This window comes from Phodopus roborovskii, unplaced genomic scaffold (assembly GCF_943737965.1).
Source record: "Phodopus roborovskii unplaced genomic scaffold, PHOROB, whole genome shotgun sequence".
Lineage (NCBI taxonomy): Eukaryota > Metazoa > Chordata > Mammalia > Rodentia > Cricetidae > Phodopus > Phodopus roborovskii.
Window position 1 is genome coordinate 18,803,233 of NW_026126549.1, and position 288,358 is coordinate 19,091,590.

Sequence of the window (288,358 nt, forward strand, 5' to 3'; positions counted from 1 at the left end):
TATTTTATTGGCACTATTGTAATAATTTAAATGTAAGGGAAAACACCTTGGTGGGTGAAGGTGTCTTGATAAAAAGGTATTTATTCTTGTGAAAGAGGAAGCAATTCTTCAAAATAAAATGGATGAGTGGGGTGTGGAGGTGGGGAGGGCTATGCTTCACAGAAGGGTCAAGACAATGATTATTACCACAGCTGAATAACTTTTATGAGATCAAGAATATCTAAAGAGTTTATCACAATGTTTGTGGTCTAATTTCCTCTAATCTCACCTGCAGTTTTCAGCAAATTCTTAATTGCTCACTAATGATTTTTCATAAATGACTTTTTCTTCTGGAGACTTAAAGCTTCATGTAAGAAAATGTAATTTATGAAAAGAAAATATCAAAACTCCCAGGTGAGCTAGCTTACAATCACTGCCCAAACTCTGCAAATGTTTCTTTCATTTAAGTATTGACAAAACCACTAACTTCCACCTATTGTGTTCTTTTTATTCATTCAGCTGTTAAGCTATTGGGTTTAGAGCCATAGCAAAGGTTTGGGAAACACAACTGAATAATTAAGTTTACTTAAAAGGGATTATGAGCAGAGGCAAGCTTCTGTATACTCAAACATTAGAATAATTTAATGGGCATTAAGTATAATGGTTGTGAAGTATAAGTACAGTAAAGATCACACTAATAGAAAATTAAGGAAGCAGGCGAGAAGCCAGCCCCTGCCTTGCCTTGGCAGATCTGGGTCTCCTTAACCTCTTAATGCAGTTCTCAGGATCAATACGCAGTATCCTGAGGTACAAGAACTGTCTGGTCCAGACAGATCAGTGTCTGTATCCCTTCTAGAACAAGATGCCCTTGCAACACTTTTAGTTTAGCAATTACTGTGGACAACGAAAGATTGTCCAGGCCCCTCAACTGTGTTGCACCAAACAAGTTCTTATTAAAAGTTCTGACACTACTTGAGCCTTAGGGTTCTGCTATTCCTGGATGCCTATCTGTGAATGATGAAGCTGCTTTACTAAGTCCTAGCCCATGTGAACGCTGCCTCACTACATTTTCACAGGAGAGAGTCGCCAGCATATAATGAACCTTCACAAAGGAACCTCAAAAGGATGCTAAACGTGAACTGTATCATAAAGGTAGGTGACATTCCATACTAAAGAGAAAGAAGGGGCACATTTGAGTAGCAGTCATAGGGAAGGCGAAACACAGCATGCTGGGGGACACTGGAGATAAAGGACTGGTGGCAACAAGGATACCAGGCACCAGCCTTACATGGGTGTCACCAAATCATCCAGATTCTTTGGGGGCATTTTGGTAAAAGTATCAGAGTATAGAGGAGAAGTAGCAACCTGAAAATTTGAATGCTGGGTACTGGGATGAGTCTTGGAACCCATCTTATAGATCAGAGATAACTTCCTCTACTCATTATGACATACTGGCTCAGCTTTGTTTATAGTCTCAGTAATAAACTCTTCTGAGGTAGGTAGATGAGGATGGGTTCTTAAATTTACTGGATCAGAAAAGCCAGAGCACAGCATATGCCATCCCATACTTATTCCTGATGTTTGTATCTAAATTAACGTCCTTGCCATTCCTTTTCAGTAGAGCACTTTCCTGGAAATGTGCACTTAGTTTCCTGTTGCTACTGTAACAAATTATCACAGATTCAGTGCTTAAAATAAACCAGATTTCTTCTTTTAGCATCCCAAAGATTAGAATTCCTAAAGTACAAGGCTTGATTTTTTTTCACAGACTCTAGGGAAGCATCACTATTTTCGTGTGTTTGGATTTGTCTAGCATTTCAGGGTTCATGTTTTGTTTTGGCTAGGGTTCTTTAAAGAAATGACACAAATAGAATGAGCACACTGAAAGGATATCTATTAGGTTTTCTTACATGCTATGGGCTGGATTGTCCAAGTAATGGTTGCCTCATGTGGCAAAACTGAGGGTCAGGGCTGCTCAGTTCATCAGGTTAGGGATCTTCTGAAGTCCCAAGCTGGTGCAGAAAGACTGGGTAGCCTAGCTCTTCAGTCCATGTTGGAAGTCTGATGAAGCTGGGCTCTGATATCCATAAAGAATGATCACAGTGGGGGCAGCAACACACTCCAGCAAAATGTGAAGGGAAAGGGACAGAGAAAAGCTTTCCCCTTGGATGTCCTTACATCTGACTCACTGCAGGAAGGTGCTGCCCACATTAGGGTGGGACTTCCTGCTTCTATTAACTTAATAAGAAAACTCTACATGTGCAAGTTCAGAAGCTAACTTAATCTCAGTAATCCTCACTGGCATGCAGACAGGCTTATATCATGGGTGGTTCTGGGCTCTGTCAGGCTGAGGATCAGTATCAATCATACAGTCCCATTTCTAGTTGTAAAACCAGCAATGTAGCCACTTCTAAGCCCTCATCCAAAGCTAGCCCTACTGTCTCCAATCTTAAGGGGACCATTTGATTATACCCGGCACACTCAAATAATCTAGGATAAGTTACCCAGATCGTTAACCTTTATTTAATTCTATATGCAGACTTCACTTTTTTTTTCCATGTAAAAGACATTTACATGTACCCCTGGAATTAGGATATGGGCACTTTGGTGGGGTTGCTATTTAGCTTAACACACCTCCAGCATGAAAGAGATTCCATGTTAATTGTGAGTCTAGAGCAATAAAAATGGGAAGCATCTGCTTTAAGGTGGCTTTGACAATAACTGTGACATGGTGATAGCTGTTTTTAGAATTATGAGTGTTGCAAATGAATGCTATGTTGCAGTGTCAGGAGCAACTTCTAAATCAAAGATTTGTAATGCCTTTCTTTGTCCTTCCATCTCTACCAACAGGCTTCTAAGAGCCTAGGCATCTCTAGGAATCACTTTGCTGCTTAGAATGCCAGGTCCAATTTTTTCTATGGAATCTTGATTGCAAGGACTTTAAACCAGTACACAAGCATAAGTGGTTTCCAGCTAAAAAGCTATGTTCTGACAGACAATTTCAACTCTGAAAACCTAGTCCCCATATTTAATGACCATGTGATCTTGGGAAGAATTACTTATTTTTTCCCCCTAGGGTATTGTTACATCTCTACCAATGATAGGCAACCTTAATATTTTGAGGCAAAGCAATTAACATATGTAAGGCTTTGGAAAAATCTGTATTCTATATTGTTATATGGAATATCATATTTTAAACATGGAGACAGCAGGGCTAGCTTTGGATGGGGGCTTAAAAGTGGCTACATTGCTGGTTTTACAACTGGAGAATGGGACTGTATGATTGATACTGATCCTCAGCCTGACAGGGCCCAGAAACACCCATGATATAAGCCTGTCTGCATCTTTCAATCCACATATATGAACAAAGTAAAACTATTTTCAAAGGTCTAGTGCTCAAATTCAGATTTGCAAAGAGAGAATGTTACAGAAATATTTTTAACTAGCCAACCAAAAGAACACTATTTGAAGTGTTAACTATGGGAAACAGTTGACACCTCAGGATTTGGAAGACAAAAGGAATTTTAAAATTAGAAGCTCAAAGGGTGACTTCATTAAGTTCATTTCCCTATGTCAGAGCAAGGTACTGCTAGGTCACTGCCAGAAGCTTGGAACAAAGAATAAGACTGATGGGCAAAACATAAAGTGATGGAAAAGTAATGATTATGTGGTAAACAAAAACTGATTCAAATACTGGTACAGGAAATGCTACAGCCTTCCTATTGGACAAGAAGTCAGCACAGGCACTCAGGATGTGGCAACCCTTTCTCCTCCAACATTTTGTGACTTTCTCTCATGTTCAATTAACGTTTATTGAAAATGAAGCCATTCTAAAGGAGCAGGCATTTTCGCTCCCATGTCCCAAGCTTTAGGGTGCTATTACTTTGACCTTCAGGTTCATGAACTGTCACCTTGGTTCCCAGTATGATGTTGTTGAGACTGCAGACCTTTCAAAAGCTTGGTGCTTGTGTACCAGGACCAGACTGTAAAGGCATCACCTGGAATGTGATTAGAGCTGGTCTCTCAGAATGAATCAGCTTCTGAAAGAGCAGGTTGTTATAAACAAGGCCACCCCTCATATCCAGTCTCTTCTGATGTGGCCACTAAGCCTCTGTTTCTCTACCATGGTGTGAAACAGAGTGGACTTTACAAGGGGAGTGGTGCCATGCTCTTGAACCTCCAGATCTGTGAGCTGAATAAACTTCTTTTCTTTATAAAAATATCCCACTTCAAGTAATTATTGGCTATAGCAACACAGAGTGAACCTAACTAGGCAACCTACATTCCAAAATGTAACATCTATATAAGACTTTATGCAACATTTTGAAATTCTCCCTTTTCTCACCAGCACAATGCAACTATCCTTCATCCAGTGAAGAGGGTTTCTCTAGCCCCACCCCTGCCCAGTAAGACCATACTACGTCCTAAACCACTCTCTCCATATCTGGAAAAAAGTTGCATTTGTGTGTTGCGTGGATTCATTTTTCCATTCATTGTACTTGCACCTGAGTATAGAATTACTTGAAGATAACACACAAAGTATTTATGAAACAGTAAACACAATAAGGGATGATTCAGGGAGAAGAAGAAATTACTAGAGTGAATAGACTATAAAGCAGCATGGATTCACTTGATTTGTTTGGTTTTCTGGATTCTCCCATCCCATTTGTATGCCTTATTGAGATTTGCTTACAAAATAAAATTATTTATTATAATTTACAAAATAAAACTCTTTTCTTATGAACTTCTTTGCTAGATATGTTGGATATAACATTTAAAAGCCTGTCTTATGAGTGCCACATTCCAGTGTTTTTTCTAATGTCCAGAATACAAGGACATAATCTCAAACTCTACTTTATAGCATCTCTCATTCACACTCCTCCCTTTCTATTTTCAGGTGGTTAAGCTTATGCTACAATTTACATTAGTTTTGTTATGCCTCTCTAATCTTTCATGATGGATAAACACATTTAAGTTCATGCTCCATTAGAGGCACATCTGACCTCTCACCTCTACATAAATGATAGACTGCTCTGTTCTGGCTGAAACATGAGTACAGATTTTGAAATTATTTTTTATGTTTCTTTTTAAAATTCCTCTCATATAATCTGTTGTTCTCTATTTCTCTGCACATGATTTTCCTTAAGGCAGGATTTTACTGTTACAGGAAAAACACCAAGAGACAAAAGGAACCAACATTTAATGCTCCATATTCAGAATGCAAACATTGGAGAAGATTTCGCTAAGATACGATGGGCCCAAGCTTGTGGACTAGATCATAAGAGTGTTAATATTGCAGGTACCGCATGAGAATGACTTAAAAGTGGTCGATGTCAGAGAGAAAGATGTGAGGCAGAAGCCCAACATTCTTCATGACCTTGGATAGGGGAAGGTGGCAACAAAGGCTGTCAAGTGCCATGGTGAAGTATCTTCACACTGACTTTCTCTTGCTGGTGCCTTGGGAATCATGGAGATGAATAGGAGCCATACTGAAACGAAAAGGAGGATCCAGAACTGATCCTTCTTTTTTCTCTCACTGGAGTCTTGGGACTTCAGACAGGCTGGCCTCTCACCACCTTGAGGTGAGTAAAGCATTGTTGAGAGATGAGTGCAAAAACCTTTCCTAGTCTCCCATGATGGGTACTGATAAAAAGACCTCCCAAGCCTAAGTAATCCTTGCTGGATTCCCATGACTGGTTACTGACATAATGAGCTCCTGAGTTCCCTTGCTTGGTGCTGAAGAGCTGCAGTCTCCTTAGATTCTAACAACTGCCTGAGCAGGGACGTGTAACTTTGAATGCATCTTAACTTTTGATGAGAACATTAATGCAGTGGAAAGATTTTAAAAGTTGAAAGACACCACTTAAAGCAAGAGCAAATGTCCCATTGTTAACATTCTCCTCCAATTGCCTTTCATGGAGAGTTTAGAAGGGCACCAGGAAATGAAAGATCCCTGTATTCTGTGGCCGTATGTGTGTATGTATGTATGTGAGTATGTACGTGTGTGTGTGTGTGTGTGTGTGTGTGTGTGTGTGTGTGTATGTGTGTGTGTGTGTGACTAATACCACAGTCATTATCCAGTGACTGAGCTGCTTGGTGGTGGTGGCTTTACCTTCAGAATTGTGAATAATCCTAACCTTGCACTAGAGGAAATAAAAATTCAAGCAGCAGATAAACATGAGAATTTTGCTGTTCAAATATGTTTAAATAAGTTGCTGTGTTGACACTTCAAGATAAATGATTAGTAACAACAATATTCAAATAATAGTCAGTTACTTTGTATATTAACATTCATGTATTATAAAATAGGACAACATGCAATCTGTCATGATACCTTGTCTTTCCAGTTCAAACTATACTTACTGTGATTCATTTTTTTGAAAAAAATTAAAAATAATTCAATATTTAAAACACCCAATTTTCAGAAAAGACTATTGCACTTATAAGTAACTAGCAATAAAGAAGTCTATTTATCACATTTGATGACATTTATTTTACTTTTATTGTATTATTTTAATCCAATTTATAGTCTTACATTTTGACCTAAGTCTACAAATGAACTATATTTAAAGGAAGCACTACATTTTAATATGAGATATAATTTTAATATAATGATTTTGCCCTGTAATTCGTTTTCTTATTTTAATGCAGATGATTTGAAATCATCGTTTTATTCACCTCTTCCAGTAAATAAAACTCCCAGACTGGAACTGCATTCCATTAAATACCTGTTACAACATGTCTGTAGCAATGTCTGCTATGTGTGTACAAAACTCCAAGAAAACTGGAAATTTAATGTTCAAGTATTTTATACCCTGTTAGCACTGTAGCTAGAAAAAAATAAATGAAATTTATGATCAAGGTTCTGAAAGTGCTAACAAAAATTCTGCCAGTTTAGAATATCTGCTGGTATGGTTCTATGCACAGAGTTCTTATTTTAGTGCCAGAATCACAGACTCCGTTTAAAAAAGTAAAATAAATAGAGAGTCTTGGCCAGTTGCTGACAACCTTTGATTCATAGGTTTGGTACTGCTCATGCCTTTAGTTTTTATGTCTGTGTTACTATTCTTTGAGCTCTGTTTAAATGTTCTAGGTCCTTCCTACCTCTTCTTTATTAATTTTTGATTGGTTGCCTGGCCATTTTAAATGCATTTGTTTTTAACCAGTTTCATTAATGTGTATATTGCTTAGTCTATAAGTGAAATAATTTCAGTATTTATCATGGACCAGGCATAGTCAGTGTCCAGCCCTCGCCTCCCCCCCTCTTTCTTTCCCTCCCTCAATTCCTCCCTTCTTACTCTCTCTTCTTCCCTTTGCTACACACACACACACACACACACACACACACACACACACACACACACAGAGAGAGAGAGTATCTATTAACAATCTGCAATAAATTTCAATAAATGAGATAGCTATGCTCATAATGTCAGACAGGGAAGCAAACTGAGGTTCAAGATATTCAAGGAACAGATTCGAGGTCTCATATTAGGAAAGGAAAAGGCTGGGGTTGGATTACTTACGGCATAAATAATCTTTGAGTGACTACATTTAATGTAACCATTTAAATGCAGCCATCTTTAAGGCACAGTTACCCATGTTTTCTTGAAAGTCCTACTTGCAATGAATGACACAAATCTAACACAATCTAGTGTATAAAATACAGAGTCAACTGACTCATCTCACAAAAATTCCAAAAGCAGGTTTCCAAACACCACTGGATTCAGCTCCTGCCCTCAGCATGACCCCATTTTCTACCCTCATGACTGAAGTGACCTTATGCATCTGAGGTCCCACAAGTCTTTCCAGGTGTTCATCGAGAAAGGAAAGCAATGTTCTTCCAGCAACCACCTTTGGGAGGGTCATGCTATCCTTGAGGCTGAATGGTGGCCAGAACTTTGCTATGACTAAAGATAGTCAGCTGCACCTATGTCACAGAGACTGAAATGCCGCAGAAGAGATTTCACATGATTTCCTAAAAGGATATTAGTCATGCAAAAATCAAGTGCAAAAGCTCTGAATGCCCCCCTGTGTCCATTCTGTAGCAATTTCAGGAAACTCCCTGAGATCAATGCTCTCTTTGTCATTTCAACTATCAGAAATAAAGACAGACACACATCCCTTAAAAACACATCATATATAAATCATAAGACTTATTACAAATTAGTTACACATCTAGTTTACTGGTATTAGAAGAATAATGTAAAAAGTCACATGCTCAGATCTAGAGGTGCGGCATCAGAAACAAAGGATTAAATATGTTAAATAGATTAAATTAGAGTTTAGTCTCATTTAGTACTTTAGTATTCGGTAATAATCTTTTAGACAATAGTCTAATATGTTATATATGCTAACTCTAACTTGCAATTTTCTGAAGGTATAAAATCAAGGAGCAGAAAATATATGCTGGATGAATGTTAGTTTTATTCACATTCTTTGGATGAAGAATGTGAAATGAGATGAGTTCAGAAATTAAAAAAAAGCTTGATACAACAGCAGCATTGATTAAAATTTTATGTAAAAAATATTGAGAAAGGAACTTATTTTTAATTAAGTCATTACTGCCTATAAATGGGAAAATGTTTATGGCATAAAACTTGATCAGCATCAATATATATGTACCAGGGTTTTTTTCTTTTCTCTCTTTCCTCCAATGTTTTATTTTGTTTTATTTCATAGGCAGGCTCACTATCTACCTCCTTGTCAGGAACTCACCATCCTCCTGTCTCAGCCCCTGGAGTCCCGGGATTATAACCATACATGCCTCTATGCAGCTGAAACAAATTTTCTCTTATTCCATACCCTGAGCTCCAGTTGGTAAGAAATGAAACTCAAGGCATCTCTAGGATGTACCTACCATTAGAATTGTCTGAATTCTAGACACCTGGATGCTCCTAAAGTTATGTTATGCACAGTAGTTGCTGTTAGCGCAACCATTTCACCACCCCGAGGCTCTCAAACCTCTGCCCTGTGTGCCTTCAGTCTCTGTAGATAACACATAGTGTAGGATGCATACTTCCCAGAAATTTCTCCTGGAATAATTCCAGTAGCTAACAGTCATGGGACCCACAAATCTAGGTCCCATTTATATGTACTATAAATGGCCTTAAATCTACTTCCTTATCTGTCGGGAATAAGCCCAAAGGATCTTATTCATGAGCCAATATTTTACAAAAGCTAAGGATGACAGTTTTCCTCAGGAGTACTTTGCTTCCAACTCTGCAAAATGTCTAGCATCAAGAGAAACAAATAGGTTGACTCTCAGCTTGAAATAAGAAGGAGTAATGCTGAAGATAAAGTCAAACCATTGCCACAAAAAGAAAAAAGGCTTTTGTGTTGTGTTGCATAACCAAGATCTCCAGCCTGAATCAGGACAGTTTTGGTAGAGTCCCCTCCAAAGTAAAACTGCAAGTGACAGAAAAATTGTGTCAACTTTAGCCTCTTGGAATGGTCCTCATCTGTTCTGACGTGGAGATGTTGACCAATATAGATGTCAGCAACAACTCTAACTAGCAGCTAGATATGGGATGAAAAGATAATCATTAACAAGAGAAGCAGAATAAATATTAAAAAAAAAGAAACAACTAGAGAAAAACTAGAGAGGTCAGGCATCTGTCACTGGAATGTGACCCTTATGGACTATTGGAACTGCAAGTTTTAGATCTCTTCTCATTCAAGAGACAAGCTTATGTGTTGTAGGTCCATTAGAGAGTCTTGGAAATTCTAGAAACAGTTGACTGTAATTCCACCTCTCATGAGGTGCTGTTAGCTACTTCTAATACTCAGGAAATCAACAGACATACCCAAAAGTTTTATGTCATGAAGGCGTGTGTGTGTGTGTGTGTGTGTGTGTGTGTGTGTGTGTCTGTCTGTCTGTCTGTCTGTCTGTCTGTCTCTCTGTGTGTAACTCCATATAAGACAGCCTAGCTTTCACAGAACAACTAACTCCATGGGATCCATTGTTCTACAAGAATGTGTGAAAACTTAGGTCAAGGCCTTTCCTTTTTCAGGTCTGCCTCTGTGGTGTTCCTAGCACAATCCACTCATTTTGTTGGTTATTCCCAACTAGTGTATAGCTCCCATGAAATAAAATCAAAGAATTTTGGTCTGTTTTACTTGAATAAGAATTCCTAGCACCCAGTGCCATGTAGCTAGTACCTGGTAATCTTTACTGAATAAAGGACTGGAAATAATGCCTGACCTCAGAGTGGAAGTGTCAGATCTTTATACAACATGGATTGCATGCACATGCACATTTGAGTTATATTTTAATATTTTTATACAGAGAGTTTGCAGCGAGCACTTTTTGTTCCAGACCTGTTTCATGCTGAGAGTGTTTGTCTTATTGCATTCACTCAAATAACATGATAACTTGCAAACACAACCTATTTCAACCGAGGTCAAAGTCAGAATACAGCAAGTGTTTTAGAATTACCACCCACACTCCAGTTACTGTAAGTACATGGTGGGCCTTCTTAAGAGCATTGTTTCTACACAGCCGAATGTGTGTCTTTGTCCTAGCTGAGCTCTAAAGTCCTTAAAGTTCAGTGTCATAAAACATACCCCCATCTAGTAGCTGATGGAAACAGAAGCAGACACCCACAGCTAAACACTAAGCCGAATTGGAATCCAGTTGCAGAGAGGGAAGAGTGATAAGAAAAGGGGTCAAGACCAAGCTACAGAAACCCACAGAGACAGCTGACCTGAACAAGGAGGAGCTAATGGGTCCCCCCCCCCCCGACTGGTAGCTGGGAAACCAGCATTCTCAGACCCCCTGAACATGGGTCTCAGTTAGAAGGCCTGGGCAGTCTAAGGGACCTCTGACAGTGGAACCAGGATGTATCCCTGGTGCACAAAAGGACTTTGGGAGCACATTCCCCATGGAGGGATACTCCCTTAACTTAGAGGAAGGAGGGAGGGCCTGGTTCCTACTCCAAATGACTTGACAAATTTTGTTGACCCCTCCTAGAAAGCACCACTCTCCTTGTGGAGTGTGTGTGGAGGAATGGGATGGGAGGGTGGTCGGGGGACATGGAAGGGAGGAAGAGAAAGAGGGAGGGGCGGAGAGGGAACTGGGATTGATATGTAAAATAAGAAAAATAAATAAATAAATAAATAAATAAATAAACAAATAAAAAGAAAACAAAAATCCATACCACATAGAGAAGCATATCCAACACCATAGATAATCTACTTTATAGACAATATGGGATTTTCAAGGGTGCATTCTTCCTGAATTTTCAGTTTATTTTCAAATCTAACCTAACCTCTTATAAAATGTAAATACAATTTCACTTTAGTCCAATTACTATTTTAAAGAGCTTCAACTGCTGTTTCTGTGCACATATTTAAATGTTTAAGTTAGGAACTTCAAGCAAGAGGGTTGTTCTCCATCCCCTACAACTCAAGCTCTTCTTCATCCACCACCACAAGACTGTAGCACCAAGCTCATCACTGGTGTCAGTTCCTCACAGCCACCTGCCCGTGGCTCCATCCCCATCTGGAGCAAACACTGGGAATGCTAGAATATGCCCTGCTTTATCTCTCCCTCCAAATTGTTGGTGCTCCTTGTCTGATTGCTAAATTTTGATGATGAGAGCTGTTTTTGACATCATGGGTGAAATCAAAAATTTCTATTTCTCTTTATAAGTATTTGAATTGGTTTAATTTCAGAAAGTCCTAAGATTTCAAGGTGAGCTGTTAAAAAAAAATGCTGCTATTTATAATCACTTATCTGCTCGAAGCAGGATTTTATTTCTGAATCACTCCAACAAAAAATATCCACAGAATAAACCGTAGGCTGATTTTGTTTCTAATTCCATAATTGTCATCTACAACCCCCAATGTCAAATCTGTCATCCCTTCTTTAGTCTATCAATGCAGCCCACTTACTCTGGATTGAACTTTCCTAGTGATTAATTCCAACACACACACACACACACACACACACACACACACACACACGAGAGAGAGAGAGAGAGAGAGAGAGAGAGAGAGAGAGAGAGAGAGAGAGAGACAAAAAACCAAAACAAACAAACTCAAAAAACCAAACAACATAAAACATTAAAGTAATTATACATTCATTTGTTTTAAGTCGGTGATTGAAATGGGATGTTTCTTCTTCTCTTTTGCCCTCCCTTCTAAATTCTGCTACTGGAAATGATTTGAAAAATCGCAATTGTAATTTGGGGGTTGCTGAACATTTTCTGAAAGAGCTAAAACTATCAAATATTTTGAGATTTTTTTCCCTCCCAAGGAGGCAAAATGAAGAAACTTAAATAAATTATCAGAAAGCAAAAATATTAAAGTGTAAAGGGTTTTTTTGGGGGGAGGGGGGAAACAAAGTGGAGAAAGCTCACTTTAACTCTGGAGACTGTATCAGTTAAGGTGGAGGGGTGTTTTGGCCAGTGGGATGGCAGGATACAGTTTGTCAAGCTCTGCTCAAGCCCAACCACTGCTTACCTTTTCACTGTGAAAGTGTGAAAGACAGCAGAGTAGAAATTCCTGTGAAGGGTTAGGAGGAGAGCATGGCTGCAGGGCAGGCCTGGTGATGTATGGCATTGCTGCACCATTAGAGAGTAATTCAAGAAGAAAGGAGGCACAGACATTAGCAGCAACAGACGCCAAACCACAGCAGAACTAAAAAAAAACCCACCGAAAATGACCACATGGGCGTTCACCATGTAAAAGCCACATTCAGCAGAGTTCTTCCTTATTCAAATTCACCTCTACCAAACTATTCTTAAATGCAAAATAAAATATTTGATAATTCGTAAATAATCCACATAGGGATTCTGGAAGCTAAGAAACAAATAGTGTTGAGGTGCAACTCTTCATCTTGACTCAACTGTACACTTGTTTGAGAAATTTAGAAGTATAACTTTTTTTTTCTTTTTAGTAGTTAACATTACTTACTTGATATTTTTTAATACTTTTTTTTAAAATTTCAATTTGAAACAAGCTTGTTTTACATGTCAATCCCAGTTCCTGCACCCTCCTGCCCTCCCCTGTTCCCCCCCACCAACCTCCTATCCCATCCCCTTTCTGCTCCCCAGGGATGATGATGCCTTCCATGGGGAGTCTTCAAAGTCTGTCACAACATTTGGAGCAGGGCCCAGGCCCTCCCCCATGTGTCTAGGCTGAGAGAGTATCCCTCTATGTGGAATGGGCTCCCAGAGTCCATTCGTATATTAGGGATAAATACTGATCTACTACCAGAGGCCCTATAGACTTCCTAGTCCTGCTAACTAACACATTCAGAGAGTCTGGGTCAATCCTCTGCTGGTTTCCCAGCTATCAGACTGGGGTCCATGAGCTCCCCTTTGTTTAGGTCAGCAGTTTCTGTGGGTTTCTCCAGCATGGTCTTGACCCCTTTGCTTATCATTCCCCTCTCTCTCTGTAACTGGATTCCAAGAGTTAGGCTGTGTTTGGATGTGGGTATCTGCTTCTACTTTCATCAGCTACTAGATGGAGGCTCTAGACTGGCATGTAAATTAGCCATCAAGCTCATTATCAGGGCAGGGCATTTAAGGTAGCCTCTCCACTATTGCTTAGACTGTTAGTTGGGTCATCCTTCTAGATCTCTGGACATTTCCCTAGTGCCAGATTTCTCTTAAAACCTATAATGGCTCCATTTATTTTGGTATCTCCTGTCTTGCTCTCCTCTATTTTTTCCCTGACTCAATATCCCTGCTCCTTCATGCCCCCCTCTCCCCTCCTCTTCCAATTTGCTTGGAAGAGCTTATCTCTTTTTTCTTCTCCTGGGGACCATGTATGTCTCTTTTAGGGTCCCCTTGTTTCCTAGCTTTTCTGGTAGTGTGGATTGTTGTAGGCAGGTAATCCTTTGCTCTATGTCTAAAATCCATATATGAGTGGGTACATACCATGTTTGTCTCTTTGGGATGAGTTACATCACTCAGGATGGTTTCTTCTAGATTTCAAGATTCCATTGGTTTTTTCTGCTGAGTAGTACTCCATTGTGTAAATGTACCATATTTTTCTCCATCCATTCTTCAGTTGAGGGGCATCTAGGTTGCTTCCAGGTTCTGGCTATTACAAATAATGCTGCTATGAACATAGTTGAACAGACCCTTGTTGTATGAATGTGCATCTTTTGGACATATGCCTAAGAATGGGCTTACTGGATCTTGAGGTAGAGTGATTCCCATTTTCCTGAGGAGCCACCAGACTCATTTCTGAGCAGGGCCCTGGAAGGCAGGCCAGAAACAGGCCCAAGCTTACTGATAGACTCTGGATGGGCAGGTCGGGCAGGGTGGGCTCTCCACTCCCCCACCACACAGTCTCCCGTCCTCCTAGAAGTGCAACTTAATGAACAAAAAAGCAAATATAGAAAGATACATAGCTTCTTTTGTTCTTCCCAGGGACATAACTTTATATGTTAAGATGTAGACTTGCCTATAGTCATGGGATTTTGGTTAACAGCAGAAAATTAGGTTGCTTTTGGCAGTTGTTGATTCCCGTGGTTCGAGTTCTGTCTACTTACAGCTGCAGCAAAAGAACAACACTAACTTTGTCTTTTAAATTCTCTAGAGCATTAACAGTTAAAGATGAGAGATCAAAAGTTCACCCTTTCTATAGATTGTCTGAGTAACCAAATGTAAAGTCAAGTTTTCCTCTACAGAAGTATTTCAGTTAGTAATGTAATAGCAATTAGAGAATGTCTGCTTGGAGTTTCTATTGAAATAAACACTAGATTAGTCAAGGAATCCAGTATCAATTAATAACACCAGCAAAGAACCAACACGAACTGCAATCCCTCTGCTAAAGAACACATGTAAATTAGGAAGTAAATTATGCCCCAAAAGAAAAAAAATGTACCTGTATTTTCAGTTCTCTAGAATCTACTGTCAATTTACCATTTCACAGGGTATAGTCACTATCTAGAGAAATGTAGTAAATGACATCACAGAGAGGAGATCTACATATTTTCTACCTGTGGAGAATCCCAGAGAGCAAAAGACACAGTTTGTTCTTTTTAAACAAAATATAAATTGAGAAAAACAAGAGCTGTAGACAGAACCCATTACAAATGACTAAGCCTCAGAAAACAATACTGATTTTATGGACTTGATGGAATTATTAGATAAGAAATAATGATTGTATCTGGTTATTGATGAAGTAGAAGGAGGTGTTAGGGCTCATAAAGATGGCTCCACTTCATCTTGACTCAAGGTCAGAGAGTTCAAAAACTGTCCTTAGTTTTCCAAGCTGAAAGTCATTCAGACCTAAAGGTCTAAGGCTTGGCTACCACAGGATGTTTTGATTTCAGTAGCAGATATCTTATCTAAATAATGACAGACTTGGTAGGAGGTTTGTTTGCTCTTGACCCTCAAGGCAAGATAACAGGAAATTGAGTCTAAGGTGAGGTTACCAAATGCTTGGAGGATTAAGGGAAGAAAGTCTGTTTGTTCCTTGCACATGATAAAAAAAAGTCTTTTGCTATGTCCCCCTTTTGGTTAGGGTACTTAAGAATGTTGAATAATAAAACTTGGAGTGTTCAGCATTCACTGGATTGCCCTCTGGACCCTATCTTGTGTCTCTATTTTTTTCTTAACCATCTTTATCTGGAACTTCTCACTCTATACTCACCCTCTCAGGTAGGAACCAGCAGGCCTGCTAGTTCCAAATGAAGCCCCACAAAGACAGGTTATAACAAGGACACAAAGCTGAAATGCCTAATGTAAGAACTGTTGAAGATGGATGTCCAGAAGAAGAAGACAAGTGTTCCTTTGTAAAACGATTTTTAAAATAGTCAAAGGAAATTATCAAAATAAAGTTTGGTTAGATGGCCACTATGGGCTCCTTTCTGAAATTTTAACAGTAGTTTAACATCAGGAAACACCAAACCTAATAGACCATGAATGATGCTAATGTAAGATCCACTCCTCAAAAGAAATCTGAATTTTCAAGAAATGTATTGGAGCTATTACTTGGGGCGTGTCTGGCATGCTGCAGCAATTCCAACAGTGTGTGTGTGTGTGTGTGTGTGTGTGTGTGTGTGTGTGTGACTGTGATTTCTAACTCCTGTGTGTGAAAACTGAAATTGTCAGAGTGTTCTTCACATGACCTTACCTTTCAGAGCTGCCAGTAATCTGTCTTCCAACTACCAGCCCTTTAACTGTTTTTCAAGTGGCTTTACTGACAGTTGGGACACACTATGAACTTTACAAGGGAAGGCTCCCAGTGTTATGGAATGAATGTGCCTGGAAGCAGCCATGAATCAATGATCAATGTTTGACAATAAACACCCAAATTCTTTTCTCCTGCAGCGGAGTAATCCATGTTCCATGTCTTATACTATTATTAGAATCATGGAATGGAATTAAACTTTAGTTATATACTGTTGTCCTTACTGTTCTATTGCTAAGAGATATGACCAACTCAACTTAAAAAAGAATATTTAATTGGGGAGTTGCTTGCAGTTTCAGAGGGTGAGTCCATGTTCTTCATGGTGGTAAGTAATGTGAAGTGCAGGCAGAAATAGAGTTGAGCAGTAGCTGAGTGCTAATATCTGATACACAAGCATGAAGCAGAGACTGGGGTAGGGATGGGGAGATAGAAACTGAGAACAGCCATGACTTTCCCTAAGTCCAAGCTCAGAAGCACACCTCCTCTAACGAGGCCACACATCCCAACCCTTAAACAGTCCACCAAATGGGAACCAAACCTCCAAATATGTGAGTCTGTTGGAGGCCATTTGAACACAAGTGATGACATCCACCAAGGTGGATCTTCATAGTTCATTTCCTTTCCCTCCTACTCTTTCCTGCCTAATCTCTTCTACTTATGTTCCCTGAGGTCACTTTCCAAATACCCATTTGCCCTTAAAGTCTAGACTTAAACCCTGTTTTCTGAGGAGCCCAAATTAAGGCACAGAGAAATAAAATAACATTTAATTAAAAAAGAAGAAGAAGAAGAAGGAGGAGGAGGAGGAGGAGGAGGAGGAGGAAAGGAAAGGTCTTCAACGTTTTACGGTTTGAGAACCTAGAATTTAGATGTATATCTTTTTCTCCCTGAGGCTGCTCTTGACTTTCATACTATCTAGTACTGTGTCAGGATTTTAATTACCATAATTACTAAGGAAATTGAACGCAATGCTATACAAACTTTAGTAATTTAAGAATCATGTAAGTAAATAATGGATTCTTGGCTCTCACCCTCAGAGTTTTTGATTCAGTAGAAATTAAGATTTAGAATTATTTTTACCAAATTAAGATTTAGAAATATTTGCACAGGTATTCTGAGCAACAACCTTGGTACCAATATTCTCATTACCTGTAAGATGTCATAACCAGCCAAGTTCTGCATACCCACACACAAACTTTAGAGCTGACTTTGATGACCGCAGGTGGCACAGTTACTATTCCTGTCTTTGTTTCTGTAAAGATGGACATGGGACATTAAGGCTGGGGAAAAAATGCTGCCTCGGATGGAGGGTGTGGTGAGCACAATGGCAGCAGGGTTGGGAATGCTGTGGTGCTCCATGCCATCACTTATTTCTGGGTGTGCCTCAGTCATGTGACATTTTGAATCCCTTTGTACCTACTTAGGAGATGGAAACCAGAAAGTATTCCTGCTGAGAGGTCACATAACTTCCAGGTTTATATTTGCTGTTAATCCTCACTGGAATTTTTTTTGCCCCTCTCTGCCCACATAGACTCAAAGATGAAGCCACAGATACCAAAGAAAGATGCCTTCCTCTCTTGCCTCATTACTTGTTAATTAAAATAACTTTGTATATGGGTTTGGTGTGTGTATGTACGTGTGCATGTATATGTATGCATGTGAATGTGTATATGAGTTTATGCACATATGTGTATGTGTATATGTGGACGTGTTTGTTTGAATGTGTGTGTGTGTGTGTGTGTGTGTGTGTGTGTGTAGATGGCTATACATGTATAAAGGTTAGAGGTTGATAACGAGAGTTTTTCTCTATTGACTTCTAGCTTGTTTCTTTGTGATTAAGTCTCTTAACTGATTTTGGAGCTCACTGTTTGGGCTAGAGTTGTTGCTCAGTCTGCTCTGGTATCCTCCCTATGTCTCTAACCCCTTTTCCTGCAGAGCTGGAGTTACAGAAGATCCTGCCTTTATGTGATTGTTGGCAATTCAAACTCTTCTTCCTTCAGGTATAGCAATGCCCATCTCCCCATATCTCCATCATCACAATGTCCCCATATCAGTCATCTCCATTTTCACATTTATGAGACCCATTTTAAATAAGTTCACACTATTTCTCTAGATTTAGCATCCTGTCTATTGGAGAAACATGATTGCCCTTTTAATTTTATTAAGATAGTAGGTAGTATTATCTTTCATCCTCAGTAAATTTTAAGACTGTTTACTCTTGAAGTAACTGGAGGATTTTCTTTGATGTGACAATTCAAAATGGTCCAAATTTGAGAATTATGGATTCTTCTTCTTTTTTTTTTAAACTGAAAAGCATGTCCTCAAATCTGTGCAAGATTGTACTATGTTATCAGAGTTTAATTAGAAAAAAAGACATGAAATTAATGCTCCTGCAAATTCATCCTTGCCATGTCCTTTCAGTAGTCATCCATGAAAAAACAAAACAGAAGCTAAGCTACAGAATTCTTTGAATGCAAAGGTAAAAATCTAAAACAGTGATGACACAATGTTCTTAAAACATTGAAAACTTCAACAAATGCTAATCCAAGGACAGACACTGTCTTGTCAGCCAAGATTCTGAGTGTAAAGCTAACAGCAAAGTATCCTAACTCTTATGTTTGTTTTTTCCTCTCTGCTTTAATATTTTCTTAATACTGACGAGGACAGGAAACTTAAAAAGGGATAGGGGCCTCTATTCCTGTCTTTGACCATAAGGCTTTGGGTTCCACCTTCCATCTCCCTTGTGACATTAAAAGATTTGCCACTACTTTGGCTCAAAGAAGGGAATACTGTCTGTGCCCATAAAGATGGCTGCATTCCATCTTGGCACAAGGACAGAGTTCAAAACTGCCCTTAGCAAGTCATAAGAACACGATACCACGTTCCCCTTTGGAGCAGAGAAAAAAAAAATCAGTATTGACTGACCTGCCCTCCTCACCTTTATTCTGTGTCTCTGTCTTTCCTTTATCATCTATAGCTAGCCTTTCCCTCATCCATACACCCCCACTCAAGTACCAAGTTATTTCCCTCATCCATATACCTCCACTCAGGTACAAACTTGGGGCTGGCTGATTCAGATTGCAGTCCCACAAAGACAGCTTCTGACAGAACACCCCTGACTGTGGGATATTCCTTTACACTGTGAGAGTATGTGTATCTGTGATTGGTTTAATAAAGAAGCTAACTGGCCAATAGCTGGACAGGTTAATGTTAGGTAGGAGCACCAAACTGAGGATGATGGGAAGAAGTAGGGTGGAGTCAGAAGTTGCCATCATATGCAGAAAGAAGCAAGATGGGCATGCCATACCGAGAAAAGGTATCTAGCCATATGGCAAAGCATAGATAAAAAATATGGGTTGATTTAAATGTAAATGTTAGTAAGTAACAAGCCTGAGTTATGGGCTGAGCATTTATAAAAAAAATATTAATTTTCTTGGTAGTTATTTGGGAGCTGGTGCAAGCACAGGGAAACTCTCTTACAGCTGCCCCTGGCTGCTGATGGGATAATGTAAAATTATATCATGATAAACTGTGATCTCCACTCAGGAAGGTTGATTGAGAGACAAGCATGTTAAGGAGATGGGAAGAATAATGATTCCGTTACTGAGATAATATACTCATCTATCGCGGTTAAATAAGGATCAGGATAAACAAATAGGCCGAATAGATGTTTATTCAGGGAGAAATAACTTACAACCTAGACAGATGAACACCAGGAAATTCAACCCGATGTTCTCCTGTCCGAGTCACACCAACAAGAGAAGCTTTTCCGGGCTCTCTCCGAACTCCTTCCACAGATCACTTCCGCCCATGGCTCCACCCCACAATGGACGTGGTCAGTGCCACAGAAGGACTATCTCACTACAGTTCCCCTTTTAGTCTAAAGAAAAGATTTAGGCTTAATACAAAACTATATACAAAACAGTGAATAACAAGTGTACTCTAAAAAAAAAAAAAAGAAAAGAAAAATCGAGAACAAAATGACCTACATATCTAGTCCTAGGGGGAAGGCATAATGGGCAGAAGTGACCTGAGGAAGGACTATCTCACTACACTCATCCTCCTTCCAAGACAGTGCTTCTCCCTGTAGACCTCCACAGGGCTTCTCATAGGTAGCATGTGGACAGTGTGCACTCTTGTGTGTCCTAACCCTGAAAAGTGTAACTTTACTTTTCCTTCTATATCCTCCTCTTTCTGATACTCACGAGGCCTGGGCCCACTGGATCCTGGATCCTGGATCCTGGGCTTTGTCCCTTTTTGCCTATGAAGCTATTCCTCCTTCTGAGAGGGAAATGCTCCTTCACCGTGTGGCTATCAGCACATGATGTGTGTGTGTGTGTGTGTGTGTGTGTTTAATTTTGTTTTCTTTTTCTCTTCCCAGCAGCTCCTGTTGTTTTACGCCCAAACTCTAATAAAACTGTCCCTCCAAGTCTTTCTAAATCCCTTTATTAATGAGTCTAAGGATCAATTAAAGTGAAGGAACCTCAGTTTTCTCAATGACAATATAGGATTTCTCATCACTGTAACTGTAAGGATGGAAAAATTTAGCCTAACTCTCCCCAGACCCTGTCCCCTAGCAATGAATATGCAAAAGGTCACATTCTTGACTGTTTACTACGACAGGGGTGTTTATGACAGCACCTGTGAGTGAGTGAACACAGGAAATGAGCCTTGTCACCCCACCCGGAAGCCTGGGCAAAAGACTTCCTGGGCTAAGCGCCGGCTTGGATAGTTCAAAATAATTGGTCAGCACTGGATGCTATGAGATGATTGGTTTATGATGTGCAGGATTTGTTGTAACCCTATAAAAGCTGTCTCAATCCTGTACCCAGGGTTCCCAGTCCTCTACCCCAATATGGAGTATGGCTGCAGACCCCAGTGCACTTGGAATATAAAATACCTCATGCTTTTGCATCAAGACTGCTTCTCGTGAGTGATTTCCTGAGTCTGGGCATGAGGGTCCACATGCTCTGTGGGTCTTTCATAACCACGCTGGCCTCAAAGTTCTGTCTTCATATCTAGTGTTGAGATTGTAGGCATGAGCTACCAATCCTGGAGATTTTTTTTTTTTTTTTGTGTGTGTGTGTTTTAGTGTCTTTTTAGTGTTTCCAGGAGAAGAAAAAGATACATGAAGGAATTTCTTTCCACCAGTGTTCTCAAGCATTTTTTTTTAAAAAAAAAATACTTGTAAAACTTGATGAGGGGAGCCACACAGATGGAACCTCAGCGAAGAATGTGGATTGACTGACTGCACATGAAGATGAAAAAAAAATTGTGTTTTTAGCAGCTCATAACCACCTGTAACTCCAGTTCCAGGGAAAGCCAGTATCTCTGGTCTCCATGGGCACACAGACATACTTACACATACACAAACTTAAAGATAAATGTTTAAAAATTATCAGGGATTTCAAATATTATTTCAGAAATTAAAATGAGAAAATTTGGTTATTAACCTATCAATATAAAACAACAGTCTTTAAACATTAATGTGAACAAATAAAATATTTTATGAGATTGTTTCCAAAACCAACAAAAAATGATGATTGTCAGAAAAAAATAGCTGACATCTTTGAGCTATCATTGCCATACAACTGAACTTCCAAGACTAGGAGACTTTTGGGTGATTATTAGTTTGCTAGGCTCTATCTGCAGCCACCGTAAAATTAATTATAAACCATGCCTGCCTCACTTGAGATGTAGAATCTTGGGTAGAATATTCAATCTATAAGCCTAAGGCATGACTTCTTGACAATCTATTTAAAGATGTGATACCTAAGCTTGACTGTGCCCTAGGAATGTATCCTGAAATTTAATAATTGTGATCAAGTAGGGCAGTTGCTAATGTAGCAATGGATACATATAATACTCATACAGTCAATTCATATGCACACACACAGACAGACATACCACATTGTTATATGTTCTTATAAGATATATTGACATGTAAATATTTTAGAAAGCAGCACAATAAGTTCTATAAACATTCTGAAGTTGATTTTTATTGTGTAAAAACTGGGTCTTAAGGCTTACTGCCTAGAGACAAGGGTTATTGAGAAGATAAAAATGCAATATTAAGACTGATTTTACTTTTAAATGTAGCTACAAGAAAATGTTAGATGACATGTCTAAATTGTGTTTCTGCTGCATAGCTTTGTCCCACCAAACAGGAAGGCAGAAGCAACCAGCAGGGCTTTTACATTGAACAGAGGAAGGTGGCATGCATAATTTTAAAATAATAAGACTAAGATCTGAACAGTAGTAGCTTTTGAATATCTTGGGAGAGTAGCAAAGAGAGAAAACTAAAAATAGAAATATTTTTAAGGATAAATTCGGATTTCTGATTAAGTCCTCTCTTAAAATTTTGCACTGTATAATTAATAGTTCTTTCTTATAGAAAAAAAATCCTCACATCAGAAACAGTGCTTCTTTCTTTGCGAGAATTCAACCAGGCATTTTTCTTACAGCACAGACTATCTTTGGGGCAAAAAGGATACTGAAGATGAGGATTTTGCTTTCATTTGGGATGTCTCTTGACATCTTCCTAAATGAAACTGTTATATCAGTTATCTTTCTGTTGCTGTGAAAGAAGTGTCATGATCAATATAACTTAGGAAGAGAGGGTTTATTTGAACTTAGGGCTCCAAAGAGATAGAATCCATCTTGTCAGGGGGTAAAGGCTGAGAAAGCTTAGACGAAGAAGTAGTGGCTCCTGATCAACATTTTCATCTACAAACAGGAAGAAAAACAAGAAAACAGGAAGTAGGGCAAGGTCTTTGTCCCAGTCTGTTTTCTGTTGCTTTGACAAACACCATAACCAAAAGCAACCTAGGGAGGAATTATTTGTTTGGGTTGCATGTCCAGATCACAGTCTATCATTCAGTGAAGCCACAGCAGAAACTCGAGCATGGCAGGAGCTGAAGCAGAGACCATGGAAGACTGCTGCCTATGGGCTTGCTCCTCAAGTCTCCCTATGTCTGCTTTTTTATTCAAGCCAGGCCCAGGAGCCTAGACTAGGCACTGCCCACAGTGGGATGTGCTCTCCCACAGCAATCATTAATCAAGAAAATGATCCCCAATCTATTGGAGTCATTTTCTCAAATGAGATACATTTACCCAGGTGCTCCTAGTTTGTGTCAAACTGACAGAAAACCTAACCAGCAGAACCATAAACTCTCAAAGTCCTCCCTCAGTAATGTATGGAAGGGTGCATCTACAAAAGGGTCCATAACCTGGTAAGTGCCACCAGCTGGGACCAAGTGTTAAACACATGAGCCTTTGGAGGACATTTCTCATTCAAACCAACCCAAATGGCATTCTCTTTCTCTTGCCAAGTAGCCTTTCCGGTGATCCTTTTGGCAGGTTATCTCACTCTGTTAAATCTATTGAAAATAAAATGTTCAGTTTGCACCAATTGAAATGAAATACTTTCTTTAAGCTGTGTATTACAGAGAATCCCAAATTTCTCTAAAGGTACCCCCTAATACTAAGCCCCACCCCAAACATCGTCACGCATCACATATGTTAGGGTTCAGCTAGTGTCATATGAGTCAATATTGTTTGAATTGAAATCATCATACCAGCCCACCTGGAAACATGTAGTATATACTTCTGAATATAAAGATTGTTTTGAAAAGTCATACCCTAATAGCATTATCATATGTAAAAGCAGAATTAACAATTAACAGTATCTTTCTAAAAAGCAAATAACCAGTCACTGGAAAAAAAAAAATTAACCACAGCACCGTCATTTGGTTACCTAAGTATAGATTAACATCAACTCATGACCTACACAGTTTGTAATCTACTCTAAATAATTGTTTTTCCCTTTTTCACTGTGTAAACTTTGGACAAACCCTTCTGTGTGCTTATTTCTGAGGGAATGGAAGTATACTAAAATAGATATCTCATTGTTTATGGCTATAATATTGCTCAGTGCCAAAAGAACTTATGACGTAATTTATCTTTGAGGCAAACTGTGTTACCATTATGACGACTAACCACTAGATGCCACAGTTGCTTCACACAACATCTGTAAAAGCTTACTAGAATCCCCAGTCATCGTGCCAGGACCAGCCTCAATTTGGTTAGAGCCTCAGAAGTGTATGTTGAACTGTTTATTTAAACATTTACCTTTAGCATAGTGGTCAGAACTAGGTACTCTTCCTCAAACTCATTTCTACTAACTAGGGCTAACTTTTTGGGAATACTCATATACACAAAGGAATGCCTTCGGAACAGGCACACCTTTGTCACACCTGGTCTTCAGTGGTTGAAGACACTATCACACAACCCTACCCTTCCACCATGGATGGACCCCACACACTGAATCCAGATGATAATGTATCTCAATAACTTTATCTCCAAGGAGTTGTGAATTAAATCCATATGTTGCACCAGTTACATGTGATCAATCACCTCTGGGATCTTTAAAAGACCTAGGGAGGTCAGAGAAGCAATTTTGTGATTTCCTTTGTAAAAGAATTATGATTTTAGAACATTTCTGTCCTTACTGCCTTTCTCAAAATTGGCCACCATGCTGCTTCACAGAGATTTTACCTGGTGATTTGCTAGTTTACATACTGAGCCATTCTTTTCAGATAAGAATAGCAAATGTACTGACCTTCAATAGAGACATCATTCCCACCGGCCACATCCATGTACTCTTTCCTTTAGTGCAGTAAACAGACTATTCTACCTTCTATGCAATTATGTTTCATTTCCTACATATAATGTATCCCTTTCTCTTGGAAGGTAGTTTCCATGTGAATATGCTCCTAATACCTCTTGCCCAGACAGCATTTTTTCCCTTAAATTCTTCTTAGGTTATGTATCACTTGCTTTAATTTAAAAATCCCCAAAAAATTATTTATCCTAAAATTCATGTATTTTCAAAATTAAGTGTGAAAAAAAGTTGTTTCAAAGGCTTTGGGAAATACAGAATAAGTAACTATAGGAATCTCAATAAATGTAATACTTAATTCAGATTAATAAAAAATACTTTCAGGGTATCACAGTGACTCAGTGGGTAAAGGTGCCTGCAGCCAAATGACTTGAATTCATAACCCCAAACCTACTGCTTCATGTTCGTTCTCCCTCTTCTAGATATTTGTCCCTGTGAAAAAATAAAATATAACTTAAAATATTCAAACATAATTTTTTCACAGTTTTTCCTTAAAAATCTGAAAGAAATTCAGATAATGTGGATAAAGAAAAAAAAGGTATTGTAATTTTCTTATTTGCCAAAATTATTTATTTACTTTTACATTTTGCAATTTTGTAAGTGAGCTCCTGGCTTCACACACGCTAGCAATGGTCTCCACCACTGGTATATATCCTCGGCTGCTGGAAGTAAAGTTTTAAATGCCTTTTACAACAAATCTCCCCTGCTTTAGATTTTTCTCCCCATACGCATTCGGGTGAATTTTAAAAAATATAAACAGTTTTCTTTTTATAAATAACAACCATAAGATTACTCTAGGCCGGGTGTTGGTGGCACATGCCTTTAATCCCAGCACTTGGGAGACAGAGGCAGGTGGATCTCTGTGAGTTTGAGGCCAGCCTGGTCTACAGAGCTAGTTCCAGGATAGGCTCCAAAGCCACAAAGAAACCCTGTCTCAAAAACCAAACAAACAAACAAACAAACAAAACCCCAGACAAGCAAAAACATTACTCTGCACACCATCTTTATTGTCACTTAGAATAAATCCAGAGATTTTACACATAGTTACAAGACATTAAATATACACTATATACTGTTAACCACTAGCTAAACAAAGAGACTGTAGTTCATATGAATTGTTATATGCTATAATGGCCTTGAAAGAAACAGTCACTAATAATTTTATACTGATATAACATAATGACATTTGGGATATGTTAATGTGAAAACATGGAAAATAATCAGACTAACTTAGTTTTCAATGCGACTGCTAAACATTTTAATCACATACTGTACATTTGGAGTTCATATTAGTTCTTTTGTACATTTCTGGATTATTTTTCCCCTGTAGGCCAGCAGCTCCTTCCCATTTCCACCCTCCACCAGCTTCCGGTGGTCCTCAGTAGGTAGTGCCTGCCCCAGAGGCTCAGTGCCAGCGAGTCTCTCTGCCAAGAAGTTCTTCCAAAGCTGTTGAGAAATGTTTTTAATATTTTAAATTACATTTTATTTGTTCTTGAGGGTGGCAGATCTTGTGCTGTGGCGCATGTGTAGAGGTGGGACAACTCTAAGCAGTGGGTTTTTTTGGCAGTGAATTCAAGCCATTTGGCTGCAACTAACCCCATGGTTAGTCCCTTCATTTTTGCCTATCTTGGATAGAATTATCAGAAAGTATCTGGTGAACCAATTTTAAGTTGTTTTATTCCCATGCATATCACCACCACTGTTCTCTATTTTTGAAGACCTGGGTAGACAAGCCAGCATATTTATTCATTTATGTAAGTTCTTATGTAGCACCTCTGATCATCCCTTAAATACAGGGGTCTTATCTGTTTATTTCTTTCTCTTGATCATAGCATCAGGCTTGCAAGGAATATTAAACACTTGTGAGATAAATGAAAGAATGAAAATAAAATAATGTTTGATAAGGTAGTTCAATGGTAAAAGCTACCAAGTGTGATGACCTGAGATTGATCTCCCAAGATACATATGGTTGAAGCAAAACACACACACACACACACACACACACACACACACACACACTACAAGAAAGTGAATATTAAAATGAGGTGATATCTAAATCTTTGAAGAGATCAGACAATCAGACAAGGGGAAGAACTAACAATTTCTGGGTCTATAGTGTCCGACAGGCTGTACTAAACACACTCCATGTGCTGATAAATTCTCACAGAAACGTGATGTTGGTGAGGAGTCTAAAGCTCAAAGGGTTTAAATCAGGCCCCCCCAAATCACTTTGGTAGCACTGACTGACTACTGCTTCAAAACCTTCATTTTATTACAAAAAAAGCTTCTTGTGTCTTCCAAAACTGATGTACTAAAGTAGTAGAATATTCTCATAGGGCTGTTTCTCATCCTATTACTTATCAATACTGTGATACTCCCCAGTGAGGTCTTATGCCCAATCTAGAGTCTATTGCCAGCACAATAAACCATCTCAGGAGGCAGCAATTACCTAGCTGGAGTCTCCATGTCCAAAGCTGTCCACTTTGAGTGGTAAGAAGTGTCTTATACATGCTTGTTAAGACTAATAAATGAAATTAGCTTTCTTCTCAATCATTCTAAACAGGTCCTGAGCCGGTTACTTGTGTCTAATGAGAATGGATGGCTTTGTAGGCCAACCCATGAACAGCACCCATTTGAATGAAGAACAGCTGAGAGCTGTAAGGGAGAGTTTGCTGATGTGTAAGCAGACTTAGTCCTCAACCACTGACCATACATAATTGGAAAAGTCTTTGAAAACGTGTTGCCCATCATGGCTGCAGCTGACCACATGGGGATATTTAAATCAGAATGAATTCAAATTATATAAATCTGAAAATACATTTCCTCAGTCATACTAGCCACATTCAAGTGCCCCAGAATCTCATGTGGCCAGCCAAAGTTCCACAAGATAATACTTGCATGAAAATTAATTTTTTTTGTGTGTGTGACGATGTATCGTTAAGTCAGGATAGTCCTATTTGCTTGGCTAGGTTTTTTTCCTAACTGAAATTCGACATTGAGAAAGAATCAGATATTCTTCATTCCCATGAGTCTCCAGGCAAGCCTCAGATGGGAAAGGAAAGGCATTCATGGTCAAACAGAAGCAACCTTTAGTCAGCCGGGCCCGTGTACAGCCAGTGACTGGCGTGGAAAGAACCCTCCTGCAATGGTTTCAGGCTGGCTTTCTGTTCCAGAGAGGCTGCCAGCACAGCGCTCTACAGAGCCATTCCGCTTAATGCCATTCAATACCATCCCCGTTGAAGTTGATCTATAAAGCAGAACAGTGAAATGTGAAGAGAGGCAAAAGGTTTGGGATGTCAGACGAACCAGACTGCACATGGTTAGACTCACGACTTCGTTCAGAGAACAACTGTGAAATGTCTCCTTCAAAATATCACGTATCTTCAGATAATTTCTTCTCAATATTAAAACGATTTTGGCTAATACCATTTACATGAGATCCCTCTCCAGGGGGATGAACTGTCGATGTCTTAGAATAGGCAAGAACAAAAAATTACATCTTCTATTTTATTTTATGATTAACTTCATCCAGATTATCTCCTTGGTGTGCGTCTTTGAGCCGTTCTGATTCGTTCGCATTTTGTAATCGTTTGCCGGCCCTTAGTCTTCTTCCCAGACAGAAAATGATTCATGTTTCTTATTTCCACACAAGATTCTACCAGGGGAGCGGAGGAGGGACGATTAGGCAACCCCACATTTCCCAAGTCAACAGGTGGACAGTCTTCACAAGTTCTTTGGAGATTGAACACCCCCAACCCCAGTCTCCCACCCCACCCTACCCTGCATTCACCTTCATCTCTCCAGGCCTTCGGAGCCTGTATTTACAATCTCAGATTTTTTTTTTTTTTTTCCCCAGTAGACACCAAATGCTGCTGATGCTGTGACCTGAGGAGGGGGTTGGGAGGAGAAACTCAGGTAGGGCTGCTAGGCTGGGGCTGACCGTTGGTTTCCTGGCAGTGAGTAGAGAAAGAGGGCGCGGCACAGTGGCAACAGTAAGTGTAGCCACTCAGAACCCAAACCGCCCAAGTGGATCCGCGGACCCCGGGCAGGGCGCAGTGGGAGAGGGTCACACCAGGACGCCATGGGCCCTGGACGAGGACATGGCAGCCTACCCAGGGCAGTGCACTGTTGCCGGGGGCTCAGGGATTCTAGCTCCGCGGATAAACCCAGCCGGGCAAAGGCGCCAGGAGGAGCGCACCCGAGGCCCGAGAAGCCGGGTCAGGAGGGCGGGGCAGGGGCGGGACGAGACCCAAAGCAGGAGCCAAAGGAGGGGAGATCAGGGGACCGCCGCGCTGGAAGCCGGAGGTGGCCACACAGGCGTCGTTTCCTTCCGGAGAGGAGGCTGGCCGAGAGGCGCTGGCTGGGGGGCGTCTAAGGGCGGGGGACGGGGAAATACCACGACCCCGCGCTTCCCCACGCCTGGCTGCCACGGCGCGGGTGGCTCCTCCTTCGGGCCGGTCCCGAGCCGGGCGGCGAGTGGGAGGGAGGCGGGGAGCGAGGGCGGAGGCTCGGGGAGGAGGAGGGACCAGGCGCGCCTGTGACAGGGTGGCAGCCGAGAAGCGGACGCGTTGCCGCCGCCGCTCCTCCTCCTGCAGCTCCTCTCGCGGCGGCCGCCGCCACCTCCGCCGCTGCCGAAGTTTCACTCCCGACCCTCGGCGGGAGCCCCAGCGCGGAGCAGAGCAGTCGCCTCGCCTGGAGCTGCAGCGCAGCGCCGGCAGCTCGGCGTGGGGATAGCCAGCCCGCGTTGGCGCCCAGGCGGCGTTTCGCGGCCCGGGCTGGGGTCGCAGAGACACAGCTGGGGCGGCAGCCAGCCTAGGGGACCCACGACATCTCCCACACCGCCCAGCCTGCGTTCGAGCCCTGGGCTGCCGCGATGGCCGTGCGCTCCCGCCGCCCGTGGGTGAGCGTGGCTCTGGGGTTGGTCCTGGGCTTCACCGCCGCGTCCTGGCTCATCGCCCCCCGGGTGGCCGAGCTGAGTGAGAGGAGGCGACACGGCTCCAGCCTCTGCTCCTACTACGGCCGCTTGGCCACCGGGCCCCGCGCGGGCGCGCAGCAGCCGCTTCCCCAGCCCCAGTCCCGGCCGCGGCTAGAACAGTCGCCGCCCCCTGCCAGCCAGGAGCTCCCGGGGCCGCAAAGGCAGGAGGCGGCGCCCGAAGGTCCCAGTTTTCGAAGCAGCCCCTGGCAGCAACCCGCTCCGCTGCCGCAGAGGAGGCGAGGACACAAGCCCGAAGGTGCGACGCCTCTTTCCGGCGCTCCAGCTGCCAAAGGGTCACCCGAGGAGGAGGACGGGGGCGCGGCTGACCCTCGGAAGAGTGGCCGGCCGGGGAGCAGCCACAACGGCAGCGGGGATGGGGGCGCCGTTGCCCCGAGCTCCGGACCCGGAGACTTCCTATACGTGGGTGTGATGACCGCGCAGAAGTACCTGGGCAGTCGTGCGCTGGCAGCGCAGAGGACCTGGGCGCGCTTCATCCCTGGCCGCGTGGAGTTCTTTTCCAGTCAGCAGCCTTCCAGTGCCGCGCTCGGCCAGCCCCCTCCACCTTTGCCTGTCATCGCGCTGCCGGGGGTCGACGATTCCTACCCTCCCCAGAAGAAGTCCTTCATGATGATCAAGTACATGCACGACCACTACCTGGACAAGTATGAGTGGTTCATGCGCGCCGACGACGACGTCTACATCAAAGGTGACCTCCCAGTGCTAGCTGTGTCCCCCCACCACCACCCTCCCCCGCCCACCTCTTTCGCTGCTGTCCACCCCAGCCCTTCCACTGCTTCTCTGCCATCACCTGCTCTGGGCTGCTATCCCCACCCCTCGCATCTGCCCACCATTCTTAGCCTGCTCCTTCTCTTCTGCAATCTGGACCCTCCTCATACCTGCTCAGCTTTATTCACTTTCATCGCTCTTGTTGTTTGTTGTTCCTTCCCTCTGGCTCAGGTCCCTACTCGAAAGGCGAAGAAAAGAACCTCAGAGCTAATCCAAAAGCCATGCCCGCCCCTCCCCCAAGTAGGTGATAGTTTCCCAGATCTGTCCAGAGGGGCGTGTCCTGGCTAGAGGAAAGCTAGATGCAGGATGCTGGCTAGAGCAGGGCTGGAGATTTCGCGTTGCAGCTTTACTCCCCTTCTCCTTTGTTTCAGCTTGGTCTAAGGCAGTTTTAGAACTGCTGGGGTTGAGGATAGCCATCTTTTAATGTCCCAGATCCGTGTTTGAACATTCGGTTGCCTTTAGAAACTTGCCCCACACCGAGACCTTGGATACACCCACAAGCCCGGCGTGCTAGCTGTTAGCCATTCTGTTACACTTTAATAAAACCCAGAGGCGATGGGTGGGGCTCCCCAAAGGTCAGGTGGAGAAGAGGGGTTGAAGGAGCTTTACATTTACACAGACACTGATAGCTGCAAGCTGCATCATGCATACTAACGGTGGATACTTTCCAGTTCATCTTGGTGACTGCACCGTTAGACAAGAGTCTAGGACTCCCCAGAACTACATCACACAGCCACAGCATGATGAAACTTTGTCAGGGAAGGGGCAGCTCCCCCACCACCAGATGATCCATAGGTCTAGATGGAAAATTTCTAAGCTCAATAACTCAAAGTTCCTTAAAGCACAGGAGTAAATCCGGTTCAGACCGTGGAAAAGGTGGGAAAAGTTTGCAAAGAAAGAAATGGGCTTATCCTAAAGAAGCAATCAGTGCTTTCCAAGCTTTCAGACCTCTTGCTCTGTGGAGTGCAGCCCTTCCTCAGCATGTACTGGCTATTTGTAAACCCTTCACTGGATGTTAGGACAAGCAAATCCAAAGGTGGTCTTTGGGACAAGGAATTGATGTTAACAGTCGATGGTCTGAGTTTTGAGTTGGGAGGAGCACAATCACTGTGGTGGTGAAGTTTGAATTGAGGGATTTTGATAGTTAACTGTAAATAAACCTATTGTGATCACATTCTTCCAATGGGTTATCTGTAGTTGATTCAGAAAAATATGACTTTCAAAAGTATTGACACTTAAGCTAACTTCGTGCCTTGTTGTTCTTGGACTTTAGGATAATTATCTTTTGTTTCTCATCAAAAATCACAAAAGGTTTCCTGCCAGAGGGGTCGTGCTTTGCAGCATGCATTGATAGTACCTACTTCTGTCATTCTATTTTAAGTTTTGAAGTATTATTACCTTTCAAATCTTTGAAATGTCATATTGCTTCTATTAAAAATAAAAAAAGCATTTTGTATTAAGAACTCAGTCATAGTTTTAAAAAAATCCTCGTTGAGAGCTAGAGGGGTGACATGGAATTAAGATAATGGCCAAACATGCCCTCATGCTCATCAAAACCAGAATAACAAGTCTGAATAAGACTGTGAAGAGGTTGGCTACTTATTCTGATACATTGCTATATAGAATATTAGATGCGTTGAAGTCTTAAAGCTACAGAGTTTTATTTTATGTCCTTTATTTTAACTTACCACCCACAAGTCAGTTTATCACATTATTTTGATTGTAATGTTTATGACTTTTCCCCTCTGAAGTAAATCCTTCCCAAGTTCAGTTTCAGGATGAACTTTCATTTAAATGCCCCTTATTTATGTAGGTTGTATGTGACTGAAGTTTAATTAAAAAGAAACATCCAACCAAAGCAATTACTGTAGGGAAAAAAAAACCTATAGTTGGATATTGGTGCTATGGAGGTAGCTGAATTGGCAAAGTGCTTGCCTTGCGGGAATCAGAACGAGTTGCATCCCCAAAACCATGTAAAAAAAAAAAATCTAGACCTGGTAGAATACTCTCTGGCTTGCCAGTCTATTCTACTTGGTGAGTTCCAGGTAAGTTAGAAAGACATTTGTCTCCAAAAACAAAGTGCCTGGAACTAGAAAAATTCACCTACAGTTGAACTCTGGCCTCCATGTGCATGCATATGATGTTACACCCCTACCTGTAAAGATATAGACACAAACATGCATACAAATAAAAATGTTTATTAGCTATCAAAAGATTGCCCAAACAGCACCAAATACAAGCATTTGATATTGTGTTATATTTCTGGGAAATTTCTTTTTTTTACTTCAAATGTATTAAGATTCTTTATTCCCCTTATTTTTATCTCACCACTGGTGCAAGTTTGATGATTGTTAGAGCTGTTTAAATTGTACTAAGGTTTAAGAAATAACCATAATTTGTGTTTTGAAAATTATAGGAGGGAGAATTGTTTCTTATTCCCGGCAGTATAAGGTGTACATGGAGGTTAAGAGGAATGGCGGAGGAAGTTTTCACTCTATTGAACCCAGTAATTGCCTGTGAAATGAGGGAAGGAGGTGACTCTTGGTTTTCTCTTTGTAGGTGATAAATTAGAAGAATTCCTTAGGTCCCTAAATAGCAGCAAGCCTCTCTACCTGGGACAGACTGGCCTGGGGAATACGGAAGAACTTGGGAAGCTGGGACTGGAACCTGGAGAGAATTTCTGCATGGGAGGACCTGGCATGATCTTCAGCAGAGAAGTTCTCAGGAGGATGGTGCCTCACATCGGTGAATGCCTCAGAGAAATGTACACCACTCACGAGGACGTGGAAGTGGGCCGCTGTGTTCGCCGCTTTGGCGGGACTCAGTGTGTCTGGTCTTATGAGGTAAGCCTTGAGATGTGACAAATATTTGTGGGTTACAGATGCATGCCACTTTACACTTTACATCCTGGACAAGAGTCCTGTCTCTCCTTTACCTACCTTTATTTGGTTCAAAAATCATAGTGGTCATTTTATGGATTTGGGGATGATTGTGGAATACATCTTTCTTGTTGGACCCAGAGCTTTTCACATGAATCTTAACTTTAAGCAGACTTCTGGTTACATCCCTGTGAGATAAAATTCCCCCTACCCCTCTGTATTTGCTTTTTTTGGCATTTACATGCATGCGTATTCATTTGGTGTCTCTAACAAGAGGGCTAATTTTAGTTCCTTCCACTATAATTTTTATTATTTGGTACTGTCTCAATGCTTGTTTTTCTTATTTACATGACAACAGCGCTTTGCTTTCCCATGGCTAAAATTTGGTTTCCTTGGGAACATTCAAGTGGGAATTGAACACTTAGTGGGAGGTCAGCATTATGTCACTTGTGATAGGTTCATTTCCAGCACTTTAAACACTCTGCCTGATAGTGTGTGAGCAATCTGGGGAAATGGCTCAGGGTGTCACATACTGCATTTTCACTTGTTCTCCAGACTTTATTTATGTCTATTTTGGTGGTAATTTATCAACAGTCAGACTTATTTGAATAATCTGAGGTATGGTCTGTTATGACATTGTGGCCATTAATTTCGTGAACTTTTCCCTTTGGATTTGACTTTGAAATCAAACGGATTGTCCTTTAAAATAGATTTCCTGAAAGATAATCTTAGTAACAATTGATTTGACTTTTAAATAATATATTGAAATTTTAATGCAGTTTTGTTTCCAAACATTCGGAGTTTAATCTGATTTTACCTATGCAGTAGACACTGTTTAAAACTGCATTTTAACTTTTTTGTTTACCTTAAATAATTTAAAAAATTTATTGCAGAGGACATATTTTATGAAAATATGTTTCATGTGAAATGATTGTCCATTAAAGTTCTGTGGTATGGTTCCTTTTTTTTCTTTCAGGAGTGTAATATCACTGAGTTACTTTAAATAATTATTACACACAAGGACTTCCTGATAATTATGTATTTGGAATATGTATTAGGCAAATCTAGATGATTATGTAAGTAGTCCCTTTTAACAATAAAATAGGAAATTTTGTTTTATAAAACTGTCCTTTAGCTTTAGTAATCCATTCCTGTAATTTTAACCCTTGCAAACCCTGAAGAGGGAGGACTGTGAGTTTGAGGTTAGCCTGAGATGTGTAGTCAGACTGTCTCCAAAATAACACAGAACAACAGTATTTAGAAGAAGGTAGAGCTTTTATTACTAAAGGTGACTTCACTGAACTCAATAAAAAATTCTCTCCATAACAAAATTATCTGTGAAAGGCAACACATGCTTAATGTATAAAATACAAGCGAATCTTATGGCAAGATATGTTTGGAATGAATGAGTGAAAACAAAATGGGGAAGTATGTGTGGGTTTTTTTTTGATAAATTAAATAAATTAAATAGAAAATTTTAGTAAACTATCTTTTATTACCTTCCACATTTTCATTGATCCTGTGATGAATATCCAGGCTTTACCTACTCCTTTATCTGTTCATGTTCCATGACAGGAAAATGTGCTCAGCTGATGTTCGAGCTCTCTTTTAGGCTGTACATTGGCGATGTTTCTAGTAGCTTTTGCAGAATGTTTCAATTTGGAATGATACTTGCCCATAACTGACTTCATCTCTATCAACAGATCATTTCAACATTCTGTTCTAGTTCCAGGAAAGTAACCAAAAAAACAATTAGTCTCCTGAATGAACTACTGAGCAGCTCCAAGGCCTTCATACCGTGTTTAGCCTGTGGCAGGGTATTGTCACATCATTGTCTAAGAGCTGTACACTGTGCCTAATAGTCCACATTAGGAGTGTAATAATGTAACACGGATTCAGAAACTTTACTCACATTACATTCATTAATGATACTCATTCATCTGTACCACATGAGTCAAACTAAAAATTAAAACTTTTAGTTACAGAGTCTGTGATTTAAAGATCTTTTTTGACAAAACATTGGAAAACTGTATTCTCTTTTATTTTTAGAAATTATAAAGATTCCAATGGTAGTAAACTGACCGTGAAACTCAGAATGCTTCTAAATTGTATTATAATGTGGCCAAATTAAAGGAGAATGTGTTGAATGTATTATTTAAATATGCATTGGTCAAGTATCTTAAACTGGTTAGACTCTATCTACTTAAGGAAAAAATGACTCAACTAACTCCTAGATTCATTTGTAGTGCTCTATTCTGTTTCCTGAGTTTTTCTTAAAAGTCTCAATAGGCAAGAGAGTTAGAGCTGTCCCTTTCCACCATCACTCCCACAAACTCCGAGGGACTCTTCTCTTCCCTCTCTTCTAATTCCAGAAAAACAAAGCAAAGCAAAACGTAAACAAACAGAAAACACCTTTCCTCTCACAAAATGAAAGCTTAACATTTATACAGAACCTTCTATGTAAATGTTATAGCAATCATTTGTAATAGCCCCAAACTGCAAACAGCTCAAGTGGTCTTCAGTCGGCCAATCTACTTAGTTTTCAGGTTATCTCTTAAGGCAGCTGAGAACTTCTCTTGGTGTATCTTGGAACTTTGAGACACTAATGTGCAACTTCAGTACCTAGTCTGGTGGAGCCTTGAGTTAGCCATTGTTGATCTTTGTTGCCTTAGGAGGCTGCATATGGCTCTCAGCATTGCCTTGCCAATGGTGGTTTTAAAGTTTTGTGTTTTTAGTTTTCTTTTCTGATTCCTTCAGCAAAGGCAGGCAGTTTTCAGTTCTCTGCTTGTTTCAGTCGCTTGTTTCAATCGGGCCATCCGGCACCAGGATTTTTATTGTATTTGTCTGGCTCAAGCTGACAAAGAGAATTCTTTTTATTTTATTTATTTATTTATTTATTTTGACCTAGACAACCCTCAGATTTCAAATTTTATGAGATTATTTTCCATAAAATGAATGACTTTTGGCAGGAGGAATAAAATTTGTATTTTAAATACTTTGTCATGCAGATTACATGGAGTGGATATTAACCATAAGTCACCACTAATGCATGGGTGGGTGTCCTATTAAGGGAAGAAATAAACACACTTCCCCTTGAGGTTGATTAAACAAGATCAGGTCCTGATTGGAATTGTCATTCTCCCTGTGTCTTTTGCCCTCTGTCTGTCTGTTGCTGGAGTCCAAGTCCTGTTTGTGTTTGTATCTGTTTTTGTCTGTGTATTTGTCTGTCCCTCACAAAGGGCTTTGCTCTGTCTTTAATGACCATCACAGAAAGCGTACATGAGGAATGGATGGGAAACTTTACAGAAATCCTCAGCAGACTTTTTTTTACAAGGGATTAAGTTGCTGGTTTCAACTGATCCCAACTGATCCTAATAAAAGCATCGTTGTTTATCAACCAATATCCATGCACAGTTGCTTTCAAACTTTATGGTAGGGTTTTGGAAGTTGTTTTCAGCTTCTGTGTTTGCTGCTTTCAGCAATGATACATGCGGGCTATCTGGGTCAGGATCTTGGAAGATCACATACTTTAAGATTACAGTTATTCATACTTTTATATTGTAAAAGTTGTTTACATGGGAACCTCAAGGCAAGTAGGGAAGGTTCTTATACTGGTCTCTTAAAAGCAAGTTAAACAAACAGTTTGAATACATAATAGGCTAGCCATCTTAAGTAACTTTAAGGTGTGTCATTGACTCTGGCTCTGAGGTCCAGAGAAAGTTCCAGGCTCTTAGAATGTTAGAGATACCTTCATAATATTGCATTGCTACCCTTTGTAAAAGAGTCAATATTTCTTCATAAATTTCCATTAAAATTATGTATCATATGTATTTTTACTTTATTGTAAATTAGCTTATTTATATAATCATGTTTAGTTATCAGCAGTACTAAATATTTTTGAGTACTATCACTCACATTTAAGCATTGAAATAATTTTAATTTCAGTAATAGTCTTACCCTGTGAGTTCTGCATTTGATCATCAAAGATCAATTGAAGAGATAGTTTTTGTCATTTTGATTTGTACAATAAAATAAAGCCAATGATGAAAAGATATATAATTCAACAGTGTGTTGATTCAAAAGCCAGTTCTACTTTGGTCAAAAAATATTTTTCTGTGGCTTTAAAGAACCATTTCCCATGAATAAACAGAATTTTATTTGACTCTTTCCATAGTTAACTTTATGCCAGAAGTCTGATGTTCACTTTTGGCCCATTAATGGCTATTAAAATCATAGTGAATTGTATTATTTTACAAAAGGTTATATTTCATGGGTTGTTCCTGGGCTTTTAAGTAAACCCAGAGAGCTGAGACTTTATATATGAGGTTCTCATATCATCATTTAGGTTCAAAGTATCTCTGCCATTCCCATGCCTTCCCACATAATTCTTAGCTTCTTCCTGGTTATAGGAACATGCTGCCATATGTGGTCTTCACTCTGGGTCTGGGGACCTGAACTCAGTTCCTGTGGTTGCTTGGCCACAGGTAAAATGTGAGACGTGGATTTTCATGTAAAATCCAGTCTTTCAGAGGTGCTTTGTGGTATGATTCCATCACTCTTTGTTTCTTTCCTAGAAGCAGCAAGTTTCCCACACCCACTCTTCTGTCCCCTCTCCCCCTGCCAGCCCCACTTGACAGATGAAATCATCCGCAGCTGATTTCATGAGACTTTGTTGCTGCCACACAGTTTTCTTCAGTGTACAAAATAAAGTCACCTTCCGAAGTGATGGGAAAAGAGTGAAGCTTTCAGTGCTTTGTAAGCCTGGTTCATTTCCATTGCTAACTGGTCCCTTATCACCTGACTGAGACAGTTTAGGCATTCTGTTGAAGAAACTGCGAAGTTTGAAAGATGCCTCCAGACAACTGGAAATAAAATGCATGATAGCATGACACTCCTGTCAGTTTTAAATGTTTTTCTTCCTTAATAAGTCACAAAGATTGTAAATTCCTGAAAAACAGCAACAACAGCAAAAAACAAAATAACAAGCCCGTTTCTGGTTCCACTTCCATTGTGTTGCTGTTTAAAACAGTATGTTCTTTGAGAAACATTGGTTCAGCTGTTTTCCTACTTAGCACATATTAAAAGCACAAAGAAGTGCACCAGATATCAAAGTGCAGCTTAGTTGCATTATACCATTTTTCAAGACATTTTGTTCAAGAAATGTAATTGATACAAGAATGAAAAAGTACCAAGATGTTTGAGTCATTATTAAATGATGTCAGATAATAAAACCAGTCAAGGAAGGTGGGAATTGAGACGTACCAGGGTCTCATAGGCCCAGTGTTGTCCTGATTTAATCTCCTAAGAAGCAATACATCGGTCCAGGCCCATTGTCATCCATCATGTGTGTTTAATGTTTTTCTGTGCCGGAAATGTATCAGACATTAACAGTTCAGTAAGTGTGTTACAAGTTTATGAATTAACCGAATAAAAAGATTTACTCTTTAAAATCCAACAGACACTGCTTTGGGCCTAATAGACAATGAAATTGATTTCTTAATTGTTTTGAGATTCTCGTCTTTATTTGCTGTTTATAATTTTGACAGCTGCATTCTTCATTCTTTGTGTTCAATAGTATCTGAGGTTTTATTAATCTTTATTGGAATGTTACTAATTTATAAAGAATCCTATATCACTAAGAAAATAGATGTTAAAATTCAAAGTAACCAGAGCAAAAGAAACTGCAGAAAAATACGGTGATAACTATAAAAATACTCATTGGATACCAGGCATTGGTAGTGCACGCCTTTAATCCCAGCACTTGGGAGGCAGAGGCAGGCAGATCTCTGTGAGTTCGAGTCCAGCCTGGTCTACAGAGAAAGTTCCAGGAAAGTTTCCAAAGCGATATAGAGAAACCCTGCCTTTAAAAACTAAAAAAAAAAAAAAGAAAAATAATACACATTGGCTATTATTTTCTGAACATTAAATGACATTTCTGAATATATTAGGACCTAATAAAAAGAAGCAAGAGAGGGCAATGGGTTTGGAGGGTTAGCAGACCACAAACACAAAGAACGTAGCATGGACGGTTCTTGTAACTGCCCTCATCAGAAGCTGGAAGGCAGAAGGATGTCCACATAGAGGAATTCCCTTGTAGAGGAAGCACAGTTGCCATCAATTGCAGCAGTGTTTGGTGTATTGCTTGATTTTTATTTTAAAATATGAAGTGCTCTTAAGAGAGTCCTCCATGTCTACTACAGCTGTCTCAAATATTTCCTACTAGGCTGGCAAATAGATAGTTTGAGAAATGTATTTTGTTGTTGTTGTTAAAAACACCAAAGTGCAGAGGTTGTGGTTTTGGTTGAGGGACTGTCTCTGGTGACTCAGGGAAGGGGAGGGAACTCTTGCAGATGCAATGGGCTTAAGACAGGACAGCCCCCACCTGAGGAGCTCGGGGGAGTGGGATTCCAAAATAATGGGCCTAGAATTAAAAGCATGATTGCATAGCTAAGAGTTGATTATTAGGGATGTCTCTTTCCATTAATAATCATTTATATTTGAGGTGAAAACACAAAGAAAATGAACACTTATAGCTGTATTTAGTGAGGTAAAATCCTATAATACCAAGATGAATTATTAATGAAATGAGGATATTAAATGTAAATGATGGGTAGGTCTCATTTAAAATACATTAATTAAAGTACATTTAAATGTACTGTTCATATAACCAGTTTCTTTCACTTGCTCCATTATACCCATGCAGCTTCCTCTACAGGTAGTGTGCCATAAATCTACCTTCCTCATTGTGTGGCGTGAACCAGAAGGAGATCTCAGATTTCCAACACACCTCTTGCCTTCAGGTCTGACACAGAATTGGGCTCCCATTTCAGATATGTTTCTCACTAGAATTTACATCCTGCAGCATGGAAGAGGCTCCAGGTGACTCCAACTGTGGTAATCTGTTTCATAATAAAGATGGTATCATAATTACTCAGTTTTATTAGCTTTGACATCTCTTTATTCATAAACAATAAAAACAGACACATTTAGTAACCTTATTCTTTATTAATATCCTTTATTTCCATTTGACACCACTAATGACAAATTACTTCTTCTAGAGCTGAACTATCCTACTCCGAACCCTAGTTTGTCCTCCACTGGCTGTATAGCTGTGGAAAAGTCATTGTGTCTCTTGGTTCTTTTGCTTTCATTTCATCACTATCCATCATGCTGAATGGTATTGCAGTGATACGTACTGCAGAGCACTTCTTGGAAGACTAAATGGCTTAATGCATATAGGACCATTTCAGAATAGTGGCTAGGACTATTAAGCATCCTATGACTGTTAGCTGTTTTGGAAGAAGCAAAATACCATAAAGTGCCAAGTTTACAGAGTCATCATGGAGAATCAAAACAGTCAATAAATGGAAGTCTTTAGAAACCTGCTTGGCATTCAAGAAGTCATGTGTTCATGTTAGCTATTTCTAATGTCCAAATGGCACTGTTCATATGCTTTATTCCCCATAGGAAGAGGGTTAATATCAATCGGAAAGAGTTTAGTTGAAATGTGTTTTTGAAAAGTCTGCTTTGCCATAGTAGCAGAAGTCCAGATTCATTGTTTTATTTTATTTATATTTATTCATTTTAAGATACATTTTTGTGTTCCTCTCTGTGTGAGTATGCAAATGTGAGTATAGATTTTCAGAGTCCAGCTCCAAATGAGGGGGCGGTCTGAAGATGGGTGGATTAGGCGACAGGAGGAATCAGACACGTGACACTTGATTGTCTCATTTTAGGAGAGATGGGCAGAGAGGAAGCATATCCAGGCAAAGATGTAGGTCCCAACACGGGTTGCAAAGAGAAGGTGAGGGAAGGAGTGAGCCAGGCCATGTTGGTCAGGGGAATCATGCAGCCTGACTGATTAGCATCCTGAATGCTTACTTATTTATATAGAAGTTAGTAAACAGGGATACATTCACATTGTTCCAAAACATAGATCATATCATTTTAGTTTCTGGATTTGTGCTTCACTTCCTTTCGGTCATCTTTTAGTCATCATTAACAGACTGTGACAGAACAGAGTTATCATTTCCAATCACTTTCCTTCAAGTTTTGACATCATCGATAAACAGATTTATCTCTCATAATCATTCTTACTCATCAACCCCATCACCCCATTTTTAAGAATCTAGAGGCATGTGACAGCCTGCTCTCAGGCTAGTAGCTCTTATGGCTATAAGGACACTAGATCAAAACTAAATCTCCAAGCTAGTCCAGGCAGATTGCCATGTCCCATGCAGTGTATTATTAACTCCCAATGGTTAGGATGCCCAAGAAACCTCAAATCCAAGCTGCTGCGTTTACTATTCAAATTCTGGCACAATACAATGTTTACATGTTCTATCTTTATAGAATTTGTATGTCTAATCTTGGCATTCTGTTGTTCCTTGGTCATATGACACCATAGTGGCTCTGCCTGAGCTAACTTATCTGAGAAAGGGAGGTCCTGGCATGTATTCTTTATTGTCTTTCTACTCCATTCTTTGTTCATCAATATAAGTCTCTGTGTAGGGCAGAGGTGACATTAGCTCACCTATCTTTGTTGCTGTATGTGCCTCGTAAACGACTGGGTGTATAGTAGGAAGAGGCTTGCAATCGGAACTGTGGCCAACTGCTCTAGCCCACTGCAAATTGTTGACCTTTTTGAGTTTAATTTGTTTTGAATATCTTGTTCCTGTATTAAGAACAAATAGACCTCTGGCTTCTTTATCTGCGTCACAACCTCCAAGGCATAAGGAAGACCTTCAAGTAGAAAATATCTTTTACAGGTGATGCTCGAAGCATGGATCTTGTTTGACTTTTCCCAGGTGACTAAGATGATCAAAGTGTATTTCCTAAGTGATTAATGTGGATATAGTGTTGACATCATAGTACCCATTAAAAGCTATGCATGTGTGTTCATGTTGATTCTAGAGATGGAAACCATGTCCTTGTGTTTCCACACAAAGTATTTTATCCACTGAGCTGTCTCCCCATTTCCCTAGTATATGGATTTTAAATTAACTTTTGTACTTAAATGTCTAGTCAATTTTGAGTTATTCTTTATTTTCTTTCCTTTATTGGGATCATAGAGACCAACAAAACTTCTACATTGTTATCATTCATGTGCTTATAACAGCCAGTCCTCAGATTTTAGAGCAACAATATAAAGCTACCACTTATAGCTGCATGCCTTCTCACCTAATGACTATGCTCATATATTGCTTTCTTAAAAACGTCAGAGGGGATCTTTCAGATATTCTTACAACTATTTTACGTAGTTTTTTATATAAAAATATGTTTTTATGTAAAAACTATTTGCATAGATTTTTTTATGACTGTATCTGAGTGATATATAATAAGACTTCTAAAATACTTGTATACTGATTCCCATAATTTTGCTTCCATAATATTGGCTATTGCATTGGACTGATGCTTTAAAGTCAAAAGGTATTAGAGTGATTTGTATGATAAGTTGCAGAAATGGTAGCTTTATAGATTTAGACATCTTTAAATGTATTTTTGATGTCATCTGCTACCATCCACAAACATTGCTTTGCCTATCATTGTACTGACTTCTCTGATGGTGGAAAGTATATGGTGCATAAATGAAAGAAATGTTCCAGGGAACTGAAAAAAGGCAATGCTTCCCTCAAATCTATAGAACTGTACAGAACAGCTGACAGATGCAGGAGAGCATAAAATGCTGCATACTAGCGAGATGTGAATTTGGGTTAAGCATATCTTGAGGTAGGATAAACAAGGATTAAAAGCTATACCAGAATACAGTTATAAAGGACTTATACATCATACTCAAAGGTCCAGGTGGGTCTGTAGATGAGTGTATGTGAGTCTTAGAATTTCATGGAATAGTGTGGACTTAGAAGAGAGCATGTGATTGTTAAAAAATCCTTCTAATGAACAGCCCTTATAGAAAATTAGTCCTGTGGGTAATTGAAAGCTTTGATGAATTCTGAGTACAGAATATTACACAGAGGTTTTTCTTAATGACTCTAGTGTGGGAGGATGCCTTAGAGACCCTAATAGTTAGGGATAGCACCTTATGAGATTTAGTTGTAGCCTCTGACCATGTGAGATGAATCTTAATAAAAGGTTCAAATAGGAAATGAGCATGATGAACTTAGAGATAGTGAAGACAGAAAATTGGCAAAGCTAGTGACAATCTATGGGTGCAGTGGTACATTAAGGTGACTCCTGTACTTTAGGCTTGAAGATGACATTTGCAAAGGTAGAATACATGAGATGAGCAGGTATGGGTGATTGATGAATTTCAGGAGTTGGCATAACACAGGAGAATGTCTAATTAGGGCACATCCAGTTCTATTCATTATTCATTTATTCAGCCAACAATCACGATCGTCTAATGCCCAGGCATTCTTCCAGTAGCTGGTGTTTCAGTAAACATGTACAACCAAGTTCCAACCTTAGTTTCTAGATTTAGAAAGAAGATAAATTCTCATGAAAAGGCTCAAGGAGGTAGTGTGTGTGTGTGTGTGTGTGTGTGTGTGTGTGTGTGTGTGTGTGTGTGTGTTGGGGAGAACAGCTCCATACAGGGAGCCAAGGTGGGCTTTACTGAGAAGATACTGTGTGAGTGATGCAGGTAACAAGGGAGCACATTTCTAGCGAAGGAGCATGGACCAGCAAACCAAGAACCAAGGGAAACTCAAGTGGAGTGATAGACTAGAGAATTGAGTAATACAAGATCAGAATGTAGAATGAGTGAAGGCATCATGTGTGGCTTTGAAGTTCTTTGGGAGGACTTTTCCAGAGAAAACTGAGTCCCATGTACCTTGAACAACTTTTCTGGCTAGTGAGTCGGGGTGCCAAGCCACAATGAGTGTTATCTTCTATTGCATACATGCATTTGTCTTAATCAAACTTCACTTCTATGTAAAACAAGTATTGTGTAAGTAATCATCTTACAGCCGACTATGATGATGAGTGCCTGTGGGTCCTTAAGTCAACTCAAAGATGTGAAGTGGGGGTTGGGGAGAGAATGTGAGACTGGAAGTGTTAGAGACTGTATTTCAGAAAAAAAAAAAAAAACCTACCATGTCCATAGTGTGGCCATCTTATTTTTTAATTAAACTTTCATTTTAAGAACTCATTTGTTTTAAACTTCATTAAATAAAATACAGATGCTGAATATGGTGTTGTGAAAAAGTAATATTATGAAATAGTCAGAAACTTATGACATATAAATATATATAGGGGAAAATCTAGAATTTTCTCCCACTAACACATTTTACTTTTAAAAACTAAGACTCTTTTCTTATTTACCTTCTCCTGAATGTCAGAAAGTTTTGATTTATTTTCTCTCCCTCGTTATTATTTTATTTCATGGGATGGAGAAGATGTAATATCCACATTGTTCTGAACATTAGCTTTTTTTCAGTTATGAACATTGCTCTAGTTTGATGAGCAAGTATCCCCTGCAAAGAGGTTCCTGTATTGTGTGCCCAGCTGGTGGCGCTATTGAGAGGTGATTGGACCAGGAGGGCACTAGCTTCATTAATGGGTTATCTAGTGATGGGTTTGTAGCTGAACTGCCCAGGAGAGGTGGAGTCTGGTGGGAAAACCGGTCACTGAGGCATACCTTTGGAGGGCATTCCCTGGGCCTGGTGTCTTCTCTTTTCCAGGTTGCTGCTATATGCTCATACCACTATGATATTCTGTCTCATCCTAGATCTAGGCTATGGAGTAAAGCATCAGAACCCGAGTGAGTCAAATTAATCTTACTTTCAAGCTGTTTCTGTCAGGTATTTGTTATAATAGCAAAAATGTCTTAAGGCAGAATTACTCAATCAGCATCAAGTACTCCTACTCTTAATTTTAATGCTACCTAGAACTTCAGTATCACTGGCTTATTATTTTTGGTGAACTGCTTACATTTCTGCAACAATAAAAAGAAAATGGACTCCACAGGACTTGCAAACCACATGCAAATCTCGGTCAAATCCCCACTTTTATAGGCTGCTTTTGATTCCGGGAAATAATATTGATTCTTCCAATGATTAGCCCTTTTCAATATATCTCATTCATTTTGTCAAGATTTGCCAATTACCTCCTAGGAAGATACTTGTGTGCTGTGAGGGGTAAATTCTGTTTATGGAATATATGGTTTCAAGGAGGGAGATAAACAAACAAGGAAGAATGCATGTCTTCCTTTATGAAACTGAGATCTTGATTTATGATTAAATAGTACTTTTTGTTGTGGTAACTAAGTTTAGGTACTTTCAATAAAATGACTTTGAACTGATAATTTTAGATTAATTATAAATTAATTAAATCACACAGTCTCTTACCATTAGCCTATTATTCTTGATTTCCTACGCACACAGTTGCTTATATTAATATTTAATACTCATTGGATTCTTCTGTGGCTGTTTACGATCTATGTTTGTCATAATTGACCTTCAGATTCCTTCTCTCCCCTTTCCATTAATCAACAACTTAAGAAGTTTGACAAATCAGATTTCAGGGAGAATGTATTCTGACTTGTAAGTGGACAGAAATATCTACTGTGTACAGTCTTCCAACCTTTGTTGATCAGTGCTTTCTCTTCACAGTATTTTGCAGTAAAGGTTTTGTTAACTTCGGTTGTAAACCTGTGATCGGCAATTATTCTTACTAATTTTTTTTACCATAGTACTTAGATGTATGTTTATCCAGTGCGTAATTGTTTTGTGTGGAACACTTAATGAAGTGGCAGTTGTGAAAATAATTTTGGATCCATTAAAACACGTTTGTTTCATCTGGAGAACATTTAATAACATAAATTAGGGCTTTTTTTGAACCTAAATAGTCTCAGGAATACCAGTGTACTCTTGAAAATACGTGCTCATAACTATAGGATGATGTAATTATGGTACTTCTATAAAAACAATATTAATTGATGCTGAATATAAAGTTTGATATTTATGAAGTTTAAAGGCCCTGGTTTGAATACACTTTAAATTGTGTATTTTTGATTTTAAAACAATCTTTTCTCATTTTACATACCAATTTTAACTAAGAACTATGTTTTTCATCTCCAATTCTCAATTTGAAATATTTCTCTTTTATTAGCTCTTAAGTTTTAGTGTTCATAGGTTTAAACTCCATTTAATTTTGCTTGTGTTTTTGAACTGGCTTATTTGTTGTAAAATAAAGCTATATTGACCTAGTCTTTACATAGCGTTCTCTACACTTTGCTTATGATTTTGCTGGGAAACTTCTGACAGATGTGCTCAGGACCTAGTTGCGGTGTCTTGAATGTTAAGCTTACAGATTTAACACTAGTGTTCATCATTCGATATATCGCTTGAGAAACAGCTGATAATGAACAGACTAATGTTTTTCTGCGGTGGCAGACAATGGTCCTGTGTGTCCCACAGTTACTAAAGGAAAGGGCACCACACTTCATAGTTTTCTAAGTATTATTGGTAGGAGCAACTGTATGGGATTTTTGTTTAAGATTATAAAACATGACACTGACAATTCCTCCCTGTGGGAACATGCTTGAATTTTTCAAACAACACCTGCTTTTGTCTCACTTTTCACTCCAAAGGTTTGTGATTACAAAGATCCGCTTAATTTTTTAAAGAATTGGGATGATTAATGCTTGTTTATTTCCCCTTCTCTGTATTTAAGTTAAATTCTAGTGTGTGTTAAATGCATAGATTTAGGATGGATACTCAGTATGTCACCAGCTCACACAAAGCCTACACAAAATTTAAGCCCTTTACATACCCAAATGAGCAGTGTAAGCACAAAGTCTAATGTCCTACACTTTGTTCAAGGCATAGAATCTCCTTAGCTGAATGGTGTAGCTAGAGCAGAGAACCAACACACAGTAATCTAAGCAACAGTGCCACACACAGAGCTGGGCTGTGGATGTTTAAATTAGTCATTGCTCGGTATCATGGTTGATCTCAACTTGGAAAAGTAGGGAAACCCACTTATATAGGAAGGATGTGGTAGGATAGACTTGACTATGAAGTCCCAGGACAACACAGTCAAGATACCCTCATGACCAAGGCTTCTGAAACTTTTCCACTCATAGGTCCTTCTTTCCCATAAGCTTTTTGTGCATGTCTGATTATATAGTTGTATAAGCCAAACATTTCATGATAGTAAATCAGCAATTTATTTTAAAACAATCTGTATTTGGATAATTTTACCATTCATTAAAGATGAAAGCAGTCTTCCACACTGGGATGAATGTGATTGATAATTTCTCAAAGAGTAAACTGTTGGCTGAATATTTGATAATTAAGGATGTCCAATGCTTTTCATAGTTGATCAATATTTTGATTTTATAATCATCAATACTGCTTTTTATATGTTGTACAAAATGGCAGAAGTATAATCAAGGCCACTTCAGAAATTAGTCCTCATTCTTTCTTAATCAAGCCTAGTGAGGTTAGTGATTTATTAGGGTACTCAAGTCACAAACTCAAGCAAGAGTTGGTAAAATCAAAAGTCTCAACACAGTATCATCCAAAGACATATTCTAGTTATATTTGCAAGAATAAAAATAGGGCAGTGTTAAAAGTCTTTGTTTCCATAGATAATTACACTTCTACAAGTTCATTAAAAACACTGCAGTTCATATCATATGATGGGCATTGTCCGACATGATGGCTTATGCAGTACAAAGTGTGAATGTTGCACCAAGGCTGCAGTGAATTCCTTCTGTGCACTCTCCGAAGCACCTCAGGTACTTACATTTCATTTGAATCAGTTTGGTTATTGCTGGTCCAGAAATATTTTACAATTGACAAAGTATTAATAACTTCTACACTCAGTTACATGATCCAATGTGGGGTCACACCACCAATTTAAGAAACGGGTATCTAGATCAGGGCTGTATAGGAATAGATCTCAATAGCAATGGGAGATGACCAAAGTTCTACCTGTACAGAGTGACAGATGCAGTGACCACAAAGGCCTGAGGAGTGGAGAGAAAATAATGGAAGCATACAGCAGAGATGACAGCCATAGAGGGAAGGTACCAGAATGCGAATGAGTGTTGATTTACACTGTTTGGGGAAAATAGCTCTTCATCAAGGCTCTTCAGTTTTCTAATCCTCTTGAGTTGTCTGCTTCATCTACCTCTATTTTGTCGTAAACAGCCATCAGCAGTATTTGTAGGCATATGTATTAATGTACAGAATTCAGTTAAGTACAACTTTGTAAACAATTTAAGTCGTATTTGTTGTTTTGGAGAACAAGTGTTTTGTTCTGTAACAAATTTGCATATCTGCACAGACCAGCTTCTCCATCCTTCCACTGATAGGAACGGTTGACTCCTTTCACATACTTTTAACAGAACATGCCATCCTATAATTTTAAATTAAGGAAATCATTAGCTGTTTGATAATACTGATATTCCACATTTTAAATTAAATTCATACACTGTTGTATATTCTAAAATTCACTTTTACTAGTTTTTCTATAAGGAAACAAGTATTTACCCTTTGGATGCTATAGTTATTTGTGGATTTCTTGGTGTTGACATGTGACTTATAAATATTTTGTTAGATGCTTAGAAAGCCATTTAAGAGTGTAATTGGCTGTATAAAACAGAAAGCTTATACACGGTGGCTGCTCAGTTTTCCAGATGTGTGGTGGGACAGGTTACAGGTGTTGTGGTGTGTTGCTTTTGTTACCTTCTAGCTCTGGCTAGTCTTCAAGCATTAGCCTTTATCCCTGCAATTGCAGGTTTCAGACATTTTAAGAATCTAATTCTACTTCCAGATAAGGATAGGAAAGCATTTCTGCTGCTCTGAGATCTTGATTCAGAGTATTTCCTCTGGACATCTGCCTAGCTATCTAGTCAGAACTGTATCCTAGAGTTACCCATGGCTGTGAGAGAGGCAGGAAAATCGAACATTTATATTCTGTTTTCATAGCAACAGGGACTGGAGAAGGAGCTCAGCAATAAGCAGTCATATAGCTAATCCACTCTATTAATGAGTGTTCTCTGTAGGAGTAAAACCAGAGAAGTGTATGTCCAAAATGTCAGTTATGTATCTCTCTCTCTCTCCACATATATATATATATATATATATATATATATATATATATGTGTGTGTGTGTGTGTGTGTATACATCACATTCTAGTATGTATATATGTATATATTCATATATACACATATATGCATATATGTATGTGTGTGTGTTTGTGTATGTGTGTGTAAATGTCTATGCATGTACATGTATATGAAGTCATGAAGCACTTAACATGCTGAGGAATTTAATATTAGCGTTGTCACTGCGTGATCATCATACACTTGCATACACATGACATCAAGTAAAAGACAAGATAAAGTGATGCCGTGAAGAGAGTCAATACTCATGGGATACAAGAGTTTGCCTCAAGTGTAATAAGACATCAAGCTTTACACTCCAAAATAACGACAGAAGGTATACATGGTAAACGAATATAATGGAATATGACGTTAATTATTGCATCAGAATTTCTGCACTGTGCATAGCTGCATTTTCTATGCTTCTATGTGACTGATAGCACAGCTTCCTTTCCTGAAGCTTCCTTACAGACACAGGAGCCATGTTCTAGGCTGTTTTCTTACGATGTTTGTAGAAGTTAAGAATTTTCAGCTCCTTCATGACCTCTTGAAATTATTGTTTTAATAATTGGCATAAATTGTGCAATTGTGAATTTTAGCATGCCATTTAGAACTTATGGCTACTACACCCAGGTTGTGTCCTCTCTCCTTTTTAGCCCCTGTTGCCCTGATAACCCATCCCCTATCCTGTTCTCATATAGTTCTACTTTTAGGCCATTGTTTGCTTCAGTTTCCATGTATGAGACATATGAAAATTGCCTTTTGGTATCTGGTTTCTTTCACTTAATATGTCATGATTGCATTCTTCTTTAGGGTTGAAGTATAAATATATATATATATATATTTATATTTATAAATATAAATATATATGTATACACACACACGCGCATATATATATATATATATATATATATATATATATATATGTCATACTTTATCTATTGACCTATTGGTAGACAGATAGGCTGATTTTATATCTTAGCTGTTGGAATCACTGTTCAGGCTCAGAAATGAGCTGGTCTGTGGAATGACAGCAGTGTAGCTCTGTGGAAGGAACAAACATTGCAGGCTGAATGAGGCATGTTTTGATATTAACATTCAGCATTGGGATGAGTTAGTTCAGTAACATAGTTGTTTCAATCCATGCAATTTCAACTCTGTTCTTTTGAACAGTTAGTCAGCAAATACTAAGGAAAATGAAATCTAAGAATATTTGTTTTTATGTTACTTGTAAGGTTAAATGGTTTTTAAAAACACTAAACAGAAATAACAGAAATGTTTGCTACATATGTTTATTTTATTTAAAAAATAATTCAATTTTTATTTTACATGTGTGATTGTTCTGCCTGCACATATATTATGTCTATGTACTTGGCTAGAAGAAGTCATCAGATTTCTGGGACCTGGAGTTACAGAGGATTTTTAACCAACATGTGGGTGCTAGGAATTGAACTTGGGTACTCTGGCAAAGCAGCCAGTGCTCTTAGCCACTGACCCATCTCTTCAGTGCTATATGTGTGGATTTACTTAAAAGATACTTTTATATTTTCTGAAGTGATGAGTTGCTCAAGGTCATTTTGCTTGTATATACAATAAAAAATTACTTTCAACTTAATTCAGTGAGCCACCACTTTTGCCATAATAAGTCTGGTGAAACTCTTCTAAAAGAGGTAATGAAAAGTATATCCATAGAATTGGATTTATGGAACCCTAAATATATTGAAATAGTACCTCTGAATTCTTTCATAGAATTATGAATTTCTTTGGGAGATTTAATCAGAAGTTCTATCATGCAGCTTACTTCTTTTAAGGAGTATTAGTTTTGAAACTTTTGGATACCAACTGTTAATCCTTGCCCCCACCCCACACCCCCATGTGTTTATACAGGTTTACAAGCATATGTGTCTCACTGTAGTTGTATCAGTCTGTTTGAGTTGGATGTTGGAGACAGTGTAGGATTCTGTGAAATAGTGAGTTCTCTTGAGTACAGTAGCTTTTCAGGGACATAGCTGAAGAGGTATTTAGGGAGCATTCTGGAGGAGTAACTTCAGGTGTCAGAAGATGGGTAGGAAGTTTTTGTCAGTAGCATAGGAGGTTTATTTGAGCTGGGCTGTCTAAAAGGCCCAGTTCTGGTCTTGGATACAACTGACAATTGAACAGCGATATCTTAAGAATACTTAGTTTAAAATGAACACGTTGATATTAGAAAGAAATTCTCCCTCATGTTATGAAAGAGACCCTCATAGTAAGTGACTCACACTTAAATCTGGGAAATAAAAGGAAGAAAACTACTAAAAAGAACATTTTAATTAGTATATGAAGACATAAATCTTTCCTACAAAGAGACATAATTCTGTTGGCCATATTTTCTCCAGTGTAGTTATTGTTTTGTGTTATTGTCACTATTTATTTTACTTATTTAAGGTCACATTTGTGATGTAATTTTTCTGACATTTAAAATATATATTGCTGTGTGTATGTATGTGTGTGTGCATATGCACTCTTGTGTCGTGTGTGTGTGTGTGTGTGTGTGTGTGTGTGTGTGTGTGTGTGCGTGTGTGTGTTGGGGGGATAGGGAACAATTTCATGAAGTTGGTTTTCTCTTTCAACCTTTATCTGGATTCTAGGTATCAAACTCAGGTTGTCAGGCTTGTGTAACAGGTGCTTTTCCCAACTGAGCCTTCTCTTTGACCTCCAACCTATTTTGTTTGGAGTGTACAGCTTACCCAACCTTTTTATGTTGTAGACAAGATCTCCGTTTGTAGTCCAGACTTGCCTAGACTTCAGTATATGACCAAGTCTAGTCTCAACTCAGAAACCCACAGCCTTAACCTCTGAGATTATTGGCATGTGACCCACAACTGGCTCAACAAGTCTCCTTACTGTTAAAATAACAGATTTCTAACTATAAACACGAGGCTATCTAATTCCTTTAGTTCTCAAAGAAAATCGTATATGAATCATGAAGTATAGAGACCAGTTCAGTTTTCCCTGAATTTTTGTGGGCTCTATAATTAGCATGTGCTTCTAAATTAGATTAACTCTATAGCCATATCCCAGAATGTTTTGTTTCCTTGTCGGAAATAAAAGGGAGGCATCTGTCTTGTGAATGCTGCCTCATTCAATTGAAAGGTTGGCTTTTGGTAATCTATCATTGTGCCAAAGTATTTACTTGACACAGTGTGCATTTTCAGAGTTCATTCTCCCACAATAAAAATAACACATAACTACCTACAAGAAATTATCTCCAAGTGGAACTGATTGATAAGAAGGAAAAAAAAAATACACAGAAACAAATGAAAACAAAGAATTCATTTACTTAGGTTTTAAGTGGAGTTACTCTCTTGTTTTGGTTAACTTATACCACATTCTGAGTAGATCACATGCCTTTAATTTATTTTAAGTTTCTGGGATTATAATATACTTACATAACTTTCTTCTCCCCTGCTTCCCCCATACCTTCCTTTGTACCATCCCTCTTTGCTTGTTTTCAAATTCTTGTCTTTTGTGTTTTTTTAATTGTTGTTGATGACATGTGTCTGTGTATTCCTAAATACATAAATATAATGTTCTTTGTCTATATAATGTTATTTATATGTATATGTTTTGAGAATTGACCTGGGAAAGACTCACTCTGTCCTCAGCACTTCTTAGTTCCCTGTAGTTCTTTGTCTAAGTTTGAGCCCTCGTGAGCTCTCCTCAAGTCTATGTGACTACGTCTACAGTTGTCATCATTGTTCAGGTCCAAGTCTCACACTCTGTGCTGAAGCTGCTGCATGACTGGTGTTGATTTCTATGGCTCATAGCTTCCTGATCTTTGTTTGGACAGTATACCTCTACAAAGTTAGTAATGAAAGTAGCCTGTCCAATGTTTTTGAAAGGTCAAATAGCTTCAAAGAAGTTTCTCATCAGATACACCTAGGAGCTTGGTTGGGTAAACATCCTATATGTTTACTCAGAAGAAAATTTTGTCAGGAAAATAAAACCGCTGAAGCTTTAAAAGGATATCATTATCTGTCTATCTGTTGATTGACAACTGGGTTGATTCCAGTTCTTTGCTATTGTGAGTAAAGCAACTATAAACATGTGTGTATAATAGGGCCTGGAGTTCTTTCTAAAGAAAAAAATGTAATTCAAAAAAATTTCAGAGAGATGGATGGACTTAGAATGTATAATATTAAGTGAAATCACACAATCTCAGAACAAAAACTTGCATGTTTTTTTCCATAGGCAGAATCTAGTTAATATAGCTATATGTATAAGCAAATGAACACATTGATACAGCACATGATGAAAAGTGAACAAAAAAGACTTAATATTCATGGATGAGGCAGGACCAAATGCAAATAATGGGCAAGAGTTACAAAAGAGGCTATAAAGGTGATTGTTTCTCTAGTTCTCATTGTGTCACAGATAGATTTTGGTTTTGGTGGTGGATAAATGCATAAAATATTTTCAATAAAGACAGTGTAAAATTTAATATGTAGCTCCATAGCTTTTGTTTTGAATAACTATTCTAACTATATAGCTGTTCATCGAGATGCATAGATTTTGGGTCTGTTTAATTTTGGTATGTGACTTCTTTTTAATTTGTAGGGTTTCTCATATAATAAAGTTTATAAAAGAAAATTATGAGCTCAAAGCTGCAGCAAGTATCAATTTCAAGATAATTTATATTTACCATGTTTTAAACCATATCTCTGTCCTTATATACAAGTTTAGGAGCCTTATATGGACCTTATGATGGTCATTAGATGTGAAAACAAAGTAACACTTCTGAGTCAGGCTCCAATTCAGAGGTCTTTTTTTAAATTATATCTTTTTTATTTAATATTTTTTCTTATTTTACATATTGATCCCAGGTCCCTCTCCCTGCCATCCTCCCATCCCCACTCTGGGCCTCCATCCCATTCTCCATCCACTCCCCAGGGAGGATAAGGCCTTCTATGAGGGATCATCATAATCTGCTAAGTGATTTGTGGTAGGGGCTAGACCCTTCCCCATGTCTCCAGGCTAAGAGAGTATCCCTCCATGGGGAATGGGCTCCCGAAGTCCCTTTCTGTACTAGGGATACATCCTGGTTCTACTGTCAGAGGTGCCATAGACTGCCCAGGCCTCCTAACTGAGACCCACATTCAGGGGTTCTGGGTCAGTAAAATGCTGGTTTCCCAGCTCTCAGTCTGGGGTCCATGAGCTCCCCACTGTTCAAGTCAGCTGTCTCTGTGGATTTCTCCAGCCTGTTCTTGACCCCTTTGCTTATCACTCCTCTCTCTCTCTCTAGCTGGATTCTAGGAGTTTGGCTCAGTGTTGAGCTGTGGGTGTCTGCTTCTGCTTCCATCAGCTACTGAGTGAAGGCTCTAGGATGGCATATAAGGTAGTCAACAATCTCATTATCAGAGAAAGGCATTTAAGGTAGTTTCTCCCCTAATGCTTAGATTGTTAATTGGAGTCATCCTTGTAGGTCTCTGGACATTTCCCTAGTGCCAGATTTCTCTTTAGACCTATAATGCTGCCTCTATTATGGTATTTCTTTTCGTGCTCTCTATTCTCCCCCCAACTCAATCTTTTGGAGTTAGGAGAAAGAGAAGGAGAGAGGAACTGCATTGTCTTAATTGACCTTTTGGTCTCTGTATTGTACTTCATAGTAGCTTTGTTGGTTTTGCATAACATGTAAGTTTGGATTCTTGGTTGAAAGCAAAAGGACCACCTCTCGGTGATTTTCACAGAGTGATGCTAATTTAAAGATCTTGGGGCAGCTCATGAATGCTTTTGTGGGTCAAGAACAAGGAAGATACCGGTTGCCAGGAGAAGGATCCAGGATTAGGTTGCAGGTCATATTTAGCTCAATGTTGTTGCTGCTGTTGAACACCTACCAGACTTCAGTTACCACTGCCTGGCTACCCTCTGAAGCCAAAAGTAGCTGGCTCTATGGCCACCCCCCCACTGCAGGGAAACAGCTGACACAGCTTTTGTGTCCCTGTGTTAGTGTTACTATTACTAGTGCCTGGGTGAGTAGGTCTGTCATGCTCTGTCAGGTGAGATTTCTATACCAGAGAAATGCATAACACTATCAACGGAGTACTACTTCCCATTTATTGTTCTATGACAGACCTAAGATGAAAATTTTTAACAAAGAATGAAGAATAAACAATGACCACCCAGGAAATCTTGTGTCTGACTTACAGCTTTCTGATTCGTGTTGTCCCTACGCCCTACACTTGGTTCCACAGCTTATTCCTCTTCCCATTGGAATGTCTTCTGTTTTTGTAATGCTATGGTTTCCATAAACTTCTTACCTTGGTCTGAAATCCCTTTCATCCCCATCTGTGCAGACTGCCCTTCAAGTGTCATCCACAAAATTATTGTTTCCCTCTTACATGAAAAAACATGTCCCTTCAATTGGGATTCTCTTCTCTCCTCCATGTTTCTGAGCTCAAAAAGGAAGTGGGTAGATATCTTGCTCATTTTCAAAGAGCCAAATGAGTCCCCCAAATTGCTCTCTCCCCCTTTCCTCTCTCTAGCTTTCTCCCCTTCCCAGTCTTATCCCTTCTGTCCTTGAAGGCTGTGCCTCAGTCATCTCAGGAAGTTTTGTCATAATTAACAGCAGGCTCAATTCAACAGTGTGTGCTCGAGAAATTTCACTTTCAAATATCCCTACTGTATTTTCCTCGAAAAATTTATGAAAATAAGATTTCTTTTTTACTGTGACTCCTTAAGCCACTAAGTTTGTAAAATGTGAATGTATTTATCCTTTTGTTTTATTCAAGCTTTGTTTTACACAAAACCTCAGATCACTGCTATGCAAAATTAGAAAAAGAATCTGAAGCTATTTAGATTTTTCTTGTACCAAAAAAAGTAACATTTGCTATTAAATGACAGTATTTTTGTTTAAGAACCATGATGATTACATGCCTTTTTAGTAGGTTATAATCTGTGACTTTTCAGATTAATAAATAAATTCGTGGGATTTCTACTAGATGAAAACTTGGGAGGATGATGCTCTGTAAGGAAGTAAACTGTTTCAGTGAGATCAAGTTTGTGTTAAAACATGAGTAATCTTTCTAGGTTGAAAGGTGCTTGGAGCTTTGCCCACAGAGCCTGTCCTATCAGTTAGCAGGAAATCCTTTTGTAAACTTGAGCCTGAGGATTAAAGCATAAAGATCAAATGCATCTGGTTTTTCAGTACCATACAGTGGGAAACCTCATGTTATCTGACTCACAGAACTGTTGGAGACTTGTGAATTGGATACATCGTCTTAGATTCTATTTGATGACTATGCAAATAAAATTAATACATTATTAGAAAGGGTTCTTGAGTAGAAATTTTCAAAATTCCCCTTTGCCTTTTAGAGTCCTACATGCTGGCAGCATGGCAGAATGGGATCCCATTGTTGTGCACACTGTGCCCTGTCTGTGTCTGAACTGCAAGAAATCTAAAGTAATGAGAGCATCCCATTATCTTTTAGAAAGCAACGTGAATCCTTGTTCACTACATTGTAATGTTGATTTCTGATGATCAATTTATTAAGTTGTATTGGGCCTTTTTTGGTCCTCATTAACTGAACTCTCTCTCAGCATTTATAATGGAAATTTAGATATGAGTAAGAAATCAATGTTTGCCCCATGAGGTAATTAACAAAACTATGTTATTAGATGTCATAGCAATATTTTTTAATAAGTTCAACTTTTCAACATTATGATAACCTTTAAAAGATGTCTAAAATAAATTCATACACTGTAGAATCTTAAACATATAAGACGATGCACTTTTTTTTATTTATTTTTTTATTTAATTTTATATAACAAAGTCCAATTAAATGAAAACAAACATTTATACACAATATTTGGGAATTTGGGCGTCGTTCTTTCCAAACTACTTCCTGCTGGTAAGGGGCGCTGTCTTGGGGGATTCGAAGAAGATTCAGATATCCTAGCTGTAGCCTGTAGGGCTGTTTTGTCCAGCCGTTTTGAATGTAGGATCAGCTTGTACTCTGTTTCAGGCGGTCTGGCGTGATCAAACCACATTAAGACTATGCACTTTATCCTTTGGAAAATTAAACGACTTTGACCTTCCTCTTTTTGTAAGTGCTACTTTTAGGTTTTTATTGTTACTAAAAATAGTATATTATCTTATGTTTGTGATATTTATATGTTATAAATAGTGTATATGTAGATTCTATGTATATATTTGTATAATATATATAAATTTATAATCCTTAGGAGAGTATATTTATGCACATAGCACATATATTTGTATACATATATATATGTGTGTGTATATATATATATGTGTGTGTATATATATATATGTGTATATATATATATATATACACACACACACCTTAGGATATATATATATATATATATGTATATATATATATATGTATACATGCATATCAATGAATTAAAAATATAACTTTTGATACTTTACTAAATTCCATGATATAAGGCTATAATAATTTATTTTTCTTATTTAAAAGTCTGATAAATATGGGTATTTGAAATTCTTGTGGTTAGTTATTAAACATCATCATACATTTAGAAGGAATTAACTAGACATCTTCCCAAATTAGATAAATCCTCAGTGAGTTATGCCAAGGTGGGGGACCCACAGGTCTGAGGGTTGCAAGAAGGGCACTTTTATCGATGTCCCTTCACTCTGTCCTGCCTGCCGCTCCTTCCTAGTGATAGCCCTTCAGTGGTGCTTATCAAAGATATAAATGCTCACCAGCTTTAAAAGTGATATTCACAGTGCTTTCTTTTCCCCTCTGCTTCAGCTACAAGTCTCCAACATCTCCTGTGGCTCTTGGTAACATTGTCATCTAATAATAACCTAAAGAAAGGTCACTAACGTTGACCTAGAGGTCGGTTTGCTTTCTTTTTAACCCCATGAACACCCATGAAAGTTTATTGGGAATTGAGGAAGGGAGGATACTGGTAATTCTAGACTGCTAATGAAGCGCATCAAGAAGGACTTAACTGTAATTTCCTCAAAAAGAGGTGTGGTGATAGTCTTCTAAGTTTCTGGGACACGATAATGGATCAATGTGTGGGGTAATTTTAGTTACACCATCCTGTATCAGCTCTGGAGAGTTGCATTGTTAGTAGGAGATATGAGCCCAGAGATCCTTCCTTACATTACTGACCAGAGGACCAAATACAGCTCTTGCATTGCCTTTTGTGGCCCCTTCCCTGAATCTTTAACTAAGCAGTTTCTATACCCTCTTTTCACCCTTCTCCCCTCTGAAGTGGTAGCCCTAATTGTCATTTAGCAAATCAGGACATGGATTTATTTGACTCCCAGAGCTGTCAGGTTTGGCGGTGGGGTAGCCCTCCAGTGTAGCAAATTAGGGGATCCCAAGTGTGTATCAGTTTTTCCATTTGTTTAACAACTGAGTGTAGGGAAGGAAGAAAGTATAGGGAAGGATAGATGTGAAGGACACATAAAGGTAAGAAATATTAACAGTATCATCTTAGGCAGATGAAGCCAGAATAGAGGGTGCTTTAAAAGCATTAGAAGTCCAGGCCATTGGTACTCTGTAACAGGCTCACAAGGGCATCGGGCCACTGAACTTTTTAATTTCCTCTGGCTTCTAAGGATGGACTTGAGAGGGATGAACCAAGAGTCAGCTTTCAAGCATGTTGACTGTCTTAGCTGGCTTCTAGACACAGAGAGAATCAATTTAACCATCCATTTGAAAACAGTAGTGGGCTTTTTTCTCTACTGCAGGTAAGTGCTGGAATGTTTAATTATATCAAGCTCGTGATATCTTATATCTGGATTATCACAGGGAAGATGGGCTTTGTTCATCACTCAAGTCTATGCTTTTAGGGTTACCTCTTCAGAGTGAAAAGGGCACAGTAAGTAATGGGATTACTTCTGGATAGAGATCCTTCAACGTTGTCTTTCCTAAGAGTTAATTTTGTTCAGTACCTCAGTCACTGCCAGTGTACCAGACATCGGGAAGGTGGACCCACCCTAAACTTCGATAATGAGAGAGGAAGAATACTACGCTGTTAATGAGACAGTGCACTTTTCTTTCTCAGGCTTCTCCCTCTGTCCAGTTGATATGGTGCCACCATGAGGCCCTGTTGATCTGAGTCAGGGCTCAGAAAGGTAGTTTCCCACTTTCGTCTGTCTTTCTTTTGGATGCTGGCCAGGGTCTGCATATCCCTTTTCTGGTCTGGTACTATTTTGGCTGTTTCTTCTTATCATGTGACTGCTTGTCTGCCTTGTGGCTAACCTCCATGCCAGTTTAACTCAAACCTCCTGGCCTTTTCATTTTCTTTTCCATCGTTCTCTTCTGCTAGTGACCCACATTTACAACTTGCTATCCTGCTGCTCTGGGCTTTCAAAATCTAATAAAATGGTTCCTGAGCTTTAAAATAAAGGGAGGGGGCTAAGGAGAAGGGCATAAAGCTTCAAGTCAGTATTTAGGACAATGAATTTAACAGTTTGAAATTTTGACTACATTATTTATCTGTCTTTATCTGGTGTCATTTTCATTACTTTGTTGTATTTATTTTTTGAGGTAGGGTCTCACCGTGTAGCCCTGGCTGGCTGAGAACTCGCTGTGTAGATCAAGTCTGGTTTTGAACTCACAGAGATTAACCTACTTCTGCCTCCCAAGTGCTTGAATTAAAAAATGTATTCCACCATGTCCTACCCTGATGCCAATTTTTTTATGTCAACTTCCTTTTAAAATCATTATATGAAGACAAATGTTGTTCCCTATAGATGAAAGTTTCATGTTCTGTTGTTTCCTTAAATATTTTTTTTCAAGAAGAAGCCTCTTTGTACAGAACAGTAGATCAATACAAATAATTGTTTGACCCCCAAGGGGTTGTGCTACCCACATGTTGAGAAACACTGTTTAGTAAAACTGATGCCAGTTTAAGGACTATATTTCTTCAGTAGTCAAGGTCTGTTATCCTCTTGTTTCAATGAGAAGGTCCCCTAGTACTTTGGGAAAGAAAGATGTTAAGAAATTCTTGGAAAAAAGTAGTGTTGACTGAAGTTTCTGTCCTGCCCAGTCCCACATCCAGCTAGTACCAAATAAATACACAGAGGCTTATATTAATTATAGATTAATTATAGACTGTTTGGCCTATTTCACATGGTTCTTATTGGCTAGCTCTCTCTTAATTATTAACCCATCTCTATTAATCTCTGTATCTCCACATGGTCTTTGCTTATCAGTGATGTCCAGATCTTTTGCTTCCTTGGCAGCTACATGGTGTCTACTTGACTCTGCCTACTACCTTTCTCTCTCCCTGTTTGGATTTCCCACCTAGATAAATCCTGCCTGTTCATTGGCCGAAACAGCTTTATTTATCAACCAATAAGAGAAAAGTATATTCACAGGATCCAGAAAAACATTGCCCAGCTGAGTAGTGTTAAAAATGCAGAAAATGCAGAATGCATTGGGAATTTAGGAAAAACTAGGTTAAAAATTGTTATGCTCTTCTTTTCCAATTGGTCTGAGCACTCTAAGAAAAAGTCTGCAGAATGAACACACCACCATTTGCTCAATTGTCAACTTTTCTTGAAGTTTTGAAAATGAAAACCAAAATGAAACAAGGACTATAAGTAAGGAATACAGTCCACTTCTTTTTTCTTATTATTTCTTCTTATTTTACATATCAATCCCAGTTTCCTCTCCCTCCTTCCCTCCCTTCCTCTCTCACACCCTCCCATGGCCCCCCAGCCACCCTCCCATCCCATTCCCTCCCTTTCACTCCACTTCACAGAGAGGGTGATGCCTTCCTTCCAAGAGGGGTCATCTAAATCTTTCAAGTCATTTGGAGTAGGGTCTAGGCCCTCCCTCCTGCCTCTAGGTTAAGGGAGTGTCCCTCCATGAGGAATGTGCTCCCAAAGTCCTTTCGTGCACCATTACAGTGCACTTCTTAATGTATCAGGCTTGAGGATTTTAGCTTGAAGCATGGTTCAAGTTTTAGAAATTACACTCACTTCAGGCAATCTGGGAAGATGTGAGCCTTGCCTTCCATGAGACACTTCTAGTTCTCTCCGTGAGGACACAGAAGCGAAGGGGAGAACAAACTAATGGCTGCTTTGCTTTTAGAAGTATGGGGTAGTGACATGGGCAGGTGAAGTTGGGACTTTGCACTCATGCTTTGCTCTGCACAGTATTTATCATAAAACTCTGTGGATGGCAGGATAGCTCAACATTTCTTTTTCTTCCATTATTAAGATTTCCCTCTTATTAAGGAAAAACAACTATGTTGTAATGGCTACCATTTCCCTAGCATTTTTTTGTGTTTGTGTCTTGGCCTCTCTCTCTGTTTTAGTAAAACTTTCAAATAGTACAGCCCTTCCTTTCCTTTTATGTAGAATCCTGTTCTGACTTTTTTCAGGGGAACAAAACCCATGACTTTGAGAGACATGAACCTATAAAGATATTATTCTAACCATAGGCTTATTTTTAACAGCCTTCCCACTCTTAGCATGACTTGAATAGCATCAGAGAAGAGCAGACTGATGAGCTCAAGTGCAATGAGGGACCAGCATGGATTTCACACGTTCATGAATATTCCTGCTAAGTTTGTTAGTCTTTGGATACACGTGTATGGGTGGATTTAGGAAAAGTAGACATTTTCAGCAAATTTTCTCATTTTATAGCTGCTTCCTAAAGGAAAATTTTGAGATCAGATTAAGGAAAGTAATCATCTTTCCTACAGGATTTCTCATTGTGAAGGATTACTTTGAAAATTTAGATCAAGATAAAATTTATAGGTAAAAAATTACAAAGTTAAAAATACTGTATGATTTTATTATTTATATACAAATATTCATACATACATACATACACACACTATATACATATATTTCACATGGTTCTTATTAGCTAGCTCTCTCTTAATTATTATATATATATATATAGTATGTGTGTGTGCATGTGTGCGTGCATAGTGTATGTTTCTATGTAGGTATATGTGGAGGAGAGAGTTCATATCAGGGTTGTACTCCTCTGTTGTTTCCCACCTTAATTCTTGAAATAAGGTCCTCATTGAACCTGGAACTCACTTATATAACCAGAATAGGTGGCTAGCATGCCTCAAGATCAGAGCTTCCTGTCACTACCCTTACCCTGCCAGTGTTGGCTTTATAAGCATACCCTACCTTAGCTAACTTTTTCCTGGATGCTGGGTATCCAAATTCAAGTCCTCTAGCATGTGTTGCAAGTAGGCTACCAATACATCTCTGCACCTCGAAGGTATATTTTTTAAATATAAAAAATGTAAGCACATTTATAGCATTATACAACCTTTGTGTTTAGGTTGAAATAGTTAAGTAGTCATAGACAATTTGTTGTAATCTAAACTATGGTCACTATGTTGTACAAATTATATCTCCACCATATTAATCAAATACCTGATGATTCTAAATCTGATCAACATCTCCCTAAGTTGACCACTATTTAAAAATGGTATATCTGTATACTGTTTCCATTGCTGTGACAACTTTTGATTGTATATGTAAATGAGATTATACAGTTGGGTCGTCTAAATTTTCTTTTTTGAAAATGGCAGGATTTTATTCATTCATAAGGCTAAATAACAAGACATTTTTGGAATAACTTTTCATTGTACTGATTATTTTCCTTGGCTGTGAGAAACTTCATATGAAGAATATTACATCTAACAGTGGAATACACATTCCTTTCTAACACACCTAGAACTTTGTATATGATGGGTAGTCTGTTAGGTGAAAAAATATACATTTTAACAACTTTGAAACCAACCATGCAAACATTTTTACCAAACACAAAATTATGAAAGTAGAAATCATTAATACAAGGAAAACTGTAAATAATTTACAGACAAGTGGGGGGAAAGGGCTTCTGAACAACCATTGAGGGAACTGTATAGCTTGAGACAAGACAAATGGCAACAGTGTACCAAACCTTATGGAAGCATCAAGAACAGCTCCGAAGGTACCATAGCTATGGATGTCTAAAGGGAGGAAACGACTTTATATCTCAACTCAGCTCCAAAAAAAGACCACAAGTTTAGTTTTGTTTGATTTTATGCATTTTAACTAAAATTTCATTGCATCACTTTCCCCTTTCCTCCAGCCCATCCCAAATCTCTTCCCCATATTTACCGTGTTCCCCTGCAATTTTCAAATTTGATGGCCTCTTCTTGCACTATTACTATTATTATGTATTTGTGTGCATAAATATAGTTCAGCACTGACCATTTTGTATTGGATAGCCAACAAGGTGACTCATCTCCAGGAGAGTCTAACTCCTCCTCTCTCAGCAGTCATCAGTTGCCTGTCCAGAGGTGTGACCCCAGGGTGATTTACCCCTTCTACATTAGCACATCTAGTGATGGTGTCATTGTTCAGGTCTTGTTTATGGGGCTCTTTCTAAGAAAAGCCATGCACAGCAGATTTTCTGATATCCTAGGTCTTACAATCTTTCTTTCCCTTATCCCATAATGCTCCCTGAGCCATAGATGCAAGAGCTGTGATGTAGATTTGTCTGTTGGGTCTGGGCTTCCCATGATCTCTTGATCTTTGCTTTGTGTCCAATGGTGAATTTATGTGGTGATCTCAATTTGCTACTAAGAGAACCTTCTTGAAGGAGGGTTGTTAGTGACAAGTATAATCATAATGTTTATAATTTAGTAATGGAATATGCTAGTCTAGCAAAGGGGTAGTAGTGGATTTTCTTTTAAGATCTATGATCACACTAGTCTAGGGAAGTTGACTAGATGTCAGGTATGATTTCCTTCCTGTTAATTGGTCCTTATATCCAATGAGATGACTGTTGATTCTTGCCAATATGTGAGTGCCACTTACTACACATTTACAATATTGTCGTGCTGGTGCTGGTCATTCTTGTTCATAGGTGTCACAGACAGATAGGGCTATTAATTTCTTCCTTCCCTTGGCATGTTGCATAGTATTTTCTGGCACTATGGAAGCTTGACCACAGAAAGGAGGCTTTCATGTTGAATAATCCAAACAAATCCTTGTGTCATGAATGTGTGGTGTCTTCAGCAATAGGAAATTATCCTTGACCTCTGAGAGGAAACCAAGAAGCCCAGAGTTACTAAAATTAAGGAAATAACAAGTGTCAGAGTAGAAATAAATGGAACGGTGTCCAGAAAAAAGGAAATTTAACACTACAGTTGGTGCTTTGAATGGAAAATAGGCCATAAAGAAGAAATATAAGATTCCAATAAACTCAGGAATCATGAGACAGCTGCAGTCATTGTCACAGAAAATAAAGCATCTTAAATATATACTGACAAACTAGATAACCATTCTTAAACCCAACAGGACTGAGCAATGAAGAAACAAGAAATGAGATTGATACCTACTTTGAGGATTTGATCAGTGTCATGGTTTTAATGAGAATGGCCCCTATAGATAGGTTCATGTATTTGAATGTTTGGTTCCCAGTTGGTGGACTATTTAGGATTAGAATTTTGGCAATATTGGGATGTGTGTGTCACTTGGATGGTCTTTAATGCTCTGGGTCAAGATCAGGATGTGATCTCTTGGCTGCTGTTGTTGTTGCCTTCCTGCCTGCCATCAGACTTGCTGCCATGGTGATCATGGACTAACCCCCTGAAACTGGAAGTGAGCCCCCAGTTAATTGCTTTTTTCTATAAATTGCCTTGGACATGGTGTCTTTTCACAGTGATAGAACAGTAGCTAAGACAATCATGAGCAAATTCTTTCATGATGATATCTTTAATACCATTGTTAATCTGGGAAGATAAGATCCATGGACATATGTTGAGCAACTGGTAAGATTAGGTTAGATCGAAGTTGGCTCTGAGGTGTCATTTAGGTTAATTAATGGAAAGACCCATTCTAAGGTCCTGAACAAAGGCTAGAGGTGAGTGCCAACATCCATGCCTTTCTACCTCCTGATGGTGAATATATTAGATTCACAGCTTTCAGCTCCTCAGCCATGACATCCTTACTGTGATAGGCTGTACCTTTTACCTGTCAGACAAAATGGAAGTTGCTTCTTGTCATTGTCATATTTGGTTCTAGCAACAAGAAAAGAGACTAATGCTTCTCCTAACAAAGAAAAGCAAAGGGCCAGAGGATTTCCTGGTGCACTGTGGTAAACCTTTAAAGCCTTCTCAAACACTTTCAAAATATTGGAGAAGAAATACTCCCAAACACATTTTATTTTGTGACCAGCGTGATGTCTATACCAAAGCTACATATGAACAATATAAGGAGGATAATCATAGACCAATTGGTCTGATGAATATATATGTTAAAAATCACCAGCAAAACATTTGAAAATCAAATTTAGTTGCACATTAAGAAGAGCAAAGTTGGTTTTATTCCTGGAGTGCAATTGGTTTAATATACATTAATCAATAAATGCTGTGTTCTATAAAAGCAAAGTGAAATATAAGGGATAAATCTATCATGAATAATGATAAGGAAAGCATTTAACTAAGCAGCATACTTTCTTGATAAACACTCTTAGCAATTCATATGTAAGAACAATTTACTGTCTCATATAAGAGACCATATCTGACAGCTGACATAACAATTAGTGGTTAAATAGGAAAACTTTCTAAGATTAGGAATAGGAATGTATGTCCACTTTCTCAGCACTAAATCATAGTCCTGAAAGTTGTAGTCAGAGAAATTAAGCAAATAAAGTAATACATAATGTAAGTCAGAGAGGAAGAATTGAAACTGATAGGTTGTATGATCCTGTATGTGAACATCTCCAAAGACTCCACATAAAAACTTGTTAGGACATGTATTCTAAGTTCAGTAGTTTTAGCATATAAAAATCAATGTACAATACACACACACACACACACACACACACACACACACACACACACACATATATATATATATATATAAAATCTGAGAAGGGAGTTAAAACAATTGTATTTACAAAAACATGGAGAATAGCAGTTAGGAATAGATGTGAGAGCTAGGTTGGTAGGCTTGTCCCCTGGAAAATATAAAGCATTGAAGAAGCGATAGTAAGGGGAGAGAGATCCTGTGCCCATGCCTGTGTAGTCAATATGTTAAAATAATCATTTCAGCCCAAACATTTATTAATGTAACATAACCCTTGTTAAAGTCTCAGTGGAAACAGAAAAATTCATGTAGATCCACAAATGATCCTGATGCTATTGCAATCTTAAGAAGAACAAAACTGCAAATATGACATCTTCTGAATACAAATTCTATTATAAGGTTATGTCAGCCAACACTGTATGATACAGTCATAAAAATACAGATGAGAGACGAGTGGACTGTGTATAACAAATTATTCCAAATATGAATGGCCAACTACTCCACAGCAAAGAGCCAAGATAGCATTTCTCTTCAAAACTTAGTGTTGAAAAAAAAAGTGGATATCACATATGGAAAAGGATAAAATTGGATTATTGTATTTTCCATACATGTAGGATAATCAACTCAGAAGAGATTAAACACTTAAACAAAAAGCCTTGGGCCATGAAACTCCCAGGAGGTAGTATAGAAAAGGGTTTGTGATATTTGCTTTGATACACTGAGTTTTGGATTATGCATCAAGAACGCAGTTATAATCAAAACAAATAAGCATAGACACATAAATCATTAAAAAATTGCTTTAGTATTTTGTTAGTATGGTTTGTATTTGAAACTAGTATGGCAATATGTGAACATTTAATCTCATACTGAATGTGGGTTATATTACATATATATGTAATATTGAGTAATTACTCTTTTACTGTTTAGTAATATATATCATATGTATAATTAAATTTAACTGAAGGATGTCTATATAAATTAATGAGACCAACTCAAAAAAGTAGTGAAAATGAAATGACTACAGTATTAAATTTTTTCCCCCCATATCTGAAGGGCTCCTGTCAAATCTTATATAAAAGTCAAACATTCAGTGTTACTGTGTTACCATGCAATGTTTCCCCTCTGGGGACAACTTTGAGAAACAATTGAAAGGACAGAAGTAAGAAGCAGCACAATTTCATAGCGTTGATTTGATATCCGGGTAGGAATTTGGGGAATAACTTTTAGAGTATGTCTCTGCTTGAAGATGATAGAACAGTGTATATGTTTGTATTTCTCAGAATATCATTTGAAATTTCCTGTTGTCTGTATCCAAATCCAAACTCTCTAGAATTTTCAGAAGATGTTTACAGTGGGACTGTTAGACACCTCTCTCCCTGATGCTTCCATTTGTGTAATCTAATCTAATGTAGCATAGCCATGAAGGCACAGCCACACTTGATGGATGTGTCTGCAGAAAGAGATCACCTTTTAGGGCTCTCTTGACAGTCTAATTACCAGCTACACCTCACCACTTGCTTTGAGCTGTTTTCTGCTTTACAATTGCTAGCACTGTTTTGTATGGCATATCTACATTTGCTAAGGACTGGGTGTTCAGGCAGAATGGGTATACAACCAATCTGGTACTGAAAGGTACGTGTATTTCCATACACGTAAGGAAATACAGCACCGACATAATAAGCTTAAATTTACGTGCTGTGTGGTGTAGGCACTGCCAGCCTGTAAACATTCAGTGAAAAGAAAGGCAAGGAGATGAAGCAATTGGAGACTGTTAAGAAAGAACTGTTCCTTGAGTAAAATTGGACAGAGGTGGAGTCTGGAATAGCTTTCTTGAGCAAATACAGAAAGAATGCTTATCTTGAAACAATAAGCAGAGTGCTTGTCCTGTAGACTTGACAGGAGAAGTGACCAATATTCAGTTGGAAAAACGGTTTAATACAAACTTAACAAGCAATAATTGAGTCCCGAAGGCTCCTGAAATGTGTTTTGAGATCATTTACTATCATGAGGTCGAGTGCTATTTTGATTAACATATAACTGAAACAGCTATCAGCATGCTTTTAAAGCTCAGACACATTCTGACTCTGTGTTTCAGTATTTCAAACTTACAGTTCTTTCTACCATTTACATATCTATTAGTTTCTCACCTTTTCTGGAAACTATCATGTATCCTCAGCTTGCAATTTGTGTCTGTGTTCATCTACATTTTTCTCTTTATACTTTAAATCTCTCATTGGTCACATTTGATGTGTTGTGTTTTCCATCGGGTGCTTTTAATGCAAATTCCCACCTCATTCTTTAAATTCTGCAATTTCTTTTTATGGGGTATTTCAAGCTTATTTCCTGAGAGAGCATTTTATTTCTACTTCAGTTTTGATAGTGACATATCTTATGCATCCTCTGGGAAGGGACTATGGTATACTGTGGTGGTTTCCCTGGATACACCAATAAAGGTAGGATAAGTTCTAAGATAAAGAAGGAAAGTATCACAAATGTCTGTTGCAGTCTCAGTCCAGGGCTGGGTTTTTGGAATACATTGTTTCATTTTGTCATCAAATTCTAGGAAGTGAGTGATGGTTCCCACTTGACTATGGATGATCTTAGAGTTTAATTACTTTAATATGGCAAAAAAATACTTAGAAACCAAATATCCAACGAGTTCCCCATCCTCTAAAAATCTACAATTCTTAGTAAATTGAATAAAAATATAATTGTATACTGGGGGAATGTGCTGGACAGCATTGCTGTGCAATTATCATGTGTTTAGCACTGCTTTAGGATGCTATCCTTTGGTTTCTTTTCATAACTATAGAACTTTCTTTGGCACCTGGTTGTGGAGGTAAGAAATCCTGATTTCTGAGAAGGGCCTTCTCTTTGAGTCAGAACATGGCAGATAACATGGAAAACTGGATGGCAATTGGGCTGAACTCAAGCTTTCATCAAGACCCAGTCATACAGTAGCCACCTCAACCCCCCCAACACACACTAGCTCATTCATGATGGATGAGCTCTGTGACCCACAAATCTCTTAAAGGTTCTACTTCTAGACACTGTCAGATGTGTGAGAATGCAGACATACTTAACAGCCACAGTACTATTACTCTTTACTCTCTGTATTGGATTAAATACAATGCATGGTAGAACATTAAATTCCAAGATTACTTGCACAATCTTAGATAAACCCATGCTTCAGAAAATGTACAATTATAAGAAATTTAGAAGGAGGGGACTCTGTAGGAGGAGCTGAGTGAATAGAAACTGTCACTAATTAAATATCACATAACTGCTAGTTCTTACTAACTAATAATCCTGATTATCATCAAATGAGACAATTACTACTAACTTACAAAGAAAAAATGCAAAGCAACAGTAATAATATTTAGCAACAAGAGCATGTGATCCTCAAGGGTCTGTCTCAAAGATCTGTAGTCAAATATGAATGTTATTCCTATTTTGTATATAGTACTTGGTTCTTTTATTTCTCTGATTTTCTAATGTGATGTCTTTCTTTTTATTTACCCATTTTTTTGAAATGGTGGACAGAAAAAATGTGAATGAAAAATGTATCTAGTTAGATGATGGTGATCTTCTGACAAATCAAAATAATGTCTCAATCTCTCAGTTCACATATGCTGGGTGTATTCTGTTTAGGAAGTAGTTCCGTTGAGAGTGAGATTAATTTTGAATGTCTACAGTTTTATAATATTAATCCCTGAAGGAACATAGTGTAGGATTCAATATTTTTTCCTGCTAGCCTAAATAAATGACTTGTTACTAAAGTTTGTTAGCTAAACATAGCAAAGATGTACTCTTCATTCAAGCCCCAGCTTGTACTTTTTAATGAAGTGTTCTTGGATAAACTCCAAATGAATGTGCTCACATTTACATATCATAGATGAATTTCCCCCTCTCCTGTGATAATTACCATATTTTTCTTCATGTGCTGAGTTGAATGCTACTGATAGTTACTGTTAGATGTGGATCTTGTCATGAAGACAGTTTTATTTATTTATATTTGTTCATTTCCTGGATACTTTCCCCCTAATAACTAGGTAAACAACGTTGGCCCATTGACTAATAAACACATGTTGACTTCTTCACCAAATTCCAGTTATAATCTGTTACTTGCTGCCTAAGGTGTACTGCTCATAGAGTCCAAAACGTTTTTCCTCTGCCACCTTTACAAGAGCTGCCTCTGGGGTTGAGTTTGTATTTATGTTTATGGCTTATATTTTATAATATTGATATTATGGGAGAAACACAGAACACAGGAACTATGTCCCCTTTCCTCTCAAATTTGTATTCATTATAATGCAGTATAACCAAGGAAGTCTTAATTTGCATTTAAGAATATGATATGCCAGTTTTAATGCCAATAGATAGAACTAAAAATATATTACAATCTGGAATACTTGAACTCAGTGTTAACTTATTTCAATATGGTTTTATACACAGTATTTTCCATTCACAGTGTTTCTGCTTGATTTGCATTAGTATTTCTGTGTCACCAAGTGGAAAAGAAGCTGTTGAGAATTGTCTTATAGTTTAACTTTTTTTCCAGTTGCAGATTTTCCTTGGGAAGTGCATGCTTTTAAAGTAAGGTATTCCTTTCCCCATTATTACATTTAGTAACAGCTCTTTCAATCTTGGTTGGTTGGTTTTCTTCCATTCTTTTTTTTTTTTTTTTTTTTTTTTTGAGACAGGACTTTTCTGTATTGTTTTGGAGGCTGTCCTGGAACTAGCTCTGTAGACCAGGCTGGTCTCGAACTCACAGAGATCTGTCTGCCTCTGCCTCCCGAGTTCTGGGATTAAAGGCATGCACCATCGCCAACCTGAGAGTTATCTGACAGATCATAGACATTCCTTAGGCCTGTAAATTATTAGTCTTACACAGTCATTTGACAACAGATGGTCATTCCATGACTACCTCATCCTGTGAGTCTTGGTACTGGAAACCTGACTGGAGCAATGAGGGAATGAAGAAAGGAGAGTCACAGGGACAGGAGTGTAGAAATGCTGGGGTCAGGTTGCTGTCCTGCTCTCGGGGGGAGGGGTGCACCCAACTGCAACCCAGAACCTCTGTGCTTCTATTTTATACATCCGAATGGAGGAGGTGGGTTTGTAGTATACAGCAAAATCAGGAAGTGGGTGTATGGTATACAGCTGAATCAGGAGTCAGGTTTAGCTAATTCCTGTAAGGAAGCTGTTTCCTGCTCCAGCCATCCCTGGGGAGGAAGCTGCACTTGATAACTTCTGCATACACTGTCAGCATTGGCAGTGGGACCAGACTTTGGCATCCCTCTGAGCCTCACCTAGCGGAGGCTTGGATGCTGCTGTAGTTCTACAGCACTGAAGGCCCTAGACTTGACTGTGTTCCTACTAACAACGCACATTCATTCATGACTTCATCTGCTTCTTACAGTAGGTTCCTCCACTTCCTACATACAGCCTTATAAGAAAATGGTTTGTCTAGGACCTATCTTCCTCTGCTTGTAAAGAACCTGACCTATCATCCCAATATAGCCCCTGCCCTGTCACTATGGCCCTGCAGGCTTCTCTTGCTGATCATTTCCCACAGGAGAAGGGTCTGGCACTAACCAGGTATTCACTAAATATAATTGAATAAATGAAGAAAGGGAGTTTGAACTTATAAAGTTGGAAACCTCTTTGAAAGTGTTTGTCAAGAAGTAATAAGATGATGAAAACAATATCTTCAAAATATTTATTTCCTTTTTTTGATTTATGGTAAAATATTTAATTCTAGTAAACAATTTCTTTTTTTTTAGTATTTTTTTATTTTATATAACCAAGTCCATTTAAATGAAAACAAACATTTATACACAATATTTGGGAATTTGGGCATCGTTCTTTCCAAACTACTTCCTGCTGGTAAGGGGCGCTGTCATGGGGGATTTGAAGAAGATTCAGAAATCCTGGCTGTAGGTCTGTAAGGCTGCTTTGTCCAGCTGTTTTGAATGTAGGATCACCTGGTACTCTGTTTCAGGTGGTCTGGCTTGATCAAACCACATTAGTCTGGAAGGAATCCACATCTTTTCATTTTCTGTGGAAACAAAAATAGAAATCCTTTTCCTCAGTAACTGTCCTTGATCTTAAATTTTGGAGTCAAAGCATTTTTTTTTTAATTTATTATTTTACATGTCGATCCCAGTTCCTTCTCCCTCCCTCCCAACCTCCTTCCCTCCCTCCCTTCCTCTCTCCCTCCTTCCCTCCCTTTTACCCTCTCTGTCCTCTCACATGCACTCTAACCACCCTCCCATCCCCCCACCCCAATTCCATATGTAGGGGAATGTCATCCAGTAGGAGTCATGTAGGTCTGACAGGTCATGTGAAGTAGGGACTAGGGCTTCTCTCCTGCAAAATATTTATTTCCTAGTACACTTTAAAATCTTTAATGCTGGGTTTTTATCATTTGACAAGGCTTTCAATAGATAAGGAAAAGGAATCCAAACATGGATAAATTTTATTATAGAATGGTCTAAGGTATTTATATTTGATTTATTTATATTTCACTTGAAAAAGATAACTGTAGTGAGAAGACAATGTATTTGAATATTTGACATGAGTAGATGAAAAAGTAGAAATTATGGAAGAGGTCTTATAACTCTAGCTCAAGTTTCCATTGTGTTAATTTGTCTTAAAGTTATAAAACCCTCAATGAATAAAGCAAAATTGTTATTTTGCAAATAATAAAAATTGCACTGTTATTGTTTTAGTAAGCCAATTGTTTCATATACTAATTATTTTAAGTAGTAAATTTGTTTCATTATTTAAAAGGCAGGTAATTTTCACAGTTTTTCAATTCATTAACACATTTTAAGGAAATATTTTATAAGCACCTTTTTCCAAAAGTTAGTATAAACAGGAAAGCATGCAAAAATCTGCCTTAGTAGTAGGTTGCTTTGGGTCTAGTATTCTGTGGTAATACACTATAATTTATATTTGGAGCCACTCTAAAAATTATGTCCACCAGTGGATATGAGCAAACCAGCAGAAACTTTCCACAGCTTGTTCTTAGTTGAAACTTTTCCCAGAGTGACTTGACTTGGAATGTTTGGTTGACTGTGGCAAAGCTGGTCTGCTTTTCACCATAAATGGTACAGGCATGAGTTTTTTTGAAAACAGTCAATGGAAAAGTTCAGCTAATGCAAGAAACACACCAAGGAATAATTGCTTCCTTCCTTCTCTTTCCTTTTAAACTGGGTATTTCTGATATTGCTCAAGCTGTTGAGAATGCTTAACTTCCTCATAAGAACATCTAAATGCAGGAAAAGTCTGAAATGCTGACAAAGGGATTTGAACTAAGAGAAATAAAAAGTGAGATCACACTGGCCTCTAAGCATGGCTTTATTGGACTGAGGAGATGGCTGTGTTGGTAAACTGCTTACCATGCATTATAGACGATTTAATGTCAACTTCTCTAGATTAGTGTCATTACATAGGGATCCTGACCTGAAGAATTGTTGAGGAGTGTCCTCCCACCTCATACATTTGAATACCCAGTCCACAGTTGGTGGGACTCTTTGTCAAGGATTAGGAGGTGGTTGGAGGAAGTGTGTTACTAAATGATCTTTTAGGTTTCAAAAAGGAGGCAGGCAGATCTCTGTAAAGCAAGTTCCAAGACAGGCAGGGCTGTTAGACAGAAGACACCTTGTCTCAAAACACATAACAAAATAAGACAAAAAAGACCCCTGTCACTCCCAGTAGCTTTTCTGCTTTCAACTATTCTTGCTGTTATACCTTTGCTTTGCCTTCTGGGACTCTTAACAATTGCAGCCACAATCCTCAAATTAGGTCATGGTGTTTTATCAGAACAATAGAAATTATGAAAGATGTTGATACCAGGAGTTGGGCATTTTTGTGAAAGGCCTGACCATGCTGGTTTTGTTTTTGTTTTATGTTTTTTTTTTCTTTTTCTTTTTTCTTTTCTCTCTTTTTTTTTTAGATTGTCAAAGTTTTGGGGAATTTGAAATAAAAAAGCAAGTGAACACTGGGACGTTACAGACCATCCTAATAGCAGCTTGGAAGACAGTAGTGCCAAGAACAGTGTAGATTATGGAAGAGGTTTCAGAGGAAATCAATATTAGCGCCTGGGGTAGAGCTCACGTTTGTGATATTTTGGCAAAACATGCTGTTGATTCTGCCCTTGTCCTAAGAATCTTCAGGTTCTATTGATGAGTATTAGATTAATTTCCTCAATTCCTTGGCAGAGGAAATTTCAAAACAGGGAGATATTGGCTCTGTTGTGTGGTGATTAATACTCACTCTTATGCAGGTCTAGGATGAAAAAGGAAATACAAAACAGTTTGAAGAAGAGAAAAAAGAGTACCAGGAAATTGAATGTTGGAGTGAAGTTTAGATTCAAAAGAGATGAGAAGATTAAAGAGAGACCTGCTCTGAAATGTAGTAAAGGGAGGGGTACCATCACGGCAAGACCCCACCCAGATAACCTTCCAACTTGTAAGTAAGAAAGGACTGAGGAATTTTCTGTTTTAAAAAGCAACAACATAAAAACTGTAGCAAGCCAGGCTCCACTTTAGTCTTGCAGTCAAAATTGGCAGCGTGGTTTGATTTTATAGTCATGAAGGACTCACGAATAAAGAGCTTGTATACTCTTTGGCTGCATTTGAGAAGAGCTTCTGAGGCCAGGGGTGCATGCATGCATGCTTGTGAGCATGTATACAAGGAGTGAGAGCAAGAGGGAATTTGTGCCTGTATAGAGGCCCCGAGAGGTCATTGCGTGAGGCTGTAAAAGTAAAGCTTGAGTTGTACCAGAGCTTCCAAGGTGTTGGAAATGCGAAAATCGTGAGACAGCAGCCAAGGAAATCTGCAGACATAGAGTGGAACCAGTCCAAGAGAGATAAGTGTGTTGCAAGCAACAAAGCCAGAAGCAAAGGGCCATGCAAGTCCTTTGACATCAGTCATAGAGCTAGAACATCTTGACTTTACCCTGCTGAGTTCCAGTTTTGCTTTGATCCAGTATTTCCCCACTATTTTTCCCATTCCTTCCTTTTGAAATGGTAATGTATGTTCTATGACACTGTATGCTGGAACTATGTCTTTTTTTTTTTTTTTTTTTTTTTTTTTTTTTGATTTTGATTTTAGAGAGGGTGATAGTTAAGGAATTTCCTTGACCCTCAAAAGAGACCTTGGATTTTTAGACATGTTGAGACTGTCAAAGACGATGGAGACTTGTTAAAGTTAGACTAAATCAATTCTGTGTTATGATATGGCTACAAGCTTATGGGGGCCAGGGGGAGGAACATTGTGGTGTGAAAAAGAATGGCCCCCGTAGGCTCCTATGTTTGAATACTTGGTTGCAAACAGTTGGTAGAACTGTTTGGGAAGGGTTAGGTGTGGCCTTACTGAAGGAGGTGTATCACTGGGGGCAGGCTTTGATGTTTCAAACATCTTGCACCATTCTCAATGTGTTCTTTTCTCTGCCTCATGCTTGTGGATTGACACATCAGCTCTCAGCTCTCCCTGCTGTCATGCTTTTGCTTTGGTGTAACAGACTCCAGTCCTCTGAATCCTTAAGCCTTAAAGTAAAGGCTTTCCTTGATAAGCTACCTAGGTCATGATGATTTATCACAACAATGAAAATGCACCAGTGCATTTGAAAAACTTTGTCATTGTCTTTCTCCTGCGCCAGACTTTAGGGCAGGAGATGCTATTGTTCAATTCGGTAAATTACATGTAATGTATTTCTCTGAGCCCCAGAGTGGCAGAAGTTAGCTGGCAGATCTTACTCCCCAAAGGCAAGGTGAGTATAGTTATAATGAGAGACACAGGTAAAGCAATGTCTATAATGGTTTGACATGTAATTGTCTGTACAGATTGTGTGATTTTTTTTTTCTTTTTTGATGGCATGGCATATATAGACTTTTGGGGCTGGCTAATCAATCATGGTGTTTTATCACAGCAATAGGAACCCAAAATAAGACACCATGCAAGTTTGAAGATATGAGTTCAGATTTCTGAGAACCCAAGTGATACAGCAAATGGACAATCTTTTTGTTGGGATGGCAGAGATAGGAAAATCCCAGGGGCATGATGGTCAGCCAGCCAGCCAATCTGGACATTCCATGTTCAGTGAGAGAACCTGTCTCAAAAATTAGGGTGGAGAGTCATCAAGAGAGACCTAAGGCCAGTGCACATGTCTCATATGTGTACAAACATACACAAACACATTCATACATAAGATATATGTGTAGACAGAAGTTTCAGTCCTGACCAGTCCCTCAGCTATTCAGTCCCAATAAACACACTGAAACTTCCATAAATTATAAACTGTTTGGCCTATTGTGCAGGCTTATTACTAACAAACTCTTGCAACTTAAATTAACCCATAATTCTTATCTATGCTTAGCCATGTCAGTAAGGCATTCTTATCTTGCTTCCTCTGTGTCTGGCCAGCAACTGACTCTCTGCCTTTCCTCTTCCCAGAATTTCCCTAGTCTCCTAGTCTGATAGCCCTGTCTATACTTATTGCCTGGCTACTGGCCAGTCAGCATTTTATTAAAACAATATGAGTGACAATACAGTGAACGAGAATATTATCCCACATCACATACATAAAACTTCTTGATAACATATGACATTTTCAATTTGAACATCTTTACTTGAAATGGAAACATAGACTACATGCTACTTCCTTTCAGGCATGAAAGATGAAATGTTCTCATCATCTATGATCTGAGCACAATCTAGTTACATTATATTACACTGCCATACCCTTATGTGGAATAAGCCTTAGGTATCCATCAGCCTAATTTTCACTCCTGGCTCAGTGTGCCCTGTGTCATATGCTGAAGCTCTAAATTTCTTATGGAAGAATAGCCTGAGATCTATTTGCACAGCAGTTATACTGTCTTGTTTTCTCTTAGGACAACGTACATTTTAATAATTTCAATAATAGTTGCAAACCCCCTTTACTCTAAAACTTTTTATTTCCTATTTTATTATCTACAAGAGATCTTACTTCATTCATGACGATGAGAATAAAATTTACTCTCAGCTTCCTTCAGTGAAAACCAGGAAACTTGTCTGCTACTGTGCCTCCCTTCAGCCCTCTCCCACATTAAGAGGAAGTCGGTTCATTCTACACTAATGCCTGCGTCTGAGCTTTGGTTTCTATGTCCTTGTCAGTCAGGTGCTCTGCTTTGCTTTTATCTTAGATAAACCACTGGTCTGGGACTCATTTTCACCATCACAATGAATGATTGATTGCACAACTTTCAACAGCAACCCTTTGTGACTTTGATCTCACTGAATGGCTCTCCTGTCAAGTCAGTTGCGTGTAAAGACTCCAGAGCCTTCTGGGAGACATTGTTCTCTTCCCCTCCATGGATTCAACCTATCCCATGTTTTTCTGATAATGCCTCCTAATGTACTTTTATGTTCTTGCTCCTTTAAATACCTTTACACCAGGCAGATTAAAAAAAAAATCTAATTCAACAAGGCTGGCTTCTGAATCACAGTTGTTACCGTCTCTCTCTCTCTCTCTCTCTCTCTCTCTCTCTCTCTCTCTCTCTCTGTGTGTGTGTGTGTGTGTGTGTGTGTGTACATATGACAAATGGCCTGCTTCTCTTTTACTTAAGCTCCTTTGCTGCTTCTAGAACACACAAGATGCAGACAAAACTTCTATCTGTAGGTTGTGTCATCTACATCTTCCTCCCCTGTATCTGAAGCCTCCCTGCATTCACACTATCCATAAGCACTAATCATCCTACTTTTCCTAAAAGACATCCTGATTCCTCTTGCTCATGGGTGACACCATGTTTCTCGACTGTCAGTGACATAATCCAAGAACTATATTCAAGTGTAACTCTTGCAGAAAAATTAGAATCACATGAAAGGGTCAAATGCATCCTGGAGTGTTAGAACATATTAGTTGGTTATGGGAAGGGAAATACATGCCCCATGTACTTGTAACTCATTCCAGGGTGGCTAGTTTCTGTATGAGAGTCAGCTTGTGTTGTATACTTGTGGTAGGTATTTCATAGACTTAAAGAGTGGATGTTAGGAAACTCAAGCTCACTGCCAGGATTAAATATCCCATGGTTCAGACAGAATGACTAGAATTAATTATTATTTATGATTGATCTAGAAAATTTACGATATCAGGAAGAGGCACAGGCTCTGAGTATTCAATGATCTAAGAATGAGAATCCAACTCACGAAAGGGAGTTCTTCCCCGCTGTCTTTCTCATGTATTACTTCCATGTACTATGTGGGATGATATGTTATTTAGTTCATTTATGGGAGAGGCTGTCGCCATTTTTCAGTTTTGTTTTTCAGTGAATGAAGAAGCAAAATGAAAGGTTATATGGTGCTCGAGTTTTCAAAGCCAAGTGAAGCAGCCACATCGTCTACTTCCTGTGCTGCCTTCCCCCATGGGAAGTGTGACCAGCACTAGTCTGGTCACAATGTGTATTCTTTCCATATGACTGACGTGTGACTTAGTGTGAAAAATAACTAGCATATGACACCAAGGAGTTGACTTTCAGCTGCTTTTCACAATGCAGCCCTCTGTTCAGCTGCTACTGTGACCTGTTCTGGGCTGTGTTTGGGATGCATCCCAGAGCCATAGGGACAGACTCGTCTGCAATTTTATTTCTTTGCCTTTCATCACCATTCCAGTATTTCTAATGTTATCTGACTCAGAAAATCCACATTGTAATTTTCTTCCACAGTACTGCCTAGGGAGTTTTGGGTCCCATGTTTGAAGTGGTATTTATTGTTGTTTTTTTTGGGGGGGGAGGTTCCTGCTAAGAGTTTGGAAACCCCTAAGAAATTTTTGGGTGTATGTGCTAGAGTTCATTTTTGATGATGAATCTTAGACCTGGGAGCACCCATTCTCTCCATTTTCCCATCTCACAAGTATGTGTGCCAGTCAGGATTAGACTGAGTGACTTGGTGTGAATGGGTTGCGGTTTGTCTCCTTTCCTGTAGCCAGACTTTCTGTGTGCACTTGAGGTTGCTTCTACTATGTGATTCTGGAGTAACTAAGTGAGGAGCCAATTATTTTACCCAGAATTTACATATGTGAGTAGATAGCAAGTAGATGTCCTGGAATTCCTTCTGGCCACCCTAGGCTATTCTGTTCACCAGTTGGGCTCTTTCCTAGCTCGGGATGAGAAAGGTAAGAGAAGTAAAGATAGTTCTAGGAAAGAAGAGGTTAATGTCAATTCATCCTACAACTGGGGATACTCTAGCTAAATCATATACCCACACATTGGAATCAGAAAGTTCTCAAGCTACCCAAAGATATTCTCAAGATACTCAAAGATATTATGAAACTGCAATGTTCATCTCTTCATTATTCATTCAGTGGTTAACACTCTGGGACTAAATTATTTAGGACAATCCCTTCAGGTGTCTAGGAAATAGTATGCATAGACTAACAATTACCTAAGGAAGAACATTAATTGGTGACACACAGCATGGTAGTAGTAATGAGTATGTTTAAAATCCAAATTGTTTTGAAGAACTCTTAACCTCTGCAGACATGGTTCTCACAATGCCTTTGCTGTGTTTGTTTTGGGCTTTGAAGCTAAATTATGCCCTAAAATTCAAAGGCTCTTGATTTTTCCTATTTTCCTTTATTGGTTTTCTTTCATTCAGTCAAAAGTATCTTATTTGATATATATTTATTCTGCTTCTGCAAAATGTAGGTTGAATTGTCTATAGCAGTGGTTCTCAAGTTTCCTAATGATCTGACCCTTTAATACAGTTCTTCATGTTGTGGTGCTGCCCCCAACCACAAAATTATTTTATTGCTTCTTTATAACTGTACTTTAGCTACTGTTAGGAGTTGTAATTGAAATATCTAATATGCAGGATATCTGATATGCGACACTCAAAAGAGTCATGATTCAAAGGTTGAGAACCAGTGGTCTGTAGTCTTCCATTCTTACCAATTTGAAGATTAAAAAAAATAAAAAAAAAAAGAAAAAGAAAAAAGAAAAAGAAAAAGCAAATGAAAGCAACACATATTCTTCACAGGTGTGTTGGTTTAATGTCTGTGTCACTGCAGCATAACAGCAATGAACAGTGGTGCTTTCTGTAACCAGGACCTACATAGATGTTGCTTTATTGTTGCACCACTGACATCTGAGTATTTTATGGATGCTGTTGAAAAATGGGATGGCACTGAAATGGTTGCACAAATTGGGAGTGTGTGTGTGTGTGTGTGTGTGTGTGTGTGTATGTGTGTGTGTGTATGCATGTGTGTATATGCAACATGGAAAATAGATATCATAAACATTCAGGCTACCAGGCCCCACAATGACCTTAGCTGTTGTATCTGTGCCTTTTAAGCTGAGAGCAGCAGCATCCATCTGACTGGAGACTCGAGATACTGGGGTTTCAAATATTCTTTTCAGGATGCTTGTATAACATGAAGCTGCAACAAGAGTTTTTTTTTATGTTTAGTTTATATCTCTGTAAAGTATGAGAAGTAGCAAATGATTATGGAATAATCACTACTAAATAATTAAGTAGTGAGTGTACACAAGAATCATACGGGTGGAGTATGTTCCTTTTATTTAACCTGGTGACTCAAAGTGGCTTGTGCTTGAAGTAACTCAGTGTCATGTGAGCAAGTGGAGCTTCATAAACAGTTGCTGAATTGCAGCCATCAGTATACAGCAGGCAAATAAATCATCTCGCAAAGCCCACCGCATGCACAGGCCCCTCATCGCCAGCAGACTGGCCAAGTAGTGTTCTCTTCTGTGTGATCATAGAATGAAAAGAGAACCAGGCCACTGAGAGATTAGAGCATTCCATTAGACACAACATGTTTATGAAGAGTCATTTTCATAAACACAAGCCATATTCTTTTTTCTGGCTTCACTTACTATAGAGGTGTAGCATGGCAGAAGTTAAAGGACTTTCCTTTCAGCCGCAGTGTAGGCTTGCAGTCTTCATGTTGCAAAGATTCTTTCCTGAATATGGGCTTCTGCAGCTCTGTGGAAGTGCTCAGTTTTATCCAGTTCTCCCTGGGAGAAATATAAGAAACAGCTCTAACCTACTATTGAGGACTAATTTTCTTGAATTTTTTTTTTCTGTCCTGTAAAGGGAGATGAGAAAAAGCCTTGAGAAGTGACAATGTGGGAGCCAATTCCTGGCTTTATTTCCCTTCTCAGTGACCACACTGTCCCTCACACACTAGGGACACTGTAATTCACTTTATATGTAAAGTCAAAGGACTCCTTGTGTAGGGTCTCAACGTGTCTAGTGTTACTATTGCCTAAAGCAATTTAAGAAGGCAATAAATGAATGATTCTGACCATCTTCTATTTATGTAGCCGATGTAGAGTGACCGGGTTGTAATGGGAAAAGCACTCAGAGTCAAAGGCCCTTGTGTTTAAAGTCAAATTTCACTACTCAAACTAACTTCAGTGTCCGCATCTATAAAATAATATCATTCAGCCTGTAAGGGTCCAGAACACATTTATGGATTCTGTGAAAGGTCTCAAAGAAAGAAGATTTAATCAGGAAATAGTCTGGTACATCTACATAGAAAGTTAATACTTGATCCATGAAGAATTAAGAAACATAGGTGAGGACAATTTTATATTATAATGCTTAATACAAAGTTTTCCATGGGATACTGTCTTAAATATGTATGTCTGTGTATGTGTGCACTGTTGTTCTTTTTCAAGTAGCCTCTAAAAAGAATAAAACAAATTTATTTTTGTACACATTGAAAAGCAGCTTTTGCTGTTCTTTTTCTGGATAATACGACATTTATTTAAAAGGCCTGCTATTTACCAGTCACTGCTGCTATTTGGTTCCATAACACCCTCACTAATTATCTGAGAAAGCCAAATGTGATCTGGGCTTTCTTGGCAAAAGGATATTGACTTTCATTAAGGCTGAATTGCAATACAGACCTTTAAGCCTTTATCTGCATTCCATTAATTGGCATGTGATTTGGGAAAGTGGCTATTAATTATACAGAAGATGGTAAGTGAATAGAAAGAATTGTTCAAAGACAAACCGTGCTTAAACCTGACCATGTCCTCAAGCATTATACACTTCATCTGGCAGCCATTAATTTGCCTAAGTGTTTGGAATCAGCTGCAGCAAGGGGTTTTTAAAGGTTACATCTAGAAATGACATTAAGGTCTAGATCTTTTTCATTTAATTTAATGCTAAGCCATTTTTATTAAGTTTGCATGAAGTCACAAGAAAGGAGCACGTATAATGTACTATGCTTGGTTTATATGAATTAAATATCCTTCCATAAGGATATCAGCTGACCTTTTAAAGTCCGTTGCCAGTTAAAATAGTATGTTTCTTAAGTATAATGTCCCATAAAGTGTCAGTCCTCATACCTATTGTGGGATTTCAATAAGTCAGTTGTGTCTTGTTAAATTTATACTATTTGGAAATCAGCATTGTGCTTTCACTTTCACTCAAATGACATACTTTAATAAACCCATATGTAGAAATAGCTAAAAATTAACATGCAATAAACCTGGTTGAGCCCTCACTTTTCAATTTTATCTGTATAATGAGGGCTGTTACATTTGGCCATGCGTATCCAAGTATGGCCTTTTAAAAAGTGTTCTCCAAAGTTTTAATCGACACCTAATGGTCTCTGTATGAAGTACAATGTGGATTTTAAGTGTAGGTACCTAATGCATAGAGATCACACCCATGTAAATGTTATAGCCATTACCCACTGAAAGAATGAACATATTCTCTGATAGCCATTTGAAATGCTCAATTAGTCGTTTCTAAATGTAATAACCTGCTATGCTGTACCCTATTAGAATCAATTCTGTTTTCCAACTGTACCTCTGTGCCTGTTAACTGTCCTCTTGGCATCACATTCTTCCTAGAAGAGTGTTCTGGTACAGGCCATTCAACTTGCGGCTTCTATGAGATCACCTTCTTACCTTCTGTATGTGAGGGAAATCATGTTGTATCTGTCTGTCTCTGTGGGCTCTTTATCTGTGTGTGTATGAATGCATGCACATATACACCTGTTTGTATGGGTAGATATGCGTGTGTGAGTATGTGTGTATGTGGAAGCCAGACAGATTTCAACTTCAAGTGCCATTCCTCAGGAATCATACGCCTTTTTATTGTGGAAGGGTGTCTCATGGGCTTGCAGTTTGTCAAGTAGAATGGGCTGGATGACAAAGGACCCAGAGATTGCCCTTTCTCCACCTCCCTCGCACTAGGATTATAAAAGTGCACCACCACACTCTACTTTCTGGTTTTTATGAGTTCTAGGGAATTGAACCCATGTCATTGTGCTTGCATAGCAAACACTTTTCAACTGCAGTTTCCCCAGCCGCTGTGTGGTCAGTCTTTAAAGGAAGATAATCCCATGTAATTGTGTGCCTTATCTGTATAATTTCCACTGTTAAATCTATTTTTCTTAATGCATTTCAGCAAACTGACATTGAATATTGAGTGCAAACTGCACTGTGGTACTTTAGACCATTTAAAAGAAGGGAATGAGCTGCTACTCTTAAAAGTTACCCTGGGAAAGGAGGGCAGAGGGTTTTCCGGCTCCATCTGTAGTGTGGCAGGTGTTTAGTCACGTGATGAGACTGTGTTTGCACTGGTTTTCTGAAATTCTGTTACAACTGTGTCTGTGGAGGAGAGGCATTTCTCACAATCCCATGGATCACAGCAACTGAGAAGCAAACATAGTTGTTTCTATTAAACGGTGAGCACTCCTTGACAACCAACACCCCACCCCCTCAGTTGAATGGGCCACTGTGAGGTTAGAACATTTTCCTGAGACTTTTTAGATGCAAAGAGCAGTGGATGATTTCCAAAGTGAGGCAGCAGAATTGTCCACTTTAATCTGAAAAGTAAGGATTGTTAGTGCAAATTTCCTAGCAGTACTCCAGATTTTTTTTTTTTTTTTTTTTTTTTTTTTTTTAATATCAGACTCTACAGTCGAGCCCATGGCCCTGAATTTAACCTGGTTTGGGGTATCATTAACCATTGTCTTAAATTTCCAGAATTTTAGCTAGTGGATTATTTCTATGAATATTATGTAGTTAATGGATGTAATATTAAGTCAGTGTTGGTATATACTTCTCAGCATTATTATCTGTAGGTCAGTGAACATTGTTTTGGTAGGTCCTTTGTTTTCTACAAAATAATAATAATAATAATAATAATAATAATAATAATAGTGTTAATACTAAGAAAATTTATCTGTGCTTAAATACATACAAAGAGGCAGACAGACAGATAGACAGACACGCATACACATACACAAAGTTGAGAGTGAGTATAGGTAGAGTTAAATAAGTGGGTGCAAATTTGGAACCAATTTCTGAAATCAACATAAATGCGGCTATATTTAAAGTGGGTTGATACAATTTCCATTATTAATGCAGTGATTTCTTCATTAATGGTTAATGATGAGGCATTACTTAGTATAATTAAATGGCTCATGTTTTATGATGCATATTTTCTTCAACTAAGCATTAGCTAATTGTCGTTAAGTCATTAAGTATACTGATTGCTCACCACACTCATTTTCTTGCTCTTTACAGACATTTAATTTGAAATACTTCCTGGGTTCTTTACTTCTGAGTGGTCTTCAGCTTAAATGAAAGTTCTTTTCTTCTCTTCAAAAATTTAATTTATATTTTTACATAACGAATATGTAATTTCAAAGTACACTATAAGCGGTTTTGCAAGATATGACTAGAAAATATATTCTTCACCATCTTAAGCACTTTCATCTTTATTCAGTCACACTCATTCTGATAAGGTACCCATTAATGCTATTTCTGTAGTTGTTGAAGGTCAGCCAGAAATATAAGCTTGAGCACAATGTTGTACTTTAATTAATGCATGAGGTCAGTTTCTGTTGAGTCAAGAAGAAAATCAGAACTTTTCAACCCAAACTAGGGGATCATTGTGCATGTTAATTTATTTGTAGGTTAAATAGAATGTAAACTTCCTTTTCATTGAGTTCCTCTGATACTTTGATCCACTTCTTCGCAAGGGTTCTTGCCATACGCTGTCTGCTTGTGAGGATTTCTCCCTCCCATTTCTGTGTGCTATGTCTTTCTCATCCTTTAGGTTTTTGCTGAAGGACTTCTTAGCTCATCTTGTCTTTACTAGCATGTCCAATGTAGGACTCCACCTCAGCCTTTTGCTTGCTGCTTTCTGAAGACGTATCACAACTTATAGTCACATGGCTGTTTACTTATTGCTTGTCTGTCTTTACCACTGTATTGAAAATAACTCGAATGTATCTGGCATGTAAACATTTGCATAGAACATTGGAGATTATCTGGCCTACCCAAAGGATGACTCTCTTTATATATATATATATAATATATATATATATATATATATATATTATATATATATAATGCTCGAGTTGGGGGAAATGAAATTTACACAGCATGTTAATGTGAAATATAATGTGTTTATCTGCTCAGTAGCAAGTAACGGATGAGTCTTAGTACCAGTTTAACTTTCATTTAAGCCATATAAGTAGAACTGATGAATTGGACCAAAGGATAGATATTGTGGCTTGTATTGTTTTCTGAGATGGTTGTACTTTTCCTACCCTCTTGTATGTGACTTGGTTAAATGCCATTTTATTTCTATAATTTTGAGTATACTTTTTTCTTTTTTCACAAAAAATCATTTTTCACATGCCACCAGAAAACATATTATGATTTGAAATTCATAAGTGCCAAACCTGATGAAGTCTTCAGTGGCATTAGAGATTAAAAAGGTGTTACTGTGCCCAATTCTAAATTATGTAGTTAAATGTAAACTGAAATGCCTCTATTAGAGAGTTAGGCATTTTTGGTGGTGAGCCTAGCCATTAATGGCTGAGCTATCAGTTTTTCATAAAGGTAGAATTTTGCTACCATTTGCACTTAGACATATATGCTTATCAAATTCCTTGGTATCTTATTTTAAAATGCAAGAAAACATTTTGGGAAAATTAAAATACATTTTAATTTAGAGGGCATGTGTTTGATGCTTATACCTGAAGAGGTAAAAGAAAGAGAATTCCCAGATATTCTGTTCTTTATAACATAATAAGATAGAAATAACTTTGTATGTATTTGATCTTCATGATAACAATGTTTTTATTATATTTCAAATGTGGTGCAATTTTATAGTGAATGATCATTTTTAAATACATCACTTAGTTAGCCAAAACAGTGTGAATCATTCTATTTAAATATTTGAACGAATAATAAAATTATGAACTTAATTTCTAATTTTATTGTCACATATAGTTTATTTAGTTTTGTACGTTTTCTAATCATTGGGTAACAAGTCTAACATCATAAAACTAAATGCTGTTGTTTAATTTTTTATTTCATCATATTTCTTAGGAATAATGTAGGCATTTTAAACATATCTATCTAACAGTCAGTTTGCAAAAGAGCTATATTATCTATATTTTACAAATGAGAAAATTGTGTGCTCAAGTTATTAGCCTAAAGCTGTATTGCTATAAAAATAGTCCTGGGTTGGGTTGATGTGTTTTTAAATCCTAAATTCTTTTTATTGTATCACATAGCTTCTAGAAAGCACCATCATCCCATAAGATAATATTCAGGCACATTCTTAGTGTAGATTGCATTTTTCCACTCGGTAAATCAGCAAACACTTATAGGGGTTACAGGCACTATGGCTAGTTGAAAATTATCCATGAGCCTTGTCTCCAGGGACCTCATTGTGTAAAGTCAGATTGCTGCTGGCAGCTCTGAATTTCTATACATGCTTTGGCTCTACTGGGACTTCAGCAACGCTATTTTACACATTGCTTCATCTCTAGTTAAGTCAAGTGTGAATGGGCTACTTCCCCTAGAGCAATCTTCAGTGAACCTTGTTTAACCAACATTTTACTAAATTGTTTTGGCAGGAGACCAGAGTTTCCCTTATGAATCAGGTGGGAATTTCAACTGAGTTCGAGTAGGTGAGCAGACTTCTAGAACTCCATGTTGTCTGACACCCTCAGAATATGTCAATTATTGAAAGTGACTAAATATGTCATCTGTCAGCAAGATTAAAACCATTTCAGGTTATCTCCAGATTTTCCCACTCTGTCATTAAGTCCTAAATGGAGTTATCTGACAGAAAGTCCTGGTGGTCCTTGATAATGTGCAGATGGAGTTCATTGTGTTTGGAGTGATTTTTCTGCCTTGGCAGATCTTACATTGCGTGTCTGGCTTGACATGAAATATGGTCAACCTCACTGCCAAACACATTATCCACTATTCCCATCCCCATCAGTTATGGTCTTGGAACTCTTTTGGCCTCTATTATTTTTCCCGGTTCTTTGTTCTCTAAGCCTTTGTATGATCATTTACCTCTATTCTCTTTGTGACTCTGTTTTCATAGAGATTGTAAACATGCAATTGTCAGGGTTCATATCAGACACCCATTGGTTTTCGGCAGAAATATCCAGTTGTGTAAGGAGTCTCCCATCACAGTTGTGTCTACACACAAGTGTTATTTAATGGACTCAATCCTCGGGTAAGGTTCACAGTTTCTAGGTAACATCAGTAGTAACTTAGCTTCTTTAGAGTTGAGACCTTGTTAGACTCCTTTAAAGAATAAGGAAGAATCCCTAATAGGAGATGCCTACTTGTCAATCACAAGGCCGAGAGCTAAGGATACAAACATTCCACTTGGAATAAATCTTCAGTGTGAGAGTGTATCTTACATTTGATTTCATGCTTTAATTTTGATAATCCACTAAATTCGATTGATTCTTTTTTTTTTAAGTACTCAGGTTGAAATCCATTAAAAGCTTAATTGAACATGAAATGCACATATAATACTCTTGTTAAGTGTGTGCACTGCTATTTTTCCATCTATCCTAACTCCCTTTTTTTGATTGTCACCACACACTGTGCATTTTTGTTTTTGTTTAATTCTAATAGATAATAAAGATTATCTGTGCTTAATTTCCTTAAAAACTCGCTAATTAGGATACTATCTGTAATGTATACAAATATAGTTTTTATTGTCTTTTTGGTATCTAAGAAACAGGTATAACATATCATAGAGTAATAATTCTTTTTTATTAACCCAGTACCAAGTTTTAAAAATGACTCCTAGCACTGAATAATGTATATAGATGAAGGGATGTCTTTTTCATGTCTTGGGGTAATAGTTATTTAGCTATATAGCTATTTGAATATAGTTACTAGTTACTTGAATGAGAAATGTTCCTATAGACTCATGCATTTGTACACTTATTACTATGTTTGTAGGGCTCTTTGGGAGAGTTATGTAACCCTTAGGAGGTTGACCTTGCTGGAGGAAGTACACCCCTGGGAGAGCTTTGAGAGTTTATAGCCTTACCCCACTGCCTATTCCTCTCTCTGATTCGTGTTTATGGCTGAAGACATGATCACTCCGCTTCTTGCTCTGGCCACCTGCTGGTTTGTCTACCCCACCATTATGAACTGTACCTCCTTAACTGTAAGCCTGATAAACTCTTTCTTAGCCCTGGAGTTTTATCATAGCAAGGAAAAGTAGCCAGTACAGTAGTGTTCTAATTTCTGCCTTTAACAGGACTTTCCAGTTGGAGAGACCATCTTCTCTGTAGAGATAATTGTGCTAAAATATGACACTCAGCCTTTTTCAGCAAGGGAGGGAGCTCCTTCTTTACCTTAGTATTTTTTTGATTTTGTATTTAAGATTACGTCTACCCCACACTAGGCTTCAGCTAAAATTTTATTGATGATTTGGTCATTCTGAGACCAAAGCCTTCTTGATAACCCCACTTAACAGACTTTTAGGGATTCAGAAAGATAAAAGGTTGAGAAGCCATGAGCATGGAAAGGGGCTGACAGGAAGACATTGAATTTCTATCTCTAGAATGATTTCCTTACTGATTTCAGTTTATAATATTTCAGGATTTGTGGAACAAATCCCATTTAATCCTCTCCACCTGTATGTGCATAGGGAAACATCCTGATCTTGTAATATAATATAAAACACTCGATGGTAGTGGCCCCTCTTACTCCAGCAAGTATTCTAGTGTCTATTCCAGAAGCCCTCATCAGAGAAATCCAGATGGTATACAGAGCTCCCAATATCATCTCTGCTGTGTATGGGTGTTTGTGTGTCTGTGTCTAGATGAATATTAAAAAATATTCAGTTCTTTCCCATCTGCTCACCCAAAGTGCTCTCAAAATGAGACTTGTAATAAATGAAGAGTGTGCAGAGAAGTGACGCTGTGTTTGTCCAGAATTCCTTGCTCCTGTACTTTCTGCTGCTTGTGTCTGTATCTTCTCTCAACTCCTGTCACCAGCTTTCTCCATTTCCTTTTGATCATCTTATTTTGACCCACTGATCAGCATTTATGATGAGTTAGTACATCTCATATTGTATCTCATGCCTTCTGTTGCTCTATTGCCTTGGTTGTAGTGGTCATAAAGTTCTCTGTGTCTCTGCTCTCTTTGATGGCTCTTTAGTTAAGTGTGACTTAATTTTTAGCTATGGTGTTTATGAAATCTTCATGTCATACTTCCCATCTCCACTGATTATGCTTATTAGGATAAGTCCTACCAGCTATGATTTCTGATACATAAAACTACCTGGTTCTCAGAAGCAACTCATTCTCTTTTATTTATGATACTTTTTAATAAAGTTAGAAACTCTAGAGCCTCATGAATAATCAAAGCTTAGGTATCTCTAAGTCCATATTCAAGTAAATGAACAACTTTGCTTCTTTCTAGGTCTCTGAATTATATTCCCATGTAACTAGCTGCTTTCTGCATATAAAATTCCTATTCCCGTTCTAATGAATACAAAGTGTTTCCTTTTAAATTACTGCTGAATTTTAAGGATAATTTTAGATGCAATTTACTTCATTCATGATTTGAAAATGGTTATATACGTTCTTACCCCTAATACATGCTATTGTTTGATTGCTGTTAGAAATTGTCGGTAGTCTCTATTGTCATTCTTTAAAGCCTCCTCTCCATAGTTTTTATATGCATAGCCTTGATCAAGGGCCTCATTACTTCTCCTGGAAGAATGATGAGCTGGCTGGCTCTTCATGCTCGTTGCCAAGTGAGCACTTTCATAGTTATCTTTTAAAAATATGTCGCTCAGGATAAGGTACTTTTAAATTCAGAGTCATTCAGTGTCTTGAAAAATAAAGCATAATCTATTTCTGCTTACTTTTTAAAGAAAAATTACCCAACTTCCCACAAAGCCAAAGTACTTGTAGTATTCCCTGAGCTGGCATTCTGTTTCACAACACCATGATTTCTCAGGTTGTGTCCTTGGCCCGGAATGCTCTGTTTTGGTCTGATTTGAAAAACCCCATCTGCCCTGGATTTTTATAGATTGACCTCTCCTCAATTTCTGTAGTCATAAAAATATCTTATTATCTTAATATTACTTTATATATAAAGTTCAGATTTCATCAAATGCATTTGAGGGCAAATCCTACTTCCCACTAAGCATGTTATTTTCTAGGTGCTTTTTAAAAATTTATTTAAATAGAAAACAATCTTATTTTATCTTAGGGGCTCTTAATTTCTGTGGATATGTTAGGGCAAGTTACTCCAGTGACAACAGGTTAGCTATTCTCTGACCTTCCTTGTGAATAACCTACAAGGAATGGGACATGCCCATCTGGGTGTGTAAATCATCAATACAGCACTGGGAAGTTAAATGGCTGTGGTGTGGAATTGTCCTGGCATAGTGATGCTGTGGGTTTTTACATGAGTTCTACTTGTCAGAACAGTTATTCTATTTGATAATATTGAAATATATGTTCATCTACACCCTTAACTTACAGCTGATAACTTTTGAACTGAGAATGCAAAATGGCAGAACCATTTAAACTGCCTTTAGTGAAACAAAAGCATTATGATTGCAAAACAGCTTCAAGACTGCCCAGTCTTTTATTTTCCCAGGACTCTCAAATGCAGATGGATAGGTGGTACATTTGGAGATCTGCCTTTGCCAGCAGAGGGAGAGAGAGAGAGAGAGGGAGGGAGGGAGGGAGGGAGGGAGGGAGGGAGGGAGGGAGGGAGGGAGAGAGAGAGAGAGAGAGAGAGAGAGAGAGAGAGAGAGAGAGAGAGAGAGAGAATGAATTCAGTAGCAAAAACTGTGCTCATTATTTCCTCCACTTGGTGTTGGGAAGAGCAGCAGCAGAAAGAGTCAAACCTTCTTCCTAGATACCAGGTGGTGACCTTAGTGTATCCTTTGCTCTTTTCCTGTACCAAGAATGTAAATCAGCAATTTAAACCAAGATGCATATTATCAGAGCACAGTGTGGGGAAGTAATGGTACACATGCTGAGAACTTAAAAGAGATGAGAGCTGTCCTGGGCTGTCTCTTCTGTGCGTGAACTTACCAACTGTTTACCCATTAGACAGTTATCCAAAGTGGATCCGGAGGTCAGGATGATATGGGTTTCTTGTGGAAACTGTCCCCCAAAGACAGAAAAATCACTAATAAACCCAAGAAGATATATACGAAGATGTATTAATTACTTTAGTGGTTGCGGAGACATTCCTGGCAAGAAACAACTTGGAATATTTCTTTTGATGGGCATAAGGCCTATATGCACAAAGGGCATGGTGGCAAAAACACTGAATAGCTCATCACATTATGTCTGAAAGCACAGAGGGAGATAATCTCTCAGCCAGCTTTCTGCTTCTCATTTTGTTCATTTTAAGACTCAATATACAGGTGGTTCCTTCCTTCTAACTTAAAACCATTGAGACACCCACATGTACACACCCAGAAGTATGTCTCATAGATGATCCCAAATCCAGTCAGATTGGTGATATAGAGTAGCTATCATAAAAGATATTTCAAAGATGAACGATATATTAAAATAGCAGCCCTTTGTGCATATGATGCATCTCCATTGAAGAAGTTGAGTAGATATTCATCTGATGTCACCCAAAGCTGATTTAGATTTTTAGTATAGTTTTAAAAATATGGATACACAGTATAGAAACACACACAAGTGAAACATGCTCATTAACTATGGAGACACATTTTAAAATGATGTAGTGATTAAGCAACTTACTAGATATATACATCTTAGAGGCAATTACTTCCTCTAAGAAAGTTTTGGTTTGCTTTGGGAAAATTAAAGATTTTATAACATCAGGTTTGACTGTAACCATAAAAGTGTTGGTATAGTGGTTAAGACTACAATTTTAATTTAAAACAAACCTTTTAAATGAATGTAGAAATACCAGACAATTTACTTGAGTTGGTTGGTCAGTATGCCACTGTAGTCATAAGTAAGAGACAGCATACATCAGCAGAAAAAAAATGGTGGAGATAAATTTCTGAATGGGGATTTTAGTATGGCAACAAGATGGGAAGAATCTACCCAGAACTTCTTTCAAAAAAAAAAAAAAAAAAAACTTAGGTTTTTTTTTTTTTTTTTTTTTACACATTTCTTAGACAGAACTTTACTGTTCTATGAATTAAATGTTGAAATAATTTATTCTTAGGTGTACATGTAGACATGAAGGTGTTGATATTTTCTCTCCTTTGTATGCTTTAAGAGCTTTCTGGTGTGTGTGTTAGCTCACCTGGACAAAGCTGAAGATATGGAATATATTTGATAATTTATTTTAAGCTTGAAATTATGGCTAACTTCTCAAGTAAAACTGAAATTATTTAGTTTGTGTTTATTAATTATATAAGAGGTCATAGGTGCCCATTAGTGTGTCATATTATCAATAGAAAAACTATCAGTAAGCAGTGTAAATAACATGCTATTATATGAATGTATTTTGAGGCCACTTCTTGCTATTTTTCTCAGGTCAGTCTTCACTCAAGCTATCTTTCCAATCTAGTCAGGTTTACACACTTATCCAACTAGGCTAGAATTAATTTAATAAGGGAAATTATATTGGAATATTCAATCCATGAATGAGCTCTTAAAAGATGACCCCTCCTGGAAGCCTTCACTCTACATGTGGAGTGGGGAGGGGATGGGAGGGGAGGGTGGTAAGGGGGTATGGAAGGGTGGGAGAGATGGAAGACGGAGGGAGAGAGGGAGGGAGGGAAAGGAACTGGGGTCGATACATAAAATAAAATAAACAACAAGTCTAGACAGACACACACTCATCTCCTGCCATCCAAAATCCACGGTTTAGCTTCACTCTTATTGTGATACTGTGAATTTGGCCAAAAGTAAAATGATGTATTTTAGTACCTTACAACGCTTTTCACTTCCTAAAAAACCCTCTATGTACACTTCTTCACCTCCTATCCCCCAGTCTGGAAACTTCCTTGCATATCTAGGATGAATCCCACTTGGGTGTTCTTTTAGCACATTGTTGGTCTCTTTTTGTTAGTGTTTTGTCAATCACATTAGCATATATGTTCATGAGAGGCAATGATTTGTAGTTAGCTTATCTTTTAGTAGGATTTAAATGCTTCACATATTCTTACGTTCACTGATGGATTTACCAGTATTGTTAGGTTCTTTATTATGCATGCTGTATTCAGGTGATAGAAATTCACTCTTTAATAATGCCCCTCCCCTATGTCTCATTGTACTTTGATGCTTTTATTTCTGATGTGAAAGAAACTCACCAATAACTGATGGGAGATGTCATTTTGTATATGTTTCTCATACTGGTTAATAATAAAGCACTGTTGGCCAATAGGAAAGGAAGATAGGAGGGACTAGGAGACAAGGAGGAAATAGGAAGTAGTTAGGAGGGGTCAAGATGGAGAGTCTGAAAAAAGCAGTATGCCGCCGGCTCCCCGGTAAGAAAAATACATAGATCAGCAAAAATGGGTTAATACTTAAGACAGAGCTAACCGATAAGAAAGTAGTAACTGGACAACAGTATAATATCTAATACAGAGTCTCTGTTTATTATTTGGGGCTTGTGCGGAGGCGGGACAAGACTGGCGGCGGGCGGAAAAACCTGTACTCCTTACAGACGGCACCCACGTGGCTAGTAAGAACTTCCACTCAAAATTTAACAAAAGCTTTAAAAAGGGTTTTACAAACAAAAGAACAGAGACAAGGAAGGTTTCTTGGTAACAACATTTTTCTTGGTTGAACTCTACTTGCGAGAGACAAGCAGATTGTGCATCTCCTTTAAGAGAGGTTTCCTGACTCAACATAAGCGGCAAAAAACTGCATGGCTTTAAAAAAGCACTGCTAACCATTTATTGGTGTGTATCAGAGCTGGCAGTGGCAGTGACCACATCTCCAAGACGGCAGCATGCAGACCAAGGCAGTGAGCACAGTTTTCATTACTAACGGTAAAGGTACCAACCACCATCTTTAATAACAATGACAGAAACAACTCACTGCCTGGTCACCCGAAGTTCTTTTATAATCTTCCATCTTCAGCCCATAGGCCATAGTGTGTCTAGCAGACTCTTTAGCAACGCAGGAAACTTTAAACTGTCTTCTTGTATTGGCAGTTTATCAGTCACTTTTCTCTGTCTCGCAGACTCTTCCATGAAGCAGGAACTCTGTAGCAATGTCCATCTTGAATCAGCAGTCACTTTTCTGTGGGTCCTGCATGTCCAGTTTATACAAAGTCAAACATTCCAGACAAGAGCAGTATCTTTGTCCAAATGGCTAGTCTTGCATATTGGAAGTAAACTCCATCATGAGTTTCTTTAACTGTTCTAAAACTGTTATCTTACTTTTCTTTATAATCATACAGTGTTTACAAATATAGGAGAAATAAGGACTATGTCTTTGCTTACCATGTGTTCAATGCACACTTGGACAAATTCCTGAAATCATTTTATCCTTTTGGTGAAATGGAGTAATGTCTTAAAAACAATTATATATAATTTGATCAAAAATTTCATATTGGATTGTATTCTTTTGGACAGTGCTGAGCTACATTTAAATTCAAAAGGTCATGAGTAACTACTATGTTTAATACAGTTCCTTTCATTGTTTCTTACCAATGTATATTAGCATATCATCAAATTTGAATGGATTAAAAAAGAGAAGGAAGCAATCCACTTGTGATGTTTACATCAGTTTAAATATGAAGTCAAATCAGTGTGTTCCTAGCAAGTTGTTCAGACCATGCATGTTTTTATTTAATTTTCTACTTAAGTATAATTTTTTTATTTCCCCTCCCCTCTCTTATTATACCCTCCACACCCCTGCTTCCTACCAAATTCATTGGGCTGCTTCTCTTTTAATAATTGTTTTGTCATATACACATAAAAAAAAAAAACAAATCTACTGAGGTCCATTCTTGCTTCCTGTGTGTATATGATTCCAGAGTACTCTATAGCCAGTTAGAGGGCTCATTTTTCCTCTCTCAGCAGTTGTTAATTGCTTGTAGCTCTACAAGTACCCCTGTGAGATTGCCCTATCATTGTCTATTTGTGTTAGAATTGTTCAGGCCTTATTAAGGCGGCCAAGTTGTTGAGATCATGTCTGTAGCTCCCCATCACAGCAGAATTCCTGGTCCTCTGATCTGGCCCCTACTCCTGTAATGTTCTGTCAGTGTTAGGTGTAGGAGTTGTGTTGTAAATGAATCTACAGCTCTGAGTACACCTCAATCACTTGATCTCTGCATTTGACCAGTTTCAGCTTTATTTAATGGTCTCGATCTGCTACAGGAAGAAGTTTCTTAGTTGAAGGGAGAGATACCGTGCTCATCAGCGGATAAAAAGATAAGCACCAAGAATGCAGTTAGGAATTACACTGGTTTAGAAAAGTCGTGAATATTATGTGGATTTCTTCATGTTGCCTCTGGTTAGGAAAAGATAAATAGGAATACATTTATTTTGTAAAAATAAGTAACAATTATTAAAGCTCCCAGTATACTTGGAAATTTCATTCTTATTTATTCTTAATTAGCATACCTTCACCAGAGTAGTTTCCTAAAAAATCATCTAGGTTAGAAGGATAAAAATGCCTATGTTGTTATAATTTACTATTGTTATAATTAGTTAAAAACTAATCCACTAATCTAACTTCATGTACAGCCAAAGAGAAAAATGTGAGTTATTTGGAATTGTGCTAGTTTTGCTTATGAAACTAATATTTAAATTACTATTAATATTTACACCCTGGTTGTTCTAAGCCAATATTCTGCATTATCATAGACTCATAGCTTTTGCCATAGGTGAAATTCTGCTGCCTGTACATGAAGGTGGTTGCCTGATTGGCTTTCTTCTGTGTCCATATGCTGTTTCTTGGAAGAATCCCAAGACTCTGCTTTCCATGCCTAGGAGTTCAGCATAAACACTATAAGGCTCATGGTGGGAAGAAATAGACTTCTTTTATTTTCATTAAACTTGTTTTAACGGGTCTCAAAATTCCATGACAGATTTTAGTTGTTTTCCATTTTAAAATACTGATTTTAAAGACTAATAACTTAAAACTCTCTCTGTCTCTCTCTCTCTCTCTTACACACACACACACACACACACACACACAAACATACACACACCAAATAAATACATAAATAAGTAATAAGAGGTCCACAAAACATGGTTTCTTTTTGAAGTTTTACAGCTCATTGCTATAAGTAAGCAGTCTATTTTATTATTAAACCTAAGTATCCAATGTAGACAAATGGCTCTGAAACCCTCTTCCACCAAGTAGGACAGGTGCCTGGGGATAGAGGTAATACATATTAGCCTTCTGCTTTCTGGACAGATTTGGTGACCTTGCTCATGTTCCATGTAGCAAAACGACACAGTAGAGGAATAGTCAGATAAGCTATAGACACACGTGGGCTTGCCTGGGGCTGTACCAACAGTGGCTGCATCACCAGATTTTAGGAATTAGTGTTCTTTATGTTGAAGCACACATTGTCCTGGGAAGAGCTTCACTTAGAACTTCATGGTGCATTTCAGCAGATTTTTACCTCAGTTGTGACTTTGGTTGGGGCTTTGTCGATGTTTTCATTCCCTTGGTTTGCTTTTTGTTTGTTTGTTTGTTTTTTGAATGACTGGGCCTGTTTGTCTTTTAAAAACTTTATGTCCAGTGCCCAACTTTGGGGTTCCTTTGCTTTGAAGAGAGATACTATCAGGACTTCTCAGGTGACATTCTCACTCAAAATGTTCTGTCTATGCTATCTTTCGACAGCTGCCTATCAGACGTATCAATTGTCATAAACATGTGTGTTGGGGGGGTTGGTTTAAATGATGTGTGCCTGGTTGTTTCTAATTAGATTGTGAAGACTGTGTGGGATATCAATGGCAGTTTGGATTCTTGTCATCAAATCCATAATACAATGTGTGTTGGAGAAGGATTATTCAAGCAGTGAGTTTTTCATGAGGGCAATGTGCTGTTTTAATGGGATTGTTGAATGTAGAAAGGATTATTTATCCTCTGTGTCCCTTGCTGACACACTGGAGGTTTTCAAAGGAATGGAGGTTAGAGTTTCATATGTGTTGTATTATGGCCAGAGTGTGCATTCAACCTTGATTCTCATAGACTATTTAGCTGAATGTCGACCTAACGTGGTTGTGCAGGCCTCAGCTATGCAGTTACTTTCCTGAGCTTCAGGCCTTCCAAAGCATAGCCACACCTGGGGAAGACTTAGTGCCTCTGACCTTCCCTTGACCAGGGCTCCTTTCAACAGGGAACAAGGCTAGGTCCAGTACAAGGATGAATGAAAACAGTGTTTAATTTAAATAAGAAGGGAGCAGAGCAGGGCGGTGACCTCATTGGACAAAAGAATTATGCTTTTAAGTTCTTTTCTGAACAATTTTATCTGAGCTTTCATTAGGGAGCACAATTAACAGGCAAAGCATATCCCTAGAGTTTGTGAAGTTGTTCAAGTTATAAATTCCAAGTGGCTAAAGTGCAGAGAAGCTGTGTGCTCAAGGAGGTTCTGTATCACACTTACAATGAAAGTGATGAGCTCCTTAACCACACAACATGAAGTTGCCCATGAAGTGGCAAATCATATATTAAACATGCTTGTTTTTAAATTATTTGACAGTTTTACATATTTGAATTTCAGTGACATAGTTTCATTTACTTTGAAATGTATAAATCCTCTGCAGTAGAAATGTGTGTTGGAACCTTTTCATTAATAATTACTAAATAATTTTAAAAGTAAATCTATGGAATATCTTGTTGTTTGGTTATTTGTACTATATTTATTCACTAATAATATCTGTTTAAATAAAGAGAGAAATAAGGCGAAAATAGGGTGCTTGGTTAGCATAGGAATGAGAAACAAGAACACTGGGTCTGTGCCCCTTTGGCATTAAAGGGAAGCAAGGGGCCTTAGAACGCCTGCGTGATAGAGACCAAGCTGAGTGTCCATTAGACACAATACCACAGTGCTCTATTACACCTAGAATCCCAGATGGCTGTGTTTGGTGATTGCATCTATTTGAGGCTTCTGAGGTACAGGTTAAGAGGGAGGTGCTGATGGAGAGAGGGTGATCTCCACAGAGGCCATGGGGTAGTGATGCACAGGATCCAAGGAAGGCCATGACTTTGAGGAGACATCCAGCCAAGTGTGAACTGGGCCCGGGAGCAGGATGGTGGTCTTGGGGGTTGAAAGAAACTCCAAAAGCTAGACAAATAAAGTTTTTGCTTGATACCCATTTTGTGGGGTGCTTTGGGAGTCTAAAGACATTTGGCACTCTGTCTGTATCCATGGACTTGTATCCATGCTGTGCAGGCATGGAGCTAGGAGACTTCTTGGTGAGTGTATAGCATGCTGCCTATTTCCAAACATTCTGGAAACTACCAGCTGCATGATGATTATACCCTTGCTGCTTTCCCACCTCTAAATTGAGGTCCCCTAACAAGCTAGTTTCTCTGCTGCCCTCGGCTTTCTGTAGTCATCAATGTTCCTACTGACTTTCCTGTAGATCTTTAATAGTCTGTGTATCTTGAAGCAATAACTTTTTTATCCTGATGGTGGTAGTGACTAATGAAAGACATGCCTGAGAAAATGTCTACCCTGCTTTCTCCAATGAGGAAGTTTGACAGGTTTTAACAACTTTTTTGTTTGTTTTTATGAAATCTTACCTCAAATTTTTCTCTATGAACACAGTTTACATTTCCTTTTTTGCTGTTGTTGTTTCTTTTAGATAAGTTGAACATCAGCAGGCTGAGATTAAATGCTTTAGATAGTTTGTGACCTATATTTTGGTCTTCAATATAGAGCTTTGTACAACATAGTATTAAAACATATTTAAATATGCTGGGCTAGGGGAGTGGCTCAATGGATAAAGTACTTACTACACAATCATGGGGACCTGAATTTGAGTTCACAGACTGCATGTAAAGCTTTGAGATGACTACATGCCTGTAATCTTCACTATTTTGATTCCATCACCTATCTCCCTATCCCCCATTGTCATCCCTCATTTTCAGTACAATATTTTATCCCTTTCTGTTCAGATCACTGCATTTTATAATTAATCTTGTGCCCTGTGCCCAAGATTCTTATAAAAATTTGCTCTGGAGAATAACAAGTGATTTGATATCTTTGTTTATTGGATATTCCATGTAAAACTTCATGGAATTATTCGTTTGTCAAGCATTTTTGTAGCTTTTCTTTATAAGTATTGCACCTTGTGTTTGCACAATGTTTAGAGTGTTTGCAGTTCTGATGCCACTGGTCCTACAAGAAATCTTGTTATTCTTCCCAAACCCTATGGGTTAGCAGTTATTCCATTTGAGTAGAAAAAGCAGACATTTTATATATGCACTAAGTAACACACACAAGGGAATAGGGATTGTGATTCTTTCCACTTAAAGTGATGGGCAGTAAATTTAAATTAGCATTCTGCCAAAGAACATTAGAACATTCTGTTTCTGTGAATTATTGACGTTAGCAGTGTGTTGTGTATAGTTTCTCTACATTGTTATTTTACAGCAAGTTTTATTAAAACACAAAGCTGGCACATGTACTTCTGAATATTATTATTATTAGTGTCCTGTTCATGCACCTCCTTCTGATGAAAGTCCCAACTCTGTTGTCCTTGGAGAAAGCCTTCAGTAGCCCCGTGGTGTGCTGTTTCATGCTGCTTCTCTGGCCTTCTCCGTTCAGAATCACATGTAACCAAGATACATATTAAAATGTGATGATCCAAGGAGATGGGCTCCTTGTGTAAAGTTACTGACAAGCAAACATGAGAACCTGAGTTAAAGTACCCAGAATCCACATAAAATATGGACAGGTAGCAACAATATCTATGATCTAGCACTCCTACAGGACGATAGTAGGCAAGTACAGGAGAATCCCTGTAGGCCAGTTAGCCTGGCATGCATAGAAGATAAACAACAAAAGAGACCTTTGCCTAAAGCAAGGTTTAGATAATTAATATTGACCTTTGGCTTCCACACATACATGCTATGGCCCTATACACCTCACACACAAATAAAAAATATATTTAGGAAGAAATGTTAGGTAATAAGACTCTCATGATGATTAATCAGTAAGCAGATAATAGCACAGTCTTTGCTGAAGGGTCATGCCTCATGCTGATCCTATGGTTGCACCTATACTTTCTTGCTGTCTTTCTACCACCATAGTTAATGCACCATGAATGCCCAACTAGCAATGTAGGAGAGCTTTTAAACTACTGATATTTTCACTTATACTTGAATCACTGTTTTAAGTACATCAATGCAATTTGATCTTCTGTAAATGTGGGGAGAAAACAGACAGGCACATGAATTGCTTTTCCTGTCAGTTTCCATGGTAATGGAGCTTTCTATTTGTTTAGTCAGGAAGGAACACTAGCACAGACTGGTTTGTTTTCTTAGCACATGAAAGCAAAGGCACACACATACACACACACACACACACACACACACACACGTATATACACATCTGAGTACACACATGTGTGTACACACACAAAGTTTTACTTTCTCAAATATTACCAAATCTTGACTAAACCTTAATATTACTTTTTGTTCTACCCCCTATGTTTCCTTCATCAGAAACAAAGACTCTAAACTCATATGTATGAGAAACCCTCATAGAACGAGAAAAGAACAAATGTGTTATGATTACAAGACACAGTGCTTTCTTCAGGATTATCCAGACTTTTCTAATAGCTGGGATTTCAGTAAATTTAGAAGTAAGTCAGTCTCCATTTCTATTTTTATCTATTGTCTTGCCTCATTATGTAAGTATGTGCCTTCCACGGAAAAGGACAAGATCTCAGCACCTTCCATTTATTTCAGCACCAATCCACACACAAGAGTGATTGGCTGTCAGTATTGTTAGTTATTTGGATAAACAAATTGAGTCATTTATACTGAGAAAATGAATTAAATCTGTCATCTGAAAGGAGGAGTTTTCTTTTCAAAATATTCCCCAGTGAGAACTGGATGCATTTGTTTATATGATTTACAATATGATATAGGAAATGATTCTCTGCTCATGGGTCATAAATAACTGTTTCTACCTACACTAGCTTGTTATTCTCAGCAACCCGAGTTTTCCATGGCCATTCTTTGACTTTCTTTTTTAAGATTTTGTTTCATTATTTTTTAAGTGGTGTGTGTGTTGTTTCCAGTTATGTGCATATGAGTGACAGTGCCCACAAAAGTTGCCCATGGATATTAGAGATGTCAGATCACCCTAGACTGGAGTTCCTGAGTTGTGAACCTCCCAGCATAGCGCTGGGAACGGAACTCCAGACCTATGGAAAAGCAGATCATGCTCTTAACAAATGAGTCATCTATCTCCCTTGCCCATGTTCTTTAACGTTCATGTTTGTGGGCCACATCACTCTATAGTACATCTACATAGTTAATGCGTATTACTAATATCTATATAAAGTTTAGTAAATATAATAAATAAGTATTATGATGAGAAATTCTCTTGGGATTCCATGTCTAAACCTTTGTTTGGTTTGCGGATATTAACACCAACTTGAAAGATGTGCCCTAGATGTGATGCATCTGCTTACAATTGGTCCAGCACATTGAATATGTAAGAAAATCTCTGAAAGCAAGACCAGTTCTACTCTTTTTCTCTCTGCCAACAGCATTTTATTTCTTCTTCCTTTTCACTCTGTTTAATCAGCTCATGTATCAGTTGCTTTGAAAAGCTCATTTCACTAGAGAGCAAAGTGATAAACTTAATTGAATGATCATGGTGTAGAATTTGACCCTTTCACCTTCAGGATCATTGTTCAAAAAAAAAAAGCTTCATGGAATCACATTATTTAAACATTGTTTCTTTAGCTTCCCTGTCACACAGAATGCATTTAAAATTAGTGATCAGTGTCTTAAATTGGCTATAAAGAATGAGTATTCTTTTGATTTTTGCCTTTGTGTTTCCCATTTTATAGAAGGATTCTGTGAACTTCCAGTAAAATGTGTAATTTTATTTACTTGGCATTCAGTATATAAAAATATGTTTTATATGTGGGAAATGGCAGTTATGAATTAAAATGACAGTGAACTTGAGACTATCTCCTTGACTGCCATTGCATATTCCCAGAGAAGAACTCTCAAAATTACTTAAAAGCATCTTTTGATGTGTCCATCAAAAGACATTTTGTTTTTCATTTTTATTTTTTACACCTCTTATAGAAAACAGAACAAGTATTAGGTACAACAGGTGTTTATAAACTGAATTATCAGGAGTCTAATAAGTAGTAAGAATTTATATGTATATGTGTGCAAAATTACACAAGGCAGCAGGAATCATGTGTGTAATTTGATTACCTATCGTGTTGAAATTGCATTTTTCCCAGAGATTTACTTTTTAATTTACTTCCACATTAAGTTACTGTGAAGGTGAATATAACACAATAGTACTGTAAAAATAGGATAACTTGTGCCTTATGCTTTCAGACTCAAACACTGTCAGTAACGTGTGTAGAGAATGAGCCGAGGAAGCTGAGTTATCACCATAGTCTGTCTTTAGAAGTGAGAACGGCAATACAGAAATTAACACCTGAGCTTGCATTGTGACACTCCACACCTCACCCACGTCTTTAGTCAGTGTGCTAGTACAGTGTACAAGATGAAATGTGAGTTGGGTCAGAGATGAGCCTGGGCAGGAGGAACTCTTATCTCTCCTTAGCATTGGAACAGCAAATTTTATTTTGTTTTGAAAACAGTTCTTTAGAGGGGATACAGGTATCTTTTTTGGGGGGGTGGGGTATGTACAACTGTCTTATATTTTCCTAATGGCACCACAGTTTTTGAATAGTGTACCCTTTCATATGTGCCATCAAGGTAAGGATTATAGATTGATAGTAGACATCTTGGCTAAGAAACAAGAGAGGGCCACAGGCACACATATGCACTCAGATGTAGTCAGTGTCCACCTGAGTGTTATTTATATCTCCCTTTTACAACCCATGATGTCTCCATCCTTCTCTGATGTGGCCAGAGTAATTCAAATGCTACCTTTCTGCTGTTGGCCCCTCCTCATCAGGCTCATGGCTGTGCAAGCCTGTGACACCCTCCCTGCAGAACTCAAAGAAGTCTAAAGTATTTCCACATTAGACATAAACTTTCTTCAAGATTTTCTCCGGATTTACAATTCTAATTTAAGTGAACATGATAAGATCTTAAAAGTAATAATTTAGCGAAAGCAATTCAATACAAAAGCCCATTGGGAGAGTTTTTATTGCACTGAACCTTTACTTAATTAAACTAAGGGAAGGATCCTTTGCTTTAAACATAAAGCAATTTGTTTGAAAGTGCATTATTTGTAGAAAAAAAATACTGTACAGGTTACGATCCAGTCTCTCACAGTGTGAAACAGCGATGCTTCAGTGGCATCCTATTCATTTTAACCCCTTTAAGGACACAATGTAAAATAATCTTAATGAAATGACACTTATAAAATGTTTTTATTGACATTTGAGAAAAATAATTTTCCTTTACATGTATGGAAAAATGGGCAAGAAGTCAGAAATTCTTTGTTATAGTGCATAGTCTGAACACAAAATTAAGCAAAATATCAAAGCACCATTCAGAAAGATTCTGAGATGTGAGATAAGCATCTCTGGCCGGACCACAACATTGCTTTTGGGATGACTATGTGGACCCAGATGCTGGTAATAGAACAGTTCAACATGTAAATACTATTACAAAGCGCGGAACTTGGCCTTCTCACCTCCATTCTGATCTTGCCTGAGACCTTGGTGGGAATGAAGAGCACAGACTGGTGATTCAGTCAGACAAGAAATATTTAACTGGGCAAAGTATACTTTCATCTCGTTCCAGTCTTTGAAAAACACCATGAAAATGAGAAGAGAGGTATTATTTCAATTCTACCTTCACACATAAGTCATTTAAGTTGGACAGCTGTGCATAGGACCAAACTTGGCTGATAGTGCTAGCCTGCGCTCAGTTTATAACTACACAGTGGTTCAGCAAACATCTGATGAATGATTAATTAATGTGTGACCTAAAGCAGCTAATGTATTAGAAAATGAAAACTTCCTTCCTTGGTAAGGATTCTGATAAAACACAATTTTTTTTCTCCAACCATGTGATAGTCATTTCCAGAGTATTCCACTTGTGGAATTTTATTGCCATGGGCACCTTTAGTTATGGGGGATTCCTTTAATTTAACTTTGCACGAGGCAGAATCAACAGGAGGCAGCCATTTGGAATTGAAGTCAGGATCGTGAAATCCTTCCTAAGGAAATAATCCTTAGATTGAGTACTAATGAAATTAGCCATGTCAATTTTTTAGCATCTTCCAGGGAAAGAAGGGAATATAAGGGAGTATAATATAAGGGAATATAATATCAAGGAAAGGAGCCATGAGAGCTAGGAAGACACAGTGTGGGCAACTGGCTGAAAGTAGAGTAGTGTGTCTAGACTGGAAACAAAAAGATAGACTCTTTTAGGTTGGCGGTCTGTAAAATTCCCATTTCATGTGGCACAATCAGCCTTTTAAAATGATCACTACATATATTTGCATATATATGTATAGGTACGTCTACATATATAATCTATCGAGCCCATTTAGTGGGGTCTGCTATGTACATGTGTTTAGGGCCAGCTGCCTGAGACTGGATAACTCACAGGGAAGTTCATGCCTGGAGAAAGGTGATTCTTTCTCCCCCAGAAGCCCCTGAGAGCCTGTAGCTCTTTATCTATGCGTTGGCCTTGTGGTATTTGCCCCACCTGTGTTGGTATGATAACTGTTGTTGTCATTATGCTGGTCATATTTATGTGTGTCATATTGTTGAGATTTCATTGGTGCAGCTTCTCTGACAGTCTAGGAGACAGTCTAGCAGCAAGTGTCCTGATCCTCTGAGCTCTCTAAATCTGTCCTCTCCCTCTTCCAGAATGTCTCCTGAGCTGCCCATGTAGGCATTGCATTATGGATGGAAAGGTAACATGGGAAAAGCTGGAGGAGGAAGAGCGAGGACTTGAAATAATGTAAATACAGTATTTTTGTGAAATTCTAGGAAGAAAAAAACCCTAAAATTTAAAGAAAAGATGGTATTGGGAGGAGTTGACTGTAGACCTGGAAGGAGTTGGAGGGAAGTGTTATGTGGGCAATTGTGATCAAAATACATGGTAAGCATGTTTGAAATTCTCAAATAGTTAATAACATTTAAAAAGAAAAAAAATCCAACAATCCAAAAATATTTGCCTTATAAAGAAAGAAACTGAGGGGTTAGACAAGAAAATGATGTTGTCATAGGCCGTTCATACTGCTGCAACCAAAACCCAGAAGCTGCACAGGTCATGGAAATAGAAATAGGCTTAGAGTTTGGAGGCCAGGGAACCTAGGCTACAGGAACAAGCAGAAGTGCCCTCCCAGGCTCCTGAGTTTTGGTTGTCTTCAAGTGGGAGAGGGCAGGGAAACTCTCTGGGATTTTCTTTGTATGGGCACCAGTTTCTTTCTAAGATCTCTCTGCCCTTATGACCTAATCTTCTCCCTGAACTTCCACCTCCAAATTCCATCACAAGTGGGTGTTCAGGCCAAATATACAAATTAGAGAAGCATCTGTTGCAATTTACAGTTCTACCTTTAATCAAGACATTTCAGTTCTACTTCTGTTGTTGAGGTTCATATATACATACATACTTACATACATACATACACACACAAAAAAAGCAAGAGCATTTTCAACTTGGGGACACACAAGTAAGGGATGGGTTGGCTCTGAAAACCAGGATAGTGTAGAAAAGAATTTAACTACACACACACACACACACACACACACACACACACACACACACACACACAGAGTGTTAAATATGTATGTGTGTATGTAGTTACATTTTTTTTGAAGTCATTGTCCTTGCCAAATTGTTTTGCGAAGCTTTAGCCATTGAGCAATTATGTTTCTGAGAATTATAGATTATAGTTACCCATGCTTCTTATACCTATTTAAATGTTTTAATAATTAGTACTCTGTTGACATGAGACACAATTGCTTCTGACAGCACTGAACTATTCCCGAGAGTATGTTGGGCAAGGTTGATACTCCATCTGGAGTTCATTTTCTCCTTGGCTACTGGCCTCTTGGACAAAGAACTGCCCCCACCTCAATCATTGATCTTGGACATGCTGTCCAATCTGGGCTTGCAGAAGATAAACTTAAAGTTAAGGCTGCTGAACCTTGCCAAGTCAGGGTAAGATAGTTTTTCAGTTTTCCTGCTGCTGAGTAGGTCCATCTGATAGGCCTCAGCCAAAGTTGTTTGCCCAGGTGTTGCTGTGAGACTTTGAGTGACTGTCCAGCTGCTTCTTTCTTTGCATAGACCTTTTGGAAGTCACATGCTCCCACTTCCTGTCTACCCTAGCATTGTTTTTTCATTCTCAGGTCTTTGATGAGGTTGAAGACTAGACAGTCATACTTATATCCTCTCTTATCTCAGACAAGACTTATATTTTCCTGATTAGGCATGACATGTAGTATTTATCTATTGCTCAATGTTGCTATCACTGGTAGTAGGTTTTAATTTGTGTATATTTACCTTTCCTTTTCCTGGAATGTGCTTGACATTTGTTATCATTGTATATAGTCTTTGCATCAGGCTTAAAACCTTCTTCTTTAGACTAAAAGGAAAATTGTAGGGGCGAATTTGTGACAGTGGCCACACCCCTTTGGGTGTGGCTTCAGGCAAATGGAAGCAGAAAGAGGGAAGCATGAGGCGTGGTCTCACTTTATTATATTGGGTCAGCTGATCCGACAGGAAGGGCAGAGAAGCTCTCCTTCAGTTCTTATTACCTGTATAAGTGTTCCCCAATAAACACACATTTATCATTTATCTTGGATCTAGTGAAATCTTTATACCCATGTGTAAGGAGTATGGGTTTTTCCTCCCGCCGCTGGTCTGGTCCCCCCAAATAATGCATAGAGACTCTATTTGATATTATGCTGTTGGCTAGGTGCTAGTTTCTTATCGGCTAGCTCTGTCTTAATTATTAACCCATTTCTATGTATTTCCACGTGGTCTTACCAAGAGCGGAGGAATGGCGGTTCTGTTCTCTCCAGGCTCTCCATCCTGACTCTTTCTTTCTACTTCCTATTTCCTCCTTGTCTCCTAGTCCCTCCTATCTTCCTTTCCTATTGGACAACAGTGCTTTATTCATTAACCAGCATGAGAAACATTTACAGAATGACATCTCCCATCACCCATGACTTTAAACATTATACTTATTTATAACATATAGTGTCTGGATTTTACTTTGAAAGAACATTTGGACAACATGTTGAGGCGTTACTGAGGATGAGGGTTGGAAGAAGAGGTTATTTTCATCAATATCTTTAGACTCTTGGGGACACACAGTTAAGGGATGGGTTGCCTCTGAAAACCAGGATAGTGTAGAAAAGAATTGATGTAAAGAAAATCTGTCACAGATCCATGATGCCTTTCAATGAGGGCCACTCATTTTATTTTTCTGCTAATTACAGTCTCTGCAGGTTGTGACCTTGCAGGGATCATGCAAAGGCAGAAATTACTGCTTGCTCACAGCATCTCTTCTTAATTATTCATCCCCATTTGGACAAACATAGTATGTTGTTTGGTAAAGTATTAAAACCTAGCAGTGAAGTAATTAAGATGTACAGAGTACATTGCATTCACTGTAGTTAAATCCTAAGAAGATAATTGTTTCTGAAATAACTGGACTGCCTGCTTCAAACATTGGTAACAGGATTTCCTTGAACAGAATTTATTGTTTTATACCAGCAACAACTGTTATTATAGACTGTCAGGTGGGATCTATAAATAGCAGTGATATGTTTTAGTTTTAGTGATGCAAATGGATTTGTGCCTCCTAATTTGTGTGCCTAATTTGCCAATTTACATTCCTATAAGGAAATTATATTTAATAACCATGGTCTCAAACCAATTCTTTGAAAATGGAATCTGGTGGCTCTTAAAATTGGGGAGCATTTTAATTAGGTTATGCTCTAAAAATTAATTCATTTTCAAAAATTGTTTGTTTCTGAAAATTTACTAGATTAATCTATTCAAAATTGAGCTAAACAGTGACAGAGTGAATTGAAATGCTTTAATTTTTTTATTCTGTTATCACTTTTTAAAAATGCTGGCAAGTTTACATTTTTTGTTCATAATCTGAAGCATGGAAAGCATTCTTTTCCCCAAGGGATGAGACTGTGTGTATAAGTACATGGGTGTGCGTGTAGGTAAATTTAGTTGAAACCTGATAGTCGTAGGGGACTTGGTGAACACTTTCCTTGTGTCTATGCATGTTATTATTAGTGAGTAGGGCCTTCACTCCCTAGGAACACTGACTATAGCTATATTTGTGCATGGGTTGTATACAGTGGGAACATCCTGAACATTTTTTTTTCCTTTTTTGATTTAAATTTGAAACAAAGTTTTTTTTTACATGTCAGTCCCACTTCCCTTACCCTCCCATCCTCCTCTATCACCCCAACCAAACCCCAGCTGTTCCCCTTTCTGCTCCCTAGGGAGGGTGAGGTCTGTCATATCATTTGGGACAGGGCCTAGACCCTCCCCCATGTGTTTAGGCTGAGAAAGTAATACCCTCTGTGTAGGACAGGTTTTCAAAGTCCATTTGTATACTAGGGGTAAATACTGATCTGCTACCAAAGGTCCCATAGACGGCCCTGTACTCCTAACTAACATCCACATTCAGGGGGGTCTGGGTCAGTCCTATGCTGGTTTCCCAGCTATCAGACTGGGGTGTATGAGCTCCCACTTATTCAGGTCAGCTGAATTTGTGGGTTTCTTCAGCCTGGTCTTGACCCCTTTGCTCATCACTCCTCCCTCTCTGTAACTAGATTCCAAGAGTTCAGCTAGTGTTTAGCTATGAGTGTCTGTTTTGCTTCCATCAGCTACTGAATGAAAGCTCTAGGATGGTGTATAAAGTAGTCTCAATCTAATTATCATGGAAGGGCATTAAATATAGCCTCTACACTATTGCTTAGATTGTTAGTTTGGGTCATCCTTATAGATCTCTGGACACTTCCCTAGTGCCAGATTTCTCCTTAAATTTATAATGGCTCCCTCTATTCTTTCCCTGTCTCAATCTTTCTGTTCCCTCATGCACACCTCTTGTCTCCTCCCTTTCTCTTTTTCCTAACTCCCTCTCCCTTCCCTCCATGCTCCCTATTTGCTCAGGAGATATTTTCCCTTTCCCCATTTCCGGGGGACAATGTATTTCTCTCTTAGGGTACTCCTTGTTTCCTAGCTTTTCTGTCAGTGTGAATTATAGGCTGGTCATCCTTTACTCTATGTCTAAAATCTATATATGAGTGAGTACATGCTGTGTTTGTCTTTTTGTGACTGGGTACCTCACTCAGAATGGTTACTTCTAGTTCCATCCCTTTTTCTGTGTTTTTCCTTTGAGTAGTACTCCATTGTGTAAATGCACCACATTTTTTTCCATCCATTCTTCAGTTGAGAGGTATCTAGGTTGCTTCCAGGTTCTGGTTATTACAAATAATGCTGCTGTGAACATAGCTGAACAGATGTCCTTGTTATATGAAAGTGTGTCTTTTGGGTACATGTCTAAGAGTGGAATTACTAGATCTTGAGGTACACTGATTCCCATTTTCCTGAGAAACTGCCATACTGATTTTCAAAGTGGATGTATCTGTTTGCACACCCACCAGCAGTGGAGGAGTGTACCCCTTTTTCCACATCCTTTCCAGCATAAACTGTCTTTGGTGTTTTTGATTTTAGCCATTCTGACAGGAGAAAGATGGTATCTCGAGAGTTGTTTTGATTTGCATTTCCCTGATGGCTAAGGATGTTAAGCACTTTCTTAAGGTCCTTTCAGCCATTTAGATTTCTCCATTGAGAATTCTCTATTTAGTTCTATATCCTGCTTTTTAATTGGATTATTTGGTGTTTTGGTAACTGGCTTCTTAAGTTCTTTATATATTTTGGAAATCAGCCCTCTGTCAGATGTGGGGTTGGTGAATATCTTTTCACATTCTGCAGGCTGTTGTTTTGTCTCGTTAACTGTATCTTTTGCCTTACAAAAGCTTCTCAGTTTCAGGAGGTCCCATTTATTAATTGTTGATCAGAGTGTCTGTGCTACTGGTGTTATGTCCTGAACATTTTTTATACAATATTGTTAACACATCAATGGTTGGGTCATTCACCTCCATCAGACATGTGACACTGTAAATGAGAAGATGAAATTACCTTCAGCTAAAGGTGTAACCTGATAAAGTTGTAGTTTGATGAATCAGAGAGCCTAGATAACTAGTGAATCACTGGGCAGAGTCAAAGCTAATATTAGCCTTGTATTTCATTCATGACTGAGTGATTTGCAGCATAGATGGTCAACTCTAGCACGGATAAGGATTTGGAGTGTATCTGTTGTGTCTCTGTAGTCTATTCCTTTTTTCTGGTTCTTAGCTTTTTATATCATCTCTCCTCTTGCCCCAGACATGGATGTGAGATAGCTTAAGATAATAACAAGTATTTGCATTCTAAGCTGTTTATTGCTTCATTGATACCCATCCCATATAGATGAGTATTGTCACACTTTTTCTAATATTTCATTAGTGTGTTACCTGTGAAGTAAATCATTAGAGTGTAAGCACATTAAACAGACATAATTTTGCTTAGCTTCCCATAAGAAGAACTCTTCTGTGTTACAATACACTTTTATTTCCCAAATGAGGAAGTGGAGCAAACACCCACCCTAAGCCTGGCAAGAGCATCTTCCATGAGGTTTATGAGAGAGTTCCGCCGATGTTCCATCCCTTCTTCTCAGAAGCCATAGTCGAATAATGAGCAAGGGTATTTAAAGAGCCCACTCTGAGGGCAGCAGAGGAGTACCATAAGTTCAGGCAGATGACTGGGGAAATCACAGTTGCTTTGGCATGAAGGAGAAATGTTGGCGTTTCCGTGAGGAATTTCAGAGACTCTGTTCATCTATAAAATCTGTGAAAGGAGGAATGAGTGAGCCAGGGATGCAATGTGATAACCATGTAGACTTGACAGTGTTGTCAGCCCAACTAGGGGCTTGGAGCAGAGTGTGCCTCGGAGGTGGCCTGGATCTTGTGGCAATGCTCATTCATGCACTGGACCATCCTGAGAAGATTGTGCTATTGGCCCGACAGCCAAGGCAGACTGCAGGAGGCTGTCTGCTAGTTATGTTCTACACAGATAGACATCCTGCGCACTCTTCACGGTAATTCTGGCATTTCTGCTGATATATACATAGGATTTCAAGTGCTTTAGCCACTCCAGTTTAGTGTGATCATCAAAAGTCTCAGTTTTCTTCATCTATTTCCCTCTCCAACTATAGCACGTACTTACCTATTCTGTAAATTTCATGTCATATTCCCTTGTTTTGTTTTAAGTTCATCTTCCACTTGACACAGTTCCAATTTTTCTAGTTGACACCCACAAAGCAGTGGCATATGGGTAAGAAAAGAAACAACTGGGGCACCTATACCCATAGATGTACAAGACCAGTGAAACCTCAATAGTAGTAAAATTGATGAGTGCTTCCAGATATGTTTTTGTTAATAATAATAGCTCTGTGTTTTTATAGATATTTTTGTAAGCACATTGCTTACAACATCCAGTGATGATTCTTAAACCAGTTCTTATACACACTAAGTATCTTTATTGGTGAATGGAATCCAGATTTCCTAAGATCCTAGAGTTCTAGAGTCCAGATATCTGAGGTTTCTAGAGTTCTAGGACCTCAATAAACTGAGGTCCCCAGAGTTATTTTTTCTAGACTGCCTCAATAGCTGAAGATCTTGGTTTTAGTGTTTTCAGTATTCTATTCTTTGAATTTACTTGCTTTTAGAAAACATTTTTGCCAATGGAATGGGAGGGGGCCCAGCATGGGAAAGCACTTTCCTTGAATACTGACAGCCTGAGTCCAATCACTGGGACCCATGGGCGAAGAACAGAACTGATTCTTGTGAGTTTTCCTCTGAGATCCACATATGGACAACCCCCTGCCAAATACCCACAATAAATAAACAACTGTAAGAAGGAGTGATAGAACATGTTTACTCCTGTGAAACTCATGGCTATGTTTATTTTTGTCTAATACCGGTGTTGCTTTTAATAAACAATTATGTAGATAAATAAAATAGGACAAGTGAAAGTCCAGCTTGCCACTTCCTGGATACTTTTAATTAATGTAAATTGAAACCTGGAAATGACATAAACTCAATTGTGTGAGTGAACAACATTTTCATTATATGTTCATCAGCAGGTGGGCATCTATACTGATGCCATTTTTTAGCTTTTTAGACGAAAATATCAGTAAACACTGATGATCAGATACCTCTGTCTCCCTGAGTCCAGTCCTTTGGGTGTATGCTCACTTTGGTAGTTCTGTGTCTAGCTTTGTGAGCCATTTCACTAGTTCATCTCTGATGCTGAACTAGTTTTTACTACCATGAACAGTGAGTGTCCAGTTGCTACATCCTGCCCAGCATTTGCAATCTGTATGGTGTACTGTTTTTCCGCCTGCCGCCTAGTCTTGTCCTGCCGCCGCACCAGCCCCAAATACCACACAGAGACTCTATATTTGATATTATGCTGTTGGCCAGGTGCTAGTTTCTTATCGGCTAGCTCTGTCTTAATTAACCCATTTCTATATATTTCCACGTGGTCTCACCAGCGAGAGGTGGCTGACGGTTCTAGTCTCTCCAGACTCTCCATCCTGACTCCTCCTCATTACTTCCTCTTTCCTCCTTGTCTCCTAGTCCCTCCTATCTTCCTTTCCTATTGGCCAACAGTGCTTTATTCATTAACCAGTATAAGAAACATATTACAGAATGACATCTCCCATCAGCAATCATTTGTTTTCTTGACAATGGCCATTTTCACTGGAGTAAGACAATGGAATCTCAAGTAGTTTTGATTTACATATTCCTGACATCTAGGAATATTCAACACTTAAAAAAAATGGTCATTAGCCATTTGTATGTTTCTTTGGGAACCATTCTGTTTGAGTTGAGTGCCAATATTTTGATTGAATTGTTTATTTTCTTGGTTTTAGTTTTTCATGTTCTTTATATATTCTGCAAGTTAATCCTCTACCAGATGCATGGGCTGCCAAAGGTTTTTCTCCTATTCTATAGGCTACCTCTTGTTTGTACCCTCACCAATAAAATAAGTAGCCTTCAAAATCTTTCCAGCCTTCACTGGCACATTGCTGCATTCTTATAATGCTTCTTCCTCTCTTTATCCACTATTAAAATGCTCTTCAGTTGCTGTCCTCAAATCATCACTATAAGCTTTCTCTATCCCTTTTCTCCAGCCAAGCAAACCTTGTGATATTTTTTTAAAAGGTACTTCCCATACCTATCCAATTGCCTTCAGTAGTATGTTGTAGGTAAGTGTGGATGTGGCTGTCTCAGATAAACAGTGATCTCTGTTAGGTACAAGACAGTCTGCCTTTGTTCACCTAGTCACCATATATGCTAAAATGTTTCAGTTAGCATCCTCTTAAATATTCTTTGTAAAATAATTCTTTGAGATAAGAAGGCACACAAATCCAGGCATTGGTGGCACACAAATCCCAGCACTCAGGAGGCAGAAGCAGGTGAATCTCTGTGAGTTCTAGGCCAGCCTGGTCTACAGAGCTAGGACAGGTTCCAAAATAACACAGAGAAACCATGTCTCAACAAAGCAACAACAACAACAAAATAGAAGGCACACAATTTGGGATTTTTCCTTTCTGTCTAACTGTAGAGTCTGAGTAAAGCTCCCAGAAACTTTGGTTTCTTAAGCAAATGACACAGTTGTCTGTGGACACTGAAATTCCTCCTTGCTTTCATAATTGTTGTAATGTTACTTGGCCTGTGCTTTGCTACTAGTGTTGCTGTTGTTGATAATATTACCACTACTACCCCAGTAACCTGTTTGCACTACTGATCATAGAGGTTTTTGCCTTATGATAATACATTTTCAATGAACGTTTACAAAGAATAGATTTACTAGAGAAACAGAAGCAAAGAGCTATGCTTTTGGCTCAAGTTAGACCTACAGAAATGTTAGATTGAAAATTGCACTAATACCAATCATGTTTTGCTCAAGTGAGAATAGAAATTAAAAAGGAGAGGTTTGTAAACTGTTGTTTATTAATACCATAAGCAAAATAAACACATATATCATTTTTTTCTGATAGACTTTTAACATTGAGTTTGTGTTGATTCTCCCATGGGAGATGATATACGTCTCCTTTTAAGAGGTACAAATCATATTTTAAAAACGAATGATTCATTTTCTCAAATAGGAATCTGCAAGCTGCCAATTTTAGCAACATTTTATTATGCTGTTTTTACCATTCTCATCAGTAACATATACTTGGGTTTCTTTCAAAGCCAGAAAAAGAGATTCATCCATTCAACAGGAATTTGTGGTTCAAAGATAGTTTTTTTTTTCAGCCAGAACTAAACAGTGATCATATTCTGGGAAGGCTAGGTAAACAAAAATGAACAAGCAAGAAACACAATGAGTGTATACTCTCCTACTAAGTTCTATAGTGAATACAGAATATAAAATAGTGTGTCAGGGCAGGAAATTTTGAGGGGGCAGAAGTTCTCAATGTTTTGTGATTTCATATCAGCATGTTGTCACTAAGAAAATAGCATCTGGGGCTGGAGAGATGGCTCAGAGCAACACTGCTTGCTTTGCCAGAAGTCCTGAGTTCAATTCCCAGCAACCATGTAGTGGCTGACAACCATCTGTAATAAGATCTGTGCTTTCTTTTCTCCTGCAGGCACACATGTATGCAGAACACTGTATATACAATAAATAAATAAATAAACAAATCTAAAAAAAGAAAGAAAATAGCATCTGATTAAAGAACAAATGAGGAATAAAAATGTCTAGGTGATGAACACCTCCAGTAGAGAGAATGGTGAGTATGGCTGTCCTGGGAACACTGCTCATCTTTCATGAAGAAGATTAGTTAGTGTGTATGGGAGTGGTGGTGGGGATAGCTGCTATTAATATGGCAAGGGCAGGGTGAACCAAATAAAGCATAGAGAAGATGAGGTTAGAGACATAATAGAAAACTATTATTAATTATTATTATTAAGTATTTTATAATCTATTTTAGCAGCTGAAATTTTAAGGCAGCCAAATGGGTGCACTTAGAATTATTTGTCCTTTGTAACAGAGCAAGAGAAGAATCAGAGAGTGAAAGTGTAGGCATCTGTACTAACAATCCAACTTTTGATAACAACCTCTACCAACACCGTTGCCAAGGCGGAGGACAGGGCCAGTTTTTCTTTGTGGTTGAAGACTGCCTATAGATAGCCTGACTGATGAGCAATGGACATTTAAGCATTTAGGGTCTTTGGTGTAAAAAACAAACAGGATAGAGTTACCCTAAATATCTACCTAAATTGCAAATATCTACAATACAATGAAAACCATGTTTGATTTTTTTTTTTGTGTGTGTGTTTTCATGGAAAAATAAATCAAAAGAGTAAAAATGCAAACAGCATCATTTCTTTAATGTAAAGCAACATGGATTTCATAGATGACCTAAGGCTATGTAGCAGTATAGAAGTAAACTGAAATGAGCCATGTGAGGTAGATCCCTCAAGACACAGGAAACAGTGATAAGCCAAGGTCAGCAGCAGAGAAGAATTACTGTGTGACAGTAATAATCAACACTATTCATAAAAATTCTAATATTTAGGTCAGCTCTCCAGTCACTAAGAAGGCAAACTATTGATTTCAAGTTCTTACCTTTTCTAAATTCCATGGACAGCCTGCACTCCCTGCATTAGAATTAAGAGCAGGTATGTAGCTGATTGGGATATTGACATTCTCTGGAGCAGGTGCCTAAGTCTGATTGTTCATTTAGTTGTTCATTTGGAGTTGTTTTCACAAGTAGCTCATGAACATCACTGTGTCAGACACAATCATTATTTTCATCGTGGGCAGTAAAGCTTTCGTTCCACACAGACTGACTGTCAAGCAAGATGGATTAGCATCTCACAGCTGATGCACTCCAAATATAATGATGACAAAAATTTACACACTTTCTTTCTTGAACATGGTAGAGAGAGAATGAATTAAATAATGATTACGATGTGTTCACTCTGGGGAACAAGGAGTGAAAAGTGTCACAAAATGCTCTCAACCCTTCACTAATTACATCTTATTTTACCTACTTGAGACAATTAGCAAATGTAAAATTCGTGTGCATTTAAAAATATCTCCATACTTTCCTTGCATACCTTATGCATTTTTCTACTCTATACGTCCTCCTGTGCCTTGAATTTTAAAATACCCAAGATACACAGTTGCTTTAGAAATGTGTACTGATTGCAGAGACAGTGGATAGGTAGACTATCCACTTTACATTGTAAACAAACTACTTTGTTTATTGTTTAAAAATTTTGTCCCCTGTTATACTGCTAAAGCTGGTCGAAAAACTTAGAAAGCCATGCACATAGGATGCCAAGATGAAAAGTCAGAGTTTGGAGTCTTCAGATTACATCCTAGGCTGTCATGTTCTGCTGTGTCTCCTTTATCTCCATGAACTCAGCCTTCTCCTATGTACAAAACTTTATTGAGTAAATTGCTCCATATGTATCAGTGAAAATAGTTTTACCTTCTTCCTTTTTTTTGAACTGATTATACATCCTGTCCTTGGCTGTGTGTATGTGTGTGTGTGTGTGTACACGTACATGCATGCTTGAGCCCGTGCTCTGTGTGCTCTGTGTATTAGAAAACCTTAAAAGTGAAACATGAAGAAATAATTCCATATTCCCATTGTCATTGCAGTTATAATAGAGCCATTGTCTGAACCATGGTCTGGCCTTCTTATTAAGTAAACTAAAAGCTAGATCAAGGAAAGATAGTAGGGGAGAAAAGCAACTCTCTTCCCACAGGTTGTCACTTCTCCAAGAGTGCCCAGTCCCCCTGAAAGACCCAAAGCTACTTTTTGCCAGTGGGAGACCCAAGAGTTGTAGATGCAATAGATAGAGTAAAGGTGTAAGCAAGGAAGATTTACTTGGGATGTGACAAGAAGGCAAACTGAGAGATATTGCTTCAAAACACACCATATTTATCTCTAGAACCCTCCTGACAATATGAGGGAAATGAACCACAGTGAACCTTACTAGCCTAGAGGCCGACAGACAGGCAAATGGATCCAGGTTCCCCCTGCTTCACTACCTTCATACCAAGGAGAGTGCAGGGACACTGAGCATGAAGGTCAGTCAGCGGGCAGAGGCTGCTGCAATTGGTGAGAACAAAAGGCAATGTCAACGCATTAAACAAAAAGATGTACAAAGCTTTTGGTTTTGACAGAAGTCTTTTAAAGGTGTGAATTTTTCTTTTTCATTAAAGTTTTTGAAATGAAGAAAAGAGATATCTGCCATGGTACCCAGGGCAGTGCTGGTTGGGTTCTTGGCAGGTAGCAGGTTCTCACCCTAAGGAGAAGAGAAGTGTAATCATTGCCTCTTTCATCTGTGCAGCTAAATTGTCTCAGTCCTGTCATTCCATTCTAAAAAGCCAATTTCTCTTGTATGGAGAATAGAATTTTGATTAAAAAAAAAAAACCAACATCATTGTCATTTGAATGATATTTTTATCTTTAGAATTATGTACCCTTCTGAAGTTTAATTTTTACTGCTATTAGACCATTAAAGCTGGTTGTGGGAGGATGTTAACTTGAATTTGATCTTCCCTGATTCCTGTGGTATACAGTAAGAGTAAATCTGAAAGGTGTATGTTTAACAGGTTGATGTCATTCCCAGGGGGAGTAGCTGAAGTTCGTATTCACTTTGTATTTAATCATTTGTAGGAAATGGCTTTCAATACCCCTTCCCAGGAGCAGAGCAGGGTATTAACTTATCTTCTCCTTTGTGAACAAGCTTCTCTGAGAAAGGTTCAGGAACTTTGAGAGAAGGCACTGTGTGCACGCACAGAAGTGCCTGTGTCTTATGTGTGTGTTTCCCTCTGTAAGAACTTAAATGCCAGCATTGTTCTTGGTAGGTGAAGTTCTCAGTGGGAAAAAGCCGCACCTACGTCAAAGATTCTACAAAGCTTTATGACTCAGAACTTCAGGATGGTGGAGGACTGGAAGCTTACAGATTGAACAGAATTGCCTGAAAAGAAGCCCTGTCTACAGAGACTAACATATTGATTTGAACTGAGGTGCTTTAGAATGGTTGGAAGTTTGCAGGTCCAGAACCTAATTGCCTCATTTTGGGTAAGCTTTAGCATATGGAATTCCTTACCCATCCCTGTGTCTCAACTAGCATACCCATAACTAATAGGTTAAAAAAAAAAAAAGCAATTTGGAAGGATTTAGCAGACCACTTGGCTTCTACGAAGTCAAAAGAATTTCAGCAGTGAGCATCTGGACCTACAAAAAAAGCTTCCCTCCTATTGCTATAACTGCCTGTCCGATGGATCCACCAATGTATTTAAACTTGCATTGATTTATGACTTTCTTTCTTTTATAAAACTATAAAATGCATGAAACTTCTTCCATGTTGGAATATGAAATTAGAGGTAACTTGACCCTGTGTTGCCTGGCCATGGTCATTTAAATTGTCTCCTAAGCATAATATCTGTTACTCCCTCTAATATTAGAGCTGGGTTCTTTGCTTTGAAAGAGCCAGAGTGTTATATGGCCATGCCTTTGACCTAACACCCAACCATTGGCTTGTGAGAGCTGGTGAGATGCCTTAAAAGAGCTCCTACCCAAAGCTGAGAAGGTCATCAGCATCTGAAACGTATTGCAGAGATTTTCTTGCTTTGCTGTGACTCACCACCCTGATATTTTCACCAAGATCTCCAAGGACTGCCTTGATCCATGACATTATTTAGTCTCTGTTTATTAAAAAAAAAAAAAAAGAAAGAAAGAAAGAAAGACTTTATCAACCTATGGCTGTGTTGGAGTATGACATTTGGGGTAACCTGGATTCATGTTTCTAGGCCGGCTATGGCCACTCATTTGGCTCAAGAATATATTATTCCCTTTGAGGTGACAGCCCTTGGGCATGGGCAGTCTATTATGCTCTTGTCATAGTACAAATGTTGTTAAAATTAAAAGCAGAGTTTTTAACTTTCAGAATGTTTATTCCACTTAATGTTGATCAGAATGTTAGGTAGTATTCAGGGTTTAGTAATCTTGAAGACCAGAGAGGAGGATCCTTTTCTCATGGTCAGCTTTGGACCTAACCTCCTGTTTCCATGGTAGTGTTAGAAAGGAAAGCATCACAGCCACTCTTTCTTAGGGCTCCTAGTAAAAAGAATAGAATTCCTCTGGCCCTGGGTGGAAACATGCCATTATCTCCTGTCTAAGGACTAGGATGTTCACGATTTTGTCTCCTACATTAAGATATCCTTTAGCTGGGTAGTCTCTTCCGCTAGCCCCTCACCCAACACCTTGACAATTTGAGAGCATGGTATCTACATGGAAGGCACAATTATGCCCTCTAATAAGATGATGTCATCACTGTCTTCCCTAAGCCCCTCCCTCATTGCACTGGCATTTAGAGCTTTTCTCATGGCCTCACTTCTAAGCCTGACCACATTGGAACAAAAAAAAAAAAAAGTAACTTATTTATTTTATTTTATTTTCTCTCATTTTTGGAAACTGGGCAAAGCCTGGGCATGTTTGTCCTGACACTCAGGTGTCATTACTCTTTTGCTGAAGGCGCTTCCACCAGGCAGCTCTTTGCAGAAATCCACTGTTGAGCATGATGGCTTCCTTCCTTGGATCCCAACTCAAAAGGCTTGGCTTCTTCTCTTCCTGGTCTCCATCTTTCTCTCCAGCCAGCTGCAGCTGAGAAGAGCTTCACAGTTTGCCTTCCTTTTTTTTTCCTTCTCAAACTCTGAATGAAATCGCCTTCCATCTTCCTTCCAACTCCATTTCTAAATTATTTTTGCTAATGAGGTTAAGAACCCAAAAGGGAAACCCATGTTTCCTCTGTGGAGTCATTTCATGTTACTGGGGGAAATCTGGGTACCCTTTGGGAGGGAGACACAGAATGGATTCAGGGCCACGAGTCTTCATCCTTGTCCCTCTTCCATTACCCTGTTGGCTCTGTGATGGTGTGGAGCAGAAGCAAGCGCTAAGTGCCTGTTTGAATGAAACGTCTGACATTCTATTAAATGTTTAGATTGTCTGCATGACTACTTTACATTCAGTACTTTTGTTGCCAAAAATTCAGATCAAGACTGTTTCCACCTTGACAGAGCCACCCCCACAATCCTCTCCCCCTCCTCGAACCTCAACTCCCAAACTGACAATTGAAACAATAAGATTTTTACTGCCCTAACCCCTGAACTGACGTTTGACACAATAGGATTTTTACTTTCCCAATGGAACTTTTTTGGGAATCTTAAACCTTTTATGATATTTCATATTCTCTTTTTTTTGTACAATTTTGCATACTAATATAAGTTGCTCAAATCTTGTCCTTCTGGGGAAACCGGGGTAAAATTACTTCATTTCCGTGTGGACAGTGAGTGATGTTATATGAGAAGTGCTATAAACTATCTCAAATTCTGTGCTTTTGAACTGTGGGCTGCATTCTTGGTGTTTATTAAGCATCTGCATGTTGTAGACAGGGAGAGCTTTTGTGAGGCCTCTGAGGTAGAGTCAGTCTCAGAATGAACCCTTTTCAAAAGCTAATCAATGGCCATTTGCACTAAAGCCTGAATAACCATCTAGTACTCAGAGTCTAACAGATAGGTTGTAGGGATGACTTTTAGCTGTTATTCAACTGTCAGCTTCCAGGGTACCATTTTTCATGTTGTGACAAGGTATTCATTGTAAAATTTATTCTTCAAATTGTTCATACCTGTAATACTATGCAATTGAAATTGTGAAGATGTTTAAAGTGTCAAAATTGCCTTGCTTTGACCATTGTTAATGCTAAAGAAATGGAGATGTCTCAGCTTACCTTGGAATTTACTCATTTAATGGTCTATGGTAAATCTGTGATTCAGATATTTCCAATACTATGTCACAGAAGGCTGTGTCATATAACAGCTACATGAGTGAAAATCAGAATAGCAAATCATTTCATACTTGGTGGACATTTAAAATTAGTTAATGGTTAGGTTTCCAGAGAGACCAATGCTTGTGCTGTTTCATCTGCTTTCTATTGCTATGATCAAACCCTGACTTCCCGAAAGCAGCTGGGAAAAAGGAGTGTTCTAAGCATGCATCATGAGGGGAAAGCAGGGCAGAAACTCAGAGCAGGCATCTGGTGACAGGAGCTGAAGCAGAGGCCATGGGGTAACACTACCTCCCAGCTTGCTTCGATTGGCTTGTTCAGTTTGCTGTCTTATAAACCTCAGGACCACTCACAGTGGTCCCACCCTAGCCATTAATGGAAAATGCCCCACTACAAGCCAATGTAATGGAAGCATTTTCTCAATTGAGGGTCCCTCTTTGCAGATGAGCCCAACTTCTGTGAAGTTGATAAAAAAAAAAATCGCAAACACTAGAATGCTAGCATGCTAGCCACAGTTTACAGATTGCCCATGTCAACAGTGTTTCTTAACGGAAGAAGAAAGGTAGCTCTTTCTTACATTGCTGTGTCTGTTCCAAATGGTACACTCTGGAAGTCCTTTGCTAGCAAAATACAAAACGTCAATGTGGTTTTCTGAAGGTAATAATAATACTATGTTCAAACAGTAAATCTGCTTGCCTGTTTCTTTACAGGAGCAATTATTATGGAACACTGGGATATGACAGTTAAGGAAGGTCTGTGCCATTGGGGGGATACATCTCATACCCATATCTGCTTTGTCAGTGTGACCATCAGCAGGCTGCTCTAAGTATTGCTCACTAGCAGCTTTGAAGCTGCCTCCTACTCTGCAGAGTTGTGCTGGACCCAGTAGGAATGATCTTAGTCATAAAGGAAATTTCATTCCTTCCTCCACTTAATGATTGATATCAGCTGGGAGACAGTGGGAGTCTCCTTTGTCCTGGGTGGGGTAAATTCAGCTGTCAATTGCACCCAGCATTCTCCCAAGCTATCAGGCTGATGAGAGATGAGAGGTAAGACCACACAAGAACCCTACACCTCTTCTCTGTATCCTTTTCCCGTGGGAATGATCCCTCAAGAAGACAAATGGACAAGACCCTGCATCTAGGCAACCCAACCCAATACAAGTGACGGCTGTTGGCTGTTTCCCTTCATCTGAACTGCTCTGCTGCTAATATCAAATGAAAGAGATACAAGAAGCACTAGAAAGATTTTGTGTGTGTGTGTGTGTGTGTGTGTGTGTGTGTGTGTGTGTGTGTAAGAGAGACTATAAAATACTAGTGCAAAATTATGATTATAACGTGTGTTGGCCCTTGCAGGTGCATATATTGAACACTGTGTTCTGAGTCCATGGTACCCCAGCAGGTGTGTTCTGACTGGTATTCGTTTAGGAGGGAGGTTCTAGAAATCATAGGTGAGGTCTAGTTGAAGGAAGCAGGTCACCAAAAGAATGACTTTGAAGATTGTCTGGGTCGTTTCAGTCCCTTTGTCCCATTTCTGTTTCCTGTCCACTATTAGGTAAGAACCTCTTCCACACCTTCCTACTGGCATGATGTTCTGTGTGAGGGTATGAGGCCAAGCAGCAGTGAACTGGACCCTGAAAATCATGAACTAATGTAATCATCCCTTTGTTAAGTTGTTCCCTTGGGGTTTGGTTCAGTGATAAAAAATACCTAATGTAATAGGTTATTAAATATTTGCTTAATGATTATTTTTAATTTGTTGTTTGAAAGTCATGGATCTACATCTTCGCATTGGTGAAAGATAAAAAAAATGTGTTATAATGGTCATTAAACACAATGATCCTATCTTTTTATGAAAGTTAAAAATGTTTTTTAACATACCCATTAAAGATACTTGTCTATTCATGAATTCTAGTGCGTAGGAAGTTTGGAGAAAGGTAACAATGACAGAAGGTACAAGAGCCTCATAAAAATCTTTAAAGAAAATTTAGGATTAATATTTAATAATCTCTGTTGATAGTAGATACCATTTCTCTCTCTCTTTTCATTTACATACGAATTTATTGTACTATTGCATCTCATTAATACATGCATTTCCCTCCAGACAGTAGTTATTCAAGCAAATCTTTAATTAGATTATGGTGAAATAAATATTCATAAACTATAATCCTAAATTATTTGCAGCTTCTTTTGCATTTTAAAATAAAATAACTCCCATTAAAATACCAAATCCTTTCGTTGACTGCTTTTAAATGGCCAAGCCAATCATTTTTTGATTATATTCTGCACATATGAAGCAAGATATCAATATTTATTTCATCTTTGATTTTATGTTCTCAGATTGGTAAAAGGAAATACAAATTTACTTTTAAAATTTTAGGTGATTTGTTTTTGACATCTAATCATTTCCTTTCTTATCAGAGATACATATCGCACACACAGATATATATATGTACATATATACATACATATATACATATATACATACACACACACACACACACACACACACATATATATATATATATATAAAATTTTAGTATTTTTCCCAGTGTAGACTGCCCCAGAAGGGTCTCTGCTTCTTATAATGCCACCTATTATTTAACGATCATTACAAATATTATGTTCAGAAAAGTTTGACTTTCTGGTTCCTCAAAGCATTCATTATAGGAGCTTGAAGAATTTTGCCCCATGGTCTGACATAGCTGACCTTGATTACTGGGGGTGGATGACTCCCTAAGGTCATCATAGTAACACCTGAAACATGTGCAGTTACTGTCAGTTCAGTCCAAAGGCTGAGGTGCATCCTTCTATTACAGCAATTCAGTGTCAACAAGGAGTCTTTTCCCACTCAATGCCTGCTTTTTCAGCTTGTTTTCTTTTTCTTCACTGTATAGAATTACAGCTTTATTATTAAATGTTTCCAGTGCTGGAAGAAGTAATCCATTTGTCCCTATTGTAATTTCTAATTCTGGATGGATGACTTCTTACACCTTTCCCTGAGGAGAGAGTTTAGTAAAGTAATAGGAGGATTTGAAGGAGTTTGGGTAGCTGGAGATCATAGAAATTAGAGGTGAGGCACAAGCTTCATAGGCATGCCTGCATCGATGTGTTTGTATTTCTTTTCATCAGGTTACAATAATGCAGATCATGGTTTTTATTGTATGCCAGGAGATTAGACAACAAAGAAAGGGCATGGGCAACAGCGCAGTTATTCTGTAGTGCATCTGCCCAGCATTTGCCTTGCATCATGAAAGTAACTCACATACAATCTTATTCATGTATTGTATTTGCTGTCACATCATAGATTTAGTTTAGCAAATCATTAGAAAAGCACAGTACATGTGCACTCATTTTATTATTTTTTGGTGGTAACCAAATAGTAGTTTTTAACTTCTTTGGCAAGTATTGGCTTTTTATTTAATAACTATTTACATCTACCTTACAGAAGAGATTATTTTTTGCTGAAATATTCCATTCACTTTGCTAAACATCCATTGCCACCAATGTGGTTCTGTAGCAAATGAGAACATTGAACCAAAATTGGGATGCCTATTTTTTTTTCATTATTTATTGAGTGTTCATATTTTGCGGCTTCCCTTGATAAATGCTGAGAAGAACAGAGTTAAAGAGGAATGCTTTATTATGAAAGTTAAATCTTATTAGGGGAGTTAAAGACATAAGAAATTAAATAAAGATAGTTGTAAATATTGACAAATGTATAGGAGGGAACAAATGAGATCGTGGGATAGAAATAGATAGTGGGGATCCAGATAATTTGTTTAGTAAGGAACCTGCAGCATCTAGGATAATGGTTAACATGCTCAGCTAGAGGCATGGTGTCAGTGGTCTTGGTGTGAGCTGAGAGCTCAGAGGGAGGGGTCTGAAGCAGGATACTAAGCACATAGGCCCACTTCTCATAGGGCCTTATAAGCAAATGGAAATTTTGATGTCTGAACAGTTGGAAGCTACTTGTTTTTTTTTTTTTTTTTTTAAAGCAAAAGCATAAAATATTTGGTTGTTGTTTTTGAATGGCTTCTCTAGAGAATGAATTATAGGCAAACAGACATAGTAATGATGGGATTAAAGAAAACAAAAAACTTACTGATAAATTTCTGGACAGAAACTGATAAATTGTGGAGACAGAAGTGGTAGGACTTGGCATTTAGAAAGAGACAGAAGAGAAATTATTGACAATATTTTCAGTTTTCACTTGAGTATATTGGGTGGATACTGGTGTTATTTGATGTGAAGATAGGGGCTAGAAGATTGAAGATGAGATTAGGAATGTGACATTAAAGTGAAATCAGGATTTAGATTTGACCCAGTGAGGCTAATACACAGGTCAGATGCCGGTATGAAAATGTCAGGCACACAGCTGAGCTGAATCCAGAAACAGAGCATTTACAAAGGGAGAGATTGCCCTGAAATTCTGTTGTTCTCAAAGCAAATGTAGATGGCATTTAAAGGCTTGGGAGGAAATGCAACCTTGGAAGATAATGTTCATTAAGAGAACCTGGACAGCCCAGGAATAATTATCAAGAAACTTCATTATTTGGAGGTCAAGAGAAAAAAATAGGGAAGTGACATTCTGGAATCAACAAGAGAGCAATACAAAAACGGTCAAAGTAAGTGACACAGATTGTTGAGGAAGGGTGTAGGTCAGATGCATCAGTTCAGGAAGAAATGAAGGGAGAGAACTCACTGCTGAATTTGGCAGCCAGGGGTTTGAAAGTGACCTTAGTGAGAAATTTCAGATGTTCATTTGAGAGATATCAGAGTGGTGTGTACTGAACTGTGAATGTGAAAGAGTGAGAAGGAAAATGATTTTTAGATAAAACACACTGCCAGAAATCCATATGTGGTGTGTGTGTGTGTGTGTGATGTGTGTTTTCTTTTCTGTACATATATGCATGTGTGCATGCATTTATGTGTTTTGAAAAACTCAAGCATATTTTTGCGTAGCAAATAGAATAATTTAGATTTCATGTACTGAAATAGAATTATGTAGAATAACTTTGAATTTCATGATAAAATATAAAGAGACTCTTTTGTTGCAATAGAAGCTTAGAAGCAAAAAAGAAATGAAAGGTGAAATCCAGAGCATAGTGCAGAAACTCATCTTGTTTAAAAGAAGAGCATCCATCTCTATTAAAGGAGGGAACAGAGGGAAGACTTGGAGGTGGTAGGGATGGGGGCAGATTGACAGATTCAATAATTGGAAGGTGAGAGAATTCTGACAACTATTATACTAAGTGAATTGTGAAGTCATTATCTATGCCTGAGTAGGGGAAAGACATGAATGCTCTTTGGGGGAACATATGTACTAAATAATTATTTGGGGAGTTGTAAACTGAGTGAATTTATTAGGAAACATAAAACTCAATTTTGAGTGTCATGTCTATTTTATAGTATGGAAGCAGTTTACAGTATGCTTCTTCCTACAAAATTAGATACACTAATTATACAGATAATGACACAGACAAGCATTCTGACTGGGTAAGAATGTCCAGAGAGGCCAAGGAATCGGAAATAGGTTTAAGGAGGTGCCAGTAATAATTTGTCATGGAACCCAAGCAAGAAATAAAGAGAACGATGATGGGTGTACAAAAGGAGACTGTCAGTGGAATCCTTAGAAAGTATTTAATCTTTTAATCTTGTGTATTGGAAAGGAGATGCAGGTACTGTGAAAATATAGTGTTGAAGGACATGAGGAAGTACATACAATGTGAGTGAAGACTATGGTACTGTGGGTGAAAGTTAGAACTAAGCTTTTATTATAGCAGTGACAGGCTGTCAGGGAAAATTAATGGGGTTATTTGAGGTGCCAAAATCAAAGAATTAAGACACCAGAATATGACCATTTGAAGGATATGCATTGTTTAAATGAGGTTGATATTGTACAAAAGAATGACAGGGAAGACAGCAGTTACTTCAGCAAATAATACACTTTAAATAAGTGATGTGGAAAGTTACGTGCAGTGATATTTGGGTGGCTTAAATGGCATTTGTCTCTATTGGCACTAGATAAATTATGAATAAAAGTAGGAAGGCAAGAAAATTTATGCCACCTTCTAGAGAATAAAGTTAAATAGGTTCACCAGACTTAATAAGAAGCCAGTGTGTTCAGAGTACATTCAAATTTGGCATATAGCATATTAGAGGGGTAATTAAGAAGAGAATGAGTTTAGATTAATGTTTAGTCATGTAAGGCTTGGAGATTGGAAGGAGACTTCCAAGTGTTTGGGATAAGATGAGGGCAGCCTTAGACAGAAAATGAGTACAGGATGATGCTGAGTATGACAATCTGAAAGGAAGTAATGTGATCTTGGAAGACTGGTTCATGCTCATGGCGTGGATAATGGATGATGATGAAACAAGTACTGAGAAGATGAGAACCAGTTCTGTCTGTATGCCTGAGAATCACAGTGATGGAATGTCAGGTGCTTTCAGCAGGGATACAGGAGGTGCCAGGGTACAGAGCTGCTGTTCAGATTAAGGGTGTTGAAGCATCCTTTAGTTTGCCCTGATCTATGTCTAGCCAAGTTTGTGAGTCTTTTGTGATAGAATATCTATCACTATGCCAGGAAATATTGACACCCTAAGGATGCTCAAAGTGGTTAAAAACTCTCAGTCCTTTCAAAGGATGCTTAAAGCATGATTGCTCTCATGAATTCCCTGTGCTTAAGGCAAAGAGTTCCTGTTGAGTGTCTCAGAGTCATTACGTCTTACTGTAGCTTCAGTCTACCTTTCTGCTCACTTCCTAATTGATGCTTTTCATTCTCCTAAGACTATTAAAGCTGCGTGTCAAAAAATAACTATACAAATTGTGCCTTCATATAATACCTACAAGGTGGAGGGCACTGACCCAGGAGGCCCTCTGTTAATATTATATTGATTTAAATAGGCATGGTATATGTTTGCACTCAAATTTCTTGCATCCTAAAAGTTAGGAAGCAAGTCAAAATACAAACATAGGCTAATTGCTTAATCTATGACAAAAGTTGGACTGATTTATAGCAGAGTGTTATGCATTCAATATATAACTATGCTAAAGAAAAAGTTGGAACTACAGAAGATGCTCAGGAAATATCCTCATGAATATTCATGGATAATTATTAGAATATTTCAAAACTTGACATTTTCATAATGGTTCGTTCGATCATAAATTTATAGAACAATAGATATAATCTTCTGATTATCTCAGATATATACTGATCAGTTATTTCAGAAGAAACTGCACCTGATGATTATATTAACGACACTTTATAGTCATATATATAACACACTTTGTAGCATTTATGAATGACAGTGAATTTGCCTTTACAGTACTATGATCATCTACATTGGAAAGACAGAAAGCGCTTACTTGATCATGTGCACATGTGTGTAAGTGTATAGTGTGTGTACATTTACACAGTGTGGACATATTTATATAAAAACAAATATATATTTATGCACATATGTGCATTGTTGTGTGCTATGTGTGTTTAGTTGGGAGGGGAGTGGAAAGAAGATCATGAGAGGGGAGGGGGGACCTTAAGAAGGAGGGGTTGGTAATGGATACACATGATGTGAGGGAAGAAAGAGAACCAGCCAGATGTTTCAGGGACATGGTGAAGACAGTAGGATAAGGAAATGAATTAGAACAAAGTACAATAATGCATATTATGAATGCCATAACAAAACCCTTCAAGTATGCTGGTTTAAAATTACTTTTAAAAATTGTGTGCATAGAAATCAGAATTTTACGACCTACTCAGTGGTGGCAAGTGAATCGTAAATAAGTTATGTTTGTTAAAAATTTAAATGTTTTTCTCATATCCACTATAAATGAGCATATTTATTCACACAGAATTGACAAATACAAGAGAAGATAATCATACAATTTAAAAATATATTTGACAAGTTGTAAGATCTGATCCAGTCTACGACACAGATCTTAAAATTATTCTGTCTTCTAGAAGTCAAATACTACTTTGTAGGAAAAAAAATCATCTCCAGGAGTATTTCAGACTGTAATTCATTGCCCACCTAAGAGATCACCAAAAATCCATGCAGATTTTCCGTGAACCAGAACACAATCTTACCTAATGTAAAAGTTTTTTGGGTGTAGCTCCATACCTAAGATGAATAAGGTTCAAAGAAAGCAAATGTCATACTTAATATGCTCTAAATAGTCTCACTAAAAACATAGTGAGCTCCCACTAAAGTCAAAACACCCATGTCTAATTCCACTTTAACTGTAAAAGTCAGGGAAGACAGATGAACACTTTACACTTTTATCACTTTTAATTATCAAATCAAACCAGATATAGTATTATGATTGCATTCCAAGTGTAATATGAGTGCATACAGTAGCACTTTTCCAAATATATTTTGAAATTTTTTTTTGACTCCAGACTTTCTGTCTAATTTCATTTAACTAATTCTTTTCTCAAGACACACTCCACTATTTATTCACCTCTGATCTTAAACAATATTTTCTATAGAAATCTCGAAGAAACACTAGTATTTATACCTTATATTTATTGAAAGGATTTGCCCAGGGATTTTATTTTAAGATTAATATCTTAAGACTGTTTTAAAAAATCTCATCTTAAAGAATTTTTTATAACTAAGGTATTAAAGCCATGCTTCTTTAATAAATGGATACAAAAATCCAAGGTATTGCTACTAAGCAACACAATATTGTAACAGGCCATTGTTTTCTCTACCCTTCATGGTCACTCACACACACACCACTCTAAAAAGTTATAAGAAAATGATGCTCTTTTTAGCATTCATAAGTACTCAAAGCTGTATTGTCTTCTCCGATCTCTTATTGCAGATTTTCTCAGAATAATTCATTACCTCCCATTTGTTTTATTTCCTGTTCAAAAATCCTTTGAATATCATGTATGAAATCTTCAAATAATAAATTGAGTTTAAAGTAGGGGGATTTACAACTGACATTATCTGTTTACTAGAAGATCACACATTAACTACACAAAGAAGATAAATGTATCATGTTGTAAAATCTTAATATAGCCATTTGTTTTATGAATACACATAATTCCTAAATAAATAAAACTTCACTAGTATCAAACAATTATAATGAGTTATACATCAATCTTGCCTACTAGAGAGAATTTGTGAATACCATATTTAGTTACTAAAAGTTATATTTGAAAAATGAAACCAAAGAAAATTGAGTACTAGAATTAAACACTTGGCTCCAAATTCTGGTTTAGAACCTGTCTTTGCCATTCATTTTCTGTCTTATGAACAGTCTATGGGTAGATGATGGTAGATTTATTGGTAATAAGGTTACATAAATAGGTAGGTGGATAGGCAAATAGACAGATAGATAGATAGACCTATCTCCAAAAACAAAAGCAAACAAACAAAAGAAAAACCCAAAAATCCCCACAAAACCAAAAAAAAAGTGTAACTAAAGAAAAGTGTAGAAAAGGGCTTATGAATATACATTAATAGCTATATATCAGTCTGTGAAAAGTGTTAGAAAAAGTTTCAAAAGATCTTTTATTTCATTTCCACAGTAGTGTGTGGCTATAATGTGTGAGCATTTCCATCAATAGGAGAGTATTGATTTTTTTTTCTTGGCAAGCTGGAGTTTTCCCTTAATGAATTTGAAGTAAGAGCTACAAAAATTTTATGTGGAAAGTAACACAAATATGTGTCTCTTCTGTACTTATTACATATTGCAGAACATGGAACTTTTCAGCCACTGACTACATGTTCTGACTTAAATATATTCATAGACTCAATAGTATTTTTAAGGGAAGAAGATGAGAAAGCACATACGGTACCATATAGAGTTAAATAGTCAATTCTTTGCCCTTCAAGTCTATCTTTGTGCTATCTATGTGGTAGTTACAAGCTCTGGATTGAACATAATCTAGAAATATTGCATCTATACCACATGAACCTGTAGAAGTTCTCTCCTTGTCTTCCTATAGAAAGATCAGCATAACTCCCATTTGCACAGCATTCATGTTGCACTGGGTTTGAGGGAAATTAGACATGATTAAAAGCACATGAGGAAGGAGTAGGCAAACACCAGGGCATTTTAAGGGTCCTGAGTATCTGAGGACTTTGATAGCAGTGGAGGTTCTGGAGCCAGCCCCTGTGGATTCCAGGACATAATCATGTTTAATTCTCATAGCATCCCAAATAATACTCCGAGTAGCAGAGATGAAGTCTAGCGGCTACTACTTCTGCCAGAAGCACTGAGAACTGTTTTTCAGGCAGAATTCCAGCAAGGCCTGGGCAATTAGGTGAGATGACACATTCAATGTCAGCTCATGCAAGGCGATGGCAGTGATACCTTGGTTCCTCTCATTGCAGAGCTGTCACTTTGTCAACTATTTGCTGTCACCAAGGGACAATGTATATTGAAAATAATGCTGATGGAAAGATTTGGAAAGGGGATGAAAATTGACTGTGATTCTTTTTTGTTTCTCTTTTGATCCTAAATATTAACATTGCCTAAATTTTGGGAAACACTAGCCTTCTCCTGTGTGGAAGAAGGTGAATGTCTATAATGTTCCACCTAAGTACTGAAGTTAATGAAGTATTCCTTGAAAACCACAAATTTTATTCTCTCCTTTGTACATACAAACCTCTTTGGGTTGGAAGCAATTCTCTGACCCAGAAAGTGTCTCATGACATGGGTTTGGCACTTTGGCGCTCTCACTGAGTTGGGTAAACAAAGTTCTGGTTCATCAGAAGTAAAAAACTGAAAGAAAACTAAAAGCAGCTGACAGACTCATCTGACAGTTCAGTGCCCACGCCAAGTTAAGACACACTGCCCTTTTGTTGAAATGATGGCATCCTGTTTGCTGTGTTCCTGTCTTTATGATTCTAGAGTTGCAGTACTCAAGGATGTTAAGAATAGCTACGATCCTTACAGAAGGAAATTTTGAAACTCACCACAGTGTATCGTCACTGATCTCAGGAGATCAAGGGTCAAAGGCAAGGCTGACTTTTCTCTTTGGTCTTTTTGTTTCACAGCTTCTTGGCACTTCAATGGAAAATGAAGAGGTAGTGGGCACTAAGTAAAGGATGCTGAATAACCATATAAATAATTCACCATCCTCCTCACACTATGTAGAAAGAGTAGTATAGTATAGTTTGTGATTTGCATTATGGATGAAATCCTGGCCCAGCCCATATCAGTTGTGTGGCCTCAGGCAGCTTCTTAACTGCACTTTACACTATGACTCAGTGTCTGTTCTCTTCTTTCAAGCTGGATCAGGATTTTTTAAGAGAACTACATGAGTCGATACTCAGCACAGGGGACTGCCAACTGCATGGAAACACTATGTGTGCTGTGGCCATAGTTTCCTTGTAGTGGAATCACCCAGGAGTATGGAAGACTTATGTCCTTACAGCCCCAAATCAAACTGGTTCTGCAACTGTTTGCAGGAATATCCTATGATCCTGATAATCATGAATGGAGGTTGTTAAATAATTTATCCAGTTCCTGTTAAGGGAAATGATAGTTTTTAGTGACATTTTGGTTTCTAAAACTGATCTTGTTTGTTTCCCTCAGAGAGCTCAGTATGAAAAGCACAGAAAATAGAATATGCTTCTTCAAAGACAGTGCTATCTATGTTCCCATAATATTAATAGTTTCATCAATGATATAGTTCATAATGTATAATTTGGGCATCTATATTCATATTCAGACCTTGTGCCAAAATCATATTCTAGTGATGACTCCTCCATAACTGTTGAACTTCTTTCCTGTTTATTCTCTAACAGTAATGTTATGTTGTTGAAAACATTTTATTTGTATGTAAATGCTTCACCACATCTCAAATTCAATAAATTAAGAACATAGATATTTCTCATTTTTTACCTACTCCTCTCTTTGTTGACCCCCATTCTTCCCCACTGTCTACTTTCTATACCTACAAATTATGCAAGTGTGTACATGCTCATGTAAGCATATGCATGTATGGACAAGTGTGTGTGTGTGTGCCTGTGTGTGTGCGCACACACACACAGGCACACACACACAGTAATTCTGTTCAACATCCTTGTTAAGTGTACCTTTGTTTTACTAATCAGTTTGTCCCCCAAATTATATCTGGTTCATCATTTCTTTCTCATCCCTTCATTTAGCAAAGAATATGTATTAATCTTTCCTTTAAGATTTACCTTATTTTTCCTTATTTACCTTATTTTTCACTACCTCCCTAGTGACTCAAAACAAAACCCTCAATTTCAGATTTTCTTCTTTCACTGTCATTTCCATATTTAAAAACTTTATCTGTTATAACTAATTTATATTATGAAATCTAGAAGCAAGACATTCACTGCTTTTAAAATACAGCAGTTGCTGAGCGCATGCCTTGATCCCATTATTCAGGAGGCAGAGGCAGGTGGATCTCTGTGAGTTGCAGGCCAGTGTGGTCTATGGAGTGAGTCCAGGACAGCCAGAACTGTTACACGGAGAAACCCTGTCTCAAAAAAACAAGCAAGCAAGCAAGTAAGCAAACAAATAAATAAAATACTGCAGTGGTCCTGTCCTTTAAGTATGGATAAGTGTGGTAAAGTGCATACATGGAAAGTTAAAAATCAAATAACCATGAAAAATGGAATAGAGAAACTTAATAAAATGAAAACAAGTAAAATGAGTGAAATGTTGATTCTATTATCAATAATTATATCAACTTCCAGCCTGTTGTTTTATTATATAATCTTTTTGTTAATGTAAAAAACTCATTCTCTTAAGGGTCTGGAGTCCAGACATCTGAAACCAAGGTGTCAACATATTCCTTAGTCTTTAGTGGAGTAACAGTTCTTGAATGGATCTTTCTACCTGTGGTTAGGTCCTTAGTACTGGATAGTAACTGTATCAGCATGCTCTGCCTTTGTTTACCTTTTTGTTTCTAGCAAGACCTTTACTTTCAGATTCAGCCTGTTGTCTATTTGGTTTGGGCACTCAGTTTTTTGATGAAGTCTGGATGACTAGGGGATGGTATTTCCCAGAAGTGATTAATGTTACAGTAAGGTAGATTGCTCTCCACAATCCCAGTGGGCCTCCTGCAATTTGCTGAGGACAATAGAGTAAAGTATAGTGTTCTGTGGAAAAGAGTACTGTGTTCACATTGCTAGCCTCTTACCCTGCCGCCCAAACTCTAGTCTCAAAGCTGCAATATCAATTTTCAATATCAATTTTCAGCCAAATTGCAAGCCTACCCTGTGGATTTCAAACCTGCCAGTAACACGGGGCTATTTGCAGAAAAAAACAAAAACAAAAAACAAAACAAAAATACACACACACACAAACACACACACACAACAAAACAAAACAAAGCTCTGCTCTTTTCTTTCTCCTCATCTTACCTTGCCCCTCTTCACTTCCCAGTCCTCTTCCTCCTGCATTCCTTGTTTTATTTAGCAAGAGAACCTGCCCAATGCAGGTTCTAGACAATCTAAGATGATTTCGTCTCAAAATGCTTAACTTGGCTACATCTGAAGAAATCTTTTATCCAAATAAGGTAATAGTCACACATTTCTGGGATTTGAGGTACTTGTTTGGGGATGAATGGCCATGTTTTTGCCTACTGTAACTACCCTATAAATGAGAAATTCCTGATAGACGTGGCACAGGAAATTATGAAGTATAATGAGATGTCATAGGATTCTTAGTACAGTAATCAACAACCGTGAAAGAAAAATAGTGTCATTCACAACAGAGAATGAACATAGTGGCTGAGGGAATTTAATAAAGAGCATCACAGGTAAAATCAATACAATGTAGAGAATTACAATGTTTTAAAAATTACAAATCATGATCTAAATTGAAGTGGAAGCAATTTCTCAATTTTTGTTTTTTTTTAAAAAAATCTCAATTTCCTAACTTTAGATTATCGTGTGTGTGTGTGTGTGTGTGTGTGTGTGTGTGTGTGTGTTGGGAGGGAAGGTCTGAACATGTGATTGCCCTTACCTGTGGAGGCCAGAGGTATTAGATGCCTTGGGCCTGGAGTTACAAGTCGCTATGAGCCTCCTGGCATGGGTGGTGGGAATCAAACTCAGGTCTTCTCCAAGCTCGGTATAGTTATTAATTGCTTAGCCATCTTTATATCCCAGGAGCAGTGCCTAAGCACTGGCTGCAGAGGTTAGTACAGATTACATTTTGTTATTAATTTTCACATCTGTCATACTCTCTGGAGTTTTTTACAGTGAATAATTAATTTGTTGGAAAGTTATGTTACAAGTTATAACTCAACCTCATGCTGTGTAAAATAAACAATGACTGCATTTTAAGGTATGTACTCATTCTCCTAATTTTTAAAAGAGCACATTGTGGAAACATTTCCAGATAGGATTTATTTCTCAAATGAAAACAAGACTCCTATTTAAGAACAATAATTTGTGCTCAGTAGTCATTAGCCCCCGGGTTTTGTGGACTGTACCATCTTTTGGCATTCTTTTCTTCCTTGCATTTCAAAAATCTCATGATTTTGTGAATGGACAGCATGAATGGAACTTGTATAATTAACAGCTGTATTTCTTAACTCTCACTTGTTTATGGATAGTATAAAATTTTTAGGATGTTCTTATTATATGCATGCAACTTGAGGAAACATTTTGTGACTGTCTCCTTGCATACATCTTATAAGGCACCTCATACAGATAGAGGAGGGAGAAAAAATCTTGGGGTACAAGGAGGGAGGCTGCTCGACAGGGATGATTGCGTATTTGTAGTGTGGGCCCTCAGAACTGACTTTTCCCTTACATCCCAGGCACTAGTTGTTATCAGGTACATATACCTAAGCCAATGACAATGGCTGGTTCTAGTAGAGTAGCTCCACTGCACTAAAACATCCCTCTAATTGCTTTATAGTTGTGGCATCACAGACATATTTATGTAGTAGCCTTATGTCACTCATTTATCTCAACTTCATTCCTCTGGGCTTCTTCCATTGATACTGCTGTCTTAAAACATTGCAAGGACATGTCCCCATTTTGAATAAAGAAAATCAATGATTTCATTTCTGAGATGCTGGGTGATGCCTTTGAGGTCCTGCAACAGAACAATGCGGGACTAGGTAATTTATTATAGAAATTCATTTTCACATGTCTGGGACTTAAGGGCTCAAGGTCAAGGCTTCAGCATTTGGTGAGAAGACTTTGGTTGTCAGAACGTGACAGAAAATGGTGGAAAGGCCAGAGGGAAAAGTAGTTCAAGACTAAAGGGAACTTCTTTTATCTGAATTTTAATCTTGTTCACAAAGACCAAGGGTTGCAGTGGCCTCATCAGTTCTTTAAGGTCCTAATGTCATAATGCTGTCAGGTTGGAATTTAAAAAGTCATTCAAATCACAGAACACAGGAGTTAAGAAACGATGCATTGGTCACTAGGATTTCTAAAAACTAAAAACTTGTCCATGTCTATAGGAAAATCCTCTCTTCCTGACCTGTATGTCTCTTATTTGAACAATAAACTAGCAGAGTTCCTAAGAAAACAATCGGGTTGCTGCTCCAGCTAAAGACAATTTTAATTAAAATACTTCCAATATTTTTAAAAATATGATAGGTATCTTATCTAATAATATTGTACGAATTGGTTTTATATGCAAGTTCTATATGAGAAACATGCCAAGGGACTTGGGAGCACTCTCTTGTTTATGTGATGGTCTGGTGTGTCAATACACGGTTCATTTTACACGAAGAAATTAAAGCTGACAGAAGTTAAGGAATTTTTACACTGTTCAGTAGTGGTTGTGGCAGGCTCAGAGATAAGGTCTATTTATTGCTTCAATTCACCATCGATCATCCCTGTAGTATTTGGATAGGAAAGTTGGTTTTGAAATTTAGTTGCTTTAGGCAATTCTCTGAAGCAGGGCTATTTCTGAAGCATATGTTAAGAATTTAGAAAAGTCTAAATAATTTTGGTTAATTTGGGAAACAGATGAAAGGCTTGTCTGCTATTCACTGACTTCACATTTTGCATAATGAATCTATGATGTTTAAATCTGCATATGTCTGATTCTTCATCTGGAGCCAAGTCTAAAAGAATTCCTGAGAGCCAGGGCTGTTCCCAAAATTCTTTTAAGTACATTGCAAGGTCTAGAAAGTACAAACAAAGTCAGTGACCATGAGCAGAGAGAAAAGTCAGAGGGGTCACCAACTAATTGTGCTGAGACACTTATCATTCCTTATAGTGATTCTGTCTTTCTATGGAGTTGAAGGTTGTGCCTGAGTGACTTCCTGGAGTGAATATTCTATCTCCAATGACCAGAAATTGAGGCATACTTAGACTTTGCATAAACCAGTTTTCAAAAGTAACTTTCCCCACTTCTTTTCTTTACCATGTTTGTAATGATTTCCTGCATATGATCTTAATAGAACTTTCTTCCTGTAACTCATTTGGAAGGAGCCTATTTTTTTGCTAGTACTTTGTCAACAGATGCAAATGCCTTTGAAAGATTGAATTTATTTATAAATCTGTTATTGTTTTTTTTATTTGTAGTGTGGTTTGAATCTTGCCTTTCAAATATGAACCTACTGTTCATTGTTCTATAAAAAAAAGAAAAATCAGTTCATTTTGAAGCAAGAACATTTGCTAGCTAATAAAAACACTGGCATTCAGAACCAGCTTAGCAAAAGTCCTTTTCTAAACAATGCTTAATTAAATATCCATGGAAGAATTAATGGCAGTCCTCAATATCTGTTTACTACATATTAAAAAGGATATTTATTGTGATGTGGTCTAGTGGTCTTCATCTGTTCTTTTTCCTAGGAAATTCTGATTAAGAGGACTTTATGATACCCATATTATGAATTGGCTTGTTAGTAGTGTTCCTGTAAAGTTCTCCAAGCTTCCCTCTTTTTAATGTGTTCTATTTCTTGGAGTAGCTTCTTTTCTTTAGCTACATCAGAGGAAGTGATGTGTCTCTACCCAAGTCAAGTTCTAAGGACCTTCCTGAGTCATAGCACATGACAAGCTGCCTGCATGTGAATGTGTGAGATGCTGCTACTGTTTCCCTAGTGCAAAAGTATCAAGAGGAAAAGATGTCCTTCTAGTCTGACATGTGATCAAGTGTGTTAATATGCTCCTAAATTTGTTGTCTAACATTATTGTTTAATTATAGTCATTCATCGACGTTTTGTTTGGTGAGATGCCAGCTTTCTAAACTGAACTGTCTGCATCACAGTTTCCTCCCTTGTCACATTTGTTTAGCACCTACAGTTTTCCTAATCCCAAACAATGTCCTTATTCATGGTGCTTTGTAATATCTCCCCAATATGCTTTCACTTATGTGGCATTAACACATTGTTCCATGGCTCCTACCATGGAAAATAAACCCAAACTTGGATACACATGTCTTAAGACTACACCAACAAAAGCGGCCAAGAATCTGCTCTCATTTCTCCATGCTTCTTCAGACCAGCCTTTTTTTTTTTTTTTTCTTTCCCCTGTTTCCATTATATGTTCTGGCCATTACAACTTCCTTTTAAATATTGCTAACTATATTTCTTCCTCTGTTTAATCATAGTCTACAAAAAGCATAAGTTATTATTGAATCTTTAAGCAAGTTCTTCTATATGTGACTCCACTGGGTATTTTCCAGAACATTCTAAGCCTTATCATTTGCTATGCTTCAAATAATATATGATGGAACCAGAAAAGCTCTTGGCTGGGCATTCATCTTTTGAATATGAAGAAGAGCTACTGTAGAGCCACAATTAGTAATGGAGATGAAATTTGAACTTGCAAAGCATTCTTGTAAGTTCAGTTTTATTTCTATACTGTAATTTTCTCCAAAGAAACTTGAATTGGAGTGTTTATCTTAGTAGGAGTTACTTACCCCAAGGGAATATGATAACAAGCCCATGCATAGCACATTTGAGAATTCCAGCTGTTAACCTTATACTTACTTTTACCTCTTTATTTTATTGTTGGCATTTAACTTCTGTAAACTTTGACATTGGATGATTTGCATTCTACAATCCAAGATTTCTGTGAAGAAAATTAGGAGTCATTCCTCTAAATAGTCAAATTCATCTTACTCAAGGTAAAATCCTGAAGTTCAGAGCAGAAACAAACCTCACCATTTCAACACACTTGGCATCATTCAGCACATAGTGATTAACTTATTGTGTCCTCTTGGGCCTGGTGTTGAATGAGGTTGTACCAGATTCATTGACAGTACAGCCAGGGGTGCTAAATACCCTTCCAATACCTGCTACCCATAAGGAACTTGTTTCATCATCTTGTGCTACAACTTTGTGAATTAACATCTGTTATTCTTCCTGCGTGGATTTCACATTTTGTTCTGTTATCATAAGCTTTGCTGACTGTAGGTGTGATTTTTTTTTTGTTACTTATCAGCTTATGAAAAACTCAAAAACAGTGCTTTCCAATAACAGTTCAATAACATCCTTCCTGAAGGCATCTCTAACCTTCCTGAGTATTTTGGTTTTCTTCATGTTTTTTAGCCATGAATTATTACAGTCTTACTTTACCATGTGACCATAGATTGAGTAAGTAACACATTCAATAGCATTTCTCATCTGATATTCTGTTATGAATACAGGAACCCCTCTGAGACTTTCATCATATATTCACAATGAGAAATGGAAATCACCTTGGAGAATGATAAGGCAGATGCTACTATCTGTCACCAAACACACAGGACTGTCCCTACAAGGGGACTTTTGCTTGGGAACTCACTGTGGTATGAGTTTGGGACCTGTTGGTTAAGTTGATATCAGTGGTTAGTCAGTCCCTTGATAAGAAATAATTCTTTGAAAAACTAATAATGTATATTTAAGAGACAAGCCAAAATTCCAGCATACAAGATGTCAGCATATAAATATCCTTATTAACATGCTCACTTTATTAAGACACACATTCTTTGCTTATAACACAAAGCCTGTATTGCTCAATTATAATAATAATGGTGGCAGTATTGAAATATGGCAAGTAAATGTATTTTTGAAGTAGTCTGCTCATTGTCTAAATGAGTGCTTTAGGGACATCCAGTGTACACTGCCAGATACTTTCATGGAAAGCATGGATTATGAAGTTGGAAAGCTGTGTGACTCAGACTTGTGGTGCCATCTGATCTGACTGTGAAACAACTGGATCCATCTGTCTGGAAAGATGTTTATTCTGATCAGAAAACTCTTCACAGGTGTTGCCATGATGCTCTTCTCCCTGAACTTTTCATAGCTTCTTACATCTTACTTGGTCCTTCTGTCCTTGTGCTTTATTCTCACTAGCTAAACAGACTACCTACATGTTCTTCCTGTCTTCACTGATTTATTGGTGTTGCAGAGGTTCTTCTTGTCCCTCCAGCCTAGTCCCACAGTGAATAAACATGCAGAGACATATATTAATTATGAAACTGTAGGACGATGACTAGGGCTTCTTTTTGACTAGCTCTGTATTAATTATTAACTGATTTCTATCAACCTAAGTATTTCCACATGGTCTTATCTTCTGGAGAAGGGTCTGGACCTGTTAATCCTTTGGTGGCCGTCCTTTGGTGGCCGACATGGTGAGTCTTTTTGCCTACATTTCCCAAAATTCTTCTCTTCTCCTAGTCCTGCCTATCTTCCTGCCTTATTGGCCAACAATAAGAGAAACATAGATACAGAAGGACTTCCCCTATCATATTGGTTCCATTTTTTTTTTTAATTATAGCAATGTGAATCTCATCTGGCCTGAAATGCAAACTATGTAACTTTCTAGGGAAAACCATTCTAGTTAAAAGAACATGTCAAATGTTATGACTTATTCTTGTCTTATTATAATAGTAACAAAAATACTACTATAAATTATAGGCAAAAGGCAAGAATAGCAATAGGTGACTATGTTGAAGATAGGACAAAGGAGGAAGCAAGGAATAGCTACTGGTTAATTCACAAGGAACATGAGAATGGCGTGCACTGGGGTGGTACAAGTGGTAAAGAAGTGGTTAACTATAGGTGATATGCTTTAAAGAAAGTCAATATAATTTGCTGATGGATTGGATAAGACATGAAAGAAACAGAGAACTAAAATTTGGTCCTGGTTAGCCTGATCAACTAGAAAATAGAGTGTAAGTAAAAGGAAAATGTTGGAGTCAAGGTTTGGTATGTTTTTGTTGTTGTCTATTCTTTTGGTCTCCTGTTCCAAGAAGTAAGTGGACCATTGGATTTAGTCATGGATATTTAATAAGTGAGCACATAAATCTCGAGAGTAAAAGGAGCAAAACAGTCTAAGAGAGAGACTGTAATGATGGGCTGAGGGTTCTGAAACATTAACAGGGTGGTGATTAGCTTGACTGGTTGTTGGTCCTAGAAAAGATGACTGATTTTGATGAGATGGAGTGAAAAAAGATGATGGTTGTGGGGAAGGCTAATGGAAACAGACTTTGGAAAGGATATACTGGTTTTAATAAGGCATAGAAAATTGCCTGGTAATGAAGAACTGAGGTTACACAGAGGGAAAACTTGTTAGATCATGAGAGATGGGGAGATTAAGACTTGAAAGTATAATGTTGAGAGAATGATTGGTGTGGGTTGATATGTCAAAGAATTAGTACTGTGTTGAAGATTTTTAGCAGCTAAGGTTTTTTTGTGAGACTTGAACAATAGAGTTTCAGAGTTGACATATTGGACAGTGACATTGGGATGTTATAATCTGAGGACATAGAATTCAAAACTGAGTATTTCATGCTGGAGGTAATAAGATTAGAAGTGTCAAAAAATATTCTCGAGTTTGTACTTTGTGATAGTAAGCTTTGGGGATAGGGAATAGCCATCCTGGAGAAGGGCCTGGGAAAACACCATCCTCAGAGGAAACAGGTTTGAACAAGGTAGGAAAGGTTGGAACAAAGGATGAGGATGAGTGAATGTAGCTGCTTGTCTGTCTGATTCCTGAGCCTTTTACTTGATTATGATTTCAAAGACACAGACTATATTTCACTCCTCTTTTTGTTTCACTCATATCATAATGCAACATTACCAAATGATTTAATGTGGTATTGGTGCCTACAAATAATAAAGACCTTTGTAGCAAGTGGATTCCAGCTATAATTTCAGTCTGTGAAAGTGCAGTGCTCGTCACTCTATATAAATGTCTCAATAAACAACTTAATATTCAGCATATAATGCTTAAGCAACTATAATAAATGTATTATGTATACATTTAAGTCTTCAGCACCCACACCTACCCTTTCCTCAACTTGACTTGTTTTAATATTTAATTAAACTGAATTTATATTTTGTTATTGGTCATTCAGCTAGGAATTTTGTGTGACCGTCAAGTACACAGAACCTGTAGTTACTATTAAGGAGCCCTGTAATTGCAAATCGACAGGATTGAATACACTTGAATTTCCCAAGATATTTTTAAAATAAGATGGGAAATTCACTGTACATCTATTTCCTTTTCAGAGTATTTTATAATTATTGTTAAGTGTCTCTATGATGGAACAGCATGCTCCAACTGCTGGCAGGATGGGCTGCCTCAACTGTATCCCTTTCCTGTTTATCAGTCTTTACCAGGAATAACACTCAAAAAGCACACTTCACTCCCAAAGCTCAAAAAGGGCTATGTAACAAAACTCCTACTCTATTCCTAATATGGAAGGCTGTGGTGAGCTCTCTGGACATCCCTGAGTGATGTAGCGGGGCAAGGGTTTGCCAAACCACAGAAGTCTAGACAGAAAGTATGGAGCCAGTTCATAGAAAGTAAGTACCAGTGTTTCCCAGTGAAGGACTGCTCTGAACAGCTGGGTGCTAGAAATACTTTCTAAAAGTCTTCATTGGCCCTGGCATTGAGGGATGCCTGCAATCACTTTGTGTATAGCCCACCACCCTTCAGTTCTGGCTTAAAGACCTGATCTTTCACCTACTTACAGACCAAGTTCCAAAGCAACTAGAAAACAGTGCTGTGGGTGAAAGAGGCTTGGGTTTGCTTCTTTGACATCTCCAGAGTCAGCTGCTAGTCTACAACTCCATTAGTTTATTTTAAGGAATGAATATGTAGGTGAACTATGCCACACAATGTATTTACTTTGCTATCTGTAAACATCTTGTCATAAAAGATCCATACTTCCTACTAGTCAGTGTAAGCCTTAATTAACCTTTGGATGGAAAATGTAATAGAAGGAGCAGCAAAATCCAAGGCCAGATTTCCCTGATGCTTCCAACAAGCCTTCTGTGGATATTTCTGACTTAAAACAATAAAACAAAAACATTTTCCAGTTGTAAAGGTTTAATTAACTGTGGAGTTCAAAGTTTAGCACCAGAACATTAAAATGAATAAACACAGTTAATTTGCTCAGAGTTGAAATGAGAAAATAATTCTAAGGCCAGTGTTCAATTATGCAGCTAAATGCCTGCCTCCTGGCTTATATATGACAGTTATAGAGAAATAAATTCAACAAACACTATTTTGATAAAATGACTGATATTTGTACTATTGAAGTGTTAATAACAGTTAAACATTGGACCTGGAGAGAGGACTCAGTGGTTCTTATGCACACCTTCTCTTCTAGGGGACCCAGGCTTAGTTAAAACCAGCACTAATATGTTGTGTCATACAACTACCATAACCCAGCTCCATGGGATCACACACCATCTTCTGCCCTTGATTGGCACTGACATCACCACTCAGTTTTACATACCCCACCCCACATTATTAAAAGTTAAAAAAAAAGTAACAGCCCCTCCACCCCCAAAAACAAACAAACAAAACAGTAAGGAATGAACATAGTTGAGAGCAGCAAAACTCTGGCTGTTCTAGTTCTATTTTTAATTGCGAGGGAAATAGTCTAAGATTCATAGACATAAATGCATTGTTCATTGGGTTCATTCATGTATATGTCTCTGTTACTAGCATCCTAGAGAAAAGAAGGACTTCCAAGATAATAGCAGCTTTGCTATATAGCATGCTGTCTTGTGTCCAACTTTATCAATGAACAAAAAGCAATAAAGCAGTATTCTCTCTGTTATGACAACTCTGAGGTAGCACATAGCTTTATAAGCATGTTTATTAGCTAATTGGGGAACCAATAAAGACACATTTTCATAACTGTATTGTAGGTGTCAGAATCATTGTTTAAAGTATTAGGTAGTTCTTGGTAGCCTGTATATTTACATTTAGACTTTTGCATAGAAATGAAGGTGTTCATTCAAACAAATTTCCAAACATGATATTCATGTGTTGTGAAAATAAGTGGGTGCATTCTCTGAACATTTTGGGCACAATAAATAAATGAATAAAAACCCTTGTCTGTGCAAGAAAAGAATTTAATTTCACACCATAGGAGAGAACAAAGTGTGGCTGACTTGACGAGCCTCCCATCTTGTCTGTGCACCCGTGCACGCCAAGTTTTCTTCATTCACTCATTCATTCATGGTGGACCGTGGGAGCAATGATGACTGAACTTGCGTTCATATGGCTTTTCAGCATCATGTACCTGATTCATTCTTATTGGCTGCATACTCGGAAGTGTGCCTTCTGGATCCAATGCTAGATCTCATTTAAGATTTTTGAGGAATACTATACTATTTTCTAAAACATCCATGCAAGTTTACAGTTCCAGAAGCACTATGAATGTCTTTCCCTTTCCCCACATCTTTGCCAACCCATGTTCTTACTGGCGCTTTCTGTAAGCCATTCTAAAAGGTTATCATGTAACATGTGATTTAGGTTTTTAGTTCCATTTTACTGATGACTTGAGATATAGAACACTTTTCAAATGTGCTTGCAGATCCTTTGATTACATTTTCAATCAGGTTATTTGCTTTCTTGCTATGACTTGAGTTCCTCATGCACTAGCCTCTTTTCAATGCATTGGCCTCTTTTAAGACAGCTGTTTTACTCTAGCCTCCTGCTCCAAGGCACCATGGCCTTTGATTGCTTTCCAGTGGGGGAATTCATAGTTGCTCATGTTGTCTTTCATCAGTTTTTGCATTTGTGTCTATGCTTTTGGAGTGATTTTCAAGAAGCCATTGTGTATACAGATGTCAAAAAGCCTGAATCTGTGGTTTAACAGATTCAGGTCACACATCTTGAGTCAGAATCCATCACTAATTGTTTTGCATATGTAGTCAGGTAGTGTTCTCTCCATATCCTTCTGTATCTGGGTATCTAGATTTCCAAACACTTACAGAAGGAAATATTGTTTTCCATATCTGTTCCTTGGCTTTTATGTAAAAAGGATCATTTTATCATGTATAGGTGGATTTATTTATGGGATCATTATTTGACTTTGTTGTGTTTGTGTCTTTGTTTCTGTCATTAAAGTTTTTTTTAATTGCTACATCATTATAACATATGTGTATATGTATAGATAGTATTTGAAATATCAGTTTCATATAGATTTTAAAATCACCAAGTTAGTATTTCTCCTCCACCCCCTCACCACCCCCCTTGTGCCTCAATAAGAATTTTATGATTTCTTTTTCTATTTTTATAAAACTGTGACTAAAATTTTATAGGAAGTAACTATAATCTGTAACTTGTTCTGGGTGGTGTAGCTATTTAAACAATATGAATTTTTTCAGACCATGAAAGTGGAATATTATATACATATAAAAGTGAAGAATTAAAAATGAGGGTATTGTCATTTGTGACAATATGCTAGGTGAAATAACCTAGAAACACAAAGGTAATACTATGTGGAACCATTTCAGTATGGACTCTGAACTAGTATAGCTAATAGGGAGAAGAAAAATGGTTGCCAGAAATTGATGGAAAAGAGAGGAAGTTGTTGGACAAGTGATAGACGGTTTTAATTACAGAGGTAGAATTCTGTCAATAATGGTTTATAGTGCATTGTGAGCACAACTGATGCAATTTGGTGTGCATTAAAAGGAATATATAATATCCTTACTAAAAGAAAAATAGTAAACTCTCCATCCTATCAGAAATATAAGCCACATGAGCACACACACACATATATACATATACATATACATATATATATATATATATACACACACACATACATACACACACACACACACACACACACACACACATGAAGATTACAAGAAAAATATTACCACTCTTAGCAAAACACTAGTGAAACTAGCTATAATAATACCCACCGAATTTTTCTTATTTTCTTCTTTAGATATGGTCTCATGTGGCTGAGGCTATCCTCAAACTCACAGTGTAGCCAGCCAATGCAGGCCTTGAACTCTTGATTCTCCAATTTACAAATGCTAGGATTACAGGTATATACTACTGTGGATAACTTTCCTGAAATTTCATATTACAATATATTTTATTCAATTTTCAACACTATTTACTACATGACTTTCAAGACACACTTCAGACTAGAATGCATCTCTAAGACACAGAATCTATGTGAGCTCCAGTTTTCAAGAGCTAGTTTGCAATAAAAAATATTTCTCTAAATTGAAGCTCAGACATTTTCACTTGACCCTGTGCATTCTTGTGAGATGATGTAATGCTGGAAAATTTAAGTTTTTGTTTTTTATTTAATTTTATATAACAAAGTCCAATTAAATGAAAACAAACATTTATACACAATATTTGGGAATTTGGGCGTCATTCTTTTTCCAAACTACTTCCTGCTGGAAAGGGGCGCTGTCTTGGGGGGATTCAAAGAAGATTCAGATATCCTGGCTGTAATCTGTAGTTTTTTTGTTTTTGTTTTTTTTAAGGAAGATGTCTTATTTTGCTTTTTATTGAAGTGATAAACCACTATATCCAACAACTTGGGGAGGAAAGAGTTTATTTGGCTTGCATGTTCCAGAGTACGTTTTTGAGGGAAGTCAGGGAAAGAACAGATACAGAGTCCTTGTAAGGACCTTCTTACTCATTTGCTCCTCAGGCACATGCTACCTTTGTGATACCTCTCAAGGCCACTTTCCCAGGGGTGGCAACACCCAAGTGTGTTGCACCGTCTCAAATCAATCATTATTCAAGAATATACCCCTACAGATTTGCCTACAAGCCAGTCTAATGGAGGCATTTTCTCAGTCTAAGTTCCTTCTCAGATCCTCGGATGACTGTAGCTTGAGTCAAGCTGACACAGGCACACATAGAAAAAGATCAACATGTAAGTATTCATATTACAAAGCTTAATTCTTTGTAACAGAGAAAACATGTACTTCCTACCAGAGGATATGGTATAAAATTCTGCTTGTTTATACGTGTACCTCGTGTACAGCACTCTCAGCTGCCAGAAGAGGGTTGTCAGTCCCCTGGAACTGGGGTGATAGAGTTGTAAGCCACCTAACTGGGTGCTGGGAACTGAACCCAGGTCCTTTGCAAGAGCACTAAGTGCTTTTAACCACTGAGACATTTTTCCAACCCCAGTATTGTATATTCTTAGTAGAATAAAGTTGTTTGAATCATAAAAATTAGAATAAAACAAAATGAACTGAGAGTATACATTTATTATTATCAAATTAGTTCACAAAATCTAGGAGGTAATGAAAATAAAATCTTTCCATTTTATAAAGTGGAATTACTATGTGTTGTTCACAGCACTGTAGTATCTGGAATTTGAGTATTTACTAATTCTAAAAGTAAATATTTTCTGGTAATGCTCTTGGGAGAAAAATAACTCATTAAAGGTAGTAAGATTGTTCCTTCTTTACTTTTCCATTAGGCTCAGACTCACATAATATATAGTGCTACTGCACAACTATATCATCACTAAATTTAGAACTTAATACTTATTGAATGGAGGTGGATTCCTGGCTTGAATACCAAAGATAGAAGAAAGTCACAGTTCTGCAAATGGACATTTGTATTTGAGTAATAAATACATGATGAAAATGGTCAAGCTTTTAAACAGTCATAGGATTGTAACAAGTACGGTTTTTCCGCCCGCCCCCAGTCTTGTCTCGCTGCTGTGCCAGCCCCAATTAACCCACCGAGACTCTGTATTTGATATAATTTTTGTTGGCCTGTTACTAGTTTCTTATCAGCTAGCTCTGTCTTAAGTATTAACCCATTTCTATGTATTTTCACGTGGTCTTACCAGCGAGAGGCAGCTGGCAGTTCTATTCTCTCCAGATTCTCCATCTTGACTCTTCCTTCCTACTTCCTCTTTCTTCCTTGTCTCCTAGTCCCTCCTATCTCCTTTCCTATTGGCCAACAGTGTTTTATTCACTAACCAGTATGAGAAACATATATACATAATGACATCTCCCATCATAAGATTGTGTACATTATCTTTATTTTGATCATTTGTAAACAGAATGAGACTCCCACTGTTACTGAACTATCAAGGAGATTCAACAGAATAAAGGGTTTGGAATTGTAGAGTCTTGCACTCATTTAAGATGTTACACCATTTGTTTTAAAATCACTCTTCCTTTGTTTTGTTTTCAAGACCCGAGGAAGAAAACACCAGTCAACCTTATATAACTGCATAAAAAATTCAGCCCCCATGATAAAACTCAAGCACCTTTATTACAACCCTGAGCCAAGATCAGTTAATAGAAAATTTGCTTGTAGAACATTCATGTATACAGAATATTCCACAGCTAATTGAAATGTTGTGATACTACAGAAGATGCAATATGAAACTCAAGGATATTGGTATGCTCACATGCACTTTGTTTTACTTCAGCTTCTGCAATTGCATTCATTCTGCCAGAAGTATACTCCTGTTCGGCCACGTCCAGTGCCTTCTGCTAAAGTTTCATAGATAATGTAGTTAGAGTTCTTTCCTTTTTACATTCAAAATGTTGGTATTTAAGTTGCTATTACTCAGGTGATAAATTCTGAAGTCATTATGAAGAATGCAGAGTCAGAATTTTAGAATCCCTCCCTCTTTCTCTCCCTTCCTCCCTGCCTCCTTCTCTCCCTCCCTCCCTGACGTTAATATAATCAGACAATTTGTCCCTTCCCCTCTGTCCTCCAAAACCTTATAACCTCACATATACCCTTCCTTGCTCCCTTCAATGCAATAGCTTCTTTTTAAATTAGTTATTGAAATTGTTTATACATATATGAAAACATTGCTAAATCAATAAATATAACCTGCTCAATCTGAGAGTCAGATTTAAAAACAAAACAAAACAAAAAAAACTCATGACCTCAAATTGTTTAGCATTTTGTTCCTTAAATATACTGAGATTGCCTGGGATAAGTTCTACTGCTTATTCCAGGACTTCAAATTCATGACATACAATTTGAATTTATCTTTTTTGAGATAGTTTTATTTTACCTTCCTGCTTAAGGGAATCACCAACTTCCCAGGGGTCAGTGTTTAACATCTTTGCAGTGAGTAAACCTTTCCTCATTGTTCCTACTGATACTGACCTATGACAGCATTGGCTGCCTTCCTACAACTCACTCCCCATCTCATGCAGATTCCCTCTGCAACTACAGCCCTTCCCTCAAGCATGCCTGCTCTTGTCCAGAGTTCCCTTCATCTACAGTGATTCTGAGAGCTATGAGGAGATGGCTTTGGTGCTGCCTGGTCTGAGATTGTTTTCATTATGTGCCTTTTGTCCCATTTCTGAAAACCAGCATTCCAGCCACATTCAAATCTCTGTGTAATTTCAGGACTCTTGGTTTTTATATTCTCTGTGGCTCTTTCGCACTCCACATCACATTATGATTATTTGAGAACAAACTTTGATTCCTTATTTAGTTTATAAATCCCTAAGGAAAAGAACTATTTCTTGTCACTTGAGTTTCCTGAATCTTCTGGAGTAAGGCAGTAAGAAATGTTTGTGTATGTATAGTTGATAATGAATACATGAATGCTTGATCTTAATTTCACACTTAAATGATTTAACATTTCTTTGAGATTAATATGCTTGGAAATGTTCCTACATGCATACTTAAAAAGTTCTCTAAAGAAATAATATATATTTAGCTATATAGACATGAATTTTCTTTTTCTCAAAGTTTACACTTGGAAGTAATAGAGACGAATGTCTTATATTACTTTTGCTGAGATTTATATGGAACTCTGGGGAGAAGTTTTTGTGGGGTGGTCAGTGGCTTTCCTTGTAGTGAAACTTTTAAAGTAGAAAAGTGCTCATTTGTATGGATGAAAGAAACTTATACAGAGTTTGTTGCTGGAGTGTATGCTGAGGATACAAGGGGAAAGTTGATAAACACAGCCATCTGCTGTATTATTAGCAGTGAGACATCATAGGATGGCTACTGGGTGACAGAAACAAAGATTTTTAAAGGAGGCTAAGAACCCTCAAAGTTTGGAGAACATGCCCTCTGCAAGCTTGGGGAGCACATTCAGTGCAGTGAGTCAGGAAAGGCAGAAGTTGGAATTTTTTTTTTCAGTGCATATTTTATTTTGTTTCTTTTCTTTATTTTCTAATCACTTTTAAGTTACCCCCCCTCTAACTTCTTCCCTGTCACTCATCACTCTCAAATGGATAACCTCTTTTTATTTGATCGTGTGTGTGTGTGTATGTATGTATATATGCACATGTATGTGTTATCAAATATATATATGTATATATGTGCATTGATGGGAGATGTCATTCTGTATATGTTTCTCATACTGGTTAATAATAAAGCACTGTTGACCAATAGGAAAGGAAGATAGGAGGGACTAGGAGACAAGGAGGAAATAGGAAGTAGTAAGGAGGAGCCAAGATGAAGAGTCTGGAGAAAGCAGTATGCCACCGGCTCCCCGGTAAGAGAAATACATAGATCAGCAGAAATGGGTTAATAATTAAGATAGAGCTAGCCGATAAGAAACTAGTAACTGGCCAACAGGATAATATCAAATACAGAGTCTCTGTGTGTTATTTGGGGCTGGCGCGGCAGCGGGACAAGACCGGGCGGCAGCAGGCGGAAAAACCGTACTCGTTACAGTGCATCATCATACATATATAAATATAACAATGCACAAATATATAAATATAAATTCCTAAGACCATTTTATTGTTAGTGGGTATATGGTTTCAGGGCTGACTACTTTGTATTGGATAACCAATTAGAGGGTCATCCCTGGGAGAGTTAACTCTTCTTCTCTCAGCAGTCATCAGTTGTGCTTAGGTCTTTGTCTAAGGTAGGAGTGGGCTCCCATGAGATTTACCCTTCCTTTTGTGTTAGCAGGTCTATTGATATTTCCATTCTTCCAGTTTTGTTTATGCAACTCTTTACAAGAGACTCGGTCACACATCAGACTTAATGGTTCTTTTGGCTGTTTTAGTATTTCTGCCTCCTGTTCTTTGATGTTCCCTCAACCACAGATGCAGGAGTTGCGATAAAGATTTATCCATTGGGGCTGGCCTCCTCACAATCTTTTGATGTGTCTGGTGTGCAGTTGTGAATTTCAGTGATGGTCCCCATTTGCTTTGAAGAGAAGCTTCTTTAATGTGGGGTGGTAGCTACACTTATCTGTGCATGTAATAATAAGATTTAGAGTGTAGTTAGGAATTATGCTGGTCTAGAATAGTGACAGTAGTAGAATCTGTTCTAAGATCCACAGCTTCATTAACCATACACGTTGGATAGATTTCTAGTACCATGCATGATTCTCCTCCTGTTGAGTGGCTACAGTTTCTCTCTCATCTGCTTTCTTAGCTCCAGATGTTCAGATCTGAGTTCATTTTATGGAATAACTACAGAAAGCAGGAAAGTGGAAAGGGACTGTGCTGGTGGGGAGCTTAAGAAAGAACAGCAGGATATGGGTGATATGAAGGGAGAATGGAAAACTGGAGAGAAGGATCCAACTGGGAAGAGGGGAGGGAGGTCAGTAGAAGAAAAGAGGAATGTGGAACAAATAACATAAAGGTTGTCTGATGAAGCTTCAAGGAATTATATTTTATATTTACATGAAGATATCCATAAAGGAGCAGTAATTGGTACTTCCTTTTTGGTGGTAACAAAGCCTGTATAGTTGAACTTAAGGCATAATGTATTTTAGATACAAGAAGCTCCATACTGGTGTGCTGAGTGACTTCAATTCTTGATTTGATATAGAGTCTAGATCCTCCTGGGGAAGAGAATTTCAGTAGGTAATTGTTTAGGTAAGCCTGTGGGCATGTCTTTCAGCATTATTTTGATCTGTCTTGAGACAGGAAGAGCCACCCTTTGAGGATGACACCCTTCCCTAGGTAGGGGAACCTAAATTGCTCAAGAGTGGAAGAGGAAGCTGACTGTAAGATGCATGGGTACACTCTCTGCTCTTGACTATGGGTATGACTAGGCTGCCACATTCAATTTACAATGATGAATTGTAACCTGAAGTCAAGAGTTGAAGTAAATCCCTTGCACCCTAAGCTGCTTTTGTCAGGGTGCTAACCACAGAGACAGGAAAAGAAACTAAAGGAACTGGTGAGTAGAACTTGAAAGTATCACAGAAATCTCAATACAGTGAAGATAATTCTGAAGTATCCATATTGGTACTGCTTTAGAGTTAGCCTACTTACTGTGTGTGTGTGTGTGTGTGTGTGTGTGTGTGTGTGTGTGTGTGTGTAAATTTAATGCTAAAATGTACATTGGAGAATATTTTAAAAGTGTTATTGTATGTAACATAGAAATTCCTCAAGAAAATCATTTCTAAGGAAAGCAAAAAATAGGAATACATATTTATAACTGTTATTGTATAATGAATACTTTATGTAAGTCACAGGGCCAAGCAATCTGTGTGCATTTGATCTTCCCTGCAATATATTGAAATATTGTTCCCATTTGTAAATGAGGAAACTGAGATTTAGCGACCATAAATGAGCCATAGAAGTTGAAATTGTCTATAAGTGGTTGTAGCAGGGTCCTAAATGAGGATGACTGATTTCAGATCCCTAAAATGTGATGTGGGAGGCCATCATCAACTTTTGTCTACTGAAGAGCCCTGGGCTCCTTAGTAGCCAGTGGAAATACAAAAAGCAGTAGACAGTTCCTACTGATGCTGTCTATGTTGGATTGATGGTGTTACTCAGTATTCTGAGGTTTAGAGAAGAAAAGAAGACAAATGGATGTAGAAAGTAGCTGTATCTTTTGGAGGCCATCCAGAGGTGCAGAGGGTAAAGTAGAATCCAGGAATCCATCAGGCTAGGGCCTGCTCCCAGTCGCTCACCACCATCTCATCTCTCTTTCATTGTCATCACTCTGGGCTCACTGGTCTGATATGCCATAGTCATCAAAGCAGGACATTAAGTGCCAATATTTCTTTTCCTCCCAAGGATATTATAAGGATTGATGAGGTTATGTTTGTTAAAGATTCCTGCAAGCATCAGAGAGAAGGTGCTGCCTGAATACCAAGAACTACTATGTCTGAGGGGAAACACCATTCTCTGCATCTCTATTGTCTGTCTCAGAGACCCATGACAATAGCCCCTCTATCACATCCCCAGCTAGGGTGTCAGCTCTGAGGAGCACAGGATTCAAAGCTGAAGTCACAATGCATTCCATAGACAGTCAAGCCTGAGTGTTGCTGTCACTTCTGAGGAGAACATGTCCTTTCAAATCTATCTTAGACACTTGTGAATATGTTTATTTTCAAATGGAAATTTCCTCTTTGAAAGACTCAAAGGCAAATATCATGACAAAAACCTTATTCCCTGAGTTTGATACTTTTTGAAGTTTTAACATTTGGGTAAGTGCCAGGATGTATGCATATGTGAAAAATAGCAACATATTCTCTTGGTAGATTCAAAAGCAAGTATTTCATTTTCTACTCCATTTATGATTTTAGTGGTGCCTTTATTAGATTGGAGTTTGAGTTTTTATAGGAAGTAGCTTTATGGACAGTTAAAATAAGATGATGCTTAAGAACAGACAGTTTGGAGTCTTAGCTGTGGTCATCCTTGTGGATTCCTGAGTTGACCTGGCACCAGGTTTCTCCCTAACCCCAAAATGGTCCCCTTTATCAAGATATCTTCCATCCTGCTTCCAACTCAACCAACCTGATTCATCATGTTCTCATCCCCCATTTCTGCCCTCACCACAAGTTTATCCAGGAAATCTCTTTCCCCTTCCCAGGGAAATTCATGTCTTTCTCTTAGGGTCCTCTTTGTTACCCACCTTCTCTGCGACTATGGATTATTTTCTGGTTATCCTTTGCTTTATATCTAATATCCACTTATGAGTGAGTACATACCATGTTGGTCGTTCTGGGTCTGGGTTATCTCATTCAGGATGATTTTTTTTTTTTTCTGGTTCCATCCATTAGCCTGAAAATTTCATGGTCATTGCTTTTATCCCTGAGTAGTACTCCATTGTGTAAATGTATCACATTTTCTTTATTCATTCTTCAGTTGAAGGGCATCTAAGTTTTTTCCAGGTTCTGGCTATTATTAATAATGCTGCTATGAACATAGTTGAACAAGTATCCATGTAGTAAAATTCAGCATCCTTTGGGTATGTGCCAAAGATTGGTATTGCTGGTTCTTGAGGTAGATCGATTCCCAATTTTCTAAGAAACCACCATACTGATTTCTAAAATGGCTGTACAAATTTGCACTCCCACCAGCAGTAGAGGAGTATTTCCCTTACTCTACATCCTCTCCAACAAAGGCTGTCATGAGAGTTTTTGATCTTAGCTATTCTGACAGATGTAAAGATGGTATCTCAGAGTCATGGAGAAGGTGCCTGAACTGGCTTTTTCTTGTAATCAGATGGGTGATTGCTCTATCAACAGAGAGCCTTCATCTAGATGCAGAGATCCACAGCCAACCACTGGAAGAAGCTCTGGGAGCCCAGTTCATAAAAAGGAAAAGGGATTGTATGAGCCAGAAGGACTAAGATCATCATAGGAAAACCCACAGAGACAGCTGATCTGAGCTACAGGGAGCTCACAGACTCCAGACTGATAGCTAGGGAGCCTGCAAGGGACCTCCCTAAGCCCTCTCTTCATGTGGATGACAGTTGTGTAGCTTGGTCTGTTTGTGGGGCCCCTAGCAGTGAGATTCTAAAATGCACATGAACTGGCATTTTAGAATCTAGTCTCCAATCAGGAATGCCTGGCCCAGCCTTGATGCAGGGGAAGGTACTTGGTCCTGCTTTGTTAAATCCCATGGTGGGGCAGGTGGGGGCTGCCCCTTTCTGAACAAAAGAGGAGTGGTTGGGCTGGGTGGGACAGACAGGAGGGAGAGGAAACTATGATTGATATGTAAAGTAAGCAAAAATTTTAATAATAAAAGAACAAATAGTTTTATAAACTTGCAATTGAATAGTTTCTGACTCTAACCACCTCCCTGACTTACTGTATAACTTTAAACAATTCTTTGTATTTAAAAGTAAGGGTAAAATCATAGTTCATGCAGAAGTGTTGTAAAGAAGGTAGAAACTTCCTTGTTAGGTTTGAAGTCTCAATGAGTTAGCTTTATGTGCTTTTCAAATCCATAGTAAAAGCAAAGAGGTTGGTCAGTACATCATTGTGGGTGATGGAAAGCTGACATTTCTCTCTAACCTTCTAGCAATCAGTAAATATCCTCAGATCTTCAGAAATACCTCCATGCATATATATTCATGCACATATATATGTATGTATGTATCCACACACTTATATTTGTCATTCCTATGCCTATCCTCAACCATGTGCCAGGCAGCTATTTCTGCAAGTTCTACTGAATGCCATATATTTACTGACTTGTAGATAGAATTAAGTCATTGGTTCCCAGGGTAACTATCTTTAAAATGAAGACTATGAAATAGCTTCTCAATGTGTACTTTATTTTTTATTTCTGTCTCATTTCTGTAGCATGATACAGTCTTATAATACATAGCACTTGACCAACAAAGCACTTCCTTGCCCACTAAGTTGAAACACCAGCACATGCGTTCATTGTGGCATAAAGTCAATCCCTGTGTGACCAACCAGGGCTTTTCAATGGGCAGATTGCTTCTTTTCTCTCAGTGGTGTCAGTCATTAGCGCCATAAGACACCTTCTCTCCATGTACAGCATAGGCTAATTTAAAGGTAAGGGCTGGTTGCTGTGGGCACTCAGATGAAGCCCACTAAACTCGTTCTTCCCACAGTGTATTTCTGCAAAGCACAGTGTTTTATAGTAGATGTGTTAGTTTTGTTCATAATATTTTAACCTTTTTCTTGAGATATTTGTCAAAATCTAGGAATATGAATGAGTATCAAATTGTTAATGTAAATCTTGGTCAATAACCAAATCAAAATGTCATAGTGTGTTAACTTTAATGTATTTGCTTCACTTTTTCTAGGATACCTATAATCATTTTTCATGATCAGTGAAGGTATATTTTTTATTATGAGTATGAATTCCAATTCAAATCCAAGAAAAACTTTGGAACAGATTGATAACCTTTTACTCATATGCTCTATAAAAAGCAATTTGAATGAAGAGTAACAACTTACTGATAATTGCATATAATTCATAACTTTTCAGAAACAGGAATGCTATATAGAAAATTAATAAAAGGGAACCTAGATAAGGACAAGTTAGAGAAAGAGTTTCTGTGGTTTCTCTCACAGACAAGAAATCTAAGTCACAGTATATAATTTGTTTCAGATGATTTTTCAGATGATGAAAAATATCTTCAACTTTATTCTGATTTGCCCTCAGTGATGAATCATCTCTTTATTGTTACAAAATCTTATCTGGATAAATTTTGTTAGTGCTAATCTCTATTTAAAAAAAAAATAAGTCTGATAAAGGGGCAGGGGAAATGGCTGAGTAAGTAAGGAAAATTGTCTGCTACACAAGTACAAAGCCCTGAGTCCAAATTTCTATCACTACATAAGTCCTGGAGAGGCAGCTATCCCATAATTCTAACAGTGAGCCAGCAGAGACAGGAGACTCCCTGAGGCATGCTGCCTAGCCAATATAACTGAATCAAGTTAGCAATAGATATTTGGCATGGATGTTTGGCTTGTGCACGTGTAAGTACCTGTAACTATTGAGCTATCTTGTCAGCTCCTCATCTGTAATTTTAAAATATATGTCTTGTTAACATTTTACGGAAATGTATGCATAGAAAAATATATCCTTTCTTTTTCTCAAACTCTGCCCCAAGGCAGACAATCCCATTTTATAAGCAAGTTTCATTACTTGGGTATGAATACAAGAAAAATGTTGAAGCCAATTTGAATCATTACATATGGTAACATATATCTGCCATTAAAGAATTAGATGAGAAATAAAAATGACTATTTTGAAAACAATGAATTGACTTTTCTATGTGTATTTTCATCTTAGCAATTTTTTTCCAAAGCATCTTTCTAAAGTGCATCTATATTTTTATGAATTATTGAAATATACAGTCCCAAATGTGTGCAAAAATATATTATGTTTCAAGGTCATTATAATAAATAATTTCTGGGTTCTTGTTGTTGCTTGATTTTTTTCCCATATAGAAATACCTCAGACATCTCTAAATGTATATTTTGACCTTTTGTAAACAGATTTATGCTAACATTTCTATTTTCCTTTCTTTATTATTTCTTATTTATGGCATGTCAGTGATTTTTTTCTCTTTCTCCAAATAGGAAGTATGTATTTATGTTAGCAAGTAGCCCTTCTGCCCACCCCTACAATTTTTTTACTCTTTACTAATAAAACCAATACTAAACTATTTAATGTAATTTATCCACAGAAACCTGTCTGTGTTCAGAAGCATATTTTGTTGTTACCTTAAGAAAGTTACGTTTAGAATATATTCAATAAGGCATACTATACGGTTTGTAACTATGATTTTAATAACTTATACTACAGAAAACTGTCTTCAACAAATGAGAAATTTTTTATTCCAAACTTTTAAGTAGTACCTTGATTGGAATTATTTCAAACTAGCTTTGATGTTTTATAACCAAAAACCTGAAAAATGGCCAGGTGTTGGTGGCACATGCCTTTAATCCCAGCACTTGGAAGGCAGAGACAGGCAGATCTCTGAGTTCAAGGTCATCCTCATCTATAGAGCAAGTTCCGGGACATGCTTCATAGCTACTGGGAAACCCTGTCTTGGGGAAAAAAGTATCAAAAAAGTAAAAAATAAAAAACATGGAAAATGTTTGAGGTGATAAATATATTAATTTATCTGCATTTATCAATTCACAATATATACATGTGTCAAAACATTACCTATGTTCTACAAATATAGATACCTATTGTTTGTTAAGAAAACATAAGATTGTTTCAATGTTAATAGAAAAACATGAAACACCATTTTCATCAAAATATATGCATCTATAACCAATAGTGTAGCCTTGAAAATGTAACAAATGAAAATTAATCAAATTGATGTCACAACAAAATAGTCTATGGTTACGAAGAGTTGGAGTATTTTCTCGTGTTTGACATGGATTTATTTTTAACTACAAATTTTCACTTTTAATAGAGTAAATACCAAGTGGGCAGCAGAGAAAAATGACACTTAAGTTGGTATTGCTCCTTTGCTAATGATAGTCTTAACTTTTGAATGACAAAGAAATTTATCTATTTGTTTAATTCTGATTTAAATTTTCAGCATTTGATCTATTTGTGACAGTGAGTACCAAGCATTCATTTAATAATAACAACAGAGTTGCTGTTAAATTAACAGGCATTGCTTGACTTTGATTTCTTTTCATGCATTATGTATTAGGAAATAAGATTCCCCGTGTTTACATGTGTGTGAATTGCATACCTTTCTCTTTATGTGGATATATGTACACAGACGAGGGAATGGAATGCATAGCTCTGTAAATTGGCACTGATGAAGTGCCCCTAGTGGCAAGCAGGTAACAAGTGGGGACTAATGAAGCTATTTACCCAGGATTACCCTTCAATGTTTTAAGTGATTTATTGAACTACCTGAACATGGCAAGGCTCTCTCTCTCTCTCTCTCTCTCTCTCTCTCTCTCTCTCTCTCTCTCTCTCTCTCTCACACACACACACACACACACACACACACACACAGACACACACACACACACACACACACACACACACACACACACACATTCCATTATCTAGCCTTTGTGCTTCTGGCTAAAAATCCATTAAGTTCTCAGGGCTTTCATCTTCACTCCAAGTGTTACAATCGAAATTTCAGTGTCTTGCTAAATGGAAAGTTCTGTCTTCTGTTCAGACATCCCTGCTTTTCATTCTTTCCTCTGTTCTTCACTCTCCACATTGCTTCTGCTTTGGATGAGTAGAAGAGCAGAAGTCACAGGAAAGAATTACCCCATGGTGGTCTTGGTGCCTTCTGAGATCTGGACATCCTAGTGGATTTACTTTCTCCTATGAGATTTTGTTGCTGATCTGCAAAAAACATGCCGTGCTGTGCTGTGAGATCGCCCAACTCTCTGACATATGAATGTGCATCCAGTGAACATCATACAATGCCCTCTGATATGGTTCCCCAGCAGATCTTTCTGTCTCTGTCTTTAATGTAGATTTAGTCATATTTAGGAAAACAAAACTGATCATTCCTCAATGGTCCCCATCCAGTCTCTTTCCTCTAAACACCATTTGTGTTTCCTTGCCCTGCAGGATTTTGCACAGCTCTAGAGAATTTAAACATTTATAATCATGAGATGATACCAGTCTGTACATTTCCTTAAACTCTGGGTGACATATACATTACTGCATTACTCTCCCATTTTCTTTAGCGTTGGTATAATCAACATACATAGAATACCATTCATTTACTCAAGCACACATAGTGCTAAGTTGTTTCTTTTTAAGGGTTATACTTGTTAGTGTGATAGCACCAATGGAGAGAAGGAAGAGATTACTTAAGAAAGTACTTCCTCTTCTCAGAAGCACTTACAGTCTTTGAGGTGGACTTGCATTTATTTGCTTATTGAACAAATGATCAGACACACTATTTATAGCATTCTGTTGGAATAGATGCTATCTGTCTGCCACATGGGTACTTTCTAACCTTTCAGATGGGCTTAACTTTTTTCTTTGTAATTGGAGATGTTCTGTTTATGAATCATCTGTAATTCCTGTTTATCAGAACTATGTCTGGAGTAGTGCCACATGCTTCAGATTGGTTGTTTCTGAACTTAACACAAATCTTGCTTTTCTTATGTTTAATTATGTAGGGTTTTGCTTTTCTCCTATCAGACCATGATTCAGTGCTTTTACTATATAATTATCCCAATGTCCTCTGTTTGCAATAAAGAAGAGTGTCTATATTTTTGTCCCAAAACAGCATCTTGTTTTCAGTTGTGCATTTGAAATACTAAGTATAAAAAATGAATTTGAATTCCTACTTAGTAAAGAGACTTACTCTCAAAATAAAGTCAAGGAGAAAATAGAATTTTAAATATCCATTGCCTTATCCGCAAAGTAGCCGTGCATAGCTTAAATGCTGGTTGAAAGGATTAGGCCAAATAAGATATCTTTAGGACTAAACACGATTGTGTAAGATAAAAACATGGGCATAAATTTCTGGAGAAAGAAAAACACTGCAAACAAACAAAACAATGCTTCTTAAATTTCCATGTTGTTCATCTATAGACTTAAGGAAGGTGATTTAATGCAAACGTTTCTAAAATAATTATATGATAAAATAGTCTCTGATACAGGAACCATGAAAAAATGCCTGTCCTCTCTAATAACAAGTATTTATATATGGGAAAGCACCTTTTTAAAATTTCCAAAAGTATTTTCATGCTAAAAATTGTATTATGGGAATTTTTACAAAAATTCCATTTTCAGCAGCCTATTTGTTAAGTCAGCCGAGACAGCTAGACCTCATGCATCACAAGGTTAACTAGCCTTGAGTTTAAAATGAGATCACATTATGGTGAAAGTTCCTATTTTCCTAACTTCTTCTCATCTCCAACTATAGAAAAGACAATTGGAACTCTCTAGACAGGAATCTGAAGCTGTTATTTTCCTGAGTAGTCCTAGTCAGTGACTGGTTCTGGTCCATCCGTTTCATACTCGGATGCATCTGGGTTGATAGATATCTGTTGCTGAGTCACTTGACAATCCACAGTGTTTTCTGACTTCTTCTGGCAACTCTGTATCCACGCTCAGACTCCCTGAACATTGAAGCCACACCTGATTCCTGTTAGAGAATGCTCATCTTCCACCCTGTCTCATTTTGTCATGCCACAAAAGCAATATTTTAGGAGACAATCCATGTTATAAATGCCAAAATACATAAAGTATTGGCAGGTCTCTCCTATTAATGAGCCACAGCTGAAGAAATTCACCAAACCTCACTGTTGCTTCAACGTATACTTGACCTGGGGCCTCAACTATAGTGATGTTTAATTTTCCACCTAATATGAAATTTCTAGAAAGATAGATTCAAAGGAAACACTCCTGGATTATCCCTAAAATTCAGCATTATGATTGCTTGAAGTACTGAAATGTAGATATTTTCCTTTGTACTTGCTGGTGAGGAAGTCCAAGATATGCTCAAACAATATAGACTATTGTTGTTACCCCCTTTTCCTCCACAAGCCTGAAAGTAAAACACTACTGCTAAAAGCATTACACTCTTTATACATAGGACTAGGATGGATAGATCTGGAATTGACCTGGAACCCTTATCCCAGAGGACTAGTTCTCATAGCATCAGAATAGTCTGCAAGCTGCCAAGGGCAGAAAGACAATCAATAGTACTACCCAAGTGTAAAGCTTATGAGCTACAACAATGATCATTCCAACAATATAGCACTAATGGTTTGATAGTATCACTGTTATCTTGAGGGTAACCAACAGCTCTCTAACTTAACTTAATGCCAACTCAATAGGAAATGGATTCATACCTCATACCAAAAGCCTAGCCACTATTAATGGCTTGTAAGGTCGTGGACCCTATAGAAGAATTTTATTGCCACTTTTCTAAACCAGTATAATTTCTAACTATATTTTTAAAAAAACCTATCCTTGTAGGTACAGTTAGTATAGCTCTCACCTTTCATATACAAAAAGAGCTTTTATATGTAGCAGATGGAGACTAGTATAGAAATATGCAACTGGTCCAAATGCAGAGAACACCGGACCATGTGGCACCCAACCCAGGTTAATACCACTATGAAAACCCTTCACATACATCTCAGAGAACATCACAGAAGAGAGGGTGAAAAGACTGTCTGCCTCCAGACACTGACATCTTTGTGTGACACTATGTGTGACAAATGTGTGCTCCCTTGAAATCTCAACAATACGGTTGCATGAAGATCTGCAAAATCTTCTAGCTTGGATATGCAGAATCTCATAAGTTCCCATCCCTTGATAAAGAGCTACATACAATTAATGGCAGCTGAGGAAGGATCAGTCATCTTCATTGACCAGACTCTGGAGAAACTATTCAGGCCCAAGATATCAACCCTGATGAGAGACATATCCAAAACACAAATGGGATTCACCAGGTTGCATGTATGTAACAATAATAAATGAGATGTCAATAATCTGAGAAAGTGCGGGAGGCACAGGAAGAGTAGGGATAGGTTCTTGAGTATGAAATTCTCAAAATTGAAAATAAAAAAGAACCTCAGATATTTCTTACCATCTGTCACTTTAAATAGAGTTTTAATATATTTGTTTATTTATTGGTCTTTGAGGATTTTCTTTCTTTTGAGGTTTTAAAAATGTATTTGTTACTTTTTGAGAACTTTGTATGTTACTCCTGTATTTATAACATTCTCGTCTTTCCTACAGTTCCTTCCGTGTCTGTCTAACTCCTCAAATCCTTGGTCTTTTATTCTTTAATTATAATTATTACATGCATTTATGCAGATGCTGAGATCCTTTGCACTTCTCACCTGTGTTTAGTCATGCCCTCTTGGGATTGGCTCACCAATGGGGGGGTCAACCCTGAAGAAGCCCCATTGTTGCTCTCTCAGCAACCATTAATTGTTACCTATGGCATTTCTTCTAGAGGTGAAGCCTTGTGAGATCCGCCCTCCTATCCACCCTAGCACGTCAATTGGTGTCATTTTTAAGGTCATGTATAGGCAACCATATTGAGATTTCCTGTCATATGAGTGTATTTTCCCTGTTATGTATAGAAGACACTGTCTTGCAGGAAATGTCCCATCCTGGTCTTCTGGCTCTTACGATATTTCCAAACCCCTCGGCAATGCTCTCTGAGTCTTAGGTATAGCCATTGTGTTATATAGATGTATCACCTGGAGCTGGGCATCCACATTCAGTTGTTTTCTGTGTTTTGACCTGTTGTGTCTTTAATTACCTCCATCCATTGCAAAAGGAAGTTTCTTTGGTGAGGGTAGAGTTATGTATGAGTACAAGGATGTGCATTTGCAATTAAACATTATATTGCTTTGCTAAAGAGATAGTAGTAGGTTCTTCTCTTATGTGCATGACATCACCAACCACAGATAGTTGGCTAGGTTTACAGGAAAGGTAGGAATACTCTTCCATCAATGAGACCTTCAGTTCAATTAGACTATTGATGGTTACCCTAGTATATAAATACCATTGTAGTCATTGTTGCTTATATAGGCATTACACCTTTTCCCCTTGGCCACTTGCATAGCTCTTTCTGGTATTTTGAGAGCTAGACCTCAGGGAGGAGGCTTACAAGTTGGTTCCAACTCTGCTTCTTTAAGTCCCGTGTCCAAAGTATGTGATGTCTTCAGTAGTAAGATCTTAACTTCCAATTTCTCCAAGGCAAGAAATTCTAAATGCAAACTTTTCAAGAAAGAAACACTACAAAAGACCAGGCTGAAGAAACCCACAGAGACAGCTGACCTGAACGAGGGGGAGCTCATGGACCCCAGACTGATAGCTGGAAAACAAGCACTGTACAGACTCAGATCCCTGAATATGGGTCTCAGTTAGAAGGCCTGGGCAGTCTAAGGAACCTCTGACAGCGGAACTAGGATGTATCCCTGATGGACAAAAGGACTTTGGGAGCACATTCCCCATGGAGGGATACTCCCTTAGCCTAGAGACACAAATCACTTGGCAAATTTTGATGATCGCTCCTGGAAGGCTTCACCCTCTCTGTGGAGTGGCAGGGGGTAGGGGGCTGGGGCATGGGAGGGAGGGAAGGAGGGAGAGAGGGAGGGAACTGGGATCGATATGTAAAATAAGAAAAAATAATAAAAAAAATTAAAAAAGAGAAGAATGGGGAAAAAAGAGAAAAATATTCACTGTCTAATTGAAAGAAAATTTATCTAAAAGAGTTTTAAAAAGCCAAGACTGATGAATAATAAAGTTAAAAACAGAATGCACTTATAACCTTGCTGACTATTTTCACTATAATGACTTTCAGATACATTGTTTCTGTAACATGACTAAAAGGTTCTTTGTGTTCATTTCTAAGTGTCATTTTGCAATGAATAAAACTAGGGGTCCTTGGGAAATGGTTTGATCCTGGAATCCATGTAATCTTGTATCAAATGAGGGATGGAATGGATGAGGACAACAGTGATGCAGAGTGAGTGTATTCTGCATATGCACTGCTTTAAGAACACAGTTGCCATAGACACACGGGGTACCAGCTTGTCTCCTTCTGTGACTCGGCTTGAGTGTACCACCACAGCTGTAGACCATCTTCAGAGTCTTCTGTCTGCTTCAACACCCATGAGAACTGTCATACTCATGCTCTGCTGGTAAAGCCATAAAGCAGGCACAAAGCTAAAATGGATTAGAGTCTCACTGAGTGTGTAATACTTTCTGTGACCTTGGACAAATTAGGAGATTTCTCTGAAATGAAGTTTTCAGAAAAAGAGAGGGATACATAATGTTGTTTATCCCAGAGTGCTTAAGACAGAACTAAATTATATGTTTTAAGTATATTAGTCCAAAGAGCATCTAGTACATGCTGTCACCTGGTGGTCCTGTTAAGACTCAGAAGGCCTGGAAAAGGCAACTGCTAACTGGAGATTCAGAGTCTTAACTTTACCTTATCGGGAAATACAAACTTGAAATTTATACAAGGTTTTACAGCAAAAGAATTAATCAATCATTACAATATTCTAGAAGTGTAAAATGAAGATTCAGATTAGAAAGCATTCATTATACATATTTTAAATCTGAGTAAGAGTGAATAATGGGTAATGAACATTTGATGTTCATTCTTAGCTAAAATTTGACTGTAAGAAATGCCTTCGTGATGTCGTGTGGACATATCTAGCAACAGAGGCCCAGATATGCACCTGGACAGGTTTGAAACAATTCTGTGCTAGACATGCAGATCTAGTGTGACAAAGCAACGTCTAATTGATAGAACATATTGGCAAATTAACACATTTCTTTTCCTGGTGCAGCTGTATACCTCTAAAATAAACCACAACTCTGCCTCCTACAAACCAGTTTGAAGATTAACAATGTTTGTTTGACAGTTGGTAAAAATGGACTAATTAGGTTGGATTTGTTTTACTTCCTGGCATTTACAGTTCCCCTTTCCATACAGATCGTAACGATAACATGTGGGAGGGAGTGCTTTCTACTTCTCTTCCTCACCTAGATGTACTGGTAGCAATGCAGAGGCAAGGAGATGTGTGCACTGTTAGTGAAACTTTCTTTTATTAAAGGTGAGGCGCATTTTAACATAGGTGCAGTGGTTGTGTGAAGTCTTACAGAATTCTCAAACTTATTTGGTTTAAAATGAAAGTGAAAAAGAGATCTTATCCCTTCTGAGGAAAGCATGGGAAGTGGAGGGGGGAATACAGGGAGGTGGCAGGAAAAGGGGAGGGAGTGGGAACAGGGGCTAGATGTACAATTAAAAATATTAAATATTAAAGAAAACAAAAAGGTAATGAAATTGATCATTCCCTTTGTCTTTGTGACATGAATGCATTTTCCCCATTGTCTTTGTGAACATATTAATGCATTTGTTCATCCACAAATATGTGAAAATGGTTTTATTTTGTATGTAATTTATTCTCTTTGTATAAAAGTCTTTGCTTAAAAGGTGAAATTAAGAATTCTACTTTTTCATTGCTTGTATCCTTATGTGAGGAGCCCAGAATTAAGGCAAAAGCAAGACATGATGTATTTCTAAAGACAATTATTGACAGAGATCCTTCAGTGAAAATCATGAAGTACAAAACAATCCCTCAAAGAAGACATTGCCAAGCCTCAGAGTTGGTTGGTTATTGCTGCAGAATCTCCTGCAAGCAGGTTCAAAATCGCTGTCATTAATAGAAGTGGCCTCTTGTAATGAATGTGCCTCACCCATATGGGCTCTGACATGTTTGAATTGTGATTACTGCAAGAAATAAAGTTCTACATAAAGATTTTTAAAATTACACACACTGTATTTGAAAAATACCAAAGATTGAGGACAGAAATCTTTATGAGTATAGGAAGTAGATTGGAACAAATCATGGGACTGCAGGACTGAGAAATAAAGTCTTTCTGTGTAGACCCCTTCCATTAGAGTCTAGACATCTAATGCATTTATATGTTTAAGTAACAACTAATTATGGCAAGCATTGCATTGTTGTATTTAAATAGTGTGATGGGTTTTTTTGGAAAAATATTAGTTACACATTTTTAAGAACTGGACTCTAGCTACAAGATACATTCTTACACATTCTTAACTGGTATGTTTACTTATTACTGATAAACTGAATTGAAATTCTATCAATAGAAAATCCAAGGAAGAAAGTAAATATCCCTACAGCAACGTAGTACTGTGGCTGTTGAGTTTCATTACTACAAGCCATGTAGCTATGTGATGAATAGTCATCTGTTGATATGTTCCCAAACTACTTGTCTTTATTTTCACTATTAATATTGACAACTATTGTACTTAAAGATAATTTAAATACTCATGATTTATTTAACATGTTAATTTGAAAGCCTTACTGAGGTTGACAATTTACAAAGATGCACACACACACACACACACACACACACACACACACACACACACGCACACACACACACAAAAACCCCAACCAAAATCAGTTCCTACCTACTGAAATACTGAGCAGTAATTTCACCTGATTTGTTGCAGTGATGTGGTCCAGAGAAGGAGCACAATGAAGGTTACTTTCATTCAGGTGTGTTTAGTGACTTTGGTTCAAGTATGTTCATGCATATGCCCAATAATTCATTGGATAGGTATGAGGTCATGTGACTAATAGAATGTGAGAATAGGTTGGTCACCCATAGTTCTCACAGTAAAACCCAAAGTTGGAGTACAATTTAAGCTGACATTCAAGTTCTTAAATATTGGCTGAGTTGTGAAAAACATAGGAATATATGCAAGGAGAATTCTAGCACCTGATATTTCAAATCAGTATTCTGCTGCCCCATCTATTCACCTTTTCCCCATACATTTTTCTTAGCTGCTTGTTCTTTGAGAAAACGTTGTGGGTCTAGCAGAGTATTCTACTTGAGAATAGAAATGTTTACTTGGTAACTCAAAGAGCAAAAGAAGATCCAATTATTTGCCTGAAAACAACATCAATGGAATCACATACCCTGTTTAAAAAAAAATAGGACTGCGTTACATCCTTGTGCCTAGAGGTGTTGCTGTGTGGGATACAACTATAGATTCAGCCAGATGGAACATATGGCAAAGACTAATTAAAATGTTCCAACTGGGAACAAGCCATGCACTTTCGGAGCCATTTCTAGAATGTTGAAAATTTCTAGCAACACTATATTCTTTGGTTGTGTTAACCCTCTGGCCAGATTCCCTAACTGTGTGAAAAATCTACTTATGCATAAGATGGGTTGCACACATTCAGAACTGAAAGGGCCTGTGCAAATCCAGAATTAACATGTCTTGAAGTTTATATTAGAGTTACTCTAGATAAGCTTTTCTCCCGAGGCATCGTACCACATTGAGAACAGAAATAAGATAAATGTGTGCCTCCTATGCTTGGCTTACAAGTTTTGCCTAAATGTTATCTTTGTGAGCACCCTTTTCATTTTATTGTAACTATCTTCTCTTTACTTTTTGGCTATTTGAGTTCCAACATTTTGATGACGATACTATAGATATGAAATTTAGATAACATTTTCTTTATCAGATATTTTAGAGAAAAATGTAGGCATAAAACCAGATACATCCATGTGGATGAAGTATGAAATAGTTTTCATCAAAAATGGAATTTTTTTCTGAGTGAATTAATTTAAAAGTAAACAAAAAATACCACTGAAAACATCATGCACAATTTCACCCGAGGCACAGGGATCTTACACATTGTCAAGTCATGGCTTTTCTTGTTGCATTTTCTCTGCATATGGAGCACCACCCTAGCTTGGGTAGCCTTTGCTTTCTATGTGCCTCCAGGAATACTCTCATGGAGATAGATTGTTCATTAATAATATGCCGCATTACGTTCTTTTACATCTTTACCGTGACTTATAATTTAAAAATGACTGCTTGTATAGCTCAAGAATAATCACGTATCAGTGGGCTTTGAACTTGAAAGAGTATTTCTTTTACAACTACCTAAATGCATTGTTGCTTGCTCGTTAAGTTTGAAAGTCCATTTTCGTCCTTTTAGTTTTGGGGGAATTTTCTTGTATGTTGAATTTTGCTTCAAGTTGCTTACCTTTTGCTAATTCATCAGTAGCCCAAGGAACTCAACAGAAGTGTGTATAACTTGACTTTTCACATTTATTCAAAAATGTTCTTACAATGTTTGCCAGAGGATTAAAACCAAAGCTGTTGATTAAACACATATTTCAATACTTTAAAGCTGAGATATTTTCTTAAGGGAATTCTTTTTTGCAAAGAGCTCTCTCACATGCATGCAAAATTCCAGGAATGAATTAACACTCCTGACCAAATTAATAGATGTGTTTTTAGATGTCACATTCAAGCACAATAATGTGCTTCAGCAGCATAGTGTAATATAACTCAGATAGGTCGAGGCTGACAGAGACATGACAGTTTTTACAAGAGTTTGGTGCCATAAGGCAAGGCCTCCTGTTCTCATAGAGTAGGATATGGAGCCACTAAAGAGAAGAGAAGCTTTTCTGTGTGACTTAGTTAGGATTTCTATGTTTGCCATGAAATACCATGACCAAAAGCAACTTGGCAAGGAAAATGTTTATTGACTTATGCTTCCATACTGTTCATCGTCAGAGGAAGGCAGAATAGAAATTCCAATGGGGCAGGAACCTGGAGGCAGGAGCTGATTCAGAGGTCATGGAAGGGAGCCGCTCAGTGTCTTGTTCCTTATGGTTTGCTCAACCGGATTTCTTATGGAACCCAGAACCACTAGCCCAGGGATGGCACCACTCAAAATAGGCTAGATTCTCCTTCATCAACTACTAATTAGGAAAATGCCCTACAGGCTTGCCTACAGCCTGATCTTGTGAAGGCATTCTTTTCAATTTCCTTTTTAAATTTAATTTTTTTTCACTTATTTTATATACCTATCACAGTTTCCCCTCCCTCCTCTCCTCCTGTTCCCAGTGCCATCTACGCCCCCCCCCATTCACTCCTCCTCCATCTCCATTCAGAAAGGCCCAGGCCTCCTATGGATTTGAACAAAAACTTGGCACATCAAACTGAGGTAAGACCTAGCTGCACCCCCCCCCCCACACACACACCCGCATAAAGGCTGGGCAGGGTAATCTAGCATGAGGAATAGTTTCCCCAAAGCCAGGTCCTGATCTTCTCACTGCCAGGAGCCCCACAAACATACCAAGCCACATAACTGCCACACACATGCAGAGATCCTAGGTCATTCCCATGCAGGTTCCCTAACTTTTGGTATAGAGTCTGTGTACTCCCAGAAGCTCAGGGCAGCTGTCTCTGTGGGTTCCCTCCATGAAGACATTTCTTAATTGAGGTTCCGTCTTCTCAGAAGACTACAGCTTCTGTCAAGTTGACATTGAACTATTCAGCACAACGTGAAAGAGAAACATCATAAAAGGAAAGACACTTTGAAAAGTGTCATTGAGGATGCTAATGTAAGACAGGTAGGATAAGGTCAGGCCAGCAGAGCCTCAACTGATAGATAGACGGGCTTGAGTGAGATCTGTCGGGTCAAGGAAAATATTTAAGGTGCTTGGATAGAGCGGCCTGAGTAGCTTGGAGATGATTAATTTAACAACAATGGGGCAGGAAATTAGAAGTGGTAAGTATGAATACATGAGTGAGGACAAGGTGTGAGTCACTTCTGAGATAGCCCTGAGTGTACACCCCCTCCCTATCCATATGCCCTGCTCTCCTCTCCTCTTAAAAACAATATAAACATGTAAATATTAGAGCTGTAGGGTACTGCTTTATTTCAAATAGCATATGTTTAGACTAATATTTCACTCTCACTAAGAGGGTGCAAATTTGAGATAGAAGGGATTACTCAGGGAGGTGCTCTAGCTACGAGCCTAATGCCTTACACTGGCATTTGTGCTTGCTAGCAATTCTCCAAGTCACTTGAGGCCAACTATGTGCAGAGATGACAGACACACAACCCTCTTGCTCATCTCAGAAAGGCCTGCATAAAGTAACACATTCCTGGAATAAAGTGCCATGGAGCTTAGTATAACTTCTAATCTCATGTATTTCTATTCTGAAAATAGTTTGTAACTATGCTGTCATATCATGCAAATTTCTATATAGCAGCTACTAACTGGGTATTTTGAGTTATATTTACATTTGAAGCAATTTGACTCTAGTTATGATTATGCTAGAGGCCACTAAAGTGACTTAAATCACTTGTTTTAACTTTTGTTAGCACAATTGTCATGGGCATTGAATCATAGCCATATAAAGATCTAATGTAAAACTAGTTTTGACCCTTTGACTATCTGGAACTTAGATGTAACTGGAACTCTTCTTTCACATCTCAAAGCCAACAAATCCAAGTGGTTAGCTCTGAGAATCTTCTGTTAGTAAAAGCTCTTACTGCTGCTGCTGTATGACTCCATGGGATACATGCAGTCAGTTGAGTATTGTGAGATAATTTTACATTGCACCTAGTTCAGCAATGTCTTAACTAGGTGGACATCAGTCAATTCACACTTAAGTAGTTCATGAATATTATTTTCATTCATGCATATTCATTAGAGATGGTACTTGGTCATATATCATTTTACAAGTGCATACTGTCAAATGAGCATATTCTCTCACTCTACCTTAACCTTCCTCAGTCCTTTCTTTCCCACACCCCTTGTTACACCGCCAGGTCCTTTTCTGCTTTCAACACATATATACATACACAAATTCATATCTTTATATAAAACCATCAAATGATGTGTCCCTTCATGTCTGAAAACAATTCCCTCCCTCCCTACCCCCCCTCTGTGTGTGTGTGTGTGTGTGTGTGCGTGTGTGTGCGTGTGTGTGTGCTTTCACATTTTCCTTATTCATCCCTCTGTTGTTGGATAGCCATGTTGAGTTCATATTTTAGCTATTGTGAGTAGTGCTTCAATAAACATTCATTAGCAAATATCTCTGCACTATGCTAATAGGGAGTCCTTTGGGTATATACTCAGGAATATGGCTTAGTCAGGCAGTAGCTCTATTCTTACTGCTTAAGTAATCTCAAAACTGATTTCCACAGTGACTAGCCTAGATTAAGTCCCTACCAGGAGTGTATAAGAGTTTTCTTTACTCTGCGTTTATTACTTGTTTTCTTATTGACTGAGATTCACCCTGAATGGGATATCTCAGTTTAGTTTTAATTTTCATTTGTCTGGTGGTTAGTTTTTTTGTTTGTTTGTTTGTAATTTTTTTCATGTTATATTGACTATTTGTACTTCGTATTTTGAGAATGGCCTGTTTGTTTCATTAGCCCATCTAGCCATTGTATTGACTTCTTATGTAGTTTTGTGAATGCTAGGAATCAATACTTTATCGAACATATAACCAGCAGATATTGTCTGCTATTCTGCAGGTTGTCTGTCTCTTCACTTGATTGTGCAGCAGTTTTAAATTTCATAAAATACCATCTGTCAGTTTTGAGCACTCCTGAATTACTGGAGTCCTAACAATGCAAATGGTCAGTCTTCTCAGTGACTCATTTTGTGGCTTTGGCATTGCATCTCCTCCAGCAAAGGAGAAGAATCCACACTTGCTTCACCATGGTGTGGTGTCATGAAGCAGTCATTTTGGTGAGACTTTATAGCTCTATCTCCTGACATTACTGGGAGGCACAATCTCACAGAAAAAGCCATGATCCCCTGGCTTTTACAGTCTTTGTGGCCCCTCTTCCTAGTGTTTCCTGAGCCTTAGTGTTTTGTGGGTATATCCTTGGGGGCTGGGCATTTCAATTGGTTGTGATATTATATAATGGTCTCTGTCTATTGCAAAGAGAAATTTCCTTCAGGGTTGGGGCAGGGTGTGACGATCACAACTGTTGGTGACTATAAAAACAAATATTTAGAATGCAAGTAGGAATTATGCAGAGTTTATAAAGTGGTTGTTGTGGGTTCTATTCTAAAATCTGAGACTTCCCTAGCCCTGGGTAGATAGCTAGGTTTCCAGTCCCAGCCATGTTTTCCCTTTTGTTGAGTGGGTCTGAAGACAGTTGTTCATGATAACAAAGGTATGCATGCCACTACTGAATCATTTGGGTTATCATGCCATGCTGTCTGTTGGTGAGGTTCACAGAAATGTTGGTTGGTTCGTAGGGCCTTTGGAAAATGGCATGGTTCTTTCTGGTACCATGAAATCTAGTCTGTGGGGAGGAGGCTTTTAGATCAGTTGCAAGTAAAGGGCCTCTGGGCTCTGCATCTGAACTGTGTGGTATCTTCAGGAACAAGGACTTAAGTTTTCCCTCCCCCCCCCCCCCAGAATGTAATGTTTTAGGAATCTCTTACATAGCCCTGACCAACAACTCAAAAAGGGCTTTCATGCCTGGTGTTAAGAGTTTGTGTTATATGGTTTTTGGAGGGAGCATTATCAGCACAGATATGAAAATTTTAACCCCCACCCCTGGGTGTGTGTGTGTGTGTGTGTGTGTGTGTGTGTGTGTGTGTGTATTTTATAGGGTTTTTATGTAGATCATAATAGTGTGACTCCTTATGACATTTTCAGACATTATTGTTATTTTGCCATCTTCTTAATCTGTATTTATCTCTCTCTTTCCTAATCAGAGCACACCCATTTTTCCCAGGCATATCACTTATAATCTGCTATTTCCTTCTCTAGTACTGTCTCATTCCCACACTCTGCCAATGGTTTCTTTTACTTGTTTTTGAGCTTGCTCCAGGATATATACTCGCATCTGAAGACTTGGCGCTAGACTAGACTCCAATGAGAATGAGATCATGTAACATTTGTCTTTCTGGATCTGGGTGACCTTGCTCAATTTGATATTTTCTAGTTCCATCCATTGACCTGCAAAGTGAATGATTTCATTTTTCCTTATAGCATAATAGTATTCCAAAGCATATATGTGCCATATCTTCATATCCATTCATCAGCTGAAAAGACATTTAGGTTACCTCCATTTCCTGGCAATTGTGAACAGAACAGCAATAAACACAACTGAGCAAGTGTCTGCGCGGTCGATGTAGAGTCCTTTGGGCATATGCCAAAGAGTAGTACAGCTGGGTCATAAGGAAGATTTACTTTTAGTTTTTCAAGATTTCTCCACAGAGTGGCTGCACCAGTTTTCAGTCACACCAACAGAGGGTTTCCTTTTCCTCACGTTCCCCCTACATTTGTTGCCAGTTGTATTGTTGATCTTACCACTCTGACTAAGGTAACATAAAATCTCAAACCCATTTTGGTTTACATTCCTCTAATTGCTAGAGACGATGAAACTTTTTGAGATATTTCTGTAATCAAACAATGACAGAAAACAGAGTGGCATAGAAATGAGGAATGGTTGGGGAAAGTTGAGAGCAATTTTTCCTGCCCTTGGTATGACTTAACACCACTTATTTAAATATTCACATTTATGTGATTCATTGTTATAGTTTACCCGTGTCTAAACATGGATTTATCATCTCAGTAGTCATTGCTCTAAAGACTATAATATGAACCTCTAACTGCATCATGTACATTCTATGTTACTGAATGGGCAGGGACCTGAGAAACAATCTGGTTTAAAAAGTTCCTGGTCTGTGTGCATACTGACATTTGGTTATTGTTTTAGTTTTGTTTTTTCTTGAATGTGTCCTTTATAATCTCAATGACCCTTTAAAACAGCTTAAGGCCTCACTTGGAGTAATAGGTTTCATTATGGTGTCTTCACCTATGTGACAGAGTATATGTCATTATACTTCTCATCCATTCATGTCCCTCACTGTCCTCCCCCCATCCTTGTTCTCCTCAGGGTGGTCTTTTCTCTTTTTCCAGTTACACCCTATGTTGCAGGCTCTCTCCATTTTCTACTACTTTAACATTGCTTTCTTTTCTCTTATTATCTTCTTGATAGCTTTGTGACCCATAAGCATACATGTATAAATACATAAACACAGAGAATGACATAGACACAAAGATATACACACACACACAATTTTAGGTCTAGTTTCACGTGAGAGAAATATACATCATTTGTCTTTTTGTGGCTTGTTATTGAATAACAATAATGATCACTTTGTCTTCATAAAGGTCCATTTCTGGTTTTATGCTCAGTTTATTTAAGTATCTGACATTGCTTATTAAAATATTAGTGGCTAATGTTATAAATATGGGTCTATAACATGATCTTGATCATGGCTTTAGTTAACATTGTTCTGTCTTAAGAAACATAAGTCTCAATGGATGGTGGTGGGACAGGCCTTAAATTCCAGCATTGAGGAGGCAGAGGCTGGTGGATTTCTCTGAGTTTGAGGCCATCCTAGTCTACTGAGCGAGTTCCAGGACAGCCAGGGCTGTTACAGAGAAAAACTGTGTCTTGAAAAAGCTAACTAATCAATTAACTAACTAAATAAAGTAATTAACTAAAATAAATAAAGATGAGTCCCACTTGTATAAACTATGGGATCTAGGTAATGCCCTTGGTTCTTTACTCTCTCTATAAACTAATATTGTTCCTGCTCTGAATTAGCTTTACCATCCAAATATTATATAAAGGGTAAACTCCTCTGTCTACTTCACAATGTCATAAAAGCTGTGCTAACCATAGTAACACCCAGCTCCTCCTGGCTCAGCAAAATGAATATTGTATAATTTAAAATGAAGGTGACTTCCTTGGTGTCTTTTTACAGCAATTAACATTCCATAGTGAATTACTGCACTGCTACTTAAGGGAGCACTGCTGATATTAAAATAAAATTGAAAATGAGTTGTTTTTCTTAAGCTTTACACACCTATATTGCTTTTTAAAATGTGCTGTCAGCTTAGGCAACCCCTAACTTCACCCCTTCATAGTATTGAATATGTATTGATTTCACTTTGCCATAGAGACAACAGTCCTCAATATACTCAGAAGTCAAAACCTCAGAAATAGATGTAAGCTGACACCTAATCAGTTTGATAATCAGCTCTAGTTGCAGGAGTTCTGCATACCAAAGTAGCCCATCTTCTACAATTCCTGCTACTTTTTCACGATGTGATTGACTACTTCTGTCTCACAGCTGCTTTCTTTTTGGCTGATGAAGAATAGCCCCATTATTGTGTACTCTCAATATTCAGCCAGTATTCTATAAGGATGGTAGAATGTTTTGGCAAATCATAAGAAAAGTCATTCTTGTTATCAAAACTACTCACCATCAGACCATAAACAAAATGACACCTGACAGTTCTATAATTATTCATAATTGATAGTGAACTTTCAGGTGTCATTTTGTTGTCCTCAAATATTAAAGTAAGACAATTGGGGCAAGAATTAATATTTTTGCCAAATGTAGTTATTGAATTCCTCTAGTTGATGGCAACTTATTTTAAAAATTTATGCCAACCCATCACTTAACAAAATACATGAGGACATAGACATCTAAATCTCTGACTAATATGTTTGAAGTTCCCTGTGAATACCTTGTACGTTCTAGAATCACTAATCATAATTTCAGAGAATCTTATAAATCACATTTTGCATTCATAGCTTACGTAGTTGCATTACTATATGTTTGTTATTCTGTACCTTTTGTGGATTAATCCAGAGTCTGTATAAGATAAAAGCAGTTTTCATTTCTCTTTGAAGTGTTGATTTCCCATTCACCTAAGTTTGCTGTTCTATTTTCAATAGCAATATTTATAATGAAGCTTGAATGGGTGATACAAAAATGCATTGATTAAGTTAGTCTAAGAAATATTGTTGAAGACATATATATGTATATATAATAAAATGTGTATTATACTTTTGTAGAGTGATGACATTAATGTGAGACTTGATTGAATTTTTTTTTTTTTGCTTTGTAAAAAAGCTTTTACTACACTTAGAAACTATCACCATTTAGACGTTTGTTAGGAAATTCATACACACATTATTAACTTGGAAGTGAATTCATGGAGGGATAATAATGCAGTACACAAGTATACTTACAGCTTATAGTGTAATATCATTTCAAGCATCAAGAATAAGCCTAGCATGCAGGATTTAATTACCATGAGGTAAATAATAATATTTCATATATTTATACAATTTATTATATCTGTAGAACCAAATAATCCAAAGCATGGGTCTCACTATTCTGACTTATGCCAACATTTTTGGATAGAAATAAGATCGAATCTGCCACATATATATTCTGTATAATATCCCAATTGGTATATTATAACCTGAAAATAAAATTAAAAATGAAGTTCTTAAGGAACTAGTTATTAACTTAAGTCAAAGGAATGCTATAATTATTAATCTCCCTTTATTCTAATAGGAAGTCACTGTAACTTAAAAATCCTTTGCTTATAAAATTATCTCTTTGCTTTGGGACATAATCAACATCTTAAGAAATATAGACCTTCATTAAACTTTGCCCTGTAGGGCATGGAAACACCCTAGTATGTACTGCATTTCCACTAGGGGGTGATCTCTTATTGAAAGTAATAGGACATCTGAAAAATGTAAGTTCTTGACAAGTTAAAACACTTTCAGCAAAGTGTTTTAAGAAAGAGAGAATTAAATCAATGCCTTTGTGTTTGGATGCAACCAAGAGGAACGTCATGATCTTTATTGCAAACTCTTGTAAACTTAAAAGGCAGGTTGTTGGTCAAACCTTATTCCCCTCAATTTCCAAATTTCAATAGTTTTACTTTTCCTCATTAATTGAAGTATAAGGTAAATTGTATGGAACAGATTTTCATATTCTAAAGAGAGGAATGTTTTTTGAAAAACACACTCATATATACTTTTGAAACATTCTACAAGTGTGTGTTGGAAAATATTTGTTAGGAATTTAAAAGGTGCTGGACTTTGAGAGGTGGTGTGTGTTTACTCAGACTTGAGTTCTGTTCTGGCTAAGACTCTCCCATCATTTCACTTCATAATAACAGTGTTCCTTTCAAACTATAGGTGACTTGAAAACATTGCAGCAAGTGCTAGAGGTTGAGTATTTAGTAAGAAGCAGGGATAATGTAAAAAGGGGGAAATCCATCTACCCTTGTAAGAAGATATCTTCCAAGATATTAGAGACAAAATAAATCAATTCAAGAATTGGAGATCCCAAACAACCTGTGACTACTCTCAGAAAGAGAAATGTGCCATGCAGTGTGGTGACACAGGCCCTGAATCCCAGAACTAAACTTAGGAATCTAAGGCAGAAGGATTGTCCTGAGTCCAAGGTCAGCCTGCACTATAAAGTGAAATACTGTCTCAGAATGCAAAAAGAAGGGTTAGAGCGATGGCTTGGCTGGTACAGGCTGATACCAGAAACCACATAACACAAGGAGAGGACCAACTGTAATAAGTTAATAAGTTGCCCTTCAACCTCCACATATGCCTGGCATGGTCCTGTACACATGCACATGTGCACATGTATGCACACTCACAAACACACACTCAAAATTTAATTTATGCAATTTATGAAGTCAAGAAGGGAGGAGGATGGAGAGAAAGGGAAGGAAGTGTTACAGTTATTAATGATAAAGCTAGCTGTTTTGGATTTTCCCGAATGGGATTTGCAATGACTTTGAATGTAAGCTATGACTTAGTGAGGGTTTATATAGTGGTCATTATTTTTCACTCAATTTCTTGGGACAGATTTGATTAAAGTTTTGCTGCTTCTCCATAATAGAAGAGCAGTGGGTAGACAGTTGGGTTACAAAGCATTAACAAGGATGTCAAAACCCACCTGGTTATCTTTGTCTCCTGTTATGTTCTCTGTAGCACACAAGAAGAGAACTATAAGCAGCTGCTCTTCTGACACGTGTGATTCCGAGAAAGATCAACCATTCCCCAAAGGTGGACCCACAGAAACCACAGTCTAATCTGTGGCTTTCATTTTATCCAGAGGCTTTTGTAGTGACAGTCTATGAAACCCAGCTCTTACAAGATCTGCTTTGAGCCTTTTGGAGATAATCTCCATAATGAATGTGTATTTACATACGTGCTTTTCCCAAGTTAGTTGAAAGATCCCAAGTTGATTTCATATGTCTGTGTGTATGTTTCATAATCACACATATATGTCATTAGTGGTTATATATAATCATTAGTTTTATATATAATCATTATACACACACATATATATACATACATACATATATAATCACTAATGACATATACTTCTGGTAAATGTAAAATAGGGCATCACTGGTATTCTATAGACTGCTTCACACTTCATTAATATGAGGACATGTTAAAACTAGATAGATAAAATGTACAGTATTAAAAAAGAAGTTTAATCTTTTTATACAGTGTCTTCAATAGGAATAGTTTTCAAATCTTTCAAAGTCTCTGAGTTTAAGAACAGGTCCTGGGAATTCTGTTGCCCCTGGGGACTGGGCTTGTATCATGGGTATATTGATACTGCAACTGTTTCAGCTTTCATGGGAATTGAATTTCTTTCATGTTGGCTGTTATTTGTTTACAAACGTCCATGGTTTTAACATTGAGAAACTGATGTGTGTTGGTATAAAAATATGTTGCTCTGGGAGTGAGATCCACTCACTGATATAATAAGCTCAGATATCATTTCTGGGCTCCATTGCTTGAGTCCTTCAAATATGTGTTTCATTAAAGCATAAATTTGCATGGCCATGGACCTGCCAGATGAGATGCCAATAATGTCAAATCCTCAGTGACAAGAATCTCCCATAGTCTGTTTTGAATAGCATAGCCAGTCTAGAAGTATCACCTGTTAAAGCAGCCAGTGATTTCAAATTCTTTGCAAACTACACCATAGTGGATTGCTAATAAGTGTATATTTTAAGAACCCTATTACATGGGCGTGGTTGTTCCAAGGTCTTGGATATGTAAAGATCCAGCTTTTGCTAAGTTTGTGAACACATTTGACAATTGGCCTGGGTGCTTATACATTTCAGTATATAACAGGAGGGCTTTGATTTAGTCAATGATTTGTTGCATTGTCTAATAAAACATTCTAATTATATGACCATTATAGTTTGGGAGCTTAGTGTCTACTCATAGGTGGAGGTGATAGTTTCTAGTGAACTGCCTAGAAAACTCTAAAGAATAGACTTCTGGCTAGATCAAGAAAACCAGAATAAAGAAACCATTAATCTTTAGCTGTTAGGTGAATCTGGCAGTCTACCGTGTTCAGGACCCAATGCATTATGGTCATGATATTGTTAAGCTATTTAGAAAGAAAAAGCTAACAGATACCATGTATTCCATGAAACTATAGGGGTAAAATATAGCTTGTAATTGATTTCACACATTTTCTTTTAATGAACACATACATGGAGTCACTAGGTATTGGAAAGCATGCAAAATAGTTGACTCAGCTATAGTCCACAGTATGCTCCGACCAGAGGACTGGAAAATGCAAATCATCAGGCCTTGCGCTAAGCTACTAAAGTGCTAGGAGTATGTATTGTATTGTAGCAATTTCCCCTGTGAGAACCTTCCGTTGCAAACTGAAAGTCATTCCTGAACTTGCAGTAGAATCACTTTTTTGGGCATTTCTTCTAGACAAACCTCAAGAAAGCATTCAGAAGCTCTAGGTATTCTGTATGCATCTACAATCTTCCTTTATTGGGAAGCTTGCAAATGGCTCCATAGCTCCAGGGCTGGCACTCACAAGCCTTCTTTGTTTAACAAATCACAAGTGATGGTTTTCCAAAAAATCTGATCCAAGGACCACACTTGCAGACTCCATGGCTTGGCAGAGATTTGGAGGAGGCTCAACTTTCTTTTCTGTAAGTGGGGATGTAGCAGTATAAACCTCAAGAAACTGCTACAAGAGTTGGGTCAAAGATTTAACACAACCCATTCCCTGTGTAAACTGAACAAGGTGCTACTGCGTTCTTGAGGAGAAATTGAGAACACAGAAGCAAAGAAATAAATCAGAAGCAATGAGAGAGTGGGATTATACAGATACCACAACCACTTTTCACCATTATTTCGACCAAAATAACAATTGCATTACTTTTTAGGTCCGTGTGTTATTTTATCCTCATTCCCTTTTCCTTTGGGTAAATCACATAGTATTTGGCAATATAATGCAGATAATTACTATCATGGAGCCATTTGTAGCTAATATTTAGAGGTAATTAGAAGTCACATTTTAAGCTAGTAGTATTAGCACTTCTGCAGCTGTATTGGGATAGGAGGTATATTTAGATTCTGTAATCATGAATCATGCTATTAAAATCTCAAATACTTTTATTTTGTATAAAACATGGGGTAGAATATCAGATGGTGTTCATAATATGGGAGAGAACAATTTACGAAATAATATAAGCTTTAAAATCTGTATAAATCAAACATAAAGTCCTAACATATTTTTGCTTCGAAGTCATAGTGTTCCTACATTTTATTAAACACAAGTGTTTCAGTCTTTATAGGAAAGTATCCTAAGTGCTACTCTGTGTGCTTTGTGATATCTTAGAGAACAAGTAACAATAGGCATTTAAACTGAGGAGTAAAATAGATCCATTGAAATAGCTATAAATTTAATCAACAATTTTTTTCTTTTAAAGATAAATAATAACTCAGAATAAAATGAAACAAAACACTGGCTTGACACTTACGAAGCATGCACACTCTTTTATACAAACCTTGGGAGAGTGTGTACCCAATGCGTGGTGTAATCAATTCCTACTGCATTACTTGTCTCTATGTGGACCAGTCTGTAGCCGAGCCATAAGTCCTGTGCATCCTGGGGGTTTGGATTACTGACAACCAACAGTACAGCCAGCTTGCATTACATGTTTTAATTATGGTTCTTGTCATTGGCTTACATGGACAATAAAAAGCTTGAGCTTTTCTCAGTTTTGGAATTGGGAAGAAAGTCATCCAGGTGATTATGGATGGATGCAGAGATGGTAAGTAAAGCATTTACAATGGTGGATAATGGAATGAAGGCCTGTTGGACACTGTTGTCCTTCTGACTTCTTAGGAAACCAGAGCTTGTAGAGGAAAGTAAAAGTGTGGAAAATATACTTTTTAGTTTTTATTTCCAATATAATAATAATAATAATAATAATAATAATAATAATAATAATAGAACCCATTCAATATGAATAACAACAAACCGATTCATTTACAGCCTCACTACATAATGCTCCTGAAGCAAGTGTTACCCCCTAGATTGTCCTTGCCACTTTCAAATTGTCTATAAGTACATTATATGTAGGATTGACTTCTACTCTGTCCGTTTCTCACACTTCCAGGCTGCATTACGTAATCCTCTTGCTCCTCTTTGAATACCCTGTCTGGTTCCAGCTTGTTGTTTTACAGAAACCTCTGTCCTCGGTCACTCCTGACAATGCCACTCCTCTGCTGCGTAGTCCTGCCTGAACTAGATCCATTAACTCTCAGTAGGTTCTGTACATATCACTTAGGAACGTGCAACTGAGACATTTTAACAGATAAGGAACTTCACTTTGTGTACAGAATTATTACAACTATGCCAAAAATAATGTAGAACAGTAGCTACAGAAATATTGAAAGGGTTTGGTGGCTTTTTAAAGAAATTGTCACCTTACACAATGATATTGATATAGCATATGGAGCACTGGTTAGATGCTTGTCATGCAAACTGATGGGCTTAATTCTATTCCGAAAAGCCATGTAAAGATGGAAGGAGAGTTCTAATTCCACGAAGTTTTTCTCTGTCTTTCACATCTTCCATGGGGTATATGCACACACATGAACACACATACACACACATATGCATGCATGCATGCACACACATACTAAATACATATATTTAAGAAGACAAAAAGATAACAATAGGTGATTTTAATGAAATCTCACCCCTATTTCTAAAACAAAGTTTTAATGTTTCATGTTTGTTTTGTTTTCTTTCCTGTCTTTATTTCCATGAACAAAAAGTACATGATTATCTTCTGAACATAGCTAAGGATGTATTATATTTACACCCCTGACTACAGTGTCATATCAGGAAAGGTTCCTGTAAAGCAATGCATGGATTTTTTCTTTTCACAATTCTCATACTGTTTCCTGCTTTTTCAATGCTTTCTGACAATTTTTCTCTTACATCTTATATATCCAGAGGACCAGATTTGAATCTCAGCCTCTTCCCTTCTCATTATCATGGGGAAGAACTCCTGGCATTGTAGCAGGGCCAGGACATGACACCTTACTGTGCTGTTGTCTACTCATCTGTCAGTCAATCCTCAGCCATCATCTCTATTCCTGCAACAGTTAATTCCGCAAGGCCTCTGTCCAGATTTTACTAATTAAAAGACTGATTGTCCACCCTGGGTTACTGTCTAATGTCTTTTCCTACTCTATGCCTGTGACCAGCTATCCTAGTAAAATTCAGGCTGCTATGAACAAAGCATGGGGTACTCATGGTGGTAAATAACCCATGGTGTGTTTAGTCATATTATACTGTGATAGAGCTACTATTTAGAATGGCATTGTCCTTGGCTCTTCTTTGGAAGGGTAGTCTAGGCAGTGGCAGTGTGCCCCACCATCCCTGAAGCATCTGGCAGAGCCTCCTGTCAACTTCCCCCTATAATAGCTCAGAGATGCTCCTCTTCCCCTCTGTGAGCTCTGGATCATTTCATGTTTGGTCTAAGGGATGATTTTCTGAGGCTTAAGTCTGTCAACATTCCTTTCTCTCCAGAATTTCTATAATTATTCCCTTATTTGTCTCCTGTGACTAATTTTAGAAATTCCTTCTCAGAAGTTTGAAGACACTTGACCCAACTGGCAAAAACATGTCTAACATTAAACAGTAGAGTACTGTTGTCAAAGCTTTATTAGGTTATAATAATTCTTAGAAGAATTCATACATATGGAACAAAGATGGAGTATGTAATATTCCATTTATGACATAATGAGGCTATAAACATTATCTTCAAAATTAAAATAAGCTCTTCACATTTAAAAGCAGATTACTATGTACTGTTTTTACATTTGATATCACACATTCTTGTATTTTGCTCCTATAGACTATAGGTGTTCAAATGTGTCAAAGAGTAGGAAGATGTATGGGCAGCAATCATGCTATAACTTCAGCAGGATGTGTTTATGTAATTGTCAATATACTGTCTGTGAAGAACCATCCTAGCCTAGCAGGCAATTGATTGATGTGAACAGGATTGTTCTTCGTGATTTCATTAATTCATCACTTCTTGAAATGGGCAGCTGGCTACTTCATAGATTTCCCATGTCTGCCGGAGCCAGAACAAGAAGTGAAGGTCAGGGGCAATAACAGACCTCTCCAAGTCAAAATCATTTAGACTTTGAAAGGCTTGGTCAGCAGAATTCTAGGAGACTTGGCTGCTTGGCTTGATCGAAAAATTCTCTCTAGTTTAGCATAAATTACCCAAGAGTTAATGAATTATTGCCCTAAAAAATGATTTGTTGGCTGAGTATGGCTACCTGTCTGGAAACCTTTAAGGGGGGTGGGGATAACTAGGCAGCCTTGAAGGAAGAGATAAGGGAATAAAAAGCATCTTAGTTCCTGTAAAACCTCTTAGTTTTGGTGCTGAGGGGAATTTGGAAATCTATCATTGTGGTGTGAGGAAGCAGTGAGGAATGTAGGAATGTATATATACACCAGGAAAGCATAGAAACAGAGGATGATGTTGAGGCACAAGGAACTGTTAAGATTGGGAAAGTGAAAAATGAAGTGTACACGGATGCAGAGGAACACTGGAGACATGTTGTATGTCAGCAGTCTCTGAGGGACTGTGAGATGGTGATGGAGAAAGTTTGTAAATGAAGTCTTACAGATCTCTTGGTTTATAACACAAGAGATCCTCTTGAACCTCATTGCCTGCCTGCTAGGAATACAAGCCCGAGGTTCTAATTCCCAATGGAGAGCCTTTCCCTTGGCTGCTTTTACTGAAAATACTGACTAATGTGCCAACTCTCCTCTCGAGCAGCTATTTTAGCTGGTTTTTTCTTTCATAGCCAAGCTATCTTGGCATTTAATAAGCAGAGTCTTGATTCTTTCATTCATGTTTTCTGTGATTACAGAAGCGAATAAGAATATATTCTTTATTACCAAAAATTCTGTTAATGAGGATGGATGTCTAACAAGCTACTTAGTGTCAAATGTAACAGACACCTGCCGAATATTGATGCTTCTATATTATTTTTCTTGGAGCTCAGAGAAACACTGCTGTATTCCACAAACTTGTTTTTTAGTAATGAAATTACAGTTTTGCTTTCAATCTGTGTAGTTCAGAGCATTTGTAGTGTTTTCAGGATGGTTATACTTATCAAAACATTTTGCCCAGATATCAGTGAACATGGATACTCTGTATACTATCAGCTCTACCCTTGGGGCCACTGCATATGCTAATAACAGCATCAACACTGACCCCAGGCTGCTAGTCTATATGCATAGGATGGAATGGAGCATGAACTACAGAGTATGTTTTTGTTCAGTAGTCATTTTCAACACTACCATCAGTTTCTTTTCCTTGCATGAAAACTTAAAATGGAGAACCATTGCTTTTAAAGGATGTGGCAGTTTATTCTCTAAATCACACTGGGTAAAGCATTTGATAAGGAGAGACTACAGCTAAAATTTCACACAATAGGAGTCCCATTGTGTATTGGACTCCAGCTTTGTCTTGTCATTAGTCAAGTCTTGCATTAGCAACACACCTCCCAGCTTCCCCTGTTTCCTTCATGTGAACATAAGAGGAAGGGAAATCAGATGATGAACACAGCAGTGGCCTAAATGTGTCATTAGATAACCCGAGGAGAGGGGGCAAACTATCTTTCACTTTCAAACTCTGTCTGTGTTAGGATGAAGCAGACACTTAAAAATTACTCGTGGGGGAATAAAGGCTGTCCCAAGTCCTCCAAGAAAAGTGGTCCATCCACAGATGACCTCCTAGAGAGGCTTCTCATTGTTCAGATAGGAACATTGACATTTCAATAGATGTGCTTAGAAAGTGGATCCTACTGGAGCTCACAATTGTGCAACTGCTGTGTGTTATCTATAACAACCACTGTGTATTATCCCTATGCAGTTAAAACTTTCTAGTCCATTGGTATAGGCACCCACTATGTTTCTAGGATTGTAAGCAGAAGACTTAAAGCTTGAAAATGGACATCATTGAATCAGCAGTTCTCAAACCCCTTTTGAGGGGGGGAGATCAAACAACCCTTTCACAGGGGTCTTATATCAGATAATTTATTCTACAATCCTTAACAATAGCAAAATTACAGTTATGAAGTATCAGAGATAATTTTATGGTTGGCGGATCACCATAATATGAGGAGCTGTATTAAAGTGTTGTAGCATTAGGAAGGTTGGGAACCACTGCTTTAAATGCTCTCATTGTATTAGTGATGGTTACAAGGGCATTAGTATATGAAATGCCTTTAAAGAAAAGGCCTTCCTTCTGGCCTCAAGGAGAAGCCTGCCTTGCCACCACCATGTCATTTCCCTTTTGTAGCCACACTGTACCTGAGATCTGATCTCTATCCCAGACTTGTACATCAGACCCCTCCTTCCAGGTCCTATGCATATATGTGGATTCTCTCAGCCTTGCTTCCTGGATTCCTCATTTCCACCAGTACCTTGATACCTCTTTTATAGGTAGTGCCTCAATATTCCTTTCATATTTTTCTTTTTAATGTCATGCATTATCATTTTTGTGTGTTTGTATATGTGGGCCCAAATGTGCAGAGAACTTGCAGGGGTTGGTTCTCCCCTTCTACCACGTGGGTCAAAAAGGCTGAACTGAGGTCATCAGGTTTAGTGGTATGTACTTTTACCCACAGTCACATTCCTGAAAAATCAACAGATTACAGCATAATTTTATATGGAGTTCATTAGCTAATGAGATGCTACTTAGGCTTCTGGAGGTGAAAAGTAGGGGAGAGAAGGAGGAGTGAGAAAAGACAAGAGCGAAGAAAAGGGTACTTGTGGAGAGGGTAGAGATGGGACTTTCTTTGTCACAGTGTACAAAGCGGTCCTGAGGCTCTTTTCTGTCTCCTAGAGTCCAGGCATGTACATGTAACTGCTTAGAAGAGAAGGTTCCTTTTTCTACTTGTTACCACCACTTATTATACCATCTTGGAAAAATATGTTCATCTGTTCTGTTTGAGGTGGCCATCGTGGCTGGGGATTCCATTAATAGCCTTTGTAAATCATCGAAAGGGTGGGGCTGTCGTTAGAATGATTTTCCAATCCTTAGTGCATGGAAGTCAGCTTTTGGAGACTGGTTGAGATAGCTTCTCAGTTGGTGCTTCCAGTTTGAATGCTGTCGATCTACCTTTTAAACAACCAGGTCCTAAAACGAAGCAGCACTCTCAGCATACAGTAGAGGCTGTATTAATAAACACTGTCTAAATGGAAGTAGAAAGGGGAAGATGAAGCCATATTTCATACATAGCAGGGAACTGGAGATCCATTTATCTAACATATTTAGGGAAAAGATGCTTAATGAAGGCAAAACGATGGAAGATAGTTGTGAACATTTTCACACAGGTAAACAGTTTTGACAGTTTAAAGTCAGAGGATAATCTCTTAAAGGAGTCCTCTTTACTTTCTCCCAGAGCTTCCTATACCTCAAGGAAAAAAATCACAGTCTCTATAGTACATGGATACTAGGCGGAAGTCAAGTCACATGTTAAGCAACTGCTATTTGATGTTTATGAACCCTGAAGCTTATGCTGATTTTGAAGAATTTATGGCAGTAATTTTGCTGAATAGATTAAAATCATTTCAATGCATGGTTTTCCCCAAAGCAACGAAGAAAAATATATATTCTGTCAGTGATGATGGGCAGGTAAACAGCATTATTGATTGATCTATGAGTGTCTCCAGATGGCTTATCTTGCATTAGAATTGGAGAAAGCAATGCAGCCAAGATGGACAAGACTGGAACAAAAGAACCTGCTGTGAGACATTCATCACTGAGTGAAGATCAGGACATTGGCTCCTGTTGCTCAGTGTCTGTTGGATCACTGGCAGTTCTCCTAGGGCTGCTTTGTGGCCCAGACCTGTTCAATCATAAAGCCAGCTTTGATCTTCCTGAAAGCTCACTTTGGGGAAAGTCTCTGTACCCAGGGGACTATAACTGAATGGAGTGACCACCCACACTCCTATTTAAAAGTCAGAAAATTTTGAGACGTGACAAATTACAAATAAATAAATAAACAAATGAATTGATGGAAAGGCTGTCTCCACACACACATGCCGAAAGTGAACAAGCAAATTAATGTGCAAATGGGCGTTGCCACACATATGCAGTCTGTTTGCAACAGATGTGGGTAGTCTCTAATTCACTGTTCTCCTTACTGTTCTCCCTTCTTTCCATGATTATGACACTGTGCATATTTTTGGACGTTTTGAATTTTGCACATTGTAGATTTTAAGGCACTATTAGGCAAAGGGGTAATATAACCAACCAAATCTAATTTGAATGGTTCTTCAATTCTTAATGACAAAGATGCTTATGTTTTCTCAGGGAGCCTTTCTAGGGAAAGAATAAATGTGCATTTTTATTCCATAGCAGTCTGAGGCAAGTAGCACAGAGGCAGCTCTTAGCTTTCTAATAAGACCATCTTGAAGCAAGTATTTGTATCAGATTTCAAAGAGAGGCCTTGAGACAGCCCTCTATCACAGCCATACAACAGCCACTGTTTTCTTTGGAGAGGGTGGCCTTGGAAGTCACTTCCCAAACCAAAGGGGTTTGTTTCCCTTGGGAAACTGATACATGTTTTGGGCCACCTCAGTATCTAACAATGACAGAAAATTCATCTCCAATAAGACAAGGTCATTAATGTTTGGGCATTCTTTTTTTTGGTCATTTGTAAATATTGACTGTGTGTTGTATAAAGGCAGAAAAGTGTTTTAAAATCCATCCAACTGGCTGTTTGTTGGCAGGTTGGTTTTTAATTGCTAGGTGTGTCCTCTACCTTTTAAAGTGCAAGAAAAGGAAGTTTCATTAAAAAAAGCCAATGGGGCTGGAGAGATAGCTCAGCACTTAAGAGCACTGGCTGCTCTTTCTCTGGGTTGCAATGTAGCACTTACATGGCAGCTCAAAACTGCTTACAACTCCAGACCCAGAGAATCCAAAGCCTTCTTCAGGTCCTTGTTAGTATTTAGGCATTTGTACTGGCTCACCTTTGGAGTTCTGACAGAATATGTCCTCAGGTGCTGTCACTAAGAGCACCACCTGTACCTATTCACTAAGTTTCCTTTTAAAAGGTCTGACCACTCCCCATCCCCTGTGTTCCGCCCCCCCTCCTTCCCCTTTCCTCTCCCTGGAGGCCAGTCTTCCCCCTCCCCTTTTCCTTTTTAAAGATCCCTTTCCTTGAATAAAAACCCATTCCTCTTGAACTCTGTTGCATGGCATCTTTCTCTCTCAAGCTGCTTTTTTAAAAAGAAAATTACAAGAGCCTTCATAGGTGCCAAACCTGTATATGGTACAAAGGCATATATGTAGAGAAAACAGCATACACATAAAATAATATTAATTTATTTGAAAAAAATAATAAAATTAAGATATTATATATTTTCTTTCTTTCTTTATTTATTTTATATAACCAAGTCCATTTAAATGAAAACAAACATGTATAGACAATATTTGGGAATTTGGGCATTGTTCTTTCCAAACTACTTCCTACTGGTAAGGGGCACTGTCATGGGGGATTCTAAGAAGATTCAGAAATCCTGGCTGTGGTCTGTAAGGCTGCTTTGTACAGCTGTTTTGAATGTAGGATCACCTGGTACTCTGTTTCAGGCGGTCTGGCTTGATCAAACCACATTAGTCTGGAAGGAATCCACAGCTTTTCATTTTCTGTGGAAACAAAAATAGAAATCCTTTTCCCCAGTAACTTGTCCTTGAACTTAAATTTTGGAGTCAAAGCATTTTTTTTTATTTAATTTATTATTTTACATGTCGATCCCAGTTCCCTCTCCCTTCCTCCTTCCCTCCCTCTTTCCCTCCCTCCTTTTTACTCTCTCTGCCCTCTCATATGCACTCTAACCACCCTCCCCTCCCATCCCCCCACCCCAATTCCATGTGTAGGGGAATGCCATCCAGTTGGGGTCATGTCTGACAGGACATGTGAAGTAGGGACTAGGGCTTCTCTCCTGTCTCTAGGTTAAGGCAGTATTCCTCCATGGGGGATGTGTTAGCAAGGTCCTTTTGTGCACCAGGGATACATCCTGGCTCTACTGTCTGAGGTCCCTTAGACTGCTCAGTGCTTCTGGCTGAGACCCATATTCAGGGGAGTCTGAGTCAGTCCCATGCTGGCTTCCCAGCTATCAGTCTGGTGGCCTGTTAGCTCCTCCTTGTTCAGGTAAACTGTCTCTATGTGTTTCTGCTGCCTGGTCTTGTCCTTTCCATTTGCATCTGGGTTCTAGTTTGACTCAGTGTTTATGTATGGGTGTTTGCTCTTGTTTCCAACAGGTAGGTCTTAGATGAGGGCTCCATGGATAAGTTAGTTGTTGATCTCACTATCTGAGAAGGGCATTTTCAAAGTGACATTAATTATATACACTTGCTGCTACATTAAAAATACAATTACCACAATTTGAAAACATTTCCTTCTAATCTCAAGAAAGCACAATGTTTAAGATTCTGAAGTCACTATTTTCAATTTTCTAACTAGGCTGGGTGTTTCAAATAAAAACGTTAAGGTACATGAACTTCTGATCATATTCTTTCCAGGTACACTCACATACATGTGAGGTACAGATGCATACAGTCAGTACGCTAAAGTATTCCTGTAATAGAGAGGTGATTACTAACATGAAGAAGTGACTGGCCCTAAGAACAATGGGGTAAAAGCATAGAATGGATTATATAAGGTACAGAGAGAGGGTCTTGTGATAAATCTGCAGGAAGTATTTTTCTCGATGGTTCTTAAGTGATGTTGTTAGGCAAGTCCTGGTGGCAGAGTAGTCTTGGAACTGAAATAGCTTTGCATTCTCTAAGCCTGTGTTGTCACAGGAGTAGCTCTTTGTATCCCTTGTCTTCTTCCTTCACTCCTAAATCTTCATGGAAATGCTCCCACTGAGGATAAAACAATAGGGAAATGGTTCATAATGGGCCTGTGAAACAGAGTAAGTGGTTTCTGTATCTTGAAACTGTATCAGTTTCCAAAGTGCCCCTCATTAAGTTTGGTTGTATGTCACTTTCCTTGTTTTGAAGTTATCTTTGACCTTTTGCTCTCAATACAAATAAAAATCAACCTTATATTCATCCTCAGAGAACAAGACAGAATAACATTTGGAAAGTAAATGCTCAGCTAGAAATAATAAATTTCAATCCAGAAGTTGTGATGAACCTAAATTTAACCTTGAATTTAACATAAAAATATGGCATCAAAACTGACCAACTTGTCCATATTCTGACCCCAAATCTTTACACCACTGTAACAAGGTCTTGGAAACAGGTTTGTTGGATTCAAATATATTGAATCAGTGGCAGGAAACCAAAACTAAAAACTGAAAATGCTCCTAGAGAGAGGTTCACACAGGGAGGTACTAATTAAGACCTTGAATAGAAGGCTTCACCAATACATTTTAAAAACCCATTATTTATTTATTTATTCATTTATCTATTTATTTATTCAGATTGTGCAAAGCAATGCCGAGACTTTACCGCTTCTCCTCCATGGCTAATAACATGGACACAAGTATTCAGTTATTTTCACCCAAATACAATATCCAAACTCCCTGCTTCCTTCACACATTTTATTTTGGGACGAACCTTGAATTTAAACTATGTAAAATCATTTATGTATTTGTTTTTTCTTTGTGTTTTGGCGAATGCTTTTCTAATTAATAACAGCATTTTGAGGTTGCTGAGAACAGATTTCTTATCACGAGTTTAGTATGGCTGTCACATCAGTGCTCTGTGGATATTTGATGAATATGTGTGCATTGATTTCCTGTTGAGTAGCCCCTGCTGGGCTCATTGACCTTAGTGAACTGTTATCTGCTTCACAGACTGAGGATATCGTATGTTAAGCACTAGCATGTCATCTTGCTGCTCCACCTCTGGATCCTTGTGTATCCTTTTGGACACACAAAAGGATGTTTATAGTTATTAGGATGCCAACTCAGAGCCAAAAAAATCATTAATTTAGGCAGTACTTTTTGGGGTAAATGCTGTCTGTATATTTTTTTTCTCTCTTCATAATGGTAAGATCAGCTTGTCATTTTGTTGTGGAAGAGAAAAAGTAAAAGCAGGAATTGGTGGCTATATCTCTGTGTACATACTAAGAAGTCCAAGTTCATCCCACGAACATAGGACTTCATGGCTTTATTATGCTCAGGTAGGAAACAACTTAGGTGACCAAAAAACTTACTGCTTAATTTTTGGCTTTTTTTTTTTTTTTAGGCCCTATAATTTGGTAATAGCAGGACTACATAAACATGCAAAGCAGAACATGTCAATAATTTTAAAAAAGGTAAATTTACAATTATTCAAGAAGACAAGTATAAACTCAGATTGTAGGACCACATTGTCATGTTTTCCATTCCCTTTAAGCTCTCACCATGCAGGGAGGCACTCGTGCTACCTTTCAGCAAGGACCTTGCTGTTGTTCTGTGGTCCATGTGGCTGTGTAACCAATGGTGCATCTTTCAAATGGTCATGAAAGATGGTGAGATCTCATGAGAGGCAGTGCCTGCTTTGCTGGGATGTATGAATGCTATAACAGACTGTAATATGAACCAAGCAGTAACGTTGTGTTCAGAGTTTATATTTTCAACATCCACAATGGACAAAATCCTACAGGAGCTTGGAAGATGACTCAGTGGTTAAAAGTGTCTGCCTTTCTTCGGAAGGACCTCAGTTCAGGTCCCCACACCCATGTCGGGCAGCTCACAACTGATAACTCCAGCTCCAGAGGATCTGAGGCCGCCTTATGGGTTCTGTGAGTACCTGCACTCACAGGAATATACTCCCACATATACATAATTCAAACACAAAATAAATCTTCAACTTGCCTCATTGTAGCCCAGGCCATTTTCTCTTGGGAGCCTATCATCATATATGTGCCTTTTCATGTTTCTCAATTTCAAACTTTTAATAATCATAGTAATATTAATATTCTAAAGTGAGCCTCTATATTATGTCCTATGCTGTGCCAGACATTTCCTAACATATTTCTCCTTACTAAGCAGTCCTGAAGCTTAGTGTTATGTACCCATGTAAAGCATGAAGAAAAAGCAAAGCATAGAGGTAAAGGATCTTGCCCAGTCAGCAACACGAGATTCTGGAACACACTCTAGGTCTGGCTGGCTTGAAGCACATGGACCTTCTGATACATCCTTACAACTCCTGAACACAGCAATGCCTTCACTCACTTGGCATCTGACAGGCAGCATCTGTTCCCACAAAAGAATGAAAGCACTTTGGTTTGTTGTTCCTGTTTTTAGACATTGTTAAGTCTGAAAATAAAATGAGGCAGTCATGAAGTTTATACGTACTCCTGACTCAAAATCTTACCTATGGTGAAACATCATGTCATTGACAACTTGAGAGTTAACTTGTTTCAAGTGATATTTTTTTTCCTGTGGTGACGAACATACAAGGTTTTGTACTGTTCTAAAGATTATTGCAGAGTGTGGGATTCTTTATTGTGATTACACAATATTAGTGTTCTCAATTCTATAAATATGGGCTTTAAATTGTACCAGAGAGATACAGTTTCAGCACTTATCAGACAAGTAAGGAGGTATGTACTGAAATTATTATATCCTCAATGACAGTATGGAACTTTAAGTTATTCAAAGTTTGAAAAGAAATATATTCCAACCTCACAGGGATTTTAATACGAAACTCATAAATCCTGGAATAAAACAGGTCATTATTTGGATTAGAAGGCAAAGTGAAGAGATGAAAGAAAGAAGATGGTGCTGATGTGTTGAAAGTGTTAGACGTACCGAGTGGATGCTTGTAAGATGTACTACACAGCATGATGCCTGCAGAGAATACTCTGCTATGTACTTGCATTTCTCTGAGGATAACCTTAAGTTAAATTTTCTTACTGAATAAACAAATGGTTTAATAGAAGCTTTCAATGATTATGAGTATGTTAATAGCCTGGAAGTCAGTGATAGTTCCACAAGTGTAAGTATTCAAATATATGAACTGGAACTTCTAAATGTAAAAAGCGAACATATTACAGACTTTATTCTTCAGGAGAGTATCATGAGTATGGGTATGCTGACTTTATTGTGACTTTACATTTCTTTTTAACATGAATGCATAATAAAGAATGCTCAAGCAAATTAATGCTTATAGTAGTTAGCCAATAAATTTAGAAAATGTCACTAACACACATGTGAACTGGGAAGGGGGTTGCATACAGGAAGCTTGCTGTGCTGTTTCCTCAAGATGAATAGCAGCAAGTTATTGAGCAGTACATATGGTTTTGGTGTTTGAGTACAGAAATCCCCCATCGACTAGACAAGCAGAACATAAAGAGATTATTAATTTAATGTATAGTTTTCCTTAACTGAAGAGCCCATGTAAAAGTAGTGTTTGACTGACATGAAGCTGAGACTTACTTATCCTATGAGTTTTTCTAATAGGTAGGAAAAAAACTAAGTATCTCTTATTTATGAAAATAATAACATGTTCAGCCCTGAATCTTGAGTGGAAAACAATGATGTGGATGCACACAAAAGCTTCAGTATTCCTTGCTAAAATATGACTTTAAATAACAAACTTTTCTCACAAGACCATTGTAATGCAAAGAGCTGTAAACAGTAAGGTTTTTTCCGCCCGCCGCTGAGTCTTGTCCTGCCACCACACTGCCAGCCCCAATTAACACACCTAGGAGACTCTGTATTTGATATAATTCTGTTGGCCAGGTACTAGTTTCTTATCAGCTAGCTCTGTCTTAAGTATTAACCCATTTCTGCTGATCTATGTATTTCTCTTACCGGGGAGCCGGCCAGCATACTGCTTTCTCCAGTCTCTCCATCTTGACTGCCCTTACCTCTTTCCTCTTTCCTCTTTCCTCTTTCCTCTTTCCTCCTTGTCTCCTAGTCCTCCTATCTTCCTTTCCTATTGGCCAACAGTGCTTTATTCATTAACCATTATGAGAAAAATATACAGAATGACATCTCCCATCAAAGAGCAATGAACATTTTCACTAAAAGCTGTACCTTGCAGCTGACCCTTCTACTTTGTAGCAGGGTAACCCCAAAGGAGAGCTACTGTGGCCCCAGTGCTGGTGTGTTTATAAAACCACATTGTGTGAAGTCTGATGGCACAGGGACCTAATGAGGGAATGCACATAAAAATCCTATACGTACTACAGGGGGGGGGGCAGGAGAGAGGGAAGGAGAGAAGTTGAACACATGAATTTATAAGGGTAGGGGTGGGGATCTGGGAGGATTCTGGGGAGGGGAAAATGATTAAAATTTGCTATATAAACATTATTAAAGTTTGTATTATTGAAAATAAGTTTTTAATATAATGCTTTTTATTTGAACCCTTAGTAAAACAAAACTGACTTCCAATGGTACTGTTAGGATGCCAAGAATAGTTGATTTCACTGCCAAGATAATTTTGCAGGAAAGTAGAAACAGATCAGTTTAATCGTGTTAAATAAGATCTAGGATAAATGCTTGTCAGTGTATCAGAGTTTATATACAGACTGAAGACTCATGCTTTCACTTGTTTGATTTAACTTTTTATTTCTTAGTTCTAATGTATGTATCTTTTTTGTTGTTATTGTTTGTTTGTTGTTTTGTTTTGTTTTTGTTTTTCAAGACAGAGTTTCTCTGTATAGCTTTGGAGGCTGCCCTGGAACTCACTCAGTAGACCAGGCTGGCCTCCAACTCAGAGATCTGCCTGCCTCTGCGTCTTGAGTGATGGGTTTAAAAGTGTATGCCACAACCACCCAGCTACTGTATGTATCCTTAATTAAGTTTTCTTTCTCCTCTTTCTTCTCACCATCTCTGATTCCCTCCTCCCTCATCTTTTTCACTCTCTCTCTCCTATCAGATCTAAACCTAAATGAGGCATTATAACTTCCTGCTAGCTTATGTATTTTTATGCACCACTTGCCCCAGAATTTTATGTGATATAATAACTGTATAGATATTCTTCATTCTGTTTGTATTTAGCACTCATTCCCTACCTTTTAGCTCTAATGTGACACCATGATTTTTCCTGGCATGCTTGTTAGTCCACATATTCTCTGTAGAGTTGGGCTCACAGCAGCCCTGCCCCCAGGCACATAATTCTTGGATGTCAACCCTTCTCAGTCTTTGACAACACTCCAGAAATTATCAAGGGTTGAAGTCAGCACTGCTACCTACATTTCAAAGGGTGTGATAAATCCTATGCACATCATACTGTCTGCCATCCAGCCCAGGCCATTGCTCAGTTCCCCCAAGTCTCAAAAATGTCTCCTTCTGGATTTAACTGCATTTTCCAGTCTTTTACTCCTTCAAGTCCATGGAGCTACTCATTGTCTTTTGAAATGGACATCTTTAAGCCATTGCTGTAAAAAATGGTTTCTAATGAGAATCACATTCCTTTTTCATACTCTTTTCTCCTCTGCCAATCTCACAGATGGGTCCTGCTGTCTTTCTGTCTGGTCAAGTTCTTCATACTTTCAGTCCTCCCTGACTGGTCTCCAGTGGTGCTCCCCAGGCCTTGCTCTTTTCTGTCTTCTGCAAAGCACCTCAGCTAATGCCTCCATCATCTCAGATTTCTTCGGAGCTACCACACCTACAGAGCTGATTAAGAGTCCTTTCTGGAGCTCCTCTCCACATCTGTTTCCTCATGATCTTTTTCACTGTTGAGAGTCTTTGGCTGGGTCAGATTGGAAATTCTGGAATATTCCCTGGAGCTTTCTGTTTCATTTCCCAAAATCAGTGTCCCTAACACATTATCAGTTGGTGTACTTTTCTGCATCCAGAGCATGGCTTCTCCTCACTAGGGCCTGTTAATCTATTTCTGATGCATAATCTCGGGTTCCCATTTAGCCCCAGAGTGCCTTTAAAACTACAAAGTGTGCACACACACACACAAACACACACACACACAGACACACACACACACAAACACACACACACACGTGCGCCACGTGCGCACCTACTCAAAACTTGAAAAAGGCAACTTTGGACTTAAACTCTACTCTCTCTCCCAAACTTCAAATTATATACGTACACATGTATGTATGTATGTACATCATAGTTAAATGAATCATTTTATTTAATCACAACAGTACTATTAAGTGAATGTTTTTAATATCTACATTCTATATATAAGGTAATCAGTTCAAAACCACTTGGGTAATACTGACTGTGTTCAGGTTTTAACTCTGGCAGTGGCCCCAAAGCCTATACTATAAAGTAGTGCAAGCTGTTGTATTAAAATGCTCTAAAGAATTGGGCCATCACTCATCCAATCAACCTTACTGTGTCCACTAGAATATAGACTTCACAATGAAAGTCTGTTTGGGGGTAATATGTTCACTAAGGAGAGAAGCTGATCTCTCCCATGGACTTGGTGTGTGCTGACCCCCCACACACCTGCATTAGAATTTTAAATCCTACTGTAGAAAGTATGTCCTTGTCTATAAAGCTTTCTTAAGCTGTCACCCCTATCCCCACACCCCAACCCCAGCATTCTCTGACTACTCATTTAAAACAAGTCCCACGTGAATTTTCTTACCTCATCACTGAGTTCAATTTTCCTCATAGCAATTTTCCAAATTGAACTTATTATTAACCAATTTGCTCTCTTCCAATTAACTTGCCCACAAGGGCCAAGAGCTCAGATGCATTTGCTGTTGCAAACTTAGTTTCCATAGCAAACATTCAGTAAAGCATTTGTTGACCGAAGTAACTTTTCATGGCCAATACTAAGCTCAGAGGCATCTTCTTAAAAAGAAAGATTATTCCTGGTTTGTGATTAACATGAGTAAATAATCAGCCATTTACCTTAAGGTTAGGAGCTGTGACTACCATAGTAAAATTTTGGCTTGGCCTTGAAGTTCTGAGTTCAGGATGAATAAGAAATAATAAAAGCTACATCAGAAACAAACCATCATAATATAATATGATCTACCGGAGGGGTGGATAGGAAGCCTCTCTACTGAGTGTTAATGATATACTTACTAATCTATGGTTATAATAAATTTTAGGAATCAGTTTATTACTATACCAAAAAGGCAAGATAATAGTATTTGTGCCCCTAAGGCCTAAAACCTGTCTAGCCATAACATCTTATCCATATAATAATATCAGGTATGGATATCATCTTTTGGAGTGGGACTAAATCCAACTAGAAAGTGCTTAGTTATTCCCAAGACATGTATGACACTATTGCAACCATGGGCATATGTTTCCCAGGCAGACATTCCTGTAGCTCATAAGGTTCACAGCTGAACAGCACTGGCCATTTCTTTTCTCCTCTGATAGCATGCATAGTACTGTGAAAGATAGCCAGTAGTAATAAAATTTTCAGGTTAGAACCAGATTGGTTTCTCAGTGTTCTGTTGCTCATAAATATGGTGTCTTCAGAAAAGGGTCTTACCATCAAGTTCTGGAAGGAAAACAAGCACAATAAACAATAGCTTATAATTTTAGGGGTGGTGTATAGGACCTGACTGACGAACAATTCCAAAAGTGATAATCATTTCTGGTAACTGGGTATTCTATTCATGAGCCTTTTGTTAGTTATTAAGTGTTCTTCGTTTTTTTTTAATTTTTAAGATTTTAAGAATTTCACAATGAGTATTTACATCATTTTCACACCTCTATTCCTCTCCTTAAACCTCTCTCACATCCCCTCAACTCCATCTCAAATTATTGAACTTTAATAATTGTTATGTATACACATATATACATATGCATTCTACTCAGTGTGTTCAGTATTGCTAGTTTTTACATATGTTCACACTGAGTAATTGGAACTGGATGACTTACCAGAGTACTTTCCCTAGAGAGAGCTGATATTCTTTCTCTCAGCAATACTGATTATCTGTCAATCTTCTAGCAGTAGGAACTTGTGAAATTTCCCCTAATCATCCTGGAATTGGACTAGTGTTTTCATTATATAGGTTTGTTTAAGCAGCCATATGGTTGGGATTTCATAGGCTCATCTTCCCTATCAGGTCTGGAAGACACTCTCTCACCTCAGGAGCCCTAGTCCTTCCATTTTCCTAAACTAATATGATTTCTAAATGTGTTGTAAGTACTTTTCCTTATATCCACAGTTAAGTGTCACATTCACTTCTTGTCAAAGAAACTTCTTTTTCCTCCATAAAGGAACAAGTTTCCTCCATAAAGGAACAAGTATAGAGATCCACAAATTGTCAAAATGGAATGATCAGGTGACTTTGAGGTTCTCAACCACGCTGATAGATTTGAAATGCAGCCCTGTTATCTAGGCTCAAGAACATCACAGAGGAAGGTCCAGAAAGATTGGAAGAGCCAGGTTACCAAGAAACCTGCTTCAGTGCACTTAAAGTTAGCATAAAAAGTTGTGTGTTCAAATGCAGCATTTTCATGCATATGCTTCCTAATGCCCTTTTCAAAAAACAATGTGTCATGCATATGCTTCCTAATGCCCTTTTCAAAAAACAATGTGTCATCTTTCCCTATGTCCCTCACTAGTTGCTTTCCTTTCCTCCCCCACATATAATCTTCATGTCTTCTCTCAAATCCACTATCCCGTTTTTTCTCTCTTTCCCTTAACATCTCTTCCTTCTTTCTCACATTACCCTTCCTAGTTTTGTGACTATAACCATACACACTATATGCACATGCACCTACACACACACACAATTTGTCACAGTTAAGGAAAAGAGAAACAGTTGAGAGTTTAATGGAAATGAAATTGTTAAAATATTGTGCTCTTGCTAAGATAATGAGTTCTTGTGCATACCAAAGGAGCTTTTAATAAACTGGCAAATAACTATAAACCCTTCATGTAAAAATTCTAGGACACATCTGTCCAAGAAAGCCAACAAGAAGCTTCTGTTTTCTGAAAATCCTGTAGCAGAATAGTGCAATATAATAAATAGTTTTGACTGGATTATACAAAATAAAGAGGTTTAGAAAATAATAACTTGAGCTTTTATAAGTTTGGGGAGACTACAAAAGTCTAGGCTTAATATTGATACTGTTGATAATTAGGACCAGAAAAGTGTTTGCTGTAGGTGAGTATGTGTGACTTGCTCATTGGAGGATGTTTGGTCACTACTATGACTTTCAACTAGATGCTTTCTTTCTTCAACTGTGGTAAATGTTTATGGGGTTAGGGCTATGAAATTAGGAAAGGATGTTAACGGATAGAGGGAAGCATAATAGTCCCTGTCTCCCAGTAGACTGGGATTGACTTGACCTCTTGTTCATAACCACCTGGTAGTCTGAAATACCATCTCAGAGCCCAAAATTTCTCCCTCCCTCTCTCTCCTTCCTTCCCTCCTCCTCTCTCTCCCTCTACCTCCCTTTTCCTCTCCCTCTTTCCCTCTCTCCCTCTCTCCTCCTCTTTCTCTCTCTCTCTCTCTCTCTCTGTGAATGGGCACAAAATTGCATGTGTGCATGTATATGCACATGTGTGCTTGCCTGTTTGACCACATGTAGAGGCCAGAAGTCATGTCCCTTGTCTTCCTTGATCACTATTCACTTTATAACTTCAGATAGGAATTTAATGACCAGTGAATCCCCAGGATTCTCCTGCCTCCACTTCTCTAATGCTGAGACTAAAGGTTCATGCTGCCATAGACCCTTGTGATCACACAGCGAGCACATCACCTACCAAGTCCGTCCCCCCCCCACCCCTCAGTTTTATCCTTTTACCTGAAGGGTCTTGGTATTGATGGGATATTATTATTTTTCTGATATTGAAAACGTTGGCTTTCTGGAAATACAAGGTATGTATATAAGGTAAAAAGACAGTCAATCAACACATTGTCTTATAACAGGTGTCAGCATACAAGGTCATTCAATAAAACTAAAATCAGATGTAGATTTGCCTTGAGGTATAGAGTCCCCTGTCTGTGATCACATGCGTTCCTCATCTCACTGAATCTTGATTCTTAATTTTTCTCTAGATATTTCATAAATGCTCTATCATATTCTTAATGTGCTATCTATAGTTCCACGCTCATCTTTGTAAACAATCCCTTGAAGATACATTTATTGTTGTGGAAAGGGACAGTGAGGCTTAAGAATCAACATTGCTTTTGCAGAGATAAAGGCTAGGAATACAGACTTGAATCTTCACCTACGCTGTCAAATTCCATGCAAAGTCCATCTTTGTCTCTCTGTATCATCACTAGACTAGACTGTGTGGTGCTTAATTTTAATATTTAAACAATTAAATTTTTCTGTTTATAGTCATATTTTATTAATTCAAAAGGGAGATCTTATACATTAAAATGAATTTTACATGTTGTATGTTTTGATAAGGCACAAAATATAGGCTCCCTACTGTGTCAGTGGCAGGGTCAAGAACATACTGTTCTCAGTCCTGTTGCAATACTAACTATAGTGTCACAGTCCCATTACACTGGGGAAGGCATTTATTCTCTTGAACAGGAGTTTTATAAGATGATTAGAGAATTTAGTTCCATTTAAAAATATAGTTCCAAGAAAACCACTAGATAACCTTTCAATCACTAAGTACTACATGCATTTAGTCAAAATGTTCTCAATGAATATCACATTTTTTTAAGACTGTAGCCCTGTGTTTTGCTCCCATCATTTGTCTACTTAAAAAGAGTTTTGATGGTTGGGATAACTACAGCATGTAATTTTCTTAAAGTAAAGTGCCTAGCTAATTTGCACAGTCATTACTTATAGCCCTTCACACTCCTGTTTTACCATGTAACACCAGAATCTGAAGCCCATTCCTTCCACCCACTTGTAAATGTTTGCATAGACACAGATGAACATATAGACACTTTGCATATAAGCATACCTATGCCACATATACCCATGTAAATACTCATATATCTAACTAAGTACCTGTTACATACAGTGTATCATTTTAGGCTGTCAATGGGGATATATACATATGTGTGTATGTATGTATTTGTCATAACTCTTAAAGTTTACTGCTCTCTAACAAGTACACATGGATCTTGTTTTGTGTTTGGTTTTTTTTCAAGAGAGGTATCTCTATGTAGCTCTGGCTGTTCTGGAACTTACTATGTAGACAACATTGGCCTCAAACTTACAGAGATCTTCCTGCCTCCACATCCTTAGTGCCAAGATTAAAATGGTGTCCCATCACACCCAATCTAGTTGTTTTGCTTCTTTAAACATCTGGTGCTAAAGTATGAATTTTAAAAACATTCATGAAGTATCTTAACCATGTGAAAAATGTCAGCTCATTTGTCCTATACCACTTTCATTTCTTAATTTAACCTTGGAGCTGATGCCAGTCATGTTCTTTCTTGACTTTTCCATTTTATTTTATGTGAGTTTTTTTCCTACCATTTTTTCCACTTCTCCATAACACAATGAATTGATTTCCTTGAATGTCAGAACCATCACTGAAATATTGCTTAGAAATCTCTCAGGCTTTGTATGCATGTGTGACTTCATTATTCATGTCTGAAAAAAAACTAGTTTTTCTCAGGAGGAACTATCTCTTGATTATACAGTTCCTAATAAAAAGAAAAAACAAAAGGTTATTTGGACACCACAGTTATTCCTCAGGCTCACAAACCACAAATTCTGCTGCTATATTGCTTATGTAATTATCCCAAGATGTTTATATAGCTGATAGAATAGAATTAAGATTTTTTTGTTCTTTAAAAAAATAAAAGGTTGTCTATTTTCTGAGCATCTTGCCATGTGCACAAAATTCTTTGAGAAAAATTCTCAAATCCTTTCCTTCTCACATGCAGTTGAAAGAGAAAAACCAAGTCAGATCCATGAGAAATTTTAGGACCAGGATAACCTAGTTGTCCACTGAATGCTGTGGAATCCAGAAGATATGATCTTCCACAGTCACACAGGGAGGAAGATGAAGAAAGCTTCATTAAAAAAAAAAAGAATAACTATTTATTGGATTCTCAGTGCTAGATGAGATGAAGTCACATAGAGAGAGGAATGATGTGGTGATACATCCAGCTGAGAAGTGGGAGATCCAAGCAGAGGAATAAGTTAAGGCAAGAAGCAGCATAATATAGTTGGAATTGTATGTGGTTTAATTTCATTGGAATATAACACTCATAGGGTTGCAAAGAACCTAATAACCCATGAAGCCTGATACCAAGGATTTTTGAACAACTGTATATTAAGGCAGGGAAGTAATGAGTGTATTCTAACTTTGGCAATTGTCTGACAGATGGAATTGAGAAAGAAGAGAATGGGTAAGTCCAGAATTTGCTTGAAATAGTTCAGCCAGCAGATGACAGAAGGCAGACTCAGGCACTGGCCAGAGCTCTGGAAAGAAAACAGAGTGGGGTTTATCTAGAAACGAAACAGACATAACCTAATTCAATGTTGAGTCATTCAATGGAAGGATCCTTGGGACCTACTGACCAGTGGACTCTGTCCTAAATGCACAGCATTGCTGGAAAATATGAAAAATAGAGGCAAATGAGCAGAAAAGTACAGCATGGTATTCATATTACAAAAGAAATTGATCCAGATTCAAAGGGAGGTGTTCCCTCTGTCTGTGAACTTCCAGGCCCAATCCTGGAAGTTATGTGTGAATGGCAGGCAGAGTACCAGGAAACAGGTCCCTGAAGCCACACATGCTTCCTCAAGAATGTGGACTTTGCCCACTGAGAACAGAAAGGCATGGGCAGATTTTAACTACACAGACCTTCAAAACAGTTTATTGTGAAAATCATGTGGAAGGTGGCTAGAAGTTGGGGTAAGGTGTGAGACAGGAATAATAACAAAGAGGCCATTGAGCCCTGAGCGGTTAGGATTGCTAAAACAGTCATGGCAAGGGAATGGAGATCCTAATAGGATTGGGGAGTGTAATATGTCATGAATGGGAAGTGTTAGTGAAACACTGACCTGGAGGATGATGCCCAGCGAACAAGGACAGGCCAAGGCATGAAAGAAGAGGCTGCAGCTAGGAGAAGCAAGTCCTGTTGGGTTTGGATCCTAAGTTTTAAGAACTGATCTTAGTTGATGGCTGGCTCTATGTGACTGGATATTGGCAATATAGCCTGACACAAGAAAAGAGGTGAAATTATGGGTATGATTGTCAATATCCATGAAAATGGATCCATTTACAGGTAGGAAATGTACTGATAGGGAATAACAGAAACTGAATAAAATTCAGAGGAAGTATTCCTTATTGTGGGAAAGGTTATAATATCTCTCCCTGGAAACACATCCAACTTCAGAGCTTCATCCTCTTGGTCTTGCTCTTTCTTCCTTCCTTTCTTTCTTTCTTCCTTCCTTCCTTCCTTCCTTCTTTCCTTCCTTCCTTTCTTCCTTCCTTCCTTCCTTCCTTCCTTCCTTTCTTTCTTAAATACTTCAGCATTCCTCCCTTTAGAGGCATATCTCTGGCAGTGTTCTCTCTAGAAATGTTTAGTGGCTACATCCAGGGAAAGAAAAATCTCTGACTGCCTTCTGTGAGATACACACCAACACACTCCCTTCCATCTTTATGAATTTTCTCTAGCTTATCACTCCATGGCATGTAGCTCTGAGAGTTTATCTTATTACTTAACCCTTACTCCTCTCTCAGTAGCCTCTATCTTGATGCTCTGAAAATTATCATCTTGCCTGTTTGCCATTTTTTTTATTTCCAACCAACCCCAGATTTGTGACAAAGGTGTAATAGATGTTAAGAACACATTTCAAATTTGAAGGTGCTAAACTCAGGAGTCCAGATGTGACTTTCTTTTTGTACTGCTGGGGTAGAACCCGGGGTCTCATGGATATTAGGCAAACTCTCTATCAATGAGCTCTAGAACAAGATCATGACGTTGCTTATAAATATATACAAGGTGTGACTTTCTACTTTGCTACTTTTCTACTTTCATAACATAGATATATTTTCAGGAATTTTGCAACCTCCCTTTTATTTTGATGCATTCACATACCCCATGTGTTTGGTTCAACAACATATATTACAACAGTACCCAACTATATCTAGAGTTATAATTAGAATTGATAATCTAAGTATAGGTTTTAATTATCTTTAGATTTCAGCCTGAATCTCATTATTTGCAATACTTGAACACTAAATCTTTGGAGATTTTCATTGAAAGTTAATTTGGCTTGAAATGTTTTGGTTTTTTCCTTCACAATACCTGAATAAAAATTTCTACATAATATTCATTAAATATAAAACTATATTAATAACCATTCTGAAATATGCCCATGAACTAGATCATCATCAATAATTCTATCTATAGGCTAGAAAGGCTAATTGGCACAACACTTGACTATTATGTGCAGGGCCCTGCATCCATTTCGAGTACTTAGGAGAGTAAGAGGAAAGGAGGAAAGAAGAAAAGAGAGAAAGAAGGAAGGAAAAAGAAATAAAGGAAAAGGGGGAAATTAAATGAAAGCAAAAGAGGAGAGGGAAGGAGAGAGGAAGGGAAAGATAATCTATTTTTCACCTATTCTAGTCTCTGGAGCTGATTATTAAAAAGATTCATTGGCTTCAAATAATATCTGTTCAAAATTGTTGCCCACCTTTATTTATTTGCCATCTGTACATCTCTCTAGTCTTCAGAAAACACTGGAAATAAATCACTATTTTGAATTAATGACTCATACCTATTTAGAAGAACAAATATTTAAAGCTGATAGGAGTTCCTGTAGGCTGTGTTCACACCATCTGCAGTTAGAGATCTTACAACTCTGATTGCACTAACAAATAAAAATGTCTTTCCTTGCAACTCTTTTCCTTTCTGTCCTGTGAAGCCACACAGAAAACTCAAGTCTTTAGAGCAGTCTGGCATATATGAGACTATTGTGGCCAGCTAAGGTTCCCTAATATTTCCTAGTTTCTTCTTCCCTTTAACTCCTTTGACATCCAATCCTGCCTTCCAAGAACTCTGCTGTAATGACTTAACAGTCTCAGTATCAGGCAGATAATGTGAATGTGTGAGTTTATCTAGGGCTATAGCAGACATGTACAGTAAATACCCAGTAAGAAATTTGTGTCTGAGCACATATGTTTCTTTCCCTCTATGTCTCCCTCCTCTCTCCCTCTCCCTCATTCCTCCCTCTCTGCTATTCTCTCACCCTCTCTCTAAGTACATATGTTTAACATGTGGCTGTATTAATCTCTGGTTTTCTGACTTTTTTTAGTGGTAACAAAAGTATGTGTTAGCTTAAATCTTAAATAGAAACTCAAATCTTGTTCACTTTAATTTTCTATAATGAAAGAGTAATAATACAAACATAATCATAAGCATGTATGGCCTCACCAAGGGAGGTGACTGCCTGTGGTAGAACTGATTTACCTGAAGAGATAGTAGCGACCTAAAGAATCTGTGGTGATGCAGACACAGTGTTGCTACAGCCTTACCTTCAAACCACCTAGAAGTCCAGTATATTTTTATATAATTTTCTCATTTAAAAAATTTGATAGCCAATTGAAACAAATGAAGTACAATGGATAGAGAGAAAGTAAAATACACCCAGTGCATCAACAGTGCGCTAACTAAACAACAATCATACACAAATGCTTCTGTGGGCCAGGCAGCAGACTGAAAATTCTTTCTCAGTAACAGAACTAGGTGGTGTTTTCAGAATTGAAACCCCTTTGGCAGACGAGTGGCAGGAAAGAGGCACAGCTGAGGTAAAGAGAGTGTGTAAGAGCACAGCCAGCACCAGGTGGCCATGCAATATTAGCCAAGGACAGCATCTCGACATAAGTCTGAGGGAAGGCTGAGGCAGAAAGGTAGACACAGGCAGTCAGCTTCAAAGGGTTCAGGTAGCAGGCTTTGACCGAAAGACTCTGAGACACACCCGAAAGGATTTTGGCCCCAAAGGAGTCACTGAATGCAGGCCAACAATTCAGAGGTAGCCACATGGGTTGAATCCGATGTATGTAGGAAAAAATTCTGTGGTAGGAGTGGGCTATAGGCAAGAAGGCAAGAGAGCAGACATGAAATGAGGACACCCAGCATCGCTGACTTAATGTTGACTTCATCTTCATCTTTTATGCCCATAAGTAGGACTTGTTTGAGAGCCAACTTGAGGCTAAGTATATGAAGAGTAGGAGGTAATGGATGGTGTGAGGATGAAATGGGTAGGGCAGAGTGTGGTAAGAGATGCTGATGTAGAGACAATATGACTCTTTGCCCAATAAGTATGAGGACTACTATTTGAAATGTACATACACAAGTGTTCTGTATCATTTTTGTTAATGTAAAGCAATGAGGAAAATATCACAGAAAAATATTCAAAGTATTGATGTAATCAAGACTAAGGTATGCATATGTATATGACATTTATATATGACATGTATCTTAAATAGTTTTTATCATTCTTGCATAATACTCCTAAAGTGACATTTCTTGAAGATACCTTCTTGTATTTCTGTTCATTTTAGTCTTTAACATATCTTTTACCTTTAAAAGTGTAGATGTTTTTGTAAAAAAAAAAAAAATTGCATTCTGGAAAGAATAAACATTACGGAAATGCAGTCTTGGAGCAAAGATTTCTCCTGAAGCAATAATTCCAACAACATCCCCCATAACACAGCTGTTAATTTTTTCTTTGTAAGTATACCCAATGGAACTATTTCTGTAACTCCAGTTTTGAGTGGAATGCACTCCAAAAATTCTACAGGGTTAATTATGTGCTCTTATCTATTTTCAACAGATAAAGACAGCAGAGATCCTGGGAACTTTATAGCATTTAATCATTATTGCCCTCATCCCAGATGGTTGAAAGCCAAAGGATGACAACAAAAAAAGCTAATTGATTTTATAATTGTCATATTGATGACCCTGATGAGGCTCTGAAATAAACTATGAAGAAAATACCCTAAAGGAAACTCTGAAGGGCAGGAGACACACCACTGAGCTTGCATCTACTTCTCTGATCTCATTGGTACCCAGTATATATTGGTCATTGATTAAGAGTTGTTGGACAAATCAGTGTTTTATAATGTGAGAATTGATTTAAGGTCTTCTAAGAAGATAGGAATGAACATTTCTCTATATTTATGCTTTATGTAAAGGGTGTGCCTTTCATTAAAATGCTAATCAGCAGGTTTAGAAGATTTTGTTTATGGTAAGCAAATAATAATAAAGTTTTGATTATTTCTACTTTTAAATCTAAAGAGCCATACTAATCCATTAAGATACATACTATTAAGCCATAGTTATACATCAGTTACTTTCTAAAATTGCTTATCTGTGGGAAGTAGTCATAGATAATATACAAAATGATCACTGAGCCAATTTGTAAGCGCATCAGCATAGATAATACATATATAATGGAGAAACATAGAGAATATAGGCTTAATCTGATTTAGTTATCAACAAGTGATTGGCAAAATGATATTGAGTGATAGTGTAAGAACATAGTGACCTAAAAGCTTAGACAACTTTAACAAATGGAACCCAAGTTCTTTTTTCTTTTTCTTTTCTGTTTTCAAGTTGAATGATGATGAGAGAGAGAGAAAAATTGTACCTAGAACATCAGTTCTGCTAAGAATAAAATGCAGCTGGCTTAAGGAGTTCTTCAGTGAAAGAGACCATTTAAACAAACAACCTTGAAGAGAGTAGTGATAACAGCAGGGGGTGATGTTTTCCCACCATAGGAAGCTCAGGAGTTCAGAGTGAGCTGTGCTGACTTTGTCAGCAACAGGGGAAGCCTCCCTGTGAGCTTGAGGTTAGAGTATACATAACCTATACTGAAACTAAAGTCTACATAGCCGAGAAGGCACACAACTGCCACTCACAATGAAAGCAACACTTCCTGGAATATCAAACAAAAGCATTTTTTTAAAAAAAGAATGGTAACTGCTTTATTTTAAAGTCAAATTCTTCTATGATGCTGCAGAAACATAGGGCCATCCTCTGAGTCTTCCCAGGAGACTATCAAAATGATGCAACTGAACTACAAGAAAAATTCTCAATTTTAAGAATGACAAAGAATATCCACAGGGAATGGAGAGATGGCTCAACGATGCACACCAGTCTTGGTCTAGGAGAGGACTCCAGATCAAAGAGTTTACAATTGCTTTTTACTCAAGCTTCAGGGAATCCAGTGTTTCTGCCCTCCCTGGATGCCTCATTAGTGTGCACATACCTTCACCCAGACACAGACACATACACTTACACACAATTTAATCTAGAAAAAAGAATACTCACAAAATTCACTATGTAAGTATGACTATCCATTGAAACATTTCAGAGAGACTGAATATTTTTAAGAAAATCATATTATATTGCTTAAAATATAATTTTTAAAAACCAATTTAAGCCAGATTTTCATAATAATGGATCTTACTTCACGAACTTACTTACATCTCATGGCAACATGGGTTATTAAGTCAAATAACAGTGATGAGATTTTGATGCTCATCTTTTAAAATTCACAATAATGACCTGGTTTTTTTTTATATAACTAGACTAACTATCATTTGAATTAAACTGGATCAAAGGTCAATCCTTATCATCACAAATGGAAGACATTGATATTTTAATAAAAGAACTTTAAAATTACACACTTTAAAAATACAGACTGACTTCTTATAATAAGTCATGGTTCTGTTTCTGGGCCATGATTTTATATGAGTCTGAAACTCATTCTGCAATGTGAGAGGATAGATGTTTTGTTTAGGTTGGAATATTGAAAGCTTTTTTTTTTTTTTTTTTTTTTTTTATCATCATTGATCCTCATTGTCATAGGTTCATGGTTATTGGTAACACAATATATGATGATAAAAAAACTAAATGATAGTGTAAATCTTGATGATTAAACTTTACTTTGGGATTAACTATAAGCAAAACTTATCTAAGTAGTTAAAAATGCTTTAAATATGCAGAGAACCAAACTCAAAAATCAATTCAGAAAGGATCAAAGAACTAGGAAGCTAGCACAATGGAACCCATGGGAAGCACTTGAGGACACTGGTCTGAGCAAAGGGTTTTCTTGGATATGATACCACCTACTCAAGAGCCCAGACAACAAAAGCAGATGTTAATGTGGTGCTATTCTGTACAGTACGGAGTCAACAAACCTAAGGAAGTGACAGCCATAAAGATATGAAAATGTCTAGATTTCCATTGATGGATGAGTAAATAATGTGGTGTGTGTGTGTGTGTTTGTGTGTGTGTAAGTGTGCAAGTGTAATCATGCTGAGTATAAAACAGTGACATTTTGTTTTATGTAGCAATTGCTAGATATTGAGGGCATTGTTATACTAAGTAAAGTAAGTTAATAAGAGAGTTGAAAATAGTTCATGTTCTCATTTATTATGGAGAATAAAAGTCTCCAAAGAAGAAAGTAGAGCCTAGGAACTGTGTGTATGGAGAGAATGGCTAAGAAGTACAGGGATGAACTTGGTAGGGTAAACAACTTTTCAGCCTAGGAGTGCCCAGACCTGCGGGGCAGTCAACAAAGAACCGGGGAACACCTAGAAGAAAATGGGGGACAAGGGATACAAAGAATGGACAGCAAGACAATATTCTGATCAAGCTTATTTTCTCAGGGGAGGCTTATATAGGGCCATGGGCAGGATGTGAGCGGGGGTTTGCAGGTAGCCAGCACATGGGCACTGGCACATAGGCAGACTGAGAAGGTCAGTAGAAGGAATAGCCTAAATTGTGTAGCTAACCTGTAATTGGCTGTTAATTGCAGCAGGAGAGATAGCTCTGAGATATATTCTTTGACTGGCTGTTAAACTGAAAGCCTGTACCTTGGAATGTTCTGTTGAACATCCTGTTTATTTCTTAAGAGGCAGTAATTTTCTATCTCAGATACCTGAGCTTGTGAGGATGGTGATGGTCCTCAACAGGGAGAGTATCTGTGGCTCACAACAATGAATTGTATATATCATAATAACTAGTAGAAAAGATTTGAATGTTTTTGATGTGAAGAATAGGAAGTATCTGTGTTTATGTAGGAATATACAGGGGACTCCTGGCTCTCTTTGGTTCAAAGTCCCAAAGCTTTACATTCTATGGACAAAGAATCTACAACTTTCACCTTCACAGCTGCCTTGGCGAGTGCTTGACTGCACTGGAAGGACTGCTCTCTAGGAAAATGGAGCAGTGAATGCATATGGGAAGGGGTGAGGATTACCCGTACTTTAAAACCCAGGGCATGGTGGGGAAAGGAGGACTCATCTCTATAGAGAAGAATATTTCTGGTGCTGACTGTGTTCATCTGTTCTAAAGCTCTACACAAAACAATATTACTTATGGACACGATTTTCTCACTAATCATTATTGTTAGGGTTGCATTGTGAATACTTAAGAAAAAAATTCTTAAATACTACAGAGGGGAAAATATTTATGGATAAAAGTCTAGCAACTGCCTGTCATATAGGGCTTGCATGTTGTTTCATTTTTTTCTGTTTTCTGGTCATTGTCACAATTGCACTAATGGGACTAGTCTGAGCTCCTAGGTTGAAGCAGAATTGGTCTCAGTTGTCACTGTATGTTTTTGCCCAAAACACTAGTGTCTATGTCCAAATTTCTTCATTGAAATATAAAACTGAATAATTGTTAATTATCATGAAAATGATGTTTATGAATAACTTGAGACAATCTCATTTAAAAGTAGCTGATCTCATGTCTGGAAGACAGCGTTTTACAGGCCTTCTCCACATCTTCTGGCTCTTACATTCTTTCGACTCCCTCTTTTGTGATGCTTCCTGATGGTGATGGTGGTAGTTTTGATAAAGATATCTTACTGAGGACTGAGCAGCCAACAGTTATGTGTTACCAGCACTTTGAGCAGTTGTAAATTCTATCTTCTGGAAACAACACAGCCATGGTCTTCATGAACTTACAGATCTATGGTTACCTGTATGATATCAAGGCCATCAACATGCCAGCATGTGTAGGGAAGAAAAGTGTAAGGCCTTGCTCCTAGCTGAAAAGCTTTTGGTACTTAATGACTAAGAGGGAAGAGGGAGGAATCATTAATCGTCAGTTATTTAGCCACTATGAAGCTTCCCACACTCTTGTAAACAATCCACCACTCGTGTTCATGCAAACAATTCTATTTAAATTCAGTAGTTCATTAATTTAACAAAAGACATAAAACTGGGACAACTTATTATGGAGAAGGATCCAGAGAGAGAAAGAAAAAGAAGTTCATAGGGAATGAATGTGGTCAAAATATACTATATTCATATCTGAAATTGCCATTAAAATATTTGTAAAAAGTAGACTATGAAATTATTTATGTCTTTTAATGGTAATTATGTACAAATAACGTAGAACATCTGAAATAAGGTCCATAAAAACAATACTCATTGCTCTTAGTAGTTCCAGAACCCTGAATATATTTTGGTATCCTTTTTATATGCTCCCAATATTTTGCAAAATATGTATTATTACTTTAAATGAAAAAAATATGGAAACAATGTGTTAAAGAAAGAAAATACTATTGATAATCAGAGAAGCCTTTGACAAACTCATAGTAATCCATATCACAGAACACTTGAATGTAGAGTATCAATAGATTTTTAATCATTAGACAGTCCCAGTGAACTGCCTCAAGATTTCTTTTAGTCATGCTGCCCAGAGTCATGTGAGTCACTATTCATTCTAACAGTGCTAGCTTGCAGAATGAGTAAGGGCTGCAGAACTATGAGCAACATTTGTTTCCTAGCCCTTCTAATAAAAGGCACAGTAGAAGCCGTGCAGGATCTGCAGCAGTAGCCAGCAGCACAGGCTTTCCATCTTGTCTGGTCTCTGTGGAGAGATAAAATTTCCTCTGAGTTTTATGTAATTTTAAATTTCCATAAAATAATTTCATGTACTCTAGAGAAATTGTGAGAAGTTGCTTCACAGAAAGCATATGTTTGTGTCCCTCTTCCCATCATTTCTAGCTACAGTGAAAATATCACACAGGACTGATCTCAGAGCATGACTACCAATACAGAAACATTTCACAAGCTTTTGAGTTGCAGGGATGGGATTGTTTGAAACCATATGGTATTTGAAGGGACTGATTACTGTCATAGTTCATTGATGTGGTAACTTAGAATAGACATCTGAATGTGGGCCTGGTTAGTCATGATCCACTAAGATAATATAACATCAAGATAGTTAACAACTGTGCATACTGTCATCATTGGAAGCCCATATGTGACCCTCTAAATTAGCAGATTTTTCCATGATTGATACATGTCCTTCACTTCCTGATGCTTACCTTTGAACAGAAGACCAAGTAAAATAGATGAATGTCGATATACAAGTGCTGATATGCTCAATTCAGGTTTTGGGTGTTTATCAACAAATACTTTCTAAGTAAGCCTGTGCCAGGTGTTGATGTGAGTAGTGGGATCATGGCAAAGACATCTGGTAAACCAAGTAAAATTCAGCCTACATGAAGCCTGTATTCTCCTACATTACCACCATGCATATATCTCACAAGCTTTTAATTTTCCTGGGGACTTGGCTGTGGTTAGTTATGGGTGTTCTTAAGTTAACTAGTATAATTAGTCCAACATCATTTAAAATATAATTCAGTGATTATTCTTATTAGAATCACTTCATACACCTTTCAAAAACCAGAACTAGGGTTACTCTTGATAAAAACAGGAAGAGTGCAATGTAGGAAGCACCTCAGCTTCCTTTTACATGATAGATCCACAGCACTGATGATCATGACAAGTTACCAGCAAGCATGGAGTAGTGGCACTTACATCTTAATCAAGAGCCATTTAATTAGACTTGGGTCTTAGTCAATAGAAGAGAATCAGTGCCTAATAGTGTAAAATTAGCCAAATGCTCATGGCTAGTGAGGTCATAGACTACAGAGGAGGAACCTACTGCTACCATTTTCTTGAACCAATATAATTTCTAACTGTGTTCTAAATACTTATGCTTATGCCCACAGATAAGTGTAGCTTTCAGTTCTCGTCAGTGGATCATCTTCTTGCAGTAGATATTACTGAAATCTATAACTGGTCAAAATGTAGAAAGTAGGTAGCCATGTGTTCCCATCCCCAATTAGACACCTACTATGCAGTCTCTAGACCTAAGACTCAAGGAACTTCACAGAAGAGGGGATAAAGGACCAGAATCTTCAAAAGAGCATCTCTAATATATGACATAGATACTGCACCCATGGAATCTAACAGTATGGGTACCTAAACAAGATTTTCCTGATCGCAACAGCAATTGATATGCTAGTGCAGAAGGAGAAAATCTCACAAGGCCCTATTCCTAGATGATAAGCTAGATATGGGTGAACAATAAATGCTGAGAAAGGAGAGTCCATTTTCTTCAGAGATGAAACCCTTGATAGTTCATCTGATTCCAAGTGGTCATCCCTAAGTACATAACATGACCAACATTAAATGGACTTATCAGGGTGTGTGTGTGTGTGTGTTTGTAGTCTGCTTTTTATAACTTTGATAAACACCATGATCAAAACCTACCTGGAGATAAGATATTTTTTTCTTATACTTCCATGGCCATAATTGAAAGAAGTCAAGGCAGGAACTCAAGCAGAAGCTAAAGCACACACCATGGTGGGATTGTCCTACTGATTTGCTCTCAGGTCCATGCCCAGCTACCTTTCTTATACCTGTACAAGAATAGCACCACACAAATTGAGTTGGACCCTATCAATTATTAATCAAGAAATTGCCTCTCAGCTTTGCCTACAGGCCAAATTGCCAGAGGCATTTTCTGAATTGTCATTCTTTCTTTCCATGTGAGCCTACCTTGTGTCAACTTGACAAAAAAATTAACTAGCACAATACAATATTCATGTATGAAATTCTCAAAACAAAACAACCCCAAACACACACACACAAAAACAAAAAACAAACATAAAACACAACAAAAAATCAAAACAAAAACCAACAACAAAACCCTAACAATTAAAAAACAAAAACAAAAACAAAAAAAAAAAAAAAACCCTGAATGCAGTTGAGAATCTGAGTTTGAATTCTGGTGCTCAGGCAAAAAGTTGCACATGGCTATAATCCCAGCTGGGAGAACATGTTAGTTCATTGACCAGCCAGCCTAGCTGAAAGAGCAAGCTTCTTGTTCACTGAGGAGAGATAGTTGATGGGACCTACACATTGAAGTACATGCACCACATGCATGCATTGTGTGCACAGAGAGACAGAGACAGAGAAGTGATAATGGCATCTGTGCCTGATACTTACTATGAGGAAATAACACAAAACATTGAGATCCAAAGGAATTGACATTTCTTGTGACCTCAGCCAACACTGTTGGTATGAAACCAAAACTTCAGTTTGCCCATACTGACAATCCAAGTTTGGAAAGAACAACTATAGATTGCATAAATTAATGACTTCCAGCACACAGATTGGAAATTTCAATAAAATATGCTTAACAGGATGTTTTTAATATTTAGTTCAATTTCATCATTTCTTGCCTGTCTATAATTTTTAGAGATATTTTTGTGTTGGCTATTTTTCTTTACCAAAGAGCATTTAAATTTTGTTCCTGTCAATTCCATGATGTAGAAAAGAGGGAGAGTTTAGTCCTTAATCAATGTTCTTTCGCTAAACTTGGAGTAAATGATTAAAGGCACAGATGGAATACCTCCAATTAAATCTATAGATAAAGCAACAGACACAGTTTCCTCTAACAGCAACCCAGAAAGAAGCACAGATGTTCTTCAAAGAAATTTGAAGTCAGCTTGATTGATAATACTTAATGCCCTTTAAACATCTGTTAAATATCTTCTTTCATTTTTGGTAATTTCTGAAAGCTGAAGAAATTATTAGAAACTGCTTGCTAGCCTAAGCAACAGCATCTCTACATTGGTTGAAGTACGGAATTCTTACTTTATGTTCTCTCTCTCTGGTTCCAGTGAAATCAAAGGCAGAGTATGTGAGGGCAACTATGCGAAGTAAAGTTCTGTTTGTCCCACCACAGCCTGAACTGTGGCCCTTCCTAAAAGTCAAAACAAACTAAACAATTTTTATTCCTAACTCCTTAAAGCTCAGTCAATGATGAAGCCTTTTGCTCTCTCCTAGCTAGCCCAGGCCCTGATCTGTCATCCAAGCAACACTCTGCCTCCAGCTTTGCTCCTGAGGTTTCTCACCTGCAACATTCCTCCCCCTCTCTTTTTTCCCTTTTTCTTTTTCTTTTTTTTTTTTTTTTTTTTTTTTTTTTGCACTTTTTGAAACTTGAAGTCACAGCCAATATTTCTGAATCTGGGAACTCTTTCTCAATCAATCATCCCAGCAGTTTGTTCTGTTTTCACCCCCAGCAACCCGAGTGGAGATCCAACTCTCTGCACATGCTTTTTCTTATTTTCTGCCTCTGCACATCCTGAAAGCCACCAACTAGCCTCTGGGTGGCCACATAACTCTCAACCAGATGTTCTCAACCTGTAGGTCGTGATCCCTGGGGGGGGGGGGTCACATATTGGCTATCCTGTATATTTGCATTATAATTCTTAACAGTAGAAAAATTACAGTTATGAAGTAACAAATAATGTTATGGTTGAGGGTCACCACAACATTAGGAACTGTATTAAAGGGTCGCAGCATCAGGAAAGTTGAGAACCAAATTTAGTTTATGTTGAGTTTGCTAGTACTGGTCTTGGCATATTTCATCCAGTTTTGGCTCTTTCAGCCTTAGGTATGTGTGTTTGGTTGTTTTTATAAATAGTAACCCATTCTTAAGCACTTAAAATTGCTTAATCCATAAAGATACAGAGTCTTGACTATATATAAAGGTTAGGCGACACTGAGCCCAATAGCCTGGAATTTCAGGAATTCCTTGCAGGGTTCATTTAGTCTATGAAGTGCATTTGCTCCTGGCCTTTGCAGACATCACAGTGTATTTCCTATCCATAAGTTAGAACTCCACAAGCCTTATAACAGAGAACAAAACATCATTGTGTCGAGGACAAGATCACCTTTCTAGCTCAGGGAAGCCACCCCTGCTCTTAAAGCTCTCATTTTTCCCTTCAGAGACACTTGGTGCCTTCCTGAGTTCAGTTTCTGTAACTCCAGTTGTCAGGCAGCAAGTGCATGCATAACTAGGCATTGCAAGATCTGTGTATGCTCTTCGCTTCTGAATATTATATAACACATAGACATCCAATAAGTAGTGATGTCTTACCTAAATCCGATACAGAGGTAGCTAAGATCAAATACTTTTCTGTTCAGTATTTTTCTGTACCAGGAGAATTGAAAGTTCCTGGGTTGTCACTGCTCAGGGTGTCAGAGGTCTACCTTAGGAAGCAGACTACTTGGCAGAAGCTACATGTAGTTCCTTGGTATTGAAACTTTAATTTGCCTTCAAATCATCTGGGATCCTTTTAAATTTCATCCGCTGATCAATTTAGTCCTAGAAGCCTACATCTTTCACAGGTCCTAACAAAATACCCAAAATGACACCTTGAAGAACAAGCCCAACCCATCTGATCCTTGAAGAGAGAGTTTGGCCTTGGTTCAATAGTAGATTGCTTCATTCTGGGACAAATTACAATTTGAAAATGAGGTATTTCCAAGAGAGTTAACTTTGATTTTTAACTATTCAGTATGCCAAGAAAACTGAATACAGAACTCAGCTGGAAGAGATTGTAACAGATTCACAAATTTCCCTTGTATAATAACCAAGGGGTCATTATATATTTAGGAAGCACCCGCAGCAAATAAAAGAAGGCCCTTTGATTTCAGTTCAAGGGCAGGCCATCTGGCCCTCTCCTTGTGTAGTAATCAAGCTAAAGTCAATGCTAGTAGCTCCGCTGGAGAAAGCATACAGAGGCTCTTTAAAATCTGGCCCATAACTATTTTTAGGCTGGCAGCACAGGAGTGGAGTGTTTATTTCATGTTTAATGCAGCCCTCCACTTCAGAAATTCTGCTTTCCTTCCACCGAGTTTCTATCGAGTCTCCCAAGAAACATTGCCAGCTTTGCACATCCCTATCCTCTAAGATGATTAACTGTTGAAAATTGAAAAGCCATGAAAATGTAAATCCTGCCATAGGCCTCTGGTGGGGTAAAAAGACAACTGGAAGAAAATGGTTCCAGATGGTTTAGACATTATGTTCTTTATGTCTTCAAAGCAAGGGAGGCTCCTGTGATGGACTGGTTGGTAGAGACACCGGGTGGACTATTTGGCAGGATTTCCCGAAGACTTGGAATGCTAGGACAGGGTTCTTTGGATAGCATATATTAGCGAGACATTGCTAAGCAGCTGCTGGCTCAGCTCTGGCAAGAGCTGCCTTAGTATAGGGTGGGGTAGCTCTGCCTGGCTCCCATCTTTGAATCCTTTCACAAGTCTCATCAGTTGCACACTTCCCCTGGAAGTTTAGAGTTTGAATGTAGTTGTCTGTATTAATCCAAATCAATCGATCTTCCTGTTTGAAAAGGTGCCAATTATCACTTTATTAGCAACATTGAGTTTTACAGAAAAGAACCGTCAGTCTTCCTATCATAGCTATGTACTATCTAAACTCATTTAAAAAAAAAACAAAACAAAACAAAATAAACCTTGAGCGATTTAGTTACTTAGCTCTCTAACAACCACTTAAAGTATAGCCTTTGCCTCGTTCTAAGAGAGACATTCAAGTCACTGCTTATTTCTAGCTTTCAGTTACAAAATCTGTTAAAAAAAATGTGTTGCACAAAGTAGAGTGGGAAAGAGTATGAAATTTGAGCAGGTGTTAGGCTGTTTGTTTGGTTTCTACACTTCATGCAAGGCATTTCAGCATCTAGGACATGCTAATCCCAAGGTACACTTGGCATCTGTTGAATACACATATTTAGCATTTAAATGGCAATTTGTGTTTTCAAAGTGTTTTGTGAACATTAATTAGCATTTTTTCACAGCATGCCTAGGAGATGGGTCAACATCATTATCACCATTTGATAGATCAGAGGGGTGGGATGACAGAGCTGAGTTATTTGAATGAAAAACAGGCCAATTCAAAAGCAGGCAAGGAGAGTCTGTGGCACCAGCCTGCACAGCAAACATATCCTAGTATCTTGGGATCAGCAGTTAGTCAATGCTCAGACCTAGCTTTTGCTCAACTCATAGTAACTAACCACCACATTTAATGGGTTGTTGCATAGACTTAATTGTCTACATGTAAGCAACATGCACCCCACAGTAGCATTCACCTACAGAGAGTGCCTGAGTGAAAAGTGTAGGGTTAGGTTTTTGACACCCACCTCTATGAGAACAGCCTGGAATTGTTTTTATCAGCAAGAAAGACCTCTTACTGAATAGTCCATGAGAAAACAATCGTTGCTATGACAGCTATACTGACATATTGTCCTCAATTTGGAGATTAAGAATTTAGGCCTACGGATTAAATCTTATAGCTGATTCAAAGTGAGATTCTGATTCAAATATAAATTCATGAATGACTAGTTTGTGATATCAAATATGGAAGAAATGAGGTAAAGCATCAACCTAGGCACTCTCTCCCTCTCTCTATACCTACCATCAGTCAATCTAGCTATTATTTATTTATCAAGCTATCATCTATTAATGTATCATCTATTTATCTGTTTACTTATCACCTATTTATCTATATCTATCATCTATTTATCTATCACCTGTCTGTCATCTGTCTATCATCATCATCATCTTTCACTTGCTGTCCCCTTTTGTTTTATCAATAACTTTTGTAGAGATATAAACAATTATCACATTATTTAGAGATAAATGGTATAAATGTTGGTTAAAAGAGTAGAGTCCCATGTTTTCCAATGGCCTACAGAATGACCTGAAGCATTGTAGAAAGAAATTTTCTGAAGCATACCTAAGATAGAAATCACTAGAGCACAAGTGCTAAATTCTACACTTTGGTGTTATTTGCCAGGTCTAGTAGAAAGCAGAAGTGTGGCTTTGGAGACTGGCTACATAGAATCAGACCCCCAAGTCTGCTTCCTCAACTCCTATTCTTAAAAAAACAAATGGAACTAATATCAGGATGCAAACTAACTTAAATGTCCTAGAAGACTTTGTGGGATTTTTTTTTTTTTGATTCCAAGAGATCCAATATAATAAATTGTATAACAAACTGGGGGACTTAGATTAGGAAAACCTTGAAGTCCCTCCCCCTGGGACAACCTTTTGTGGAGTAGTTGTTAATTGAGGGAGTAAGTTTTGTCAGTGGTGACCTGCCCACATGAAAGCAAGTACAGGTGGCTTTAAAATTTACCCCAAATTTCTTGTAGTAAGTCTGAAAAGTATTACTTAACTACAAGGGTAAAATTTTAGCTACAGAGATTCTCTCTCTCTCTCTCTGTCTCTCTCTCTCTCTCTCTCTCTCTCTCTCTCTCTCTCTCTCTCTGTGTGTGTGTGTGTGTGTGTGTGTGTGTGTGTGTGTGTGTGTTTCAAGACAGGGTTTCTCTGTGTAGCTTTGTAGCCTATCCTGGCACTCACTCTGTAGCCAGGCTGGTCTCAAACTACCTGCCTCTGACTCCTGAGTTCTGGGATTAAAGGTGTGCACCACCACCACCCAGCTATATATTATTCCTTAAGTCAGATATTTAAAAGCAGTTTTTATCCAATTGTACCTGAAGTCACATTAAATTTAGTTTGAAGAAAATAGTTTCTGTCTTTGTCCTTTTGTCTTTTCAGAGTAAGTGAAATCAAACCTTAAGTACAAACATCTAGTACATAATTATGCACTTTCTAGGTAAAATACAAATTAAGCCTAATAACTTTAAATGGTAGAATTAGCATATGTCAGTCATTCCCATCTCAGCAAATTTGTACAAATGACTGGAGGTGTCAGTGGTGGATGAGGGAATCTCAGACTCTGATAATAATTGAATGGACAATAGCAGAAATGAGCATCTGTTTGTTGTCAGACACTGAACATACCAGCACATCCAAGCAAACAGCTCCACACTTTCATTAGCATGAAACATGCTGGATGGTTGTCCCTACCTGACACAGACCGGGTCCTGCTAAAGGTTTCTCATAGTAGCATTGCTGTGTGTGGACATCCAAGGATGAAGGATGGTTACTGGACATAGTCCTGAAACTACTTTTCACCATTTGAAGATAAGTTCATCTTAGATTATTTCTGTCAAATCTTGCTTGCGTCTCCACTTGGATCTAAATTAGGAACAGATGAGTATCTTCATCCTATTTTCAGTCATAGAAGATTATGTAAATCAGAACCACAGAATTACGCATTTCAGTTTAGCAGAGTTAAACAGAGAACAGTAAATGCCTTGTTCACTGGGCTCCAATACCTGCCTAACTTTGTGGTTACTCAGAAGTCCGAGTGTAGAAACCACCTTGTCTCCTTGCTACCAAAGCCTCGGCTCATCCCCAAAGGCATGCATCTCTCCTCATCCACTCTCACCAGGATTACAGAGGAAATACCTTTTCTCCTGCCAAAGGGTCTTGTATCCTCTGATGTTTTAGTTCTTTTTCATAGGCCCCTTCCTCCCCTTTGTATCTCCTTTTGCTTATGGCTTTCACCTTTCCTTTCAAATCCACCCAGCTGTTTGCCATGCTTTTCTGCAATTTCTGTATTTAGAGTTGTTTCATGTCTCTGAACTACAGAGAATTTTGAATCTTTTATCATCATAGAGGAAGAGGTTGCTGGTAACCTCTTTTCCATTATATAAATTCAGTGTCCTGTCTGTAGCCTGAAGGGACCTGTGCGGCATTCCACTCCACACCTGCAGATGTTGATTGTTGTCAGGAAACCTCTGACTCATGAAGTGCTGCTCACTCAAAAAATGATGAGAGAAGGGAGGGGAAGAGGCCTGCCCAGTAGAGAGGTTTAATGGCAGCCTTTGGAGAGACTACCAAAGAATAGGGTCACAAAGTGCACAAAGTTCTGGTCTTTATTTTCTTCTCCTGCCTCCTTCTCTCTTCTTCCTTTCTCCCCCTTTCCTTCCCTCACACTCTACAGACTCTCATTCTGCTTTCTCATCTCAGCATTCATTTCTACATCTCCACAAACCTTTAATGAATTTTCTCTCCTCTCATGATCCCTTAGAGAGGCTTATTAGCTCTAGTAGTAATGATTACTTTGCTAGTTGTCTTACTTCTTAGTAGACCCTTTATAAATACATGAACAGAATAATAAATGCCCTGCACTGATTTGTTGAGCATTTTAACAAGTCTGTCATTTGAATTGAGATATTTCTTTGTCATTCTTTTTTCAAGATTCTCATTTATATGTATATCTTATATAAATATATTTTAATTGTCTCGCATAACTTTCGGTATGATTTGGCTACTATTTTAATTGTATTTTAAATTACATGCATTCATCAGACACAATGATTGAGTTAATTGTAACAATCACATACATAGCTTGTGTTTGGCTTTTATTCTTAACACTAGGTAAGAAGATGATAATGATGTCTTCTGTTTGTTCACTACCATACATTTGCCTTATAAAAATTGACTGAAACCTAATATTCCTTGTTGTAAATTCCTTAGATTCCTACTTTTATTTTTGTATGTATTTGTTTGTATGGTATTTCTCATTGTCAGATACCAGTTGTCCCAGGGATTACACAATGCAGATGGAATACATTTACATAGCTGCAATCAACTCAGATCTAAACTCGGGTGATGTGAATGGAGCAATATTGTGCCTTCTCTATGTAAATGCATTACCTTCCAATTTATTTTGTCATCAAACAAGCAATTTTTCAATCAGTGCAACTTGTGCAAATCAGCACTCAGAATATGAATTAAATCACTTAGCATATATTTTAATGCCCAGCCCATCTCCCTAAAAAAGAAAAAAAAATCATAAGAAAAGATTACATAAAAGTAGATTTGTCAAGATGAAAAGTAATGGGTGAGTTGAGATTCAGTCTAAAATAAAAACTCTACTCTGCAAAATCATTTTTACGGTGTACTGATTGTGTTTTCACTTTGTGGTACTAATTTTAAATGATATTTTTGCTTATTCTTTGATAATTTCAGGTAATATATTTTGGTATTCATTTCCCTCCCCCAATTTCTCACAGAATCTCCCCTGCTTCCCTACCTACCTCGCTTTATGCTTTCTTTCTTTCACTCTCTTTAAAGAATGGCTCCAGTTTGTAATGGCTGACTACTGCTTTATGTGGATCCTGACACACAATGTAGTTGCTGTATCAGGTGTCACTCCATTGAAGAAAACTTACTTTCCCTCACACAGTAGCAGTCATAGTTCATTGCATGGGGATGGGTCTTCCTGCCCACCTTCTGTCCTGCTTGCTGGGATTTTGTCTGCCTGAGCGTGTGTATACTCTGAGCGTGTGTATACTCTGTGCATGTGAGTTTATAATGAGCTTCTAGTAAATATTCTATCTCTGAAGTCTTCACCTCCTCTTGCTATCTTTCCACTCCCTCTTATGTGTAGATATCCTAAGCCTTGAGGGAAGAGGTATAATCAAGGTTAGGGATGAGCATCTTAGTCTCTGCATGATGAACAGTTGTGAGTTTCTGTTTTAATTAATATCTACTGCAAAAAGATGCTTCTCTGGTGATGGTTGAATAAGGCACTGATCTATGGGCACAGCAGTATGATATTAAGGGTCATTTTGTTGCTGTGATCATTTAGCAGAATAATAGTAGTAGGTTTTCTCCTAGAGCCCATGACCTTTGATCCTCTGGTTCTTGGCCTCATTTACAGTGTCAGTTATGAGTTACATCTCCTGGAGTAGGCCTTACATACAATCAAAAAGTAGTTGGGTAGTCTCATTATATTCATGCTACCTTTACACAAGTGGTCATATCCAGGTAGGAAGTTTCTTACTGTAGCTGCTGATTGGGTATTACTTTTCTCTTCCAGCAACTTGCATAGAACTTTCTAGCACTATGAATTCTATCCAGTAGTGATAATATTTCCAAGTGAGTGCCATTTAGATTTCCCAATGTTCTACATTGGCAATGCGGGTTTACATCAAGTTCTGGAGGGTACTAAATAGCATTGGTTTGGGGGTTAATATTAAGGAAATCTATGGAACCCCATTAGCCAAAACCTTAAAAGGAAAAAAAAAAGCAATCCATTGTTGTAGTGGGGTTTAATATAGTAGCATATAGTGTCTAGTTGGGATATTGTCCTCCCCATATAGAATGACTCCATTTAAAGTTTTTTTTCTTCTATATGTGCTTATATCAGGAAGCTTCTATAGTGGTAGGTTTCCATTTGGCTTTATCCTGGTTACTATGGTAAATTTTTTATTTTAATATGCTATTGAAATCTGTTGTGTGTGGTTATAGTTTTATTTTTCACTAGAAAGGATTTCCTACTATGTTTAGAAGAAGAAAATACTTAACCTAAGTTTTCATCCTTTTCATGCATCTTATTTTTTCACTTTTGATTGTGTGATGCTAGTGAAAATTCTCATCTTTCATATATCTGACATAAACTTGCATATATGTTTTTATACCTACACATATGCACTAATATTAAGTATAGACTGCATATAAGATATGAGGTAACTAAAATATGAATTTAATTATTTCCTTTTAAAGAACTAATTGCACTGAATCCACATATGGATTATTGATTCAAAGTCACTTGTGTTTATGTGAAATATTTTTGCAGTGAGTAGGCCACATGGCATCCATGTAAATTTCTCATTTCACTAATCTCTTTAAAAATAAATACCCATGCAAATATTACATGAAATTAATTAAAAGTGTTCACAAATATTGGTAGCAATAATGTTGTAACAGACATGAAAATCCCTACACTAGTAAAGTGTACTCTTGCTTGTTAAGAAAACACAGCTTTTGTCTGGGTGTAGTGACACAGGAGGATCTCGGTGAGTTTGATATTATCCTGATTTATACAGTGATCCCAAGGCAGCCAGAACTGCATAGTGAGACTCTGTTTAGAAAGGAAGGAAGGAATGGACGAAAGAAGGAAGGAAGGAACGAAGGAAAAGACAGGGAGGGAGAGAGAAAGAGAAGAAGGAAGGGAGGGAGGGAGAGAGAGAGAATGGGGGGGAGAGAGAGTGGGAAAAGAGGAGAGAGAAAGATAGAAAGAAATCCAACCCAACAAAACTCCTGCTGATTCATTCCAAATTGCAATTCCTTTGCTCCCACCAGCTTTCTCTTGAGAGTCTACTTTTGCATTTGCTTACTAAAAGTACTTCATTGATTTCTTCTATTCAACTGAACAATTAGAAATTCTTCTGTGTGGTTAGAAGATAATTTTGCTTACTTAAAAGTAAATTACCCATTACTCTTTCACTATAGCTAATGCAGAGACTGTGGACAGTGTGAAATCCACTGGGTCTAATGACATTGTCTTATTAATCTTTGACATAAATTGTGCCTTTTTATTGCAACAACCTTATACTTAAGATCCTATAAGAATAAATTACACATACTCCCTATGTAAACATGCAACAGTATAATTAGAAAAGTCAAATTCAGAGTGTCTCAAATTTTATTTTTACTTCAAAAAAACTTGACTTTCTGATTAGACTACACTTGCTACCACCATCTTGGAAGGGCCCACTTGCTAATTAGAATCTTGTTGCCATTCTTTGTAGCCCTGCAGAAGTCTATACACCATAATTAAGACCCTTCTTCTAAGGAAAATATTTTAATAGATATCGTCATGCTTATGCTATTATAATTTTGTGTTTAGCTCTAGGGATCTTATAATTTGTCATAAAACTTTAATGTTAATAAAATCAGCTGGAAGAAGTCACTGCTTATATCCTTGATTACACCATAAAGAGCTGTATTTTAATTTGAGCCTTTCTGTTTTTCATTTTATTAAGTTAATGTGGGCAAGTTTTAGGGGTATCAGAGGATATAAGCATTGTGGCTCACTACATCAACAAGTATTTTCCATGACCTGTATTAAAGAAAAATTGCCAGAGCCCTTGTTAAACAGGCAAGAAAGGTCTTAATCAAGGCTGTTAGAAAAAGGAGAAAAACTGAACTCAACCTCACTGGAACAAAAGTTATGAAAAGAGGGTGGGAGTTGTTTGTTGTATTTACTTGTTTTGTCTTATCATCCCCCCCCCTCTGTATTGTATACATTTATAGCATAAATGATGCTTTTGTATGCATATGCACAGTGAATTATTTATACTAATTTTTACTTTTCAAATTTCCATTTCTTCCCTCTTGCCTCTCCTTGCTCTCTCAAACTCATGGCATCTTTAGTTTTCAACACACACATGCTCACATATACACACATATATTTTTAAAATACATATAAATGAATATCCACATATATTCTTAAGTACATAAATAAATATGTGAATACATATATATATATATGTGTGTGTGTGTGTGTGTGTGTGTGTGTGTGTATACATTTACATTCCTAAATGAATGAATCTGTATAATGTTGCCAGTATGTATAATACATCAGAGCCAACCACTTGGGATTGGAAAATGAACTGGGAGGGCTTTTCCCTGGAAAAGGCCATTTCTTCCCTATCATTTCTCATTTGCCTATAGTTCTTTGGTCAGGGTTGAGGCTTATGGATCTTTCCCCTTTCCATATTAGCATGTACATTGGTGTTATTGTTAAAGTGGTTTAGGCAGCCATGTTAATGAGACTTCGTGGGCATCCTCTCTGTTTTTAGGAGATGTAATCTCACAACTTTCAGTTCCTCTGGCTCTAAATCCAGCCACTCCTAGTACACTTAAAGCTGGACGGTTTTAAGTTTGTTTCATACAGCATAGAGACCTATCCTCGGTATATGGAATTTGTCCAGCATCAAACAAGATATGAAAGAGCATATCTTAAAACCCTATAGCTGGGTTTTTGGTTCAGAATAAGCATATCAAACAAAGGCGGATGAAAGAACAGGACAATGTGTGGAAGTGCTGGTTTTTCTTTTCCTTAAGCAGTTTAAATGCCACCCCCAAAACCATTAATAATATCACATCCTTTTAAGTGTATCTACAGAAACTATTTTTCTACTGATTCTTAAATGGAAGATTCTTGGCATCCACATGGTGAAGGCTGGTCAACCAACAGCCATTCACATTCAGTGTGCTTTTGCAGCAGTTCTTAATTTATTGTGAAGAGATTATTAATGTTATGGAGTCTGGCCTGAAATATAGTCAGTTTAAATTCTGAGAAGCCAGTTCACATTTTCATAGCACAAAATAAGAAGGACGGTGCTCTCTTCTACCTTTCTTTCCATGTGGATGGCTGCCATAAAAAAATAAAAAGATGTATGTTTCCCATCAACCTTGACAGAAGAGTAATGGACTATCTAAATATGGCATAAACACCTTAAGATATGTGCTGTATATTTACGGATATATTAAATCTAAATCTATATTTTTTAAATTAAACCTTTTGAACAGTGGTTCTCAACATGTGGGTCTTAGCAAAATTACAGTTATGAAGTAGCAATTGAATAATTTTATTGTTGGGGATCACCACAGTACGAGGAACTGTATTAAAGGATCTCAGCATTCAGAATGTTGATAATCACTGCTTTAGAAACCTGGGAAAAAATAGCAAATGAAGATGTTGAGGATTGTCCTTTGTGTCTGAGGATGTGGCAGAGTGCTTGACTAGTGTGCACAATGCCCCAGGTCCAGTCTTCAGCACTGAGTAATCCAAGTGTGGGGGCTCAGACTGCAACCTGAGTACTTTTGACTTATGAAGGAATTGTCCGTAGAACAACCAATGTGGTGTCAGCACATCTTCAACAACTCATAAACTGGAATTTCAAAGGACCAGAGTATAGAAAAGTGTGTTTTAAAGAAAAAGACAATGCTTATTTCTTTCACAATTTTCCAGCTTCTAATATTGGAAAAAAAATCTTTGACTTTATTGTATGGTTAAATAGAAAATTCTGAATGATTCAGTATAAAAATCTATTCTTTGTGGTAAGAAATGGATACATTTATGTCAGACACTGAAAGGTGTTAGTCTTCAGATATAGGCTTTGACCTCCTGTATACATGATGAGTATAATAACATTAGGAAGAAGGGTTTAATTTCAAATAGATCATAGTGTCGAGGTCATACACTAAGAACATTCCAGCATGTGATGACTTCTATAAGATCAAGCCCTGTGGTGTGGAGCCATTTATTTAATGAAAATGCAAATCCCAGGCCAATTCCCAGCTTCCTTTGGAAGATTAGATTTTGGCTATAGATTTTTTTTATTAGCATAATATGAACACAAAATTTCTCTGCAGGCTGACCCATGATGTTAAGTTAGAAAATAGCAAATGTTAAGAAAGGCTATTAATTAAAGTGGCTACAATTTTTAAAATTAGTTATTGTGTTTTAGGCATTCTAGTCCCTGTATTCTTTACAAGTATTTTTGGAATATATATATTCCAAAATATATATATTCAAACAAACTATAAGTACTTTGCAAAGTAAAAGTATCAGGCTTGTCCTACCTTCTAGGAGTTGGTCAGCTAGAAAAGCATGTGGTCATTTAAAGCAGCAAGTACAGTATGATCTATGAGTAGAATCACCACATGTCAAACGTATTCAGCTGCTGAAAAATATGTGTATGTTGTACTATATATCACCATATGCAATTTCACAAGGGCAGGAACTGTATTTGTGTTTTTGTCGTTTCCCTACCTGTAATTAGTGACACTTTAGGAAACTAAATAACGTAAGTGAATGAATGGCTGTAGCTGTAGGAATGACAGGTAAGCTGCCAAGAGTATTGTTTCAGGACAGGTTTGCAAATGAAACCCCAAACTCAAATTCACTAACTGCTCAACAACACCACCACATCAAGGACAAGTTGTTGGTTTAAAGAAAGCTAGGAAACCAAAGAAGGGGCTGTTAACATCGAAGACAGTCTTGCCCAGTTTTCAGGTGTGAACTTTATGTGGGGAGTCTGAGAGGCCTATTGGATGGGCAGGTACAAAAATGGAGTGCCTTGCATTTTTAAATTCATAAAGCCACACCATAACAGAATAGTTTCATATTCTGTTATGTCTAGAGAAGGATTACTGCTAAACACTTACCTGACTCAACTCTCTCGGGTGTAGGGGAAAGGCGGCGGTTTCTCATGTGTTTTGTTTTGTTGTTGCTGTTGTTGTTTCATTCACTTTTACTCAAACTTGTAAAGTTTAGTGATATTATTTTCATAAATCTCTATGGCAAAACAATAGTTTATGTGAAAGCATAAATGGTGGCAAAGGGACATACTTTGTTATGGTGACACTAACTCGTTGCTTTCAACTGTTTCTTTACTGTAAATCCTATGGCAATTTTAATTTTCTCTATAATTATAGAATTAAATGATTTTGTCTAAAATTACTTCTCCCTAAGATTTAAAATCAAGCTGTGCCTTCTTTGTGGTGTTTTTCTTACAGAGAACTAGGACACTCTTTATGCACATTCCTGTTACTATTTGAAGACAGACAGCACTTAAGGAAGAATAATTGTGATAATTGGAGAAACCACTATTCCTCTTAGGATTTGTATTTTCTCTAATGTTGTAAAATAAAAGAAGCATCATTAGGCATTTGCATTAGAGGAGTAGTACTCTCCATTTAGTCATTAGTATTACATAACTAAATCATAGAAAATGAAATAAGTCTAAATATTCACAGGGCAAATTACGAAGTCTTTAATACATAGTCACAATTATGTTTTATACCATGTTAATGATATACGCTTGTACGCTTTCCCAATCATTCAAATTGTGGACTTTCCAATTCCTAGTACAAGAACACCTCCTTGCCCCCCATTCTTCTTAGTTTTATATTAAAGAAATATATACGCAAAAGCTTGCAATTTAGAGGATCACTTCTTTTCCATAAAATGTCTTGACATCTGAGAAAAATATCATCAGAATTAAATGTTTTCTTATGAAAATAAATTAAGAATAATTAATGTCATTGTTTCTCTGTGATGAAGAAGATTAAAAATGTTCACAGCCAGCTTTCCCAGTCATGGCCTGGTTTCCAATTTCTCCTTTACCTCTCCAAAGACTTCCTGAGATGAGTCATCGGTTTGCTAGTTTTCAGGTGATAAACCAAATGATAAGTGAAAGTTTCTAAGGGAAATTTGACCAAAGCCATTATTTACTTATCTGATACTTTCATTAATAATATTAGAAAAAGAAAATGGCTACAGAAGTGGGTGCAACCAAAATGGCGATTCCTATTGCAATTACTATGTGACATATTCTTTTGTAAGCACTTCAGACAAACATATTAGTGCCAGTACTATGTGAGCTACATGCTCTCGTATGCCTAGTTTTAACAGTGTTTAAGTCGAAGCATCATGAAGTAAGTAGTCTGTGTAAGATTACATGGTAATTCATCCTTAGTGCCAGGTCCATCCCCATTGGTCTGGCTTCTGTCTAAGTGCTAACTTGCAAGGTACATCAGCTGGCTGAGCCATGGTCAGACAGACAAGTAGGAATAGAACTTTTCTTCAGAATATTTAAAATCCCATAAGAAAGAAATAGCAAATATTTCTAGACAAGACTGTAGGAGGTCAGAGCTATTAAGAAATGCAGCAGAGAATTTCTGAGTTCTTCGGGGACTGGAATTTCTTCCATGTGGTTTGCAAAGGTGACCTTATTTGTGATGTTATTTGGTTTACTGACAGAATGGAAGAAAGTGAAAACAGAAGGGCTGGCTGGAGAACAGAGGAAAATACCCTTGGAAAGAAAGTGTATGTGCTACTTATAGTGAAACTGGGTGATGGAAATAGTACTTGTACATACTAGGGCCATTTCCTTTGGTTAGAAACAATTTAAACAGCAGAAACTATTGCTTCTTTCAGAACTTTTAATGTGTGTTGGCCAATTCAACCCCTCCCAGATCCATGGCTAACCTCCTCTTCTCACCCAACTTTCAGTCTTTCTTATGTTTTCTTCTTTCCCCAATATCAATTAGGTCAAAATTGTGTTTCCTTACCACTGGAGTGTGATCAACTCCTCAGGACTACACTATTAAATCTGTCTCTTCCTCCGCAACAACTAGTAGCTACTTGGCTACAAGCTGGGATTTGATCTGACTTGAGCTTGCATATGTCTTGTGCATGCTATTATAATCACTGTGAGTTCAAATATGCAGCTGTCTGGGTCTGGGAGAAGCTATATCTTTGTCATTCACACCTCCAGTCTTTACACTCTTGAAGATATCACAAGATGGAAAGATTCCCCCATACTTATGGGTTGGCAAGATTAATATTATAAAACTGGCAATCTACCAAAGGCATTATTCAGATTCAGTGCAATCTTCATCAAATGGCTAAAGATGCCAACAAATGGAGTGAGTCAAATCGAATAGCCTCATGTAGAAGAATAAAACTAGATTCTTATCTCTCGCCCTTCACAAAAGTCAACTATATAAAGACCAAGAAATTCAACATAAAACCTGAAACTTTCCTAGGATGTCTTCTAACAAAACTGGCTTGACTAATAGTTACCAAAATGTATATGTATGCAATTACTTATTTGTTTAAATACACTTATGTTAAACCTATATGCAAAGTGGTCAAAACATCATGCAATGCTTTGAAATTTATAATGAAACCCAAAAGACTCCCTGCCTTTTCCCAACTAATGATTTATTCATCAAACTTATTTATTTCTAAGAACCTTTCCATATTTTATATCACCTAGTTTATAATTCTTTATTACAAGCACTTTCTCTCAATTTTATGAAGTTGATAGCATTTTCTTTTCTCTATCTTACCCATTTAGCCATTGGAATCATGTTGTCTTTGTTTTTCTTTTATTTCCTTTTCATTCAAAAGGATTTCCTCAAATATTTACTGACCTTTATAAATTAATTAAAAGTTAAATTATGTTACAACATCTGTACGAATGGACTGAACATCACTTTTCACAGAGAAATTGCTGAGGAAAGCCAGTTTTCCTGTAACCATCCAGTTGTACTCTCATGGATCAAGGCTTATTAAAAAGGTAGAACCTTCTCTCACCCACTACACAAGTACACCCTGCCCTGTTTCCCCTCATAAAAGACAAATGACATCTTCAGTTGTGTGTGTGTGTATGTAGTTTCCTCATACAAACTTCTCCATGATAATCAGTTTAATTTTGCTTGTCGTTTATGTCCCCATTTTGACAATGTCTTCCTTTTTCTTGTTCTTGTTTTTCCTCTCTGTTTGGTAAAGAGATCTGTTAAGAGTTTTCTGAGAAATGTGCTACAGAGATTTTTTGAGCTAAGAACATGACCTTATTATCTCCTGCTGTTGAGACAGGGAGTTCAGGGTTGATGTCCTTGTTCCATTATATTTTGAAACAATCATTATCTTGTTTCTTTTCCTTTTTTTTTTTTTTTTTTTTTTTTTTTGAGAAGTCAGAAGACATTCAAGTTCTTAAGCTTTTTCTCCCTCTTCTCCTAGCAGGCTTCCAGCATATTCTCTACCACAGGATCCTAAAATTTCATTGATTTACATTCCGTGAGTTAGTTTGCTAGTTCATCTTTATGTTTTTGGTGAACAAGCCTTTTCAGTTTGGAAAGAGCAGCTCTTCATCTGTTGCATCTGGAGGAGAATTTTCATGAATTATTTTGTTGATAATTCTTTGCCTGTGTCTTTGTTGACTCTTCTGAAATGACTGTCAGCCTGCTACATACAAACTTCCCAGATGGCTCTGTTCATTTACTAAACTTTTGTTAACTATTTTTTAAATTTTATGTCTCTTGGTTTAATTTCTAGATTCTTTAAATAACCTTTAATTCCCATTTCTTTTTCTTTGGATTTAAATTAATACTGTTACATTTAATTTTTGCTGCATTTGTTCTATGAGCCACCTTGGTTTATATAGAGAGAGAACTGTGTAACAGAGCATATGATGATATGTATATACCCATCAACATGACCTTATGTCACAATAATAATTTCAGTAGCTCCTTCATTCTTCTAATGACAATACTTATTTTTCTTGTTTATTTGTTCCTATAATCTGCTTCTATAAAAATGGCTGTTGCTTGGATAAAATGTTTAAAATTAAGTGTGAGGAGATCTGCAGAGATAGCTCATTCAGTACAGTGCTTGCTGTGCAACCACAAAGATCTGAGTCTGGATCCCCAGCATGTGTGTGAAGGCCTAGCTGAAGCACATGTTTGCAAACCCAGAACTATGGAGCTCAGAGACAGATTGATTTAGAGAGTTTGTTGGCTAGTTAGCCTGACCAAATCAGTGAGATCCAGGTTCAGTGAGAGATCTTGTCTTAAAAACTAAGATTGGTTTCCTCCCAAAAAATCTGTGTTCTGTGTTTCTTGCCACTGTAATCAAAATAACAAAAAATAGAACCAGCCTAGATGTCACCAACATATGAATGGCTAATGAAAAAGTGCTACATATATGCAATGGGATATTTTCAACTGTAAAGAAAAGTGAAATCAGGAAAATGGATGGAACTTAAAATTATAATATTGGGGTGATAAAAATACAGAAAGAAATAAATGTTCTCCCACATATCCTATAATATATATGCATATTCATGTGAACATATATAAGTGTGGGTAAAATCTAAAAGTCTGGAAAAAAGGGACCCAGAGAGTAGCAATGAGCCATGTGAAAGATGAAGAGTAGGCAAAGAACACACTAACCACCAACAAGGAAATGAATGTGGGAACTGGGAGCTAAAGGAAGGGAGTGGAGTAGCAGAGGGTAGGCAAGGAAAGAGAATCACAAACCACACCTCTTTAGAATACATCACAATGCTATCTAACACATTTTATGCTGATTGGACTCAGGGATTTAGTGATAGTAATTAAAAAATATGAAGTTAGAAGGGAAACTGGTTCAGGACATTATGGAGGCCAGAGGTAGGCACTGTTGGATATAGATGATCCATGTACATTGTATAAATGTATTTTTAAAGAATGGACAAAAGTGCTATTGTAAAAATGCACAATGAAGTGCAATTGAGGAAGACACCCAGTACTGAGCTTTGCCCTCCATATGCACATGTACTCACATGCATACATGCATACTCTCTCTCTCTCTCTCTCTCTCTCTCACACACACACACACACACACACACACTCATACACACATGCACACATACTCACACACACTCATACACACACACACACACTCATACACACATGCACACATACTCACACACACATTAAGGTAAGAGATGAGGTAGCTTTAAGGTATATACCAGTTAGGGTTTCTGGAAAATAGGGATGGCTCTTATCTGTCAACACAAGAATATCCACCACACAGATTTTAGAAAATATGTTTTAAACATATATTTTGGCACACAAAGGGGCAGCTGACTGCTCTGTCTGCTGACATTAACACTAGCAATTTACTATTCTACAGAGTCCCATTAGGGTTTTTTTTATTCAAGTTGATCCCAATTTCTTTCTATTGAATTTTTTTAGTGAGTTTTCTGTGATATCTTGAATCCATTATGGTTTATCTGTGGAAGTTACAGGGTTCTCACCTCTCATTTATTTTGTTTGCATATCTTTGCAAAATCATCTCCCTGTCAGTGTTTAGTTCAAGAAACATGAGACGCACTGTTAAAACTTCTGTTTTTACAAAAAGCTGGCCAGAAAGGTTTTCTGTCTCCCAAAGGTTTTGTTGTTCCTCTTTTTAAACTATTCTGAGTTAATTTCATTGTGAATACATTTATGTGAATTTAGCACATACATATTATACTTTTACTTTAATAACACTTTCTTTTTAAAAAGTTGGTTTACCACATGTGTTGTTTTTTGCCCCTTCCCCGTGTGTGTGTGTGTGTGTGTGTGTGTGTGTGATCATTCATGCACACATGTGCAATGTGCACACACACTTTCTCACAAGCATGGAAGTAAGAGGACAATTGACTATTTGCTGGAGTATGGAGTATGTTCCCTCCCTCTAGCTTGTTGGTTCTGGGAATCAAACCCAAGTCATCATGGTTGGCAGCAAGCACTTAAACAGCTGAATCCCACTCCCCTCACCCTGCCACAACAAAAACACTTTCATGAATTGTCTCTCTTACATGTCTGCTGATATCTTCCACTTGCAGTCATTCTACAGGACTTAACTGATTTTCCTTCTTATTTAATTTAGTGACAGTTTACATTTTATGTTAAATCTACAGGATGACATCTCATCTTATACTTTTGGTTTGTTTGCTAAATGTTACCTGGCCTTTTTTTTTTTTTTTTTTTAATGTGGATTGAGGGAAGTGGTAGTTCTTCATTTTAGTTTTTTAACTTGTACTTTGTACATGTTGCACTATTTTCTTTTCTTAGAGAAATGACTTATCTCAGAAAGAAATGCTTTTAACCAGGCAAGACATTCACCTTATATTTACCTTTGCAGTACATTTGCTAAAGTTCTATACTTCCTAATATCAACAAAGACATTGATTTTTCTCTGCATCCTGACATGAAGTATGTTCCATGAAAAATTTTGTTTTGTGCATTTTGTACTCCTTATAGCTCTGTGTTGTCTACTTCTTGGAAACAGATGTTAAATCCAGGGGTTGTTTTTACCTGAGTTTCTCATATGAGTGTTTGCACCCAAGTTACACACTGAGGGTTTTGTGTTCAGCGTTTTTAGATCACTTCTTTTCCTAGCTCTTTGTGAACTCTGTTGTCTGGGGGAATTTTCATCACAGCCATTGCCCTGCAGGACCTTCGGTGACCAATTACCTCCAGATGGACCTTCTCATCCTCAGTAGCCCATGGAAATCCCTAATATTTTCTTAGTGACCAATATCATTCTAAATTAGGTGTTTTAAATTGGAGTTGGGTATATTTTCTTTTCAACATTACTGTTTTTAAGTAACCTACATTCTGGAAAATTCTTCTTTTGCAGTTGTATGGCTTAATGGAATCTAGTAAATGGATACAGACATGTAATCACTTTAAAATATGATAAATCATCTTTCCATTATTTATTTTTTATTTTTGATTCATTTATTTTTACATTCCAATCCCAGTTCCCCCTCCCTCCTCTCTTCCCGCTCCCCACCCACCTCCTATTTGCTTCTCAGAGAGGGTAAGTCCTCATATAGGAAGTCTACTATGGCTGTCCCATCAGAACCAAGGTATCTCTCCATCCCCAACACCCCTCTGTCTAGGCTGAGCAAGGTATCTCTCCGTATAGAATGGGCTCCACTAAGTCAGTTTGTGCATTAGTGTTAGATCTTAGACTCATTGCCAGTGGCTTTATATATTGTCCCAGTAACAACATTGTCACCTGTATTTTGTCTTATGCATGGTCCCCATCTTTCAGACCTGAGTCAGTGATCTTTCACTATCTCAGGTCAGCTGATACTGTGGATTTCCCCATCGTGGTCTTGACTCCTTTGATCATACTATCACTCCTCTCTTACTTCAATTGTACTTGAAGATCTCTACTTCAATTGTACTTGAAGAGCTTGGTCCATTGGTTAGTTGTAGGTTTCTGCATCTGCTTCCATCTGTTTCTGGAAGAGGGTTCTAGCCTCTCTAGGGTTTTGGATTATAGGCTGGGTATGTTTGCTTTAATGTCTGGTATCCACTTATAAGTGAGTGCATACTATATTTGTCTTTCTGGTTTTGGGTTGCCTCACTCAGGATGTTTTTTTCTAGTTCTGTCCATTTGCCTGTGAATTTTAGGATGTCATTGATTTTTATTGCTGAGTAAGTACTCCATTGTGTAAAGATACCATATTTTCTTTATCCATTCTTCAGTTGAGGGACATCTAGGTTGTTTCCAAGATCTGGCTGTTATGAGTAATGTCACTATGAACATAGATGAGCAAATGTCCTTGTGGTGTATGTAAATGTGCCTCTTTTGGGTATTTGCCCAACAGTAGTATTGCATGGTCTTGAGGTTGGTTGATCCCTAATTTTCTGAGAAATCGCCATACTAATTTCCACAGTGGCTGTACAAGTTTGCACTCCCACCAGCAATGTAGGAGTGTCCCCCTTTTTCCACATCCTCTAGCATAAGCTGTCATTGGTGTTTTTGATCTTAGCCATTCTGATCAGTGTAAGATGGAATCTCAGAGTAGATATTATTTGCATTTCCCTGATCGTTTCCTTAAGTGTCTTTCCACCATTTGAGATTGTTCTATTGAGAATTCTTGGATTAGATCTGTACCCTGTGTTTTAATTGGATTATTTGGTAGTTTGATATCTAGTTTCTTGAGTTTTTTGTATATGTTGGAGACCAGCCCTCTGTCAGATGTGGGCTTGTGAAGATCTTTTCCCATTCTGTAGGGAGCTGTGTTGTCTTGTTGACCATATTCTTTGCTTTATGGAAGCGTCTCAGTTTCAGGAGGTCCCATTTATTAGTGGTTGCTCTCAGTGTCTGTGCTCCTGGTGTTTTATTCAGGAAGTGGTCTCTGTTTTCCATTATTCTTATAATGACCTTGTGTCTATTTAAATACCCAACTCCTTCCTGTATATGTAAAGGATTTTAAAGTTTTTCTTTTACTTTTCTATGATCTTTTCATGAATTATGCACACTGTGTTTCCATTACTAATAAATGTAAAGGCAGAGGCAACTTAATGTAATAAAGTGTGGTCATAATTCATATTAAGCCATCGCTAGACATTTGTTGTTTTTGTTTCTGACTTTTCATAATAGTCTTTTTCATAGCCTCTCAGATGCAGAGGTTGTGGGTGATTGGAGTCATTGGTACCTTTCCAGCTGTGATTTTGTTATTCTAACATGGTGCTGACACAATGTCAACTGGTAATTCTTTAAAGAACAACAAACAAATTGAAATATAAGTGATAAATCACTTCAAGCAAGCTCCTATAATTTCAAAATGTAAACTTTACATACTTTTCTAGAGTTTTGTTGTACTCCATGTGTAATATGATGTGTACCATTTAGTTTTAACTCTATTCTGGTTCTCAATAGAGTCTTAATTAATCAACTTAAACCCCCTAAACCTTAATTTGGTGAAATATTCACAATGTTGTCTTTTTTTTTTTTTTTTTTTTTTTTGGTAATTTAACGTGTCACTAGTACATTAAGCACTGACTATATGTAACTAAATTTCAAGTTGTAATTGATAAGCATTAAAATAAAGGCATGTATTAATGGAAGGTGCAGGCCTCATTGTCTAAGAGTCCAAATGCAAAAACATAGTTTTAATATAAAGTTGCCAATTACGCCAGTTATTTCCATGTAATTATTGTTTACTGAGTACTGTCTACTAGACTACAATGCTAAATGTCATGCATGCTTTTATCTTATTTAGTGCAATTTCAATAAGCATTGAAGCAGTTGGCATTTTCGCATTGTATAGAGGCAACAAAGAATTAAACAGACTGACTATGAAGTTCCGTAGAATCCATTGTTTAAAAACCTATGTATACTTAATCCCATCAGGTTCCAAAGTGTGACTCTTAGATTAACTGTCCATCCTTTATATGAAATATGAAAATAAAAATTTCACCAAAAGCTATATACTGAAGATACTATTATAATTACATTACAAAATCTACTGAAGATACTATCATAATTACATCACCTGAAGTATGTATAAATGAGCTACTTTTGAGAACTTTTCCTATCCCCAACTAGACAACAAATAAAGCCCCCAGTACAAGAGTGTATTACCTCTTTTTTGAGTCTTTGACCAATAAGGTCCTATAGAATCCCCAAATACTGATGTTACCCTTTACATCTTGAAGACATGCACTTTCAGTACAGAAGAAGGAGAAAACTGGCTTGTACTCAACAGGAAGCCTATCCCCTATTTGCTGGCATTCACAGTGCTAGAACATACTATACATGCTACCAAAAGAAAAAGGTAATAATCTCACCCAGCTATGAACCCTGTGAGATATAACAATGACCTGTCTGCAAGATGTGCAAACAGGTATAATAGTTAGTGGAGTGATAACCACTTTTTGAATAGATTTAAGGCCACCTCTGGAGATGGAATACATATATGATATTGCTAATAAGGTCAAGAACCTGAGACTAGATAGGTAATATGCCCAGGGGAAGCATACTACTATTTTGCTGCTAAATGAACATAACTATACAATGACTTCCAAGGACATTTTGCTATGCTCATAGACCAGTGTCTTTTTCATCTCTCAGTAGAGACGTTTCTTCTTTCAGTAGCTCTTACTCTGGTGGATGTGGTAGTGAAGAGTCCAAAGAATCCAGAAACTTGCCCTGAGCTGTGCCATGATAGGCAGCAGAAAAGACTCAGAAGAATATAGGGCTCTGACCCAACAGCATGTGGCAAGGTGTGCTGCACCCCTGATCTTGTACAGTGCCCTGTCCTTGCTCTCCATGCTAAAATGAAAGTAAGCAATATCCCCTATATTCAGAAACCAATTAGGAGCCAAGCTAACAGGCTCTGAGCATGTTTCCCTGGTAAACCTGGAATGTAGTAACCACAGCACCCGCCAAAGAGAGCAACCTTCTTGCAGCTACAACTAACCAATTAACTAAAGACAGGCACCTTCAGTTCAGAGGCACACCAATCCTGAGTCTGTTGCTATGGATTTACAGCCCCCTAGACCCTTCTCTTCTTTACACAATATATACCCTACCCCACTACTACTGTGGGTCTCTGTCTTCTCCACCACTCTGTTGGTAGTCTTCTGGGGTGCTCTGGGTATAACAGTAGAGCACTTTTGATTTCTGTCAAAGGAACAAGTGTGAGCTCAAAGTTTGAATGCTTATTTTAAAAATACGCATTTTCACTTCAGTTTCTGGGTTAGTAAATTTGCTATGGATGAGCTGCAAGCTTTCCTGGTTCAGAGAGTGTCAAGGATGCCTAACTGTACACACCTGAAGTGATCTGTGTACCTCAGCTTCCTACCAAGAATTTCCTTGGTGAAACTGATAAACCTGGATACTAATCAACATCTAAGACTCATCTGACAGCCTATTCCTGTCATGATAAGCAATAGGCCTTTGTTTTACTCTTCAATGAGCATCCTCTTAGAATATCCTGGCATGTCCACTGCACCTCTTTCCTTCTAAAAGGTCTACTAGGAGATTATGAAAATATTTGAATGATTTGGGCCTGGATTCTGGAGAAATGGAGATGTAAAATACTTTAAAAATATATCAAACATTGCTTTACAGTATTCCTTCCTATGTTCTTGGCATTTGTTAAATGAATCCAAGTAGAAATTAAAACAAATGTTGATCTAATTAGAAGTTAAGTGGTTGTTACTGTGAGGATTGAGATATACTATGGTCTAGGGCTCTACTATACAAAGTGGAGGATGAGGTCAATAATAATGTAGTGTGTGCCCAAAGGATGGGTTTCTATGACATAGAAAATATGCTAATTAGCTAGTTTAGTCACTCCACTAATTTTGTGTACTTTAATACCTCATAGTAAATACAACTTTATCTTCTGGTTTTAGGAATAAAACTTGTAATTTCATATAAGTATAAATTTATGAATCATATTAACCATAAAGTACCATGTTGGTAAATATTTATTAAATATTTTCTTTTCAATGTTTAATTTTCATGCTCGCTTTCCTTTCCAACTTACATTCTGGTTGCCTTTACTTTTCAGATGCAACAGCTGTTCCATGAAAACTATGAACACAATCGCAAGGGTTACATCCAAGACCTTCACAACAGCAAAATCCACGCAGCCATCACACTTCATCCGAACAAAAGGCCTGCGTACCAGTACAGACTACATAATTACATGCTCAGCCGCAAGATCTCCGAGCTCCGCTACCGCACCATCCAGCTCCACAGAGAAAGCGCGCTCATGAGCAAGCTCAGCAACAGCGAAGTGAGCAAAGAAGACCAGCAGCTGGGAGTGATGCCTTCTTTCAACCACTTCCAGCCTCGGGAGAGAAATGAGGTCATCGAGTGGGAGTTCCTGACTGGGAAGCTGCTTTACTCAGCTGCAGAGAACCAGCCTCCTCGACAGAGCATCAACAGCATCCTAAGGACAGCCCTGGATGACACGGTCTTGCAAGTGATGGAGATGATCAACGAGAATGCCAAGAGTAGGGGCCGGCTCATTGACTTCAAGGAAATTCAGTATGGCTACCGCAGGGTTGATCCCATGCATGGGGTGGAATATATTTTGGATCTGCTCCTCCTGTACAAAAGGCACAAAGGAAGGAAACTGACTGTGCCTGTGAGGCGCCATGCCTATCTTCAGCAGTTGTTTAGCAAGCCTTTCTTCAGAGAAATGGAAGAACTCGATGTCAGCAGCCTAGTGGAGAGTATTAACAGCGGCACCCAGTCGTTCTCCTTCATATCCAACTCTCTAAAAATACTCTCATCTCTTCAAGAGGCCAAAGAAATAGGATGGCACAAAGAAAAGAAAGTCCACATTCTCGTTCCCCTCACTGGAAGGTATGACATTTTCTTGAGATTCATGGAAAATTTTGAAAGTACGTGTCTTATCCCAAAGCAAAATGTGAAGCTAGTCATCATCCTTTTCAGTGGGGATTCTGGCCAAGAATCCAACAAACACATCGAGCTGATACGGGAATATCAGAACAGGTACCCAAATGCAGAAATGATGCTGATTCCCATGAAAGGGGAGTTTTCCAGAGGTCTTGGTCTTGAAATGGCTTCTACTCAATTTGACAATGACACATTGCTGCTATTTTGTGATGTTGACTTGATCTTTAGAGGAGACTTTCTCCAACGATGTAGAGACAATACAATTCAGGGACAACAGGTATACTTCCCCATCATCTTTAGCCAGTATGACCCAAAGGTGACCCACATGGGAAATCCTCCCACAGGGGATGACTTTGTATTCTCAAAGGAAACTGGATTTTGGAGAGACTATGGCTATGGAATCACCTGTATTTACAAAAGCGATCTGCTGGGCGCAGGTGGATTTGATACCTCAATACAAGGCTGGGGACTGGAAGACGTAGATCTCTACAACAAAGTTATCCTAGCTGGCCTACGACCCTTCAGAAGTCAAGAAGTAGGAGTGGTGCATATTTTCCATCCAGTTCATTGTGATCCTAACTTGGACCCTAAGCAGTATAAGATGTGCTTAGGATCCAAAGCAAGTACTTTTGCCTCCACCATGCAACTGGCTGAACTCTGGTTAGAAAAACATTTGGGTATCAGGGACAATCGAACTCTCTCCTGACAATCCAGGCAGCACACGTTGCCTTTTGAAAGGGGAGTTTACCTCAGTGTTGGCTGTTATTATTTTTATTTTATTATTGTTATTTTATTGTTATTATTATTGTTGTTTTTGTTGTAATTTTATTTGTTGTCCTAGTCTTAAAGTACTCTTGGTTGTCTTCCAAAGGGTGTTTGTTGACCTCAAGCAAGAAGAGTCTGAAGTTCACTGATAATTCACAGTCAGCGTTCTACTGAAGTCAATACATGTATTCCTTTTATATAACTTTATTTGAGATTGAGTTAAATCATGGCAATCAAATGACTTTGGAAGCTCATTCATCACAAGAGACAGCTTAGAAGAATGTTCTCTTAGGGCTTAAAGATGCAATATTGACTTTACTTTTCTTTGTCAACTTCAATGTGATACACATATTTACTGGTGAAAGGTACCACAAAAGTGCTTTATGCTTCCTTTGGGGAAGGGACTCTGTGACATAAACTTGAGTTTTGTAATTTATACAAGGACTTAAATATATAGACAATAATTTTCTTCATCGTTAGAATTTTTAAAGTAAATGAACACCTATGATTGTACGTTTATTTTTTAAGAAAAAGTTTTAAAAATCGAGGAGTAACTGTTCCACAAGCAACCGGTACTGGCTACCCTGGTCTTACAATTACAAACTCCTCACAACTGTCTGCTATAAATGGGAAGGAACTTTATTTTCTCAAGGAAATATGATTTAATGAAATATTCATGTACATTTTAGAAGCTTTATGAAACAATGTCCTTCATTTGCTGGCAAGAAGATAAACATGACAGAACCTGTTTATTTATAATAAAACACAGGTATAACCGTATTCTTTTTCAAAAACATTGACAAAGTTCTGTTGTTTCCTTTCTGTCTTATTTGATGTAGTTTTTTAGGGTGGTACTCATCAAAACATGCTGGCTTCACTAGATGGGAAAAATATCATGGGATCATGGGAAATGTATTGTGCTCTGCCTTACTCGAAGCCTTTGTAAGTGATTCACAAGATACATTCTTGTCCTGGAGAGATGGCTCAGTGGTTAAGAGCACTGACTGCTCTTCCAGAGGACTCTGGTTAAATTCCCAGCATCAACATAGTGGCTTACAACTATCTATAATGCCAGTTCCAGAGCATCTGACACCCACACACAGGCAAAAATTGTAAAGGCCAACTGGTTTAGTGTGTTACTTATTTTAACAAAAAGAAATTCTTAATTCAGTAATTCACCATCTGAAAAGAGACTCTCGTCTCAGTCTCTGAAGACTGGCATTTGTCCAACCACAGAAGAATCATTTGAAATCTGCCTTGGAAAGCAGACAAACATATAACAATCCTGTGGGAAATTATAAATAAGATTAATTTTATAATTATGAAAAAAATAACTAGGGAAATATCTCATTTCTCATGATAGTTTTTCTTTTAACTGAATCTATGAGGTCATTTCTAGAAAAACACTGTCATATTTAAGGAATGTAAGAGTGAATGAATTATCTGTCTACCTATGCAAGGAAGTCTCATGAAACTTATTTTTAAAAAATTATTCTGCAAACGGGTAACACATTTACATCAAATCAAAAAATATTTAAATATCTGCAACTATCTGGCATTCTTGCATTCCTGCTTGACCTTTCTGGCACTACACAGGCCATTGTTTAGGCTGATATGTGTCTTCATGTCTGTCTTTAGTTCCCATGAAGAAAAGATTTATCTTTGGCATTTTACCCTTTATGCACCAAGTAAAGCTAATGACTTTCCATTTTCACAAAAAAGAAAACTATTTGGGTCAAAGTCAGTTTGAGAGTGAATCTCACAAATTGTTGACATTATTTGGAATAGACTGCCACAAGGCCACCAAACAATAAAGTGTCCTAACCTGGTAACAACCTCTTACTGAAAGGGCTTCAAAATAGCATTACTTAATATTGAGGAAAACAGGATGGAAATGTCCATTTCTAACCATATAATCTTAGTAATTTTGAGTCCATCAGAAAGGAATTAATGATATTTCCACTTTAAAATGTTCATCTTGACAGGGCCAGCAATTTAAAATTGATCTCTGCTCTTATGTTTTCTTGGACTTTCACAAATATTTATTTTAATAGCTTATTTTCTTACATTATATAACTTAGCTCTTTTGCACATTATATTTTCTTAAAAAGGAATGTATCAACATTCAGTTAGTCATTTTGGATAATTACTACCAAAAGATCATGATTAGTCTTTTATTATCTGACCCTGTCCTATTCTTTTCTTTAACATAAATGATATAAGAGAGTTTTACTGCATAATAAACATAAATAGTACATTTCAAACATTTTAAGTTTTAGAGTTAACCAAGGGAGAAAGTAGAATTTAAATTTTATTATTTTGCTTCTTTTATTTTTGAGACTATAATTTTATCATTTCCTCTTCTCTTTCTTATAACCGTCATTGCTTTCTTTGAAATACCTGGTACTTTTTTAAAATTATTTGTTGTTACATATATTCCTAAATATAACCTGCTCAGTCTGTGTGATGTTACTTGCATTCATGTTTTCAGGGCTGAGCATTTGGTATTGGGGAACCAAGTTGTATGCACTTCCTTGGGGAAGACTATTTCTGTTGCCCTCAGCATTCTGTAGATGCACATAGGTCTTTATGTAGGATTGAGGCTTTGTTAGTTGATGGGAAAGATGAGAGCTACAGAGATCTCATCTAAATGTAACTGTAACCAGCACACCATAGTGATCAACTAGCATAAGTACACCTAAATTCTGCTATGTAATTTGACATGAGTTTCTGACGATTTCTTTTCAGGCAATGCAGTGTTCCATGACTGAAGATTTAAGGGTCAGGATGTTAGTAAAATTAAGTTTGTTTGTCTACATGATATCTATTTTCTCAGTTAAGGTTAAAGGAAAATACAATGTGAATGTGGTCAGAAGTAAAATATATGTAGTCTCAATAATACAAACACAGTATTCTGTCATTTAGATATCTGTGATATCTACCCTGAAGTGTTCCATTGCCCTTTAGCATCACTATAGGTATGTGATTATTCACTCAACAGCATGCAATGCATTTTACTTCAATTTTCCTCTTAAGTACAATCCTCATAATAGCTCCCAAGATTATTCAGAATAATTTACACATTCAATAGGTGAATAAATGGGGGATATTTATCAATTACAGAACTCTATAGAATGCAGGTTTAAACCAAAGGATGTCTAAATGGGAAGCATCTGCCTTGAACCTCTGCTAAACATGGCTTCCCAAGTATTGGGCAGGATATAGAAATCATTGTAGGGCAAAGGTCAGCTGTCACTACAGATGTATTTGAATAACACTTGAGAGCTAAGTTTGCTGTATCCTCTAACTTTCTTCATAATTCTTTCCTGCTTTGTTGGATCTCTGCTGGGAAAAGGAGTCACTTTGCTTGTCTACCTGCTCGCATGCCTCTGGACTTCAGCAAAGAAGAATCACAAAATTTATGATGCCACTAGCTGTCCTTCTGTTTCATCTTGTAGAAGTATTCCACACTGATGAAACTCGGCATGGGATCACACAGACTTGAGACAAGCACACTGTCATTAACAAAATGTTCCTGGATCTAAGAGTTGAGCCCATTATAAATAATTAATAACTTGAGACCTAAGTACAGGAATGAAATATTCAAATGTTGTGCTCATAATCCAAACAAGTAAATAAATATTCACCAGAAACTTAAATAATAAAGTAACATTTTAGCATAAGAAGGCCAAAGGCAGCAACACAGTGGCTGGAGCAACTGATAAGTGACCCATGCTAACCCAAAATACTTCCTTCTTCTTAGAATATGACTCACTATATAAGATTCATTTTTATCAGCTTCATTGTTCAGAAGTTCATTCATCTAGAGCTCAGTGCCCTGGGGATAATACTATAGGTAGACCTTGATAGGGAGATTTCCTACTTATCTCCTACCCAAAAGCAAATCTCTAGTAGCTCATGACATACCTGTAGCTTCATATTGGCTTTTTGATGATATAATTCGAATGTGGAAACAAAGCTTTCTGCACATTCTGCTTATGTGGATAAGCTACGGATGGCTTCCTGCTGTCGCTTGCTTTCTGACACCTGTGGTCCCATACACTATAGGAAGCTAATGTGCTTTACTCTAGTGTCATCTCTACTGCTAGAAGTCCAGAGACTTCTCTGCTTCTTTTCTAATGTATGCTGACTTACTAAAGTCATACCGTTTTCAGAAAGTATCGTGGGTTGAGGGATGTTACAGGATAAACTGACGAGGTGATGTTCTCAAGGACAATAAAGGGATGTTTAACTGCTACTGGCTTCCCATTTTCCCCTGCCTCCTCCCTTTTAACATCCTAATTACTTTTAGTATGTGGTATTAGAGGATTGTGTTCATGCTGACTAACAATCCCTGCATCCTTCGAGAACATTAGTAGGGCATGGGGTAGTCTCTGTAGCCAGTGTAGTTCAGCTTCTTTCAGCCCCACAGCCTCACTCAAATGCCAGACATGTTACCCATGACAGATGGTGAGGATGATGCGAGATACCAGCAATGATTCATTCCCCAGATGGCAATGAAGCCGCATCTGGATCGAGCCAGAAACCACCCTGCCTGCCTGCCAGGACATTTTAGTGTCAACTTCAATTTCATATCCAATTGTCAATTTCTCTCTTCTGTCCCAGTCTGCATAGCCACCAACATCTGAGCAAAGTGTGGGTTTCTATTCCATGCTAGGTTTTATATCAGTGAAACTCAATCACTATATTAATTCTACAGGTTAACAAAAACTGCTCGTAGAGTTTATTGGTACATTATGTATACTTGCACATTTTTGGAATTCTACATTCAAATTTTAGAGAACTTGGTCCACATGAAATTGAACTGATAAAATGTTACATGAAGTGGCCCCGTTATGAAAAGAAGACACTTCCAACATGAACACAAACACAAAGCAGCACTAACAAAAATACCAACACTCATGCCATCCAATACATTAACCAATTAACAAATATTTATTGAGAAGTTATTTGGTAAAGATATTCTAAAGTCAAAACCCTAAAACTATGAAGACATGCAACTAAACACTGATCAAATGAACTGACTGAAAAAAGTTCAAATAATGAAAATAAATAACTCCAACCTCCAGGTTTGTTCCTATCTCCAAGAACATTCCATACCTACTCTAGTAAACATTCTATCACTGCAACCACCCTAAGATTATCCCACTCTAAATTGCTCTAGCATCTCTTTCTAAAGCAAAGTATAACTGAAGGAAAATGAAAAGTTAAAGATAGAGTGCTAATAAGGTGTATTATTTTCATCATTTCCACTTCCCTCATACTTTCCATGGTATTTAAGCATGCTCACAGCTGCCTCTACCTTTCAATATTTGTACTTGCATTCCAGTCTTTCACATGTAGGTATGACTTGATATAAACATTGCACAATTTAGACAACCAGTTTCTCATGCTGAGTCTGAGGAGATAGTATTGTGAACTCATGAGCTTGAATGGTGATACTTATATGATATTTTCAACTTCCATTACAATATTAGTCTATTGAAAGCATACAGGAATGTATTTCTCCCCCTAGGCAGTTGATTGGAATCCCAGGAATGGCTATATACCCCGCTGAGCATTTTAGGCTACAGACTGAAGGTAGAGATTGCTAGAATGCTTTGATCCCCCCTCGAATGCTTATCATTCCTTAATTAATCTGTTCAATATGAGATCCTGAATTTGATAGAAAAAGTATTACATCAAAATATTTACTGAATTAATTTTTCATTAGGAATGAATTTCATGAATATATCGTAATGTGTATTTTAATAAGCTATTTGGCCTTTACATAATAATCGTGTATATTATATGTGTATAGAATCATACATAAAATATATATTTTTTCTGGTAAGGTACTATGATATTGGGAACAAGAGGATAAACTTTCTTTTTATATAGTTACTACAGTTTTCTTGATATTAATATGTTTATATTATCATATTTTATAAAAGACAATCAGACTTTTAAAAAATAAGCTTAATACGCTTAAAGCTTATTAAAAGAGAGGACAGATTATTGCACATAAAGAATTGATATTTTCCACATCTAGTCTCCAGATAATACTGAGTTAATCTGACAAAGTTATTTTGTCTCCAAACATTTCTCCAAATATTTCTCCTCCTTGTCATTGCATGAAAGGTCATTTTAAAAAGCAGGAAAAGTAAAGAAATTTGTTTATGCTATTTAGAATTATGTAACAGTAACTAATGTTTAGTGCATTTCACTTCGCATTTTTATTTATGAGACATTATCTCCCTTCAGCCTCATCATATATAAAATAGGTACCACTATTCCCACCTTACAGACAAGCAAGATTAATTAAAAACATAAAATTTGTTGTGTTGTCCAAAATATAAAAATCCAGGTTTGACTTGAGACCACAACTGTTCTAAATGAACTTCATTCATCTTCCAGCTATATACCCAAAGCACATCTTCAATTTAGAACAATCCAGGTGGTAGGAGTGTCTACCTGCCCTGCTACATGCAGAGACTCCAGCACTCCAAGCAGGACTGAAATACACTGATGTTAGTAACACGCCATCCTTTCTTCTCCTTATTTCTTCCCTCATTATTTCTTTCCTTGAGCATGCACTAATATTTTACTTGGGACTGTGTGCTGCAATAACATTTCATTTTGTTCAAACTACTGTGTGGATAGTGGTTACCCTCAACCTTCAGTAGAGTGCTCTCATTCTTCTGAATCTAGAGAAATTGAAGACATTAGGAAAGTTTTATGCATTTACTCTACATTTTGAAATTCTTCCCATGGCTATTCAATGTAGTCTGTAATTCACCAATTAATGCTTGGTCATCACACACACAGCACTAAAGAAAGAAATAGTGGATCAGGAAAAGAGGCTCAGAATCAAATGCCTGCAAGACTTCAAAGAAGAGAATGCCTACCTTCTGCAATTAAATCCTATGTTCCCTATGTTCATGTGCTTCCAAGACCCAAAATCTTCAGTGTTTACTCATTAAATATAAATAACATATCTAAGACATGTGATTCATTGTTTCCAGTCTCCTAAGCTCCTGGATATTTCTTAAATTTATTTTATTTCATTATTATGTTTAATAGATTTTCATTTGATGGACGCATGTGGAAAAAATGTCAAATTGGTTTTGAAACAACAAATATTCTTAAATAATTTGCAACATCACACTTTAAGTAGATGAAGCTCTTTTGTGAAGCAGTTTGTCTGAGCAATTCTCCTTAATAAATAAATAAATAAATAAATAAATAAATAAATAAGAAGGCATTTTACCTTTAAATCCCTGCAGCTTCCAGATGCAATGAATATCTAATAGGTTTCAGTATAATAAAAATTCAAGGGACAGAAATTGAGATTAAGACCTGATAAATTCAAGGAAAGTGGACCAATTGAATGACCCTCTCTCCACATTTTTCCTGAACCACCAGCCCTGGAAATTCCCCTGAATTTTCCTCTTCTCTTCCTGTCCTCTCTAGCCACCCTCCTCAGTCCTCCAAAAACTTTATGGCTAATCCTGGTCAGACAATCACTGACTTGATCTTTTGATTCAAGGTAGGTTTATTGGCACAATAGACTGACTGTACAGTCAGCTCTCCTACAACATTTTCCCTTTTTTATCTAAATAAAAAGAAAACATTTTAAGTCTAACAATGCAAAACTATATACAATAAGAACAATTATCATGTAAGAAATGAATTCACAATGTTCAGCCCATTAGTATTGGAAAATTCAGAGAAATAACTCTATTGTTTATCTTACCTTGGTGAGTCCAAAGTTTTTTTGTTGTTTTGTTTTTTGAGACAAGATTTCTCTGTATTGCTTTGGAGCCTATCCTGGAACATGCTCTGTAGATCAGGCTGGCCTTGAACTCACAGAGATCAGCCTGCGTCTGCCTCCCTAGTGCTGGGATTAAAGGCTTGTACCACCAACTCCCAGCAAATCCAAAGTTTTGTACCTAATTTACTTTCTATCACAACTAAGGAAAACTGTAATATAACTATCAAATCTTCAACCCCATCACAGAAGGATATAAGACATAATAAAACCTCAGTAAACAGGAAGTGCAGAGCAAACCGCTTCCAAAACTAAGATATGATAGAGATAGCTGACCTCCTGGACAGTCAGCCCAAGGTTCCTCTGTACCACTATGGCATCTCTTCAGCCTATGGGCCTAGAATAACTGCAAAATATTCTATGAAGCAGGAATTTTGAAGTTAGAAGTATATATGCATGTATGCATATACATATATACATATATATATATAGAGAGAGATGATATTTATAGCTTAAGAAAAGTCTAAAGAGTCAAAATAAGAGGATTATGAAATTATCTGCAAAAAAATAGTCCCTAATTTTGATATTTCTTCTGTTCCATACCAGCTGTCTGAAGATCTATGGTAAGGAAGCCAGTGGAGGAAATCTGAATGGCTGGGATGCAGTGTGAGACAGGACTACTTGCCTCCTGCTGGAGGAGGTGGGGTGGCTGACAAGGACTGTACTCCTCTGGCTACCACTGGGCTGAGATTGGCACAGCTGGGCCCCTCAGCAACTTGAGGCTGCAGCAGTAAGATACTGAGCCCCAAGCAGTCTCAAGCCCTCTGAGCTAGCCTGGATTGGTAGTCCAGGGAGGAAGACCCATGTTGTGGGGAGTGAGAACATGGGCCTATGGTGTGGCAACTAACCTCAGAGGTGTTTTAGGGCCTGGGGTAGGTAGCAGGGAAAGACTGCAGCAGAAAAACTCTGGATCTGAAAGAACAGGTGCGAGGACCTGTGGGGAGGGAGACAAAGCAGGCCACCGCAGCAGTGGCTGTGGCAGTGTGGCAGGTTCATTGACGTAGATGAGTTAGTGATGCCACACATTGGACAGCAGATGAGGCTGCCAGACGTAATGATTACCTAATTTGTTCCATTATAATAAGAATCTTGGGAGTCAGAAATTGAGATTAATACCTGAATAATCCAAGGAAAGCAGAGAAATTTGCTGACCCACTCTCCACATTTTTCCCCAAAGCACCAGCCTTAAAAATTCCCTGGAGCTCTTTCCTCTTCCCTCCCTGTCCTCTCTAGCCACCCATTTCAGTCCCTCAAGAACTTTGTGGCTAATTCCAGTCAGCAAATTGCTTATTCTGTCCTTTGATTCAAGGACACTTCATGGCACACTGTATAGGTGATTTCCCTGCAAATACTGGTAATAACAGCATGAAATTAAATTCTGTTATGGGGATTTTCATAAGAATCTAGTTCCTTTCCTCTTTATATGTGGATGTATGTAGATGGATGGATATAATGTTAGTAGTTTCTTAATTCCTTATTGGCTTTTGATATTAGTACCTCTTTCTTTAGGATGCAAAATATTCCAAAACCAGGAACTGTCAACCTGCAGCTCTTTTCTTTTCTCCTGTCCTGGAACCAATGTCTGATTAAGATAGACAGAATCACTCAGTTAATCTCTCATTCAACTTTATTTCTTCATAATCTTCAAAAACTGAGATATTAGGAAATTTTATACTTTTATTCTACATTTTGAACAAAAGTTCAGATCCTTGAACTGAGGTCCCCCTGCTTAAATATTGTGTCCTGCTGTCTTTGTTTGCCACCATTCTTCTGTGTACCTGATCCTGTTTGGAGTAAAACCGCTGCCATCTGTGAGCAATGCCTTCCCTGGGGCGGACAATGGGACATCTCTCAGGCCCCATCAGACAATGAGCTTGACAAGCTGATTCAGGTCAGTCATTTCAAGACAGGAGATCCACAGATTCATCATCTGGCAGGAGCCTCATAGAGTTGAAGACTGATGTCTTGTGGAACCAAATACAGAATTGATATGATATTGGGTAGGCTGGATGTTAGACATCCATCTCTCATGGACTCCCCATACCCCAAGAAGATCTCAACAGAGTGTGGGACTTTCAGAAATGGTCTGTGTCCTAAAGGTAATTTGTCAGATCTTTTACCAGCAGGGTAGTGGCAGCAACCAGGTCAAGTCTCTTGGACAGATATGCACCAGTCTTTTCCAGGGTTCCTATAGTTTGCATGAGGATTTCTTACTCAATGCCTTGGTACCCATCAACATCCAAGTGGAATGGATTAGTAATGTCTGGGAGGGTCATGGCTGGAGCAGTCACTGAATCTGGTCCCAAGGCTGCATGAGTAATTCTTGCTGGCTGGTCTCATAAGAGGTGATGAAGCTCCTTTTTTTCTGGCTTTCATTTCAGGCTCTAGGGAGCAGATCCTTATTCCTCTATCATGACAGCATGCCTTTATGATACTAAATGATGTTGATTTTTATCTCAGATGTATATTTCAAGCATATTATACTAAATTTATTGATTTTTTTATTAAAGTGAATAAAGATAAAAATGTAATTCAGTAGATTTGAAGAGCACCAAAACTAAACCCTCCCCGTATTTCCCATAAGGATGAGGGTTTTACTATTTAAACCATTCTAATGCTTTCTGTATGTGTCTGTCCTGTGGGAAAACTTGTAGCTCCTGGCACAGAAAACAGACTGGTTACTTCCTTACCTTTCCAATTGTTTTTTACAGTATAACCCTACTGGGGAAATGTGATTTACCCAATGTGTTCAAGAGAGGTGGGAAATCTATACCACAGAAAGTCCCACATTATGAATCTCCCACTTTTCACAGGAAGTCTCATCTACCCTTCAAGAGACAGAACTTACTTCTCTTGTACAGAGGGTACTTGTTTGCTGTTTGTTTTTGCTTTGTGACAAAAAGCCTCTGGAGCCATTAACCTTGGTAACCCAAATAATTCTAGGCTAGGAAACTCTCACTATGGTTTTGGAGTATCTGAGTTTAACTTCCATTGTGTGTGCTGTTATTTATCTTTGAGAGAGAGTGCTCACTCTTGCTGATGAAAAGCTCAGCCATGGAAAACATGTGACCTCGTCATGAAACATTCTCTGCTAACAACATCCCAGTTGCCTACCCAAGGACAATGCTTTCTAAGAGGCTCAACAGAGTATGGTGCATTAGGCAACATCCAAGCTCACCACCATGTGAGCTCAGTACCTGTTGTAGATACTTTGTTTTCTCTCAATCTTGAGTTACCAGTTGGTTGTGTTTCCCCTTTCCTTACAATGTCTTATCTTGTCAAGACAGGGGATTAAATTTTTGAAGACACAACTTTATGATGATTCAGAAAACTGAAAGAAGTGATATAGTATATACTTTAAAAGTTAAAAGTAGAAATTACATATGCTTTAGCATTTTCTTTAAAATATTTTGAAACAATTTTCTTAAAAAATGTGTGTATTTATGTGCATGTGTGTGTAAATATGTGTGCATGTGTATGTGTGTTCATCTGCCTCACTTTTCAGTACACAACCATTTACTAAACTTTTGTTTGTTTAGGAAAAATGACAATTTTTATTAAATATCCATATTTACAAATTGAAGCAATTATTCTATTCTAAATGAAAGTTGACTTAATAAAGCTTAGTTTTAGTTTTAGTAGAATTTCAACATTAAGATTGTCTTTGACCTTCCTTTAAAAGAAAATATTTTTTTTCTACTAACAGATTAATACATCCCCAGTGATGAATCATCTGTCATGTTTTATTACTTTGATATTTTCTCTCATCAATTAGCCAGGTGAAGAACGCACAAAATGTTCTGCAGGAATGTTTAGGTACCTTAAATGATGACATTTTCTTATTACTGGGACAGAAATTATGGATGGATTTTTTTTAACAAAAGTGCTAGTGGTCATCTAGGGGATTGCTGAGTCCATTCTGTAGCACTGACAAATCAATGGCCAGGAAAGACAGAAGACCAAGCCTCAGAGAAAGGGATGGCAACAACTTTCCCTTCTGGGATAGGAGAGGTCTGAGGCTGGAAGTCCACTGAAAGGACATTGACTTCAGTTGTTTTTAGGACGCTTGGGACCTTCCTTTTCCATTATTTGTCCTATTTACATACCTCCCCCAATGGTCTCATTGATTTTCTTCTTAGAATGTTTCTGGGGAACAAGAAGTGGGTAGCTCACTTTTGCTTTCCTTGGCTTCTTATCTCCCTCAAACTCTCCCTCATTTACCCATCTCAGTGACTATCAGAAGAAGCATAATGACTGCTATAGTTGTTTTGTGCTGAAACCAGGCAGAGTCTAAACAGTTTGGACCCAAAATAGAGAGGACTTACATATGGCAGTTTCATAGGGCTGGTACAGGGGCTGCAGTAAAATTCTAGCAGGCAGTACATCTAGAACTCTACAAGAATAGAGAAGATGAAGGAATGGTGATAATGATAGAGGCCACCATAATATAAACCAGAGTAGGATAGCCATTTCCAGAAAATACCACATATCTATTAGTCCAAATTTAGTCTTTAAATTGATGAACTCAGGATCTGATTTCAGACATGTTGATGTCTGTGGGAGTGGCTAGAATCACAGTGTGAGGTCCTTTCTATATGACTTCTAGAGAGTGAGAGAAAGAAGAAAATTTACCATCATTTCATTTTTAGATTAAAACAACGGTGGACTTGCCTGCCTCTCTTGGCTGCAGGTAGGTGCTGTGGTGTTGAGTTGAGCCACTGTCATAATACTATATATCTGGACAGTGTTTTTTTCTTACGAAGAAAATAATCGTACTGAGAAATAGTTAGCTAAATAATTTCTTACCTGGGCATAAGCCTAGTGTCTAGGGAGTATGAGCCCTTGGGCTTTGATTATATATTCTTATTAGGTACTTAAGACCATACAGGTGGCCAGAATTAACCACTGTTCTTTTACTGTCAAGACAGTTAATTATTTAGTTGTTTAGAGTTGCTTGGGCTTGAGAGGAACTCCAGGATTCTCTAGGCTTCCTTGTACCAATTGTTCAATCTACTGAAGATAAATCAAAGACTTTGTTTGATTATCGCTTCATTTAGAAGGATGGAGAAAGTTTTCCTCTGTCTTAACCCTCCTTTTACAGATTGGGCAATGATTAGAATGTACCATGTGGGATCTTGTAACGAGTATGGGTTTTTCCTCCCGCTGCCAGTCTTGTCCCGCCGCCGCGCCGCCAGCCCCAAATAATGCACAGAGACTCTGTATTAGATATTATACTGTTGGCCAGTTACTACTTTCTTATCAAATAACACACAGAGACTCTGTATTTGAAATTATCCTGTTGGCCAGTTACTAGTTTCTTATCGGCTAGCTCTATCTTAATTATTAACCCATTTCTGCTGAACTATGTATTTCTCTTACCGGGAGCCAGCTGCTGCATACTGCTTTCTTCAGACTCTCCATCTTGGCTCCTCCTTCCTCCTTCCTATTTCCTCCTTGTCTCCTAGTCCCTCCTGTCTTGCTTTCCTATTGGCCAACAGTGCTTTATTTATTAACCAGGATGAGAAACATACATACATAATGGCATCTCCCATCATACCATGTGGGATCTCCATAACCTTCCTAAACAAGAGGACATGTGATTTCCCACATTATGCCCCACAGTACTTTAGGACCTAGTTGACCTTGGAGACCAAGAGGGAAACTCTTTGTTTTAATCACTCTCATATAGCCTTAAAGTATGGTTATTGAATGCCCAGTAGAACAGTTGTATCAGTCTAATACTTTTACCTACAATGTAATATTTATATAAAGCTTGGGGGGAAATGAAACACTAAAATACATTTTAATTAGACAAACATTTTTGTTTTTCAAGCCAGACTTTATAAATGTTATGCAGACTTGACCAACAATTCTATTCATATGATCAGAAGTTTGATATCAGTGTATTGAATTTGAAGGTTCGCATATCTTACTCAGACCTTTGTAACTTGTTTTAACTTTCCACCTTTCTTTTCCATATGGGAAAACCATCCACCCTTTTTTGAACTACAATAACACAACAAGCCAACAGTCAACAAACCTACCCTTTATGATCTCTTTCAATTTGGTAGAGTAGATAGCATGGTAGTTGTTTGGCTGGGGAAATAGTGTTGTATAATAATAATGAAAGAAAGGCAAATCCAAAGTGCATATAGTAAATTAATATTAACTGTGTGCATACTGTTAATTATGGGGCTTGGAAATTTCTCAGGTATACCTTATAGAAAACACCAAGCAGTAATTTATATAATACAGATTTATCAAGTACAGCTGTGGTTCTAAATGAGTGTAAGCAATGGATAGAGATAGAGCTTTGGATCATGGGATAAATAACAGTCATAGTGCTTTTACTTCTTGGCTGTATTAATGTTCTCCTTTCTACATGGAATAGAGTCATGGGCTAGCCTAACTCCGGGAAGGGGACTTTGGAGACATTTTGAGACAAACATGCTTGAGTCTAAAGTGAAAGAACCAAATCCCATTTCCAGAGTAAGCATCTCAATAAGCTCAAACAGACTGTGGAAATTTGCACAAAGGGCATTTTCTCCTCTATAACCCAATGCCTCCAACAAGGCCATACCCACTTCAACAAGGTCACACCTCCTAATCTCTGTCAAGTAGCCCCACTCAGTAATGCTAATGACCAAGCATTCAAATATATGAGTGTATGGGGGCAATTCCTATTCAAAACACAACATGTATCACATGATTTGTATGAATAGAAAAGCATTTCATGTCCTCTTCTGAAAACTAAGAACTAGAAGCAAATCTAAATGTACTGACTCTGGCTAATTGAGATGGCTAAACAGGTAAAGACCCTTACTGCCAAGAATGACAACCAACGTTCAAACCCACAACATAGAAGGACAGAACTGATTCCAGAAGTTGTCCATTGATGTCCACATGAATACCATGCACATGTGCACACACACATCAAACTGAATAAATGTAATAAATAGTGACTCTCTTCAAAGCTTGAAACCGCAATGCCAATATCAAACAATACTGAAACAAAATGAGATATTGAACTGTGGAAGGAATGGACTAAGTGTTGCCTATTTATTTATTCATTCATTTTCAAGTACAGGGCAAATGTACTCAGGGAAAGCAGTTTGAAACAGCCCTTCAAAAACTCTTGATAAGGTCACCTGTCAACTCCTCGTGGGAACAAAGGATTCCTGGCAGACTGTAGGTGCAGTGATAGGAAATTCCATATTATCAAAAGGTCTGATTAGACAAAAGTTTTAAATTAGCAGGGCATCTAAATATCAAGAGTTTATTTAACTAGATGCATTATGTCTCTAGCAATTGTCTAGGAAAATTGAAAAACATTAACAGTTTCACACAGCAAAACCAGCATTTTTTAAAAATTACAGATCCATAAAATAACCCCCAAAACAAGACTTCAATTCATACTATAGATTATTTATAACACATCTATAAAACTCTTCCTAAAATGGACAAATCTGGAGATTTATTTCTTTTTCTTTTTTTTTTTTAACTATGTCAACTTCTCTCTGGATTTATTTTAATTTTCATTAACTTAGAACAGTATTAATTTATGTATATTTTCAATATTGCTGCCACCTCAAATTTTAATTATCTATAATGAAATTTTAAAAATAATTCAGTTTCCTTCAATAATAGTAAAATACTGGTATTTTTTTTGATCAGGAGCCCATGAAAGTTCATCACACTCATCTTTCCTCCCTTAAATATCCTTTGGTGAATGACTCAAAACAGTTGTCAGCACTCTCCAAATAGATACTGGAATCTGTTGCTGTATCTACTGTTGTCCACATCAGCCTTCAAGCAAAGTTTGACTCTCCTGTCCTTCATATTAAAAACTGGATTGTCAAACATATGAGGATTCTAATGATTGCATCCAGCTGTCATGTGTTCTGTTCATTCTATACAGTTAAATGGTTTGTCACCCTTAAATGGTTTCAGGATGCTTACTATATTCCCTAAATCAATGCACTAATTTCTTTTTTCTTTTTTTAATTTAAAACTCTGTTTTTATTCTCTAACCAATAAGTATCCATTTATACTCGAATACAGTTCATGATGGGAATCCTTGCTCTCTGAAAGCAACACACTCTGATCTATTTATTTTTCTTATTTTACATATCGATCCCAGTACCTTCTCTCTCCCTCCCTCTCTCCCACCCTCCCATGCCCTCTGATGACCCTCTCATCCCATGCCCCACCACTTCACAGGGAGGGCCTTCCGGGAAGGGGTCAATAAAATTTGTCAATTCATTTGGAGTAGGGACTAGGCCCTCCCTCATGCCTCTAGGTTAAGGGAGTATCCCTCCATGGGTAATGTGTTCCAAAAGTACTTTTGTGCACCAGGGATACATCCTGGTTCCACTGTCAGAGGACCCTTAGACTGAGACCCATGTTCAGGGGGCTGAGTCAGTCCCATGCTAGATTCCCAGCTATCAATCTAGGGTCCCATTAGCTCCTCCTTGTTCAGGTCAGCTGTCTCTGTGGGTTTCTGTAGCATGGTCTTGTCCTTTCTCTCTGCATCTGGATTCCAGTTCGGCTCAGTGTTTAGCTGTGGGTGTGGGGGTCTAGTAGCTTCCATCAGCTACTAGATGAGGGCTCTATGGTGGTGGATAAATTAGTCATCAATCTCATTATCAGGGAAGAGCATTTATGGTAGTCTTTCCACTGTTGCTCAAATTGTCAGTTGGGATCAGCCTTGTAGGTCTCTGGACATTTCTCTAGAGTCAGTTTTCTCTTCAAACCCTCTTTTATGGTCTCTCTCTCTCTTTCTCTCTCTCTCTCTCTCCTCTCTCTCTCTCTCTCTCTCTCTCTCTCTCTCTCTCTCTCAGTCTACCACAGGTCCCAGAAATCCCACTCTTATGCATACACTCAAATGATCCACATCCATGCAACAAAGATATCTGTTCAACTATGTTCGTAGCAGCATTATTTGTAATAGCAAGAACCTGGAAGCAACCTAGATGCCCCTCAACTGAAGAATGGATAAAGGAGATGTGGCACATTTACACAATGGAATACTATTCTGTGGGAAAAAAAAAAAAACAATGGAATCTTGAAATTCCCAGGGAAATGGATGGAACTTGAAGAAACCATTCTGAATGAGGTTACCCAGTCACAAAAAGAAGAACATGGTATGTACTCACTCATATGTGGATTTTAGACCTAGAACGAAGGATCAACAGCCTATAATTCACACCGCCAGAGAAACTAGGATACAAGCAGGAATCTAAGAGTTTCTCATATAAGGTCCCTTGCAGAAGGGGGAAGGAACAAGATTCTCTGAGCATATTGGGAGTGTGTGTGTGTGTGGGGGGGTGACAGCAATTAGAGAGGGAGCTAGGAGAAAGAGAAGGGGAGGAGAGAAAAGCACATGGAACTAGGAAGATTGAGTCGGGGGAAGACTAGAAGAGACAGTGCACTATTTCTAAAACAAAGTAAAATAACAGAAATGGGAATCGCTTGGAGGAAGAAGGGAGTCAACAGGAAGGTGTCAGGAGAAATTGGGAAGAGTAGTGAGAAATAGACACAAACAATATATGTGTGCATGAAAATTCCATAATTATACCTAGTACACTGTTTGTTAATGGCCTTGGAATCATGGGAAATTTTCAAAACCTTTCCCCATATGGGCTAGGCTGGAAACTGGCAAATAAATGGAACAGTAACTCTCCTCATTCCTTTAGTTTCCTAGAAAAGAAGTTGCTGAGGTGAAAAGAATTGTCATGTATTATCAAGGTGACTGAACATTGTAGCCCAACTACCACTATTTTTAAAGTGAAGATAAATTTTGGACAATTTACTTTAATGGCATTCTGATTCAAACAATGGAATTTTCAAAGGGATGTCACCTCAGTGTGATGAAGTTTGAGTTAATCACAGATGAAATCAATCTCAGCAACCTCTCCCATGATTCCCAGGACTAGGTCATTATCTTAGATGTGTCCATGTTAATAATGCATATCCACTCAGGACTTCACTTCATTTCTTCTACTTCCTACAGTTGAATGGAGAATAAAAGGACCTAAGAATCTGCCCTGTTAGCTCTCTACCTACACCTCTGCCTCAGCTATTACTTGGGTGCTGATCATAGTACCAGCCTCTGAGGATAAGAACCTCAGATTGTACAAGATGTGGAATTCACAGGTTTTCTGTCCTCAAAAGTTCTATGTAAACTTTCTTTCAGTCATTGTTCCAGAAACTCAGCCCCACAGAGTACAGAAGACAGGAATTCTATGTGTGCATTTCTCTCCTTTCTGCTTCTAGCAGATGTCTGTCTCCAAAATACCATCTCCTCCTTCAGGGATTCAGCATCCGTTTCCTTCCTTCATATTGGCAGAAGGCCTGTGCTGAGATTATCATCTGGAATGTTTTCCAACCTTATGTGTTATGTATGTTATTGACCCTGTATTTTTAGTTCTCTTCTCTTTGGCATTCAATAAGAGAAGTTCATTTAAAATGCAGAAAACTTTTTTTTTTCTGGCTTTGAAATTAAGAATTGTACCTGTAACGGTTGTCATTTCTACTAAGCACTAGTTAATGTCTTTGTTCTGGCTATAATTATCTTTCGTTACATGAAAATCATGGTAGTTTTGGTTCAATTATATTGGAGAATATGATTAATAAAATCTCTACATGTTAGCCCTACTGGCCAGGATTCTGTCAGGAAAAGAAAGCATATTTAAAATGCAAAATAAAGTTCTAAGTTAGGGATTTGGCTCACTTATAAAGCACTTGGTTAGCTATTATCAAGCTCTATATTTTATCCCCAGCACCACACACACACACACACACACACACAAACACACACACACACTTAAAGAAAAAACTGCTTGTTAACCAACGATCAAGTGGAGGAAAACTATTAAAGGTGATGCAACAAGGAGAAATTGTCACTTCTAGAAAAATAATCAACTAACTTTTAAATCAAAAAAGGATATATAAATATTAATAAATATATAAACCACAAATCTTTCCAAATTGCTAGTAGGATGTCTCCAAATGGGTTTTGTAAATGATTGGATGATTGGCATCATAGTTGGCTATGAAAGAACTTAAACACAGGGAAACATTAAAGAATTTAATTCAAGACTGTGAGGCCAGAATCTCTCTCTGTCTCTGTCTCTGTCTCTCTCCATCCCCACTCCATCTTTTTTCTTCTTCCCCTCTCTCCATAAATATTCTTTTGAATGAAGCTGATGCTCCTGATGAAATAGCTTCTCCAAGTTCTCAAGATGGATGAAGAATCACTGTACTATCACGGCCTGGGTTAAATTCCTGTGTGTTATACATCAGAAGCAAAGAATCTTAACTAAAGAACTTTAGAGGTTTTTTTCCAAGAAATTTACCTGTGACTTTTGAACACATCTGCCATGGCTTAAACAGACAACTCTCTAGAAGGGGTAAACAAACGATTCATTATTTTCCATTATTGGAAAGACGTTCTTATTCATAGAATATATTCTGATTATAGTTTTCTTCAACTCCTCCCCATTTTTCCTCCCATCCCTTCCATCCATAACCAATCTTTTCTGTCTCTCATTAGAAAAAATAGGTATCTAAGTAATTATAATAAATAAATAAATAAGTAAAATTAGATGAACAAAAACAAATACATTTGAATAGAACAAAATGAAACAACAGAAGATAAAAAGCCAAAGAAAAGCTTAAGAAACATACAGACATAGAGACGCACAAATTACGCATTTGCACACAGAAATAAAACAAACAAACAAACATGTAAGCCATAATATAAATAGGCAATGGACCTCCTGTAAGGTTAAAAAAAATCCCCTGATAAAGCATTATAATACAAAAGACTCCAAAGATGCCATTGAGTTTGTTTTGTGTTGGCCATCTATTGCTGAACATGGGGCCTACCCTGAAAAGTAGCTTGTATCTCCCAGTGACACTCCCTTGGAGAAAACTAATTTTGCATATGCAAGAGGTATAAGGAGTAAGTTTTTCCTCCCACTGCTGGCCTTGTCCTGCCACCGCGCCAGCCCCAATTAACACACCAAGACTCTGTATTTGATATAATGCTGTTGGCCAGGTACTAGTCTCTTATCGACTAGCTCTGTCTTAATTATTAACCCATTTCTGTTAATCTATGTATTTCCATGTGGTCTCATCTTACTGGAGAGCCGGCTAGCATCCTGCTCTCTCCAGATTCTCCATCTTGACTCCTTCCTACTTCCTCTTTCCTCCTTGTCTTCTAGTTCCACCTATCTTGCTTTCCTATTGGCCAACATTGCTTTATTCATTAACCAGTATGAGAAACATATTTACAGAATGACACCTCCCATCAAAGAGGTCATCAATTTAGTATGGGATCATGTTTTTAATTTTCTCAGCTCAAGGACTCTATCTGGTACAAACCTGTGCAGGCCCATTGCATACTGCCTCAGTCTCTGAGTTCATATGTATGTCCATAGTAAATGTACTTAGAAGGCTTTTGTTATTGTTGTTATCCTCCATCCCCTCTGGCTCCTATAGCTTTCTGCCTCCTCTTCTGTAGGATTTCCTGAGACCTGAGGAAAAGGATTTTCTGGAGACATCTCATTTATGACTGAATGTTCTAAGATCTCTTACTCTTCTTCTGACTGTGGGTCTGTATGTTTTCACCTGCTATAGGAAGAAGCTTCTCCAATGATGACTGAGCAAGGCAATGCCTATGAGTTTAAAAGAATGCCGTTAGGAGTCATTTTATTGCTCCATTCCTTTAGCAGAACAGTAGTATTTGGTTTTCCCTTAGGTCCATTGGCCTATATAGCCAAAGGGTCATGGTCACTTAAATGGTGTCAGGCATGAGTTCTGTATAATGGAGTGGGCCTTACATAAAATCAGACTTTGTTTTGTTACTCCCATATCTTGCAGGCAAGTCATAATTATAGGTTAATGAGCATGTATTTTATTGAGACTTTTATGCATATATGAACATATTGCAAAATTGGAATTCTGTACTAAAACCATCTGGTCCTTGGCTTTTCTGTTTTGATGGAAGACATGAATTTGAATCCCTAGGTCTCAGATTATTTTTAAATCCAGCTGCATGTGTCTGTAACTCAGGGTTAGAGAGTGGAGGAAGCTAGATCCCAAGAGCTTTATAGTCAGCTAGCCTATCAGAAACAGTGAAATTCAGGTTCAGTATGCAAACTGTCACAATTGAATAAAACGAAGAATGATAAAACAAGACACATGAAATCCTCCTCTGACATCCAGAGGCAAAAGTACCCATCTTTTACATACACAGTATTACACATGTATACATCAAACACACACACACACACACACACACACACACACACACACACACACAAACACACACACACACACTATAAAAATGAAATAAAAATATCACCCCCATGTTAAAAGGTATGTTTTAAAATTTTGATCCATACTGTAAGCTATCATCATAAACATTTTATCATTGTAAACATTCATCCTGTCAAAGCACTCTTCGTTCCTATTTTAGCTATGTTAGAGGTGACTACATTAACTGCCCTGAGACTCTCCAGGCCACTGTGAATTGTCTCTTAGGAGCTTCTGTCTCATTTTCCATTTATTCCCCAGAAATGATTTGGAGACAAAGTTCTCATTATTTATAATCTTTGAGAAGTAAAGGAAATTTGGACATTAAAAAGCAAAATAATGCAGACACGTGGAGGATGTACTATTTAGCTATGATCTCTAAATGAACAGAACAGATTCTGCTAGTTAGAAGTAAAACCAATGTGTCTGGGAATGCAGCTCAATGAAGAATGTGAAAATAGTTTAGGAGTCAGAAATAACTGAGATTGAAAAACAAAGACAGAATGTGCAGTATGAGCACACACAAACACACAGTAACTGGTCAAGTAGTGGGGGTGTAGATGTATTATAATGGACAAGAACACTCACAATTTATAGAACTGAAATTCAAATATAGGATCATTGGAAAGACAGTAGAACATTTATGTGTTTGCTTTAAATATTGACCACCATATCTAACAGTTTAATTAAATAATTATATTATTGTCCACCATGTTGAACAAAACATTCAATTTTCTGCATTCTATCTGTTGCATGTTATTAAAAGTGATTTTACCAGACATACACATAATAAAATGGCTCGTCTACATTGTTTTCTACTGACAATAAGAGACAGCAAATAGTGAAGGTTGTTAAAAAGAATTTCCACAGTACCATTTTCACTATTATACCTAAGTATAACATATTTTCATTAAAGATATATGAAAGCTGTAATTTCTAGAAGTTAAAATTTTCATTTGCATAGTTGGATGCACCTTCTAAATTAGTAAATAGGACAACTTAAGTCTCTAAAGCAGCAGTTCTTAATTTGTGGGTCATGACCTCTTTAAGGGCCAAATGACCTCTTTCAAAGGGGTCACCTAAGACTATTGGAAAATACAGATGTTTACATTGCAACTCATAACAATAGCAAAATTACAGTTATGAAACAGCAAATGAAAATGATTTTATGGATGTGGGTCATGACTATATAAGGAACTGTCTTAAAATGTCACTGAATCAGGAAGGTTGAAAACAACTGCTGTAAGGTACATAGAAACACAATGCTTAGTGGAAATTTGTATGTGTGATGTATCAGATAGAATACTGAATATAACAATCACTCATGAGTAACTGAAAAATGAGAACTCTGTTCTTTGGCTTTATTTTCCTGGCAAACTAGTTCTATCTGCACCAGTTAAGGATGACTGAAATGGTTAAATAGGTCATATATACTTAGAGTTTTATAATTAGGTCATACATTCTTGGTTATCATCTATCTATCTATCTGATATGATCTATCTCTATAGCTTTCTCTCTCCTTCCTTCCCTACTTCTTCTTACTCCTAGTTTCCAACTTCTGCATGCTATTTTACCTTACTAGTAAATGACATAAACCATATCATAGTATAAAATAATTTCCATAATTTAACTGTTCTTCATGAGCTTGGTTTTATCTTTTCCATTAAGCTATGACTATTGGCACACTGACAGAATTCTATCTGGTGGCATTGGTAGTATGATTAGAGTTAAAGCTGTCCTCAAAATGCTCCCACAGGAAATTGCTTGATCAAGTGACTAATGATACCAAGTTTGTCTTTTCTTGTACCTCCCTACTACCTCTAAGGACATATGTTAAGGCGTTTAATACTTAATTGCCTGAGGAAAATCATAGTTCACTTAGTATGCTGGTAGTTTTATATTATATGTTGTACTAGCAAGTTAGGAAGTGTTGTATCATGCTATTGCCTAATGATGAGAAAGTGATAATACCATGTTATATATCTCCAGATTATACAAAGACATATTAAATGAGATAATAAGACATATGAATGCATACAAATTCATATATAGTAGCTAAATTGGAAGTGGAATGCTCATATAAATAGAAGAAACAAGATTTAAATATTAGAAACAAGATTTTACTTCATTTATATATGTTGCTCTCAGAATTGGCCCACAGCATAAGAAATATGAACCTTAAGGAAATACTATCAATGAAACTTACTAAAGACCAGACTGTCAATAATCAGGCAGCAATAGAACATTATTCGCTTAATGTGTACATGCAAAAAAGTGGCCTCAGAAGCAAAGCTTGAAGTGATGTGTAGGTTCAACAACCTTGGTTTCCTCATTAGCCAAAGCCGATCACCTTAGCCACACTGCTGAGTGCTTAGTGTATTACTAGCACAGGCAGAAGTTTAGATAGAGAATTAGTCATAAAAGCCTTGTAAGTTATCACAGATGGGAAAAAATTACATATTACCTGAGACAATCCTGATTGTCTCATTTTCCATTATTAGACCCTTTACATGTCACATTGGAAAATAAGTTTGACTGTTAAAATTAAAAAACAACAAGCAAGATTCACTTAGAAATTCATCACAGTTGGCTGGGAGTGGTGGAACACATCTTTAATCCCAGCACTTGGGAGGCAGAGTCAAGCAGATGTCTGTGAGTTCAAGGCTAGCCTGGTCAATATAGTGAGTTACAAGATGACCGGGGTATGGAGAAAATCCTTTCTCAACATTACCAACAAAAGAAAAGAAATTTGGTCATAAATTGTACAATTAAAATAATTTGAGCCAACTGTGTCATAACAATTTGATTTGCAAATGGGATGTTATGCAATGAGATGTTATCCTTTTGGATGCTCTCTAACAATGTCCTGCATCTAAATTTCTTCCTTCCTTAGGTAGAATACAAAATTTGGTACTTTCTATTATGTCCCTGAAGGGCCTTCTACAAAAGATTTTGCTTTTATCAATTTTATTGGTTTTGGACAGTTTAAAATTTTTGCTTTCCAAAGTAAGAATGCCTTCTCAACAACTAAAATAGTGGTTAATTGCTGAGGTTGCTGTTAAGCCATTGGCATTCTTCATGCTCCTGAAACAAAGTGTAGAGAAGGGTTTGACAGATTTTGGTGACAGATCTCACAGTGTGACTTTGACTGATATTATAGCACAGAAGGACAGCATGCTTGCTGTTGAAATTCAGAACTCTTTTATCTTACCTCCATATCCAGCTGGATATATTAATGATGTTTCAAACATTATTAATTAAGAAAAACTACAAATGTTCTGTCTCCATATGGGGACAAATTTGTGTCACTCAATCTAAATAGATGAGAAGCATAGTGATTGTAAGTGACAACTTCAGTCTCATGAACAATTATAGAAGGAACTGTAGCAATATTTTTGTTATTTGTATATTTATGTATATTAATTTCCACACTCTCTTTCCTTACAGTTTTACACAAGTATGTTATTGGTGATGATTCAGTAAAAAATTTTCTGTGTATTAGAGTTGGGTTAAGATTAAGTTGGAAAGTATGGAAAATTCTTAGCTGTAGGAGTAGTTACCAGTGGATGACAAATGTATTTGGATGCTGAAGAAAAAGGTAGAAGGAATGAATGAATTTTTTTCAGAGAACAAGTATTAAAATTTTTATTATTTTTTTAAAATCCCATCTTTGAATTACAAAACTCAAACAAGAATAGTACTTTTAAGTGACTTTGTTCTCCAACTACCACACCACAAAAATACATCAGAAAAATTCTAGTGGTATGTCAAAGAGTTGTCGCTGAATATAAATAAACCCTCATCAGTTCATGATTGATGAAGTAGATAAAAGTATGTACAACTGTGTATTACAATATATCATAAGGTCGATCTAATCAATATATCTCAAACACAACACTGACAACAGACAATATGGTTTTCTTACTGTTTACATAAACCTTTTATAACTGCAAATGAATTAGGCCATCAATATGTGTCTATGAGTTTAAGACAAAAGTTCAAATTATGGAGCTCACATTGATTTGCTTTCCAATATAAATATTATGAATATGTATCTTTGTTCATAATTTATCTTTTCCCTGCTTTTCTCTTCTGGAACATTCTGCTGGTAAAATACTTTATGAAAGGCTTGGAGGGAAAGAATGGAAATGTTTATGAGGAAATTGCTTCTGGCATCTACTATGGAAAGGGCAGAATCGAGTTGCTGCATATTTTTCCTCCAGGGAATAAAAGCAATACATTCTTATTTCTACTTAAAACAAACAGAATGAGTTACAGATCTTTCATTTTCTCTTAATAAGCTTTCAGTTCAACCCTGGCTGGCACTAACAAGCCAAAGTTTCCCTAAGGAGAGCATTAGAGAAATTATGATTTTGTTCATTTTTTTTGTTTTTGTATTATATAATCATTATGGAGCAGGTTTCTGGCTATGCTAGACATAGTATAACAAGTTTTCATCATAAAGACAGCATTCTAGCTGCTATCTGGGTGGATGGACTGCAAACACATCATGATAGTTAGTACAGTAGAGTTGAGTAGACGCTTTCATTTTGAGGTGCTGACAAAGCTATCTTGGGAAAGCAGGTAAATTTGGTTGAACATTGCAAAGCCTTGAAATCCTTGAGTATTTCTTCCAAAGGTCTTCAAAATACATTATACCGATGTACGTTTTATTTTTCATAAGCTTGGCAATGTCATAACTAACGAATCTATTTGAAAGGACATAAATATGCCTGTCTGCTCTCCTGAGCTGAAATTGTTTTTGACTTGAAAGCAATGTCTTTAACCCAACTCAAAATTTAAGAATTAAAGACCAGTTCTTTTCTTTCTTTCATTTTTCTAAGCGCCTCCCCACCCCTTTTCTTGAAAATAAATTTATCTCTCTTACTGTGTATCCTGATTGCAGTGCCCCCTTTCTCTACTCCTCCAAGTTCATCCCTGAACACACACCCAATCCACATCCATTCCCTTTCTGTCTCTCATTGGAAAAGGACAGTCTTCTAAGAGATGGCAACAAAACATAACAAAATGAAATATAATAAGATAAAACAAAACCCATCACATCGAAGTTGGACAAGGCAAACCAACAGATGGAAAAGAGCCAAAGAGAAGGCACAATGACCAGGGACCCACTGGTTCAGGCATCCCATAAAAACAGTAAACTGAAAGCTACAATATATACACAGAGGACCTGGAAGAGACCTATGCAGGCCCCATGGTTCTGCTTCAGTTGCTGTGAGTTTATATAAGCTTTGCTCAGTTGATTTAGAGGGTCTAGTTCTCCTGATGGCCTCCAGCCCCTCTGGATCTTATACTTCTTGCTTTGCTTACAGATTTAATGATGATAAACTGAAATTTTCCAGTTCATGTATTTTCTAAAAAATGACAGATGAATAAAGTCTAATAGTGAATATTATTGAACTACTGAGCAAAAACAATATTAGGAAATAGAATTCTACAAATACATTAGCTATTGTTTCCTTAAAAATAAAATCAGTTCAGCAAGATTTCATCCATCTTCCTGAGTACATTGATTTGGCAATCCCGGAACTTGTAAATTGATAAAAATTATTTCTCCAAGACAAAAGATGCAAAATGTTGGGGTTGGCGATAGCTCAGTGGTTGAGAGCACTTGTTGTCAGAGAAGACCTAGGTTCCATTCCCAGTTCCCACATGGTGGCTTTCTATAAATCCAGTTCCAGGAGATCCAATGCTCCCTTCTGACATCTGTAGGCAATGGGCACACACATGGTGCACAGACATATATGCAAATAAAACTCTCATAAATGAATGTAAAAGAAAAACTTATAAGATGCAAAATGAAATAATTTCTAATTTTTATCTACTTTTACTGAAACATGTTAGCTCTCAGACTACAAATAAATAGCAACTTGTTCAAGAAAACTTAAGATTTAAAATTTCATCCACAATGTTCAATATTAATTATGCTTTATTTTACAAAACATTTACTCTGAGATTATATGTGTGGTAGATGGATTTTTTTGAACAAATACTCTATATTTTGCATTTGAGTGATTTACCAGTATTATTTTAATGTGCATTAGAACACACCTTATGGGTTCTCTTCCAGAACTCACATAAATATGCTAAACTTCAGTTTTTAAAACACCTTTATGCTTAGCAATATATTTGTAATACATGATACGCACACACACACACGTACATAAAGACATTATTAGATATTACTTCCCTTTTTCTTTTGACTTAAAAAGGCCAATATTTTTATGTAATCTATTAGAATATTCTTTTTCAATCTTGGGGACTGTATTAAAATACATGGTGTCAGCTAATGCTGGAGTGTAGCGTTAAACAACCCCATGCTTCTGGCAAGTTGTCAGCTGCTGAGGTGTAACTGCCTAGTAAGGAGTTTGACAGCTGCTGGACTGTCACCATTTGACCTTCTACTAAACTTTGATAACATACTGAGGATCACTTTTGCTGTCACTGTTTCCAGAGCTGTATCATAACACTTGAACACAAAAGCTTATCTTAGGCTTTTTCTTTTAAAAAACATCTATTGCCATCAAATGATAGTTTATTAAGCAGATATCCCCAGAATAACTGTCATACCTTCTAAAAAATGGTTAGGGCTGTCTCTAGATGTTTTGATCTATAATAGAATTCAGACCTTTTTAAAAACATTTTGCTGGATTATTACACATTTTTTAAAGCTTGGTTTTATTCAATTTTAACAGATATAAACATGAAACCTTATATGAATGTATATATTATATATGAACTATATATTACTATGTTACTTTTGATGTTTCAATATATGCGTATGTAATGTAATCAATATTCATGTTAAAGTATGTATACTTATCTCCTCAAGGATTTCTCACTTCATAATGCTAAGAACTTTCAAAATATTTTCTCCTCTCTATTTGCAACATGTGAGTTTTGATCATTTATATTCAACCTGATGTGTGCTAGCACACTATAATTACCACTGCATGAGGAAAATAAAAATAATTTTGGTTCAGACACACGCAACTTAAGAACATAATCAGATGTTTAGTCTATGGCCATACCAGCCTAAATGCACCTGATCTTGTTTTATCTTGGAAGCGAAGCAGGGTCAGGCCTGGTTAGTACCTGGATGGGAGAAATAGCTTATCTCTCCTGTCTTTCAACTACACCACTGAACAAATAGTCTTGGATTAGAAGCCAAGATATACATCGACAAAAGAGAGGAATAAAGTATTTACTTAGTACTTGGCTTTCCAGTAAGTTATTGGTATTGGGTCTATATTGGAATTCTGAAGAAGTAGGTCAAACAAGTGAAAGACCTATATCTCACTATACCTATATAAGAAGAACTTTGAATCTTTAAAGAGAGAAATTGAAGAAAATACAAATAAAACAAAACAAAACAGGAAAGATCTTCCATGTTCTTGGATAGGTAGGATCAACACAGTAAAATTGGCAATCTTGCCAAAAGCAATCTACAGATTCAATACAATACCCATCAAAATCCCAGCACAATTCTTCATAGACCTTGAAAGAACAATACCCAATTTTATATGGAAAAACAAAAGACGCAGGATAGCCAAAACAACCCTATTTAATAAAGGAACTTCAAGCTCTATTATAGAGCTACAGTCCTGAAAACAGCTTGGTATTGGCATGAAAACAGACAGGTAAACCAATGGAATAGAATTGAAAACCCTGATATTAACCCACACACCAACAAATAACTGATATTTGACAATTATACAATGGATAAAAGAAAGAATCTGCAACAAATGGATGCTGGCATAACTGGATGCTGGTGTGTAAAAGACTGCAGATAGATCCATTTCTATCACCATGCACAAAATGGATCAAAGACCTCAAAATAAATTCAGCCACACTGAACCTCTTAGAAGAGAAAATGGGAGGTAACCTGAGTGAGGTAATCCAGTCACAAAAAGAGAAACATGGTATGCACTCACTCATACATGTATTTTAGACATAGAGCAAAGCATCACCAGTCTACAATCCACACTGCCAGAAAGGCAAGGAAACAAAGAGGATCCTAAGAGAGACATACATGGTCCCCTGAGAAGAGGAAAGAAACAAGATCTCTGAAGCAAATTGGGAATATGGGGAGAGAGAGTAGAAAGAGAAAGAGAGAAGAGGAGGGGAGAGGAGGATATGAGGGAACAGGAAGATTGAGTCAGGGAAATAATAGAGGAGAGCAAGAAAAGAGATGTCATAATTGATGGAGCCATTATAGGTTTAAAGAGAAATCTAGCACTAGGGAAATGTTCAGAGATCTGTAAGAATGGCTCCAACTAACAATCTAAGCAATAGTGGAGAGGTTACCTTAAATTCCCTAATAATGAGATTGATGACTACCTTATATGCCATCCTAGAGCCTTCATCCAGTAGCTGATGGAAACAGAAGCAGACACCCACAGCTAAACACTGAGCTGAACTCCTGGAATCCAGTTGCAGAGAGGGAGGAGTGATGACCAAAGGGGTCAAGACCAGAATGTAGAAACCCACGGAAACAGCTGACCTGAATAAGGGTGAGCTCATGGATCCTATTCTGATAGCTGGGAAATTAGCATAGGACTGAACCAGACCCCTGAACGTGGGAGTCAGTTAGGAGGACTGGGCAGTCTATGGGGCCTCTGATAGTTGATCAATATTTATCCCTAGTCTACTAATGGACTTTGGGAGCCCATTTCACATAGAGGGATACTTTCTCTGCCTAGACACATGGGGGGGGGAGGGCAGATTTTGAAGATTCCCCCATGCAAGGCCTCACCCTCCCTGGGGAGCAGAAAGGGGATTGGATGGGTTTGAGGGGGGACAGAGAAGGAGGGGATGGTAGGGGAACTGGGATTGACATGTAAAACAAGTTTGTTTCAAATGTAAAGAAAACATATTATCATTTTAAAAAAAAAGAAGAAGTAGGTCCCAACTATAAAGGGAGTTTCTTATATCTGGTGTTACAGTTTTTGTTTGGTTCTTTAGGGAAGCTTTGTTAACTCAAATGGGAAGATATTATTTAAACTGTATATATACACATATTCACCTACTTGAGTACATTTTAGGAGAGATTTGGGTTCATGTAGAATACAGTAAGGTAGCCAGAAGTTTGGAGGAAATGAGGGTGATGTGAGTTGGGGTTTTTCAGAAGGGATTCACCAAGAGAGAAAATAAAAATGCTAGGGTTAGGAAAGATTCAGGGTCATGTAGAATACAGCAGGGAAACCAGAGATTGGAGGAAATGAAGGTGATGTGGAATTGGGGAAGAGAACAGTCACAGTCCAGGGCAGGGTTCTGTATTTTATCCAAGGCACAAATTTAGTTGAAAAAAAAATTTAATATCAGTTATTGGATAAAACAAAGTGTTTCTGCTCTCCTAAAAGTAGATGTCTATGGAATATTATCGAATGCTGAGACTCTTATTTGGAGCCTTGTACAACGGAAAAGGTTAAGAGACCATGAGAGCATAAAGTGAAGACTAGAGAGGTAGAAATGGTTAGGTGGAGTTAGAGATTTAGGGCAGAGATGTCCATCATTTTATGGGGGTCAGATAATAAAGGAGGCAGGAAGATGAACTATAAAATATTTTAGTACTTATTAAAACAATAAAGTCCATAAATAACATTGCACTGAAGCAGCCTGTGAGATGAGAGGGAGGAAAGGAAATTATAAAGGCATGGGGTGTGGGCAGGCATAGTGGAGATAAAGATGGTAGGTAAGGAAAGCAGTTCTGAGAACCGCAGGGACCAAAGGGCCAATGTTATGGCTGAAAGAATCAGGCCTGAACAAGCCCTTACAGAGGTCATTGTGAGGTGGATCTGAGCACTCTTACTGGAATTTCAAGAGAAAGTCTTGGCTGAGACAAAAATTGTGAGGGAATATAACTCTCTTTTTTTCTTGTCTCCCTCCTTCTCTCTCCCTCTCCCTCTCCCTCCACCCCTGTAGGGGAGGGAGGATATGCCTGTGATGCCTGTGCATGCATATGTGTGCAGGTGTTTTGTATGTATGGAGATCAGAGGTCAATGTGACTATAGTCTATTGTTTTCCATCTTAGTTCTTTGAGACAGGATCTCATTGAACCTGTAGTTCATTGTTTCTACTAGATTAGCTGAATAGTGGTGCCCTGGACTGCTGTGTCTCTCATGACCAGCACTGAGCTTTCAGAAATGCTATCAAGACTGTCTTTTGCACAGGTGATGGAGAGCTGAGTTCAGGTCATCAGACTTGTTTGGTGGCACTTTTACCTGCAGAGCCATCTTACTGGCCCATAGAGACAAATCTTCTTACAAACTCTGCAAAGCAAGCATCACTGAGTCACATGCCTACCAGTTTTATTTCTAGAAGTCAACTCTTTCCAGCTGCACCTGCTGTTCCACAGGATGTCTGGATGACTAATGTTCATGCACCTGAGAGGTGATATTTCAAAGGGTTGTTCATTCACTGCCCTTAAACTGGACTCTAATGTCTGTTGTAAATATCATGACAAAAGCTCATTAAAATAGTTGATTTGTATTTTCTTGAAAATTAATATTAATTTTAATAAAAACTAGAAAGCTCTGTCTTTGTTTTCTGTTTTGTTTTCCAAGACCATATCATAGGGGCTAATATGAACTTGCTTAAGGAACTTCATGGATTTTGTCATTGCTTTATATCAGTCACCAAAGGAATGGTTGGATTTGTGTCCTCATTGCCTCAAACCTGATAACTGTTTTAACACATGATTTCTTATGCAATCCTATTCAGTTTTGTTTTTTTTCATTCTATTTTGTCACTGTGGTTATGTGTCACTTAGGGACATCAATAAGTTACATTTTCGTGTGTTTGTCTCAGTGTCTCTGGAAGTAGTTTTTTGTTTTGTTTTGTTGTTCGTTTTTTTTTTTAAACAAGTGCTTTGATAAATTAAGATAAAGAAATTACTGTTGTCACTGATTTGGATTCCTCACCCACCATAAAATTCTGAGGTGTTTGGCAATGATATATCCTCTTCTAAAAAGTTTTAAAGCCAGTCTGTTAAGTTTTCTTTTTTGTTTGTTTTGTTTTGTTAAAAAAAAAAAAAAAACTCAATAGGTGAGATCAAGCACAGGGTAACATTTCAACACATGTATAGAGTGCATAAAGATCAAGCCAGGGCAATCAGCATGCTCACAATCTATCTCAAACACTTATCCCCTTCTTGTGTTAGAAGCATCCATCATCTCTTTTAGTTATCCCAAAATAAATAATAACTCTATAACCACCCCATTTTGCTGCAGAACACTAGAGATTTTTTTTCTGACATCATTTCTGTATTCATTAATCCACTCGTCCCTATTTTCTTTATTGCTCAGTCCCCCACCCCTACCCCCCAGCCTCTGGTCATCACCATTCTAATTTCTACTGCTGTTGAGATTGACATGTTTCATTGCCATGGTAATTGTCCTTCCTTGTCTGATTTATGTCACCTAATGTAATGTCTGCCAGTCACACAGATTGATACATATTACATTTTCTATAAATACTACCATTCATGTATCAGTTCATCCATTGATTCTGTGTTTTAACTATTAAGGCTTGTGCTGAAACAGGATCAAGGCCCTAATGATACTTTGATTTCAAATGTCTATCATTCAGAGCCATGAAACAATAAAGTTCTGTTGTTTCAAGAAAAAAATCAATACCCACAATAATCCAGAGAAAAGAAACTAAAAAATAAACATGAAACTAACAAAACCATAACTGAATGATCCAATTGTAAAGGTCTCATGGTATTGTTATATGTCTTATTAAAAAAAAAAAAAGAATGAAAACTTACCAGAGGTTTTGTTTCAGTCCAACGTAATAGCCCATGATATGAAGGGTCTTTAGTCAGGCTTACCCAAGGATTCTGTTTGACTTCTAACCTGGGCTTTAATACATTTCCAATGCTTCTCTTGTCGTATCTTTTCTCTGACAAATTTTTGTGAGTGAAATATAGAACAAGCCAGTGTATTAGAAATATAAGAGATATGCCAGTTCTTTAGGTCTTATATTTATTTATTTCAGTGTCACTGTACAAATTCAACAGTTCCCTCCTTTCTTGCCCATTTCTGGACATACAGAAACAAAAGTAAGGCATCTTTTACCCAAGTCAATTCTTGCTTTATAGTTTTGCATTCTTCTTTGAATTATGTTCATATTTGTAAATTATTTCCTCTATATTCTTTCTTGTTGATTCAAAAATAGAGAATCTTTAGGTTAAAGCAATAGGAAGGGACAAAGCTTTTCTGTGTCTTCTGTGTCCTTGTAATGCTTTTTCTTCCTTCCAAGACACCCAAAGAACAGGACAAAGAGAGGAAAGTGAGAAGCAGAAACTGGTTAGTTCTTTGTGTGAATGTCTGCTTTGTGAATCCGTGTGAAAGTTAACACCTTCATTATTTAAAATGGATCTTGAGAAGTGTACTCATTTAGCTAGCTTTGTCTCAGCTTAAGTGCCCTAATTAAATAACTAGATTAAGGATATTGAGTCCAAAGAGTCAATACCTGTTGGTGCTGGAGCTAACCTAATCACACTCTCACATAAGCAATGTTCTCCGGACCTCAATATTAGGAAGCTTTTTTTTTTTTTTTACCCAGGTTACCCATGTTTGTGTTTGTTCTTCTCCAGCTTTTGGCTCCTATCAAAGTTCTCACATCACTCTTCTTGCTACCAATTTCCAGATTATTCTTAATTCTCCTGCAATGGTTTTTCCCAATTCCTGCTTCTCTGTACCTCACTTCTAGCCTAATCATTCTCTCTCTCTCTCTCTCTCTCTCTCTCTCTCTCTCTCTCTCTCTCTCTCTCTCCCTTCCTTCCTTTCCTTCTTTTGTTCTCCTCCTTCACCTCTTCCCCCTCCTCCTCCCCTCCTCCTCTTCTTCCTAAAACAAGGTTTCCCTGTGTAGCTTTGGAGTCTGTCTGGGAACTCACTCTGTAGACCAGGCTGGCCTCGAACTCACAGAGATCCTTTTGTCTCTGCCTCCAGTGTGCTGGGAGTAAAGTCTTGCACCACCCGGCCTGGTTAGCCCAATCATTCTTACCTTAGTATCATCATGTCACCCACCAGACAAATGGTGTTGGTGGTTCTTTGTTTTTTTCATAAGCAAGACCAGACTTCTCTGACCACTCCCACTAGGGTATCTCTAACAACCGCATCACAAATTAATTTTGGGCTGAAAAATTCTTTGTTGGAAGGGTTTCCTACCAAGAGGTTATGAATCTCCTTAACGTTTCCCTGGTATTAGTCACCCATTTGACACCCACATCATCTCCAAGTACTGGGTAATGTTTATGGAAATATGCAATGTACCAAGATAGGCACTACTGATCTGGACCTACCCTGTGTGCAAAGCGCAACACCTCACCTCCTGCTACTTTTGCTTTTCTATGTTATTTCTGTGTTTCATCCTTGTTTTAAATCTGGGAATTCCACCTGGGATGCACACACGCTAGTCATCTTTTATTTTATTTCACTAATGTGATAGCAGTGATTTAAACAACTATTTCACAGTACTTGCAAATGCAGTTTCCATCAGCAGCAGTTGGTTAATGCCTTTTAAATTAGTTCATTTTGCTTCACCAATTTCAGTAATCTTGCCTTTTTAGTTTGAAATTTGAGCTGATGATCCAATTGCTATTTGTATAGTTGTTTTTTTTTAATACTAATTTTTAGCCAGTGATTCTGAAATGTATCACTGATGTAGTTTTATTTTTTATCCTAATTTATGTAACATAAGAAATAAAAGACTTAGAGACTTATTTGGGGTTTAAGATTCAAGCTGAAAATCAGAAAAGCAAAGCAGACAAGCCACTAGCTTTTACCTCTACCTCAGGCTGAAAGGACTGATCCTGTCTTTAGGAGCGCTCACCAAGCCTCAGACATCTGCCTCTCCTCAGTGTGGCTAAAGAATCCAATGCCTTCCTATCCTCAATGTGGCTGGAGAATGAATGCCAGCTCTGAGACCCTGTTCCTGTCCTAAATACCTCTCATGAGTTCTGGGATTAGAGACATATGATCCCAAGTGCTGAGATTATATTTGTGTGAGTTGTTTTTCTTTACGACTGGATATATTTTGTGTATCTTAGTGTGGCCTTGAACTAACAGAGATCCTTCTACTTCTAATTCCTGAGCCTGGGATTAAAGGTGTACACCACTGCCACCTAGCTTCTATAGCTAACTAGTGTGGCTGCTTTGCTGCTTTGATCTCCAGTGGCTTTAATAAATCATAAACATATCACCACAAAATATATTGGCATAGATTTATTTTAGAGTAATAAAATGATTATCCATTTAGCATTTATCTTCCTTCATATATTATACTATTTGTATTCTGTTCAGTTTTACTTAAGATACTGATATATCTGTCTGGAATATTTTCTAAAATTATCTCATATAATTACAATAGGGTCTGGTCTGAGCTGAAGTCTAAAACTGGATAAATTAATAAAAATCCATAAATACCAAATTCGTTCTTCTTGGATCTACCAATATTGCTTTAAAATTAATTTGATTACTTCTCGTGTGAATATTTTTGACCATCTGCAAAACAAAGAAAAAAAATCAAAATATGAAAATGTGTATTTTTCTTATCCTTCATCCTCTTACTACTCTGTACCATTAACTTTTATTGGATGACAGTATACTTTTGTTATTTATTTACTGAAATATTTTATTTGACACAAAAGTATGTCAAATGAAATAATTCTCCATCTACCACTACATGAAATTAACTTTGCAAAACTGACAAAAACCTCTTAATTGACGAATATAAGTGGTTTTCCTATCAATTCTTCTTAAGGAATGTAATGAGGGATAACTAACACCACAGGGCTTTTTGAAGAAAACCACATTAAAAATACTAGTAGACAAGCTTTACAAATATATACATACACATTTTTAAAAGTTTAAATGAAGTTATCCTAATGAGGGACAATTTCTCAACTAGATACCACATGAAACCAAATAAAAACCTCTAGTACCAGAAATAAATTTCTTCTTTATGAGTTATCCAGTGGGGTCCAGAGAAGACCCCACAATCTCCTAACATTCTAGGATATTGACAGTGCTATTGGTAACTCTGAAAAACTTTATAGTTAGACCCTGTTTTTGAGTCTTAGAACATGGAGATATCAAGCTGGTACTCAACTGGACGTTTCATCCCCACTGGGTAGCTTTCATAGTGAGGGAAAGTTCCATGAATGCTACTGGATGAGGAAAGTAATCATCAGTCTCACCCAGCTGTGAACCCTGAAAACTACAATCATGATCTCCATTGCAAGACATGCTCATGTATATAATAGTGTCATCAGTGTTGGGGGAATAACCAACTACTTTTTAAATTATTGGACTTAATGCTCACTCCAAGAGTGGGTATCTAATACTGTCAGTGAGACCAATAATCTATCTCCAGCTAGGTTATGGGTCCTTGCAGAAAACCCACTACTAAATAGACACAGCAGTAGAAACTTGGAGCTTAAATAACTCAAGCGCCTAGGAAAGGGCCTTTGTTCCTTGACTATGATTAAGAGTTATTGCCACCTGCCATTTTTTTTTCATGTTTGATATTTAATACCATACAATATTTCAAATTCAATCTTTATACTATTTACCTCAGGAACTACTGTTCTTTATATCTCTACTGTGCTCTTAAGTGAGGCATCATTATCTTTTACCTAGACTATTAAAAAATTTCTATATTCTATTTTTACCTATTCTGCCTGACCTGTATCCTTCTTTATGCAGTTCTACCTTAAACATAAATGTATGAACTTCTCTTATCCTCAAATATTCTATAATTTTAAAAATTCAATAGTCTCTCCACCTTTTGCTTCTACTTCAAAATTCATTTGACCCCCTTTTATCTTTATGTGATCTCACATGTACAGTAAGTTAGAATCAACAGACTGGTGTGTTCTTTTATTAAAGATAGCCAAAGCATGGGCTCTTAAACATCCTAGGAGGTCCAGAAATTCTGAGAGGCAGAAGAAGTTTCTAAAGCCTGTGGTCCAAAGGCATTTGTGATGAGACTAAACAAATGCCTGTTTATTAAACCCGGGGCAGGTCTGAGGGCCTGTTTTTGGAGAGGGTCCATTAGTAATGGACTGATTCTCAAGCAGCAGTATTGGTGTAATTAAGAAAATGTATAAATTAGGAACAAATCTTCTCCAGCATCCAAAAGGACTAAAAGGTGTTGGATTTGTCTGTCCTTAGTGAATTCATCAAATAATGCCATTGCAGAGGTTGTCCTCAATTCACATTGCCTTAGTTATTTTCTATTGCCATGAAGAGATGTAATAACTAAGGATTAACACAGCATTAAATTGGGATCATACCTTTTCAGAGGGTGAGTCCATGAATATCACAGCAGGGAGTTGAGATATATAGATTAGGTGGAAGTAGTAATTTTAATGACATTCAATATTAAGTTTGCCCTTTAATGAATCAGGAGCTATGATGATTAATTTAATAGTCAACTTGTCATAATCTAGAGTCACCTGAAAAATGTTCCTCAATGAGGGATTGTCAGGTTGGCCTATGGGCATGTCTGTGGGGGACTGTCTTGATTATGTTAGTTGACACAGGATGACCAAAAGTAGACTTCTCAATTTCTTTGGTTTGGGCCTTAGACTACTTTTTTAAATGTAAAAATGAGATGATAACAGGCATTCATGCCTTTGTTACTCTGTTTCTTAATTGTGAGCAAAACAGTGCTCTTCAGCTCCTGCCTCTGCGATTGCTTTACAATGATGGTCTGTAACCAGGAGCTATGAACTTTGAAAATACATCTTCTCTCCCCTTACATGTTTTTTCACTGTGCTTTATTATGCCAACAGGAAATAAATCAAGATGAAAATATTTCTCTAATTACTGAGATTCTTTGAAAATATAAAAGTTAAGAATGTGTGTTGTAGAAGACCTACACAGATTGATGTAACCAACATTTCATCATGGATTGAGAAGAGGTTCATGAGGCACTGCCCCCTCTGAGAAGCTAATGATTGCAGGGGGGGAGATAACATTTTATTCAGTGGTGTAGCAACTGATAAGCTACCAATGCTTCAGTGTATAATCAAGCCATCATCCACGTTCATACAAACAAATCTGATTAAACTCAGTGGACCATAAGAAAAGGGGGAGGGGCAATAGGACAGTAGGAGGGGGATGGTTTCAGCAGGAGAGGAGAGAAGGTGAGAAATGGCAATGGAGTTGAAACGTCCTATATTCATTATATACATGTATGAAAATGTCAAGCATAATTTTAATAGAATGTGTATTGTACAGGTATGGAATCTAATCACTGTAATTTGTGGTTAAATAATATGGGTGAGGGGATGATTCTATATTTTTAGTTGGGTCAAATTATGTACATTTACTATAAATAACCATAATTGTGGATATATAATAGAAATGTAGAGATGGATGTTTGTTTGTGTATTTCTTAATTTGTCTGTCTGATATTCATAATACAGACATGCTTCATGGTCACTAGAAAAGGACAGGTTGTGTAGGATGAGACGGAGTCCTGTCTTATTGGTAGAAGGTCACAATTTTAAGACTTCCCAGTCTAATCTTAGGGCTGAAGTTATATATTTAAGAGAGTGATAGGAAACATTTGAGGTGATAGCTTGGAAATCTCCATGTTCTGTTGGATTAAATGTGGTAGTTTGGAAGAAAGTGCCCCCCAAATGCAGTGACACTAATTTGTTGGAGTAGATGTGGCCTTGTTGAAGGAAGTGTGTCACTGCAGAGGTGGGCTTTGAAGTCTCCTATGCTTAAGCTACATCCAGTGAGACAGTTTACTTCCTGTTGCCTGCATATCAAGATGTGTAGAATGCTTAGCTCCGTCTCTAGTACCAGGTCTACCTGCAAGCTCCCATGTCTCACCATAATGATAATGGAATAAACCTCTGAACTGTAAGCCATCAATTCAATGTTTTCTTTTATAAGAGTTGCCATGGTCATGGTGTCTCTTCACAGCAATAGAAACTCCAACTAAGACAGTCCATTTAGATGTCAGTAAGGAGTGGCACTGATTAACCTGAGTAGCAAAGGGAACCTCCTAGGAGCCACTTCTCTATGGGGCAGTCAATCAACTAAAAATATAGACAGACCAGGGTTTTGTTTTAACTTCCAACAAACACCATCTCAGAGGGGAAGTACCCATTGGAATGGATTCTTCCAGACATAGACTCTGCTGGCAGACAAATGAAGTTCAAGGTTAAGTCTCCAGAGAAGGGTTTGAAAACACTGGGAAATTGTCTCAGTCAGCAGATTGACACAATGCCAATTGTCTTATAAATATTAAATAATCTTTCCTTGGAGGAATACAACAAAATGGCTTTACAACCCAGAGGAGGCCTCTAGGCAGCACTCAGAGGGGTTGACCCTGAAAAGGGAACAAGGGAGCAGTGAGTTGGATCTTTTAGGAGAGGCTACACATGGCAAGGACATAGGGTCATCACCTTCTGCAGACTCCTTTTAGACTGGCTGTTTTGAATGATGATAGAGTCCAGGACACAGGCCTGACTCTTAGTTATCTTGCATTTGGATGCTGGGATGACTAAAACTTGTATATAGGGCTCAGAAAGTGAATGCACAAGGATATTGCGGTAAGTAAGGATCAGGATAAACAAATAGGCCGAATAGATGTTTATTCAGGGAGAAATAACTTACAACCTAGACAGATGAACACCAGGAAATTCAACCCGATCCTCTCCTGTCTGAGTCACGCCAGAAAGAGAGAGCGCCTTCCTGGCCCCCTCCGACCTCCTTCCTCAGGTCACCTCCGCCCATCGCTCCACCCCCCAATGGGCGTGGTCAGTGCTACAGAAGGACTATCTCACTACACAAGGGCTTTGAGTCTAGATGTAAGCAGCCATTCAAAGGTGAATCGGCCCATTTCTAGGTGAAAATAACACTCAGAACAAAACACAAAACAAAGAAAACTTTGCCACATTTGTTATAAGACTTGTTCCTAAGCCAAATGCCAGGGATCTCAGATGATTTTCTTGGGTAGGAGTCTGGGAATTAGCAGATCTCCAGGGAAGATTGTTTATAGTAAAGGGTTTGGATCACAAGCTAGGATTAGGAGTGTTTGCTTTGGAAGGATGGATCTGGCAGCTGTAACCTTGTATGTACCCCATGTTACCTCTTATATCCCAGCCTTCTCACTGGGAAACTGGATAGAACAATAGCTCCCTGTCCTGCAATGTACATGAACGTTAAGTGAGATAATGTATGCAACATATCTAGAGTGCTATATACAATTATATATGTATATATACAATTGCTTATTGTAACCTTAGACATTCATGAGCTTTAAAATATTTTTTAAAAAGAGTATTGTAGAAAAACAAATGCTATCTGGGTAAGTTTGTCAAGACATCATGGCCCTGATATGAATACCAAGCCTATGCCAAATGGCTGGTGCTGGATATCAGGTAGACTGTGAGTCAACACAAAATGGTTGACATCAGATGACCAGGAAACTTAAAAGTAAACAGTTATGTAACCTGTTATAAATGTATCCCTAGCAGAATGCTTCTTTTGTATGATTTTGGATAAATATTACCTTGGATTAGAAGTATGTTTCTTGCCTTAGCCCTTTATCTTTGTCAGGGAGCCTGTGCAGGTCAGTGTTTATGTACCTGCAGCCTGTGTACCTGTGCCTGTTTGAATGCAGCTCATGTATGCCAACATTTGCTATGTGCCTGCCAGGATCTGACTGCTTAGCAGCTCATGTGCTGGTAAATAGAATATTTACCTGTCCATTACTCTGAAAATTTTTCCCAACATCTTGAGCACACTTGACCCTTCTCTGTTCCTGGCATCAGAACTTGGACATTACAAGGGGTAGTATAAAAAAAATTAAGTATTTTAAAACACTTCATTAAAAGAATATTGTGATGTTTCATCAGATTTAGAGAAATGCAAATAGTATCCAAACAAATATGATTCTCACTGGTGTTTATTTTAGCAGGCACTGATCAGCATGGCCATGAGTGACCCTACTTCCATTCTATTCCATCTAGATTTCAATAAGACACTTTGACTGGGGGAGGAGTATATCTGTATCTTCCTAAAGTATTAAAAGATTTTGATAGTACATGTTTTATAAGGTAAAAGGCTTAATATTCATTCCATCAGGAGGGAGTTGACTATCATCAGCCTGAAACCTTAGACACTAAAGAGAATTTATTGACATCCCTATGATCTATTTTCACCTTTTTGTCACAGTGAAAGAAAAATTGCCTGATATATGTTAATAGTCTCCAAGAAAATGTCCTTTTTCATTTACAAGAAAATTAAATTGTTTTATCTATTCATAGGATAGGGCCTATTGACAATTGAAAAATAAATAAAAACTGATACCCTCTTAAAATTAAATTTCTAGATTTTCTGAGATAAATATTAAAAATATACCCCTAGCCACAAAACCCCAGCGGGGACACCCTATTGGACCTAAAAGCATGCTAGTCACCAGAACCCTTGGCCATTTAGGTCAGAAGATCAGAGAGGAAAGAAAAACCAAGGAACAAAACAACCATCTAATAAAGACAGACACAGGAACCAATACTTAGTCCTGTAATCATCCCAAATCCAGATGCCTAAATGCCAGTGAAAAAACACAATTGACAGCAGGAAAGGCAACACGTCATCACCAGAGCCAAGCTACCCTACAAAAGCAACACCTGAACAATACAACACAGAGGAAGCAATAAGAAAATGACTTAAAATTATTTTTTGAAGACGATAGAAGTCCTTAGAGAGGATATGAACAAACCCTTAAAGAAATTGAGAGAAAGAAAAACAAAAAATGGAAGACATTAATAAATTCTTTAAAAAAAAAAAAAGCAGATAAAAGAAACAGTTCAAAAGCCAAAAATGGAAATAGAAGCAATAGAGAAAACACAAACAGAGGGAATTCTGGAAATGGATAATCAAACAGGAACTCTAAGTGCAAGCATCAGGAACACAATGCAAGAGATGGAAGAGCATTGAAATTGAAAACATGATAGAGGAAGTATAGATCCATCAGTTAAAGATAATGTTAAATCTAAAAAATTCCTAACACAAACCATCCAGAAAATCTGGGACACTATGAAAAGACCAAACATAGGAATAATAGGGACAAAAAGGGTTGTTGTTGTTGTTTTTTTTTTGTTTTGTTTTTTGTTTTTGTTTTTTTTTTGTTTTTTGTTTTTTGTTTTTTTAAGAATAATAGGGACAGTGGAAAGAGAAGAAATCTAGCTCAAAAACCCAGAGAATATATTTAACAAACTCATAGAAGAAAAAATTTCTGAACCTAAATAAGGACATGTCTATAAAGGTACAAAAAAATTTACAGAACACCAAATAGATTGGATCAGAAAAGAAAATCTCCTCCACAGACTATTATACCCAGCAACTTCCAATCACAATAAATGGAGAAAATGAAATATTTCATTACAAAGTAAAATTTAAACAATATCTATCCACAAACCCAGCCCTATAGAAGGTATTGGAAGGATAACCCCAACCCAGGAATTTAACTACACCTTTACACCTTCTGTTCTGCTATACAAGGCATTATTTGGTTTCCATCTCTTTTGATGAACTATAATTTTGCTTTGCCAGAATGTAATTGATAAGACATGATTACACTTTTGTGTGCTAATTTTATTGTAGTATCCACTGAATAAGATAAACAAAAAGCTATCTGCCTTCCCATCTAATTGGTTAGATTAGGAAGAAATTTTAATAGAAAATTCTTTATATCCATAGTTCAGAAAGAGAAATACCTCCAGTTGCCTTGATCACTGAAATAATGAAAATAGATAATATTTGATTTTTAAATTGTCTCTAAACACACATAGTTGAGAAAATGCAAAAGAAACTTTAAAAAAACAAACAAGTCTTTTACTATCTTATTTGTCATAGCTTACAAAGTTGAAAAATTTAGATTGCATACTATAAAAGTGTTTGAAATGCTTCTTTCAAAGATGAGTTCCTTTTTAATGTCTCCATGGATATACATCCTGGAAGTGTCTTTGAGACTGTACCACTTTCTGATACCAAATTTCCTGTTCTTAAGAAAATACGATAGTTTTTACAAATACAGACCAGTACCTGGACTATGGTAGGTGTTCAGAGAGAGTGCTTTTTACACACTTTATAATGTTCTGATTTCCTTGGTGTTTATCATCACTGATCATCTAGTGCCTTTAGGTGTCCAGTTTACACATGCTAATGACCACAGCAATCCGAGTACATACAGCACACCTAATCTATGCAGAGGCAGAAGCCTGAGGGATTTAAGGATTTTGTGGTGTTTATTTCATTATTGTTCCCAGAACCCACCTATGAAGAATAGCCAAGACAGTCCCATCATCACACCCATGTCACCACTGGCTTTTCAACATTTACATATCAATGACTCGGGGATATCTTCCAAACTGGCTTTTTGTGCACCCACCACAGTCAGTGTTAGGCATTTCATGTCAAATATTAAGCAGGGAATTCATTCTCAAAAATTCTTTATGTGGAGATCAACAATCTGTCAATCCATGTGTCAGTAATGTTATAAACATCTTCCTCTAACACAGAAACTCCAGATGGCTTCACCATCCTTAGTTTATTTATTTATTTATTTATTGTTAAGCAACATTAAGTAACCTTCTTTATCCAAAACACCAACTGTAACAAACTTCGAAAGTTTGGGAAGTACCCCATAGAATTTTGTACCCTAAATTATTAATAACACCTGTGGTGTGATCTGTGTGACCAGCTGAAGCCAATTAGAACTGAATTACATCGACTATGATATACCATCTCTTCCGACTGCCAGCTTATAGGTGTTCTATATCCTTGACCTACTTGTTTAATTTGTAAAATTCAGTAATCAACCACCTGTGCCTCTAGGCTTAAACTTTAAAAGACATGTATGTAAAGATAATATATATTTGAAATATTGAAGGAGTTATAAAGTATTTTAAAGAAAAATAACACATCTGACTTCCAGATCTCCTATCACAGATTATTAAGTTTTTTTCCTTTTATGCCAGTAACTATTTGAGTTTTATAGTTCCCAATTTTCCCTCACTTACCCAAGAAAATTATACATGAATTTTAAACAAAATAGCACATTATGTATCAAAACTATGTGGAACAGATCCTCACACATTTATCTTTCTTTGTCCTGTAGCAGAGTTTTCCTGTGTAGCACAGGATGGCCTTAAATTCCCAATGCTCCTACATAAGCCTCGATAGTGCTGGAATTAAGCATGTCTCTACACACAGCTTCTTCCTTCCCCCTTTCCCCTTCCCTTTTCACGATCGTCAGTACTATAACAAATTCTCCTTATTTGAGCTAGAGCTCATTCTGTGCTATGGTACAGTGGGCTTTCAACAGACCCTTGTGAAATTTCCAAGAACTTTGTGGGACAGTTATTAAGCAAAGCCACAATAGAACATTAAAATGTAAAAACTAATAAATTATATAAACCACAAGTGTGGTAGGTACCAAGAAACATCATTTTATATTATCTAAGCTTGAGATTACTTGCACTGTCAAGACTCTGGGTAACTCTCCCCAAACCTGCATCTAGGGACATCATGCTAAGAACTGCAAAGTGTCCACGGCGGAACAGTCACAGCCCGTAAGTCTGAAAATTCCACAAACTGGGACCTTCTCCCAGGTACCAGGACAGTTACTTGTTACATCTTATTTGTGACAAGACATTTAAAAAAAGAAATCACAGGGTTTGTAGCGATGACATAGGAACCAGCCACAAGAGCTCCTAAGGGCCAAAGCCGAACAATTTAACAAAATACAAAACGAATAACATAGCTTCTATTATGAAATGCATATTAATGAGTTCTTGTTAGTATATATACTTAGATAAATTAATAGGAAAGTTAAAACAGAAAATCCTTGTCTGCTGAAGTTCCCCAATTAAATTATGGAGTCATTTCTACTGTTACAATGATGAATCAGGATTCTCTGTTCCTAAGTGCTGGAGCACCCAGCTTCTATACTCTAAAGATAGAAGACTGTATTTGGGACTTCTAACCATGGTTTAGTAAAAACATGCTTATAATAAGAATTTCAGCTATATCAATACAGGTAAAAGGAACATTTATGCTAGTTTCAAACAAAATTAATCCTAATTAAAGCTTCTTTTAAGCTAAATTATCTGGGCTTTGAGACACAAATGTTAATTCTGTCCTTTAAGACAATGATTTTAATTAATTAATTAATTAATTTTTTATTTTTTATTTTTTTTTTTTGCAATTTAAGACAGACTTAATGCAATTAAAACTCACCAGTAACTGGACTGGAGAGATGATTCAGCTTTTAAAAGCACTGGCTGCTCTTTCAGAGGGCCTGGGTTCAATTCCCAGCATCCACATGACAGCTCACAAGCAGCTATAACTCCAGCCTCAAGGGGATCTGACACCTTTTCCTGGCCTACATAGGCACTGCATGGAGATTATGAAAACATACATACAGATAAAACATACATGCACATAAAATAAGAAAAAATTAAAGAAAAATATCACCAATGACTTTCTTATTGCTAAATTCAGTAAATAAAACAATGGCGCAGTCCTTTTCCTTGGTTGCTCACATTAGTACTTGGGTATTATTTTGTTTTGTTTCCTAAAATGCTCAGAGCCACAGTATTCATTTGGAATTTATCCTTTTTTTGTTTAGGTTTCTGTCATCATTACATTTTATAGCTGTGTTTCTTAACATATATTCAGGCAAGTGTTCTTACCGCCCTCTTCCTCTTTGTCTCACTGTGTGACCAAGGAGACTATATACTGTTTTGTGTGCTTCTAATGGAAGTACGTTCAAATGCTGAAGTTCTTATTTTTCAATGTGATCTGACCAATAGTCTCAGGAATTATTTATTCATACTTGAGCTGATACTACAACTATGAGTATTAAATATTCAACGAGAGTAACACATGTAATAGTAGAAGCCAGGAGATATCAGAAGCAAATTATTGATAAAGATCAGAGCATAACCTCTCAGAATAACAGAATATATCGATCAATGAAACTAAGATGAACAAAATGTAAGCCAACTTAGCTAAGTACACCAGGGAGAAAACCCAAATCAACTCAGAAATGACAGAGGCGACAGTGCAGTTGCCAATATAGGAGCCTAGCATAGCATGAAAGAGTGATACAGACAACAGCATACCAACACATTACATAACCTAGAAAAAATGGGTAATTGTTGATGTACAGAACCTCCCAAGACAGAATCACAG

General features: G+C 37.7%; 1 protein-coding gene and 1 long non-coding RNA gene across 2 annotated transcripts; one reads left to right on the forward strand and one right to left on the reverse strand.

Moving 5' to 3' along the window:
- Positions 1 to 29,638: 29,638 nt before the first annotated feature.
- LOC127234145 (uncharacterized) lies at positions 29,639 to 30,765 on the reverse strand. Its single transcript, XR_007835557.1, has 3 exons — positions 30,680 to 30,765; positions 30,231 to 30,382; positions 29,639 to 29,780 (listed from the first exon to the last, which is right to left on the reverse strand). It is a non-coding gene; the product is annotated as an uncharacterized LOC127234145 (long non-coding RNA).
- On the forward strand, positions 29,682 to 242,750 carry Chsy3 (chondroitin sulfate synthase 3). The gene is made up of 3 exons (XM_051200921.1): positions 29,682 to 30,489; positions 33,129 to 33,412; positions 240,333 to 242,750. The coding sequence occupies exons 1-3, from the start codon at positions 29,682 to 29,684 to the stop codon at positions 241,893 to 241,895; spliced, it is 2,655 nt and encodes an 884-aa protein (XP_051056878.1). The 3' UTR covers positions 241,896 to 242,750.
- The last annotated feature ends 45,608 nt before the right edge of the window (positions 242,751 to 288,358 follow it).

What these genes read in the sequence shown, in the direction of transcription:
- Chsy3 (XM_051200921.1), top strand. Translation starts at nt 29,682, where the DNA reads ATGGCCGTGCGCTCCCGCCGCCCGTGGGTGAGCGTGGCTCTGGGGTTG. An exon ending in CGACGACGTCTACATCAAAG is followed by an intron (nt 30,490 to 33,128) that starts GTGACCTCCCAG and finishes TTCTCTTTGTAG; the next exon opens with GTGATAAATTAGAAGAATTC. An exon ending in AGTGTGTCTGGTCTTATGAG is followed by an intron (nt 33,413 to 240,332) that starts GTAAGCCTTGAG and finishes TTTACTTTTCAG; the next exon opens with ATGCAACAGCTGTTCCATGA.